We start from the raw sequence: 243,793 nt of genomic DNA on the forward strand, positions 1-243,793 counted from the left end.
TTTATATCATTCAGTGCCATTTCTCCAGGTTCCCTCTTTCCTGATGTGTCATGTTCTTATTGGTTCACTCTCTGTATACATTGTCCTCATGTTTCCATTGTCTTTTGTTGGTTATTGAATGTATGTAGTTGCTCTGTGTTTGCTCCTGTCCAGGGTCATTGTCAAGGATTTCATGGTTCATGTCTGGAATTATATTCATGTTTTTTTATTATTAAAGTTTTCATCTGCACTTAGATCCTGCCTTCTTCTCATGTTTGGACAACGCACACTACAGTATTACCAACCTTACTGCTATGGATCTAGAAGATGGACTGATGGATATGCGCCAAGGTACAGGTTCAGTTTAGGACTTTACTGCCAAGTTTTGGGGTTTGGCGTCCCAGGCTAATTGCCTTGAACAATGCCTTAGGGCGTGGTATTGCCTGGAACTCAACCCCACATTACGTAAAATGGTCCCACTAGACTGTAAATGTTCGTTGGTGGATTTTGTGGGTGCAGTTTTACGTACTGCCATACCCGTTGATGCCAAGTCTGTTAAGCCAGAGATGTTTAAGTCATGCCTGCTATGCCAAAGCCTGCTCACGTCATGCCTGCTATACCACAGCCTGCTCACATCAAGCCTGCTATGCCACAGCCTGCTCACGTCATGCCTGCTATGCCACAGCCTGCTCACGTCATGCTATGCCACAGCCTGCTCACGTCATGCCTGCTATGCCACAGCCTGCTCACTTCATGCCTGCTATACCACAGCCTGCTCACATCATGCCTGCTATGCCACAGCCTGCTCACGTCATGCCTGCTATGCCACAGCCTGCTCACGTCATGCCTGCTATGCCACAGCCTGCTCACGTCATGCCTGCTATGCCACAGCCTGCTCACGTCATGCCTGCTATGCCACAGCCTGCTCACGTCATGCATGCTATGCCACAGCCTGCTCCCGTCATGCCTGCCATGTCACAGCTTTCTCACATCATGCTTACCAAACCAGAGTCTGCTCACGTCATGTCTGCTCAACCAGAGCGTGCTCTCATCAAGCCTGCTGCACTAATGGTCCCAAGTCAGGCATCCCCAGAGGCATCAGCAGTGTTGGGAGTAATGCATTACCACATATAATATATTACAGTAATATATTAGTTTTAGCTGTAACGCAGTAATATAACACATTACTAATAACATTTTGGTAATATTGTACTCGTTGCAGTCTTAGTAATGCGCGTTACAACACTGCATTTCAAAATTAGACCGTTTTATTTTTATTTTTGACCAATGGCGCGCCACCAGCATCCACACAGGAAAAAGCGGCGAGTAAAATAGTATGTCTGTTTCTGGGTGCTGTATGCAGCATGTTCATTTTTACTTTAATGTTGTATTTGAACTGCGATTTGAACGCCGCGTACACGTCAAATATAGACGCGTATCTTAAAGAGCCACTTCTGGGAAGTCTGCGGCTGTATAAGCATTGACTAAAGTGTCCGCAATCAGGTCCGGTAGCGCCGCACATGCATGCAGTGTAAAAACATATTTCAGGCACCTGTCCCACCCAAGATGACCGCAGCCAAGCCTGAACTTGTTTCCACGATGGCCGCCACCATTGCCATTGCTCCACGGCCGAGGCCTGCACTGCCTCACAGTCCTGGTCCACCCACCCACCAATGGACTTGTGCTAAGGACTATTGTTGTTTGGTTGGTGCCTGGAGTTGCCCGTAAGAGAGGGGTTTATGTAAGGGTTTTGTCTTGTCTTGTGTCATGTTCATGTCTTTTATTTTGATATCGTTCACTGCCATTTTGGTCTCTAGGTTCCCTGTTTCCTGATGTGTCATGTTTTCATTGGTTCACTGTCTGTATATATTGTCCTCATGTTTCCATTGTCTTTTGTTGGTTATTGAATGTATGTAGTTGCTCTGTGTTTGTTCCTGTCCACAGTCGTTGTCAAGGATTTCGTGGTCATGTCTGGATTTATATTCATGTTTTGTTTTATTAAAGTTTTCATTTGCACTTAGATCCTGCCGCCTTCTCATGTTTGGACAACACACATTAAAGTCACATGGACTTTACCACAACCCTGATCATCAAACCCACATACAGCATTACACAATAAAGGCATTGTATGTTTATGTAGAACAAATCCCATTGTTATACATGATCCTGACATGTTCAACTTCAAAATACACCTATGTTCTGGATAGGGTTACATAAGAATAGTTTTATTAAATTATACCCTCAGTTTCTCAGGTTCATTACTATGATCCCTAACTTAGTCTGTAAATATTAATGAACATGAATGATTTTTAGCTCACAAACCTATATTAGCTCTCTAACATTATACAGAGGCTCAGTAAAGGAAATAATTATTACTAATAATGATTATTACAAACGTGCAATGTGACAGACAACTGTACTGTATGGGTGTTTAAATCTCTATGCCTCCCCTGTGAAAACTGCAGAAGCTAAAGTTATAAATAAACAGATTGATTATTCACAGTGAACTTGTGTAATCACAATAATACATCCGCTTCTCTGAAGCTGACAGACATAAGCTTTTAAAAAATTAATTTCCTTTTGTGCTAGATCTGTGTACTGATCACTCCATCTGCATGACTCATGCATTATTCATGCCGGCATTTCAAACATTAAATGTATGTATTAATTTCATTTATCATAGGCAAAAACAAAAGCTTGGAAGTGTAACACAAATATTCAGGCTTTGCAATTCTTGCTGCACGAGCCACAGGGGATTATATGCGATTGAATATTAGCCCTAGAAGAATGCTTTCATGATGCAAAAAAATACTTAAATTAAATAGTATTTTGTTTCAATTATTTAACTACTTGTATATCAGCATAGTTACAAAACATTTGAAATGGTTGCAGTTGTAAACTGACAGTTGATTGACAGAACTTGCCAAACCAGAGTTTTGGTTTATCTTCTCTCATCATTAATAATTACATTCATGTTTTACACCTGACTGGGTTTGGCCCACAACTGTGGTTATGTGATGCTGTATGTGAGCATGTGTGGGTGTGAGGCAGAGAGTGACAGGTCGATGTGTCCGCCCTTATTCTTGTGTTAGCTTCTGATCTCCCCGCACAGGGCCAATGCCTGACATCTGAATCATCTCCCTTCACCTTCCCTCCCCTTCTCCCTCTCAGTTTCTCTCTGCTTTCTGCTGTGCCTGTGTGATCCTTCACCCGTGTATATGATTGAATTTGGGTCTAACAGAAACCTGTAATTACACAGCTATTGTGCTTAAGCTAAGCTAGAATTGATAGTGGCAGAGGTGCATCCATTGTGGAGGCGATGGGTGCAGGTCCTCTGCTGGAGGGTGGTCTGGGAGTCAACCAGGTAAGAACAGCTGTGTTTTAGCTGAGCTTTGGGTGCTTGGGGCTGAATGCTCCGCACCATTGCCTGATGGCTGTAGGCAACGCTAACAGGATCAGGCTGAAAACACGGCTGAGGGAGACTCTATTACTCACTTCATAGGAGTGCTTTTAAAAAGGTTATCAGTAGAGTGTGTGAGGGCATTTTGACGTTACCAGAGCGGGAGGTAAAACTTAGGGACCTTAAATCCTGCTGTTAGCCCAAACTGTCATCTATATTGTGTGGGTTTTAATACATTGCCTCGGGCACTGCTTGGTTTTGCACAATAATACCGATAGCATAGGGTGTATTATAGAGTATGCAAATCTATAGTACAGATGGAGACGAACGCGTACGCCCAGAGAGCAAACAATAGAATGTGACCTCAGTGGGTTTTGTCGGTGCATTTTGTTCATGTGTGGCACTGGTTTTTTAACAACCATTAGGCCAACAGAAAAGTATTCTGGTAAGACCATGAAATACCACATCTGAAACCACAAATCTGATGTCAGATGAGACATTCATGCCATGGTACTAATTTTTGAAAAACACTTTCCGTGTGTCTCAATCAGCTCCCTTGTTCAGTAGTCAGGGCATTGATCAGGGAGTCGGCCATGTTAAGGCCGTCTTAATCGCAAAATCCTTCCAGTGCACTGGAACGTTCTGTCTCTAAAAATTCCCACAATGCAATGCAAAAATCAGTGAGCATTGATGGTCCCTCCCTGCTGAAAAAACAGCATCAAACCAGCATGCACCAGCATGGGAATTATGCTAGTCTATGCTGGTTTGATGCTGGTTTAGCTAGTGGTCACCAGCATACAAGCACCAAAATACAACATATGCTGGTCTTGCTGGTATGACCAGCATGGGATGCTGGTGCTAATGCTGGTTTGGTGCTGGTTTAGCTGGTGCTAATGCTGGTGCTGATGCTGGTTTAGTTGGTGTTCACCAGCAAACCAGCACCAAAACACAACAAATGCTGGTCTTGCTGGAATGCTGTTTTTTTCAGCAGGGCTATGTTCACTTACCAGAAATCGCATGACCTTTTCTGAAGCTCGCCACCAGAACATCACGTGATCCAACTCAATAAACTTTATGAAATGTGGCAGAACTTTTATAAAGACAAACGTTTGTTTTAGTTTTAAATATAAACACACATTGCTACACAGTAAGGGACCACAATCTACTCAATATTTAAAATAATAGTATTTATTTAAAATTGTAAAAAAAATATACATTTAAAATGTAATTATATTCCTCCAATTTTATACCCAAATATGTAAGAGAATAATGACAGCGTTTTTCACAATGTACTGTTTAAAATTAAGTCAGAGGGATGTTGGTTTTGCCGGTTGTTGATGAGTAACAGCTTTGAATGATCACAACGCGCTTAAGCAGCCATGTGACAGACAAATAAGTGAACATTGTCCCAATGTCAAGTGAGCTGGGGTCCTTACCAGTGCCCGAACCTGTGTACATGATATACTGATTCACGAACTCGGGAGCTAGGGAACGAATTGAGACACAGGGTTTGAAAAAAGGAGTCGGGCCGCCTACCAAAACACACTTGTAGCCAATCAGCAGTATAAGAGGCGTGTCTACTTACCTTCATCGTTGTCTGGGTTGCGTATGTGTGGGGCGGGTCTATCAAAAGAAGGTCCAGATTCTATTGGGGTAGGGGCGTATTTGTTTAGGTGATTTCAAATATCAACATTGGCTTTCAGAGATCATGCACCCCCCCTTTAAAGGGCACCTTTAGCTGATTTCATTGCTAAAACAATTTTTTTTTGTGTATTTGGTATAATACAATGTGTTCACATGGTTTATGGTTCAAAAAACACATTATTTTTGACATACCATGCATTTTTGTAGCTCCAGATTTCCTGAAGTGCACTGATTTAGTACAAAACTCATCGCTTTGAAAAGCCAGTCCTTGATTTGCCAGCTAATCTGTACATTGTGATTGGCCTAAATAACTCAGGAAATATGACGCTCCTTACCATGTTTGAAAGATTCGCTCACAATGCAATGCTAACAGGAGTTAACTTACAGGCTGTGAGTCCGAAGCGGGAGGAATTATTATAATGTCGGTCTTGTCTACATCACCAATCCCAGGAAGTAAACTGTTGCCTACAATCTGTGTGTTTGTTGTAGTCCAAGAAAAGAGATTTACGTTTGGAGACAATAACTCGCATCATCGTTTACTTTGGGGTATGTACCTTTTACATACCGTTAAAATCGTGAATTGGACCATAGATGCCCTTTAAAATATTGGCAACACCATAGTAACAAAAATGTATTTGTGATATGCTTACTTTTATAGTTTCTCTAGTAAGGGAATCAAGAGGTCAAATAAAATTCATTCGTATTAAGCTGGTAGAATAGCACTGTGAGGTATAAACCGAGTCTGGTCTGTTGCAGAAATGATTTTTGACCCGTATACCCTTGCAGTGCTCTGAACGACTCATACTGTTAACACCTTTACAGGCAAAGACCCCTCTGGAGTGAATGTGTATGTGTGTGAGGTGTCCACACAGACTGACCCCTTTAGCCTTCTCCCTTGTTCAGTTTACTGTGTGGATCTGTCTGTAATAAGCCTACCCACACACACATGCCTCCCCTGACAGTTTCCTTTCCAATTTCTCTGCTCATTATAAAGACACAATGGGAAACAGCGGCAGTCTGTGCCAATACTACTATATATAAATAATGCTAGGTCAATGGTTTTACTCCTCGCTCTCTCACTCTTTGGAAGAAGGCATTTCTGAGGACATGCCTGCAGTTGTGAAAGAAAGATAGAAAGAAAAAGAAAGAAAGAAAGAAAGAGAAAGAAAGAAAGAAAGAAAGAGGTCTACGCAGACACACCTGTCTTCCTGCTCTTTCCACAACTGCTCTTAGCTGACCGGTCCAACTGTTCAGAGACTCCAGGCCATCTGCTGTTAATCACACACACATGCAAACACACAGTGGACCAGCGCGATTAATGTAAAATTGCTCCATCGAGAGACATACTGGATAGATATTATTAGCCAATTAATAATTAGCTAATGTGTTTATAATAGGCCCGTGACTAGTGCTAAATGGTAGTAGATCTGCAGGTGAATCTGTTCCATTTGGGTTTTATGTGAATTATTAACATTTTAGTTACCATACAGCACATCCATTTCACATTACTTGGGTTCACTTTTCTGAGAACACTGCCATCGGAGATATTTCCTAATAAACACACACCCAGATATGCATTCGCAAGTGTGCGTATGTACTAGCACTAATGGATATTTTATGTGTCAGCACATGACATATGCAGGGGCAGCACAACATACAAAAGAAGCAAAGAGCCATCCAACACAAGGCCGGATACGGCAGTCATTTAGCCAGAATTAGATGGCAAATTGAATAGGCTGTATATTACCCAGGGGGCTTTGGGAGGGGTTTGAGAAGCATTGGGCTAAACTTGACCAGGGGTCGCAGCATGGATATCACGCCAGTCTGAAAGTGCCCTGTGGAGTTTGAGAGAATGTGGAGGACTCAAATGCATATAGGGACAAATCATAGACTGTAAAAAAGATGGACGACGCTCGTTCGCTCTCTTCCTTTGGTGAAAAGTGAAGCCGTCAGTGTCCCGATACAGCACTGACATCTTGGGTCTTGAGTGTGGGTAGTAGTGATTTCGGGACCAGTCCTGCTCAGTAGTGAGCAGGAAGTAAAGCCGCGAAAGCAAGGCCCCGCCCTCGCTCTCGCAGAATGTGCATATCACAGCTGTCAATCATGTTGTGACGCCACTGTTTTTATAGCATTAAATAATTAAAAACAAACACTTGAATTTACATCAGCATGTGATAAAGCTACAGTAAATGATAGGAACCAGCTTCGGAAAAAACGATAATTGAAGTGTAATTAAATTGTTTAGTTGGTCTCAAGTCCCATTGAATAACATGGGGAGGCGGGGTTTATGACCCATACTGGGACCAGTCACTGGGGGGCGATCAAGACGTTTTCGCTTCACTTTTTAGAGCTTGTGCGGCACGCTTGGGACAAACCTGTAATGCCAGGTTTGACATCATTGACACCACCGGCGCTTGCGTGTGTTATGAAATGCGATGCATCTGTTCGATTGCGCAGGAGTCCTAGGGTAAAGGTATAGTTCACCCAAAATGAAAATTACCCCATAATTTACTCACTTTAATGCTAGGTGTATATGACCTCCATTCTTCAGCCGAACACAATTAGAGTTATATTACATAATATCCTGACTCTTCCTAGCTTTGTAATGCATTGAATGGTGTCAATTGAATGCTTTTCTGAAGCCCATCTGTCATCAAAAAGTAATCCATACCACTCCGGTAGGTTCATATATATCTTCTGAAGCAAAACGATATGTTTGCTAGAGAAAACGGTTAGCATTTGAGGGTATTTAGCAACCGATACATCATGCTTGAATATAAACACATGTGGAACATTAAAAACACGCAACATGGCAGCATGTCAGCTCCATGTTGGTAAGATGATCGTTAGTTCTTGTGTGTCTGATTAATGCTTGTTTCAAAATGACGCATATGACAAACTATGCACAAAAGAAAGAAGCTATTACAGTGTCAGTAAACTTGTGATATAAGTAATATGAATACTTTTAATGGGACTTTTATACTGTTTTTTTTGCGTAGCTTGACAGAAGTGGTCAGCTATCGTTATGTGGAAAATACTTATGTTGTTTCACAGAGTAAACAGCTTTTTGGCCTATCGAATGAGGGAACTCCCTGTATAAATAGACAAGGTTACCAATCTACGCAAAATGCAATGAGAAGAAACTGCCCATGTCGAGATCTTGTTACAAAGGCAAAGCGGAGCCAAAATTAACAGCTCTTAGCTGGCGACAGTGTGACATCCAACTCTAGCATGAGCTCTTAACAGTCGTCAACACCGAATTCCACACGCACCCTACCACGTTTGCACCAACACACACACCTACATGCTAACTCATTCACCTCAACTGCTGCCAATCATTTATCAGGATACAGCAGACAGAACAGACCGAGGATAACTAAATTTGCCCTTTCACCTTCAGTAGTGGCCCGAAGCTTGTGGGATGTCAGACCTGTAAATATAGACATCAAGTGAACGGCGTTTGGCCTTGATTTATAGAGCAGAATTATTCAGCACATCTCTTTCATATTACCTATGCCAAATCCCTGTTAACATGTGTAAATCAAACAGTGTTGCAAACCGCTAGTAAAAAGCGTGCGTGTATGTGTGCGCTTTTTTTCCCAGGGCGTTCCCGGTTGATGGCACGACCAGGCTTGATGAGTTGCTCTCCGAGCGATCGTAAATAAAAACGGGGGACACGAGCTCCCAGGACGCCGACCTCTCCTGTCACAACTTTCACCACACACAGAGCGACTGACACATCCTCCCCCTCTCTACAGAGAACCCACATATTTCTCAGCACACATTGGAAATCAATAGAGAGCAAATTATTTATGGAAAATATACTCGGCGCTGAATTATTGTCAATGCGGTGCTTATGGGAAGTGGGGGTGGATTATGCTCAGAAATGCAAACACAAATCAAAAGTGTTAAAATGTATTCAAGGGACTTACGTGCCAGTACATTTGGTTAATGTTTCAGTTGCCGGGGCCTTATTTACAGGGAACGGTTTGCAACTTTTGTTAAGAATGATCACCAAATGAATTTTAGAAATTGTAGTGTTGTATTTCTTACCTTTTTACAACAGCCGCAAGGCCTGTCGAGGAATTTTGTTCAGTGGCAAGACCATGTGTGTGCTTCAATAAAGGAAGAGGGATCCTTGACAGGCTGATTTACGGCAGGCACTTCACAGGACACCAGCTCCCACTAGCTCCGATACAGTCGTCACCTCTGCTTTTTGTTCTCCCACTTTTTTCTGATGGACAGCAGGCATAACTCCTCTGGGCCCATCTCTTACAATAACATTTATCATCTGAGCACATTATAAATCACTCCCACTAAATTGGATCTGATAAGCACAGCAGTGACAGCACAACATCCCCTCTCCTCTCTGTTTCAGATCAGATGACTTTGCACTGGAAAGACCACCATCTGTGTTGGAACATCCAGACTGGCCCTTATCCTCCACCTTCACCTCCAATCTTAGTTTTCTGTACGGTACAGGTAATTTAAACATGGGGATCTGGTGATAATCTTCACACTTTTATCTTAAGCATACATAAATATACAATGTATACTGTATCCATCATAGCATTCTGTGACAATAGAACGCATGTTTTCTGCTGGTATCGTACTTTGTACAAACCAACCTTGGTCACTGATGAGTTTGTTTATGCAAATGAGCAAGGTATGGTTTACTAGCTAAACCTAGAAACAGAGAGGTACTTCTACCATACTGTGTCAGGGCAAATATAAATGTCAAGCTGACTGACTACTTTTGAAAACACATCATTAATTTTGTTAACATTACATAAAGTATTACATATATTTCACAACATTTCCATAGTGTCATGAATGAGGCAGACATTTATTTTAAATGAATCCAATATGTTTAGCAACAGCAAATCAAACAAGACATATTTATTTTGAAATGTTAATGTTATGGTCTGTTTTCACTTTTTGATAATAAAAAAGAGGTTTCTGAAATAAATTTTATAAGAATCATCATGTGTTTTTGTACCTAAAGTGAACACAGAGACAAGCAAAGCAAAGATATTTTTTAGCGTAGTGTCAATGAAATCATTAATTAGATTACATAACTTTAGATGTCGTCTCAAGGGCGGGGTAAGAACTGACAAAACAATATCTGCAAACAGCAAGTCAACAAACCACAGAAAGACAAATACATTTTATATTTAATTACATACAGACTTCTAGGAACACCTGAATGACACGTCTCACTTTAGACGAATGCACTTTTGCAAAACAGTAGGCCTCTAAGGGTCACTTTCAAACATACATAGACATTCTTGGCAGATTTATAGTTTCTGGGTTAGCGTCAGGTCACAGGCGACATAAACCACCAGGAGGAGTGTCCAGAGAGGGAAGTTTGCTTTTACGTATTTTCTTTTCCACCACTTAAAAACAAGCGGTTCGTAGTCTGAGCTGAAGTCATTAAAGTCGCCGTGGAAGTGTTTCGGTCACATGGCTGTGGAGTAATGTGATCCCAAGAGAACAACTGCTGTTAACTTAAATCTCTGAAAAATCTCTCCGGTCCTATACTACACTGCAGCTTATATGAATACAGTGCTAGTGTGTTTTTAAGGCCCTGACAGACGTACTTAAATATAAACACCACTTTTGTACTATAATAAACAAGACTGATGAATGCTTTGCACACTGAAGAAGAAAATATTCTCAGATCGGTTTCAGGCCTCATTTATATGTGGAATAAATTGGATATGAATAGCATACAGCAGTCTGCAATGTAAGCGGATGGATCAGATATTCCCGTATCAAGTGTCGTACGTCATTAAAAAAGCGATGTTGGCAAATGACGACAATACAGGTGGACACAACCCACGATCACATGACTCTTCTTAGCAGTGCAATTGTGGACGACAGCTCCGGTTAGTGGAGTAATGTTGAAGTTTCATGTCTTCTTGCAGAAATAAAGTGGTATAATCTTGTATTTAAATATTTTCAATTTTAAAAGACGGTATATTGGTAAAGCAAGCTATTAAAATAAACAGATTAGGTATAAAGGAGTCCTAGAAACAAAAAATAAATGATCATCCTCCATAATAATGCATACCGTATCCAAACTCATGCATTACCAAGGCAATGTTGTATTACATTCCAAAGGACGCTATCAACCTCACCAGTGGTGGCCGGTGACTTATTTTTCAAGAGGGCATGATGCTCGTCACAACATGTATGTAGCCATCATGTGTGTGGCTCATCATCTCAAAATATGTGTTCGCCGCATTATGTGAACTTATGTGCATCATGCGTCTTGTCCATAGACGGAAGTAGTGTCCGTGACATCACCCATAGGTTTGTGAAGATCTTTTTTGAAGCCAATAGTAGGCGGTGCCTGTCGTCACCATCTTGGCAGCGCGTCACCATGCATCACTCGCGGATATCCAAAAATGGGTAAAGAGGCGGGATGTAGGTGAAGCTGAGGTGGCTGGTTGCTGAAACCACGCCCACCTAGCTCGACTCTACTGACTGTGGCTGTTGAACTGTCACTCAAGTGGTAATGCCGTTAATTATGTAGAAGTTTAAGGTTTAATATAATTTAAACAGATGAGTTTACAGTTCACGGTTCTCATGAAGGGCAAAATAAGCTATATAGACCAAAATCACTTTTTTACCAGACTGTAAACATATTTTTTCTGCTCTAAAGTTGGGCATTTTAACATGGAGGTCTATGGGAATTGACTCACTTTCGGAGCCAGCCTCTAGCGGACAGTCGATGAATTGCAGTTCAAGTCACTTCCTTATTGGCTTCATCAGAGAGATTGGAAGGTTGCGAGTATTTTGTGACCGTAAGCCTCATTTACCATAAACCCTTTCGACGCATGTGCAGCAGGCACATATTTTGACAAGACGCATGATGCACATGGTTTAAAGGATGCAACAAACACACATTTTAAAGGGGACATATCATGAACTTTTTTCATGTTCAAGTGTTATAATTGGGTCCCCAGTGCATCTATCAACCTAGAAAATGTGAAAAAGATCAACCCAGTAAAAATAGGTAATTGAAATTTGGCTCCCCTTATGATGTCAGAAGAGGATAATACCGCCGCTTAATCTGCACTATCCAACCGGCACTGCCATTTAGTGCAGAGATCGACTCATTTGCATTTAAAAGGACACACCCAAAAGCGACACATTTTTGCTCATGCCCCATTTTAACATGCTATAATAAATGACCTATATGGTATTTTGAGCTAAAACTTCACATGGGGACCCCAAAGATTTATTTTACATCTTAAAAAAGTCTTGTGAAATGTCCCCTTTAAAATGATTAGCAACATCATGACACTCCGAACACATATTTTGAATTTGCGCCCCTCGGAAGAAAAGTCACCAGCCGCCACTAAACCTCACAGTGAAAAATTACACCATCTCTGTACCGGCTTGGACAGATCGGCGCAGAATGGAACAGTTACAGAACAAGAACCGTTTGGCACAGAAAAACGGCTTTTGACTGAAAGGTTCTTTGGGAACATAACCAAAAATGGCTCTTCTAAGGCATCAATATGATGAACCCCTTTAAGCACCTTTATTTTTAAGAGTGTACATCATTATAATTGTTGGATAAATTAACAAAAACTAAATAAACATGGACAAACATGCATACATATTACAAGAAAGAAACGCAAAGAGGAAGTAAAAAATGCAGGCTAAAAAACAACAGCACCGGGTTTGATTGATAAAGTCTCGAATTTGGCTATTTAGGGCCTGGCGGCGGACGAAGCAGCTTCTGCCAGACAGAAAAGCAATTAATCTGTAAAAGAGCTTTACAGCAGCAGCAGCAGGACTGAGCATTAGAACCCCCCCACCCAGCTCTCCTGCTCAGATAAGGCCGCAGACGGCTATTTATTGTACATTTTAATTAAGTGCTTGTTAACGCTAGTTATCTTAACAGTCACAAAATTACCGTTGTAATGCATTTTGTTTGAGGAAAAATGAAGCGGTGCGAGTGCTTTATGAGAGCCAAGCACAGCTTGGCTTCATTTGGAAATCACAGAGCAGGAAGCAGAGAGGAGGCACGGTGGGTGCACGATGATCTGAGCGTGGCGCTAATGGTTATTTAATATGGCCATCAGCGGTTCCCAGTCCCCAGCATACGGAGCGCTAGCACAATAGCCTCCAAACCCTCTTTAACACTTATTTGAGATGACAGGAAAAATGAAACCGTTTGTGCTTTCAATGGAAAAGCAATCATTGGGACATTATCCTCCGCTTGCCCTATCATGCTAATGCTGGGTAAAAATGTCACCAAATGTATTTAAAAGGCTGATGGAGTGGTGCGGTGTGATTCCTGCTGCCCGCCTGATTAATAAAAACCTTCAATTTGTATGTAAATTCAACCTGGGCCTCATATCATCCTCACACCTGCACCGCCGCAGAAAATAATAAACTCAAGTTTGATGCCGCAATTACCAGAGTTTATGGCGTATCCGCAGCACGGAGACTGAGGGGGAGTGAGAGAGAGAGGAAGACAGAGCCCTTCAGGGTTAGGGAGGATTGTAATGAGTCTAGAGGTTTGCAGATAATGAAACCGTAGCAGGGTAAGAGGATGACCCCCCAGGACCAACATGTCCCGCTATTGATGTCCATGTTGCAAACATGGACACTTAAAAACATAACGCTGCTTAGAAACGCTAGCGTAGATTCGTAACGTAACCGCAACCCCATGAATAGGTTTGGATATACACAAATGTTTGGATAGCGAAGGACAGAGTTTACTTTAAAAATAGTGTGCTGTTGTTGCAAGGATTTGCATTTTGTTGCTTTGTTTTTGTGGATTCAAAAAATCATGTATGCTTAGATACCTTAGAAATGTTTTATAAGAGATTCAGCCTTTTGCTTTGATGACTTGTTTACTCTACCAGAAGATGAAAGCATTATGCGTGTCACAGAGAAAAGAAAATCAAAGCATTGCAAAGTTTTCTTTCTAAGCGCGATGCCTTTGCATGAGATACACTTGACATTATAAACAACTTAAAAAGAAGGAAAAAATCTCCGAGCGCATGCTCCTTCTGATTCTAAACTGTCTCTGAATTAATTGAACTAAACAAGAAACCGCTCTTCTACCCTGCTTTTGCATCATCCTTTCACTTTCACGGGCCTCTATCACAAAACAAAAAGTGCGTATTGACTCAATCGGGGTTGAGCAGCTATTGCAGAGTTCAGATTAAAGGCCCGCATGTGTGTGTTGACTGAAGTCATGAAGGCGACGCCCCGCGGAGTAGGTCTAAGCACAATGCCTTTGAAGTTCACGTATACAGCACCGCATCTCACCTTGACCACAATGACCTGTATACCTGCACATATCAAAAGCGTGCGTGTTGGAGGAGGTCCACGAGTAACTGCTGTTGACGTGCACAGACCCTTTCTACAATACCATCAAAACAAAAATGATGCAAGAGTGTGATCATTGAAAACGTGTACTTCTAAAAAACAGCAAACTTTTGTATCTTCTGAAAATGTGTGAAATATAATGCAGTTTGCAGGAAATAACAGTTCACACAATCGACACAAGATGCTCAATTGAATGATGGTAATAATCCTTGTAGAGCTTGATCTCAGAATGTTATTAATTCAAATGTGTTACCATCCCTTACAAATGTTTAAGCAGGCTCAGTTTGACCATTTTCGATGTTCAGTCATGGATTCTAACTGCCTGAGGCCTGTTAGGCAGGACGTCTTGGATCTAGTTGCACAGTGGGGTACACAGTCCAAGAGCAAAGAATTTACCAGCTAGTTTCTACAATGAACAGCTCTCTAACAAGAGAGTGTCAAAGGGGTTGTATATATTATGACATCCATAAATGAATACTTATAAGCAAGTGTAAGCTTGTAAACAAAGATGTCCTGTGTGGGTATGAGCACAACGGGGCGATACCTATTACCTTCCACTAAAAACACAAATGTGACTTCAGCCAGCTACTACACAGCATTAAAGATACAAATGATGAGGAGTTTGGTGCAAAAACGTGGTAAACGCCATTAAAACTTTTTTTACCACCACAATCAGTATTGTATTTGGTTAGTATTAAAAAGTAAATTCTTTATTTTACTTTTTATTCTGTCATCTTTTCTCCCCTTTTTTCCAAACCACAACAAATGCCACTCTTCCTTCTCTGCAGAATGCAATAAATCAGCTTAACCAATCACAGTTCACCATTCCACGCATTGTAAACAATAAGGGTGGTGCTTTGAATACACACTGAATCCTAGTTTTCCTCATCTACTTTGTACTTCGTCATCAACAAACAAGAACAAAATAATACCTTTGATGGCATTGATAAACCTGTGGTGGTTTCTGTGGCGTTGAAGAAACGTAAGCCATCCAAATCAAATAATTTACGTGAGAGGCACTCAGGGACGGACTGGGGCTAAAAAACAGCCCTGGACTTTTTCCCAAATAGGCCCATCATCCGGCCTTTCGCAACTGACACAAGGATGTCCTGATACTGCCACAATACTGTCAGACTATCAGACAAGGTTATTTAATATTTTGTCAATGTCATATTACACTTTGATGTATAATAAGGCTGTGAAATAATGAAAATGGCTAGGCCCTATTAATTTTGTATGTAAAGCTTTCACAAACAACCACCAGGTCTTTGTCAATTCCACAATACTAAACACAAAAAAAGACAAGGAAAAACTGCACTCAGACAGAAAGTGCAAGCTAGGATTTTTTGATTAAACTAATATTTGGTCAATTATTTGGCCCCCTGGCTTGTATATTAGCACGTTTAGAGTGATAGCATCAGTTAGTCTTTATTGTAGCAGAAAATGTGAGCTCACTACAACCTATCATATACAATAAAGTCAATGAAAGAAATGAAAACCAATGCAATACGATGAATGTCCACCCACAGACTGTTTTTAAATGGGGTTGGATGAATATTTTTTGCCGGTGTGTGTGATTTTGGTTAGATGACAGTTGTAAGTTACAGTTTGACAAGAGTTTACAGTTTGACAAAAGCACAGAAATATAAGCGAACACTTTGCAGTTTGAATGATGTCCCATATGAACAAAATGACGGATTATGTATTGTTTTTACGTTTCCCCTGTTCAATCGCGCCCGCGCCTCTCCCTCTCTCTCTCTCTCTTACACACACACACTCACATCACGTCTCTCTCTAACAGTAGTTGCGCATTACATTAATTTTCACGCGAGTTTTATTTATATTGTGTATATTTATATTATAATAATGTCACGTGTCCTGCTACTACTGGCACTTACTCTTGCTGATGTGAAGTTAACTCGGCCTGTCCCTCATCATGACCATGCTGTGGATGCTCAGGGCAGGCTCGCGAACATATAGACGCTCGCGAATTCCGGGAATCGGTGGACCAATCACGGCTAGTAGGCCGACTCTTCTGCCTTGTTTTTTTTTACACGTAGCATCATATAAGTGATCCTATTAGTGCCTCTGCTGTTGGCTGTTCATATTGCGTTATTAGACTTTTTTGCCGTCGGCCGGGCAACGGCCCTCCGTTGAACGGCCGTTCTGGACTTTTCCAGAACGCACAGATTGCCAATCCGTCCCTGGAGGCACTCAAGCGAAGGTAAAATGCCGGCTGTTGCTTGTTTTCCCGACAGCATCAAGCTTCTGTCATGCTAACACATTGACCACAGGGGATATTATGAAAAATTCCATTATTTTACTCGAAGTCAACGAAAATCGAGCAGGACCAAAACATTTTACAGCTGATCGCCATCAAAAAAAGTTAAGCAACAACATCCCAAGGATGACAGCAGCAATGACAGTGTTCTTAATTTGACAAAGTAAGTGTTTTGATTAATGCCAATAATGTTTATTTTTTTAAATCAGTGTATATCACTAGTCATCTAAATAAATATAACATGGCAAAAATGAATGCACATTTATATATTGAATCAATAGATTTATAGCATTTCAAATAAAAAACTAATGAGTTTTTATAATAAATCTTTGAAAATCTAATTATGGATTTGAATTTTTAATGTTATTATAACCTAAAGATGCTATGTGAAAGTTTGTTACAGAAAAGAGTGTTTTTCATCTTGTCACTTTCTTGGTATAGAAGACACATTTTTACCCAAATTAGTAAAAATGGATTTATTGCGTTTTTGGAACCAAACTCTTAAATTATGACAATCACTTAGTTACCATACATGCAGGGCTAGCAGCTTTGCACTTTAAGCAGTCCACCATAATGTATAGCACTTATATATGGTGGACTCATGCTGCCATAACACTGTTAGGGGACGTGTACACCTAAGCATTTAAACGCTTCTAAAACGGCAGGAGAACGCCAACTGTGGGCACTTGCTAAGTGTTTCTTCAACTAAGCGCTTTGATTGCTGTGATACTTTGGTTTTGTTTATCAGTCATTGTATGATGCGCAGGTTGGTTATTGTCCACTGTGATTGGACCGCTAAAAGTGACATTGACGAGCGTTTCACCCAAAGTTAAATAATTTTATATTTTTTATTAGAGTAAGATGAAAAAACGCCTTGGTGTACACGCCTCCTTAATGCAGGTGGATGTGTTCTTAATGCCTCTTTGGTGTCAGGTAAGATCTATAAAGGATATCATCATATTATACAAGTTATCCTTGCAAGTTATCTTAGCAAGTAATTTTGTATTTATAAGACATCTAACTGCCGTCCAAACATAGCCCAGACGTCTACACTGAAAAAATGATTAATTAAAAAAACGTTTGTTTAAATGTAGCTTAAATAAATTGATTGTGACCACTTACCTTAAAAAAAATGAGTAAATTGAATTAATAATTTTTTTTAGTGATAGCCTAAAACAAGGCCAAATTTGGGCTGTCAGTGAAAATTTTATAGATGTCTAACGATATCCCAAAAATAAATAAATGAAACTGAGTAATAGTGGTGTATGATCTAAAGTTGTGTAATAAATAAACAGAAAACTGTAGCATTATAATTGGAATGTGCCCTAGTGGTAGCCATATATAGACGATTTCATCATTGCACAGGCATTGCCACGGTTACACGGCTGGCCCGTTGTTTATTGGTCTGGCTATAACGACTACATTTACCTCTGGAACAAATACCTTGTGGGAAATAAAAAATTTTGGTTTCCAAAAGACAAAGGGAGAAAGTGAGCATGGATCACCGTTGTGCAGATTTGGCAACCAGGCAAGAATTTAGGGATCTGTAACTAACATTGTATACATTAATTTATACAGTAACGTTAGCTTAGTGTAATGGTTGATACGCTTTAGCTATGATTTGAACTAAGGTCATTTACTGGTTATTAATTTTGCTTGTTAGCAGCAATAATATTGATTTTAATGTGAAGTCTACCAAAAGTTGCATTTAGTCCAGAAAAGCTGCTTGTTTATTCCGCTGAAACTTCTATAAAGTGGAAACATGGCATGTATCATTTTCATGTAGGCCTACTGTAAGTTGGATAAAAACATCTGCCCAATCCATGAACGTAAACATATACGTTAACTTATGAATATCTGAGTAGTCAATGTAAATGTGAAAAGGGAAGGAGAAAACTTCTAGAGAAAGTGTTATGCCGCTGACTTCAGTAAATCCCAGGTGTTCTAGATGTGATGGCAAAGTAAAAAAAGGAAGTGTGACGCTGATAATAGTCCCTCATCTATCTGAATATCTGCTGCCTGGATAATGGAGTTACACTAGAATGAACTGAATAGAACAAATCCAGAGTAGAAACCAACTCAGACTCAAATCTCAGAAGAGTTTCAGACATCTTCCTTTCACACCCGCTCATTTCCTCCCTCTCGCTCAGCGCCGTGTGGAGATTGGATTTTTACAGATCACAACGGCAAGGCAGCGCACTCATTCAAGTGTGCTCCCCACGAGAAATGTATCATGATCTCTCATAATATTCTGTATACGGCTTCGCCGAAGCACTGCTCCTTAAATGCATTTGCGGTATTAATATTAATATTTATGGACTGAGAGTGTGAGCGAGGGCTGTCTATGCAGAATGGAAGGGCAAACTTACATTAATTCCTATGGAGGGGAAAGTCCAAATTAATTCCAATTCTCATTTTAATGCCTTTATGCTAATGTAGGCACAGAGAGGGAAAGGAGGAGCCCAGTGGAGAGGAGGGTTAAAGTTTAAAGCTCAAAGCGAGAGAGCACCAGCATTCCCAATAATGAAGGCCACACTGTACTCAGACAAACAGTCACCTACACGCATTTGTAATCTGTACCAGTGACGAATGAATACAACACAATTTACAAAGATTTAGGTCCAAATATTTTGGATACATTTCAACAGTTCACCAAAAAAAAAAGCGTTACCATTTACTCACACCCAAACACAGTTGACTTGGAGAAATTAATTAATTTTACTTATTTTTATTTTCCATCCAATATATCCACTTTAAATATTCAAAAAGCATTTAAAAATGTATTATAAAAAAATATTGGCCCTACCTTTTAAAGCCAAATTCTTCAGATTATTTGTGTTTTGATTTGTTTGCAACTCATATCTAGAATGTGAGTAATTGATCACAGTATTTAATGTCTTAAGTGAAGTACATTTAATTCCAATGAGTCTAGCATCAATGCTAAAGCAAATTGCACTTTACCATAAGTCCACTGCTGAATAAATTGAAACACAAACAAAACATTGCAGTCCATTCAGCTCCATTATCCGACCCAACCCCCATAATAAAGAGATCTACTGAGCTTTTTGGCCACTCACTTTAGGCCGGCTGAATGAGATTCCAGTCCATCCATTTCAGTTTGTCGAGCTTGCTTAACTGAATCGAGCTCAGCCAAACACAAATAGATTGCTCCTGTGGTCCCTCCGCGTCCCCAGCCCCTTTTCTTACACCTGTGATCATTACATATTTACTACACAGACAAGCTCTCTCGGCTGCGGATAGTGGCCTATCCGTTAATGTCTGTGTTCTGGCACCTGCTGGGTTATTGTCATTAATTGAGCTCATTTGAGAAGCAGGTCTGGGCAATAGAAACGCAGGTGTGTGGGACAACCGTTATTATCCAAGTCCACGGACTGCTCCAAAGAAGACGGATCCTTCCATCACTGGAGGGGCTGCTTGTGACGGCTGTCCATTCTTTCTACTTTTAACCCACATTAGCTGCTAATTGAGATTTCAGATTCATTAATATTGTTTATTTGATACTAGGCCGGACTTCACTTACACGAAACCGATGATGATAGCAGTAATTCCGGTGCAAATAAACCGAGAGTGAACATTTTGGACGTCCAGACCTGGCATAGGGCATCACATAAATAACCCACAAAATCCCTCATATTCCCAAAACATTGGATTCACCAATGGTTTTTATTTTTATCTGCATGCATTTAACACATGCACAAAAGAGTACAAATTTTGCATTGCAGTGCATTATAACCAGTAATGAATTAATGTTTATTAATATGATTTATATAATTTCAGTAATTTGGGCACCTGTGTATTACCATCAGTGCACCTGCTCTATATTATTCTATATTAATAAGTTTATTTTTAGATTTAAAACATGGACTGGACCAAATAACCACCGCAATGATTAAACTGACAAACTGCATGACAATCCAAACGTAGTTTGACTATATTAACACTTATCTATCCATACGTCGCTTAGACAGCGAACACACATACATACACTCTATCTCTTTCTGACACCCTCGTGCTCTCTTGGTCTCACTCTCTCCTTTCTGAGCACATAGTAAGATTTATTCTGGTCCTGAAGAGCTGTGGCCGGAGCTGCTGGATATTTATGGTTTAATAAGACTTACATAAGTCTTGCAGGTGTGCTTTCATTCCCGCCACCAAACCTATTCACATGATTTATGGAGGGCCTTTGGATTGCGTACTGATTTAGAACCTCTCTCGCTCAATTCCTCTCTTTCTCTCGCTCTTCCTCTGTGGTATTTGGCCACTGGCTGCTTAAATCCCACCACAGTGGCTCGTTCACTGTCTGGATTTTGGGGACAGGGTTAGCCGCTAAAATAGACCTCAAGATGGCGACCCTAGTGCTAACAGATGTTGTCCACCGCAAATCGCTCCGATTCATTACTGAGAGTGTCTGCGACACAAATCAGATTGATATATTGATACGGTGTGGACAAGGCAAGTCTCTGACAGGTGAGGGAATGCTCGAATCATAACCCGCAGGTGAGCGTGTGCACGTCAGGTGCTATTTCATAGGCTGGAACGAGAGACAAAAAATCTGATGATACAGTTATTGTTCCCTGCGGAGGTAGCTGTTGGATCATAAAAAGCATCTAGGATTACGACGATGGCGGTGGGGCAGTAAAAGCTTGGGAAGGCTACACTTAAGTGCGGCCTCCTGTGAAAACTTTATAGGAAAAAAGTAAGGATAACTGGCCGGCCCACGCATCGGTCCCACTGCGTGCCGTTCTTCAAATCACAAAATGGAGTTTTAGATGTGAATGTTTGAGTCGGTAAGAGAGATGAGGGGAGACAGCATCAATAATACAGGATGTCATTTAAAGCACTGGGTTACGGCTCCTGAGTGTAGTCTGCCCATCTGGATGATGTATTGTTGAGCTCAGTGGAATGACAGGTGTGTATGAAGCTAGACCATATGATTTAACAATGCCACCAGAAGATCAAGTTCATCACCGCGTGTGTGCGTGTGTCTGTCAGTGAGTGAGTGAAAGCAGGTTATCAAGACAGGATTGCCGTTTCACCAAATAGTCACAGGCGTACAGACACACACCTTGCTGCCACACAGACACACTTGACACACGCTCTCGCCACACCTCGCCGACCTGTCCGCAATCTCCTCCCTCCTTCTCCTCCGGGGAGCCCTTCCATTCTCATGCAACAATGCAAAACTTGCTCATTACCATCTCCTAAATATTCATGCATATGCGGCTGGATAAGCGTGTCACCTGAAGAGTGGCCTTTTACTGTCCAATAAGCAGACACATCCATCTCCCACTCTGATAGGCCAAAAAAGGAGAACGTCCAGAGCGTGTCTCCGCGGAGTGAACAAAAAGAAAGAAAAGGAATTTTGAAATGCTAAATAAAAGGGGAGGGGTATGCGTGAGGTGGATGAATCAGTCATATTGAGTGACATTCTTCAGATCTGAGCATCTTATCCAGGTTGAAATATTCTTATCTGACTGTGATAGGACGTGACACAAACAGGAGGGGAGAACAGAGCGGGCATGTGATTGCAGAAAGCCCAACAAACATTGCATTACAGAGGATGAGAAACATTGCAAGAGATGAATTGTGCATATGTAAATTTACTTGTAATATTTAAGAAAATAAATGAATAATTTGTTATAAATATGGTAGATAGTTTTGTCCTACATACAAAAAAGCTATTTTCAAAAGTTGGTATGTAGAGGAGAGCGGGGCACAATCTACGCTTTTTGACTTTGGTTCTATCATTCAGAAATATTGAAATTAGATTAATCATTTTTTACACAATCAACACACGCATCTCTGCTACAAATGAACACTTAAAGTTTATTTGTGGAACCTACCATTATCGTACAATTACACCGAAAGTGACAGGAGTGCAAACGTTACAACTTACCCCATAGGTGGGGTCAATTGTAACAAACAGAGGGTTTGTTGTAACACCTGCTAAAATTGTTTGTTTAAACACAAATAATTCAATAAAATTCTGTCTGTATACTTAAGGTGGATATTGAATATATCTGCCTATTAAGATAAATGTGTGGATATCTATTCTATCCATCTATGATCCTTCATCTAACCATCCTTGCATTATGCATCAATGCAGGCTGCTACCCAGTCTCACAAAATACGTACCTATAGGCTCGTAATTTTTTATTATTTTTCGTGATAATGTCATGAATTTCCGCGTTTTTTTCGTGATCGTATCACAAATTTCTGTTTACAAGTCATTGTCTTATTGGTTACTGAACTGCTTTTTCCTATTTTTTCCTATTTTTAAACTTTTTGCCTCGGTTTAACCCGAAGCGACAATGGAAAGAAAATAGGAAAAACAGTTGAGTAACCAATACGTGACACTGACACGTAAACAGAAATTCGTGATACGATTACGAAAAACGCGGAAATTCGTGACAGTATCACGAAAAAGAATAAAAAAATTACGTGCCTATAGGTATGTAATTTCGTGTGAGATTTTTTTACAGGGGGTGCATAATTAATAAAAAATCATAATTGTGATTTATTTCCCCTGATATTGTATAAACAGTTACCATTTTGATTAATATTTACATTGTATTCATTTCATTATCATTGTAAACTGGAGGCTTAGTTGTAACACTGTGTAAAAAAAAATTTGAATCCCAGCTATCAGTTACTAGGAGTTGCTGACATGTTTTAAAATGGTGTTTTGTTTTAGGTAACAAGACGCTGATTAAAATAATATAAGGTTGAATTTGGTGACTTACACACTCAACTCAGAAATGGAAAAAACATAAGATGAAGAAATGTACATTTATGCCTCCAAAACACACTTTGTTAAATATCTTAACCAAGACACATTAAAACTTTTCACAAATTCACAGGAGATCATCTTCTGACAGTAAGAGAAAAAGACCAAAAGCACAGATTGCTCAGCCTGTTATAAATATGTAAAGTAGCTGCGTTACAATTAACCGTGCGTTAGTTTGTGCCCCGGCTCACCCCTGCTATTTTAAAAATGGGTATGTGCTTTTTATGTGCATTATGGTGTATATTGATACCTTATAGGGCTTGCTTTCTTTAACTCAGTAAAACCCTTAAAATGATTTTGTTAACCAGTGCACACTTTAAAAAAGCTATGTTGTTTAAATCTATGGTTGGGGAAAAACTGTTTTGTGATTAAATTAACCCATGCTGGGTTGTTTTAACCCTTGATTGCGTCAAGTATAGACATTTTCTATTAATTTAAACCTAAGTTGTGTTTTCTCCAAACCATGCACAGCAAATTTGTGTGTTGATTTCAACACTTTTTTCAGATTTATAGCTCCACACTTATCAGAGTTAAATAAACACTTTTAAGATAGTTACACTTTTAACACTAGGCCAGAGTTTCTTTGACTCACAAAAGTGTTAAAGGGGTCATATTATAAGATTTTTTGTAAGGTGTAAAATAAGTCTTTGGTGTCCACAGAGTGCATATGTGAAGTTTTAGCTCAAAATACCCCACATATAATTTATTATAGCATGTTTGTCCTTTATAATGCAAATGAGCTAATGAAATGCTAACACTGATCGCAACGATGGTGACTTTAAATGAAACAGCTTCTAACTTTACAAGTTGTAAAATGCATTTTTAGGTTTCAAACAGAGATTGTGATAGAGAGGATAAAGTTACAGATTGCATTACAGGAGCATTAAAAAATGTGTGTAAATAATTTAGTTTTACTTACCGTTCAATCTGTAGGACACATGGAAACAGAGTGTAATTACATCTCTAAGGAGTTGGGTTAACACTGGCATGATTAACTCTGTCAATAAACTCCAACTCTGAACAACAATCCACTGTAAATATGTTACATGAAGAGTTTAGTTGCAAAATGAGATAACTCCGTTTTTTTTATTTTTCAGAAATCTTGTTTTTTGGTTGCGCATTCCAATTAATATCAATTTAACTGCAGTTGGTTTGTTTCGATTTAAACCTTAAAAAATACAGCTAAGTAGCACCATAAAACAAAATAATAACATGATAACATCATAATAAACATGTTTTGAAAAAAAATTCGCTTTGCAACGAAACTCTTCATATACTCTTTAGGTGTACAACTGAAATTTTAACTCTCCAATTTTTGCTGTGTGGGTTAAACCCCATCCAGTATTATATGATGTGTAGTCTAATTGAACATTTTATTAATATTTTCTTTACAATAAAAATAGTTAAATTACTAGATAAAGCATATTTTTTAGGCTAACAAAATGTATAGTAAAAATTTTTGGTGGGTGATGTGGGAAATGAAACGAAACACAGAAGGGAAATCTAGCTTGTGTATGGAGATCGAAAAGACTTTGTTCGATATTAAACAGTAATTCACTTAAGCAGAACTGACCAGATAACGAGAAAAGGAATTTCGGCATATCGAAAACATCACGCTGCCCTATCATTTTAGACTCTTGTCAGAGGCTTTGATGTGCCCTGCTCTCAAAATGGTAGTGTGCTTAAAAAATTGCAGCTCAATTTAAGTCTCATCCAAGGAGCTTACAACTGTAATTAAATCATTAAATTCTTGTCTACGCTTCACAGAGCGTAGAGAAATTAACTTCCCACCAACCTCATTTTCTATTTGAACATGAAATAATGATTTTCTGCCAGTCTAATTACAAAGCCAACATCTGATCAAGCCAGCATCCAGAGGGGATTATCACATGCTGCAGTATTAGAGCTCATTACCAGCTTGAGTGCAAAATTATTACATCTTGTAATTGGATGGTGAGATTTATATACAGATCGGGCCGGTTTCTGTAAGATTGTAATTACAAGGTTCGTTGGTTAGCTACTTATCAGAACTTTGCAGGAAAACAAAACAAATGGCTGGGCGAAATGAGCATGTCATTAACCTGTAACCTCGGAGACAGGGGCGAGAAGGGGGAGGGCGTATGTCTGCGCGAGCTGCGCGCGGGCCTCGTGTCTGCATTAAGGGAAATAGGTTCATCCATTTCGGCACCCACTGGAGCAGCCCGAGCAAAACAATCTGTTTCATTTATTTGACCTACGTAATCTGTGCCTGTTTAAAAGAAAGGAGCTGGAAAAATGGGAAGGAGAAGGAACCGAGGGAGGGGGGAAAGAGAGGAGAGAAAGAGAAGAGTAAATGAGCTGTCTCTGCCAGTAGGATGGGCTCAATGCTTCTATTACTTAAAGCTAACAGGCTGTGAAGCCATTCATTCACAGGGCTGAGAGGAGCTATTTGGGCCTGCTGGGGGAAAGAGAGAGGGGCTGTGCTTGCTAACCTGGATAGAATTTGAGTAGCGCACACACTATAGGTAGAGAAAGAAAACCTTGTGTTCGGTAACGCGTCTGATATAAACAGGCAACTAATCAATGAAAGAAAAGGCTGAGTTTATGCTGGGGGTGAAAGAAAACAGAGGAGAGAGAAAGCAGGGGGGAAAAAAGGCGAAAATAAAAATTGTTCAATTACCAATTACCTCACCAACACGTTCTTTCTTTATTTCACTCTCCCTTTCTCTCTCGCTCCCTCTTTCTTTTTCTAGAACAAGTGATTTTGCAGCACAAATCAATGTTGGCAGGTCAGGCAGCCAGCTACTAATCTTGGCATTACAACGCTCCAATCAGCGCAAGCCAGGTAATGGAGTTGTTATTGAACTTCATAGTTAGGATTAGATTCTCAGCGAAGATCAATGCCGCTCTGAGATGAGACTGATAAAGGCCTGATAGCAATCTGAATCCCTATAGCCATTCACTGAGCCCTGCTCTCTCTCTCTCTCTCTCTCTCTCTCTCTCTCTCTCTCTCTCTCTCTCTCTTCTTCAATTTTTAAGTTTTCCCTGTCTTTCCACCTGTCCCTTTTTCTCTCTTTCTTATGGTTGGGCTACAAAGGCACTCGCCTGTGTCCAGCTGTTCTGGATCAAAAAGCTTGCCTCCATCTTTTATTTGTATATACTGTATTGTTTCTTGACCAGAGGTAAAAATAGTCTTAAATATAGTCATAGTTTTTCAATAAGGAGGATGTTTATTTAAATGTCTACACTATTTAAGACATATAATGATTTTTGAATTATAGGCTGACGTAAATGAAGATAAAACGCACAATAATAGGAGAAAATTGAGCATTGAGAGATATTATGATGTCTCCCAAAGAGCCGGGCTGTGATGAGAAAAGGGAATTGAGTATCTAGCGAGGTAGCGAGTAATGACTACATTTTTTATCACAACTAATGGCCTTTTAATTCTCTCTCTTTTCCTCCTGCTTTATAATGGGATTATTAATATCACTCCCATTTCGAGTGTTTTAAGGAAATAAGCTGAGCTAACACACCGCGGGGGTCAAAAGGAGCTACGTGAGCCATGTTCGAGCTTGACAGCGCATTTCTGCGTGAAGACAAAGACATTTTAATTTCAGAAATTAGCATTCATCGATGCTCGTATAAAATGCAGTTTGATGACAATACGGCATTTCCTCAGGAAGAGGACAAACGTGTCGCAAACCCTGAGACCGCGACCTGTAGGAGCAGCTTGCAAAGTTGATTTTGTTAAAGCTCACAAAAGTACTTCATTTATTCCTGGGCTCCTTGTGGCCATTTAGCAAGTAGCTCTGTGGAGGCCCCTTGACAGTGCCAAATCAATACTGAATCAATAGCCGAGGCAAATCAATCAGCCAGGTTTTCTTCTCAAAATATTTAATTAAACATGGTGGAAAATAACTCTAGGATTTATTGTTTGATGCTAAGAGCATTAGTGATTTGCCTTTTCCTGAGTTACGCCTGAGGCCCAAGTCACCAGAGCGCTGCGGAAGCTCAGTGGGACCAGGGGAATAGCACAGACACTTTTCCAATATATAATAATGCTTGTATTTATACATGCGTATGCGGCTTCTTGACTCTCTCTCTCTCTCACTAATCCAGTGCTCTAGCAGATCATTTGAGAGAGTGAAGAGAGACAGGGAGAGCGGCCCAGCAGAGTGCTATGCATTTAGATAGTCTCCATTTAACATCTTAATCCTTCACAACCGTCCTACTGAGAGATGCACCGCTGTCTCTACCGAGCTGTGTGGTCGAGTAGTCTGAATCATATTTATCGGGCAAACTGAGAGATAAAGCGGTGGGCAGAAAGAGGTTTCGCAAGTCAATGTGGCCTTTAACTATTCCGTTTATTTGAATAAACATTGTTTAGAAGAGTATCTGTAGATTTACTCCATATCTAATTGTCATGCTCAATAGCAATCTCTGTAGTGCTAAATGCCTTATTCGGGTCAATTCACCCATTCAAATGATTTAGTCTTGTGCTGCATATAAACATTGATCGCTTTCATAGCATGCATGATACAAAAGGAAAATATTTGACTGGATTCAATATGGATGCATTCTAAGCTGCTGAGTGAGCTAAACTCAACAGACACTGACAGACATTGATATGTGCTAGTAATATAGAGGCGTGTTGGGATATGAAAAGAGGAAAGGGGCGTTAACAGTGATGATGAGGGTGGCATTGTTCTCAAGATCTGGCAGCTTTTCCCAGGCCTGCGTGTATAAAAAGGGAATTAGCGGAGTGTGTGTCTGTGTGTGCATGTAATCATCACTGGGTCACAGTGGAGTGACCTACCAGCTGAGTCCATTGCTGCTCCGTTGCTCACAGGCTAACATACGCCCCCAAATACACAAACACACGCGCACACACTCGCACAAATAAAGTGGGTTAACATTTGCTCAATTTCACGACTCAACTCTGAAAGCTAAATCTACAAACAATTACAGTTGGCTGCACACAAAAGAGACAGACCAATCTCGTTATCCCAAGGTCTGAGGAATCCATACACAGAACAAGTTAATGTGTTTTTGGTTATTATAAATAGCTGCCTTTTTTCAAAACGAAATCAGTTGTTTATTATCACTCAAATTTATTTATAAATAATAAAAATAATAACCTAATATATCATCACAATATGTTCGAGGGAAAATGCAAACATATTTTATATATATATATATATTTATTTATTTATTTATTTATTTATTTATTTATTTATTTATTTATATAATATGTTTGCATTTTCCCTCTCTCCTTTAAGTATTATATTCAAAGTCTACTTGCATTAATGCACCCTACACTTAGTTTGGAGTGTGTACATGAGGACAGTGCTTAGGTGGTCTATGTCATATCACTAACTGCATGCTGAGTATAAGTGCTGGCAGTATAAACTGCACTGACCTCAGTGTGTTGGCATGCTGTGTCACTCAATATTACTGATTAGACACATACAGGAGATCATAATGCCATTCAGACCAGACTTGATAACAGACTCTGAATCCTTTTTGCTATGAAAAGTAATGCGCTGGGCAAAAACTAGCTTGCATTCTCTCTCATTAAAGACAAGTTTCCTTCTGGAATGGTAAACCATGCAAGGCATGCAAAGTTTAAAAACCTACTTGACTTTATGTTTATATCATTATGTAAAGTCTAAAAGACGTTCTTCCCGCAGGTTATCAGTGCCTCTGGGTGAATAGGGGCCTCTTTGTTAATACAGCTGCTTCTCCTGCAGCTACATACAAACCTGCTGCAGCAGCTGGAGAGAGAGAGAGAGAGAGAGAGAGAGAGAGAGAGAGAGAGAGAGAGAGAGAGAGAGAGAATTTTTGAATGGACTGCATAAATATTACACATTCAGATTAACAGGATCACTCAAACTGTTAAGCTTTTTCAGTGAGATCTATGATAACTATATAAGTCTAATGAATGTCTAATGAATGTCTAATCAAAAAATGAAAATTGTTATTTTGTTTTCTATCACTCTGTGATTGTCTGCATTGCCAAATTCTTCATTGTTTTTGTATGCTACATTCAGAGGCTCAATATGCAACTTGGGCACCCTGTGCATATACCAAACCAGGGCTATTTAACTCTGGTCCTGAAGGGCCACTGTCCTTCCGACTTTACTTTCAATCCTAACCATGCATACTTGGCTGTATTCAAATAATCCTAAAGAGCTTGTTAATGTGTGTTTGATTAGAGTTGGAAGTAAACTCTGCAGGGCAGCAGACCTCCTGGACTTGATCTGAATAACATGACACTATACTGCACATAAACAACTTGAAAGAAATATCTTGTGACTGCCTTCAGTCTTGAATTAATGCAATGCTGCCATATTTCCTTTACTTAAGTATACCATGAACTGAAATCTGGCCTTAGAATATTTAAGCCAAATAAGCTCACCTATTAAAAAAAACGAAAGTTTTATGTAATCCAAATATGTTACTTTAGAAGCCCTAGCAGTTAATTATACTGAAGGATTATTCAACAAAATTACTCAAGGTAAATCACAAAGCAGAATAATTATATTAGCAGGTGTATTATAGATTACTGCTGACTTTGATCTTTTCCAGAAGCAGTTGTGTGCAACCACATACTGTAAGTGACCAGATTGCTTACTGACATTTCTATTACACATAAATGAAATGATATTAACTGTATTTGACTCCGTAATCTATTTATGCACAGACAAGTTTTAGCTTGCAAATAATCTGGATGGTTATAATGCACTGCACTTGTCATGAAACACACACACACACACACACACACACACACACACAGTGATTTCCTGTGTGTCTTTCTGTCACTTTTCCATAAACTGACAGTGGCTAAGCAAGCTCCAGTTTGTATTTTAATTCAGCCCTGAAGTTACTTATTTCAGTATTGATCAGCTGTAATGCTGAATCAATGCTCATCTTGTTACCTGGGCTATACCCGTGTAACACACTGATATCCCCGGCCACGGGAACTCATTCCCTTTGCAAAGTGACTTCACCATAAAATCAATGGCTGCTTTGTTACTGATACAGGAGACAACTACGTGGAAAAATGCTGGTGCAGCGCAGAGAACATGGATGTGGCTAATAATCATATAATCAAGGAATTTAATTAAGAGATAAGTTTTCTATAATTTTAACTACTAAAAAATAATAATAATAATGTTATTAAACCTATTATGTGACCGACAGAGTAAAGAAACTGGAAACCTATTCATGCCACACCTAATCTATTCATTCTCTTAAAAAAATCACTCTAAAAGGCAACTCAGGAAAAGGGAGCTCTTGTGTGTACGTGCACTCTTTGCTGAGAGGGCAGATGTTGGTAAATAGCGATAAATGAAAGTGACCCAGCCTTGCTAATAGAACAGCTACTAGCTCGCGCTAGACCGCCATCAAAATATTTACCAACGCAGCGCGAGCAGAGGCCGGCCATCTGACAGCGCGCGCCGACCTTCTCAATCAATTACTGCGCGTGGCCGCAAACCTAAATTCCCACTTTATGACCGAGCTGCTCAGACCATACGATTGCTCCGTATACACAAGTGAAACAATTGAAAATAAACCCCTGCAGATTTTCGCAGTCTCAGCACACAGAAACACAGGTATTTAAGAGTCTGCAGTTTGTGCTGAGTTTTTTTTTCCTTTTGTCTACGCTTTGCTTGAATTGCCATAGGCTACACACAGTGATATTATAATATATGCTTACACTAATAGACTATTGGGGTAGGCTATTATTTGTTTTTGTTTTTGTTTTCTATTTACACTTCTGCTACTGTTAAAATAATAGCTAAATTCCTTGTGTCTGTGTAAAGGAGGCATAAAGGTTAAGAAAATCCCTACAGCAAGAACATTAAAGCGACCTGTAATGTAAACCACCTGTAGGTGTTCTGTAGGACAACAAGGCCGGCCGTGATGGAGCTCTTGCGCCTCTGTTTAGTGAAGGGTTAAACAGACGCCGCAGTTTGAATTTGGTGTTTGATACGTTTTGTTAAAGAGTTTTAATAAGTTGCAGTCCATTGACTACCCTTAATTTGTTCTAAATTGCTGTGTGTGCCCAGGGAACAGTTCAAAACTCGTCACTTTCTCTTCCAGTGCAAGTTAAATCTCTTTAATAGACACGATTGATTGGAGAAACCCAATTAAAATAACATTAGTCAAATTATGCTAACAGTAAAAACTGAAGTTTGAACATATTCAGAAAGTAGACTTGCTCTTGGGTCAGACTGTTGTTCATTTTTAAAAGCATTTAATTCATTTGTAAAGTCCCTGGGCCACTGACACATCATTATTATTTAACTTTTTTATTTTAGTCTGATGTGAAAAAATAACGTGTTTAAGGGAGTTGCAATTTTGCTTGATAATTTTGCATATTTTGCAAATGTAATAAAAATAGGCATATGTAACAAAAAATATATAATAAATAATATTGTCTAAATAGTAGATGACTGTGGTGAAATATGTGAGAAATAATATGGAATCACGCGGTTTATTTTCTAAAACATTACATTCCGGGATATTCGAGACCAACCAACATTGAATTAGAAAGATGCTCTGCTTTATCAAACAAACGTTTACTTGCAAAAAGTGTGTGTGTCCCTTGCTTTAAAAGAAAATGTGATTTAGGCCATTCACTCACGCGCATAGTGTATTTCTCATTCATCCTCCTGTCGAAAATCGTATACATCAAAGATCATTAAGTGTGTTTTCTTTTAAATCCTTTATCACCTTAATTAACAGATCAGGATCAGAAAAGCACATAAAGACAATGTGCGATTGTATATGTGTAAGTTGTTTTCTGTCACCTTGGCATTATAGATAAAGCTGATTCAGAGGTGTAATTTGAAGAGCCCCTGTTTGAAGTCTTTGATCAGCGCTGTCGCGGGCGTCATGTGTATTGCACAAGGAAACGCTTTTGAGCACAACGTCTCTGCTTGTTTATTTGGATGTGTGTTGGGGAATGCGAAATAGTGTCATCTACATAATTGCTGGTAAAGAAGTCACCGAAATCATCCCTCAAGTAGCACATTTGAGATTGCCCTATTTATGCGCGTGATATTGGTAAGACGCTTTGACACGCTGGCCTGGCATTTAATAGCGTCATTCTAATACAGGCAAGTGTGTATAGGCATATACAAATGTATATAATGCTTTTTATTTATTTTATATATATTATTATATTATGTATATGTACACAAATTAATGCGTAACAACAAATAGTAATTATTTGATGCAATAGTTGTTATTTACTGGTATTATTTAATCGTTGTTGTCATTGTTATTATAAACATTATTAATTATTATAACTATTATTATTATTATATCAATAATAATTTGTTAATAATAATAACAATATAATATTGTTAATTTAATTTTAAAGACAATATATTAATTATCAAGGAGCTGACAGGTCAGCGAGCAGAAGGGAGAAAGAAAACACTGTCCTAATGCTTTTATGGCTGTGCCAGTTTCCTGGGTCAGTGTGAAAGTGTTAAGTTAGTGCATGTGTATTTGATTGGGCCAATAAATCAGAGGCAAACTTTGAGGCCCTGACAAGTCCCGGGACGAAACACGTGTCCATCCGAACCTTGAGCGCTGCAGGGCGGACACCAACAGACACTTACCCATAATATAAAGCATCGTTTGCAATCGTTTAGTTTAAATAAATACATACATTAAATAAATGTGAACATAATTAGAAAAAAAATCATTCACAGATCCATATAAAAACATTAGTAAATTCTGTGCTTTGATTAAATCTACAGGGCTTGCTGCATTTTGCATTGCCCCAGATGGCGCCGTGTTGTGGGGTCAGACGGGTGGGCTGAGAGCTCTTGTTAGTTCTGTTAGTCAGGTCCGTGTGGGTGTTGCTGACGGTTATGTAGTTATTACCATCCGCTCTGAATGGCATCAGACTGCTGCTGTAATTAATAACCCCGTAATCCCGCATTGTCAAACGTCAAAACACCAGCACGTGGTAAAAAAGTACATGGAAATCCACGAGTCGTTGCATTAAAAAAACATACAAATGACATTGCAGATAGGTATTAAGTTGCCACAGAAATAACTATTTAAAAGCAGATGGGAGATTTGGAAAGAACACTGCGTTCTGGGAACCCATATCATAATAAATCCAAGTTATTTCACCCTAATCTTTTATTACTGAATTGAGATTCACCCAGCATATATTCAAATAAAGAAAACTCGTTAAATCACTAATCGGTGCTGTTGTTTGGAAGACGATTAGCAGACATGATGACACTAGACTAAGCATAATACGATTATGGATGTTTCCTGCATATTTTCATATACTGATTCCTGGAATTTTAATCGTGATGCCTGTCAATTGTTTTAATCCGTATTATTTACAATAGGTTGCGGATAATATCAGATCATTTCAGTAGATAACTGTCAATCTGTAGAGTAATCCTTTAGGTTAATCTCCGAAAATATGTTTTTTAAGAACAGAAGCTTTTACACATGAATGCAAATGAAACATTTTGCGATTATAATTTAATATGTCAAAACAGCTTCGAAGGTTGACAGCTAAAATAATTGTGGTTAAATAATAATAATAATAATAATAATAATAATAATAATAATAATAATAATTTCACATTCAAAAAGTTTAAATGCAACCTAATTATTATTTGGAAAAATCAATAACAGTATAGCCAAATTACTATCTTGCAGGCTTTTCATTTTTTTGTCAACTTACTTTGAAGGCGAACGGTATAACGCCAGTGTTTCACATTAAAAGGCGTCAGACGACCCAATCGGCTCGTTCCTTGTTAGTTGAACTAAAAAAGGTCTTCACAGATTTTCCTTTAGTATTTTGCAGTACTAAATGCTGTGTATGTTTTCCGATTAGAACCTAAATGCTCTTCATTTCAGGAGAAACTGATGCGTGTAAAATAAAGACACAAAGATCTGCGGAAAGTTCAATTATTTAACAACAATCAAATATTTAGCATTTGCTGGATGATCAAAATTTTTCCGAATTAACACAAGAAATGGGAAAGGGCTAAAGCGGCGAACAAATAACAAATGAAATGATTGGCGAGCCATAAAATGAGATTTGAAACTCATTCAAATAAGAGATGGCGACGTCAGAGCTCTTATCCAGACGGAGAGCAAGAGGAGAGAGAGAGAGCGCGCGAGAGAGAGAGCGAGCGAGAGAGAGAATGTAATTGGGGGTGAGACTTGAAAAATAGGAGGAGCTTCTGAACGACTAAAAATGTCAATCACAAAAAGGAGTTCCAATAATCTAAAGCAATCTGTAAGGACCTGACCTTAGTCCATTCAGATCAATAGGGAAGTAAGGGAGGAAAGCGCAATCGGATCGTTTACACTGGCTCTTTTGGAGGAAATATAGACTTCCCTGACACTTTGTACTCACTGTAAAGTGGATATCGTGGTGCTCACCAACAGGGCGATTCGCCGCTTTTTGTGACTCTAGTAGACTTTCTCTACAACAATGTCTTTCCCACAGCTGGGATATCAGTACATCCGACCCATATACCCGCAGGACAGGCAGGGGATAGGCAGTGCCCGAGCCGGGACAGACCTGAGCCCGTCCGGAGCGCTATCTAATGTTCTCTCCACAATGTACGGATCACCTTTCGCTACCGCACAAAGCTATGGAGCTTTTCTACCTTATTCAAATGATCTATCCATTTTCAATCAGCTGGTGAGTAAATGTTTATTTCCGTATAGTAATTTCTCTATTATTTTACATTTAAATGTAGTAAACTTCAGTGTGTTCGAAACAATTTTAACTTTAGCCTTTGTTGCAACAACATTATTCTCGAATGCTAGTTTTGCAAAACGGTGGTGAACTTTTCTGCTTATTCCGTTTGGTAAATACAAAAGAGTCGTAAAAGTAACAAACTGCTGCACTAAAATATGTGCGAAGCGCCTCTAGTGATTTAAATAAATTAAGACAATAGACAATTACAAAAAAAAAAATAAAACTACTGTAGAATATTGTAATTATATATTGTCATTACATTGTTCACCGCTTAAGCCCTTTCTAATTTCTTCTGTTAATAATATAAAATTGTATAATTTTTCAGGGAAAAAAATAGCTATGTATTTTGGATCACTGTTTAAAAAAAGTATATTCTACTTGTATAGACCGAAAACGCACAAAATTATTTTGCAGCAACATACCAGAAAACTGCAATTAAAAAAAAAATTTAGCATGCTAGGCCAACAATAATGTAAGTCAGTCACGATACTGTTGGATACATTTTCTGTGTTTTAGGGGGCACAATACGAACTCAAAGACAGTCCAGGTGTTCAACATCCTGGATTCGCCCACCATCATCCTGCTTTTTATCCATATGGCCAGTACCAGTTTGGCGACCCGTCCAGACCCAAAAATGCCACAAGGGAGAGCACCAGCACACTCAAGGCCTGGTTAAGCGAGCACCGGAAAAATCCATATCCCACAAAAGGCGAGAAAATCATGTTGGCTATAATCACAAAAATGACTCTCACTCAAGTGTCCACCTGGTTTGCCAATGCCAGGAGGAGGCTAAAGAAAGAGAACAAGATGACATGGACCCCACGGAGTCGCACAGACGAAGAAGGAAATGTTTACAGCAGCGATCATGAAGGAGAGGACGGTGACAAACGGGAGGATGAGGAGGAAATCGATTTGGAGAATATTGACACGGAGAATATTGAAAATAAAGACGATTTAGACGAGCAGGATGAACTGCATTCAGATTTGAAACTGGACGGTAGGAGCGACTCAGAAATTTCAGACGGCTTTGAGGATTTACAAGGACCGGAACAAAGGTTGTTAAAAGCCATGGTGAAAGACGGTAAAGATATTCGCGGTGAACGCGCAGAGCACTTTCACCAACACCATCATCACAATCATCACAACAACTTAGAACTTAAAACCCAACAGTCTAACGCCGAGCCGGTCAAACATAACCAGGCCATCATCAACTCTCCCCCCACAGAAAATAACCCACCTCCAGCCCCAAAACCTAAAATATGGTCTTTGGCGGAGACTGCAACGACCCCAGACAATCCACGCAAATCTCCACTGATGAACGGAACTTCCGCAGGGTCCGCAGCTCAGACCATCATAACTCCTCATAGACTCATTTCGTGTCCCGTAGGGAAGATTCAGAGCTGGACAAATCGGGGTTTCACCGCACACCAGCTCGCATTGCTGAACTCAAACCACTACTTAGGACTCAGTAACCAGGCTTCAGCGAATGGCCTTGCCCTGTACAGCAGACAAGCAGAGGACAGGAGTCAAAACTCCGAGTCCACAGTCACAGGTACATGTCACGCACACTGAGAAGCGCAGACTTTTGAAAGTAATGCTTTTTATTAGACTGTACTTGCAGACTGGACGCGCACCATTCTTGTTTCTCCCCGAATCCATTTTCATTTGCTCACTACTGTGAAACATTCAAGTAAAAGATTCACACTTGAAACGCAAATGCCTATGGAAAGTACTTATTTGATTTTTTTCCCAACCTTGCTTTTCAAATACTCGAAAGGTCTGTTAAAATGTATATGGTGGAAAATGTTTTAGTGGCCTTTCAAAGATGTGTTATTGTATGAATTTTATATTCATAGGCCGCAAACTTTTCTTATTTTAAACAAATAGGTGTAAGATCTCAGTCTTTTTAAGGCTCTGCGTAAAAAAAAGAAATGAAGCAGAAAAAATAATTTGGCATTTAAATTGATTTTACTTTTCTTTTGTCGTTGCTGGTTTTATTATTACAGAAAGATCTAGTGCCTTGGAAGCTGAGAAAAAGTTGTTAAAAACAGCCTTTCACCCTGTTCAAAGACGGTAAGAGCAGAGATCTTACATTATACGTCCATTGTTTTGTTTTAGTGTGTTTCTCATGTTTTTTTTTTACATTTAACTATGTCATAATGTCCATGCTCGACTGTCTAGTCACGCGTTCCGGTACTTTGTATACCGTGGTCTAAATATGATTTATATATTGTGATTGTGCAATAATAAACCCATATGTCATACCAATAAATCACCATTGCATCGATGCGATATTTCAGAATGCTTAATTCAGTAACATTGTTTTTCTATACTTGCTTGCAAATTCAGTTTTGTATTGGCCCCGTGTTTTATCATGATTCCCTTCTATATCCCCATAGGCCCCAGAACCAACTCGAAGCTGCCATGGTTTTATCTGCCCTTTCCTCTTCATAGGGGTTTCTCATTTTTTGTTTAATTATTATTTTAACATGTGTAAGGAATGTAAAATAAAAATAACACATTTCTGTATACTTACATTGTAAGCATGTCCTGTGTACAATGGCTGATGTTAATGCTATCAGGCCAAGTAGTCTGTGAGTCTCATTTTCTTTTGTAAGCTCTGTGAGGATTTGATGTTGAAATGTTTTGTATATAACGTAAAGAAAATGTATATACTTGTGATCCGAAATTGTACAAGAAAGTCTATATTTTGGCTAATAAATGACCCGCTGCAACTTTACCGTCACCTTTTTCTTGTTTTGAAGGCATGGTGAATATTGGGTATATTGGCTATTTTATTTTGAAGACTTAAAGCCTACTTTGTAAAACCGTGCGTGCGTGTGTTTTGAAAGGCATGGGGAACCTTAAATAGAGGTTATGAGGTTTGAATCGGTGGATTTTGAGTACTTTCCTATTTCAGAGACTTAACTGTAATTAGCTCCTTCTTGAATCGCGCATTTGGATATTAATGGATGGGGATTATCCCCACTGATGCGGAACAGCCAATATGAAATGAATAATTATTTCATTTATATTAGGTTGAAGTAGCATACAACTCAATTTCACTGTAATGAGAATTGAATAATTTTCCTTTGAAGAGAAAAGTATGAAAAGTGCTTTCCTCCGTGCAGATTGTTAGTATAATCTCGACTCAACTAATTTTCGAGATTTTTTTATTGTAATGAATTTCTAATCAGACATTGATGTTGTGCTGTTTGCCATATGCCTTCGATACTGTGAGAAATTATTTATTTATGTGTTTTCCCCCTGAAGATAATTTGCATGGCAGCAGCTTTGTTTTACGGTTCCGAAAGTTTGGAGAAAATTAGAGTTGGAGCTCCCTCTACAGTCTACTCTAGACGGACCGTACATGGGCAGAGCTTTAATGTAAATTCAGTCTTTAATGTATAATTATTTAATGTAAACAGTTTATGATAAGCATATTACGGATACTTCGTTCGTTTTTGTGAATTTTTTCCGAGTATATTAGGTACAAATTCATAGCATTTCAAAATTAGAAAAGCGCCAGGTGCATAAATATGAAGCAGTTTTGACAAAATTACATCATCGAGAGTAAAGACCTTTTTAGCACATAAATAAATAATGAATGGTGTTGACATAATTATCGGCTTAGGTTAAAATGTTAAATGTAATTTTCGAAATCCCAAGAGAGAAAAATATCAACGAATCAGAACAGAAAACAAAATAAAACGTAGATATACGCTTCTTGAAATTAACTTATTACCACAATAAAAACGGTTTCATTTACAGTACATTAATTATCATTAAACAATAGCACTTCAAAATAAAACAAATAATTTTTTAAATAATTATAAATAATTAAAAAATTTTTTTTATATATAAACATTTTATGTATTACAATTTGCAAAGAACGTTACACCTGTCACATTTCCAATGCTTTATTGACACACATTTTCCAAATGGTCAACTGGTATGTCGATATATACATACATACAGCACATAGTCATCAATCAAACAATTGTTCATCTACCTCTCTAATGGAACTGCAGTGTAGCCCATAATAACATGGAGCTCCGTCTTTAAAAAACAGCCAAATCATCGCTCCCACTGCTCATGCTGTCTTTTTTTAAATTTATTTTTTAAATAGTTAATTTGTTTTGGTTAAGCGTATTCAACTAGATTCCCTTGTCATAGATTTGGCTATGAATATTCATAAAAATGCTCTGTGACGTTTGTGCCACCGATTGACGTAGCCTAACCCTGGTCCTAGCAGCTCGCGGGTTACCAGCATTCTCCAGTCACTCGTGACCCTCCCACAATCAAGGCGCAGGTCAATGGCGAGAAATGCTTGCACTTTTTAATTGAACAAAACAGACACTCAAAGTACAGTCAAAACTATAAATACACACAAGAAAAAAATAACTATCACGTTACGGAGAATATACACATTATATGCATTATTATGAATTATAAAAAAATATTAAAGGCCTATTTCCTTCGCTATAAAATCAATGTTAGGTCGCCAATGACTCTCACAGTGGTCTTTATTTTTAACAGAAATCACACGCCTCTTACAGTGACGAGTGTCATGAATATTGATGCTTGTTTTGTGTATTTTCTGCACATTATGCGCCGAGGGACCGGAGCCTCTCTTGATCATTAAAATCCATTTGAAATGCCACTGAAAGGATGACACCGGGCTTCACGGCGTCTCTGATCATCGCATGAAATTAGGGATTAAAATGCCTCGCCAGAAACAAAGTGATCACCGATTCCGATGTCGCCATACGTGTCCAACCGCTTTCTTTCTCAGCTTAGCAAATGGAGTGCATTAATGAACATTTTGCTCTGAGCAACGCGGAGGACTGGGGCTGTTAGTGTCACTCATTTATTCAGAGTTAAGTGGATGTCCTTGTGGCTAATGAGCAATAATCAACACTGACTCCTTTTATTCCAGCGCTTCCAGCGATGATAAAAACAGCATCCGCTTCCCCCCCTTTCTTTCCCACATGCTATATTAAAACGAAAATGAATTTAGCCTTAATATATGTTTTTGTAGGATATCATCAATACAAAGGCTACACAAATACGCAGTCTTGACTTTTCGAGCACCGCCGATCTGCAGCATCTGTGGGAAATTCTCCACCATTGACAGTCTCCGAATAAATGGCATTTCAGTCTATTAGCCACCACTAACCCATTATATATCCAAGTACCATTCTCCCTCTACATCAATGACAGAGCTGCATAGCTGTACCACTCACTGTGAGGAATGCTTTGTTAAATACCAATTTGGATGGGGGAAAGCGATGAAACACAGTGGAATCAAAGGGATATCTAATCTATCTTTCTGACTCGCCATTGATGCCGAGAGGGAGGACAGACCTAACCCTTTTAGTGAAACCAGCCAATGGAGTCATCAGAAGCCTTCTGCATGGATGGACAGGACCGGAGGAGGACACGAAGACCGGAGTGGGTTGCCGAAGGGGCCGGAGTCAGGCTGTGAAAGAGAGGACCAGCCCTGTGCCATGCCCCTGTCCTCCCCTCTCTGTCAGTGTGTACTGTGGCAACGCTGTCCCACCACACCCCATCCCTGTGTTGAGCAGGACAAATGTCAGCGCTATTGTAGCCCTGCAGAAGCTTTGAAGAGGCCTGTTTTCTTTGTGGAGGTCACTAATCCTTTTATGAGGCACTGCTGATTGTTAGCTTGGCAAACACACACACACACACACACACACACACACACACACAGCTTAAAGCTCACACAATGATCCACACACACACATAGTAGTGTGTGTAGGATTTTTTCCTCAGACCTGGCTGACATGTTTAGGTGACCTGTAGGGCTGTAGAGGAAAACAGTCAAAGCATAGAGGACACATGTTCCACACTGTCACTGCGGATGAGGTTACAGGCCATCTAAACACTTCTGCTGCCTCAGAGAACAGATACCCACATTTACACCCGAAAATCTTGTTTTACACACACAAACACCAAACACTGGCCTTCAGTGTCTGGTCTGCTAAAGCCAGGATTAGTTTTATGGTACAAAAATAACCTATTGAATGCTCAGACCTCACAAACATGCAAAAAAGATCAAAGTCTTGATGTTTTTTAAACCGCTCACCATTTAAGCTGAACAAAGTGATGGCATTCGAGAATTGTGATAGAATGGGCCTTACAGAAAGTTGTACATTTATCAAGAGCAGACTGAAAACAGCACGTAGTGTAACTCAGGACACAGCAATGAAAGTGCAGTGGGGTATTTGTGAGTAGGATCTTTCTCTGGCGGGTTTGGGGACAAAAGAGCAAAGAGTGACACTCTGTAGGGCAGGAGGCGGGGCTGTGTGGAGTGCTAATTTCATGGCCTTTGTTGACAGAGGTTAGAGAGAGAATTCTTTTACTTCATCTGAAAGACAACAAGTGGGGCAGAGGGTTATGGGTGTAAAAGGAAGAGGACAGCGAAAGAAAGAGAGAGATAGAAGAGAGGTGGGAGCTTTTGCCGTTCAGCCATCTGAAAGATTGTGCCTTTCTCAGCCTCCTCAGCCATTATGACCGAGTTACAGGGCAATTATGGAAATGTTGCTTTGAAGCATAGTATTGCACTTTTTTCTTCTCTCCCCAACTTAGAAAAGTCTCCATCCTTCTCTCCTCACCTCTGCCCGGACATGGCTCTGTCTCCCCCTACATTGGCACCCCTTTCTCTATAGCATGAAAAATGGGTCTGCTATGGTGAATGTGATCTGAATAGAGTGACTGAACTGTAAAGGTTAAATTACAAAAGGATAACACCAGGGCTAGGCTTGAAAATCAACTTTTCGTGATTGCAAGATTGATGAAATGTTGTTTTTAAACATTATACTAGATCTATGTGGGAAAAGACAAAATATATACACATTTTAAGAGTTAAGAGAATCTTTATTTATAAAAATAACAAAGAGTCACCAGTATAATACACAATTTTGTCCAAACTCATTCGACAGGTCTCATGCCATAAGAAAGCTATGATATTATGACTGATAGGGGAATGTCACCAAGCACCTCCCCGGGCCCATTGACCTATTCAGCATATTCTGGACCGGTGCCGATATCAATACAATACTGTGGGTACTCAGCGTTACGTCCAACTCTCCAAATGAAACGGCATGAGTCACATTCTGCGAATTCCACTCACCCTTGTCTTGAAAATAGATATATTGCTAATGTTTTCCCTATATAATTATAGATGATATATTTACCAGCTCAAGTATTGATTGTGAAAGTGGCTGAGGGGTTCTTTGGATTGGTTGCAGTGGAGGGAAAGACTTCATAAATTCTTCTCCTCTTGGACCTCTGTCAAACAAGTTGTGCCGTGCGTTTCACATGAATACATTAGCGGAGCTCGGCTGATTGATTGGGAGAGCTGGGAAAGAGAGAGTGCACCAATGAACTCGCTCTCTCAACAAGATTAATAGGGTTTATTAAATACTCTCATGTCCGCTTTCATAATGGCAATGCAACGGGTGGCCAAAAAGTGTATTGGTTGCGGCTTGTACTTCGGTGCACTTTGATGCGTGTTATTCTCAAATGGTTGGAGGCGACTGGAGTAACAAACAATCACCAATGACAAAACCTCTCCGTCTGCTTTTGTGACCGATTTATGATATGAATGTGAGGGTATGAGAGAAAGAGTGAGTGTGTGTGTTAAAGGATGTCAAATGAACAGCAAAGAGCACTCCATTCTTCCTCACTTCTCTTTGTGCTTACATATAAACTTCTTGTCACCATGACATCTCTCTCCCTAATAATGCTTTTGCCATGCAAATGAGAGAGGATGTGTTTGTGAGTGTGTGTGTTTCTGTCTTCCAAAAACGGGTGAGAGGGGACCTCTATTGGAGATGGGACAAAGAGATTTTTTCCCTCTGCTGGGCACAATGAACTCAGGAATCCGAGTGTGTGCGTGTTGTCTGTGCTTGTGGTGAATTCTTTTTCTGGAATTCTTTTTGGCCCTCTCTTCCTGGACAGACAGGAAGTAGGAAGTAGGGGGCTCCAGGGAGGCAGAAAAAGAAGCCCATGGGCGATCAATCCAGTAAGGACCAACGCACAACCCTTCCACCCCTTGCCAAGTGTGTGCAGACACTTTTAAAAGTGTAGGCAAGCAAAGCCGCCTCTTCTCTTGTAATGCTAAATCAGCGTCACTCACTGGAACTGTAAGCTCTTTCACACAGACGCGCACACACAATTTCTCCCTTCCCTCTGCTTCCTATCGCACAAAGGCTTGTGTATTTTTTGAAAGACTGCAGAGATGGCCTCTCAGCAGGATGGCGGACAAAACAACAGCGGGGAGAGCATTACATCCAAAAGCGTAACAACTGAAAGACAAGACTTTTAGAGACTCTTATAAAGAATAAAACGTAGGATCTATTTGTTTTCAGGCCCGACAGGCAGTTCCATTTGCCTTTCGACATAAGTGTCTATAAGCTCCTTTATGACAAAACAATTCTCACTAATATTTCTCTGGCCTCCCAGAAGACGACAGGGTGGCGTAATAAGACTGACAGCGTCCTTTCTGCGCGAAGGAGCTGGATGAGTGTGTCGAATGCCATTTTACCGGCAACGGAGAGCCGAATAATTAGCGCTAATAGTGTATATAGCATGGAAAAATCCCTAGAGCTTTATTTAGTTCTATTTCTGTGGCACTTGTGCGAATCCACGCTGTTTGCTAATGAAATATACATTGGGTGAACTCTGACCTCTGCTCTGGGGCTGAAGGTCATCATGGCTCTTTTACATACACAGATGAGCTCGTCTTCCGGAAATGATAAGAATAACAGCGGGGACGTGCACGGGGCAGAGAGTTAAAACAACAGCTGAGATGGCCATTAATTGGCTGAAAGGCATGTAACTGTCATCCATTTCCTCTAAGCATGAGTGCCCTGGTTTGGTCTTCTCTTCACTGTCTCTCTCATCTCATAACACGCTACATACACATACAAACACACTCGTATACTGCTGACACCTATCAAATGTATCTTTGGGTTCACTGGCGGGCCATCCCAGAAGTTTGTAATAGCTCAGAGTGGCATTCTGATATGAGTTACACAAAACCAAACAAAGATTGTGAACGGAGAAATAAATATTTAAGAAATCAATTACAAACATATGCAACCCAACCACAGTTCTGGCAAATCTAAGCCTGCTGCATTCCTGACTCTGCTAGCAACTGTTAACTGCTCTGAAGCCTGCTAGCCTAAAACAGAAATTAAAGCAATGTCTCTTTGGGTTTTAAAGAAGAATTTTTACAATGTGTTTTTATGATTGATTTATTAGATCCTAAATATTAGAACATTTCTGTCAATTGCTTAATTTATTAAGATGCCAGGAATTAATTTTTTCTGCTTTAATTGTCATTCCAATGAACTCATTATTATTATTATTATTATTATTATTATTATTATTATTATTATTATTATTATTGTCATTATTAATATTTAATTATCTTGACATAAGATATATATATTTTTTTTAAGTCTTCTAAGGTTGGTTTTTAGGTTGGGTTGTTTATTTACTTATTTTTTTGGTCTGAAGGTAACTGTGAGAAATAAAAAACAAAAAATAAATGCACAATACATAATAATTAGTGCTGGGCAAAGATTAATCGCGATTAATCGCATAGAAAATAAAAGTGTTTTTTGGCATAAAATATGAGTTTGTGCTGTGTATTTATTATGTATATTTAACCACACACACATACATTTATTTATTTCAGAATTTTTAATTTATATATAATTTTTTTATTTATATATAATATAGAATATATAAATAAATATATATACACATGTAAATGTTTCTTAAATAAATACATGAATGTGTGTATTTATATTTATATATACATAATAATTACACACAACACACACTCATATATTATGCCAAAAATTACTTTTATTTTGTATGCGATTAATCGCGATTAATATTTGCCCAGCACTAATCATAATATTAACAACAACTATTATTATTATTATTATTATTATTATTATTTGTATATACATACAATTAAGAAATGTCATACATCATCACATTTACATGTTTATTGACAGAAACATGATGAATCTGAATGAGTGGCCAATTTCTTTGCCAGTTATTATAAAACAAAAATAATGTAAAACTCAGAAATTCAGACATAGATAAGAACTTGTTGCTAAGTCATTATCATAAGAAGACAAGACAGAAAAGCATAATGCACTTTGAACCACTGTAAAAGATTTAATAAAAAGTTAATGTTTTTAATTACTATTTTAAATAAGGACAAATAGTTTTATTAACAGATATTGCTCCTATTTTATTATTTCTTATAGTTGTTTTTATTAAATTAGTTTTATGTTGTTTGATGTGTGATTGTATTTTTGTATACATCCAGGACTTTACCCAAGACAATTTTCTATCACTGGTTGATAGACAATAAAGTTTTTTGAATTTGAATTTAAATAAAGACCTAGTTGTTACAACAGCGTGCTTGTCTTAAAGAAAGTTTAGCCTTGTTTAATGCATGTAGTGTTTAATAGTGCACCAAAGGTTGATTCGTAATTTTTTTAAGTGTTTGATCTTGTGGGTAAAAAATTTGCTAATGTCTGGCTGGCAGAGCCAGAGATGAAAGACGTGTGTGTGTGTGTGTGTGTGTGTGTGTGTGTGTGTGTGTGTGTGTGTACATCCCATACAGGTTCCGTCTCCACTGCAATCAACACTTCGTGGGCACACAGCTGGCACACAGCTGGTCACTTATTAAAACGCACACACGTACAACAGGCCATGTAAAGAATATGATCCCGCCATTTAAGATGAATGAAAAAATCATTACAGGGGTACAAGGAGGGTGGAAAAAAATGACATGCACACAGACAGGAGGAGATCTATCAGTGATGGACAGGTGTTCCTCCGTCAGCAGAGAAACACACACTCTCAAATGTTATGGAAAGCACCCATTAGAGAGTTGCTAGCCACACCCTGCCTTCTCCTCTCTTTCCCAGACTATTCTAAGCTCTGCACGAGTGGTCTCAACAAGGACAACCCAAACGAGACAGCGCTGTCTATCCACACCGTCTATATCAGGTCACTCACAATGAGCTTCTTTGCGTGATCTGTTTAACCGGGGCAGCAGAAGTACCCAGTTTATTTTGGTCTTAGTTGACTTCAGATAAAATAAGGCTATGTTTCTATGACTGAAGTAAATTTAAGGCTATGTTTAACGACAAGTACCAACATTTTATAGCATGCTATAATTTAAAATACAATAATGTATCTAATATGAGTTGGGATCATAACTTCTAATGCCATAAATATATTAAATATGCATATTTGAAAATGATGTATTCTGTCATTAGTTTCATCAAGACTATGCATATTATAACTGCTTTCCTCTCTACGTATGGATGTTACAGCAGTTTCTGTGGTGCAGTAATACTCATGTTACCTGTAGAGCATCAAGCGCTAGACCGGTGAAATCTGGTGAGGTCATCTGTTCCTGTGAACCACTATAACGCAGACAGGGAACTTGAGCACACCATGCAGCAGACAGCACAGGAAACATGAAGACCAGACTGGTGTCTGCTTACTAACACTCACAAGCAGGCCACTGCGATCAGCACGGGTACATGACAAATTTGTAAAGTCACAGGAAACAGAATACACAGTCAGGGTAACAGAAATAGTAACTTTTCATGACATGCTGCTTAAAGTCTTTATGATACCTTATTGTCCTCTGTGTGTGCCACACATCTATGAAATCACAAGGGTCATGAGCACTGCACGTAGGCCTCTACAACAGAGCATCACAGGTTAAAATATTAAAACCACTAAACATCACTTACGTACAAATATTCAGATTTCACATCCTTTTATTAGTGAGCAAAAAAAATACATTACAACTTATCACTCTTATGAAAGATTTCATTTGTTTGGGATAGGAAAGGGAAACCAGATGATGGGGCCGTCCTTCTGTCTTCATAGACTTTGCTCTATTATATAAGCGAACCCAAGTTTACACTGTGTGTGTGTGGATTTTAAACTACAAATTAAAGTAAAGGGGAACTGCGGGTCAGCACAATCTCATGACACCTTTATTTTCAGCACATTTAAATGGCAAAATAAACAAAGCCGTTGTTGTATCAAACACAAACCTTAGCCACAGTGTTCTGTGGGACTGGTTAAACAAATGTAAAGCGTGCACAATAAACACTGATTTGTTTTTCTTTTTCATTGCTTTTAACCCCCCGCTCTTCAAATTTGTGAGCTGGAGCAAATGAGGGCCATAATGAGAGGCAGATTTGATGAAATGAGAGTTTTAATTAAATGAGCGAGTGACGATGAGAGCGAGACGCTCATTCACTCCTTCATTTTCCAAACTTCACTAGAAGGAAAAAAGCACTCGCGGGTCATCCAGAGGACAGCCTTCAGAAAGGGTGAGAGAAAATAAGTTGCATTTGCTAATGGCTATTGACGATTCCAAAAGAAGGCAGCGAAGTGGAGACTGATGACATTTCCGATGTACAGTCATTAAAATATTGAAAGCAGATTTACTTTAATACAAACACTGAGTTAAAACTAAATACTCTTGCATTGCTACTGCCATTATAACATTTTGAGGTCCAACACAGACATGACTCACCGGGGAACAGAATGAAATACAATTAAATTTAATGTAAATTAAACACACACACACGTGTGCACACACACAGTATATATTCCAAAAGCACTGTGCATAAGGTACAAAAACGGCATTCAAAAGTCAGACATTCAGACAGAAATGTTGGATATCTAATTTTATTTTTATGCTTATTTTTGTTGTTATAGCATTTGATTTGCCTAAGGCTTTTAAAAATGTATGGTATATATGAAGATTAGGTTCCAAAATGCGATAAACGCCATTTAAAAAAAAAAATTGATACAAAATCAGTATTGTATCAGGTCAGTATTAAAAAGTAAATTCTTAATTTTACGCAAAATCCAATATCCGCCGTGTTATTCTGTCATCTTTTCTTTCTTTTTTTCCCAAAACGCGACAAACGCCAGTCCTCCTTCTTTGCAGAATGCAATAAATCCTCTCAACAAATCACAGCGCACAATTCCATGCACTATAAACAACAATGGCGGAACATTGAATACACACAAAATCCTAGTTTTCTTCATCTACTTTGTACTTTGTGATCAACAAACAAACAAAAACAAAATAATACTTTTGATGGCATTGATAAACCTGTGGTGGTTTTCTGTGGCGGAAAAGAAACGTAAGCCATCAAAATCGATTTGTGCGAGAGGCACTCGGGCGAAGAAAAAATGCCGACTGTTGCTTGTTCTCACCCGACTGCATCAAGCTTCTGTCATGCTAACACATTGACCCCCCAGGGGATCTTATTAAAAACGTTCCATTATTTTATTTGAAGTCAACGAAAATCTAGTAGAACCCAAACATTTTACCGCTAAGATGATCGCTGTCAAAAAAGTTCAGTGACGACATCCCAAGTATAACAGCAGCAATGACAGTGTTCTTAGTATGACAAAGTGTTTTGATTAATGCCATTAATGTTTTGATTTTTAATCAGTGTATACTACTAGTCAACTAAACGAATATAACATGGCAAAGATTAATGCTTATTTATATATTAAATCAATAGATATATAGCATTTTGAAAAAACTTATCGTGGATTTATTGCATTTTGCGGATAAAAAATTCAGGTTTTATAATAAATCTTTGAAAATCAAATTATGGAAATTATTGAAATTTTATGTTATTATAACCTAAAGATGCTATGTGAAAGTTTGTAACATAAAAGAGTAGTTTTCCTCTCGTCACTTTCTTGGTATAGAAAACACATTTTTAACCAAATTAGTCAAAATGGATTTATTGTGTTTTGGAACCAAACTTGCATATACAGTAAGAAGAGTATACAATTATAAGAGCAAAGAAAACAAAGTTTTAATGAGGAACAAAATTCATTTCTGTGTGTCTGTTTTACATATCGCTTAATGTCAGTTTCTTAGCAGACAAATGACTGTCCCTAAAGGCATTGTACATGTGGTAACTTGAAATGTATTCAATCTGTTTCTCCCAATGTTCCATTTGTTTTAGACGGAGCATCTGCCTGTCTTTCACAATACCCTTATTTCTGAGTATTACCTCACACCCAAAACTAATTTCAAGAAAATGTTGGGCTGAACAAGAGAGGGAGGACAGTAGATTTAATGACTGACACATTCGTCCATACTAAGAAATCCAACCTCTTTCTGGTATAAGAGCACAGCACACATATACACTTAGCACAGACGGTGGGTATATATGCATGCTTACAGGCGCCTTACACAGAAGAATGGAAATAGCATCATGAATTTACCTAAATCATATTGACATTTAGAAAGAAATTCTATTCTATAAAAACAATACCATTCGTGGCTATTTGGATGGCTGAAGAAAAATCCAGTGATATCTCTGGAAATCTGCAGTGATCATTCAGGAAGCTCAGCCCTGTCCTACATACACCTCTGGCACACAGACAGCTTAAAATGGTTTGTGGTCTACACACACATTACATCCCCTTTAAAGCTACTCGCACGGACTTGACTGATATAATGGATCTGGGAGGAGTCAAGTTAGATGACTTCTCGCTGGTCAGATGTTCTTGGAGCACAGACAACAAAACCCAGCCGAATGTAGTGCCAGAACATTAAAGGTCTGTCAGGGTTACTTACAAGCACTTTTAAGTGTTGTGTTGCCAACAAGCAGCTACTGTAGATGGAAATTACAGAGACTTCACATGAGCACAGAAACATGGAATAGGGTTTAAATACCGTAGATAATGCACAGACTATGGCATGCACGTAATGTGAATATATACCACACACACATGCGCACATAAATGGTTTCATGCAATCCATCGCCACACACTCCTTGACACTCCTGTGTTTGTGCAAACTCAATCAAATGATTTTTGAACAGCAATAAAGAAGTCTTTATTTTACTTGGCTTAGCTTCAGACTCGCTCTATTTTCCACCTCCTTACCACAAGTCACACACACACCATAGCAGCCACACTGAAGCTTTGCCACAGCGGCTGGAGCCAATCAGACACTCCGCTGCCCTAATATCCCAGATACCCCTGCTCTTTTTCAAATGCACAAATTCAATTTATGGACACATTTATTAGCATGTCAGTGGCTAGAGAGAGGCATAATCGACAGCATTCATCTGACCCAGGTGCATTGGGCTTTTGGCTTGGCTAGCACAACCTTGCCTTACCAGATAGCAGAAAAACATATACAAACTCTCTCACAACCAGCCCGCTAGATCTGGATTATTACATGCTGGCTGTACAGCAAAATGTGAAAACATGAGTAAAGATAAAAGTAGATTAGGTATGGTTCGTAGATGTAAAAGTTAAACAGTAAATGGCTGATTTAAGATCTGTTGCTAGATCTGTTTCTGTCTAAAGCATAAAAATACTGAGTACATCATGTAACTCGATGTGAAAAACATATTTGAAACCAAAACAGAGATATCGCATGTACAAATGTAAATTAGCATGCAGATTACTACCAGACAGTTTTGGGGGAAAATACGCATTAAACGGAGCTAACGGTACTGAAGTCCGATTGACGACTGGAAGCGTAATTAAATTATCTCAAATATTTAATAAACGAACCCACAAAAGGCATACAACTTTCTGAATGATGGGCGTTCTGCGCTCGCAAATTCGGTGTGGGTCTGATTATGACTAATGTCTAAGCCTAATATAATTCTCAGAACCTCGGGGCTTTTCGCTTTTCTCACTCGTTCGCCAGCCTAAGAATCAGCGGTTCTTGACTCCCTCACCGAGCAGAGATGGATTGTAGACACCAAACCGTTCCTGTGCCATCGTGTCTCAATCATCTCTTCCATTTCAAATTCCAATTAGACCGAATAACATGCCAGGAACAAACCGCAACACACTTTTCAAACACCACACTATTACGTCTGGGTTTTAATGAGCTACTTGAGCCTGAAAGCTGGAGACTGATATGTCAAATAAAAAAAATGTTGACATGTTGTCCACTTTAGGAGACCGGTATAACTCACAGAGCGGTGCCTGTTAGTCCAGCTAGAATAACACTATGACTGGAGAGTTTTACTGTCCCGCTACTGCCTGCGAAACATATATTCCAATGACAGCTAGACTTGCATTTCACTGAATGAGGGAGAGAGAGCGAATTTAAGCTCATGTGGAGGAGAAGCAAGGAGGGATGAGGAGATGAGTGTGGCAGGACAAGGTGAAAGTGATGTGTGTGAAGCCACTGTTCATACACATCACCAAATACCCAAATGTCACACCTCGCAGATTGGTACGGGCGTGGAGTGTGAGAGGTGTAAACCTGATGATGCACACACACACAAACACATCTAAAAGAGACGGCGTGAACAGTCGTGGTACTGTATATGCAGGAACGATCTCTCTTTCTCCATGTAGTGAATCAGCGGCATACCACAAAAGCTGCTTTAAGAGTTTACAGTGGCCAAAAACGATTAATGTGAGCAGGAAGAAAAATAAAGCAAATCATTCAGTGCCGCTCCCCCTAGAGGCCGGAGCAGGAGGTGTGCGAGTAAGACAAACGAAGCGTGGCGTTCATTAGCAAAAAGATCACATTTTACCCATGGAGCGACACTTTTAGTGGCGTGGAGGGCTGTGTGAAATCTCAGCCAGAAAGCCCCTCTGTTTAACTTCCAGAGTCATTAGGCAGGATATCACCTGACACACACTCAGGTAAACTCTGCTCCAAGGGGGAGATGTTCGTTTTATCGTGGCCTCGCGGTGCGGCTGGAAAAATATGTGCAGAAACTGAAAACCGCATTTGTGAAAAAATGGCTCGCTTGTCCCGTCTGTTGGTTTTGGACATTGCTCTTCTGTAGAGCACAAGGGTTGGCATCTCAGCCTACGCAAGAACTCTTAAAAACTAGTAACTGATATCAGGTCTCTGTGGTCCGGCCTGAATATGCGAAGTTATTAAAATGTAGCAAATCCCATAGGAACGTTTTACACATTTACTTGTATGTCCAGGTAAGAGACAACACTGCTGAATTATAGGGGATATTAGATTCAAGAGAATTAGTCTCAAAAAGAGAGAGATTGTTGTGAATGAAGAAAAATTTAGTGACTACAGGTTCACCAAGCTACAGTACCGTTTGGAAACATTTAAAAGCACCAAAATATCAATGTCACTCTTTGCCTAGAATTTGCAAAATTGTACGTGTAGCATTTTATCAAGAAGCTTTCTGAGGTCATTTTAAACATTATTGAAGGATTTCAAGATCTATTCTGGGTGCGTATTAGCTTGCCTTTTCTTCAATATTCAGGTGAAGACATCCCTTTAAAATATTTTAAAAATTTGATTTCTACTGAAAAGAAATGTTTGGCACAAGTATATTTTTATCTATAAAAGTAATTTCAAACATTTAGGCCTGGTTTCAGCAACATATCAAAATTAGCCCATGATTTACTCCCTCTCAAGCAATCCAACATACATATCGCAATAATTTTTCAGACAAGCCCATTTGGAGTTATTTTAGCAAATGTCCTTGCTCTTCTAAGCTTTATAATGGTAGAAAACAGGGATCATGGAACAACTTTTGACTTTACACCCCAAAAAAGTGCATTCATCCTGCACAGCCCTACTGAAAAATCCAGCTAAGACCAGCAAAAGCTGGTGAGCTGGTTTTAGCTGGTCCCCAGCTTGGTTTTAGCTGGTTTTGCTGGTGTAGGAAGCTGGTTTTGCTGGTGTAGCAAGCTGGTCTAGCTGTGTTTTGGTCACATTTTAAGCTGGTCTAACTGGACTTAGCTGGTCATGCTGGAATACCAGCTGGCCCACCAGCATGACCAGCTTTGTCAGGCTGGGAGGACCAGCATAAACCACCTTAAACCAGCTGGGGCCAGCTACCAGCTTGTGCTGGTTTTAGCTGGATTTTTCAGTAGGGAGCAGCCCAGTCACACGAAATTACGTACCTATAGTCACATACTTTTTTATTCTTTTTCGTGATACTGTCATGAATTTCCACGACAAAGTTTTAAAATTTAGAAAATATAAAAAAAAAATCTGAAAAAATAGTATAAACCAATACTTAAAGGAACAGTATGTAAGAAATGTATATCAATTAATCATAAAATAGCTCTGATATGTCACTAGGCATTTAGAAATTATTTTCATTTCATATACTTATATCACTGACAACAGTGGTCCGGCCAGGATATTGTCATTTTAAAAAGTGGAGTTGCAGCCCTCAACTGATGTTTATGTTGTCATGTTGTGTATTGGCCACTTGTTGTGTGATTGCAGTACCGGTTTTAGCCACAAGTTTTGTGATTGCAGTACCAGTTCTGGCCACAATCTTACATACTGTTTCCAGGAAAAAGCAGTTGAGTAAACAATACGTGACAAATAAACAGAAATTTGTGAAACGATCACGAAAAAAAACGTAAAAAATTAATGACACTATCACGAAAAAGAATCAAAAAAATTATGTGACTATAGGTACATAACTTTGTGAGACTGGGTAGTTCACAGAGGTAATCCACACAGCTCCAATGGGTTAATAAAGGCCTTCTGTGGGTAATCGATGCAATTTTGTAAGAAAAATATCCAGTTTTTAAACTGTAATAACTATTGTCCATCTTGGACTTATGTTTTATGTATTTCATGATTTTAGCGTAGTGTTGCCATGGTATGTTGCACAGTGACTCTAGTGAAACGCGTGAGTCCAAGATGTCGTCGTTACCAGAAATTAGGTATTATAGTTTATAGGGGCAGTTTCCTGGAGATTAGCTTAAACCAGCACTAGGCCTTAGTTTAATTAGGAAAAATAGCTTGTTTTAAAAAACATGCCTTACTAAAAACATTACTTGTGTGCATTTTGAGGCAAAACAAAGGGCATTGATGTATTTTAAGATATGTCAGGGCAAAGTGTTTTCTGTTTGGACTGTTCTTACATTTATTTTAGTCCAGGACTAGTCTAATCCCTGTCCAGGAAACTGCCCCCTTAAATTTAAAATATGGATATTTTTCTTACAAAATCGCATTGATTACCCACATCACATTAAACTCACATCGATTATGTGTATCTTGGATTGCTTGAGGGTGAGTAAATCATGGGGTCATTTTGATATTTGGAGTATTGCTTTAAGACTAATCACAGACTAAATGCATGTTTGAGCTGTCCTAACTAAAAAGAATATGCACTGACATAGCTTAAAATATATTAGTGCCATTTTGAGATGCATTGCTTTGCTCAAAATGCACACCAATGTTTTTTTAAGTTACTTAAATTTATTCGTTTAACTAAGGCTTACCCCTGACTTAATCTGAGCTCTATCTGTTAAACCAGGCAAAAAACAAACAACTTCAGATTAAAAGATTTATAAGATCATGGAAAACAAATCAGTCCAAGTGTTTCCAAACAGTTTACTGGTACTGTATATAAATAAATGCACCTCTTTTGCCAAAGTTGCTCAGAAAAAAAAACATATACTGTATATGAATACACATGAATTCAAAATGGCACAATCTACTGCACAGGCCACTGAATGCATGTGTTGTTCTGCTTAAAGGGAGTTCAGCTGGAGATGACACTATGGTGCTCGTGTACGTGGCAGCTGGCCACCATATATGTAACATTATTTACAAGGCCAAAACGAGATTTATACAAGTTTTGTAATAAATGCACATTTGTGTCTGGAATGAGACGAGCGAGGGCGTGCGTTCATACCATCTGCAGAATCAACACCGTGCACCACTAATCTCTGGTCGGGAAGTTTGGTTACTGTAGGTGGAGACAGAACATTGATGGCGACAGCTGCCGCTTAAAAAGGAGAAAAGGGGGAAAACCTCCAAACTGATCTATGTGCGGTAACACAGCAACTGTTAACCGTTGACAAGTGCTTTGTACTTTGCTTCTGTGTTTTTCTGGTAAGATCACAAGTCTGGATGTATTAATGGAGGAGAAGAGCTTCTATTAGGGCTTCAGACCGCACCAGCCTCAGCCATTTCAAAACCACTTTAAATGTGTATTAAATGATCGAACGAGACAACATGTTTCAAGCTCACAGTAGGACTTTACTTTCCTCAGCAGCAAATAGACTCTAATAATAAAGCAGAGCTTTGAATCCACACACATAAATGTAAAACATCTCGCAGCTTTCTATGAAAAATAAACAATGACTGGTACACGACAGAGACATATGGATCTCTCTTTTTTTCTTTCTGTTTCCTCTTTTTTCTCAATCCAGTTGAGCTCAGAGGGTACGAGCCTCATCCTTCAACATGTGCCCTTCGAAATCAGCGTCCGATCATGACGAGAAGCGTCTGCTGGAACCTCTGATGTTTGAAACGTGGTATCGCTCCGACAGCTGCTGATCGTTTACGTTCATTTTTCCAGTGTCGGCCGGCTCTGACGGAAATATTTTCACTGATGTCTCGCCGCCACATCCACGTGATTCAAGACTGTAGTTTATCAGGTCGCAGGAAAGAAATGAGCGGCCGCGAGAGCCATCTTTCGCAAATAAAATCACAGAGCATTAATCAAAGATAGAAGGAGACGTGGCTGAATCCAGAAGTATGGCCTTCCCTGGACATCAGGCCAGCTATGGCAGTCAAATCGGGGACAACACATGTTTCTGCTTATTAAACATCAGCCAGAGCAGGGAGACAGTTCCAGATGACATGGCTCACCACCGCATATCACTTTACACGGTTCACCAGAGACATGTGTTTGCAAAATGAAATAACTAAACCCAATCAGAGTTTTATGTGTTTGCTGGAATTCAATTAGACTATGATTAATAGAGGCTTTTGGGCCAAGCATTGCAGTGGTTGGGGAGCGACGTCTATGGGCTAGTTGGGTTACAACGGAGAAGACGGGATTGCAGTCGGCATTAAATAACTTTGTAACTACTGCTTTGGCTGTATGTGAGTCTACTCTATCACCCAGGCCAGAGCTCTCCATAATCTTCTGCCTGCGGGGTTAGAAAAGTCTAAGCCAGAAAGAGTTGTGTGAATGAAACAAACATCTGACAGAAATGGGTGATTTTGCTCAATTGTCTGAACAGGTCAGAAGTTTAGAAAGACACTGTGCTTTATGTATATGTGCAAAGACCTGCAAACAGAGGATTGTGTGCCACACAAACCTCCTTTCTCTTTAAGGCTTTATTCTGCACGAAAAGGAGAATAAATAACCTTCATCATAACACTCAAAGGTCACTGTGGGATGACAAAGCTTTCATGTTTGACCACAGAGCAGGTGAAATTTATTACCAAGTCATACTGCAAAGATGCTTTAGCCTTTATCTAATGCATGCATTAACATGATATAGGTTTTAGATCAAGAGAGCTCCTTCATCACAAGCATGCTATAAGGAATTATGTTAATTTAGACACACCATTTAAGGAAAACAGCACATATTGTCATGAAGCTGAAAAAATGTGTCTACACTCTAAAAAAAAAGTACAAAATTTGTCACTGGAATGGTACCTTTTAAAGAGGTCTTAATATGTACCGGTTTGCAACAGATATGTACATTTGATGTACCAAAATATACTTTTTGAAAAGATACCACCCCAGTGACAACATTTTTACCTTTTTTTTCTGAGAGGCATATCACTCTAAAAAAATGTTGTGCTAAATAGCACTTAAAGCGCATAATCATAGAGGAACCATTTTTAGTGCTATATAGTAGTGATGCGCGAGTCGTCTCGTAACCCGCCGGCTCCGCGGTTACCCCCGGGTCTGGTTGGGGCAGGTAAAGAAATTGTAACTTTATTGCGGGGCAAGTTGGGGCGGGTCATTAAAAACAAAATAAACATGTATAGCATAAATATTTGGGAATATATATTTTCATATTTTATTAGGTTCTCTGATAAGGTTAAATTACATAGGCAACGTAACTTCCGCAACGTAACTTGCAATATCCCCAAACCTTTGGCCTCATGTCATGAAAAGGCCAAGTAGCTCCCACTGCCAGCACAACAACCAAACAGGGCATTTACAGGGCGATGTAATCTAAAGGTTTCCAAGCACTTTTAGGCTGAAATAAAGCCCCTTTTTATTTACATTACAAGTGCCTAGTATGTCTATTTTAATGGTCGCAGGTGCGGGCTGGGTTGTAAAAATAGATACAGTGATGTGGGGTGGGTTGGGGGGCCAAATATTTCATAAAAGCGGGACCTGTGGGTTGGAAAAAACACCAACACGCGCATCACTACTATATAGCATCTATAAAACACCTATGAAGAACCATCCGGGGTGATATAGCACCACTATAACACCAGATGTGGTTCTACATAGCACAATATGGTTCTACACAGGTGCTATATGGCACTTAAAATGGTTCCCCTATGACTACAAGCCAGTAAACAACTTTTAGCTATTTGCTGTTTAGCACCGTTGGTTTTTAGAGTGTAGGGGAACCATTTTTAGTGCTATATAGCACCTATAAAGCACCTATTAAGAACCATCTGGGGGTGATATAGCACCACTATAACACCAGATGTGGTTCTATATAGCACAATATGGTTCTACACAGGTGCTATATGGAACTTAAAATGGTTTCCCTTTGATTACGAGCCAGTAAACCACTTTTGATTCTATTTAGCTTGTTTTTAGAGTGTAGGGGAACCATTTTTAGTGCTATATAGCACCTATAAAGCACCTATTAAGAACCATCTGGGGGTGATATAGCACCACTATAACACCAGATGTGGTTCTATATAGCACAATATGGTTCTACACAGGTGCTATATGGCACTTAAAATGGTTCCCCTTTGATTACGGGCCAGTGAACCACTTATAGAGCTATTTAGCACTGTTTGTTTTTAGAGTGTAGGGGAACCATTCTTAGTGCTATATATATGACCTATAAAGCACCTATTTAGAACCAACTGGGGGTGATATAGCACCACTATAACACCAGATGTGGTTCTATATAGCACAAATAGGGTTCTACACAGGTGCTATATGGCACTTAAAATGGTTCCCCTTTGATTACGGGCCAGTGAACCACTTATAGAGCTATTTAGCACTGTTTGTTTTTAGAGTGAAGGGGAACCATTCTTAGTGCTATATAGCACCTATAAAGCACCTATTAAGAACCATCTGTGGGTGATATAGCACCACTATAACACCAGATGTGGTTCTATATAGCACAATATGGTTCTACACAGGTGCTATATGGCACTTAAAATGGTTCCCCTTTGATTACGGGCCAGTGAACCACTTATAGAGCTATTTAGCACTGTTTGTTTTTAGAGTGAAGGGGAACCATTCTTAGTGCTATATAGCACCTATAAAGCACCTATTAAGAACCATCTGGAGGTGATATAGCACCACTATAACACCAGATGTGGTTCTATATAGCACAATATGGTTCTACACAGGTGCTACATAGGTGCTATATGGCACTTAAAATGGTTTCCCTTTGATTACGAGCCAGTAAACCACTTTTGATTCTATTTAGCATGTTTTTAGAGTGTAGGGGAACCATTTTTAGTGCTATGTATAACACCAGATCTGGTTCTATATAGCACAATATGGTTCTATACAGGTGCTACCTAGGTGCTATATGGCACTTAAAATGGTTACCCTATGATTACGAGCCAGTGAACCACTTTTAGTGCTATTTAGGGTTGTTTGTTTTTAGAGTGTATGTAAGCATATATTAAGTCACATCTTGTAGGATTCTGTCTAAACATTGTTTTGACCTTAGTCCACCATCACATTATCTCTTAAATCTTCGCACTGGTAAATCAATTAAACCTCATTCAGAGCACGAGGGATTAAAATAATGACTAAGAGTGGCTCTGATAAGAAGATTTAAGATTCATTTTCATCTGATAAAATGATCACCCAAAAACAATATTTGATTGAAACTTCAAACACCCTGGCAAGATATCTGATGTCTTTTAAAGTCTAAATGTCAGCATGCTTCGATTGCAGCGAAGATTGGAATAGTCAGATTAGAAGGAAATAAAGATTTGTTTTATGCAAAGACACACAATCGAGTGGGTTTAAAAGACAGATAAGAATCCATCATTGCTGTTGAACATTAAAATGACTGCAGTGTATAACTCAGAGCTGAGCGCACACAACAAAATCTATAGAAGAAATATTCTCCATAAGCTACTAACAAAGTAACACGATTAAAAACAATACATCTGTAATTGATAAAAAGTGCTGTGGAGTTATGACAATCCTGGAAATAACTTTGAGCCACACTCTTTCTTTCATAAGCAGGCATATATTTTTTTTATCTTTGACAGTGACTTATTTTTATGTGTTGCCAAGATACTTATTCAAGAGTTTAATCACCCATGAAGTGATCCCGAGTACATTAATCACAGGCTGACAGAGGGGCGATATACACTCTTAAAAATAAAGCTTGGTTCTTTGCAAGGATGACATGCAAGGAACATTCCTGGTTCCCCAAAGAAACTTTCAGTTAAAGAAACCACTTTTCATAGTCTAAATACCATTTCCGTCCACAAAGAACCAACAAAAAAGTTTTCATGGATGTTAAAAGAAAGAAAGAAACATAACATATCTGAGGATATCTGAGATGATGTGCCAGTTTATGTGCAGTGAGAGAAAAAAAAATAGTAATTTGTCTACCTGTATGTTGACTAATTTGTCTGTCACTTCATCTCTCTATCTCTCTTTCTCTCGTCACTAACTGTCTCTCTCCTGCATTCTCAATGTATGTCTGGTCTTAAATCTCCTTCAGACTGATGTCTCTCAAAACACGGCATATCACAAAGCCCAGCAGACGACAATTAAAACTGATACGCTTCCCTTTGGTACAGATGATGAGAGAGCTATAGATTGAAAGAATGAAAAAGAAAGTGAAAGAATGTTCGCACCCCCTCCCAAATCTCAGGACAAGCAGTGATATGATGTTCATTGATCTTTATTACAATAGCAGCAGGCTGTAAAATGTTTGATGGGTTTGTACCGATCTAACTCTTCCTCATTCATAATTACCACTACACATGTAGAACCAAGGGCAACTTCAGAGGAGGTTCAGAAAAGAGAGAAAGAACGGGCGAGCGAGAGAGGGAAATCTCTAAGGGACCTTTCTGTCTCTTTTGGCCCTGAGGCTATGAACACTGCTGTATGCTGCTTACCTGAAGCAACTTAGCTTTACAAAGATCAAATTAAGCAGCTAACTCGCAATATGAAATGACAGTTCCTCTCTTCTTTCCCTCTTTATTCTCTCTCTTCCCCTGGCAGTAAAAAAGCACGTTTTTGATTAATTTTTCGAGTTTTAACTATAGGCATATAAAGTTTAGCACTATTTATTTTTTTACTTTTGAATAGTCTTTATAATGTTAATTTTGGGTAACTGTATAAGAGTTATTCGCAGGTGTATTAAGTCTTCTGGATTTGGTTTGAAGTAGAGTCTCAGAGGTCTAGTGTAGAGAGAAAGTGGAAAAAATGATAATATACAGAACTACACCAGCATAGCAACAGGAGGGACAGAGTCGACTGGATGCGCGAGTAATATATCCGATTCATCTGAAATCTTATTGAGTTTTACTCCCGTTTCAAGATGCAATTTACCGAATTGCTCGGGGTAAAATTCAAAATAAAGAAATTAAATTTATACACCTTAAGTGCTCAGTCTGTCTGCAAGATAAATGGGTTTAAACGTACACAAGCACACATACACAAACTCACACACAGGCGTTTTGTTCACTGTTCAATATTACAATAACACATGATCACAAAACAATGTTCAAACACTGCTGCTGTTATTCAGATTTCTTTCTTCTTGTCTATCGCTTTGTGTGCATGGAAATGTACAGTACTGTGCAAAAGCCTTAGGCCACCATCACCAGACTACTTGTTTTTTAGAAGTTTTAATGTCCATTCATATTTATTTTTTAATCTATTTTATTAAAATACAAACAGAAACTACAGGAAATATGTACAAAAATAAATAAAAATTTCGGGACTAAATGTCTTCTTTAGGCATCGTCTTTGTTTAGTGTGACCTCTCTTGGCACTAAACACATCTTGAGCGTTTTTGAGCAGAATGAAGTAAAAAGACTAATTTCTTTAAAATTAGAAATTAGGATTTAATTTTATTTAGGTTTAAGAGATCCTGCAGTTTCCTGCTATTGCTCAAGTTGAAGGGGAGTTTACCCTAAAAACTAGACACACCAGTTTACATTTTTATACCGTTTTTAAAACTATATACACATTTCCTGCATATTTGCATATGCATGTATTCTATTAAAGAGACTGAGAAACAATTATATATCATCACTATAACATTGCAAAAACAACAAATCTAATTATGGCATGGTGGCCTAGGACTTTTGCACACTAGGGGAGAACCGGGGCAAAACTAACGCCGGACGAAAGTAACAAAGCGATTTTCTCCAAGCCCTGATAACATTTGCATCCCAAACAACGACAGCATCTTAGGCACACAACCCCTGACAGAGCTGACAAATATCACTTTATTTACTCACCGTTTTCCGCGTGTAGATCTAGAAAGGTGTTTTCAACCGTGATAAGTAAATTCCTAAAGTGATCATTTTTTTCTTATAACGCGTTGTGTTTCTGGTTTCATGTGTTACAGTACTGATCAATCTACAGGTTATTCAGTGCTCTAAAACATCCTGAAGTTTGACCTCTCTGAGTTTTTAAAAATAAAAGTAAATCGGGTTTAAATGTGAGGAGATCCTGTCGGGTCGAAAGTAACACTTGTTACTTTTGTCCCGCTGCTAATACTATTGTGCATGTTGAAAATTTTCATTTTCATAGTGTTCAAACTGTTCAAAAGTTTTATTCTCAACTATTTAAGTTTGCACTGTTGGTTGATTTTGAAACATTTAATAAAACTGAAATTTAAAATGTAATTTCATTATTTTTAACAAAGATAAATGACAAAATATGTTTCCAGTTACATATTTACGAGTTAATAGTCATGTATATTTAATAAAAACAACACTCTAAAAATGGCTGGGTTATTTTTGACCCATAATGGGAAAATATTGGACAGAACACATACTGGGTTAAAAATTGACCCAAATGCTGGGTTGTTTTAACTCAACTGCTCGGTTATTATTAGGGCTGTGCAAAAATATAGATACAGCTAACTGCCGCTGCTGTAGTTATCACTGTCCAGTTGTCTGCCATAGACGGCCATTCGGCCAATGTCTCAGAAGCTAGAGCGAGTGAGAAAATGGCAGAACATTTAAAAACACCTGCAGCTTTCAAAGAGCTTTTACATTTTTGATAAAAAGAAGAAAAAGTATTGCAATGTATCGTAACATGCAACGCATAGTATTGTATCGTGATACGTATCGTATCATGACACATGTATCGTGATACGTATCGCATCGGGAGGCCCTTGCCAATACCCAGCCCTAGTTATTATACCCCATGGTTGCATAACAACAACCCAAAATTGGGTCATTTTTGACCCAGCATGGGGTAATTTCTAACCCAGCATGTGTTTTCTGTCCAACATTTACCCACCATGGGTCAAAAACAACCCAGCCATTTTTAGAGTGAAGTGTAACACAAAAAATCTATCTTGTTTTGTTGTGTTACTTTCGTCCCTGCAGGTGGGGTCGAAAGTAACAATTCACTACTTATGTTTAAAGTGAAATTATACAGAAGTCGTTTTACATTTTTACAAAATTCCACCTGGTATTGATAGACCACACTTGTAAGTTATTGACCACAGCAAAATATATCTCTGTCTATAACATTATCTTTTAAAATTAAGTTTCTCTAAGAAAATGGTACTTTCGCCCCCGCTGTCCCCTACTGTATTTTGTTTATTTTTGGTTTGTAGAACATGTTTATAAAAAGCATCTTTTATACCCAAGTGTCCTTCCCCAGGCTACAGAAACATTAATACCAGGCCTGAACTGGACTTGCCTACACTAACTACATGTGTTAGCGATCTCATTTACAGAGATAAACTGCCTTATAAATTGAATGAGATTTTCCACAGTTGTATAATCAAACAGCATCAGTATAAGATGGCGTTCTCTAACCAGACTGAGGTAAATCTGGCTTCTCCTTGGCACACAGTGCATTATTAATGCCTGCTGCGCTATAGCCTGAAATATGTGTGTGTGTGTCCTGTACAAAGAGCCGCTCATAGCCCCTCTGGCATTGTTTAAACACTGAATAATGCATCTGTTAAATGATAGAGTTAGGGGCTATAAAGAAGGGAATAGAGGCAGATCACAGAGAAAATCCCCTTCAGCAGAAGAGACAGGCCTTTGCATTACAGACTCTTAAATGCAGGTCCGGGATCAGTATTTCTAGGCACTGATGCATATGAGGCCCGATTTGGGAGCAACCACAGCAGACCACTAATGCGTCTATGATTACATTCTATAAAAATCTGGTAAAGAGCACATAAACAATCATAAAGTATCTTGTTTACAAACAGATATAGCTGCAAAGGCTTTAACCCACAGTTTAACCCGCAGGCTACAGCACTGCGGCCTACGCATCTGACGATCGCTTTCCACTTGTTTATCTATTTCCTTCTCCGTTATGGCTGGATTACGGCATTTGAAAGTTTAATCCACTCACCCCAATGCTTTTATTTCTTCAGTTTCTTTTCTCCTCTCTATAGCTCATCATGACATTCAACTGAACAGAACCGACTGTTATTTCTTTAACAGCCAGAGGCTTTAAAGTGGAGAAAAATACAATTCCTCTAAACACATTAGCATCCACCTCTGTTTATTCTCGCTAGCACCTGTTGCACAATGGGAGTCTTTTTTAAGTGGCTAGTTTATTTCTTTTTTGGGATTACTAATGTAATGGAAGTTCATCAGGAATGGAAGTTAATTTGTTAAAGCATATACGTGACTCATTAAAAAAATATGAATACAGAAAGTCTGGTTTGGCTAGAAATTTCCAACAGGATGAAGATTACAATCGGATATGTTAGTCACAGAATTTGTATTTGGGTGTGGTAAAATGGGATTTTTTATTTTATCCTCCCACTGGTAAGTATACCTTGTTATGTTCTTATTGATAACTCCACATCTACACATCTAATCCTCTTTTGCTTTCCTAATGAAATATATAGGGAATTAAAAATGTTTATGTTTATAAGAGCATTGTTTTACTTTTGAGTGCATTAATTTACTTTTAATTCATCTTAGAATAATTTGAAGTGAATGAATAAACATTATACTGTATATTTCAAAGCCATGATTATGACAGTATTTTGACAGTAAGGACTGCATGTGTAACTACTTTATTACGCCCTTGATTTGGAATCCACCACTGCAAGTTCACATGATGTGTCAGAGGCACCATTACTAATTTAAAACGTTCATGTTACCTCTAACAACAACAGCTTAAGCAAGACGTGAATTAGAGACTGACCGTCTGCAGTGACGTCCGCTGAGGAAATCTAAAACTTTGTTGTAACAATGTCTCATCGGTTACTGTGCGGAGCGACAAAATTCCCAGTTCTGCACTCTTGGAACGCTTCTCCTCCCATTAGATTTGAGAACAGCAACTAACTGTTGTATAAATATATATGTTAGTTGATCTTAGCTGACTCAAACATCTTCTCGTTACAAATAATTACAGTTTAGTGACACAATAGTACATATTGTGAAGAAAAAAAATCGAATGGGAATTCTCTCTTTACTTGGCAGAGGCTCAGGGGTCAGATTCCCACTGGATCCGTGAGAAAGAAAACATGCTACTGTTTTTGGCAGTGAAATCTACTGAACAGAAGGAGAAGCCAAAACATTTGTAACAACCATTTCTTTTTTTAAATATCTGAACTAGAATCCATGTACCGCATACATGGAGAACTCCATAGAGAATTCTTTCAACTCAACCACATTAGGAATAAAGGAACAAAAGCTAGTTTACAATATAAATAACGTAAGTGTATAGTTTCTATGCTACGCTAAATAAATAAATCAATGCGGTATGTTATTAACGTGGCATTTTAGTGTACAAGTCTCATACACAAACAAATACAGACATCACCAGCTTTACCTTTTGCATCCATCTAAAATGAAAGAAAATGAGGAATGGAAGGTGCACGACACAAGGATGGATTACAGGCTTTTCAAGGTTAGAGGGGATCTTAGTATTCACACACATGCACACACAAGCATACACATCTTTTCACAAGCTAACCAGCAGCCTCTGAACCTCTTCCTTTCATCTGTGCAAGAAGCAATGTTTGGGAAAAGCTCTCAGTCGAGCTGCAGAAAAGCTAAGAAGTGTTGGCCATAGAAATGACAACTTCCAGGGAAGATTTCCTTTATTTCATAAAACAGCAAACTCAATGTCTGTGTTGTGTGTGCGTCTGCAAAACCTGCAGATGTAAATGCAAGGCGGAGCAGCAGGAGGGAGCTGTTTTGATCTGTGATCTGTGTGTGTGTGTGTCTGAGTGAAAGGTTGTCAGGTGTTTGTGTGCAGAGGTATTGAAGGCTATGAAATATTTACCAAAGCAATAATGACTCCCTGGACAGAGCAAGAGAGGAGAGAAACGAGGGAGAGAAGAAGAAAGGCACAACTGCCACCCTTCACAGGAAAAGAGAAAAGAACAAAGAGGAGTCAAGATAGATGAATTTGACTTTCTCTGACTGCTTCTCTTTTAACAACAACAATAATAACATACAAATAGTTAAATTTAAAAGAATAATCGTAATGATATTAGGAATACAACACTGGGAGTCTCCTAATGTGAGTCTGCGCTAAAGCAATATTTGGAAATATCATCTTACAACAAAGAAAACGAAAACGGAAAAGCAACCCTAACGTAGTCACTCTCTTTTACACACAGACTGTAATACAATAATCCTGTTGTTTCATGCTGACTAACTTCAAGGCCTGGACCCCGGTGTGCGCTCTTTTAAGTGCAGGCATAGTATTTAGCTTTGAGGTCATGCCTGCAATGCATGCTGGGGGACAGACTGAGCCGGAAACAGGAGAGAGGAAGGAAGAATTACCCCTGAGTCACTCTGAACACATACATGCAGTGCACCCTGGGATTGACAGAGGGACTCTTACCTTTGCTACATTCATAAACATCTCTCTAGCCCCTTTCACACAGAGATTCAGAAAAATACAGTGATAATATGTCCCGGGATATGAACGTGGGGTACCGTTCCATTAAGCTGGCGAATGATCTCAGCTTCAGCATTAAAAGTGAAAAGCTCACTGGTCTTTGTTTAATTTTGCAGACATTTTTTTATTGTGAATGTAGATATGAATTTAAAACTTGAGTTGCACAATAACTGTCATTGTGACGGCACATGCTTAAGCAATAAGACACACCCCTTACAACACTTTTCCTGCCTTTTTGCGGACTGATTCTGGCAATTGTACTAGATCCCCATTCCGGGATCGTTCCCGAAATCAATCCCACATTCAAACCGAAGACACTCAATTCTGTGGGGATTTTCTGGGATCAATGCTCTTTGCGAATGGGGTTTCTGTGAGATGCTCAGGGTCAATTAAGGGTCTAAGCATTTTGCCACACCTGCTAATCTCAGGCAAATAAATAAAATGTAATTTAAAGGGGACATATCACGAAAATCTTTTTCCATGTTTAAGTGCTATAACTGGGTCCCCAGTGCTTCTATTAACCTAGAAAATGTGAAAAAGATCAACCCAGTGACTTAGTTTTGGTAAACCATTCTCTGCAAGTACACAAAAAATAGGTCATTGAAATTTGGCTCTCCTTGTGATGTCAGAAGGGGATAATATCGCCCCTTATTACACGGCTCTCTGGAATGCTTGATTCTGATTGGTCAGTTGAGAAATTTGCAGGTTCGTTCTTTTCAAATAATAACCGCTCCAAAGTAATAACGCATAGCCGGTACTATTTGTATGTTTAAAATCCCTCCGCGCCAACAAAGATTACTGTTTGGCGCCATCTTGTGACAAACACTGGACAACCGCAATTAAGAATGGAAAATTTTGACATTCATTTTAACATGTACGGAAAAAACAAAACATTAAAACAGTGGATAGAAGAACGAAAAACGACAAGACACAGAGAGCTTACTGAGACTGAACTTGGCAAAATAGAGCATGACAGCTACGAAGACAACACACAAAAAAATACAGAATGGGCATTAAAACTTCTTAAAGACTGGCTAAAAGAGAAAAAAATGGAGACAGACAAGTATGAAGCAGAGGAATAAGGTATTACGATCATTTTATGCATCTGTGCAAAGTTTCGCGGAAGGATACAAATTTTAATTTAAAACAAATATGCCAATAAAATGTTTCAAATTCATATTCATGTCCAGTTTTTTTCTTATGTAGCAAGTAGCAGTGTAATAAGCGGGATAATGTAGAGGCAGCCGGTAGTTATCGCAAAATAAGCCCCTTCAGTGTGATACAAGATCCTGATCACACTGTTGGGGCTTATTTCCCGATAACTACCGGCTGCCTCTACATTACCCCTTACTTAATCTGCACTATCCAACCACTATCCAATTAATGTATTTAATTAATATACATATTATTGTAATTAAAATAATTTATAATTAGCTTTTAACTATTTTAATTAAAATAACATTAGTGTCACATATTTTGTTAAATGTAAAGCATGCCGTTTATGTTTGTATCACATTGCTGTTACAATCCAATTTATAACAATCTGTCAATTATACAATCCAATTTATTAATAAATCTAACAGCTAAAAAGTGTGTAACTATTTTTATTTACTTGCCATAGCATTATACAAACCTTATACAAACACAATATATGCTTACATTCACCGGGTCAAAGAAGACATTTTCTGTTTATTCAGTGCAGTTACGTTTACCTGTCGAGATACAGTATATGACTATTAAACGATCTTACAGAATTCAAAAAGAAAAAAAAAACACATTTATACTGTATTTATTTGACTTTCCTTTTTTTGAAAGGAAAACACCACCTTTTTCCAATATTTTACTATGTTCTTACCTTCCATGTTTTCCCTTTTTAAAGACTGTTTCATGAGTAGTTACACGAGTAAGTATGGTGGCAAAAAAATAAAACGTGGCGATGTTCTAATCGGATAAAAAATGAAAACAAAATTGTATGGCGGAAGAGCACTTAGTTTGCGGCACTTCGACCTTGGCGCAGTAATATTAACGGAAGTTTGAGTAGTCAGCAGTGATGATGTTACTGCGCGCCGAGGTTGAATGTGGCTAGGCTAAATGCTAACACATTCACGAGGCGCGGTACAAAGATTAAGTGCACGCATTGAAAAAAGATAGGTATGTATTAATTTGTCTAAGTTGAGGTAAGAACATAGTTAATATTGAAAACAGTGGTGTTTTCCTTTAATGGACATTACTTTTAACGGATTTTGACAATATATTCTTTTAAAACACTTGATCGACATTATTGACATTGCACTGTTTTTTTTGCTAGTTCAAATGCAAACTGGTTAACTGCAAGCACATTTCAATTCATCAGCTCTGTTGAACACTGATAAAAGACTATTTGAGAACCAATTCACAGTATTTAATATTAACGCTTTCATTCTAGTATTGAAATGTAAACTTGAAACATAGAGCCACCACTGAGAATAAATGTACCGGTCAGACCAAAGCAACTGAGCCGCCGCGTATGATCTATAATTGACCGAGATGATGAACGTGCACGCCCGTGCGCTTTCGGCTACTGCTGTCTGACAAATGACCAAACACAACCTTTGAAGCTGACCTACACAAGCCGAGGAGGGGCGTGAGGTTGGTTGATGTCAAAAGAAAAACAATGAGCGGAAAGAAATCGATGAAACTAGAGCAGCCGTCTCCCCACCAACGACCGACGTTAAACAACGACTACGCTGCTGGCCAATTACCATGATTGGAGCGAGAGCGTATGAGTATTTGTGTGTAACTCCCTCAGGTACTCTCCAAGCCACTTTTGATTAGCACATATGCTTTAACCGATACCGAGTGTGCGTGCACGCGTGGAGCTGCCTTCATTACTATGTGTGCTTTTACTGACGAGGGTTGATCCGTCAATGCTGTGCACTTTATTTATGAGTAAAAGGAGACGTATGGTGAGAGGTGAGGTATTGACAAACCATTGCCTTTAAACAGGAATCAATAGGCAGGGAGGGGCAGAATGACACACACATTAACTTTGTAATATGAGGGGATATGAAATCACTCATCTCTCTAGCTGAGGGCTTAATCTGTCCCGTCTCACTCATCTCTCTCCCTCACTTGCTGTTTCTGTTCAAGATGGTAGAAAAACAAGGAGGATAAAGGGTTGAGATTCAACAGTGGATGAGTACACTTAACAACAATATTGATTATCTTGAAAGCATGTTAGCATTTGCATGTTGGAGGCAAAGAACTGTTCATGGGGGCAATTCGGGCCTCTACACTCATTTTAAAGCCTGTATTGCTATATGTCAGTCTGTAAATGTGGATATTACTGGCTGTAAAGTATGTATACACAAAGATAACTAATAATAGCATTAGGAGACACAACAATGCTTAAAACAAGATCAATACCAGCACGATTTTAAGGAAAGATGGGGGTTAGAGGAATACAACCAATCACATTAATAGATTCATAAAATTATGTTATAAATACCACTTCAGCTTATCATAGTTTAAAAAATACGCTCCAATAAAGTGTTAACAGACAGTCCCTAGTGACAGAGGTCGTCTTTATTCTCCAAAGACTTCCTTATATAAAATAAATATATACCCTACTCTCCTTCATTGTCCTCTCTTTCTCTCAGAGCAAACAACCTTCTCTCCTCTTGTTATTAACTAAATATGAGCACTTTGACCGGGGGACAAAAATTCAATATTTTCCCCACCAAATATTTAAACCAAGCAAATAAACAGACAAATAAATAGGTCTCCCAGGCGACCGGGCGAGTGAGGAGGGCGGGATGTAATTTGACGGGCGAGTTATTTGGAAGACTGAAGCCCACAGCTATTCAGAGGCTCATTTCAGCACCTGTCAATCAAAGAGCAGAGAGGAGAGCGGCGGATAGCCATGTCGAGTGTCTAGGTGTGTGTATGAGAGTGAAGTGGCCGAATGCACAGACCCCTCAAGGTCGGAGTAGATAAGGTGAATATCGAATGTGATGAATATATCAACCCTTTCTCTCTTCATCTCTTCTCGCAGCCCAATAGAAACATCTTAATACCCATCTAATAGGTGGCTTTATCCAGAAAATGTAATAAACAATATAGAAAGAAATTAAAGAAAGAAAGAGACGTTACTATCTCTCTTTGTTTATTTGGTTATAGTGGCATTGGTATATGTGAGGTTATTTGGAGCAGTGGTGGCCAGTGCTGTGGGGCAGGATGTGGGTCATACAACATGACAGCCACTTCTAAAGATCCAAAATTGAGGGGGGAGTTGTGAGACCAAAGCCGCTGCAGAGTGGAAGGACTTCAGAGGGCCACTGATGCGCACACAAACACACAAGCTCTCTGTATCTCTCAATGGAGCACTGCGAATGCATCCCAAAAGTCAGGTCACAGCAGAGTTTAGCAGAATGAAACTGTCAACAGCACAGATACACACACATTGGAACCCTTTAAGCCAGATCACAGCAGTGTCCCTTCACTCAAGTGCCAAAAATGTGCTCCAAGAGTTTCACATCACTTTCAGTGTATCAGTCAAAAGCCAGATCCGTTCCATCACAAACACAGACGCGCAATGCCGAGAGCGCTGGGTCTTTGCATCCAAGATTGAGTCAAGCGAGAGGATCTGTTTCAAAATCTAGTAAGCTGTCTACCTAGACAACATTTCAAGGCATACTCCCAAAGTGCAGGAAACAAAGTTTTACACTATCTGCCTTTACAGTATATCTTGTTTTAGTGAAATCTAAAGTAACATCTGGCTACATCTATTGTGCTCACTAAACGTGACCCTGCATGTGAAATCCAGGCTAAAGTCTTAAATCTAAGGGTGCTTTCACATCTGTAGTTCAGTTCATTTGCTCCGGACCAAAAGTAAAAAAAGATACATTGTAGCTTTTTAGCAGTTTTGGTTCCTTTTCACACCACTGATTGCTCTGGTACGCACCAGTTGAAACGAACCAAAATGCAGTCATGTGATAACATCCACATCACACCACAAATTTCAGAGGCTCCGCACCTCCTCGCAACTCCAGGTCCTGCTATTGTGCTAATATTGCTAATAGAAACTGTCAACAAACACTTCCTCAACCCATAATGCACAGCGCAGCTGACTACGGCAGCTGGTTTAGTAGTCTCAGTCTCAGACGTCACGCCCACAGACTGTTGGCTGAACGTCTGATGTTTTTCGTACACTTTTCTGGAAACCCTGTGAGAATGTCAGTCATCTGTGATTGGTTGAAATAAACCAGATTTCCAGGAGACGCGTGTGTCGCGATTAGTTTCGGTCCCTGGAAAACAAAGCTCTGACGTTCCATTGAGGAAGAGAATCAATTGTGTTCAAGTGGATAATAATGATCAGTTATCATGATCAGCTAAACATTGGATTCTCAAAAATATACAAAGTTCGCGGCATAGACTCTCTAAAAGACGTCCAAGAGTTTTGCTTGAGGCAGTTAGTGGAGTCAAAAAGTTTGGTTCTCCTGAATTGCTTGTATGTGTTAAAAAGTGGAGAGATATGCTTCAAACAGATGTTTAACGGGAGCGTCTCATTGGTGTGGCTGTTGATGAAGTGCACAACGTTGTTCTATGGTGAGTAATGTTGTTTATTTAGATGCTAATTGGTTGCGGCTAGTTATTTAAAAAAACTGACTTGTTGCCAGCCAGCTCGTTATTGTGGGGAGTCCGAAACGTGACGCTAGACGAAACAAACTGTGATTGCTTGTTTGACATGTCGGTCAAACAGCTCGTGAGTGGGCTTTGTCCAGAAAAAGCAGCGAAAAACACCAGACCTTCAGTATTGAAGGTCTGGCTACGCGAGACTACTGGTTTAGTCCAAAAATGCGCAGTAATTTTGCAGTTAGTTCTGTTGGATCTCGGATCACGTTCTCACCACAAACGAACCGCTCCAGGGTTCGTTTGAAAGCGTACCGAGACCACCTCTTCAAGGAGGTCTTGGTCCCCTTGTTTGGTCCACATTTGGTGCGCACAAGAGTTCGATTGCTGCATTCTCACCTGCCCAAATAAACCGCTATTGAAAAGTGAGCTATTGAACTCTGGGACAATTCAACCGAACTTAATAAGGCAGGTGTGAAAGCACCCTAAATATGACATTAGGAGCATCAAAGTTTGATTTCACTTTAATTTCAATCTTTGACATATAAAAGATATTAAGGTCGAATGTTTTTTATATTATGTATAAGATGATTTTATTTAGAAAACACAAAATGACAAAAACATGACTTTAGCTGGGTTTTTAAAGGCGGGTACACAAAGAATCAACCTGTTAGCATGCTTACATTAAAGATTGCTTAAGGATGTATGTGCCATATGATTGACATTTAACAGTCGTTACCTTTGTAGTCAGTTTTTAATGTGTCACTTCAGTTTCAATTCAAATGTAATCCTTCCTTAACCCTGAAGTGCTGTTTATTAGAATTGCCCTAATCTGCTGTAAGTGGAAAAACTGCGATATTCCTTTTATGTTTTACAGTAATGGCATCAAACTATTTTTTTTCTTTTTAATAAATGTAAAAACTTTCAAGTTGCATTTATGTTGTGATTTGTTCCTCAATTACTAATTATTTGTATTTCACCCAAAATTCTCACAAAACCTGATTTTACTAACTAACTCAAAAATTTGATCACAAGTTAAACTTGTTGGGAGTACGACTGTGCAAAGATGCCCTAATATGCTTACAAAGTCTGTATGCTTAGTAGGAGAAATAAATCACTTATTTGCATCAACAAATTATCAAATTTCAAGTACGAGATCGAGGGTCTCTGCTACAGTAAACCTCTTTGCCATTGTGCTGCTACAGAATAAGTTAAACTTAACGTTAGAAATGTTTTATCTGGAACCATCATTAAATCTTGCAGTGGGACTTCGATCTCTCTTTGGTGTGTGTGTGTGTGTATGTGTGTGTGTGCGTGAGTGTGTGTGTGTGTTCTGCATAATGTTGGGTTGACAATTACTTACTTATTTTCTGATGTATGTGTGAGTAGCTGTTTTCTATTTGAAAAATAAAATTTGAAAAAAAAAACCAGAGTATTGTTACAGAACTGGAGGGTTATGTACTATCAGAGGCACCCGTGATAGAAGCGTCTGCTGCTTAGGCAGCCATGACGGGCGTCTGTAGCCGTTTAACCCACACAGCACTGAGGAGCGTTGTCATGGCCGCATCAAGGGACTGACAGATCCACTCATTGCTGGTTAACTGGGAGAACTGCATTATGTGCTTTTCATGTGGACGCACACACACACACTGCTCTTGAGACTTACTGTCTCACAGAATACTTCACTCATCAGTCTGTGTGGAGATCTGGACTCATGGGCAGTAAAAGAGTACACACATATACGAACTATATATATATACAGTCCTTTACTCACCTGTATGAGATTCCTACTTCCAAGGAACCCAACAGCAATTGCCGAAAGCTATACAATGAAGGAAACGAAACGAACGAAAATGCTCATAAAAATTCTTTAAATAAGTTGTGAAAATATCGCTGAAAATATCTCTGACCTGTTATGAGTCATGCACTAAAAGCAAAAGCATTTTGTGCCATTGGCATCACACTATGTGAAATGTGTCTATGAGGAAATACCAACACAACTGTGATTGTGGACCATAATAGATCGTGGACAGGTTTGTTTAATACGTTGTGAAGCAACATATTCTATTATCAGTCATAATCTAAATGTGAAATTGGATTTCTCCATCTAAATGTATGTGCGGCTGTGCACAAGTGTGTTCTGTTTGTCACCTGTGCGTTATGATGCAGTCTTTAACTTAGCTGTCAATCAGATAATAATACTCCATTCCTGTTGGAAAAATCACACAGACATTGTTTTCTGTCATGGCAGGGTCTTTCCATTGACTATTGCTTTTAAATTGGATATTTGTCACTCTCACACACTTTTATTGCATTTTTGGTAAATATGTTTATGAAACTGACCAGTCGTTGCCTGCTGCCCACAATATGATTGCAGGTAACGTAGGCACATTTGGTCCACATGATGCTGCAGACCCACACTACGGCATTCAATTCCCCAAGCACCTGGTCATCTCACCTTTACTAAGAATAACAACTACTGATGACCTTTACCCTCTCTCAGAACAATGCATACCTGTGGACTCATGCATCAGGATAACTGTAGTGAAGTTTAGAGTGGCCGTTCACCTGCTTACCTGAGGCTTATTCATCTATCACTCACCTACAGAGAAGAGGAAACATCTCCAGTGCCTAGGGGCAATGGGCGCACACACATGCACACGCACACATACATAGTATGAATAGTACATGAATCATCTGTTAAGCATAACATAAACATAACAATGTTTGTTCATGTTATCAATAACATTTAGTGACAGGTAATAAAAATTCTATACAAAAAGAATGACTGACCTCATACTAATAAATAAACCAGCATTGCATTTTATTTCTATCATACTAGCGCTTTGCGCACACAACGCTTTCAGAAAAGCAGCAGGGTTTGTGGCACTCCGGAGGAACAAAACAGAAAAAATACCACAATGAAAGAAAGATTATATATTTATAGATATTTATATACCAACCTCACAGCATTTACTCAGCATAAACACAATATTTGGCAACCAATGAAAACTCTAAAGTATAAAACACATTTAAGCGTCTTCATCAAATACTATAATATGGATCTTCTACAATAACACTGATGACACAGAAAAACGTAAAAAGGAAAACGAAAGCTGCTTGTCTCGACAGTCATCCCTTTTCCATTCATTTCATTCGATCTGAGGACATCAGAGTGCTTTCTTCATCCTTCATTCATTAAAAAGATGTAAAAGTGCATTCCTCCTGTACACACACACACACACTTATATTCAATCGCACAGAAATAAAGCCGTCTAAACAATTACACATGTGCGTGCCTCGTACCTGCATGCACCTATATAGACAAACTTCATTAACAAAGTTAGTTTAAAAACGTTTACCTCGCCTTTTCTCTACAAACAGTCACACACACAGGCAGATACACACACACACACACACACACACACACACACACACACACACACACACGCAAACATTCAAAAACTATTTTCAATTCAAACACATAAAATCCATAGACAAAACATTAGACAAAAGGCAACTGCACACATTTGACACCTCCTATAAATGCCTTATTACTCATCCAGTCATATTCAATATAATGGGATTCTATCTTACTTTTACCTCAAAAGATGGTGCGTGCACACACACACACACACACACACACACACACACACACACACACACACACACACACACACACACACACACACACACACACACACACACACACTAAGTGAACTGTGTATACTGTTTACATCTACATGATGCATGTCCAAAAAAAGCTTTAAAGGATATATGGAAAACTGAACTGAAACATACATACACTTGTGGATATATATACGGATATTTATGGATACTGAATGCTACTACTGATATGTTTCTATGCATGGTCATGTTAACACTATGGTCTTAGTTAAAGTGATAGTAAATGATACTGATAGGAACAGGAAAAATGTCTTTAATCATCCCTCCATCGAAATAACCGTCTGTCCCTCCGAGTTGACCTCAAAGTGGTGTGTGAAGGTAAATGTTGGTCGTCAGGTGAAGTGGGCCAAGAAGAGAAAGTAAACAGGTTTATGATGTACTGTTTTTTGTCACCTGTGATCTCCATCAGGGCCTTATCATCTCTTATCTTCCACCACATTACAATCTTTCTCTATTTCTCTCTCATCTACTCTCTGTACAACATCCCTACATCCTAGAAAAAAGAAAAAAAAAACACACAAATAATAAATTACAATGGAGTTTATGGTGCTTGTTTGTAGCATTTATAAACATCACATAATTAATCAGACAACTTTGATCTTACTTAATATATGGCTGAAGATTCTTGATTCATGAATTTATGAAGAGAATATGATTTTAAAGGGACATTCTACTTCTTTGAAAATATGCTCATTTTTCAGCTCCCCTAGAGTTAAACATTTGATTCTTACTGTTTTGGAATCCATTCAGCTGATCTTCGGGTCTGGCGCTACCACTTTTAGCATAGCTTAGCACAATCCACTGAATCTGACCAGACCACCAGCATCGCGCTCAAAAACAATCAAAGACTTTCAATACCTTTCCTACTGTATTTAAAACTTGACTCTTCTGTAGTTACATCGTGTATTAAGACCGACGGAAAATTGAAAGTTGCGATTTTCTAGGCAGATATAGCTAGGAACTATACTCTCATTCTGGCGTAATAATCAGGGACTTTGCTGCCGTAACATGGCTACAGGCGGTGCAATGATATTAAGCAGCAGCCAAAAATACTCCCCTTTAGTATCTTTCAATAGCAGTGGGCTATTTTCATGTAATATAATTGCGCCGCCTGCAGCCATGTTACGGCAGCAAAGTCCTTGACCACCACGCCAGAATGAGAGCATAGTCCCCAGCCATATCTGCCTAGAAAATCGCAACTTTCAATTTTCCGTCTGTCTTATTACATGATGTAACTACAAAAGAGTTTAAATAGAAAAAATATCGAATTTCCTTAGCCATTCCTAGCGCAACGCCAATGGTCCAATCAGATTCAATGGATTATGCTAAGCTATGCTAAAAGCGGTACCGCCAGTCCCGGACATCGGCTAAATGGATTCCAAAAGGGTAAAAATCAAATTTTTAATAGGGGAGCTGGAAGATGAACATATTTTCAAAAAAGTGGAGTGTCCCTTATATAACAAACACTCCTACAAAATATACCATTAAAGAGTTAAAAAATAAAACTATGTATTTATTTAGGTGTAACAAAGCTAAAACAATCATTTTACTTCACCTCCAGAGAAGCGACTCAACACGGCTGATGATGTCAAAGAGGTCAAAGGGGAGGGGCATGTCAGGGTCTTCATTACTCCAGTAGGGTCGGTCGACAGGTGCTTCTTCAGGTGGCAAGGTCTGTGCGAGGCTGGATTGGCATCTATTGGGACACACAAAGAAAAATAAAGATTAAAATTTCTAAACTCATGCCAAAAATACTTTGTAGCACTCAAAACAACATAATTGTGCAATTTAGTGGTTCAGCATCACCACACCAAAATGTGCTTACCAGTGTGTGTGTGTGTGTGTGTGGGAAGAGTTAAATGTCACCCTAAACACACAAAAAAGTGTGTGTTTGTCTAGGGGCAGTCCACATGGTCATTTCCTGATTGGTTTACGACACACAATAACCTTCTCTAATGACACGCTTACACAGAAGGACGACAAAGCATGCACAGGTTTTGTGAGTGTGTGTTTAAGCGAGAACGTGTGTGGTATGGCATCATCTCCTTGTTCTTCCTTTGAACTAAGTCTCAGGAATTCACTTCTGCAATCCTACAAGTGTAAGCATTGTAAATCACCATCTAAACACACCTGGCCTGCACTGATTATTATCCCTGTCATTCACACCTGGGCAGGTGAAGCCTGTGGCTTTAATTCCATAGATGCACTTTGATGTTATTGCATTTCTTCGTGTCAACTGATTAATACACTGACAGTGTGGTTTTACCTGATTACCACAATATAACGTCGCACAAATCTGACAAAACTGGGTGTGTAAGGAAGAATGTATGCATCTCTTTTGTGTATGTGTAGGTGAGAGATACAAAGAAAGAGAGAGAGAAAAAAAGCATCGTAAATCCTAAATGTTGTACAAGGTGAGCATGACCTTTCAACTGGGTGTGAAGAGCAATGCAAACTTAACATTAAGGGTAATTGTGTCATGCTTTAAGTGTGAATCATCAACACAATCTCATGGCAATTTGTAACTATTTTACGAGGTGGCGGATTCGTATTCATTCGTACAATTGAATTTGCATGTTTTAGTACAACCTGTTTCAGCCAAGTGATGGGGTGGAGCTTCATTAGTGTTTTTTCTAATAATCACACATTTTTGTATGATTCAGTTTGAATAAATTTATACAAATTAGAGAGCTCATTATATACTTTTTAATATACAACATTTCTGTGAGATCAGGCTGGAATTGTTCATCATAATTTAATGTGCAAAGACAATATATGAAAGCCATTTGAAGGCTGCATTCCTGAAGAGTTTTCAGAACACAACCCGACAGGTTAACTTCTAGTTCAACCGTAAGCAAGAAACAGTATTAAAAGTGCTAAGATTTTGAACATCACACACTAGAGGATAAGATTATTGTGCCAGAAAAAGCACCTTCACATCACTTTACAGTGAAGCAGATTTAAACGTATTGTGATTGTAAATCAATTATTATTATTTTTAATGTTTATGTTTGCTAGCTATTGCTGGTATTGAAATGAATTCACTTCAGCTCGGAAGTTAATGATGCCTTTTCACAGATGCATTAGTAGAGTTATTTTCTTACTTCCAAAAGCCGTTTCTCCATCTCCACTGTCTACCAGACCCGCATACAGTAGCAGCTTGTTTTGCAGATGCTATTTCAAAAGGTCTATCATTCACCTTTGTTTCTCATTGGCTATTGTGAAAGTATTTAAAAATGTAAAATACTAAATATTAAACATGTTTGCTATGTTTGGGGCAGCCCCAATTTGCCTGCGGTTATTAAAGGAGGTGTAAGATTAAATCTGTAAATGTAACATTACTAGGGCACTATGATTTCCGTGATGCGGAAATCACAGACAGAATTACAGAATCCAAGCATAAAAATGTAATGTACTTTAAAACGTGGAATGTCACAGAATTTGGAAAGTTTTTGATTCAGTCATTTTTAAACCCCATTATAACTCATTTCAAATGCTAGTTTTGACGTGGTTTCATTAATCTGCAACTAAAATTACAGAAATGCACAGAAACATTTTCCTTTTGTGTAATGTTGGACGTAAAGAAAGAGACATCCATGTCTTGTCATGCATTGCAAACAATGACAAGCGTTGCCTCATCAAAGCACAAGCAGGTTTTGTCAAATCCCAGGACACAGCAGACGGAAAAAAATAAAGAGTATAGTATACTTTCTTCCCGCAACCGCCTTGCATGCTCGCATCCGCACTCCACACAGCTTTGAAATTATATTTACAGGATCATTTACCAATTTAGGATAGATGAAGAAAAGTTGCGGATCCACCAATGCAAACAAAGTTTAGAATAAACAGCAAGAAAACAAAGACCACGCGCTTCTCTTCACCTCTACTTAAAAGGGTGTATACCACAATGTATTCTTCAGACAACATGAGGGCTCACATCCAAAATGTGCAGCCGCGAACAGAAGAGCATTGGCAGTCAACACACGCTGAACTAAGTTTTCTATCTTGTTCAAGTGAACATAAACACCTGGGGCCTCATGTACAAAGCCTTGCGTAGAATTCATACTAAAACATTGCGTAGGGGAAAAGCAGTAAATGTGCGTACGTACGCACCAAAAAATACAGATGTATGAATCTTTGCTTAAGTATGATACCACGTACATTCTCTTTGTACCTCACAATTAACGCAAAATTGTGCGCACATGCACGAGCACATCACCACACCTCCTCCCTCAATTAAATTAATATAAATATGGTAATTAGTCCAATTCGGCAAAATAAACCAGCAAGAACATGGCTAAAGCAAGCAAGAAGCGAAATTTCACTGAAAATGAATTAGAGGTGCTATTATCAGAGGTAGAAACCAGAAAAAATGTTTTATTTGGATCTTTGTCCTCTGGCATAAATAACAAAAGAAAGAAAAAAGAGTGGGACAGTGTGTCTGATGCCGTCAACGCGGTGGGATCTGAGAGTCGCACCGTTAATGAATTGAAAAAGAAATGGTCTGACATAAAGGTGGAAGTTAAACGGAGAACTGCTGCGCACCGACAAAGTGTGGGCAGAACAGGCGGTGGTACAGGGGCCGATGAACTTACACCCTTTGATCAAAGGGTTGCCTCTATTGTAGGAGACACGTTAATCTCCGGAATCGTATCCGCTGATGTGGGAGACTCCGATACTTTACAGGACTGCCAGGAAGGTGAGTAATTTAAAAGATATTTCCTTAACTTTGAGACGTATAGCCTACCAACCACCATTTAATTTTAAAATGCATGCAATGTAGCAAAAAGTACACCAGAGATTTTACGTATCCACTGCTTTTATTGCAATTGCGTGTATACCCATTAATTATGAACATAGTCAAATTACTGTTAACATGTGTTTATTTGGACTTAGGAACCACAGGAACAACAGCAGGAACATCCACTGGCACGCACTCAGAGTCCGCACCACCCGAGCAGCCAGAGCCCATTCAGCCCAGCGTCTCCGGTGTCTCTAATGCTCCCCCCAGTGCTGAAGCCCGTCCATCTGGCCGTGTCTTGACGAATGCTGTTCTGGAGTCACAACAGCAAATTGTTAGGGCCATTGGGGAAATTAACAGTCACCTGAAAAATGTCAGTGACGCACTCACAGAAATAAGCAATTCATTAAAGGAATTGGTCAAAAAATAAACTTTGTGTCTGAGTACCATTTTATATTGTCGCAATTACACGTTGACGGGCCTGAATGGCTTGTTGATTGTGCTGCACACATACTGGTCCTGGGTCAGGGTCATCTGGCAGTGCCCTTACCTCACCAAGGGGTATGCCATGCAAGTGCGCGACATTGTGCAGTACTCCACAGGCCAGTATGATGCGGCAAACCTTGTCAGGGCGGTATAACAGCATCCCCCCGGTCCGGTCAAGGCAGCGCCATCGACATTTCAGCTGCCCAATCGCCCGCTCCACAACTGACCGAGTGCGAGAATGGGCATCATTGTATCTGCGCTCTCGATCAGTTTGTGGGTTGGTGAGGGGGGTTAACAGCCACGTCTTTAGTGGATAACCACTGTCGCCTGAGGGGCAGTTGAATAATTACACAAAAAAAGATTAAACTTTTAGATAGAACCATACATGTAAACTCATAACTTACCAAGTAGCCACCCATCGCGCACCCTGCCAGCTTGGAGTCTCATCCCAACCATGCTGTTTGTAAGGATATATGAATCATGGGTTGCCCCAGGCCACCTTGCCACAATATTTGTTAGGCGCATTTGTGCATCACATATAATCTGCACATTTATTGAATGAAAATGTTTCCGATTCACATATGCAAATTCTTCTTCAGATGGCGCCTTTATAGCAATATGTGTGCAGTCGATCGCTCCGATTACATTAGAAAAACCGGCTATCGCTGCAAATTGCGCTTTAATGTTTGGCTGGTCACCTGCATCATATGGGAATGTTATATACCTGGTAGACAAGCGGATGATCCCGTCCCATACAGCTGGCATTGCACGGCTCAAACACGACTGGCTTATTCCCGAGCGGTCTGCCAGTTCTCTTTGGAAAGAACCAGTTGCCAGGAAACCAAGTGTTGTAAGCACCTGTAAAGGAACGGGTAATGCGTGGCTCCTCGCTGTCTCTCTTTCCAAATTCGGACCCAACTCAGCGCAGAGCTCCAAGAGTATAGCCCTTGGAAATCTGAAACGGCTGATAAGCCAGTCATCATCGTGGGCCAGAAAATCATTGTGGTCCCTAAAAACTCGTTCTCTCCGGATTTGCCCATTGAAAATGTCCTCTAATAAAGCCAACGCTGCCATTGCTAGACGGGTTGTATCATTTTGCACATGCTTTTTATATGTTCTTACTTAATTGCATAATTAATAGAATATTTTAATAAGACTCTTGTGACAATAATATGCAAATTAATTTATCAATTACAATTTATAAGCAATATCTGACAGCTGGTGGTCCGATAGAACAATTCTGTTTGCCACTTCACTTTATGGCCTCTATGAGTCGCCAACGGGCAAAAAACACGACAAATGTACGTACGCCAGGCATGAAGTTTACGTGGAGGAACGCACATTCTTACGTTTATTTCACTGTTAGTACATCTGACCGTGAACGTGAAAGCTGACGTACGCCGCGTTTTTTTGCGTACGCAGTGTTGATACATGAGGCCCCTGGATGTTTATCAGTATTGTGCAGTCTGTCTTAGGTCTTAAAGTGACAACAGCCTGCTGCTTGCTTTGAAAAGCACTCACTACTCTTAACGGAACAACTTTTGCAGCTGTACATTGCTGTGCAGTGTTTTTTTTTTTTTTTTTGCATTTATTGCAAATGTTAAATCATAGATTGTTGACAGACAATTTCTTAACTAATATATTTACATTTAATACAGATGCCTGAAAAAAAATTTGGCAGCCAAAATACATCGACCTATATGTAATTTAAATAAATTGATGTTAAATTGTATTCGTTTAAAGTTTTCAGTCGAAAATATATGCTTTTTGATTATTGAAATTTAACTTAATTATTAAAAGCAAAATTCAGAAAAATCGAAATGGAAAACACAGAATTTGAGAATAAATAAAACAGAATTTGGGAAAAGATCAAACAGATTTGATAGGGCCCTATATGATAAAGGGGAAAACTGGGATAAATTCGGGCCAATAATTCTATAGCTTTTTCATTTGCTGACAATACAATGGTTAAATAAATTAATTATTAGCATATGTAATTGTGAATAAGAATAGAATAGCAAAGCCCTAACACTAGTTTGACACAACTCATACATCTATAAATCGAGCTATTTTTGTAATCCCACTTGTAATACAAAAGAAGCACTCATGTATCCTCACAAACAGTTCACACAGTTTCTCCTACAAACACTCACTATAGTAAACACGCATCCACCTCTGCTCAAAGACTTCAGCGGTGCACAAAGGAGGAGGCCGGCATTATGGATGAGTCTTTGCTGTCCGGCGGTCAGAGGACAGCCCCTGTCTGACACTATTTGTGGTTATATATTTTGTGAGGGCCACTTAATGGTGAAGTGGCTCTCCTGTTAAGTGCTGTCTCTTCAACTTCACCAGCCACACGAGAGGCTGCATTACACGCCAAGGGTGAAATTAGCATATAGCGCTTCAATATATCATCCTCATATTGCATCAGGGCTTGACAATAACATCCGTTAACATGAGCTAAGTACCCTAATGTAGCACATCAGTTCATAAATAATATGAGGGCCGTTCCGTGCGTGTGTGTATTTAAACTCTCTCATCATTTGTTGGATTATTGGAAGGGACAGAGAAGAGGGAACGTAAGTAAATAGACTGCGGTTAAAGAGACCTGCAGCCATAAAGACTAACTTGCATTCACACACATACACATTTAAGACGGGCCGGATTTATTTTCTGTAAGATGGGCTGAGAATAAAAAATCAATTGAATGAATTCAATTGTAAATGATGATGTAATAATGATTAGGTCACAAGGATTGATGAGGTTTGGGGGTAGTAATAGATCTGGCTTGTTTAGAAGGGTGTAGTTTTGGGGTGCAGGGTCAAGGAACATAAATTAAACAAAGTGTGTTTAACACCCAGTCAATGCTTCAAGTGACCAGTGTGACAAAACTAGTTTGATCCCATCATAAAATAAAGCATGCTTGTAGTATAGATTAGTAAATGTAGAGGTTACAGAAAACTTTTAGAGACACATGAGGTCAGGATGTACTAAAATACGTGTCAGATAATATTTCTGGATCCAATAAGCCATGACGTTAAGTGTGTGTGTTGTTGAAAGTATATTTGAAAGTGTATGCCAACCATCCGTATAGATTAACCTCTCAGAGATGCAGTCTACCTCTCCCATCTGACCCTCGCTCAGGAGAGATTGACGTTACAATCACTCATTTCAATTTGCTGTGAAACTCTATAACCTGACAGCCAGGCCTGCTGGAATAGCAAGCTAATGTTGAGGGAGGGAGATCTATCACCTCTGTTCTTCTGGGGGACGGCTCACACACTCCCACCCAACATGTTTAGCGTACTTGAACTTCGACTTTAGCCCGCCCGGTCCGCGCTCACACACACACGCGCGAGCGCGCGCACCTGGCGTCCCAGCTGAAACTAACCACTTTAGCTAAAGTGAGTGTTAATTATGGACAGCAAAGCAGTCAATAAAAGGTTAATGCAGAAGGCAGTGGATAAATTCCTTTAAGCATTGCATCACTAGGCCATCTCTGGGCAGCACGCGAGGCTCTCTCTGTGTCTGATCAATACATTTTACTGTAATGTTCTCCCTATCGATTTCTCCCTCTCTCTCTCTCTCTCTGTGTATCCTCCTTCAACTGAGATAAACTAGAAGAGCGAGGCAGCGTAAAGCAGGAACGGACTGATAAATGAAATGATTAAAACCTCTTTTCAGTTGGACTTTCCCTTTGACATATTGCTGTGGTTTATAGCATCGTGCTGGACTTCACCTCTGAGGTCGTACATTACTTGCCCCCCACTTTTAAAGGGAGTAAAATGCCATTATTAGACAACATCAGAGCTTCTGCCCGCCATTATTACGCTGATAGATGTAGGGCTAAAATGCTGGGTACACAGACGGTAGACAATGCTAATTGCATTGGCCTACCAGAAGATCATTTACAACCATACGGCTACAAATGGGCCTGTTTGATTAGGGCATTACAGTGAGGTTACACCGTGCGCTATCCTGTATCTGCGTGCGATAAGAGCTATTTGTACGTCGGCTTGTCTATGCAAAGTCTGCGGTTCGCAAATGCACTCGGCTTGAAACGAACAGATATTACTCATAAAGGGTGGAGATTTCTTTCCCCTTTGAAACGTTTCTTTCTCATTTCATGTGCGCAGGTGTGAAGGGTGTATGTGTGAGAGCCGGTGTGCAGGTGTGTAGTTTTACTGTTTCTGGCAGTGATTGGCCTCGTTCAGAGAATGCCATCAAACGGGTCGTGCAAAAACAAGTGAACTGATCATAAATCACGTTTGGGCTCCAAGGCCCGTGCAGCAATCACATCTCCAATATAAGAGCGAGATCAAGGACACAGATAACATCTTCACCAGATTCAAGCCCTCAGACAGTCCCAACTGGAACTATAAAAAAAGGGGGGCTGTCTGGATTTTAAACTTTTCCAACATGACAGAACCTTTCTGAACTGGAATTGATTTTAACTGGATTTCACTAAAATGTACCCTAGGATACATGTGAACGGACATGACCTGTCTGTGAGTTTTATGAATGCTAATGTTTCTGTTCCACTTGGTTCCTGTGTGACACACCATGTGTTGATGACAAAACAGAATTCAGCTAAATCTTACCCACTTTAAAGGGATAGTTCACCCAAAAATGACAATAATGTCATTAATGACTCACCCTCATGTCTTTCCAAACTCGTAAGACCTCCGTTCATCTTCGGAACAAGTTTAAGATGTTTTCCATTAAGTCCGAGAGCTTGTTTACCCTTCATTGAAAATCTACGTACGGTATACTGTCCATGTCCAGAAAGGTAATAAAAACATCATCAAAGAAGTCCATGTGACATCAGTGGGTCAGTTAGAATGTGTTGAAGCATCGAAAATACATTTTGGTCCAAAAATAACAAAAATTACGGCTTTATTGAGCGTTTTCTTCTCTTGTGTGAAGCGAGGCTAAAGTCACGTGACTGCAGTGACGCGGATGATGTGTTATCTGGTGCGCCCCAGCAGTTTTTTTGTGTGCCCGGGCTTTGTTTACAGTCCGAGGGAGACGCACGCTGTAAGTTTGAAAAAAACTTTGCAAACATGAATCAGGATAACACATCATCCACGTCACTGCAGTCACATGACTTTAGACGCGGAAGAGAAGACAATGCTGAATAAAGTCGTAATTTTTGTTACTTTTGGACCAAAATGTATTTTCGATGCTTTAACATATTCTAATGTTGGGTTTACACCAGCAGCGGTAGAGGCAGCAAGCGCGGGTGATTTACATGTTAAGTCAATGCAAGACTTAACGTTAAGTCAGACGCGATTAGGCATCCTGCGCGCGGTACACGCAGTGCAAATGGTGCAGAACAAGCAAATTGAGCATTGCTGTGGGAAACACGCGAGTTGAAAAATCGGAACTTCATTGGATTTCCACGCCGCGTTAACCAATCAAACCTTGCTTTAGTAGTGATGTGATTACAGGAAGCGAGCGGAGTGTCGGAGTCTCAGCGGAGTCGCAGAAGCCCCTCCCCATGACGTGAATTTCCGCATGAATGTCTCGAATGACTAGAATTTCACGTGCGAATGAAGCGAGTGAACTCAAATGTTCCAGCATCCAACTATGCGCGAATAGCGCGTTTTTGTCGCCTCTACCGCGGCAGGTGGGAATGCACCATAACTGACCCCCTGATGTCACATGGACTACTTTGATGATGTTTTTATTACCTTTCTGGACATGGACAGTATAACGTAGACACATTTTCAATCAAGGATCAACAAGCTCTCGGATTAAATGTAAAACATCTTAAACTGTGTTCCCAAGATGGATGGAGGTCTTATGAGTTTGGAACGACATGAAGGTGAGTCATTAATTACATTATTTTCATTTTTGGGTGAACTATTTTCCTTTTAAGCGGGTTCTTTTACCACCGACAGAACCCGCTTAATCTCTGCTTAATCTCCTTTTCCGTTTCAATGTATATATATATATATCTCCCAAGGGTTTTTCCCTCCTAGGACTTTTTTTACTTCGGGGGTTTTTTCTCCTAGGGGGAGGCAGCCTTCTTGGGTTTAACTTCTATACGTTACATTAGTAATACGTTTGCATATAATGTTGATTTATAGCCGCAGCAAATTTAGCTGCTTGTGCTATCGTGTATTATGTTGTGCTATCTGTCGATTTTCTGTGCTTTTCACTGCTTCTATTTAATGTAAAACTGCTTTGATACAATTACCAAATAGTGAAAAGCGCTATATAAATAAAATTGAATTGAATTGAATTAAATATAGCCTTATAATTGTTTTATAGTATGTTCTATAAACTATATAAAACACACAAACTAATAAAACCAACTTATGATCAACTACTTCCTCTAATTAATGATTGCAGAAAAACAAAGTTGTTTTCATTTTTACCATTTGGAGACAATAACTAGAACTATTTGGTCAGAAGGCAACGAGTCCTCTACATCTGCACACCAACAGCTCATAATAGACCACATGAAACAAACTCTTGTAGGACACACACACGCACACCGAAGCAGAACAGGGACAGACCCAGCCAGAACACCTTTACTCAGACAGGGTCGTTTGATGTGGTGATTGTGGGTGTCTGGGTCCCAACTCAACCACATGACACGAAAAACACACACACATGCAGCCTCTAAACAGCTTTCATAATTGGGCTAATAAAAAGGGGTTGAAGTCTTAAGCTGATAGCAGAGGAGGCCACCGGTGTCTCTGAACTCTCAAAACCAGGTGGACGTCTATTAGCCTGTTAACACCGTAACAAATTATCCCACACGCCCCTCCTATCGCCCCCCTCAGGCCTCATGAAAGAACGCAGCCAGATGTCAACGCCAGCACCGGTTTATAGCACACTTGATTCTTTAGTACACACAGAGACAGGTTGTAATAAGGAGAGGTGTAAGAAAGGGGCAACAGTCACAGGTTCAGCGCCGGTTGTCAGTCAGTGCTGTGACGCTTGAAACATCATAGGCACAGTGTCCTTTTGGATGCTGTCCCACCTGGACCATAGGGCTTTAATATTGGGTATCATTGAAGCAAAAAAATAATGTTCATAAGTCTAAGATCAGCTGGAAACTACACCCTGACACATCCATGCACTGTATGGATGTGTCCATGTCACCTGCTGAGGTGACAGCCTGCCAAATACAGCATTTTGATATGCTAAAGCAAAACTAATTAGTGGCTTTAAAAGACACTAGGGTTTTATAACTCTGACAGTGTTTATTTACACTGCCTAAAAGAAATATGGAGGGGTTAGGAGAAGAAAAAGACGTTTCATGGGTTTGTGTGCATGTGTGTGTGTGTGAAGTGCCTAAGGGAGAGGAGGTTATGAGGTTCTGAATGTTTGCAGTTTTTCACAGGGGAGTGTTTGAGGACCAATAAATCTTCGAGTGATCAGGAAGTGGATAACAGCAAGGCTGGGAACACTAACAGCGCGTTTAACATGTTAAATGTCTGAATGCCACATTGCTTGCATGAAAATCTCCTGTTCTGACAAATAGTAAAACTATCATTCTTATGGATACATACAGGAACATACACCTGCTTACTTGTATATGTTAAACAATAAGACATACGCTTATGAACCCCTGTGGACATCATGGAGTGGAAAGAAATGTAATGAATAGGCCCGTTCTGATAGATATATTGACACCTCGGTGACCCACATCTGACCGCAGTCACATGACCAGGGTCAACAGCACTTGTGACAACACAATAACAAACTATCAAACACAATTATACAGTAAAGAAATAAAAAAATATTATTAAACAACATAATTATAGAAATAAAAAAATATTAATATTAAAAAATATTGATTTCTTTTTTTAAAAAAACATGCAGTGTTACTTAGAAAAACCTTAACATAATACTTTCCAGGTTTATGGTAAAACAACACAATGAAACTATCCTAAAAATTGTAATCAACCAGGCAGGCTTGTACATACACATACCAAACTAAACAGTCGACTATAATAATGATGGATGACTTGAAAGTGATTAGATGATTACACTGAAGGTGGAGGAAAAAACAAAGGAACGACAGCTTTTGGGTGGTGATACCTGTTTGTAACTCTGTATCATTATTCTATTCAAACAACATGAATTAATTCATGTCATCCCATTTAGAACAAACACAGATGTGTGCTAACAAACACGCTATTGTTTGCTACCTTATTAAAGGTCACGGGACGTTTACCTTCGTCATATTAAAAGTCAGAGGACAAAACAGGCTAGTCTCAATTACAAAGAAATAGCTATGTTTAGAGAGCCACGGGTGCTAACTGTCACATTCTCACGAACGACAGCTGCTAATAAGAACATGTGAAATACGACGTGCTATGTGCAAATGGGCTGTCGGAGTAATTCAAGAGTGTTGCATCTGAAAGGTATGATGTCATTAGATAAATCTTATCGACATATAATCACAGGGAGACTTAAAAAACTGGATCAAATTTAAGAGATTAAACAATTTGACGGCAAAGTGAAAGAACATCCACAAGGTGTTTACGTCCCGAATCACCTGCTCCTCCTGCTGTGTGAAAAGCGCTTTTGCAGCCTATTAAGTAAATGGTGTAATTAAAACAGTGTGGCATTTGAAAGTCTGAGAACTGCCAACAATTTGTTTAAGGGAGCGGCCAGGCCGAGCAGGCCCCTGGGGCACTTCAACAAGCAGGTAGTAGAATCACAGACATGGGCATGGAGAGGGGAACGGGTGTTTACACAGTGTGCGTGTGAGAGGAAGAAAGAAACAAGGGAGCAAATTTAATGACAAATGTTTTGTGTAAATGTGTTAAGTGTGTGTTTGTTTAAAAGATGTGTGTTAGGTACTTGTAGGAGAAGGTGTGTGTTTGTGTGTGTGTTAACAGTAATGGAGCACTGTAGTTTAAAGGATAAGTAAACATGGATGGCAGAATCAAACAGGTTATCTTTGTCCCGAACAGAATGGATATTCTTCATGCATTGGTATTGGGAAAGTCATTTTCTCTGTAATGTACCCAGCCCTTTGTCTACACTAACTGAGCATTACCAGCGTCAACACGCAAATATAAAGCAACAATGAGGGTTTACGGAAGCCTTTGTATTATTGCAGTGGCCTTATGACTTAAGGTCTAATAAGGACATTGAGGCTTAAGAGCGTATGAACAATTGAACTGGAGAAGGTTCTTAAAAAGGACAATAGGAATGTTACAGTTCAAATAGACACAGGAAAGATGTATGAGATTGAGTTTCTTTAAGCTAGCAAACAGCAACAATATGGGACAACCCGAAAGAACATTTACTTCAGTCCAACATAACTGTACATTTTATAAACACTTACACTGAAAAAAATATTCATTCAATTTACTCAATTTTTTAAGGTCACTTGCAATCAATTTATTAGAGCTACATTTAAACAAAGGTTTTTGTTTTGTTTGGCTAATTTTTTTATTAAAATAAATTGATTGCGACCACTTACCTTAAAAAAAAGTAGTAAATTGAATGAATCTTTTTTTCAGTATATAAAATGTTATATAACATTAATTTTAATATAATATAAGAGTAAAACTTAAAAGAACTCCAGTGAAAATGTAAAAAACATTTAATTCACTGGGCTACATAATGTAAAATTTTAAAAGTGTAGATCTACACGTTTCGGCTCACAAAGCCTTCTTCAGGATACGATAAAAGTAGTTTAATTTATTATATGTAAAAGAAAACTCATCATTATTAGAAATGTGTAAAACAAAAATAACTATTAAGATTAAAAATGAACAATGAACTTAAAGGTCACATTCTTTCTGATCCCATTTTCTAAACCCTAGTTAGTGTGTAATAATAGAATAAATAATACCTGTAAAATGATAAAGCTCAAAGTTCAATGCCAGGCGATATATTTTCTTTAACAGAATTTGCCATTCAAAGCCTACAGCGAACGGCCGGTTTGGACTAAAACCCTCTATTTCCTGCTTTAATGACGTCACTAGAACAGTTTTTTGACTAAACTCCAGTTAAACGCCAGTCGCCAGCTAAGCTAATGGCACGCTAAGCTGCTATCGAATCACAACACACTAAACGAACTACACAATCAGAACTCAACACGTATTTCTGAAAGAGGGACTTCATAGAAGGAAGAAGACATCAGCCGGTTTTGAGGACAATGAAAACAGCCGTATGCAGATAAGTAAATTGTGTGAAAAATACAGTGTTTTTTTTACACGTGAAACACAAACCCATGTTATAATGCGCACTGTAAACACAATCAAAGCTTCAAAAACACAGAAAGAACTGGACCTTTAAGAAACAGCAAGTTTTGGATTGCAGAGGAAATTTTTAGTTTTGAAAGTTACAGTACATAGTACATCAAAAGATAGACAGTTCAGTTCCTCATGTTATGACCTCTTTTAGTTTTCCAAGTATTTAGCATTGCTGTATTTAGCGGCAATAATTGATTCCTCTGCTTTATGAGATTCCAATCAAAGTTGAATAAAGCGGACCGAAATCCCACAGAGCTCAGCTATGGCAGAAAGTGAGATGACCGGCTTAGGGGGTTAACTGCTGATCTGGAAACAGCAGGGTGGATTGCTAAAGGGGATCAGTTGTCAGACTCACAGACCCTCAGCTGGCCCCAGGCCAGTGCCTGAGAGAAAACAAGTATGGTCCAGACAGTGCAGTCAGTCTCTGGGAGATTGCATACGTCACAAATGTTTAGCCTCTACACTCTTTGTTTTAGTGTTTTGGCAATTAATGTGAGACGTAAGAAAATGTATAAAGTGAGGAAAATTATTTCTGAAAGAAATCTTTTGTTTTTATGGCCTATAAATTTTTTTTGCACCAAGATCTGGAAACACTGTGTGCTAAAGTACAATTAATCATGGCACATAATTCGGTGCGGGCAGATTATTGCTGACAGGATACTACATTCGGTAAGACCAGCATAATCAGCATGATTTTGTCTGTAAGAAACCGTAGAAAAAAACTTTAGAAAAAAACACGAGTACAAAGATCTGTAGAATAAGTGTTTTTAAATGAAAAATGTCAAATATGCAAACGCTGGCAATGAAGAAGGCAATGTTATTTCATTCAATTTAGAAGTTAACCTTTAACAAAGTCTGAAAACATACATAAGAAAACTTAACAAAGTTCTCGTTTAGTGTCTTTTAAAGTTCTTATTCAGATAATATTGCTTATTAAAAATTATTACAATAATAAGCTGAATAATTTAAATAAATAAATAATCTGCACTTATGATCTAATAAATACACTCTAAAAAATGCTGGATTGTTTTTAACCCAAGGTTGGGTAACTATTGGACAGAACACATTTCTGAGTTAAAATGACCCAAATAATGGGTTGTTTGTACCCAACAGTTTGGGTTAAACAACCCATTATTTGGGTCATTTTAACTCAGAAATTTGTTCTGTCCAATAGTTACCAAACCCTGGGTTAAAAACAACCCAATTTTTTTTAGACTGTAGGGGATAATATAAGAATGTACACCAACCAAAACAGACAAAGTGTATGTGTACAATGTAAAGTGTAAAATTGCAAAAAGGTTCAGACAAAATACATTACTCTGCATTGGTTACCCCTAACACCTCAACCTTGACCTCACAAATTTTCAAACCCTGGCTATGGCCATGGGGAGAGGAATATAGAGATATAGAGGAGTGGACAGGTTTGGGGTATTGGGGGGTGTCTCACTCTCTCAAGGGACTCCTAACATACTGAGTACAACATCAACATGTCACCATCCATTCTCTCTCCCTCCTGTAAATCTGAGGACCCTGCAGCCTCTTCAGGCCTAATGACTTCTGACTTGCTGTGTCCACCTGCAGCCAGCCAATGCACACTGCTGGAACAGACAGAAAATCATTCAGCAGCTTGCCTGAATTAATATTTGATGGGGAGAGAGGATTTTTGCCCACGGTGAATAAGAACGCTGTAAATGTGTGGGTATGCGTGCGGGGCTTTGACTTTAGCACAGCTTAACAGCTATATATAGACGATAGACGTCTTTTAAAAACAAATTCCCTGATGTATTTGTTTCTTAAAAACCTTAATAAACCTCTTAAGTAAAAATGACCATCTTAACCACATCAGTTAATTTACCTTCACCAATAAAAATCTTTTTATTTGAATTACTGGCAAACCTTTTCCATTGGCAAAGATCTATTGGCAATAACAGATGATCTGTTTAGGTTGGCAGCACCGAGAGTGAATCATATCTTTAGTGTGATGTTCTTCTGTTTGGTGTCTTGTCTTTACCGGAGCTCTTCAGACAGGATTTGGCTGGCTCCCATTATACAAAGTATAAAACAAAGTTCAAATGAAAAACAAACACATGAAACACAATATGTTGTCTGTCAAGAGCAAGTATCCGATTCATTCGATCCTCGACCGGCCTGCTCTTAAAAAGAGAGGTATGTAAAGACTTCATGTTTTCGTTCTCCCACGGTATTTTTTGTTTCTCTGACAGCCATTCAACGCATCATTATCGTACGAACCCAAAATACCAGGTGAGCCTTTGATGAGGACGGTTTAATTAAAAAACGAACAGGTTACAACACCACATTCCCTCTCCTATTGTTGTTTTAGAAAAGTTTGATCTGCATGCCAAATTTCCTTCCACTGAAGTGCTTTCGAGGTGTTAGAAAACAAGCAAAGCGTCAAAGTGACAGAATTACTGCCAGCACTTATCATTACACTGATGACGTTTTGAACAAATTTACAAAATACCTCTCTCATTCAGGACAGGCATAGATACAGTTCCAATATTGTGTATAATATACTTAAATACATAAACAATTTACCATGTTTTAATGGGTCAATGACGTGATGTTAATTAATTTGTGTCCGTATGGATAAATTAAATGTAAAAGGGTTATAATTAAAAAATGTAATTTGCAGATTACTTGCATACATTCTCTTTTTTGAGGACCAAGTCTAAAATTTCTGGTTTTATTTAATTTTGAAAGAATATTTGGGGGATAATTGCAAAAATGTCAATGTGGTGTAACCGGTCTGTGTCAATTGGTGTAACTAGTATTTTTTTTTTAATTAAAATATAAATATATTCATTAAAAAGTGGCATAAAATATAATCATCTAGTTTAGTGTAATATGATTTTTTTACATATATTTTTACATAATTTTTTCAAAGATTATTTAGATGTTTTCAGCATATGTCAGGACAAATATTACAAAAATGCATTAAAAAATTATATTTTAAAATGTTTTTTTTTTTTTTTGATGATTACGCTTACATGCCACCAAGGTGGATTAAATATTTAATATTTATCATTCTTTGGCGCAATTGGCGGTTATACCATTTGACATTTTCAGGTCCATTCAGTTTTAACTTTCATTAAAATTGTGCATATGTAATCTTTTATTGCATAAAATTAACATAAATACACTGTGCATATATGTGCATGTATATATATTTTATATTTGTATTTCACAATTTTACTTCTAATGTTAGTCTCTCACAAGGTGTCAATGTTTTATATTGACACCCTGAGGCATTAGAATGAGAATTGTGGAACGCAAATCATTGTCGACAAACAAATTTTACGACAAGAGCTAACTGTTCAACAGTTCATAATAGAATGAAATAACTTGTGCTAACAATGCAACTCACCTGCTTTTGTGTCTCTAAGCTAGCAGATCCTACTTTAGCACTTGCGTCCTGTTTAACAGGATACTGAACCCACAAACACGACATGGGGTGATTTATGATTATTAGTTTCCTGACGTTACGGTTAAGGTAAAGGTGACCTGCTGTTAGCGGATGTACACTTCAAAGGTAGATGTACCTTCCTTCATATGACTATGCCTAATAGAAAAGATTGGAGCAAAATAAAGAGCGCCCCCTAGTGGTAATGGTGCAGCCTGTGGGTATGTGTGGATATAATGAATAAAACAAGGGAAAGGAAAAAAATCTATATTCTGTGCGTGTTGTAATTTAGCATTTTTAGCTGTCTGCCATATAACAACTAGTGTCGGATCTTAGCAAGAACATTGTCTTGTGCAGTAACCTACTCAAGTGGATGCAAATGAACAAACCATCTCTAGAGACAAATGGTCAACAAAGCAGGCAAACATGTCCATGCAAACCTGCACTTCACTCAATGAGGCTACTTATCCGTGTGGCTAACCCGCAGGTGAAAAAGGTTGGATCAATGGAGCGGTCTGAGGGGAAAGGAGTTATATAGGGAATGCTGGAGGGCAGTTGGGGGAAGGACACAGGATGTAGGTGGCTCCCTGCCCCTTGGCCCTCTCCAGGGACCACTGGCTGTCCATTCCGCACATCACTCACGCCTCACATATGGCATATACAGCATACACATAACTACACGCACCCCATGAGATACAGGAGTACACTGTCTGATCACCGTGTTCACAGCACTGAACAGATACAAATGGCTTATCCATGTAGCTCTGTGGACCCTGGTACCTCACCGGGTCTCTCTGGCATTCACCTGACAGAGATGAGCGACTGGCGAGCAAATCTGCAGAGGCTGGATTTAATGCTCTAAAAAGCACACGCCCCGCTGCTACCAGCCTACCTTTAATCAGAGAGAGCAAAAGAGGAAGAAAGGGCAGGGCTATGCTCAAATCTCAGACTAGGGGGCCGACATGAACAACAGATGCTCTGACAAACCAAAACAGGAACAAGGAGTCAACACAAGGGAATCACATAAACACAAACACACAATCTCTGACTTGACCGCCAACAACCTCTCATTCCCTCTTGCTGTTTTTAGAAAAATAAAATGCCTCCATTGTGAGGCACATACTACAACACATACACATCGCTATGTGTTATTTATTAAACATTTTGACCATGAATTTAGCAGCCAATTCTTAAAAAATGAGGCAGAAATTGTGGAAAAGGCCTACAGGTGTCAGCTAAGCTTGCCTACTGACCCCCGTAAGTTACTGGAAGCACAACACACTTTACAAGCAAACAGAGAAACTAGATAGCATGCAGGCAACAGTTACATCCAACCAAGAATTGTCAAGAGTGCATTTTAAAATCACATCTTGTATTGTCTCAAGGTAATGAATGCATCATGTCCTGGTTGTTTCAGAATTTAAATCTGCATTTAGGGGTGTAATCTTCATCCTACCCACACAAGAGAACAGACATTTCCAGACTTAACAACTTATCACTCCCCAATTTTCAAACCAACCCACGTAATTTTGACTTCCCACAGAAGATGGTGAAACCTTTTGAGTAACAACTGGATTCAGCTTGAGTGGATTTGGAAAATAATCAGGTATGTTGCAAAAATATAGCAGTGATCGGAAATACCCAAACATGGAGGAGTAAAAAAGAAATAAAAAACGTAACATATAGAATAAAAGTGTTGAAATGAAGAAACATAGGGAAGTGCAGACAGGCACTGAAGAGGCGTTTCCGCTAAGGTCCTCCGGCGTCGGTATGTTAATGCTGGCAGCTTCCTCTGCTTATCCTACTCAGGATATTTCTAAGGCATATCGCCCCCAGCAGACCCCCATGAATCTGGCACCAGCACCACCTTACCATCACACACACATCAGCTTTGGCTTTTTAGTTATTTATAAGGTGGCATGTGTGCCATGCTGACACACAGTACATGACAACTGTCACACGTCTAGTCCTTCACTCATGTTTGTACTGTAGTGTTTACTGTATGTTTACATCTTCAGCAAATGAGGTTAGTTTGTGTTCAATGCCTCTGAAAAGGGTGGTAAGAGTCAAATGAGTTTAATTCTTTTATTTAGTAACTTAAAGGAACTTGGGCGGAGTGATTTGCACAACTCTGACCAAACTCTCTGCTCCTCAACAGGAGGCTTCTCGGTTGCTGCGATCAAATCACTCCGCCCAGTAGCAGTGCTTCGCCTTCTGAGAATATAGTTCCCAGTATGTATACTATTAAAAGATGTGTATGTCTTATATGACCTTGTTATTTGTAGACGGTGTGACAATACAAATCACAACACATAAATAGGAAAATGTTCACATTATTTTGTCACTTATTTGGAGCAGTTTGCTAGCTGGACCCATTCACTTCCAGTCTTTGTGCTAAGCTAAGCTAGCAGGGGCTGCGTCAGACAGAGTTACAGCATGCAGGGAGATGAAAAAGGTATGTATGGACTCATCTAACTCTGGGGGATAGGGTGATTAAGCTAAATTCCCAAAATGTGGGCATGTTCCTTTAAAGGTCACTTCTTCTTGATCCCATTTCAAACTTTAGTTAGTGTGTAATGTTCTGTTTGAGCATAAATAATACCTGCAAAATGATAAAGCTTAAAGGTCACTGCCAGGTGATATATTTTCTTTAACAGAATTCCCCTTTCAAAACCTACAGCGAACGACCGGTTCGGACTACAGCCCTCTACTTCCTGGTGGAATGACATCAAAGCAAGGGTGTATGACTAAACTTCGCCCATAGGAATACGTCAGTCGCCAGCTAAGCTGAAACGGCTCTGGCTAAGCTAAGTTGCTGTTGAATCACAACACACTAAACAAACTACACAATTAGAACTCGATACGTATTTCTGAAGGAAATAGAACAGTGTTTTTAGAACAGTGAAAAAAGCACTATACAGATAAGTAAAGTGTTCAAAATAATGCGTTTTTACACACAAAAAATGAACACGTTATATTGCACATTATAAACACAATCAAAGTTTTAAAAACACAAGAAGAACGGGACCTTGAAAAAATTGTGCTCAAGCTGTATTGATATCGGTTGCTTGCAAATGATTACAACAGAAAAAATATTGGAACTGATTTAAGATCCCAAGCTTCCTCTCAAAATCAAATCTATCATTATCTTTGCCTAGAGTATATACACAAACTGTTTCTATCCAATCATCTCCCTCCAATCATTGCATTTCTTTTAAATGCTGGAGCTCTGCCTTTGGCAGCGATTCAGTTTTGTGTGCTTACCACATGTAGCTGGCACAATTAAATAATCTTCAAAACAGTGTCAAAACACAATGCCAAACCAAATGTGTACATTACTTAAATTTGTGTGTGATTATTTTGTACTGAGAGTGTAAATGGGAATATCCGTTTACCACGGTTATACCAACCAGTGAGAGATACACCGTAAGAGGGAGAGAGAGAGAATTCTCCTCACTTCCCTTCAAACAAACATGTCCACCAGGAGGGGATTGTATTGTCTAAGCTGGATGCCTTATTTATTGTTTTTAATTGCTCTGTTGATGAGTGGCTTGCAACAAAACTCTGTAATAATCGTCCCACAATAGATCTGTTACCATTTCTGACAAGCTGAATAAAACAAGGAACAGCACCCTGGGAGATTCAATAGAGGCTTATGAAAACGAGAAGACAGAAAGAAATTTGATGCAAACTAAAGTTGTCTTTCTGTGTGGACTATGGGGTGGATCACACAGATTGCGTTTTCTTTGGGCAGTGAGCGTTATGCGCACTGTTTATGCGCACTGAACGCCTCATGTTTTTACTGCCTGCTGCACCGCACGTTTTTGCAGGAGCACACTGAGCACCTGGAATTGAAAAAGTAAACTCGTCAAGTAACGACGTCATTCACGCTTTTTCCATTTTCCAATCGATTGAGGGGAGAGGCTGGCCTTCGTTGTGGTGACAGAGGTTTACAGTTACTTGGAACAACTGGAGACAGCAGTCACTCACTGTCTACTGTGTGTTTATGCACCTCTCACCCTCGATCAAGGTCAGACCAAGTGTCCTCTTTTTAAAGTTTCTGCAAACAGCAAACCAAGGTTTCAAGAGCGCTCACGCTTCAACATTTGATTGACAGGACCATAGATATGTATAATAAAGGCTAGATGTCTTACGGAAGAGTCTCTAACGTCATCACCGGCAGCCATCTTGTCTCAGGCAGTTCGCTCACTTGTAGCATTGTGTTTTAATGGTGCATGTACTTTTAAATAACCATAACTTGCTCAATTTCCGATTTTCGAATGGTTTGGTTTCTTACAAACGTTATTAACGTGGCAATAATTCTGGATGCTTGAACATGTTTCATGAAAATTATTCAAAAGTTTGCAGTGTCATCTCTGATGTTTATAACAAACCAAACCATTTATAAAAAACGGTAGAACATTGAGCATGTTATGGTTATTTATAAGTACATGCTCCAATAAAACACAATGCTACGAGTAAGCGAGCTGCCTGAGACAAGATGGCCGCCAGGTGCGTAAGTCGACCTCCATTGGCCAGACATCTAGCCTTTATTATATCTATGGTTGCAGCCCTTGAGCTGGGACACAGCTCTATGGACAGTTGTTATAACAAACCAAACTGTAGAAAACTAGCTGCCTGTGGTAAGATGGCCGCCAAATGCGGACGTTCCACTCAATTGGCCAGCAGCGCGGGTGAGACATCTAGCCTTTATACATATCTATGGTTGCAGCACTTGAGCTGGGACACAGCTTGAGAAAACATAGTGACAAAACTTTTGTTCATTTAGGGCTACTGTAGAAACAAGGTAGTGCAAACTGGCAACTTTCATGTTAGGGGTCCCGTGGTGTGCTTGGATAAAAATGGCTCATTGTAAGATAATAAAAAGATAGCAGCTCATTATGTAAGGTCTTTATAGACATATAGTTATGTATATTATATTGCATTTATGTCAAGAGATCCTTCTAAAAGTTACACGGTGCACCTTTAAATGTGATTCATTTGGCCTTGGTCCTGCTTGGTTTGAGTGTATCTGTTGTAATTACCTTTAAGTCACTTTACCCTACAGTGATATCTGGCAAAAAATAAAATAAAAGACTAAAACGTAAAAACTGAGCAACGATTTAATGCGCATGCCTTACTATATGCAAATGAACTCCACATCAAAACCTCGTTTCCTTTTAACTGGATAAACCTTTCAAGAACGTGCATTATGAAAACCAAGCCATTGCTGTACATTCTGCAAAGCCTTATGAAATTTTAAACAGCCAATCAGGTGGCATTTATTCTCTTTAATCTCCCGGAGGCAGCCAATGGGGGAAGGGCCTTGGGTGAGCTGGGCCCAGCGGGATCCAGCCTGGGGCTGCTAACACTGCCTGAGCTAAACTAAACACTCAAAAGACTCCAATTTATGCTTATCTCACAGTAAAACTTTCAGATTCAACTTTACATTTTGCTTCTACACAGTACAAGAACAGGGTGCCAAAAGTCTTGTTTTATAAGGCTATGTATAATGTGATTTTATGCATGACCAAAATATGGTTTTATCTTCCAAATTCTCTGACCAAATTTTAAACAAGGAACTACTAAGGAAGTTGAGTATAGCAGGCCATTCTTAAAATATTAAATCACAACAGTAATAAAAAATAGTTAAAACATGAAGACCACAGAAACATGACCATAGCACTGGAACATTCTCCATTCATCCACATCTAGAGCCGTGCTTACAGACAGTGTCCACTTAAAAGACACAAAGAAAACAGTTTTCCAACCAAGATGTGTGTTACTGGATCTTTTGTTAGTTTTGGAACTACTTTAGTCCTGACCCTAACCATTAACTATCCTCAAAATGGGATTGGTTGATAGGAACGCTGTTCCAGGAACAACTATGTTGTTACAGGAAACATGTCCATTTTGGCGAAACATGGAAAGCCATGACGAGACACAGGCAGAAACTCCAAACTTTCTCACACTGTCCGAGCGGATTTTGGATGGATATCTGTGGGGTTTAGTGGTAAACATTAAAACGGTAAAATTTGTCCTAACTCTTGTTACTAGCTGAACACATGTTTAAACCAGCCAATTACTTAGTAAACTAACAAAAAAGCACCCAGGGTGTTTGTAGAATTTAATTATTACAAACGTTCCTATTCTGTGTAAGTCTGTGTGGCTTTCTCTAAAGTTCTGCGGGTGAAAAGACTGCATGTGGGACTTAGCAGCTATTTCAAACTAGATGACAGAACCAGATAATAATGAAAGAAAATAATGCATTATTTTCAAATGTTTCAAAGGACCGGAGTCAATTATTTCACTTATACCACGGTTACCACAGACATTGTTAAGGCATTGCACTCACTGTAAAAAGTAATACCTAAATCTAACTTATAAAAATTGAGGCAAGTGATTGCATTTGATGTTTTAAGTTGAGTCAACTTGTCGCCTTTTTTAAGTATAATAAACACTGTAATATTACTTAATACAAACTCAACAAAATTAAGTTGAGTTAACTAATAGTATTACTCTGTTTAATTTACTTTTCTTGGTACAGGTAACTTTTTTATGGTTTGTTGTTGTTTTCCATAAACATTAATTTAGACTTTATCTGTCTGTGAGATGAGGGCACGAATTGTTTATTCAATCAACGTGCCCACCCAGTTTAGTTTTGGGCAGCTGTAAAGCGCGACATACTTCAGTATGCAGTCTATGCACAAGCACCAGTCTTCTGAACAATGGTACTACAAAACTAGTTAACTAGTTAAAATTAGTTAAAAACACATAAAATAGCGTTTAAATTTAAATTTCACTGTCCAAATGCACTCCCATGCAAAGCATGCTGGGAACTACGAGTCTACTGCCTAGTTAGCTATGTTTACTAAAATCATTCATGTAGTTTCAACACAAAATTATTAAGTTAATTTCCTTCTTACAAATTCAAGTGGATTATACATGATAAAATTAAGCTGAATTTACTCTACTAAAGTGTTCATTTAGAATTACTCAAATGTTTCATCTTTTTATGTTATTTTAACTCAAATTTTAATTAAAAAAACAAGAATTCAATTTTTTTTAAAACAGTTTACTTTTTTATCTTTGTTAAATCTACTAAGGCACAGAAACACTTTTCACAGTGTTGGTTCAAAAAATAATGCATACCTGTGGAACATTTTTCAACACAAAATTATTAAGTTAATTTCCTTCTTACAAATTCAAGTGGATTATACATGATAAAATTAAGCTGAATTTACTCAATAAAGTGTTCATTTAGAATTACTCAAATGTTTCATCTTTTTTATGTTATTTTAACTCAAATTTTGATTAAAAAAACAAGAATTCATTTTTTTTAAAACAGTTTACTTTTTTATCTTTGTTAAATCTACTAAGGCACAGAAACACTTTTCACAGTGTTGGTTCAAAAAATAATGCATACCTGTGGAACATTTCTCAACCAATCAGAATAAAGCATTCATCAGCCCTGTGGTATAAAAGTGAATAATATTTAGTAAAATTATTTTTATGGATCTCCCTTATGCATTATATATGTATCAACGGCATTCATAAAATATTAAGTAAAAGGAAGCTTACAAAGAAAAGTGCCAATTTTTATCCTTCTCCCCTGCGAAGGTCTGTGCATGTCACTGTGTATAAGTGTTGTAAATAGTATAAAGTTGTTTGTGTCTGTGTTTGTGCGAGTAGTTAACAAATGCTGGACCCAAACAGATTTATAAGAAATATATAGCAAGTCTTCTTTTCCAATCTACTCTCTCTCTCCTTGTCTGAGAAGCTGTGTGTGAACATGCGTATGTACGGCTGACAGTTTGACAAGGCCCTTAGCTGCACAGTGGAGTGTGTAACAACAATCATTAGTGAACAGCTAAAGCTCGGAAGCCCATTAAAGCAAAGGAAAAGGACACACACACACACACACACACACACACATTTCAACCCACAAATTCACCTGCAAGCATAATGCATGCTCCCATGATGCATGCACTCACTTTACATACACTACTGCATTTCTAAACACACACACAGAGGGAGTCAATATCTCTGATTTCCCTTGTCAGCGCTGTGGCAGGCTGCCTTAAAGAGACATCAATCTGTGATGTCAGCACTTATCTAATGAAGCCTTTCAGATCGATGGGCACACTGCCCGCTAAACGCACTCCCACACACCCAAACACACCAGATGGATGCATTCTCTAATGAATGAACAGACGTAACCATTCCATCTCAATGCTCAATGATATCATCTTAATGACAGTGAGAGAGTGTGAGAGAGAGGGGCAAATAAAGAGCTTGTGTTTTATGTGTTAATTATCATAACTGTACTGATCAGCTAATGAGCGCGGGCGTGTGTATATGACTGTGAAAGTGTGTTTGTAAATAAAGGCGGGCGCTGCAATGGCATACGCTATCTTTTCACATCATTAGGCGCAGTGCGATACACACACTTGCACTAACACACACATACACACACAAGGGCCATTTATGTGTCCATAGGCATCTGTGCATAATGATAGGCAGCTCAACATTAAATTAATGGAGAGTGGACTATGCAGGCTTCACCTCGCATGCACAAGCCCAATCAGATACTGCCAGGTGCTGGCATGTGCATGATATTACATCTCTACTGTAGATCTGCATGCTGGCAGAAGTGAAATTATATTAAGTGAAACAACTTGAGAAGTAACATGAATGCACACGTTTACATAGCTATACTGTATCTAACTGGATAAATGGCATAGTTTGGTAAACATGGCATTTTCAAATTTAGGACAACTGTGCTTATCAAACCATTTCATTGGGTAATAAAGGATGTCCCCAAATAAAATGCAGTCGATTGTGAGTTTCAGGGAGATTTTGCCTGAGTTAGAGACATAAACACTGAGCTGGAGTTGCCACAATGGGCTTATCATTAAAGGGCATACAAAAATGGCTTCAGATCAGTCACTGTACACACAGCTGTTGTCAGGCCTCTCAGACTTTACTCAGGACTATAATGGATGACACACTTTCACACAACTATGTGCAGAATAACTTGGAGAAATTTGGTAACACTTTCTGTAAAGCCTCTATATATTTTGCATTATACATAAATTCTTAATGCATTTAAACAAAACTTATAAATTATAACATGTTATTTTTCACGAATAATTGCAACTAGCTATAGGAGATCCTAACACTCATACTGTAGTTACCCATTCAACTTTAAATACAGTAATGTTTCATTAGCTTATTCAACTATTGTTGATCATTGGTTTTAAAGCGGGCATATCATGAAAATCTGACTTTTTCCATGTTTAAGTGCTATACTTGGGTCCCCAGTGATTCTATCAACCTAGAAAATGTGAAAAACATCAACCAACTTAGTTTTGGTAAACCATTCTCTGTAAGCATGTGAAAAAATAGGTAATCGAAAATTGTGATGTCAGAAGGGGATAATACCGCCCCTTAATCTGCTCTATCCAACCATGGAACTGCCATTTACAGTAGTGCAGAGATCAGCTCATTTGCATTTAAAAGGACACACCCAAAACGGCACATTTTTGCTCACACCTACAAAGTGGCATTTTTAACATGCTATTATATACATTATCTATATGGTATTTTGAGCTAGAACTTCACATGCATACTCTGGGGAAACCAAAGATTTGTTTTACATCTTGTGAAATGCCTCCTTTAATGCATCCTTCTCTTTGGATGTAACTATAAGTTCATAAATAGGACGATGCATCATAAGACAACATGCACTGATTCCATTTTAATGCATTAAGCTCACTATTATAACATTAATTTATCAGGATTCCTTAAAAAGCACAGGTATGAAATACAGCAAAATGGCACAACATCTCTAGTCTATTACCGTACACACATACAGTAAGAATTGCTCAATTTGCCATGACACAAATCCTTTGAGTTCAGATTGGTCACACCAGGCCAATTACAGTCATCAGGAGGACAGCTGCTTATCGACAGTCATCGTGTCCAAACGGCGATTTCATTCACTAGTCTGCATGTCTTTACACCATGCATTGATTAGTCTGCTGTAGCAGTTTCTGTTAATATTGCTCACCTACACAAAATCTATACGAGGCCTGTTCGGTATACGTCTGTGTGTGCGCATGAAGAAAATGTGACAGTAAAGTAGCAGTTCACCAAAATGTGCTTTACCAAATGTACATTTTGTTAATATGCGTGCTTCCTGGGTTCAAACCATGACCTTTCACACTGCTAATGCAATGCTATAGCCCTGAGCTATACAGGACACGCCAGTTACACAATAATTTAGTTGTTTCAGTCATAAGTGAAGATTATAAGTGCATGTTGAGTTCAGTCGTACAGAAAGCTCCAGCATTGTTTCAGAAGACTTGGAAGACTTGAAAAGAAAAAGGTTTTACTCTCAAAATGCTGGGTTATTAACCTGTTGGCTTTTAGTTTAACCTTGGTTGCTTTAAACTAAAACGGTGAGTTGTTTTAAACAGTTGTTTTATAAAAGTGTTTTTGGAAGATTAAATATGCTTTATAGGAAATATTAAATTACCTAAACAGGTTACATGTCGTATTCAATAAAAAATAAACACTCTAGAAACTACCACAAATAACAAATACAGCTATTGTTAATTCTGGGTTTCAGCACTACTGGGTATAAGTAGCTCATTCAAGGTCCAAAATTGAAGAAGAAAAAATGCTGTCTAAACCAAATCCCTTATATTGTTCAGATATTGGAAAAGACCTGGAGTACCACTTGATATCTTGGATAAAGAGAGTGAAAGAGGAAGAAAGACCCCCCTGATGAGTTCAGGTGAGTGTTGTAAGAATGAGCATGTCATCTGATGAAATTTCTCTCGGTGGGATATCAGGGGTCAAAGGAGTGAATGACACCCTCACACACACGGAGATCTGCTTTAATACCTCACATTACAGAACACCCACACAATCATAGAAAGCAGTATCTGAGTGAAGGTATAAAGACTACCTATACAGTTTTTAGACAACATGTTGTGAAAGAGACCTGTTTGACCTCTTTTTGAACTACAAGTTTCCATACAAACTCGAACACACCCGACAACAGGAACAAGTGCGGTTTTCACAGGATCAACAATATGTCTGACTGCAACAATTACTCAAGTTCTTTTAGGGGCAATACGTTAATCCATTGGCCATCTTAGCAACACCCTCTGGCAGTTATTTTTTTATATTCATTGAAGTGGGGAGATCATACTGTAATACCTGTGTCAAAATGAAGTATCAAAAGCTGTTTTAAAAGCTAATTAAGGTATTTAAAGCAACTCATGAAATGCTATCAACACAAAGATAACAGTTTATTGAAGATATTCTATCACCAATTTGAGAACTGAAACTCATTGGGCGGTCTGTCTCCTCTTTATACAGTCTCTATTAAAGGCAGTATGGATAGGTACAGACACATTAGCGCTTTTTACACAGACATTCCGGAAAATACACGGAAAATGCACCCTGGATTTTTCCGGGATTGTTAGATTTTTTGTTCATTCACACTGCCTTTATTTATTATTTCTCTCTCCAGAAACCAATCGCGTTCATTTTTGGAGCGTGTGACGCGCCGTTCTATGCTGGTGAATGATATCAGCTTCAAAATGGATATTTGACGAGCTCCCTGATCTCTGCTTTAATCCGGTTTTCAGACATTGTGATTGTTATGCATTAAAACCCCCGTTTTGAGGAGCTGAATGATATATCTTGTTGGGATGACGCGCGGGCATTTTTGTTTATTATAAGCTCAAATGAGCACAAGACGCGAAATTCTTTATGCTGCTGAATGATCTCCCCTTCAGCGGTAAGTGACGAGCTACCATACATGCGTCAAGCGTGCCGCACAAGCCCTGAAAAGTGAAGCCAAAACGTCTTGATTGCCCCCCCAGTGACTGGTCCCAGTATAGGTTATAAAGCCCGCCTCCCCATGTTATTCAATGGGACTTGAGACCAACTAAAAAAATGAATTACACTTCAATTATCTTTTTTCCGAATCTGGTTTCTGTCATCTACTGTTTTATCACGCTGATGTAAATTCAAATGTTTGTTTTTAAAATAAGTTTGTGTTTAGTTAGTTATTTAATGATATAAAAACGGTGGTGTCACGTCATGATTGACAGCTGTGATATCGTTTGTTATGCGCATTCTGCGAGAGCGAGGGCGGGGTCTTGATTTCGCTGCTTTACTTCCTGCTCACTACTGCGCAGGACTGGACCCGAAATCGCTACTGGTAGACTCAAGACGTCACCGCCATATCGGGATACTGGCGGCTTCACTTTTTACCAATGGAAGAGAGCGAACAGGCGTCGTCCATATTTTTTTACAGTCTATGGTTTGCATTCACACAGAAGCTTGTCTGGCAATTTTATGGGTATTTTCTGGGACCAAAGGTCTGTGTGAATGGGGTTACTGATTATTGTTTAATCCCAGTACATTCCCTGAGTCAAAGATATCTGAATAAATGAAAAGAAATCAGAATATCACCCAACTAATGTCCTTGCTTAAACAGCCCGGGGAAAGCACAGCATATTATGCAGCCGCTCGCAGACTTCCTGTCAAACAAAGAACAGAGACTCGAGAAAGAGACAGAAGTGCAGAGAAGACATTCTAGACTCAATTCAAAGCATCTTAGAGTGAGACCCATCAGCATCCATCTCCCTCTGCGTGCCTATTCTTTATATAATAACAGGTAATGACTCAGGCAGTTGTGTGGGCAGCCTCTGGTGCTGAGAGGACCCGTGGGGGCCGCCGGCCTGCCGCTGAGCAGCCCTGTGAAATAAGCACAGGCAGGCGGGAGGCCGTCTATTGGCCCAGAGTGATGGCCCGCTTGTTGCTATCGAAGCCCAATAAATCCGCACACGTTGAGCGAGATATGAGAGCGCTGATCTCATCACCAAACGGTTGCCTTACTCATACACAATCGCATATGCTTCTCTGATTTACCCAGGGACATACAGGTTATGTAGCTGACTAAAAAAAAGAGAGAAGAAAAATAAGCTGTGGGTTGTGAAGTAAAAAGGGTATATTGAAGAGGAGGGAAGAGCGCTTGATAATACATATATATGGAGAATAAACAAAGACGCTCTGCGGCTCTCAGCAGCAACAACAACAAAGAAAAGCTTTAGAGAAAGATGACGCAATAAAGAACAAAATAAAATCCTCTCTCTCTATGAAAGCATTTAGGGGCGAAGGGAATGACATTTACCGGCTAAATTGTGGGGGATTCAGCACTTTTGAGGGTTGATGGGGGAGTAGTTACCCCCGAATCTACATCCTAAACACTCCAACACAGGGGACGACCTTCAAGTTGTTCTTCTGAAAACGAGATGCAATTTCACGCAACACCTCGGCTAACGTCTGGTCATGAACTCTTTCTCGATGTTAAGAGGCTGGCAATTCGACCGAATAACCTATCGATGGCATTTTGATATCAGCCCACACACGCATCGCTTTGAGACAGGCCAGGGATATGGCTGTGTGTTCAATAATTCCCGGGGCTTACGCTGTGCACCGGGGTTTTCGTGTGCTAGCCATATGCTAACAGCTAATAAGAGATCTAATCATAGGAGTTCAAACCCTGAATGTGCGCATCAATCCCACCCTAATGCTGCCTTATTGCTGTGAGCCTGTTTCTGTTTGCCCTGAGCTTGATCCTGAGCTCCACTCACGCCAGCTCTCTCCCACCACCCGGACCTGACGCGGCGCGCCGGGATGGGGACGGATGATCAGCGTGACCCCTCCGGGTCCACTCGTGGTGATGAATAGGCTAGCTGGCTAACACAGGCAGATTACCCCCTTAACAGGGTCTGTTAGAGACAGCATGATGGAGGGATGAATGGAGGAGTGATAAATGACAGATTTATCTTTCTCTTCCAGCAGAGACTCCGCCGCAGCAGGAGCAATAAAGCAACCAGAGAGAGAGAGAGATGACGGAGACAATTATGTCAAGCCCGGCTGTCAATCACGACGATGAGAGAAATAGCAGGCGTGCTTGTGTGTGTGTGTGCGCATGTTGACGCGCGGCCCTGGCAGGGGGTTCGTGGTGGGGCGACAAGCGGGCATAATACTCTCATCACTCTTCCTCTGGTTGTCATGGCGTCAGAAGTGGCCCTGGGCGCTGTGGCGACCGCCGCTTGAGCCTCCAATCTCGCGGAAATATTCCTAAACTGCAATTTTTCATATTTCCCTGTATGCATAAAGAGATGAAAGATTACCCCATCGTTTGTATTGTCTCTCTGAGGTGATGCTCTAATATTAGTTTATCCACTGCACCTAGGATTGCTTCTCTAAGCAAGACAGATCGGCACAGGGAAAGGGGGCAATATTCAGCCAAACATATTCAACTCATCTTTTATACACTGCATTTTCCAAACAGACACAGGTATGAAACGGGTGTCAAAACAAGACTGCTATGAAAGCTAAATAGACAGAGTGAGAAAGAGAGACCGGGAGAGAATGAGAGAGAGAGAAAAGATGATAAAAGGAGAAAGCATTGTATGAATTCTAATTGCGTGACAATTTATAGCATTTTTGGTTTTTGTACAATTTCCCATGTATGGTAGGTAAGCAATCTTCATATTAATTCCTACTGTATTTATCAAACCTATATGAAAATGGAAATTAAAACTAAACTGATTTCTAGAATCAATTTGAAGAAGGAGAAACAAATACATTTCAAAATAAAAGGCTCCAGTGATTTGTTTGCCACGTGTCTGTATAGGTTTACTTTGCCGAAGCGATGAGGATGAGGAGGACAGCGGAAGATAAAAGACAAAGAAAGAAAAGAGAGTTTTGGGTCAGGGAACGTGCTGCAATTCTTCTCCACTCAACCAAGTGTAAAACTCATTAAACAATGCATAATGCCTTTAATCAAATCAATGGTGAATGCAACTCTAAACCGATAGCTCCTCTCAAAACTTACACAAAGCATAGAGAATTTCTCATTTATTTATAGAACATCAACAAAGATGAAGGAATTAGCTCGAAAATGAGCTTAATTATGCTTTTTGCGCCTGGATCGATACAAACAAAATGAAAAGGTGGAAAAAACAAACACCAAGAACGAAAAGGTGACGGAGTCGAAGAAATATCAGTCAGTTCGGCCCAAGTTGAGAGGACTGCAGGATTTGCTGTAACTAATGTAGTAGACATTGTTAATGGGACTGAACAGATGATGTGGTAATTGGTATAGAGCTAAAAGCACATTTTGTGGCCAGTCATCCTGATCTCCCAAATGAGAAACCAGCTAACACAAAACAACTGGACTGGAAAGATCAGCATGACGATCTAAAAAAACCTAACAAACAAAAATTACAGACTTTACTTTTTTCAAGCACACACCCTAGTTTATATCAAACTGTTGTTTATTTGAGGTTATGCTAACTTATATATACACCTGTAATTGTTAGGTTACAGGTTTACAGAGGGTTGTCTGTCACTGCAATAGTTTAGGACCACTAATGAAGTACTTTAGGTAGGTTGCCAACCAGAGAGTACACAGTTTGGGCCCCTGTGATCTCTCAGCCCCAAAAAGCCCTCTAATGAGAAAAATAAAAAATTATTTAAACATAAAATTGATAAATGTCATTTTTTTTTTAAATCAACTGCTAAAGGTTTGACTAAAATCGTAAAGCTATTAAAACACACACACTTGTCTCTTCATCTCTTTGAGATGTGGTATAATGTAGTGTTGACAGACTGTTGTGCCGCTGGGGGTTGCCGTGGTAATTACTAGCACCTAGCTGCAGATGCTAGGGAGCACAGGACTCTCTCGCATCCGTCCCAGCGTTACCGCGGCGATAACCTCACATCTGTGTCTCCCGGCACCCCTCTCTTTGTTAACAGGCCAGGCCTTCATTTTTTACCGCTGACAGCGATGCTATTCCTGTCATTTAGCCACATCTGCTTAGGAAAAGAAAAGGAGAGCGAGGAGGAGAGACGACCAAGAGGAAAATGTGTGTGCATGTGTGCGCAAGAGAGCGGTAAGCACTTTAATTAATTGTGGAGAGATTACATGGTTCTCCAAGCGTGGAGTTTGTCATCAGAAGCCATTACACAGATCCATTAGCCGTTTCTCCACAGTGTCAAGACTCATTTGAAGGGGAGCAGTAAGTTTGAAGACGGAGCGTACAGTGAAGCCTGCGACGAGTTGGAAAAAAGAAGATACCTACAATTAGCCGAGAGTGATCTGTAAACAAATATGTCCTCTTACGCAGGCGACGCTTTATCAACTGTCACTCAAAGCAGACAGGCAATGACTCGTCCGCCTAAAGCCTCAGGCAGTGATCTTAATAGAGGTTCTGTCAGTGGGCCTCGTCTGACAAATGATGAGTTGTTTTCTTTATCGCGCAGCAATGAGTTTTCGTGTGAGCCAAGCCCAGGACATGATCATTCTGATTGATGCAGATGTTGGCAGATAAGATGAGCTTCCTCTCAGGTCAGGACCTTAAAGGATTAGTTAAGGAAAATTGTGATGGCCACCGTGACACCTCAGTACGCAAAGAGGATTTAGTTTTGTGAACGATGATGCACCTCCGAATGTAGCACAAACAACGCAAAGTGTTTTGGTGTATGGAAATATAATCAATAAGCCACATAAGCATTTTCAGTTGACACTCTGGGTGTTTTGGTGTTAAATTGAGTCATAATGTACTTTCCTAATCTCCTTTTGTGTTCCACAACAGAAAGAAAGTCATTCAAATGACATGAAGGCAAGCATGACATAATTTTCATTTCTGGGTAAACTAATCCTTTAACTGCTGTACATATTTACCTTAACAATTCACCTCAGGACACAACCTCCTCAAATAACCATACCTGCTATTGAGTTCACCTTGACAAGCAAAAATATATAGATCTGTGCGGTTGAAACATGTTTAAATGTAACAGAACAAGTGTCCTGCGCATCTCGAGTTTGACAAATCGTATTTCACTCTCGCAGCTTCCTGTAAGAACAATCGGTGTGTCCTGAGGACAGGGGAAGTCTTTGCCACAAAGGAACACACCCACTCGGTCTCTTCGCACAGCATGGCAAGGAAACATCAGAACACAGCTAATCTCCACACTCCCCCATAAGCCATGCTCTAATTGGCCACACAGAGCGCAAATACTAGACAGAGAAAGGGAAACCAAAATTAACAAGTGCAGAACTTTATAGTACAAGAGCAAAGAGCGATAGAAAGAGGGAGAGAAAGATGTAAAGCAACAGTCAGGAGGCCAGCAGCTGCAAACCAGGCCTTCCTGTCTCTGCCACTCTGTCTCCCTTTCTTTTTGGGTCTCGTAATTGGCCCTTATCCCTGCTCTTTGCATACTGTATGAATGTGAATTCCTGCACAATTAAAACAAGAATAAAAATACACCACAAGCACACACTTACTGTACCCTATCCCATTCTGGGGATCTCCAAGAAAATTATAAAGATGATCAATATATTCACACAACAGACAAACAATAGATACGATTGTGTGATCGACAGAATCACAAAAAATGTCTTTAATAGTCAAGATAGTCTTTAGGAACTTTACCGCAGATAACAATGAAAATATTGTTAATGAGCTCCTGATTGTGATCATCTGATATTTAACAAGAAGCTGCTTTCAATTTATAGACCAGTGAAATATGCCAGTTTGGAGAAAGAAGAAAGAAAACATGTTTTTATTACAATCCTACACTTTGTGCACGTTGTTTGTTTATCACTATTTACTGTCTCATACTAATTTTGGCACGTTTGTTTTTCCAGACAAACATAATAAGTTTGCGCCGTCCTGGTTTTTAAACATTTCGTCCTAGTTTTCATTCCAGTCGAATACAATTCAAACTGTAACTTCTAGTTCAAACTTTAATTCATGACTGGCCACAAGAAAAATGAGAATCTATGTTTAATGAATATAATTGGGGAATGTCTTACATTTTAGGCTGTCGCTCACGTAAAGCTACTCTAAAACTTTTATTATGCTTTCCTTGCCATATTTTGGAGCTTATAAGCTTTACTTTCATCATATGAAAAGGGCAGCGTCAACATCTGCTGAATATCTTCTTTGACCAGATTCATCAAAACAACAAACAACACAAAAGCTCTTTTCTCTGCTTTCTCTTTTGTCTGCAACTTTACCTCGTTTTCTCAAAGAAGAGGATGGTTGGTTTGATGACAGATCACTAAACTCCAGTTCACAGTCTGTAATTATACCCCGTGTATCTCCACCTTCAACATTGTTTAACAGCAGAATATGTCAATATGCCACGAACCTTTTCATTTTGGCGACGAAATGAAGTAGCTATTCACAAGCAGTGCTGTAAATTACCCAGAGGAATGCAGGGCTGGGCAGCGAAGAAAGAGAAAACAAGATTGTATAATTGTCATGATGACCCTTCTAGCCTGAGGCGTGCGCTTGTGCTCCGTCCCAGTAAATCACGTGGGGGATCTTTAATGGCAGCATTCTTCACCTGAGAAAAGGCATGTCAGGCCTAGCACCTTCAAACATCTGGCAAATACATAGTTTATCTATTCATCCGTCATTTCATCTCAGATGGGGAAATTCATTATCATTCATTGATTAATTCTTCTTTGTCTAATGGTGCGTTCACACCAGCCGCAGTAGAGGCGACAAAAACGCGCTAATCGCGCGTAGTAGGACGCTTGAACATTTTGAGTTTACTCACTTCTTTCTTGAAATTCTAGTAATTCGAGACATTCACGCGGAAATTTGCGTCATGGGAGGGGCTTCTGAGACTCCACTGAGACCTTGCTTCCTGTAATCACGTCACTACTACAGCAAGGTCCTGATTGGTTAACGCGGCACAGAAATCACCCAAAGTTATGATTTTTCAACTCGCTCGTTTCCCGCGGCAAAGCTAAATTCACACAAATACCGCGCCGCAGGCTTCCTAATCGTGTCTTTGCATTGACTTAACATGTAAATCACCCGCGCTTTGCTGCCTCTAATGGTGCGTTCAGACCAGCCGCGTTAGAGGCGTCAAGCGTTAAGTCAATGTGAAGATGCGTTGACGCGCGCATGGAGGTCTCGCGGCGCAAATGAGGCGTTTAGCGCGGCACAATGGACGTGATTCCGCCCCATTCGCACGTCTAGTTTGCGCAAATGGCGCGAATTGAGCGTTGCCCCTGGAAACGCACGAGTTAAAAAATTTGAACTTTAGCGGAAAAACGCATCGCGTTAACCAATCAGGAGCTTGTTCTAGTAGTGACGTGATTACAGAAAGCGAGTGGAGTCGCAGAAGCCCCTCCCATTATGCAAATTTCCGCGTGAATGTCTCGATGACTAGAATTTTACGTGCGGCTTTCACACGCGAATGAAGCGAGTAAACTCAAAATGTTCAAGGGGCAAACTAGACACGGTACACGCAAATTTGACGCCTCAAACGCAGCTGGTGTGAACCCACGGTAACGCGTCTGGTGTGAACCCTGCACAAAACTGAGCTGGTTTGCTAGTCATTTAAAGGTGATCAAGCAAACTAGACTGGACTGCCCATTCTGAGAGACTAATTAGAGTTAAACTTGGGCTGGTTAAAGCTATTGTTTTTAGACACATACTGTAAGGTAACTGATCTGTTGCGTGACCGATTAGCGTCAGCCTAAAATAAAGCAGCTCTCCATCCTGTACCACTTTAGCTAATCATGATTTATGATGAATGCTTTCTGATAGAAAGCAAAAACACGAGGCACTGTAACTGTAAGCAAACGCAACATGTTGTGAAAGTAAATAAATGAGAAAGAGAGAGATAGAGAGAGAGAGTACAGTAGGAGAGGACGAAGTAAAATGAAGACAATGGCACTTTTGCTGTATGAGGGGATTAGGTGTGATATGACAGGGGGATCAATGTTTCACCGTGAGACAGAGACAAAGATGCCTTGCCTCTGACACTTCCCTGCTTTAATCGCCGAAGGAAGAAATTACTGATAGCGTACACTCCCTGAGTGTGTGTGTGTGTGAATGCGTACACAGAAGAAATATTTCAAAGACACAAATCTGAACCAGTCTGTCTCTGAGAGAAACAGAGAGACAGAGACCGCGTATCTCACTATCATAAAAGGCAACCGCCTGCTACTCGCTCGCTCGAGCTTCCCCACACTTCCACCTGCAACTGCAGGAGATCAGTCTTCAAAGATGCGGCTCATCTCAGCAGCTGTCACAGAGCATAAAACCCTGTAACTTTACATCCTTGCAGAGTATGCGTGTAAACATGCGCTGGGGTTGCTTGCGCGAAACGACGTTTGTGAATTTTGACCCGCTTTTGATGTGAACGCAGATGGCTCGGAGGCAAAGAGACTCCGACTCTCTCTCTCTGTGGGCTACTAAATCAACTCTTTAACTCCTGAAATTTGAATACAACCTCCTACACCAGAACTCTAGTGAGAAAGCGTTTCGGAGCTGAGCATATTAGCGTAGCATCGCGGGACAACTGACGCTAATCGTTTCCGGATAATCGAATGAGAGGGCTTTCCGCAGAGACACTTGAGACACTCTCAGGTGTGGCAGAGTTACTCAGGACGAGCTCGCGAAATGGCAGGATGATAAAAGGAGATCAATGCAAAGCTGTGAATTCCTGTCATCGTTGATACGATGAGAATGTGCTTTTTAGCTTAACAGGAACCCGTTCGACTGCTAATAGGCTAATGTAACATAATCGCGCAAAAGACCTGCCAGTGTTAACCTTGACCCAACTCCTACTTTCTCGGCCACAGCGAATCAATTCGACACTGCAGCTGGGGTCACGGGTGGCCCATCTCTCATCCCAAACAAACGTGCGCACTTACTTCTCTCTAATTGAGGTGCATTCACCCCAGATCAATAGAAGACACGGTGCCTGAGGGAAGGAAGTAGAATAGCAGGTGCTCGGTCCAAAAAGAATCCAGAACGCGACAGGATATGGAAGCTAAGGCTTAATCTTAAATCGCCATGCATAGCGTCTACATTCCTAGGTCTGGTTGTCAGCAAAATTTACTTTTGTTTGCTTCTTGTCCTCATTTAGCTGCTACAACATTAAAAAGCAGCCGCGTTTAAGTGCACTCTATCATTCTAACGCAAATGTTTTATACCTTTTATTTATCTTCACTTCAGACTGCCAGAAAGAGCAGACCGTTAAGAGATCCAACCAATCAATCCGCCTGGTTAATTCTCCCTCACCTCTAGTGGATCCGCTCGGATGGTAATATTCCGGTTAGATTAATTCTCCTTAATACTAATTGGTCCATGAGCTGAAAGGACTCCAGGGATTGGCTCCCTTTGGTCCACTCTCAGAGGGCTGAGACACCATTGGAGGGCCGCCGATGAGCAGAACGTTTTATCAACGCAAACATTCTGCCAAACGTCCCCGAGGGCTGAAGCACACCCAGTAATTAACTCGCACACAATCCATAATTGCCATGTTTACATTAACTCCATCTGAAACAGAGACACAGGAAAGACGGAGGGAGGGAAAAGAAATCAAAGAGGAGAATAAAAATACTCGCACATTAAAAGGTGCTAAATTCATATTAAAATCTCTCTCTTTCTCTAGCACTGTCTCTCTTTAATAAGCTCAGCGGGCCAGTTGGCGGCATTGTGCCCATCATTTATTTATTTTTTAGAGATAGCCCTATTAATTTCCCCTCACTTTCAAACGCTGCGGCGCGGAGCAGTGTGGACAGATTCCGCATCCCCAGGGTGCTCCTCGAGGAAAGACATAAATGACCCAAATAAAGAGGGCTTTTGAAGGCTGCCGAGAGGCGCCGGCACCATTAAAACTAAATGAAGTGTTTATTAGCCATGCCGACAGCACTCTCAGCTCAAACAGATCAAGCGCCGTTACAGTTAATGTGTTCCCCCTGCAATACGCACCCGTTTGTTTAGTTCTGCCATTGGGCCTGAAAAACCAAAGCTGAAGAGTTTTCTTTTTTGCCTTTCTGCTTTTTTGTCTTCTTTATGCAGACGTACTCTCTCTCTCTCTCTCTCTCTCTCTCTCAACTCCTTCTTTTCATGCACACACACACATTTTATTCATCTGAATTTTATTCCTACGTATTCACACATAAGTACACAGTCTAACACCGTGACACAGTCTGACAGAAACACAAAACTAAGAAGCCTGAGCAGTTCAAATGGCACTTTACTTTAAGCAGTTTCACTACCTCCTAATTTCCATTCTCTTTCTCTCTCTAATTATAGTTTGTATTTCAGAGGCTTTAGACGTGATGCCAGGAAACCTTTAGAAACTCTTTGAAACCGAGTGCTTTTGATTTGACACTTTTTTATTAGATTTGGCACCTTAATAAAAAAAACTAAATAAAACGGTTTCAAATATGACATAAATTGTCCATTTATCTTCAGTATTCTTTTAAAATAATGTTGAAGTTATTGTGTCGCTGACAGACAACAGACATTTGGGTTTAGATACGGTAGGTTTGATACCCGTGACGTCTACCCAGCGCTCACAATACAACCACAGAATAATTCCCACTGCATTATTTTCTCATTAATGCACACTTAAGATTTTAACGCAATAGCTACTTTCATACTTTTCTCCTTAATAACAGTATGCATGAGTGAGAATAATGATCTTCATCTGAAAAGGAATTAAAAGAGAGTGCACATGCAATGAAAGCTGTGAAAACTGTAATATGCAACTTCAAAACAGTCAGGGTGTTTTATCCTACACACACACACACACACACACACACACACACATTTTCTCTAATTATTTTTCATAACCTGAAGCATTGATCCAACAGTGCCAAAAACAGCTGTTACTATTCATGATCTTCCGAAATGTCTGTTCTACAACTTTAGACTACTCAGAGCAGTTTCTCTACGAGTGTGTGAGACTCTTTTCATGAGTTCTCTGCTGCAATCTTTAACAGAAAACTAGAAATACTGCAAACAGTAGCAACGGCACCCGCAATTTCCTCACTGACCATCTGATGTATATGGCACACAAAAGTGCAAATTACTTTCCTTAATTGGCCACATTTAAATCTGATCAATTGGATATATGGGTCTTCCAGGAATGAGCAGAAAACAAATTTAAGGTAAATAGTGCTGAAATAACAAGCTCTTAAAGGGACATTTCACTTTTTTTGAAAATATGCTCATTTTCCAGCTCCCCTAGAGTTAAACATTTGATTGTTACTGTTTTGAAATCCATTCAGCTGATCTCCGGGTCTGGCGCTAGCACTTTTAGCATAGCTTAGCACAATTCATTGAATCTGATTAGACCATTAGCATCGGACATAAAAATAACCAAAGAGTTAATCATTTAAATCTTGACTCTTCTGTAGTTATATCGTGTACTAAGACCAACGGAAAATTAAAAGTTGCAATTTTCTAGGCAGATATGGCTAGGACTATACTCTCATTCTGGCATAAAAATCAGTGACTTTGCTGCCGTAACATGGCTGCAGCAGGCGTAGTGATATTACGTACTGCTCGAAAATAGTCCCCTGCCATTGAAAGTAACCAAGGGGACTATTTTCGGTTGCTGCGTAATATCACTACCACTATGCAACTGCTGTAGCCATGTTACATCAGCAAAGTCACTGATTATTACGCCAGTATAGTTCCTACCCAAATCTGCCTAGAAAATCGCAGCTTTTAAATTTCTGTCGGTCTTCGTATACGATGTAACTACAGAAAAATCAAGTTTTAAATAGAAAAAATATCAAAACTCTTTGGTTACTTGTTAGCACGATGCTAATGGTCTAATCAATGGCTTGTGCTAAGCTATGCTAAAAGTGCTAGCGCCAGACCCGTAGATCAGCTCAATGGATTTCAAAACGGTAAGAATCAAATGTTCAACTCTAGGGGAGCTGGAAAACGAGCATATTTTCATTAAAAAGTGGAATGTCCCTTTAAGGAGGATTAAAATTGAAGAGTTTTGTTGCAAAACGAGATTATTTTTAATTGTTCAGAAATCTCCTTTTTTTGGTTGTGCATTCCAATTAATTTCAATTCAAATGAAGTTGGTTTGTTTTGATTTAAACCTTCATAACTTAAAAAATACAGCTAAGTAGCACCATAAAACAAAATATTAACATGATAACATAATAATAAACATGTTTTGACAAAAATAAAAAAAAATGGATTTATCTCGTTTTGCAACGAAACACTTCAATTACTTTTCTATGTCAGCCAATTATTGTGATATAATCTATTTTGATAAACCCACTCCTAAAGAGCCCTCTAATTGGTTGCTTTACATGTCAGACAAATCAGTTCCTGTCTACATAGGCGGTTCTTGACCAGAAAAAAGCTGCTTTTTGACTACATTCGCAATAAATCTAACCACAATTAATAGCAAAGCTGGCTCATTTTCACAAACGCTTGTTCATTCATCAGAATGGCATGTAATTCTTTTGAATGTAAATCACACAGATTTATAGTATAAAAGGTCATTGCGAATCACCTGCAGGCCTTTCCACTTATTACAAAAGACCTCTCTTATCAGAGCTCCTCAAACAGCATCTCAACTCAGATCATCAAACATAACAAACGGAGAGAACGAGTGCATGGGAGGGGGAGTTTGACTTATCCACACCTCTCTCATCTCCTAATAACAGTGTGAGGCAGCCCAGAGGAACGCACGCTGTGAGTCCCAACACCGCATCAGTGGAGTAAATTAGTCTACGCTAATGTCGATGCTCAGCTACATCAAACACTCGTCAGGTTAGTCATTAACAAAGACGGCAGCTTTGGGTCTCGGCGTGTTGAAGCAGGAGGCGCGATTATCCAGACCTGATCCGACACGGCCCGTAATGATGGGAACCCAGGTACTACATCTGTATATGACAGTCACCTGAGGCGCTGTGGAGGGCTGGAAGATAACATTTTTCACAGGTGAGATGAGCTTGCTGAAACAGACGCGGTAACTCACCTGCCCGTTGCACAAGCACTCCACCCTTTACCTGTCCCCTGCAGCTTTGTGTGTGCACCTGTGCGTGGGTATGTGAACGTGTGTGCGGGGGTGTGGGTGTGAGAGAGAAAACTAGGCCTATTGTATATAACTCTCTGGAACGACACCTGCTGGTAAAGCCAGTGATTTATAGAAAAACCTATTCCTATACGTTCTTCATACATGCATGAGAAAACATGCATGCCTTCCTGTACCTTAACATGATTAACCATCCATTCAGAGAGGTATGCCTCAAAGTTCTGCTCATATAAACTGTCAGACCTGTCATCCACTCTGTGTGTGTTGCAGTAATGAGCCTGGGTGATTTCTGTTCATCAGAAATTCTGGAGCTGTTTTATGGCAGCCACATCAGTTAATACGGTAACAAGCAATAATGTGTACTGTAGATAATGAGCGCTATTAGACAGCTCAACGGTGGATGTGTGCGCACAGTGAGACAGGGCTAAAACCGGGTAAGGGTGAAGGCTTTCAAGTTCAAACAGTTCATGGTGAACGTTTCAAGCCCAATTCACCACCCCAGTAATCAGGCAGACGCGAAACGACTATATAAACCATTAAACAAACAGTCGCTTCGGGAGAGAAGAAACACCTGCCTTTTTCTTCCTTTGACTACAAAAGTTGAGAATATTGAATTAGAGCCGCACGACAACGACTCAAATGGCGCAGATCAGCTTCTCTAATGGGAAGTGCGGGTGGGGGAGACGGCAACCTATTTATCCACCCAAAAGATCAGTATCCAAAACCTAGAAGAACCGCGTGATTCCTCTTTGGTTTTGTCCTGAACTATACTGGGCTAAAATCATTGATACTCTTTGTTATTATTTATCATTTAAAATCATTTAAACTAAGCCTGGGAATCAATTCTTGAATTGAGAATATTGATCAAAAACGTGTTTCATTTCCTCACTCTATTGTGAACGCGATCAAAGAACTCATAAGATGAAAGAACATCCAAACTTGCAGTTTTCAGGTTCAAATGACACAAAACACACAATCATCAATCATATTTTCTCATTCTTGAAGCAAAATGCTTCAATAACTGCTACTGGAGTCTGAATAAAAGGCTAGGAATGAGTTTGTGCACCAACAGAGCTTCTTTCTTGCGGCCGTGCCCACCCGCACTATTGAAGACGGCTGTTACACCTGATAATTCATTGGAAAAACCAAATAAACATACTTCTCCCGAGAGAGGAAAAACTAAAAAGAATAAGGGAGTGAAAGAAGGGCTGTTTTAAAGGGGTAAAAACCACACTTGGGGTTTCATACTATATACAACTGATCTTCCTTTCCCTCTCTTGCTGGTTCAGTCTCTTATTAAAGAGCAGCGCTGAAACCAGAGCTCGACTTAATGTTTGCCTTGTTTGGAAAAGCACACAACCCATTTGGCTATAATAGCCACGTTTTGAGAAACAAACCCCGAAATGAAAGGAGGCCCGCCTAGCCAGCCGGCATCAGATTATTTTGAAAAGGGGAATGATATGACCGTGAAAAATTGTAAGCTGCAATTGAAAATAAACCGAAGCGCACAGCGCACCATCCGTCCGTGGTTCCTAACCTACATGCACAAACATGCCCCTCTTAAACGTGGATGGATGTGCGCACCTTTATCGCTCTCTCCGAGCTGGAGAGATGTGTACGAGGGGCCTTTCACACTATCCAGACCCTCATTCCTGTCTAATGAAGTAACATGATGTGTTTTCCTCTAGGTGACTTTATCAGTAATATATGACCTCTCACTCTCTACCAGATTTGTTTCAGATTTAAAAGCATTTCCACTGTCAGAATTTAGATTTTGTCAAGAAATATATTAGTGTCAAAAAGTCCAAAATGCTTGCTTAAACCTGTTCATGGTCTGTGACACACATACAGGCACTATTTCATCTGTAATCACATAATTGCCGCTGCATTGCCTGTGGAGGACATGTTATACGTCATGGCCTCCAGCAGAACTCGCTGAGGTAGAGCAGGACATGTCAAAACTCTCACTGTTCAAATGCAACTTTTACCAGCATGTCCAACATAGTTTGGCAGTATAATTCACTGATTCCTATCAGAGGTACTTTCAATTTTAGCTTTATTAAAGTTAGAAATGTGTACCTGTAGCTCAGCGGTAGAGCATTGCATTAGCAGCGTACAAAACTGTGGGTACATACATACTAATAAAATCATTTGGATAAAAGTGTCTGCCAAATGAGTAAATGTAAAGGCCACTTTAACTAAATTAATTGATTTCAAGTAAATTAAAATGACAATTAATCCACTTTTAGGAGGACCACTTTGATATAAACTTTCTTCGATAAAGATGTACTTGAGCCTGTTGACGTTGTGGAGCTACAGTATACACCTGTTTCTTGACGTAAATGTGGGCGCCGGTATCTTTGAGCTTTCTTGTTTATGACTTCCGGTGAGCCTCTAAAGCTAATGGTAATCTATTGCAAAGCCGTTTTGACTGGCTGTTTATTGTTTATTATGAAATCCAGGAAAACCAACATAATTTGGACAGTTAGGGGTTGCCATAATAGCTAATACAAACGCAGTAAATCTCTACAAAACATGTGTTTTAACCATAATCCATGCACAAGAACTGAATGTGTATGTGGCACACATGCACTCGTGATCTGTATTTACAAATCCATCCAGTAAAACCTTTCAAACTGCCAGTAAACAATAAATACAAAAATTGTTTAAAAACAACTAATATTATGCTGATAAATATGCTGATTTAGCTGATTTATTTATTCTGCTACTATATATTATTACAAAAATGTGATAACAGTACAGAATATATACGACATAATCTGCCTGGTTAATGTATATAATAGTTCGTAATGTGTTTGCGCGTCCTTTTGCTATGTTTTAAATGAAAAAGCAAATACTTTAAAAAGTAAGAAAGTAATTTCATAAGCTCATGTCTCCACCTGCATAAGAAGCGATGTAATAATATTTTCGTAAAACAAAAACAATACTCAATATATGTAGTAAATTAATATGTTTATTATGGTTTGTTCAAATAAGTTGCAATGTGTTGAATGAGAAAGATACTGCTGACTGTGTCGGACCGCGTGAAGCTCGACGTGTCGCCATAAGTCCATTAAAAATTGCTGTTTAAAAAACCTCACACCAGAGGGACAGTTAAAAACAAGTTAAAAACACGAAGTCTTTGAAAAATTCCATGTACAAACACTTGACTGACTTTCCCATTGTAAAGATACTAGTATGCTTTTGCATTGAAGACCCATCACCTCCGATCAACACCACAAAATGATTGAATATATCTTCATATATCAAGCCTCTTCTTAATGTCATCCTCACACTGGTTCATACATGGCAGGTGTAGTAAATATTCACTTTTTAAATCGTGTTTTATGTGTGCTCTCACTACACTGTTTTTTACCAGCTGTCTATTGAACCGGAAGTCTCGCACCGAAAAGGAAATACGTCACATCACTTACTTCTGCATTCGAGAAAAAGGTGGATATAAGACATAAGAGTTGCAAAACATTGTTCTAATGACCTCTCTTTTAATTTTACTTTTTCTATTCCCACCTGGCTGTGACCTACACCTTCATTTACTATTTTTTATCTCTTTAACCTCCCACATTCTTCTTCATTCTCTTCCTGTCTATCTTTCCATGTCCCAAACACTCTCATTCTCTTCTCTCTAGCTAAAGGGGACAGTTTGTACATGTTGGGCCCGCTCAGGTCAGCAGTGCCTTGTTCTGTGTGTGGGAAATAAGCACTTATCTGCCATGCATTTCTATTTGAGTGAAAACACCTTTACCTGCACTCTCATACATACAGTACATGGCCCAGAGCTATACACCGGGGCAACACACCTCACACCTGCAGATAACTCAGCTGCAATTTGTCTTTCTTGTGTTTTATGAAAAACTAAGGACAAGGTGAAACAGAGAACACAAGATGAACGCAGAAATGCACACTTCTGCTTAACATGTAAAAACTCCATTCTTAACATACCAAACGCGTTGTTTGTCACATGCGTTACAATATACAAATGCTAAAGAGTTCCTAAGGGCTAATGTCTTCTTATTTTCTCATGAGTATTACTTACAGTTTATTGCATAGCTTTGTGGAATAGCTGATTCTGATTTCAAATGTTTTTGTATAGTGGCCACTAAACTGTGTAACTGATTGTTTTTCCAGACAACTTATGTCTTATGCTGGTTTAATGTCTTTTGTATTATTCAACTGTTTATAACTTTTTTATGCCCATTTAGGTATTAAAGGGCACCTATGGTCCGATTCATAATTTTACATTTCCTTTGGTGTTTAAGTGTGTATTAGTACATGTTAACAATGTGCAAAAGGTACAAACCCCAAAGTAAACAATGATGCGAGTTATCATCTCCAACATAAATCTCTTTTCTTGGACTACAACAAAAACACACGAATTGTAGGCAACAGTTTACTTCCTGGGTTTGGTGATGTAGACAAGACCGACATTATCATAATTCATCCCGCTTCGGACTCAGCCTGTAAGTTAACTCCTGTTAGCATTGCATTGTGACCGAATCTTTTAAGCATGGTAAGGAGCGTCACATTTCCTGCTGACGTCAGTGGTATTCAGCCAATCACAACCTACACATTAGCTGGCCAATCAAGGGACACAGCACTTTTGAAATCTGCGTTTCAGAAAGACAGTACATCTGGAGCTACAAAAATGTACAGCACGTAGAAAATAATGTGTTTTTTAACCATAAACCACGCGAACACAATGTATTACACCAAATACACAAAATAACATTGTTTTTAGCAATGAAAAGATGCCCTTAAATTTGTTAAGCAGCAGGAATTAGCCTGTTGGTATTGCAAAGTGAACTAGGGCTGCAACAACTAATCGATAAAATCTATAAAAAGCTACAAAATTTCCTCACCAGCACATCCCTGAAGACCCAATTCCTTTTGTTTATTTATATTTTGACGTATAAATATGTTTTACTATTTAAAAGCTGCACAAACTTGTTTTTCAACCTAATCTCACGAATTTCTGTGGTATAGTCACGGAATATTTTGCTCATTTATCCGTGTCATTGTCATAGATCTCAGCATTTTTCCGTGTCTGTACCACAGACTTTCTTTTCCGTGTCAGTTTCACGAATTGTCTTACCATTTTCGCATGGGTTTGGGGTTGGAATGACTTTCTGTAACATAAAATGACATCCTAACCCAAACCCAACTCTAACGTCAGGCAACAATTGTTTAAAAGTCTGGAAAAAAAATAGTATAAACCCGTAGTTAAAGTGACATCCTAACCCAAACCCCAAATCTAACCCCAATCCCACGCAAAAAATTGTTTACAATAGTAAAAACAATTGAGTAACCAACACGTGAAACTGACACGGAAAAGAAAGTCTGTGGTACAGACATGGAAAAATGACACGGATAATTGAGCAAAATATTCCGTGACTATACCACGGAACTATGTGAGATCATGTTGTTTTTATTTAGGGCTTAAAATATCAAAATCAAGAAGATTTTATAAGCAAAACTGTAGTAGTGTCTGGCTTTTGCACTATTAAAAATACACTTCTATACGTAAATACCTTAATTTAGTGCTTTATTTAGCTATAAATGTAACTGAGTAAATATTTATTTTAATCCAATTAGTCAATTAATCAAACAAATAATTACCGGATTAATCGATTATAAAAGTAATCATTATTTGCTGATTAATCGATTATGAAAATAATCGTTAGTTGCAGCCCTAAAAAAATACCAGAAAAAATTAGGTCTCCCAAACAGCCTCATAATAACCCTAAATAATATTTCAGAGAAGAATACTTAAACTATTAACAGTATGAGAAATTCATACTTTAAATGCCTTAAATGTTTACTATATCATGATGTACACTGCAAATGACAGGTTTTCAATTTCTGTAGAAAAGCTGTCAGGCAAACAGAAAAGTTCTCAGAGAAGAAGTTTCCTGGGCTGGTTAAAGTAACTTCAGAGTGACAGTGTGGCTCGCGGTCACTGTCGTTCCATCATCCACGTTTGTTAGCCTAGCATCATCCCTGAACCCTCCAGACATGTGCGCATTTACACAAACGCTCTCTAGCACACATCTACCAAGGCTTCCCTCTATTAACAAGCCTTTCAAGACAGCTTTCCATCCCTGACTAAAAGCGATCAGCACAAGACTCGGGTTGGCCCGCCTGCTCAAATCCAGTCATGGAAATCAAGGGTTCTCTGTGCTCTTCGGCTGCTGGGGGCTAAGCTTTAGCATTATGCAATGCTACGCTACGACAGGGCGGGACTTTATCATAAGAGATTGTAAAGAGCTGTGACACATGCTTATCCATACCCTGTGCCCTGGCATGACAAAAGTTTGAAATAATGAATAAATAATAATTAATAAATAACTCTACAGAATGGTGCTTTATATTTAATAGATCATGGCAGAGCCACACAGTTTAACTCGGACGAGCTTACAGTACCCCTTCTTCAAACTGTCGACTTCCAGAACATTTATATTAGGACATCAAAGTTTGTTGACTTCTTGATACATAAGAAACTTCACAAACGCTCTGATCAGAAGGTTGACTGCAGTTCTTTATATGGGTCCTGAAGATAGCATCCCAGATAGACTAAACTGCAGATTTGTCTGTTCACACTGTATTTATTCCTGTAAAGCTTAGTGGTAGTTGTGATAGCGGCGCAAAAGGTCATGGGTGCAAATCCAGGTACAATCTGTGTGTTTGTTGTAGTCCAAGAAAAGAGATTTACTTGCGTCATAGTTTACTTTGGGGTTTGTACCGTTTGCATATCGTTAACATGTACAATAAACACACTTACACACCAAAGGAAATGTAAAATCGTGAATCGAACCATAGGAGCTCTTTAATTTTTTCTCGACCGAACAAAGAAAGGCATCAACATTTTGGATGACATGGGGGTGAGTAAATTATAAGGTTTATTTTTAGGAAAATGGAGTAATCCTTTAACAGAAACTATCTCTTGAGAACTTACAGCAATTTACAAAAACTCAAAACAAACATGTGTGCATGAAAGGAAATTACTGCTTTGAGGACTCCATAAAAAGAACCCTTTTGGATAAAAGATAACAGATTAAATAAAAAAACAGGGAAAATTGGTCAATTTTGGCTCAAGGACACCATGGACACCAAACTGAAAAACAGATGAGTTCATCAACAAGAGAGTGGGAGTGTTTTCTTTTCAGTCATAAAACTAGAAAAGAACCAGTCACTGGGATGTCAAAAAGATGTATTCAATATTAAAACTGTTGTTTTTTTAATATCTGAAGTGAATTCTTAATTAAATATTTTCAAAACAATAATCTATTTTGCCATATAAATATCTAAGAACTGGTCTTTATTTCCTTGCTGTTTAAATAACAAACTACTACAATCTGAATGGAGATGATTGAAAATCAAATATCTAATAGGTTTAAATTGATAAAACAATTGACAAACTGCAGCCACTAAAACAACCCCATTTTAAAATATGATTTAGTCAAGTTTCCAATCTCTGGAGACTGACAAAGTGTTTTAGAGTGGCACACATAAGAAAGCAAATTGCAAGATGCTTCAGGGATGTGGGTTTGACAATGAGCCGGAAGCCACTGATGAAATTGGAGGATTACTGGAACTGGCGTCTTCTGGGACAAGGGTTTGAGATTGTTGGTGATGGACTAAATTCAATCGAGAAGCAGGGTTGGGTAACATGAACTGGAAAGAAATGAGGGCTAATACTGTAAGAGGGGTTTTGGGGTTTGGTTATGGATTAATTCGGTGGAGGTTGACTATGGCTGTTGGGGTGTCAGCTGGACAGTTGGATTTTTCTTTATCCTGCCATTTTGCAGAAGTTTGTGTTCACGAACATTAGTGCCGAGCTGATCTTTTCAATGGAGTCCGGTAGGATTACATGGGCTGTGGCGCATTCTGGTCAAATAGCTCAGTGGCAAAGCTGAGAGCTATTAGAGGTGATTAGGTAACCGGTGGCTGTTTACAGAGGTTGAGCCTGGTGTCTCAGTTGGAAAACCATCACTGGGATGGAATCTGTGGTGTCTGATCTAGCTGATCTGAAGGCTTCTGCCTGTATCCCCTAGCAACTGTCACCATGACCCCATCAGGCAGCCAGCAGGCAACTCCTTAAGATGCAGTAATCCAGAAAAACAGTAGTCTGACAAGAGAGCCAAAGGTTATGCCAGGCAGAGGTTAGTATGCAGTCATGACAAGTCATCAAACAGGAAGATAAGTAGACCACGGTGACCCTGAACAGCAGTGGGTTTCTCCGTGTGGGGGAGGCATCATCATATCTAAAGAGGGTTTTGACGCTCCTAATGAGGTCTGCGGGCTCGTCCACCTGTACAGAGCGATTGGGCAAAATGATTTCAAAGGACAACTGAGGAGGAGTAGGTCAGGCCTTCAGAGGGAGAGGGAGACAGAGGGATCGGGAGTGAGACGAAAGAAAGGAGAAGAGAGCGCTATCTGCCTTGGCACCAAATCAAAGGGATTAGGGTTTGAAGAAGCCAAGCCTACAGGTTATCCTTCAGGAAGCATACCAAGTAGTTATCAAAAACACCTCGGTTCAAAGCAGCTCAATTTTCCTATATTTCCCGTTTTCCCCAAGCCTCCAGGGTTTGTTTCTAACTAATAAAGGGTGTCAGAGATGTTTGTACTTGCATGCTCTAGGAGAGAAAAGCGTGTGTTTAAATGTAGTCCAGGTCGGTTCTCATTCTCACAGCACAATCAATCACCTGCGAGACAGTTGAGGAGAAACGTGAGATGCCTGTGTCTTTAACTGTGAGATTTAGCACAAAACAAGCAGTACAGGTAGTCACTCAAAACTATAACCTGTGATTAAACTGTCACTGATAGGGTGCATCTATGCTTGAGAATGGAAAGGGACATTGGGATTAAGTGGGTAATATCGTTTTCCTCTTACAGTACAGTAAACGCTATTTTTAAAAACTCTTTTTACTCTAGGTTTGCAGACGTAGAAAGTACAGTAAACGTCTGAGATTGATGTCCGAGATAAGCTCACATTCCGATTCAACCATCCTGTTACTGTTGTTCCCGTGGGGTTCTGGGTCTAATTACAAAATTTCTAATCTAAATGTACTTTGTGTTTCAGCTGAGCTGTGCTGTAATAGCTCAATAGTCTTTGGCACAGGCACACGGACCATCTTAACCACTTAAAAACTCATCCTTTGGTTTTCTGATAGCCCCTTAGACGGTTTACACTACTCAAATCTGAGGAATCCTGTATTACAGACGTACATTACCAGGGCCTAGACCTGCCAAAGACGAGGTATGGCTTCAATAGAGCCGTCCATCTGTCTGGTGTTAGTGCCATTACATCCAGATGGGCCTTTAATTGTATTTTTGTCCAAATTGCAAAATAGCTACTTGGGAAAGAAGCTAAAATAACATACAAACAACAGCAACTATGATAACAAGTAGAGTGGAATGGAAAAGAGATCAAAACCACGGCTTACAAATTTCAATGCTGCCCTTTGAAAGCGGATCCCCCAACATTACGGCAACGTATTGATTTACTCGGCAATTTGGTGTCTCTCTCTCTCCTCGCCAGCGCACCAACCTGAGCCGCGCAGGAGGTCCTGCAAATAGCAGTCATCTGATTTTTCCAAAACATAAAAGATTAATACCTTTATTCTTTACAGAGGGAGTACGAGTGGAAAAACAAGAGAGAAAGAACGAGGAAAGTAATAATAAAAGGGAGGTCAAATTGGTATTTGGAGAAAGTGAGTTAGGGAGCAAAATTAGATATCCAGACCCAGAGGTAACTTTAATAAGAGATAATAAGAAAATGTCTGACTTTTGTGTACAGGATCGAAAACGTGCTCTCAGCGAGGGAAGCCGGCGCTCCTCTTGACAAACACAATCTTATCCAACAAAGAAGACATTGTACTAAAAGAAAAAAAAGTAATTTATTCAGTATAGCTCAATCTAGCCATTAAAACAAGGAGGATAGATTAGTACTGGCACATGAACAAATTCCCTAAAGGATGGCAGTAAAATAAAGAACAACAAATCGAATGCATACTTTAAGTTAAGTTCAAAACATGGATGGTTCGTTTTCCCACATTAAAACATGACTAACCTTTAAAGATCCACAAATAATTTGTAGTTTTATTCAGCCTTCTGTTCAGACAAAGGTCTGTTCTGCGGTTCAACCAAACTCCAACAGCATGACTCCAATACACCTTTCTAGTAAACGGTTTTAAGAGCCAAACGATTCATGCCAAAGAGAAAAAAATTACAGGCACACAGGATGGGCCAACAACACTTCTCCACTGAGGTAAATATAGTGTGCACTAACTAGACGCTTGGGAAAGAACAGACTAAAAAATACTGATACCTGGTCTGATTCCCAGCTCCCATTAGGGAAGGTTACTTTCTCACTCCTACACTCTATTAAATACTTAATAAAGGTGTAATAAATGGTGTTATGAGTTGTTACGAATGCCTCAGGCCAGCATGCATCTGAACGTGCTGTTTATGAGATGAGAGTGTTTATTAAAAGCTGCAGTTCATCATCATGAGGAAACTCTTGTTAGCAACTGTCACCAACAAAGCAGCTGTTAAATTAAATAACGGCTTAATCCTAACTGTGTAAAACAGCAGTAAAATTAAAATAGTCAGTGATGGGGGAAAACACCTACTTGGAAAGCTAAGCAATGTGACTGACTGGCATACGGCGTATTACTTAATATATCGTATTGTCACGGTGTCGTGGTTCACAGCAGGGTTTTTGATAGTATGATTTAGTCTGTAATGAAAATGAGACTCATAATGTATACACACTGAAACATAAAAGATTCACTTACTCGCTGTATATCCTCACCAATCCTCAACCAATAATGTCTGATCCATTTACCCGATCAACATAAAGAGTACACAAACACCTCAAAACCAATCAGATATCAGATCATCAGATATACAATATTTATCTCATACTGCATGTGGTGTATTTGTGGCATTTGAAAAAGTTTGTCCAAATTAAGACATGTTTACCTTTACATGATCTTAAACCGCTTTACATGATCTTAAATCAAGCATGGGATTCTGAATAATTTACTCGGCCACAGTTGGCAAATTAAGAGTTTGGTTCCAAAACGCAATAAATCCATTTTGACTAATTTCGGTAAAAACGTGATTTCTATATCAAGAAAGTGACAAGATGAAAACCACAATTTTCTATTACAAACTTTCACATTGCATCTTTAGGTTATAAAAACATAAAAAATTCAAATCGATAACTTGATTTTTAAAGATTTATTATAAAAACAGATAATGTTTTTCCACAAAATGCAATAAATCCATGACAAGTTATAAAAAAAAAATGCTATAAATCTGTTGGATCAATATATAAATGTGCATTCATCTTTGCCATGTTAAATTAATTTAGTTGATAATAAAAAATAATGGCATTAATCAAAACACTTACTTTGTCATATTAAGAGCACTATCATTGCTGCTGTTATACTTGGGATGTCGTCGCTGAACTTTTTTCACATCAATCAGCTGTAAAATGTTTTGGTCCTGCTTGATTTTCGTTGGCTTCGCGTAAAATAATGTAAAGTTTTTCATAAGATCCCCTGTAGTCAATGTGTTAGCATGACAGAAGCTTGATGATGTCAGGAGAACAAGCAACAGACAACATTTTTCCATCTCCCGAGTGCCTCTCGCGTAAATTATTAGATGTTGATGGCTTACGTTTCTTTCCTGTCACAGAAAAGTATTATTTTGTTTTTGTTTGTTAGAAGATCGCAAAGTACAAGATGAGGAAAACTAGGATTCTGTGTGTATTCAACGTGCCGCCATTGTTGTTTACAATGCGTGGAATGGTGCGCTGTGATTTGTTGAGCGGATTTATTGCATTCTGCAGAGAAGGAGGACTGGCGTTTTTCGCATTTTGGGGAAAAGGGAGAAAAGATGACAGAATAACACGGCAGATGTTGTATTTTGTATATGTGTAAAATTAAGAATTTAATTTTAAATACCGACCTGATACAATACTGATTTTGGTGGTAACTTTTCAAATATTACATTTACAGATATAAAAAGCTTGCGCGCTTAGTGGAAACGATTCAGTAAAGTAAATTTATAATGAAGTAAATGAAGAACAGTTAAATGCCATGTGCTTTTTCTCTATACTAAAATACTTTCACTTGAAAGACTTTTAGGAAACAGGTTTAGCTCAACTTAACATGGAACTTTGTTTTTATAAGCATAGAAGAACATTTTCCAAAAACATTAACAAATCACCACGATAAAATGACAGATAAAATGAAAATAAGCGATTAAATTATTAATTTCGTTTTTTAAAAGCAAATATATAAATACATAAATAAGTCAGACTAGGTTCCCAGGTGGCTCCAAGACAAGAACCTCTCTGTAAAGCATGCATAATTCAGGACTGAAGATATGCGTTTTAAATGCTCCTGAAATATAAATGCTGCATATGCTAATTTCTCTGCTAGCTCTCACACACAAATATTTGGGCAGTTTGGGCATAAACAGTTAAAACGACAGACTGTACAAAGAGGGAACTCTTAAGATGTGAGTTAAAATACTAGGAATAGGTAAAAAGAGATGGGGTAATTATACTTTTACATTATTCTGTAATTTAAGAGAGTTGTGTTCTGATTTATATATTACAACAAAGGCTATCTGATCTTATAATTAGCATTCAGATGGGAAAATTTTTAAAGAAACAGGACAGCCATATGTTCTTTATTCTAATATGGGTAAAAATGTATAACATGAGAAGGGTGATGAAACGAGCAATGAGTGGGACAGAGGCTCATTGCTTATGAAAGAGTGTATTCTGTAGCCTGTCTCTTTAATTTGATTTGTCTGAGTGAAGTCCCAGCAGTTACTCTTAACAGGAAGTACCTGACGTGCTGCCAACCTGCTTTCTAACTACCTCCCAGATGACCAAACAACAACACACAACAGAAACTAAAGCTTAAACTTACTGTTCGCTCCTAATGATACACTTAAACATCTACAAACAACAACAAAGAAACAGCAATGGCAATTTACTGTCTATCCATTGTTCAGTAGAGTTAGTGTAACAGTATGCTTTTGTGTGACCTCAGTCTGTGTGGTGCAGGGAAAATTGACAGAGTGCTAAGTGTGGCACTCACTAGCTGGTCTGGTCTAATTAAGAAGGAACAGCATGCCACAGTCTGATGCTCCAAATGGCACCATATGTTTTCCCAGACTAACCGGCTGAATAAATGCCATTTAGCACAGGGGATCTACAGCGCAGGGTATGATGCACTGATTCTAAGTGACTTATAAAAGCACAGAGACATCCCATCCCAGCAGCCGTAGCACACAATTTATACCAGCACTGACTGCAATGCACTTCTTTCATAGCACTCCTCATGTACAGATGAACCATTAAGAGAACACTTTATTATACAAGGCAAAACATGATGAAAAGAGATGCCAGAACAGGAAAGAAATATTTATGTCTAACTCTAAAGCTGTGCCCAAAACAGTAGGGAGCCATCTTGTTACCTGGTCATGGCCTTTTGTTAAAATATACATTGCCTTTAAAACTTTAGATAACAATTTCATTCCTTATTATAAGTATTTCCCACATTGTGTGAAATAATGGTCATCATAAAAATTATGAACAAACAAGCGGTAATATACAAATTATAATACACAAATAAAAAGTTAAAAGTCACAATAAATGTAGCCTTATGTGTAAAATCCAGTTTAAAGGGACACTTCACCCATTTGCATAAAGCTTTGTATAGTTAGAACCCCAGTCATGTTTTTGAATGGTCGTGCATCATTTCCTCAGTTGCCGCTGAGACAGGAGAAATAAAGATTTCAGTGTTGCACTTCCTTCTTTCAATGATGTAAAAATCATCATTTTGCATCATTGAAAGAAGGAAGTCCAATATCTTTGTTGAGGGAGTGAGACTACCAACACCCATGTTCTCGCTCAAATAGGCACCAAATTCTAAATGTATGTTACATTTCGACTACAAATATGACACACTTTCAATAAAGATTAATGTTTCTACGGGAGAAATGCTCCTTTAAAGTCTCACAATTTGATGAGATAAGGTGCATCGAAGTTGATTTTACTTTAATTTTAATCTTTGACATAGCCAAGGTTTTATTTTCTTTGTAGGATTTATTGTATTATTTAGGATCATTTTATATAGAAAAAATATTTTAGTTGGGTTTTCACAAGAAAATATACTTAAAAAGTGAAACATAGTATTACGACCGTATTTTTCGGTCTATAAGCCGCATTTTTTTCATAACTTGGCTGGTGCTGCGTCTTATAGTCAAGTGTGACTTGTAAGTCAGTATGAAGTAATTTTGACATTTATCAGGCAAGAGACAACATTACCGTCTACAGCCGCAAGAGTCCGCCATATGCTGCTTCTGTATTTTTGTAATTCAATAGATTCAGTAATGTGGAATGACGAGTATGTGAAAGCTAGTTGGCTTGTTCGGTTCATTTAGCCTATTCAGCCTTCCAGGTAAGTTCTGTATGCTATGGTTTATCGTTTAAATAACTGATAATATTACTTTTAACTTACAGACATCTATTCACCCTGCTGTTCTGTATGCTATTGTTTAGTTGAATAACTCGCCTTTCCAGATTAAATGTCTGTTTTCCGGCTTGGATATTGTGAAATAATTTTCTAAATAATCGCGACGTATAGTCACCTGTGACTTATATATGTTATTCCTTTTAATGACGCATTTTTTAATGATGCGGCTTAAACTCTGGTGCGGCTTACAGTCCGGAAAGTACGGTAGTCATAATATTATACTATTGTGTATGTGTGCGTGCGTGCGTGCGTGCGTGTGTGTGTGTGTGTGTGTGTGTGTGTGTGTGTGTGTGTGTGTGTAATTATAAACAGCTAGCATTAACTGAGGGGAGACCAGTTACCAAACATGCTGAACACAACAGAAACGGGAACAATGCAAACATCAAACTTTTCCACACCACAGAGCTGCTGTGAAGGGCAAGGCTGTGTTGCACTTAAAATAATTCAGAGTGAAATGAATCAGTCTGCTACAGCTGGTGCCAGCAATTAATTAAAAGACTGGAAACAAGCTGAAGCACAGATATTTACTGACTACTACAAAGTACATACACACTCAAAAATAAAGACCCTCTAGCCAAATCTGTCCTCACTAAACCTTGACATTTTAATCAAGCTCCAGGAGTGTGTAATGAGGAACCGCTTAGACTTCATTATTAGATACTGCATGTTACTAATTAGAGAGACCACCATCTTTTATTGCTCACCCGGCACACTACAGTCAGCCATCAGAGACAGGTAGTGAAGAGTGGGAACGAAAATGGGGAAGAGTGTAAAACAGGAAAAAAGCTCCAAAAATTTCTCCAAAATTTTGCAGTTCTGTTTGGTGATTGAATTGGTACATCACGCATTTCAAATTCGAACTAGCTACAATGTACAGTATGCAATATAGGTTTTATTTTAAAATCCTACAGTGATGCAATGTTGACAAAGCATGTGTTAATATTACGACTCAAGAGATACCACCTTAGATGCCACCATTGACTTTATACAGTACACATCATCGTAGGCTGCATCCGAAATCTCTTAAATGCTGCCTTTGGAGGCAGGAAGGCATCAAGGCATGTCCACATCCAATGTTTGCTTTACTTCCTGACTCCTGAGATCCCTTTATTGTCTTGTCCCACAATTATATGCGAGTGTGTAAATGGAGAATCTGATTGGTCGAGCCTGGTCAAGTTTAGAGCTGGGCAAAAAAACGATTCTGTGATTCTTATGTGTGTCTCATCAGTAAAGCTGGTTAGGTGATTAGTAGTAAATTGCCATAACCTGCTTTCAGATGGACCAGCATTTACTACACAGAGCCATATTTCACCAAAAGCTAGGCAAAATTGTCTAGCTTTCGGTGAAATACATGTAGTAAATGCCGCTCCATCTGAAAGCAGGTGATGACAATTTACTACTATTCACCAAACCGGCTTCACTGATGAGACATGCATGAGAATCGGAAAATCGCAGACGATTTTTTTCGCCAGCTCTAGTCGAATTCAAAACAATAACATGGCAGCCAAGAAAGCTGTTATATTTTTAGTAATACAATAAATTAGTATTGTGGTTTCAAATATGGGATTAGTTATTACAAAGGCGCTTTCTTATATTTCAGACAGAATTAAACTGCCTATGAAGGCTGTCTGAATGCGTTTCCCGGAGCTGCCTTCATGCCGCCGAAGTCATCGTCTCATGAGGCAGCGAGGCAACAAGTCACCTGCCTTGGGTTTCAGATGCAGACTGTGTCACATGTGGATAAACATTTCTAGGGATACCACAATATACGCACATAAATACACACACACCTATATAGAAGTAATCAGGACATGAGAAATAAAAATATACTGCAGTCTTAAAATGGTTGGGTTGGTTTAAACATTAGACAGACAAATGGTGGGTTATAATATTATCTGATGTGGTATTCACACCAGATGCGGAAGAGGCGGCAAGCGCGAGTGATTTACATGCTATGTCAATGCAAAGACGTGAATAGGCATCCTGCGGCGCAGTATGCGTGAATGGCGTGGTGCGAATGGCGTAGAAACGCGTGAGTTGAAAAATCGGAACTTTGGCGGATATTCGCGCCGCGTTAACCAATCAGGAGCTTGCTCTAGTAGTCACGTTATTCCAGCGGAGTCGCAGAAGCCCCTCCCATTACGTGAATTTCCACATGAATGTCTCAAATGACTAGAATTTCGCACACGGCTTTCACGCACGAATGAAGTGAGTAAACTGTTCATGTGTCCAACTGCGTTTTTACCACACAGTGTGAACGCACGGTAATGCTGGGTTAAAGGCGCTCCAAGCAAATCTTTGTGATGTCACTTTTTGTTGATGTTTGAACTGTTTTCAAAAAAGGGAGCATAGCTAACTCCTCCCCCTCCCTTCCGTGCTTTCATGAACACGCCCAACCCTCACCCCCAAATCCTTCTTGTCGTTTATTGGCTGGAACACTTTGTTATCATTTCTAATGGTAGGTTTGGCCACTTTGTTTTTATTGCCGTTTGTGGAGCCTAGGCTGTCTACAGAGATCGCATTTTTTTACAGTTTGATCAGCGGACAGGCAGCAAGCAGATAGTGAGGAGATGTTTGCTTTATGTAACAAAATATGTTTTATGGTCTAAAACGCGTGAGCACCTTTAATGACCCAATTTAGGGTTATTGTTATGGAACAATGGGTTAAAATAACCCAGCATTGGGTCAGTTTTAACCCAGCGGTGAGTTTTGTCCAATATTTACCCAGCATGGGTTAAAAATAACCCATCCATTTTTAGAGTGCGTGGGTAAACCAGACACATGCTACGATTCGCCAAAAATCACTGCTACTTTCCTATTATCCCTTTTTTGAATGAACTGCATCCTATGTGTGGGACCCACCACGACCTTGCTGTAAAGAACATGTGCTTATTCACTCAACTCAAGCAAATGCCAATGTGGCAGTACACTGTCAAAGCAGAGGCATGTTTGCTACTAATCACCTGTCAGTTAATTGCACCCGCCACATCTGTCAAAGTAACAGTACTGGACCCACAGAACTCCGAGCACACAGCAGCAAACAAAGAGCCAGACGTACAGAATATTCACATGACAAATATAAACACGCAGCCATTAGGATTTCCCAATTAGCGCTGAGAAATGATTCATTGCCTTAAAGTCTTTTATTGTAAATCACAGAGCTCGCGCATTCTTCTAGTTTATTTCTCGTTCCCTCAGCAAAATCGAATTAAATTCATCATTTTGCTTTCACACTAAACGTCAGTGAAATAAACGTAAGAAGCGAAGCTAAAAACGTCCTCATAAAGCATCAGTAAGCATGGAGGTAGAGTTTCTAATACAGTGAGCCTGATGTGTTTATTTATCAGATTTCTTTAGTGGACCCACTAGTGCAGTTTACAGCCTCATAAATGTCAGATAAGCCACAGACTGCGGCCCGAGCGAGAAATGTGTGCGTTTCGATGGCCTCTCTGAGCTCGTGGGGTCGTTTAAACAGCGGAGAGCAGCAGGAAAGCAGTTCCTCTGTGTCAAACGGCATTTGGAATCGTTGCACCTCGGGGCGGAATACATTGCATTGTGATTTCATGAGCAGGAAAAAAAGGAAGCACACTTACAGAAAGGAGAGTGGAGGAAACAAAAATGAGTTGCAACGGATATCTCAAAGCATCGAGAAAGAGAGAAGAGAGTTAAAAGTGAATTTTCTTCATCCCACAGGCAGTTAAGTGGGTACCTTGAGGCTGAAGCCCCCCAGCAGTTGGTTGGTAATGTGACCTATGTGCGAGCAGACTCGCAGGCAGACCAGAGGCTGTGTACACTTGTGCTGAAGATGGGGAAAATACAAGGAGAATGGGTGGGATTAAAGCAGACCTACACAATAATAATAAGAAAAAGCATGTCTTCACCTGAGAACCATGATTTAAGACCTTGGAAACAGTGAGCTTATTTAAGTGATATTGGGGTCATTTTCAACCTAATGTCTATGGAATGCATATGCAGCATTTGGTATATGTACATATGCACATATACTTTGAACTTGTGTGACCTTGAACCACATAAAGGTCTTAATGGACAAGTTTGGTATTTTACACTTAAAGCCCTGTTTTCAGATTTTTTATGTTGAAATAGAACGGTTTTGACTTAAATTTGGAAATATGATGGTGGCCTGAGAATTTACCGGTTTCTGTTGTATCAGCCCCCACCTCTACAATGGGTTTATAGGTGCACTGGAACAATCCTTCCTAAAATGCATTAAACTTTCGTTTACAAAGACGTGAAACTCATCGAGTGGTCAGGGGTGTTCACTGATATGCTCACACAAAAATCGCTGCAAAAGATGCAAAAGATGCATGACCCAGATGCAGTTCATAAATGAATGTGTAAAATATTCTTTCATGTTCACATTAAGTACTTTCAGTCAAATATACTCAAAAGCTTTATTGTAACATACTCAAGCAATTGTATCATTATTAGCTTGTCCTTAATATAATCTTCATCATCATGCCTATATCCAGGCCATCCGATGTATCACACTTTATTTGAAGTCTCTTTGTATAGCACTTGCCTGTGGATTAGCTCTGTTTTTATTTCAAAGTCCTACATAAGCGGCGCTCCCTCACGGACGACTCTTTTCATCCTCGTAAAAGTTCACACACAATTCAGTTAGAGTAAAACATGGACAAACATATCCAAGAAAGCGGCACAGGCTGTGCTAGTACACTAATTACAAAAAAATCTCTGCACTAATCCCAACCCGATAAGACACTCATTACCAACCCAAGACATTTATCAACGGTGGATTGATGACCCATTCCCGAAAGTGGCTTTATAGGAGGGAGTGGAAAGGCAGTGTATCACTCTATCCTACATCTGTACCAGAGCTTTTCATTTGTCTAAAAGCGAGGGATGTAGAAAGGTAATTAACAGCTGCTGGTCTGGGCTAATAGAATTCTCTGGAAACTGCACGTTGGTGGTGAGGGAGCGGGAGATGACGGGCCGTGCTTGTATTAATTACAAAGTTTCAGGAGAAAGTGATACTGAAAAAACCCTTAAAAAGAATGTTGGAAATTTCACACAAAACCAATTATGAGAAAAACGGTAACGCTTTACAAAAAATATGTATTTGTTAATATTAGTAATGAACAAAAATGGCCAACATCGTTTTTCGGCTTTTATTAATGTTAAGTAATTCAAATATAATTGTTCACACTAGTTTATTTTGCTTTAAGTAATGTTAACATTTACAACTTTTACAAATTTATTAGTAAATGCTGAGATTAGCATGAAGTATGATTAAGAGTTTGGTTCCAAAATGCGATAAACTCCATTTGAAAAAAATGAGTTACCGACAAAATTAGTATTGTATCAGGTCAGTATTAAAAAGTAAATTCTTAATTTTTACGCAAAATCCAATAGCCACCGTTATTCTGTCATCTTTTCTCCATTTTTTTCCAAAACGCTAAACAAATCACAGCACACCATTCGACGCATTGTAAACATGCTTTAAATACACACGGAATCCTAGTTTTCCTCATCTACTTTGTACTTTGTGATCAACAAACAAACAAAAACAAAATAATACTTTGATGGCACTGATAAACCTGTGGTGGTTTTCTGTGATGGAGAAAAAACGTATGCCATCAAAATCGAATAATTTACGTAAAAAATGCCGTCTGTTGCTTGTTCTCCCGACAACATCAAGCTTCTGTCATGCTAACACATTAAACCCAGGGGATCTTATGAAACACTTTCCATTATTTTACTCGAAGTCAACGAAAATCGAGCAGGACCAAAACATTTTACAGCTGATCGCTGTAAAAAAATTCTTAATATGACAAAGTAAGTGTTTTGATTAAAGCCAATAATGTTTATTTTTAATTAGTGTATACTACTAGTCAACTAAATAAATATAACATGGCAAAAATGAATGCACATTTATATATTAATTCAATAGATTTATAGCATTTTGGAAAAAAAACTTGTCATAAATTTGTTGCATTTGTGGAAAAAAAATCTGGTTATATAATAAATCTTTGAAAATATAATTATGGTTTAAAAAATGTTTTTATAACCTAAAGATGCTATGTGAAAGTTTGTAAAAGAAAATTGTGGTTTTCATCTTGTCACTTTCTTGGTATAGAAAACATGTTTTTACCGAAATTAGTCAAAATGGATTTACTGCGTTTTGGAACCAAACTCTTCAGATACTGTTACCAAGAAAATAATGTTGCACCAAGCATAATATGAGTAATACTTACATTTGAAATTATATTAAATACCTAAATTAAACATTTAGGTGAGAATATAACACTATTTAGTGGCCTAGAAAAACATTTTCTTCTTCAGAAGGTCAGTCCCTATTCATGGTCAAGTGACAAGACAACAAGCCAACCCTATTATCTGACACGACTGTGAAATAAACTAATAGTAATCCTATTAATTATCTTCATTTATGTATTTCCCATATTGTTTATCGCATTGTATACTACATACCTACACCTTTTTGTCAATGGGAAGAACCTTTAAAAAGGTCCTAATATGTACTATTTAGGTACATATATGTACCTTTTAGGAACTAAAGTGTACTAGTGACAACTTTTTACCTTCATGTACCTTTTTTTGAGAGTGTGCATTAGTAAATTACAGTATAATAATACAGTACATACAAATTACAATGAATGTAGCTTTTAATGGTTTCCATGTTCCACATACTGTACCATACCTCCTTGTAGACCAGTGTCTGTGCTTGTCTGCGCCAAATTATGTGCTCAATATGTAAACTGCCCCTCAAGGAATAATAGAGCCATACTGCATCATCAAGTATTGTTCAGGCCCTATTTTGTACCCTACTCATGAACTAAGCCTCATAGCGAGACACAGACAGCAGCTGAATGCAGCCGGTAAGGTTGAAAGAATCGCTCCACCTACCTCCTGTATCCCTGACTAAGTTTGGTAATGAACACAGACGCTCTGCATTGAGTGTGTGTGTTTAGGGCTCTGACAGGTCCCCCTCTCTCTCTGACAGCCCTGACCCGCACTAATTCCTCCACTGACAGCAGCAGCTGTAGCCGTAACACATATACATATAAAATTTTCATAACTATCTCCTCACAGTCACATCTTCACCTTCAGCATCATTTATAACCCTCCGCTCGCCTGCCAGACACAATATGCTTGCCACGAAGAGGACTCTGCTCCAGCGGTGTTGGAAATAATTAACAGTGCAGGGGCAAAAGGAGTGAGCGTGTGTGTCTGTGGAGAGAGATTAAGGAGAGCTAACACTATCATTAACGTACATGTCACTTCAGCAGAGTCAAGGATATGAGGTACTAATTACACACGCAACATGGCCAAGGCTTTCCTTTATGTAAGTGAAGAAATGATGGGATTTGCATTTAGCAGAGGAACAAAACACTGTGAAAAATAAGGTTCTTAAAGGGCTCTTTGCAACAATACAGAAGAAGCATTTCTGGTTCTCCAAAAAAAGAAACAAACTATTAAAAACATTTGCAAAACGGAAAGCTTCTGTGGAGGTTAAAGGTTCTTTATAAGTCCCTTTCACACATACAGTCTTTACTGGTAATTTACTGGTAAATTGCAGTTAACATGTCATGTGTGAACAGAACCTTTCCGGTAAATCAGTGCTCCCAATTTACCAGTAAGACAGGTTGTAATATTACCAGTAATTTACCGGTAAGCGCTATGTGTGAACGAAAAATTTAGAGCGGAAGACGTCAGAGCGCGCTGACAGCTCGGGCCAATCAGAAAGTTTTTTATACAGGTGACGCGTTTACCCCCGAACTGTTTACCGACGTTTCCACAGACATGCTGCTTAAAATTCGAGCACACCTGAAGTTAACATCCACATTTCTTCACCAAAGTTGTTTAATACAGCTTACCATTTATTTGCCATATTGCCGACTTCCTTGGCACACCATCTGTGAAGCCTAATGTCCAAACGCAGGTTCTGTTTGAAGCCGCCTAACGCAATTTGTTTTGTCACAAGCAACTTCGCGACCATTTGCCACAGATGTGAAAACAACAAAATACGGACCGTGGATATTAAGTCATAACCCGCCATTGTTTACAAATACGACACGGACGGAGCTCGCCGGCCGCTCGCCACAGGTATCTTCCGCTTTCTCTCTGAGTTTACCGGTATTTTGATACTGATGTGTGAATGATGTCTTACTGGTAAAAAGACGGAACGTCACTGCATGTGTGAACAGTGCATTTTTGTATTTACTGGTAAATTCATTCTGGTAAATTTATGGTAATTTACCAGAACTACTGTGTGAAAGAGGCTATAGAATCATAAGCCAGAAAAAACAATGCAATGTTTACTATTAAAAGTGTAGAGTGAGAATATTTAGGGGGGAAACTGTGAACAAGTTAGCAATGCTATATTAGACGGTGTCACCATTTCTCATTCATGGTCATATGCACTGTGACAGGAAATTAACAAAGATTCTGTTAGGAGTTTCCTCAATAGATACTTATACAGTATTTAAAAAATGAAGGTGCTTCACGATACCGTAGAAAAACCATTTGGCTGTAAGGTTCCTAACATCTGAAGAACCTTTCTTCTTTAAAAAAAGTTTTTTTAGGTTCTTTAGATTATATAAAGGTATGAACAAAATTATTAATCTCAAAACCTTCGACTGAATGATTTTTATAGGAACCAAAAATGGTTCTTCTATGGCATCGTTTTGAAGAACCCTTATTTTTAAAGTGTAAATATATAAGAGTTAAACCAGTGGATCAAACTAATGTCTAACAACCTGGCACTGGAGAAACTGACCTATATTGTGAGAGGACAACTTTTTGCCCCTTGTGAAAGCATGTGACATGTAAACTATACTTTTTGTAGGAGTGAGTAGGGTTTTTTTTTTTTTTGGGTGGGGGGAGGTTTTGTCTTTTTTTGTTGTTGTTGTTTTTTTTGTTTTTTTTGTATGTGTATTTGTATGTGTATGTTTGGAAAACGTTTAAAATTCAATAAAAATATTTGTTGAAAAAAAATATATATAAGAGTTGTAACATTTAATCATATACCTATATATACAATCATATACTCTCTGACCTGCTTTAAATATTATATGAGGAGCTCAGATGCAAAAGCCGCTACACACCACCTCCTTCAAAAATTAAACGAATGCTCTCTGCACGTATTATACATTCATCAAATAATTACACTTTAAATACATCTAATCTCGACCTCAGCCATTCAGAAATACCAGTTTGCTAGCAGAATCCATTACGTGTCTGATAAAAAAATGCTTATTTACAAGAAAACATGTCAGATGCACTTAGAAGGTTTTGCATCAGAGCTTTGATATATAAAAATTAATATAATAAATATAAATATGAAGAGTTTGGTTCCAAAACGCGATAAACGGCATTGAAAAAAATTATAGTTACCGCCAAAATCAGTATTGTATCTGGTCAGTATTAAAAAGTAAATTCTTCATTTTATGCAAAATCTGATATCCGCCGTGTAATTCTATAATATTTTCTCCCTTTTTTCCAAACAGTGACAAACACCACTCCTCCTTCTTTGCAGAATGCGATAAATCCGCTTAACAAATCACAGAGCACCATTCCACGCATTGTAAACAATAAGGGTGGCACGTTGAATAGACACAAAATCCTAGTTTGCCTCAACTACTTTGTACTTCGTGATCAACAAACAAACAAAAACAAAATAGTAATTTTCATGGCATTGTTAAACCTGTGGTGGTTTTCTGTGGTGGGGAAGAAACGTAAGCCATCAAAATCGAATAATTTTTCGTGAGAAGCACTCAGGCGAAGGAAAAATGCCGGCTGTTGCTGTTCTAACCTGACAGCATCAAGCTTCTGTCATGCTAACACATTGACTCCAGGGAATCTTATGAAAAAATTTCCATTATTTTACTCGAAGTCAACCAAAATCGAGCAGGACCAAAACATTTTACAGCTGAACCCAAGGATGACAGCAGCAATGACAGTGATTTTAATATGACAAAGTAAATGTTTTGATTAATGCCATTAATGTTTTTTTATCAGTGTATATCACAAGTCAACTAAATGAATATAACATGGCAAAGATGAATGCACATTTATATATTGATTCAATAGATTTATAGCATTTTGCAAAAAATAATCCGATTTTATAATACATCTTGGAAAATCAAATTATGGATTTGATTTTTTATGTTTTATAACCTAAAGATGCTATGTGAAAGTTTGTAACAGAAAATTGTGGTTTTCATCTTGTCACTTTCTTGGTATAGCAAACATATTGCGTTTTGGAACCAAACTCTTCATATATAATATGCCTCTACAATGTTTTAATGTATCCTGCAGTAGTAACAATGCTACTCTCAAAAAAAGGCTCCACACAAATTTATACATATAGTGAGTGGACTTGCCTGCCTCATTTTGGGCTGTTTTTGGCTTATCCGGGGATGCAGTAATGTTGCGCCGCTCTGGTAAGCCTCACGCGTTTCTTCGTTTCTTATTCCATATAAAATCAGCGTTTAATAGCGGAGTGTGTGACTGTTTTCTGGGGCCCCGAATTTCTGTGGTGGCCATAATTGCATCAAGCACAGCAAACCATTTACCATCGCTGCACGAAGTATAATTATGAGATGCTGTTTTTATTAAACCGAGCGAGCAATTAAAACGAAAAGCAATTTCTCTTTTTAATGGCTCTCTCCCCTCTCATTTGGACGCATCCGAGAAACGTTAGTTTTACACGGGGAGGTAACTTGCTGAATCATGTCCTCTGGTAAACTCTTGTTTAGAGTTTGGTCACATAATGAAGCCTTCCTTGTGCTGGGGAACAGCCGTCACCCTCCCAGCCATTAGGAAAAACGCCACATGTGTTCAACAGTATGCGCGCCGACGGAGTTGGTGTGTGTTTGGGTGTAACCCCTTGTACTTGTTTGTGTTTCTGGCCGCAAACGTACAAGCAAAAAAACAAATAGGACTTTTTCTCCTCTCCGCAAACAAATATAATAAGAATTACTGTTGGACGCTCAAAGCGGCATTCCAGTGTGCACTGGCGTCCGTCCAGATCCGAGCTGCGTGTACTCTCCATTCCTTGACGACCGCAGGCATACGAGAGCGGGCACATGGGGGGTATGTCAGGCATAGCTTTATGATTGCTAAACAGCAGTTTAGGTGAATCTGTGTAATTTATGATCAAACTCTCAGACGCTCGTTCTGCTAGTAATCACAAATCGCACGCACGTCGCGAGGGAGGGACCACACATGTTTGTTTCGATAAAGACAGACAAATTAGATGACAGCTTTTAAAGCCCAACCATCACTTTCACACTAATTACAGCTCTGCCAATGATAAAAGAAACACACCCAGACACACACAAATACATTTGTTACCTCTCTGAGCAGCCAACACACCAGTGGAAGAATATGTCTGCTTGTGTTTACCGAAAGCAGAGCCCAGGTGTTTACCCGTGAGCGCTGGAGCCTACGGTAAAACATATAAGAAGACCTAGCCAGCAATGCAAAACCCCGCTGTAAACATAGCAGCCAGTGCCAAGCTAAACATACATCAGAAGTCTTGAGAAAACCCAACTGTATCTTCACTCAGCAGTCCCCGTGCTCACTTGTGTGAAAGCCTGTCTGCTGTGTGTTAGCATGTTCATACTGTATCTAGGTGTAGTCCTGGAGAAAAACACACATACGTGCTATTGCTAATTAAACAGGTGACTTGGTAGGAGCATCAAACCCTCAGAGATACTAAAACGTACATGCATGGATGCAGCATCACCCAGTAGCTATTTAAAGTCAGACACCATCAGGAGTATTGGCCAGTCATGTGATCTCAAATGGCGGCCTCCATGATGCAACCCGTTCCGGGTATTATAAAACAACACAACTTAGGCATCTTAGGATAGTTTTTCAAGTACTATTTAAAACTTTTTAATGAGGAAGAAACACAGGAGTGCACCTTTAAGGACATGTGCAAGAGTGTGTGCATGTGTGATATCTCCATCTCTGCTAACTGTAAAGGTCTCCCTAGCATCAGAGCTGTCATGTGCACGCTGACGCTGTCCATTCTCATTGAAGATAGACATGAACGGTCTTTTTCTCTCCACTCTGGGACAGCAGCTCTATTGTCTGCCTCCTGTTGGACCCTGGTGGGAGGGACACAGTCACTGCTGGGACAAAAGATACACCGCAGGATTGACAGCTATGGAGACACCCCATTCCTCATGAGACGACAACTGGTGCTGGATTGAATTTTTGCGTGTATAAAAGTGAGGCTAAGGAATAGAGAGAGCCAAATAGTATATTTGAAAATGTGTTACTTAAGTAAAGCTTACATTTTTAGATGTAACCAACTAAAGTAATTTTTAAAGGTGCCAAAGAATGCATTGAAATAATATGTTATAATATGTTAAATTGTACTGTGATATCTATATAGAAGGTATGTGGCTTTATTTAGTGCAAAAATTATCCATAAACATTTTTACATGTCCATTTACAACAGGCCTGGCACCATGAGCGGCAAAGGGGGCCCTGGCCCCCCAGAAAGAATTTGTGCCCCCTCTAGTTTTCTTAAAAGAGAGCTAAATTAAGTCATATACCTTTATATAAAGATTTCGGCACAAAAAAGAGCTAGCCTAACAGCTCAGTGCAATTCAACGAACTAGGTGGCGTTTCCTCAACGTTTTAGTTTGTGAGGTTTCTAACATTTGTTTTTTTTAAATGCAACTCACGCGAGCTATAATGTCGCTATCACTATCATCCTCAAAGGGAACTGCAAAGATAAATCAGACTTTTTTATTAATAAAGCTGAACATCAGGGCTCCAGGAGGGCAGAGAGATGAGGGTAGAGTCACCCTAGTTCACTATTCGGGTAGTCCAGTTAGAACAGGGAACAAATCCAAAAATAAGAGCAGGTAAGGAGTCAGACACACAGAAAAGAGATCAAAAAGCCATCCAGGACCACAGACAGCACAGAGAGTGACAAAAAAGCACCATCAATCCCGTAAGGAGGTATGTCGAGCAAAGACACAAAAAATGCGTGAAAACTATCAAATATATCACTTTCCTAGCATTTGTTTCATTATTCTTAAAAACAACGCGTTCTATTATTGCTTTACTCCTAAATAAAAAAGTACAATTAAAAAGGTTACGTTGTTACTTTTAATGAAATGTAACAAATTTGTTATTCTTTTACTACCTACTTACGGTGTAGAAGCAGTGACACGTACTGTAGCTTTAAGAAAGTTGCACACCAGGACAAAAGCGTTGCGTCGTGCCATGTACCCAAAAATCGAAAGTTTATTTTCTATTATACCACGGGTCTGTTGAATGCTATATTCTGATTGGCTGAGAAATGTTCCGTGGGTATGCATTAATTTCTGATAACCGCACACCTAACTTGTCAAATGTCTTAAAAATAGGCACCAGAGCAATGTTTGTGGTTACCTTGGTATAAGAGGAATAATTGACTCCGGTAAATTAAATTATTTGGAAAAAATGCACACCCGCGGCATTGCACCTTGGGTGTGCATTATTTTCTTATAATTCAATGGCCTGTCGTCAATTATTCCTTACTTATTACACGGCTCTCTGGAATGCTTGATTCTGATTGGTCAGTTGAGACATTTGCAGGTTCGTTCTTTTCAAATAATAACCGCTCCAAAATAATAACGCATAGCCGGACTACTTGCACGAGTGAAATCGCTCCGCGCCAATAAAGATCAATAAAGATTACTGTCTGTTTGGCGCCATCTTTTGACAAACACTCGACAACCACGACAAGACACAGACAGCTTCCTGAGACTGAACTTGACAAAATAGATCATGACAGCTACGAAGCCATCACACACAAAAATACAGAATGGGGATTAAAACTGCTCAAAGACTGGCTAAAAGAGAAAAAATGGAGACAAGTATGAAGCAGAGGATCTTAATAAGGTATTACGATCATTTTATGCATCTGTGCAAAGTTTCGCGGAAGGATAAACATGTTAATTTAAAACAAATATGCCAATAAAATGTTTAAAATTCATATTCATGTCCAGTTTTTTTCTTATGTGGCAAGTAGCCGTGTAATAAGCGGGATAATGTAGAGGCAGCCGGTAGTTATTGGGAAATAAGCCCCTTCAGTGTGATACAAGACCCTCCGCTTCGTGTCGGGTCCTGATCACACTGTCGGGGCTTATTTCCCAATAACTACCGGCTGCCTCTACATTATCCCTTACTTATACCACGGGTCTGTTCAATGCTGTATTCTGATTGGTTGAAAAATGTTCCACGGGTATGCATTATTTTTCGATAGCCGCACACCTAACTTTTCAAATGTCTTAAAAATAGGCACCAGAGCAATATTTGTGATAACCATGGTATAAGCGGAATAATTGACTTCGGCCCTTTGAATTATTTGAAAATAATGCACACCCAAGGTGGTAATGCGGCACCATGCAAATTAAATAACATCATATTTATCCCAATTCATTAAGGATTAACAAAGACTGCTAACGTTAGCTAAAAGTTACTATTTTGCAACTATGTTCGACTCAAAGTACTTTTAAAAAAGTCGCGTCACTCCGACATATTTGCAACGCCTCCAGGTCTTGTTAAAAAAGATCTGTCGATTTTGTGCATATGGAAAGTTCCTATGATTCCAATTGACTATTGGCTCTTTTTACTGGGGGGTGGGACTGGAGCAGACTTTCTGACGATTGTGATCTCCCCCAATCATATCAATACCAGTGACGCATCTTATTAATATTAAATATCTTGGTTCGACTGACACATAGTTGCCTAGACACCAGATACAACAATTAACTAATGTGATATACACCCTATTCAAAGAGTAACATAACATACTACTCGATAAATAAATAAAAAAATTCACCTCACCCATCTTCCATATTTTTCCATATCTAAATGGCCCGGTATGCGAACTCCTTTACAATTAATTATTTATAAAATTAAGAAAACTAAATTAAAGTGATGCTATAGAAACCATTTTTTCATTTTCCAAAAAAAGTTTCAGTCAAAAACAAATTTTGTTTGGTGGATGCTAAAGGTTTTTATAGAGTATAACCACACAGCCCAACATACAACCCTTAAGGAACCATATTTTTAAGGGTGTACCTGTATGCTTAAAATTTTTTACTTTGCTCTCTAATCCTTGATTATTTCCTGCAGCAATGCATGTTACTTGTAATTGTACTGTATTACATTTGCATTGCCAAAACAGAGGCAAGTTAGCAATCACGTTTGCCTATATATTTGCATATGACGCTTTAGTCTCGAGAGAAACTTCTGCTTGCTCTATGAACTCCATGACCCTGCAGTGTGTTTGTGAGTGTGCGATGACAGCCTGTGGCAGTTTTGTTCTGAAGGTTCCACCCAGGTGAAGTACGAGGGGTCACAACACACTCGACACACTGGAACACTCACTGAAATACAGACATTCAGAGTCTGAGGTCAGAGGTCACGCTCGAGGGTGAGTGACGTGGGCAGCTGTGGGCTACAGGATGCAACACTCACGTACACTCAAATGCAAACAAACATTTCCACGAGTGCCACATCGCACACATTCACTTAAACCTCCGGGGAATGAATGATTAACTCAATTCTAATATTATTAGAAACATTTCCAAATCCACATGTTAAAATAGAAACAGGGACCGGGTTAAGCAAGGCCTTAAAGAAGTTCATAAATCTTGTTCAATTAAAATGAAATGATTTATAACTACGGCTTTTAAACAGCCACTCGTGCATCCAAGTACTTGTTCTCTTGCTCCTTGCGTCTATAAAGAAACTGGTTTTAAATGACCTGCATGCTTTAGTAAATCATGTCTTAAATCTGTTCTGTCGATTTAAACTACAGAGACATCTTCTGAATAAGAAAGGTGAGATAATTTTATGATGTACGGCGCTCTCTCTCCCTTTCTTAGTTTCACTGACAACCTGTTATTTCTCGAAATAGTGAACCTCCCTCAAATTCCTAGCTTTGATAACAGTCAATTATATTGCAAGTCATCTAGCTTATGCGACCTAATACTATCTTAGTACTGCCACTCTGATTTGTTGTTTTTTAGACACGTTACTTGTTAAAGATTTAATCCCACCCTTTGACCTCTAATGTTAGCGGTTCCTGGGTCAAGACCAGCAATTATAGAGGGTCAATCAAACATTCATCCTAGAACCGCCTGTTCTGTGACAGAAACGCACAATGCTGATCTAGATCATGTATCAGCTGTGAATAAGTCCAGCTAAATACTGTACAAAAACACATTTTTTCTTTCCTTTTAAAACAAACTGTTTAAACATATTGTGGAATAATGCTGCAAAGTGCAACATTTAAGAGAGATAGACATTAAAAAGAAAGTAATATGAGGGCTAGGCAGAGCGAGAGAGTAAGAGAGAGAGAGAGAGAGAAGGTGGAGACAGATGGGCACTTTCAGAGATCATTTATCAAATTCAGCCTGGTTCCCTCCCCTCCCCTCTCCTAAACCCCCATGTAATTCAGTAATCATTTTCATTATCATATAATGACCTTACAAAGCCTACAGCAGTTAGCACAGTCACTACAAACCACACAGCTGTTCCCAGCACTGCCCCCTTCATCACCTCCCAAACATGCAATCTGCCCACCGCAGAAATGGACTGTGACCCCTACTGAGGTCAATGGGAGGATGTAGATGTGACAGGAGTTGTAGAATCCACCTGAGTAAAGTATGATCCAACAAAATGTGCGCGCGTGTGTGTGTACACAAACTTTCCATTACATCATGTCTATGCAGGCATAAAGGCTGTGAGCCAAAGATCAATCGTTTTGACCCACAAATCTGCGGCTTGCATATGGATGAAACATAACCACAAGGTCGACCCCTTCTGTCTGTCTATGCAAATTAATCTCTGAGAGGTCTTCCTTCCAAAAGAGTTGGATTTGATGCAGTGCAGCATAATCATTTTAGAATATTCAACACACCACCCAGATACATATGGATATGCATATGGGTCAATGACAAAAAAGACTTCTAAGGAATCCTTAAAAATGCATATTTTTAGTCTGAAACAATGTGTTTAGACAAGTTGTGTTTGTTCAAGGGATGTAAATGCATTTCACAGGTTTTTTGACCGCATTCAAAATGTCAGGTGGTAAAACCAAATTACTATATTACTTCCTAATGGCACCACCTGACGTTTTTAAACTAAATCACATTGAACAGGCTTCTACTTGCTGTATTAACTTTTGCCTGTGCTACCATGTTCATAAATATAGTTTTTAATTACTATTAAAAGGTGTTTGATGAAATGTAAAGTGATGAAGTGTTTTACATTGGTTGTATCACCTGACACAGAACGTGTACCATTCAACCCATTACATAACTATTTTTCAGTATTTGAGACAATTTTTCAAACTTTTTCATTCAGCCTGAAGGAACACTTGGTAATGTAATGTTTACTGTTACTACTTGTTCACTTCTTAGTAAAAGGCCTGGGTTTGCGGTTGTACCACCCTGACATTAAAGAACATGCAAATTGTTGGACAAAATTGGTTCAATTATTGCAACACCTTTAAAACTACTGTTATTTGTTAAATTTGTTTTTATTTGTTAAAAAAGTTTTTGAATATAAACTACTGTCAAGGTGTCTTATTTAGATTTTTTATATTTTAAACACAATTTTTAATAGTTGTCTTAATCTGTTCATTTGTTTGGACATTTTCGTACTTGGTGTTGGTATACGGCCGGGAAATTTTACGCGGGTGGTTGGAAAAAACATTCTGGATTCGGACGTCAATAAAATCACTGACTACCCCCAAAAATGATAAAATACCTTACGTCCCCACAAAAAACAATTACTATCCGAATTGTTTTTTTTTTTTACTTATGCAGTTCACTATGGGACCTTATTTTAAAGTGTTAGCAATATATTTTAATCACCATAAACTATCCATAGTTAATGTGAGAATAATGTGACCACCTGTAGATTTTCTTTAACTGTGTCAGACAAAAATAGTCAAAAATGTTTCCAAGCTGTCACTGGGGCAGTACCCTTTAAAAAGCTCCCATGTAGCATTAAAAGAATAGTCTACTCATTTTCAATATTAAAATATGTTATTACCTTAACTAAGAATTGTTGATACATCCCTCTATCATCTGTGTGCGTGCACGTAAGCGCTGGAGCGCGCTGCGACGCTTCGATAGCATTTAGTTTAGCCACATTCATTCAATTGTACCATTTAGAGATAAAGTTAGAAGTGACCAAACACATCAACGTTTTTCCTATTTAAGACGAGTAATTATACGAGCAAGTTTGGTGGTACAAAATAAAACGTAGCGCTTTTCTAAGCGGATTTAAAAGAGGAACTATATTTTATGGCGTAATAGCACTTTTGGGAGTACTTCGACTCGCCTGAAAAGTCCGCTCCCCTTCTCACTCTCATAATGGGAGAGGGAGGATGTTACTGCGCCGAGTCGAAGTACTCCCAAAAGTGCTATTACGCCATAAAATATAGTTCCTCTTTTAAATCCCCAAAAATAACCAGAGAGTTTCTATATTTTTCCTATTTAAAACTTGACTCTTCTGTAGTTACATCGTGTACTCAGACCAACAGAAAATTAAAAGTTGTGATTTTCTAGGCCAACATGGCTAGGAACTATACTCTCATTCTCGGGTAATAATCAAGGACTTTTCTGATGTAACATGGCTGCAGCAGGCGTAGTGGTATTACGCACTGCACGAAAATAGTCCCTTTGATTACTTTCAATAGCAGGGGACTATTTTCAGGTGCAACGAATATCACTTCAGTAAAACTGATAGTATAGGGGCCATTAGGAATAAACTTAAGTGACTTTATGTGCCATTTTAAAATGAGTAGTTTAAAAAAAACAGATAGAAATAAGTTACAAAAAGTAAGTTACCTTTGAGAAAAGATCTTGCATCATTTGTTTGCTGTCTGATTTTTTGTATTGTTCTGCGAATAAAATGTAATAACATTCATACATCATAAAGTTTGACTTTGCGTAGTGATTTGACGCTTGTGTAATATGTAGGCAAGCAGCATGCCTGCTTCAGGTAAGTCAACGGATGAGTTACCAGATGAGATGAAGTGAGGTCACCACTCAGCCTGAGTACCCATAAGTCCCTGCAGTCACATATAGCATCTCAGACAGGAACTCGGATAGCTAAAAGTAGCGGGTCCAGATGCCCCACAGTCTGCAACACTTAAACTACTGTTTAAGAAAGCAAATGTCTGTAAGACAATAAAAGCCCTAATCAATCAGCCTGCTGTGCTTATGTTTATGAGCCTGCAGCGCCAGCCATCCATCACTTGGTTTTTACCACTCAAAACACAGATGCAGAGACAAAAGAAAGGCATAATGCGAAGAGTGGGCCTTCTGCATGCTAAATTAAAAAAACAATTGAAACCTTTCGCTGAAAAATAAGCAACATGATTTAGCACACAACTCTGAAGTTTCTTATAAAGGAGAGTGGTCAGAAATTAACGTCTGTAAACAGCGCAGTGAGTCATTATAGTTGTTATAATATTCTGTCATGATAAAAGTATCAATACATCACTATATTCAGGTGAACGGAGTGCTGTGCATGAGTTCACTTTATCACCTCGAGATATTATCAGTCGAGTTCATTTTTGTCTTAACAGCTTGTCTTGACCTTATGCTGGGCTATCTGCCTCCACTCTCTTAATGCTATTTGTTGACAGCTACTTCACAGACCCGCGCCTGACGTCCGTAGTGACGTTATCTTGCTCCAGAGGAGGGGCAGGAAGTGATAGTGGAAAGAGATGAGTTCAAACACACTGAAGTGGGCACACACATGAAGGAGTGAAGGTAACCTTATCTAATCATGTTATTCCGTTTGTTGAAATGAACTTCCATGTGTGCGACTGGATGTGCAAATGTGTAGTTTAGTGTGTTCGAATATGGTAGCTAGCCTAAGTTAGTCTGAACAGGATATTAGTTGGTACAAGCTGATTATTGGCTAGTCATCCAGACACTACAAGGCTCAACATAAAGGACCGTCCGGTGGCCTGGGGCCAGTGTGAGAGACGCTCGGGCTAGTAAACAGTATTGTCACTTGCCCGATCGGGCCAGTGCTTCACCCTCAGTCACTAAAATATATATTCTGCATGTAGCCGTTTGTCTGGATGTATTTTTATACAATGTTACCATCGAGACACATTTTAAGCATTACGAACGTTAACTTCTTGACAAAGTCATGAGGTTTGTCCTACCTTATTGGTTGTTGTGAACGCTATTGTGCGTGTTGTGTTACGTCAACTAGTAGTGCAAAATGACATTAAAGGATTAGTCCATTTTATTAAAAAAAATCCAGATAATTTACTCACAACCATGTCATCCAAAATGTTGATGTCTTTCTTTGTTCAGTCGAGAAGAAATTATGTTTTTTGAGGAAAACATTCTAGGATTTTTCTCATTTTAATGGACTTTAAGGGACACCAACACGTAGCAGTTTAAAATTGCAGTTTCAATGGAGTTTCAAAGGACTCTGAGCGATCCCAAACGAGGCATAAGGGTCTTATCTAGCGAAATGATTGTCATTTTTGACAAGAAAAATAAAAAATATGCACTTTTAAATCACAACTTCTCGTCTATCTACGGTCATGTGACGCGCCAGCGCGACCTCACTTATTGCGTAATGACGTGGAAAGGTCACGTGTTACATATATGAAACGCACACTTGCGGACCATTTTAAACAATAAACTGACACAAAGACATTAATTAGGATCATTTGACATACAACAACATTGGAACGGTCCTCTTTCTCCACACGTGCAGTGTGTACATTTAAGCAGCATCTAGTGGTGAGGTTGCGAATTGCAACCAACGGCTCAGTCCACTGCTCACCCCTCGCTTTTGAAACGCATAGAGAAGCTACAGTAGCCACCACCGGAAAAACATGTCATCATCGGAGACAACTTAGTAAAAAAGTTTTTCCATTAAGAGCTTCTGTAGAAACATGTCGTCACAAAATGGCGACCTCCACATAAGGGGACCCTCTGTGTATGTAGATAAAAATGTCTCATTCTAAGGTAATAAAAACATAACGGTTCATTATATAAAGGTCTTTATACACCCCTGATAATATAGTTTTGTATATTATTTTGCATTTCTGTCAAGAGATCCTTCTAAAAAATACACACTGCACCTTTAAATCCTGATATACCTGCAACTATTGACCCTGATAAGAGTATTGTGAATTTTCAGAATTAGAGTTTACATTTAAAATTGCCAATTGTCTTAAATGATGAATAAAATGCACATGTATACAATTATATTTGACTTTTGAAATATTATTTTAACTATGTGACACTTAAATCTTTTTTTGGTGGGGCCAGTGAAAATTTTGGCAGGGCACGTAAAAACCTAAACCACTGGCACGACTGGGCCAGTATAAAAAATTATTTGTGTTGAGCCCTGCACTATGTCACTTGAAGTTGGTTAGATCGTTTGCTGGTGGTCTACGGTCGCCTACCAGCAAGGACCTATTAATAACCAGCTTGGATGACCTATTTTGGCCAGCAATTACGTTCCAACACACAGCTGCGTATTTCAATGGTATATCTGCTGTTCCTCTAGTATAACGTGTGGAGGTGAGATGGTACAAAAAGAGTGTGTGGGCATAGGTGGGTGTGTTTGGACCAGGTTGTGATTCATTTGTCAAATGCCTGCACAAAGAGACTGCAGTTTCAGCACTCAACATCATCACTGCTTACAGGTACCAGCAGGCCTGGGCGTCACTGAGAGGTCAAAGAAAGGGGACAACCCCCATCATGGGGCTACTTTAGAGGAATAAGAGGACAGGGAGGGGCCCTTAATGTTGCAAAGGTTAAGATACAGGAATTTTAAAGGGGAAATTTCAAGCCCTGAAGACTAATGGTGTAGGTCTGATCTAAATGAAGACAGATTATCACACGCACACACGCCATTCTAATGGGCAATAATGAAGAAAGAGGGGGGGGGGGAGTGCGTCGGTATGCGTATCAGCGCGTAAGGTCGTTTCTATCTGTTATCGGAACAAATGGGCAATGTCTCTCAGTTGGTCTTATCTCTCAGGAAGGAAGTCAATGAGCTATCAGCACATGTGTGTGAACTCTTTCAGGCCTGATGGATTGTCCTCCGATTGGATTTTTCTAACTAACAAAAAATCGTATATACAATTCACTGACGATATTAAATGTTTGTCAGAGCCCAGAGGTTTGTGAGAGTTCAGGGTTTCTTTTATCTGCACACATGCATCTTACCTGTCTCTCCATGTCTGTCTGTGTTGCTGTCTGTCTGTCAGGGCGTTCAACAGGACGTCTGCCATCTCTCTTCTGTTCTCTTGCGCCGTGTTCTCGTCCTCCACCACGGCCAGCAGCAGTTGAGTCTAGTTACAAACACCACAGTCAGCTATTATCACTTCAAAACACACCTCTGTGACATTTACACAAGTTAACACAGAGCTCATTTCGGTCAGTTGGTCAATTAGAGGTAAAATATCTGAGCATCTTAAATAAAGAAACAAGCACTCTTATTATAAAATAAGGGAATGGCGCTTTACCACCAATCCTATGGACAAGCTCTTAGCCAGTGCTTAAAGAAATCAATATACATTTATATCCCTAAACTCAGAGGTCAAATCTATATTACACTGATGCAGCAGGACTCTGAATAACAACATACAGCCAAACACTAACGATAACACCTGAATGACTGATAAAATTAAAAAAATATATTACAGTGTTCCTACATCTTGGTTAACTTCAAATTCAAGGACCTTTCAAGGACTTTCCAGGTCCAATACCCTCAAATTCAAGGACTAAATGTGGGGACACATTTCAAGTGAGAGCAAGGTTACATCGTGTTACCTTTTAAGATTAATTGTTGCAGTTCCCTTTCCCTCACGCCTCCAAGGGTAACTGCGTCTGAATGTGTATATCAAATTCAACCAATGGTGAGACTTAACAACAAAAACAGGGTGACGCGGGAGCCATGAAGTATATCGCTATCTGAAATATTGCCAAAGACGGCATTACAGGGATGCAGGAAGTATTGCAAGGTAGACACAGCGTCTCGTTCCCTTCTCAGGGAACAACAGTTACATACGTAACCCGAGATGTTGTCATGTGTCAAACACAACTATGCAAGAAAGCATTTTGGTATGAATCAACATTCGCATACAGAAGATATAAGCATTTAAAGCAAACAGTTTAGCATGTGTGCTTAAACACTCTAGAATTTTTTATGATATTATCCTACACTTCACAGGGAATAATATGGATTTTTCCAGAAAACTTCTTGCAAAAAAATAGATTCAAGCACTATCAATGACCTGTAACTATGTATGTATATTTTAAAAAACTTCCCAGGGACTTGATTTTTTTTCCCCAGAATCACAAACTTTCAAGGATTTCAAGGACCTGTGAGAACCCTGATATTAGCTTTAGCTATTTAGTAATTCTTATGTGTTACAAATAAGTTATATATTTTCAATAAAAGCAAGACAGCAAACTCACTCGCTGTCTATCTCTGCAGTATTTAGACTCTAAGCTATGATGATTGACAGCTAAGAAAGCTACGCAAAGAGTGCTCTCAGCATTGGTTCACCTCACCTGTTTTCACAGCGATCTCTTTTCCTTTATTTCTTTTCATACCTCGTTCATCCGTGAGACAGCACTTCTGTCTCTCACTGAAGCATTACCTGTCAGCGGTGGTTACCTGTCTAAGAAAGCCCGGCATGAAAGAGTTTCAAGCCTAATTCTAACTGAGGGGTCACAAGGTCGGTTGAGCCACACAAGAACGGCATCAGACTAAACACAGATGACACAATCTGGATGTCTCACATACACTTGTGTATGTTTGTGTGTGAGAGAGAGAGACAGCGTCTGTGTGTGATGTGTTTTAGCCGAGCTGACGAGAGAAACAAAATCACAATCTAGAACCCTCTATATGCCAACCTTATCTGCGTGTGGTGTGTGTGTGCTTGTTTAGCCACGAATGACGGTAGCTGTCGTCAGCCGGGTGATGTTGTGCAGCGCTTCTGGGTTCAGGACCACAGTGAAGAGGGTGAGACTAAGGGCATTGACTAACTAAGGCGGGTGTGTGTATTTGTACAAGGAAACACACTTTGGTTTACCCCTCATTAACAGGAGGGATGAATAAACACGCATTCATACACACCAGGACTATGTGACAGGTCCAGCGTGATACTAGCTGACCAACAGCAGAAGGACCTTTAATATAAGACCCCCTGAACAGCTAGCAAAAAAAAAATGCTAATGCTAAGGTAACGTTTACCACATAGGTGGTGTTTGGGGGGCTATAGCAAATTATGTTTTTTCTTTTATTTATTATTATAAAAAATTATTTTGTCTGAGCTATTAAAGAAATTGAAATATGAGTATTTATATTTTATTTGTCTAATCTTAATATTTTAATGGGTAGACTGAGTAACGTCTCGGTTACGTATGTAACCCTCGTTCCCTGAAGGAAGGGAACGGAGACGTCACGTCGTGACCGACGAATTGGGAACCGCTTCGCGGGTGACCTATCTACTTCGAGAACTATCAAAAACGCCAATGAACTTGGCATGCAGGTATTTGCATAATGCCGGCGCCGCCCCGCCAGGTGCGTATATAAGGCACAGGTGCATAATACCAAATCAGCTATATTATTGCTGAGAAGCCGAGCAACAGTGCCCGGCCTGAACAGCAATGGAACAGCAAACTGTGGCGACGGGACGTGACGTCTCCGTTCCCTTCCTTCAGGGAACGAGGGTTACATACGTAACCGAGACGTTCCCTTTCAGTCGGTCACTACGACGTCACGTCGTGACCGACGAATTGGGAATCCCTACCAAAACGCCACTGCAGCTGAACCCTTCCAGTGCCTGCAAAAGCCCTCCGCCCTCCACATAAGGGGCGGAACCTAAGGCGAAATGCAGAAGGCCGGTCACTACCTGTTCCTTAACCCACGATAGTGAAGCAGCGAACTGGGAGAAGCGTCTAAACTGAGCGGAGCTAGAACACTGCGGAAGCCATCCCCTAAGAAGGTTAAATGGATGACATAAAAATATATGAAACAACCGACAGGTTGCTCAAATAAGTCTCTGAACAATACATGGTATGTTGAGAGATGCAGAGCAGGCTCTGCTAAGGAAAAACGTGGAGGATTAGAACCCCACGGACTATACACACAAATGAACCCCACGTAGGGGACAAATGTGGATGCCTAGCCTACACAGGTTTACAGAGAATACATCAGTGATAGGTTGACAGCGGATGCTCCGCAACACCAGCTATCAGGGCGGTGGAGGAGAGGCAAAAACAGTTTTTTAGACGTTTTTGCCCCGATGGCCTTCCATAATGGTGCAAATGTGCAGCACCAAAATAGAGGCTCCAAGCCGACACACGAGCCGACCCTCGGCATTCTTAACTAGTTAGTAGAAAGAACCCGAGTGGAAACCGGTTCGACACGAACACTATAGAATCTTGTGAACGTATTAGGTGTCGCCCAGCCTGCAGCTCTACAAATATCTGTTAGCGAGGAACCGCGAGCCAGTGCCCAAGATGATGCCACACTGCGAGTAGAGTGGGCACGTAAATTAAATGGACAAGGCACATTCTGCTTTTGATATGCAAGGGCTATAGTATCCACAATCCAATGGGACATCCTCTGCTTGGTGACAGCTTTTCCTTTCTGCTGACCACCGTAACAAACAAAGAGCTGATCTGAGGTCCTAAAACTTTGCGTCCTGTCTATATACACACGTAGTGCACGAACAGGACATAACAAAGCCATGGCTGGTTCTGCCTCCTCCAAAGGCAGTGCTTGGAGATTCACCACTTGATCTCTAAAAGGAGTGGTGGGAACTTTGGGCACAAAGCCGGGCCGGGGTCTCAGTGTTACGCTGGATGCAGCCGGCCCGAACTGAAGGCACGATTCATCGACCGAAAATGCATGAATATCCCCTATCCTCTTAACAGAAGCCAAAGCAAGGAGAGTTAAAGTTTTCATTGTAAGAAACTTAACACTCACACTATGCAGAGGCTCGAATGGGGCTTCCTGGAGTGATTTCAGCACCAAGGACAGGTCCCAAGGAGGAATAGAGGGGGGACGCGAAGGATTCAGTCTTCGAGCGCCTCTGAGAAATCTAATGACTAGGTCGTGCTGACCCACTGTTCTACCGTTTACGGGTGAATGGTGAGCTGATATCGCAGCGATATCGACTTTAATAGTGGATGGTGACAGCCTATTCTCCAAGCGACGCTGGAGATATAAAAGCACAACACTAATCGGGCATTCTCGGGGGTTTTCACTTCGGGAAGAACACCAGTCGACAAACAGGTTCCATTTAAGCGCGTAAGCCTGTCTCGTAGACGGCGCTCGCGCAGCAGCAATAGTGTTAGATACCTCTTGCGGTAAATCACTCATATCCTCCGTGCCCCGTCCAGAGACCACACATGGAGGTTCCACAGGTCGGGGCGCGGGTGCCATAATGTGCCCTCTTGTTGAGAAAGAAGGTCCTTCCTCAGGGGAATCTTCCACGGAGGGGCTGTCGCGAGGAGAGAGAGTTCTGGAAACCAGCTCCTGGTTGTCCAATACGGTGCCACCAACAGCACGCTCTCCTCGTCCTCCCGGATTTTGCATAAGGTTTGCGCAATGAGGCTCACCGGAGGGAACGCGTATTTGCGCATGTTTCGCGGCCAGCTGTGTGCCAATGCATCCACGCCGAGCGAGTCGTCGGCTAGTGAATAGAACAGGCGACAATGGGTCGTCTCTGGGGAAGCAAACAGATCTATCTGCGCTTTGCCGAAACGTCTCCAAATTTGCTGAACCGCAATGGGGTGGAGTCGCCATTCGCCGGGACGCGCAGCCCGAGAGAGCGCATCCGCCTCTACATTGAGCGTGCCCGGGATGTAAATGGCACGAAGAGACCTCAAATTCTTCTGACTCCAAGTGAGGAGGTGACGGGCGAGATGCGACAGGTGACGCGAGCGTAAACCGCCTTGACGATTGATGTACGCCACGGTCGCAGTGTTGTCTGTACGAACTAATACATCTTTGCCCCGTAACTCGTTGCTGAAACGGACGAGCGCAAGATATACAGCCCACATTTCCCGGCAGTTTATGTGCCAATGCAGCTGGGGTGTCGTCCAGACCCCCGAAGCCGCAAGCCCATCGTACGTGGCCCCCCACCCCGTGTCTGACGCATCTGTGCATACTATCGCGTGCCTGGAGACCTGTCTCAGAGGCACACCGGCTCGGAGAAACGCACGGTCTGACCACGGAGTGAAAGTGCGACGACACGCAGGTGTAATGATAACACGGTGAATGCCGCGCAACCACGCTCTCCTCGGGACTCGATCGTGAAGCCAACGCTGAAGCGGTCGCATATGAAGCAGTCCGAGCGGAGTTACAGCTGCGGCTGCTGCCATATGCCCCAAAAGCTTCTGAAATTGTTTCAGCGGGACCGCGCTCTTGCTCTTGAATGTATTCAGGCAAGTCAGAATCGACTGTACACGCGCTTCTGTTAGACGAGCTGTCAAATCGATCGAGTCCAGTTCCATACCGAGAAAAGAGATTCTCTGCACGGGGCAAAGCTTGCTCTTTTCCCAGTTGACCCGAAGACCCAAACGAGCGAGGTGTTTTAAAGTTAAATCTCTGTGATCGCACAGCGTCTGACGTGTTTGAGCTATTATTAGCCAATCGTCCAGATACGCGAGAATGCGCACACCTCTCTCTCTCAGGGGTTGTAAAGCCCCCTCCACTACTTTGGTGAATACACGGGGCGACAGAGAGAGCCCGAATGGGAGGACTTTGTACTGGTATGCTCGCCCCTCGAACGCAAAGCGGAGAAACGGCCTGTGTCGGGGGAGAATCGATACGTGAAAGTACGCGTCCTTCAGGTCGATAGATGCGAACCAATCGTTTGGACGAATGCATGGAAATATGCGTTTGGGCGTCAGCATTTTGAACGGCATTCTGTGAAGTGCACGGTTCAGCGAACGCAGGTCCAGGATCGGTCGCAAGCCGCCGCTTTTCTTGGGTACAATAAAGTAAGGGCTGTAAAACCCCGACCTCATCTCGGCTGGAGGGACCGGCTGAATCGCGTCTTTCGCCAATAAGACAGCGATCTCCGCACGGAGGACGTGCGCATCGGCAGCTCTCACCGTAGTGAAACGAACGCCGGAGAATTTGGGGGGACGCCGGGCAAATTGGATCGCATAGCCGAGACGAATCGTGCGTAAAAGCCAACGCGACGGGCTGGGAAGCTGTTCCCACGCCCCCAGATACCGTGCGAGAGGGACTAAAGGCACGATCGGTGTACCCGCGGCGGGCGCAACGGAGGTGATCGCCGGTGTGTGCGTAACGGCCGCACCGACAGCAGTGTTGTGTGTGATAACACTCACCTGAGTCCGTTGCTGGGTGGTTGAGTAAGGGAGGCTCTGCTGAAGACACCTCACACCACTCGATGCACCCTCTGGCGAAGGAGGAGGGAGACGATGGGTTATGAGCCCGTAGCTGTCTCCTACCGGCTGAGAGCGCGGTGGGGTTATGAGCCCGTGCGTCGCTCTCGTTCTCCTCTGATGAGTCGGAGAACGAGGGGGGGTTATGAGCCCTCTCGTATCTCCGGAGCTCATCTGAAGACCTAGAGATGGAAGTGGAATTCGCTCTTTTTGTGGATTTGTGGGTGCCGACTGAAAAGTCGGCGGAACAGAAAAATGAAACAAAAGATTCCCCAACCGGCCCTCCTCCGGTGGGGGGAGTGGTGCCTTCACCATCTCCCGAAGAGCGATCCCCTCCATCTCTAGGTCGCCCGTCTCAGGGCCGCTTTGATCTTCTTTTACCACCCTTTGCAGCGGGCTGAGCGGGCGGGGCGGGCTGCTGACGACCGGTTCCTCGCTTCTTAGAAGAGCCCCGGGGAGGAACGGGGGCGGCCGCCGCAGGACGCCCTCGGCGAGGAGCAGGCTGAGGCGCCGACGTGGATGGGGCAGGCGCAGGACGCTTCCGACGTGGCATGATCTGAGCGATGGCCTCAGTCTGCTTCTTGGCCGCGGAGAATTGCTGGGCAAACTCCTCGACCGTCTCGCCGAACAGGCCGGTCTGGGAAACCGGAGCATTCAGGAGCCGGGTTTTATCAGCGTCCTTCATGTCCGCCAGACACAGCCAGAGATGGCGTTCCTGGACTACCAGGGTAGACATCGCACGCCCGACGGCGCGTGCGGTGACCTTGGTCGCACGAAGCGCCAGATCAGTAGCCGCACGTAGTTCCGAGAACTCCGCCGAGTCGTGACCTCCCGCGTGCAGATCCCTCAGAGCCTTAGCCTGATGGACCTGCAGCAATGCCATGGCATGCAGGGCAGAGGCTGCCTCCCCACAAGCCTTGTAAGCAGCACCGGACAGCGCCGAAGACTGCTTACAGGCCCGTGAGGGGAGAGTAGGCTGGTCCCGCCAGGAGGAAGCGACACCGGCCGGACACAACTGCATCGCGACCGGGCGCTCCACTGACGGGATACCAGTGTACCCCTTGGCATCTCCACCCTCGAGAGAGGTGAGAGGTGAAGGCTGATACGGCCGGTTCCGGGCGGAAAACGGGGTTTTCCACGACCGCGTCAGCTCTTCATGCACCTCGGGGAAGAAAGGCACCGGGGGCGAGGACTGAGAAGCCCTGGCACCCCCGAAGAACCAATCATCGAGGCGGGACGGTTCAGGTGGGGGAGGTTTAGTCCACTCCAAGCCGACCGCCTCCGCCGCCCGAGCGAGCATGGCTGCCATCTCAGGGTCGAACGCAGAAGCCGCAACCTGGCCCGAAGGCGGGAGCGGATCCGGATCGACGTCTGAGGCTGACAACCCCCCCTCCGACGTTACGGTGGATATCGCGTCAGGTGGAGGCTCGACAGAGCGCGAGGACACCGTAGAACACGGGCCACTCGTCTCCATCGGGACCTCCGCTGGCAACGGATCAGGGCGCTGGGAGCTACTGGACGAACCAGCAGACCGACCCAGCACCGTTATACGGAGGTCATCCTTCGCAAGTCTGGTAGCTGCGCCCTTAGCAGCACCAGACTGGGAAGGCGGGGGCCGTTGCCGGAGGAACGACACCCGTCTCCGCAAATCCGCCATAGTCATACCCTCACAGATGGGGCATGAGCTATCACGCAACGCTGCCTCTGCGTGCTGGAGCCCCAGACACGAAAGACAACGCTTGTGGCCATCCTGGGGGGCGATAAACACACCGCATCCAGAAACGGAACACGGACGGAAATCCATCTTTAAAAAGACGACCCCGACCGTGACACGAATGAGTGGCTGTCTTTAAAAAGACACAAAGCTCAAACGTGCTGCTCTTTCAGGGAAATCACTCTTTTGTGCGAGCTGGTGAAACACACAGGGAGAGGCAAACGCACTCACTCGAACTCAAGTCCTAAATTAAGAGACAGAGAGAGAGAGAAAGGGTGGAAAAAAACACTGCGAGCCTCCGCTGAGGTGTCGTTGCCCAACCAACTTCAGCAAGCTGAGACTTTTCTTCCCAGAACAGGATCTACGAAGATCAGATTTGGAATAGCTTCTCGTGAGCAGATGTCTGCCGGCTTCGAAGCAATAAAGCTGATTTGGTATTATGCACCTGTGCCTTATATACGCACCTGGCGGGGCGGCGCCGGCATTATGCAAATACCTGCATGCCAAGTTCATTGGCGTTTTTGATAGTTCTCGAAGTAGATAGGTCACCCGCGAAGCGGTTCCCAATTCGTCGGTCACGACGTGACGTCGTAGTGACCGACTGAAAGGGAACTTAAAGCGATACTCAAGCCAAATATCAAAATTATCCCATGATTTATTTATGATACATATATCTTACAGACAAACACATTTGGAGTTATTTTAGTAAATGTCCTTGCTTTTCCAAGCCTATAAGAGTAGAAAACAGGGATCAGGGAACAACTTCTGACTTTGAAGCCCAAAAAAAGTGCATCCATCCCTCACAGAAGTAATCCAAGGGCACCAAGGGGTTAATAAAGGTATTTTGCGGATAATCGATGTGAATTTTAAAGAAAAATATCCATATTTTTAACTTTATAAAGTATAATAAATAGCTTCCGGTAACAACACCATCTTGGACTCACCCAATTCACAAGAGTCACTACGCAACATACTCATGGCAACCAATGCTCACTAAAGGATAGCGTCATTACCGGAAGCTAGTTATAATAGTTTATAAAGTTAGAAATATGTATATTTTTCATACAAAATCTCATTGATTTCCTGCAGAAGACCTTTATTAACCCCTTGGAGCCTTGTGGATTACTTCTGTGAAGGATGGATGCACTTTTTTGGGGTTTAAAGTACCAGGGTTTCCGCAGCACTTTGCAGTTCGGGCGGCCCGCCTAAGCTGGAAAACCCTACCGCCCTAACTAGGTCGTCCAAAAAAGAAAAAAAATTAGCTGCAAAAAAAGTCCGTCAAGTGCATCTCTGAGAATAGCGCAGACGAGCTTCACACCACCGAAATGAGAAAGAAGTGGTCCGGACCGTCACTGTCTGGAGGATAAATAGCCAGTTGATAAAACATTTCAGAGAATAGCGCGGACACGCTTCACACCGCGAGCGTGCACACGCGCCACACAGCCGAAATGAGATAAAGATGTGGTCCGTCATTCTGGTAGATAGCCAGTTGATAAAACACGTGTCCGTGAGAACTGTATTTGGACTTATGTTTTGGGTTTATTTAAGCCTGTTATTGTATTAGTCTATAGTTCTTGCAAATTTAAAGTAAGTTAGCTGGTGATTTTGTGGTTTGAGCAACCTGCTAGCTAGATTTCACGTGCCTATTGATTCCATATAATTGTTGAGCGCTCTTGCTCACTTTATATATGTGCATTATTTAGATCTTACAGTAGTTACACTCCTTTAAGATAATGTAATTAATAGTGTGAAATAATCAGTTTTTACAATTTTGCGCTATTTATCATCGTTCGCCAGACGTTCTACAACATCTGCTTCAGTTTGTGTTTATTAAGCCTTTAGTTTCACTTCATCGTGCATCTATTCCCATTAGAGGTAAAAACATTTAATTAATTAATAATCTAGCATTTGTTCATTTTTTGTCACAGTTTCTTCAAAATTAAGTTGTATTTGAGTGTTTTAAATAAAAATATTTTCATTTTCATCATGACGCGTAACCCTTTGATTGCCACGCCCCCCTGTTTTCTCCCAATATAAGCTGGGAAAAGCAAGGACATTTACTAAAATAACAACAAATGTGCTCGTCTAAAAGATGATGGGCATATGTATCTCAGATTGCTTGAGGGTGAGTAAATCATGGGGTCATTTTGATAATTGGCTGAAGTGTCCCTTTAAAGCTAAAATTGTTTTAATTCATTTAAACCATAAAACCATGTAGCCGCACTCTTTCGCTAAGTATTGCAGTACCCTTGTTTGCCGGTAGGCCACCCCCAAACATAAACGCCAAACTCCGCCTATGAAAGTAACACATGATACAAGCACACATTACAGCCAGGGGGCATTTCTTAGAAAACATATAATGGCATAGCAAACAGACAGGCAGACGAAAGTTACACAGCTGTATTTGACTGTATCATCTTGTAAAAAATACAAAACAGGAAGGACAGAGTGTCGCTGACGTGTGCATTTTGCATGAATTATTTCGGTTAGACAAACATTCACCTGTTCAGCATTTGCGTCAATCAAAAAATAGTTCTCACGTCACCACAGACATTTTAAGTGCATCGTGCTTCTCGATGAGCATTAATAGTGGCTCCAAAAGTATTTATATAACACCCCCACCCCCTGAACTGAATTTCATTGCATGTATATATTTGTATGTGTGACAGCGAGATTGAGAGCTTGGCCTTTCAGCCACATTGACCCTCCCGGCTCTCCGAGGCTCATCAATTACGTCTCCCCTCAGAGTGAGCACGCTGAGAGAATGGATTATATGAAGTGTAAAACATTAGAAAAATGTGTTCACAACATCACAGCAATGTGTCCGAGAACAGAGGCGGGGACGGATAATAGAAGCCCAGCTGCTGAAGAGCCAGACGCAACAAGTGAGAGTGTTTAAAGGCATTGTGGGGCATCACTGTGGGCAGTAGTCTTTTGTGCCGGGGATTTTAGTTCCTCTTGCCAGAGGCAACTGGACATATGCTTTTTGCTTGACCTAATGAGGCAAAGCCTAAAAGCTTTGTGATTTTCTTTCTCCGTTTGTCCCTCTTCCCTCTCTCACTCCCTTAGGTGAAAGAAAACTGGGCTTAAAAAGGCAGTTGGAGACCAAAAGCTTTGAATAACGTCACAATACCACAATCCTGTTTCTGTTGCGCAGTGCAAATTAGGAGTAGAGAGGGTTAAGGGTTCAATGATATATAAGGAATGATATATAAGGTTCAGTTTGAAAAATGAGGTGGGTAATAACAACACAATCACATTGCAATTCATACATATTTCATGAGCTGGCCAAATTGTAAGAATTTGTATGATGACTTCATAAACTGAGCAAAATGTGAATTAGCAACCTCATATGTACAAATTCACATAAGTTCAAAAGATTTCAAGCCATCAAAATATTTCAAGCACATCGCATGAAATACACACAAAACTTTTGTTATTAACATTAAGTAGATTGCCTGTCAACGTATAGAATTTGGGATTTAGTTGGTCCTATTCTGACCAATGTTTTGTTCTTTGTAACACATTATACACTCACCTAAAGGATTATTAGGAACACCTGTTCAATTTCTCATTAATGGAATGGTGTAAAGGTGTGGGGGATGTTTTCTTGGCACACTTTAGGCCCCTTTGTGCCAATTGGGCATCATTTAAATGCCACGGCCTACCTGAGCATTGTTTCTGACCATGTCCATCCCTTTATGGCCACCATGTACCCATCCACCGATGGCTTCTTCCAGCAGGATAATGCACCATGTCACAAAGATCAAATTATTTTAAATTGGTTTCTTGAACATGACAATCAGTTCACTGTAATAAAATGCCCCCCACAGTCACCAGATCTCAACCCAATAGAGCATCCTTGGGATGTGGTGGAATGGGAGCTTTATGCCCTGGATGTGCATCCAACAAATCTCCATCAACTGCAAGATGCTATTCTATCAATATGGGCCAACATTTCTAAAGAATGCTTTAAGCACCTTGTTGAATCAATGCCACGTAGAAATAAGGCAGTTCTGAAGGCGAAAGGGGGTCAAACACAGTATTAGTATGGTGTTCCTAATAATCCTTTAGGTGAGTGTAAACTGTTTTATAAAATCGCATTTTTTATTGTTATTTTAAATTCTCATGTATCATGTATGCTTTCTCATTTAAGCACTTTGAATTACCACATTTATGTGTATAAAATGTGCAATACAAAATCCTTGCCTTGCCTAATTAACAGTACAAGTAACAGAAAATGCTTTTAAAATGTTTTTAACACATACCACAGTATTAATTGTAGTAACAAGTGCTTACCACAGAACATGAACAAGCCAATCATTAAGTATCAAAATATAAAGTGCATTACTGTGGTACCACCATCTGTGGTACTATTTTTAACAGTAAGTTATGATGACAACTTGGTTAAAGGTTCTGATACAATATCCATCTCTTATAAACATTACCGCTGTCTCTTTATTGTATCACTTTCTTTCTGATTCACTCATACGCACTTCTACTCTCATACGCAAACACATATATACACATATGTACATCTCTCTCCACCTCCATCTCCTTCTGGATCTGCCTGCTGATTCGAGATTACAGATTAAAATCTTGTACCCACTTTTTCCTGCCAGCGAAAGCTTTTGGCAATGGGAGGGAGGCCAAAACCTCACTCTCTCCTCAATCTGCACAGATTCATTTTCACCATTAAACAAATGTGGACTCTACGCAAAGATTACCATCATGCCATTTTCATTACATGTCTTTTTCTACGGTGGCTGAAAAGTGACATTTGGGAAAACTGTTTTGATAGAGTAGTTAGTGTTGGCTCGTTGCTAAAACAACGAAACCTAACCCTAGCAGTTCTGACTGCAGCTTATGATGTTACAGGAGACAGTGTTGTGTAATTTATATGTCATCTAAAAGCTAAAAATATCAGTAGTGAAGTGAATGAAGTAATATGCGTCAGTGGTTTCGGGAAGCCTGAGGGCTCTTGTATAGCAGGACACATTTTTCCAGTGCATTAGTTATATATGAGTAAGTGTAACAAATAAAAGAATTTTCTTTCCAAAATCTGATAGCTTAATACCTCCAGTGAGAACGCCTTAAGAAATATGTGCAGCGATCATTTGCTATGACATGTAAGAATAATATAAGTGGGTAGACGGATACAAGCAGGCACTCACAATCAGTAACAAGGAGCAGAGAATAGAATTTACAGCATCATACAGGCAAAAATAAAGGATACATTTATTACGTTTAACCTCAACACAAGTAAAATGGATTATTTGTTGTCATAACAGTTACAAATGATATCAGCAAATTCTTTATAGTGCAATATAATGCATTATAAAGAATTAGGCAAAACGGGGCCATCATATACTGTGTATAGACGGTTTCATCAGATGCACGCAAAATGTCACGGTTACGCGCCGAGCCCAAAGTTGCCTTCCGGTCTGCATTTGTTTATTGGTCTGGCTAAACTGACCTTTGGAACAAATACCTTGTCGAAAATATAAATGTTTCGGTTTACTAAAGACGAGAGGAGACGGCAAGCATGGATCACTGCTGTGCGAAAGAGAGGTTTGGCAGCAAGTCAAGAATTCAAGGATCTGTAGCTAACACTGTAAAGATTCATTTTACACAGGAACATCAGATCAGTGAAGTACAGTACATACGCTTTGATATGCTTTAGCTATGATTTTTAACTAAGGTTATTTCCTTGTTATTGAGAGAGACACAGATATATCTTTACTGTATATGATATCGGCAGATACTGATAGTTTGGTGGTTATATTAACATGCATTAAAGGGACATTCCACTTTTTTAAAAATATGTTCATTTACCAGCTCCCCTAGAGTTAAACATTTGATTCTTACCGTTTTGGAATCCATTCAGCTGATCTCCGGGTCTGGCGCTAGCACTTTTAGCATAGCTTAGCGTAATCCATTGAATCCGTCATTAGACCATTAGCATCGCGCAAAAAAATACTCTCAAACTGGTGTAATAATCAAGGACTTTGCTGATGTAACATGGCGGCAGCAGGCGTAGTGATATTATGCAGTGCCTGAAAATAGTCCCCCCTGCTATTGAAAATAACCAAGGGGACTATTTTCGGCCAGTGCGTAATATCACTCACTACATGTTATACATTTATAAAATGATTCATATTGAACATTAAACTAGTGATATTTCTTTACATTTTCTATGCACAGAGCTCAAATTCATTCATTTTCCGGTTATTTTTTGATTAATATGATATATTGGCCATGACTAAGGGCTGTAAAAATGTGATTTTATCGACCGATACAGATTATGGGCCGATATATTGGTGCATCTCTAGAAATAATCTACTCCAGAGGGACTGTTGTTTTTGAGGCTGTTTACACTTGGCATTAACATGCATTTTCATCGATCGGATCACAAGTGGACGGCGTTAATGCCAAGTGTAAACGGTGTTCAAAACGTTTTGAGCTCGTCCACTTTCGACCACTTTCAACCACATTCAGAGGTAGTCGAAACCCGTTTCAATCGGATTGCTTTTGTAGTGTAAATGCAGATATGGTTGAATGTGTTAGAACAGCCAAAAGCGACCGCCTTCTCTCCGCCCATTTATCTAATCTGAGGTACTGAACACAACGTTTTACGTCTTTTCGGACTTATGGTGTGAACACACGGTGAACAGCGCTGTTTTAGCCTTTCATTGATAAAACTAAAGTGGATGATCTCCGTAGTTTCATTTTGCAAGCGTGTGAAAGTTGCGCAATCCTATTTCATCAATTGCGCTGACAATTCGGAGAAAGCTCTAACATATACACGAACAAAACACTGTGCAGCATGTTTACTTACTACACAAGCAGCGGACTCCGACATAATATAAGTTCACGTTTACATAAACTCATCATTACTCCCGCTCGCGTTGAAATGACAGCGGAGAGACTCGCCCACCATCTCGACAGACCACCCCCTCTCAGGGGCTGTTTACACTTGGTATTAAGATGTGTTTTCATTGATCGGATCACAAGTAGACAAGAGAGACAGATTACGTTTACACCTGGTATTTAAATCCGTCTCTTTTGTCCACTTTCGACCGCTTCTTTCCTGAATACTGTGAGGGGGTGGTCTGTGAGACGGTGGGTGAGTCTCTCAGCTGTCATTCAAACGCGAGCGGGAGTAATTATGAGTTCATATGGACGCAAACTAATATTACGTCGGAGTCCGCGTGTTTGTCTAGCAAGTAAACATGCTGCACAGTGTTTTGTTCGTGTATATGTTAGAGCTTTCTCTGAATTTTCAGCGCAATTGATGAAATAAGATCATGCAACTTTCACACGCTTTAAAAACGAAACTATGGAGATCAGCCCCTTTAGTTGTATCAATGAAAGGCTAAAAATAGTGCTGTTCACCGTATCTTCAAGCCAGAAGTCAGAAAAGACGTAAAACTTGTGCTCAGTACCTCAGATTAGATAAATGGGCGGAGAGAAGGCGGTCGCGTATGGCTGTTCTAACACATTCAACCACATGTGCGTTTACAACCAAAAGCAATCCGATCGAAAGGGGTTTCGACTACCTCTGAATGTGGTTGAAATTGGACGAACTCAAAACACCTGGCATTAACGTCGTCAACTTGTGATCCGATCGATAAAAACGCATGTTAATGCCAAGTGTAAACAGCCTCTCACAGTATTCAGGACAGAAGTGGTCGAAAGTGGATAAAAGGGACGGATTTAAATACCAGGTGTAAACGTGATGTGTCTCTCTCGTCCACTTGTGATCCGATTGCTGAAAACACAATCTTAATACCAAGTGTAAACAGCCCCTTTGATGCTTTGGGGAAGTCTACCGAAAGTTAAGTTCGGGCCACAAAAGCTGTTTGTTTGTGTTGTTGCTGCTGAAACCGGTCAGCATTAAAAGAGAGTGCATTACAACAGTGTTACTCTTGCGATTTCTGACCTGCTAAAACTTGGTGGATTCTGGAAATGATTACATGGTCCAATATCTCAAACATTTAACAAGCAAACCACAATATCACACACCCAACAGATATTCCTAGCCAACAACAGATCCCTACTGCAGCACACATAACAAAGAGCCATCCCAATGAAATCCAACATCTAGCATTTCTTGATGTATCTTCTCAAAAAATTCACACCAAAGAAATTATACGAGGATCGATTGTCGTTCAGAAAGAGACCAAACTGCTACAATTTCAACTGTCCTTGCCGATAAAATGTGCTCTTCACTTTCTTGTGGTCAAGTCTCCTCTGTTTTAGTGCAAGCTGCTGAATTTGGTTTAGTCGCTAAATCATCCGTCATTTTCCACTGAACCTTTGCGAAACCAGGAGAGACGGAGAGTGGAAGAGTGAGTTGAAAGTGATGAGATCATAACAGATTTCTACAGGAACATTTCCCTTTGGAAAGAAAGATAGAGAGTGGATGTTTACTATCAAACACATCAGTGTCTATTCATCTCAGCCAGGGCGTCATCCCTCACTCTCAACGTCTGTCCAAAGACAAACAAACAAAGACTTCAACTTCTTAGTATGCATCAGCACCACTACACTTCAGAATAACTTACACATTCACTGTAAACTCTGAGCTTTCAGAACCTCTCTCTCATATCTTCTTTCCTGCCCCTTTCGCTTCCTAAAACCTTTTATCTGTAATATCTTTCTTATAATTCCTTCTTTTCTTTGGGATTTTTCAAGCGAATCCTACAATTTTACAGTGACTTGTCATCGTGCTCGCCCATTCTTTTCCTTATTGTCCTGAACCGTGGCTTAACTCAGTTAAGAGCCCCAACGTAGTGTGAATTTAAGGAATTAAAAGACAGTATGGAGGAGATAGATAGACACATAGGACAGAGAGAGAGAGAAAGAAGGTTAGGCTCCACCTGACTGACAGGTGCGTGTGTGTGCCTGTGTTGGTCTCCCTGTGGATTTTATGGAGCATGTATGTGCAGTGTATGTTGTGTGTGTGTAAACCCCAGCACTGATTCATCAGTCATGCTCTGTAATTCCACATCTCATTCTCTTTTTCTTCAACTGCTTATCTCGGTGATCAAGGAGGGAGCTCGAAAAAACGCAGAGTAAATAAATAAATAAACAAAGCGCTAAATAAATCGAGAGTGCGAGGAGGGTTTCGGGAGATAAGACAGATCAGGCATCGTAAAGCACTTATTGGTTTTCTAAGAAAAATAAAATTCCACTTCAAAGAGTTCAGCTGCTGTCAGAGACGGTCTGCTCCAGCAGCACGCGCTGAGTTACAATCAACACTCAAACGTCTGCACATGACAATACTAATAACACTCAATAATGGAACACAATAAAAACAGGGCTGTATGATAATCCATATTAAAAACAATATTGTATAAAATGCAAGCACCTTATTACGATGTAAAGTGATGTATTAAGGGATTAGTGTCCTCTAGCGGCCGTAGCACAACCTGTTGTTACGTTTTAAGGTTTTTGCCTTATACATCAGATTAGACACATTTAATTTTATGAATGTGGAAATGTGGAAATGTGTTTCATAAACATTTATGGTTTTAAAGATATTTTGGAGCATCTACCCCCACCCTACCCATACCCTAAACCCAACCACTTCTCAACCATATAAAACACAACAAGCAAGTAAAAGTACAATCACCGGTATTTATTACATAAAACGGTATATAAGTATTACAAACCATTCGCATTGCAAACCTTGCAAACTGAAGCCAGACGATTACATTATATAAAGAACTCATCAAAACGCACAGTCAGATCTCATTCAAACATAAACCTGCTTGACATAGTCGGTCACAAGAGTCAATAGTGCTTCACATTCTTAGCTAACGTAATGATGCAATCAGTCACGAGACACACTAGAGCCAATGCCTTTTCACAATCATAGATGATGTATCATCGCTTCTTCTGACAGCAGTTTTTGAATCAGTAGGTGTTTCTCAATGTCAAGGAAGGATCCTCGGAAGCCAGAATTTCGAGGATGCTACGTCATCTGCATTCGTCAAAGAACTGTTCCAATGTGGAGGATCCTCGGAATTTCAACCAAGGGCTGAGTCCTTCATTTGAGAAATATCCCATATACAGGAAAGGATGCATATGTGTAGCCTTCGCGCTCTGAAATCACCCACAATCCTATGGGCGCAGCGCTGAAGACCTTTTCACTGACGTAATTGCTTGCCTGTTCCATTTACGTGTTTCACTGAAGGAAGTGACTTGTAAGGACCAGTCCTGCCAAGGAGGTATCCTTGACATTGAGAAACAGCTGGATCTGATATTAACACTGGATTGCCATCACTTGTGCATCTTTTTTTCAAATAAATAGATTGTTTGACCTCGGTACACTTGGAATATTTTATAGGCACATTTTTAAAAAGTTGTGACTGTTTTGTATGCTGTGTTTATATCATATAATAAATAAATGGGTATGTTATTTGCCCTTAATGCCTGAATAGTGTAATGTGTAATAAAATACAATTAATCCTGGTGATTTAAAGGAACATGCCCAGATTTTGGGAATTTACCTTATTCACTGTATCCCCCAGAGTTAGATAAGTCCATACATACCTTTCTCATCTCCGTGCGTGCTGTAATTCTGTCTGACGCAGCCCCTGCTAGTTTAGCTTAGCACAAAGTCTGGAAGTGAATGGCTCCAGCTAGCAAACTGCTCCCAATAAGTGACAAAATAATGTGAACATTTTCCTATTTATGTGTTGTGATTTGTATAGTCACACCGTGTACAAATACCAAGGTGATATGAGACCCAGCGATCTTTCAACAGTATACATACTGGGAACTATATTCTCAGAAGACGAAGCACTGCTACATGGGCGGGCGGAGTGATTTGCACAACTCTGACCGAACTCTCTGCTCCTCATCAGGGGGCTTCTCGGGTGCTGCGAGCAAATCACTCAACCCAAGTATCAGTGCTTCGCCTTCTGAGGATATAGTTCCCAGTATGTATACTGTTAAAAGATGTCTGTGTCTCATATGACCTTGTTATTTGTACACGGTGTGACCATACAAATCACAACACATAAATAAGAAAATGTCTGCATTATTTTGTCACTCACTGAGAGCAGTTTGCCAGCTGGAGCCATTCACTTCCAGACTTTGTGCTAAGCTAAGCTAGCGGGGGCTGCGTCAGACAGAGTTGCAGCACGCACGGAGATGAGAGGGGTATGTATGGACCCATCCAACTCTGGGGGACACGGTGAATAAGCCAAAATCCCAAAATATGGGCGTGTTCCTTTAAATTAAAAAATCTTATCCCATCATAGCAAAATGATACCCCAAAATATAATTTATACCAATATATATTAAGTTTCACCGGCTGCCTGTAGAGGCGCTAATTTAGTAAATGCATCTATTGGTCGTATTTGATGAAATGGACAAACAACCAAAGCAATCGTTATAGTTGGAGAATAGGTTGGGCCAGTATTATGATCGTTTGTTGATTATTCTGGCCAAGATCTGCCCGGTTAAACAGCATGTGAATGTGCAGGTTAGGGGATGGCAAACTATGAACCACACAAAACTGAATCAAATAATAAATAAATAAATAATTGTACAGAAAACCCAAAAGGAACTGGCAGAAAATATGTAATCAGAACTTTTGTCTAAAAGTAATAAAAAAAAATATTTTACAAGCTCAAAAAATACAAAAGTAAAATGATGTTACATTTCTGAGTATCTAGTGCTATCTATGTTCAAATCCAGTAATTAGGTATTCATTAAAAGCACTTTTATTAATCTTTTTAAAAGATACAGTAAAATACTGTAAAATAGAATTGTTAATGGTATATACGGTTTCATCGGACGCACGTGATACACGTCTGGATCCGAACCTTACTTCCAGTTTCGTTTTTTTAATGGTCTGACTAGTTGCTAAACTGATCTCTTAAACAAAATCCTCATCGAAAATAACACACGTTTTGGTTTCCTAGGTAATCTATGTGTTGTTTTTTTTTGCTTGTTATATAATTAAACTACATTTAAAGTACTTTGTTGTTATTTATTCTTAGCGGAGTTTACCGGAAGTTCATGCGGACCGCGACAGCCGCTTGTTTATGTTGTTACTGCTGAAAAGGTCTATATGAAGCTGGATATTTGTGTTAGCTGTCTGTGTGTGCACTTATAAATATCCTATAATATTTTATTCAAGAGATTCCAGACCTATAGACACCGAGCCCCCATCCAAAAAAATGTAGCTTTGTCTTTTAGTAGCCTGGTTGCCCAAAGAATCTGTATGCAGGTAAAAAGCTAGTGGTTACCCTCTCTCTATAGGTCGAATAACACGCTCACAAACACAAACACACAGCCTGCAAGTGACATATCACCGCATGAAATTCTCCAAAGGGGTTTAAGTATTTACCCTCCCCAGTATCACGGCCTGCTTAAATTCAGCTTACCCTGTTCAATAAGGACTTCAAAGGGAATCATAAATACCTTTTGCCTGCAAAATCTACTGTACGCCGTTTCCCTCTTCTGCCCCCCTTTATCCTGTCTCTTTTCTTCTCCTCATTTCTTCTTTCATTCTCCAGTAAAAACCATCCCTTACTGTGAAATTTATTAGAAGCCGCTTTATTTAGCGTTTATTAGTGTAATAGGAGAAATTGGGAGGGTAATTACTGCTCTGTTGTTTAAGCAGGTGAACCGAAGGAGAAACCCAGGTCTGGGATTAAAGTGGGATTCATTCTGCTCTGACAGGAGACAACTGTTCCTCTATCCTGAGAAAATTAAAGGAGAGAGAAATGTCTCCAAAGGAAAAAAGACAATGCGTGTTGCCAAGTTCATTTTAAAAAATCAGCAGTCACACACGCACAGAAAACACACACTCGCTGCAGATGGCTAGTTTAAACACTACACACAAAACATGAGGCTATAAATGCTATTATTTTTATTTCACATACATATTTTTTATTATTATGCCACAAAGAAGACAACGGGTGAATTGCTCCATGTGGAATTCCGGCTGTAACTACCAAAAGCCACATTTTTCCTAGTATCAAATTGATCACAGAGTAGTAACAACAGTAAAACACAGTCCTGACATGCACAGATTTAAAAATAATAAAAATAATAACACAAAGACAAAAACGTAAAGAGCTTCGCAGCGTAGGCGAATACCAGAAGAAAACCTCTGCAGCCTTAAAAAGTGCCGAGAGCCTGCGCTAGTACAATAAGCAAATCTGTAATATTATTTATGATGAGAACGCGCAGCAAAGCCATTACATTTATAATGTTTTACAAACTCATCAAATAAGTGAATAGAGATTAATTGCCCCGGTCGACCTTAAAATAATTATCAGAACGAGGCAGCTCGAAACTAGATGAAATTGATACACTTGAATAATTAGATCCTTGGCACTGACCTACTCAAGTCAATAAAGGTTATTAAGGCCAATTGCTGTCTAAACGCATTAGAGACAGAGAGAAGCGCTCCACACCATACCCAGCATTTCACCAGCTATACGATAATCCCCTCACTGCGTCTGCCTCTCTGCACAGCCACACATATACACCCCCTGCCCTCAGACACACTAAACCAGATTGGATTCGCTTAACCTTTCAGTGGCTTTGATCAAATGAGCTCACACTGCAATAACATTTACATTGACCCTCACTCTCTGCCTGTGTCTCTCGCTGGGGAGAGAGGTCCTTACCTTCCTGTCTGCCACACACACACACACGCTGGGTCAATAACGTAATCAGATATCAATGGTGACCCCTGCAGTCATGATTGCTCGCTTTCTTTCGCTCTCTTTCTTTCATTGGCTAGAGAGGATGAAATTATGAAATGGTTATTGGGCACGACCCTACACACACGCGTGCGCACACAAATAAACAGACCGCTGAAGTGGAAAAGAAGATACAGCTGGTTACCTTTCCCACAGTCTTTTATAAACAAGTATTTAACACAAGTATTTAAGTTTTGAATACTTGTGAGTGACCGCAACAATTGATCGAGAAAGTATTGTAAGACAAATTGATCCCACTTTAAAACATTTAATGGGATCGGTTTAATTTTGGGATTACAGTGCAACTTATCAGTGCAGCTTTTGTGTGAACACTATATACAGTACACTGAAATTTACAAAATAAAACAGATTTGTCTTGAGACACATGTAAAATTGTAATACATTTTCTAAAACAACCGTTTAAACCTTTAAAAATGCAACACTTCTGCCGTGAGATGCTGTAAAAACAGTGAGACCCGATGCAATGGCCACTACACAACAAAACAGACCAACAATTAATATACTGTATAGTAAATAACTCAATTGATTTATCTGTCGAGTAGACAAAATCTCCAATAAACACACATGCAGTAGTTTTTACACAGGCTTGAAATGACAAAACAGAAAAGAGACAGAGAGAAAAGCTTTTGATGTGATGCTATGAGCGACAGAAGTAGCAAAAAGTGACACATTAGAGCTAAAACATTGTTATAGACACACAGAGACAGACTAGTTAACAGACTGTCTCTCCCTCAACCCCTGCAAAAAAAAAGAAAATATATTTTTTAAATGCTGGTATTTAAAATATTTTGCATATAGACCATCTCTCCTGTGCCACGATAAAAAGAGACACAAAGGGTGTGTGTCATTGTTAAAAAAACTAAATAAATGTCAGTGGTGTATGAGGAGTACGATAGCTTTTCTGTAGGGACCAGACGTGTATGTGTGCGAGGAGAAATTGAGGAGAGGGGCCTGAGACCTGATGTTTGATAACATTTACCTCATCTTATCAAGAAGAAAAACTAGGCACATTTAAATGTCTATCCTTCACACATCTTTCCTCTTTTCTATTTGCCGCCATATTTTCAACGTTGTTTCCATTAAGCAGCTCACATTAATTCATGATGTACAGGTTGAAGAGAGAAAGAGAGGGAGAAACACACAGAGCGAGCGAGCGAGCAAGAGAGGGAGAGAGTTGTTTTATCAGGATGTCATTCAAATGGAGGGGTGAAAATTTGCATCACAACAGCCTGAAGAGCAAGAGAGAGAGACAAGAAAAGAGAGAGAGAAGGAAAACGAAAGAGAGAAACCCCCACGGGAGAGGAGCGTTTTAATAAACATCAGGAAGAGGGTGAACGCACAGAGAAAGACACGGACCGGCAAAACCCCGGCCTCGCACAGACGGCCGAAACCAAGACAAGTGCAGGAAGGTGAGGGAGACTATTCCCAAGAATAGAGATAAACGCATGTCTGTGTTAAATGCCATGACTGTCTGTTAAAATAATACAAACACTCTGCCATACTTAAATGAATTTAAATCAGCCGTGAAAATATCAGATATTAGGAATTCAAATGAATATTTATTGTCGAAGTGCTTTCGCATTCATGAGAGATTTATTCAAGCTCTAACAAATCCTGGGAATTTTCTATCTGTACAACTTATAAAATGCAGAAAGCGGACTGATCATCACGTTAAATGTTATTCAAAAACACAAATAAAAATAGAGAAAGATAAAAATAATAAAAAAATTCTCAAAACGTTTTTGATTACTATTTTTCTTTCGAAAAAAATATTAAATGACAAAGAATAAATACTGAAATTTAAAAAGATTTTAAAAGAAAGATTTAGATTTTTTCCACTGTTTTTTTGCTTTTAATAAGTCTAATATAAATTATTATATTATATGACAAAATTAAGTATTTTATTTATACATTTTTATATACTTGTATGCAGTTAGTTAAAAATATGAATTTAATTTTTAATATACTTATGTGTATTTTATAAACATACAAATAATTTAATAAGACATTCTATAAATTGTAATAATTTAAATAAATATAATTTCTATACTTTAAAATGGAAATGCATTAAATACATAATACAATTTATATAAAATATATTATTTGTTAAAAGAACAAAAAAATGAAAACACGTCAAATGTTTGGTGGATATCAGAGTACTGTCTCTGGATGAAGGGAGAATTAGTATATCACAGAGCGAGTAAGACACGGTGGTTCATTTCTATACACACACAAACACACACTGCGGCTGGCTCCAGAGCTGGTCCTTAGCCCCAGCAGCACATTAGATGTGATTACTGCTCAAAGAGCCAAAGAAAGAGAGAGAGACACTAAGATGATGCAACAGTGCCCCCTACTGAAACAAGCTGCAGAGACGTGTTCTCAACAAGCACATGTGGATCAAACATGTCTCAATCTGACAGTACTGATCAACTGTGATTAACTGTTATTAAAGTGGGGGTTACTAAATTACTAAAGTTTGAATGACATTCAAAAGATGTAATAAAAAATGGAGAATTCGATAAAAAAAAGTATGAACGTCGCTCAACTGATAGAGCATTGTTTTAGAAGAGCAAAGGTTGTGGGTTTGATTTCTAGAAAAGACATGTACTGATAAAAAATGTATGCACTGTCTCTTTGGATATAAGTGTTTGCCAAATGCATGAATGTAAATGATTTAAAAACCTCATATTGTCTACTATCTCCATTTTTTTAATGGCTTGGCTACCCAAAGAATCTGCAACGTTTTAAGTTTTATTTGGTGGGGGATTGGATGAAATCAGCAAAATGCATTAAACAGTGCTGAAAGTTTGACACTGTATTGGTAGCTGAAAGCATAGCGTGCAGTACTTTGTGAATGACGGATGTTCTGACTCTGGCCACAGATTCTGTTCCGGCCCTGTTTACATCTCACTCCATCACTCTTACCATTCGCTCCATCTCCTTCCAGTCATTTTCCAGCTGTTCCATGGGTTTAGTCCACCAGCTGCAGAATCGAGCGTAACGTCGGCCCTGGAACCAGTACTGCCTCAGCCACTCAAACTCCACCTGAGGAGCAACAGAGGATCAACATGTTCAAGCCGCAGTGTGCAAGATTTGCGGTGGTGCACCATGGAATTGCAAAAAAAAAAAGGTTAAAAATGTTTTTCCATTAGTTAGAAAAAAAACTTGTAAACCTAGGCAGGTTAGACAGCTTGTTCTGTTGTTTTGAATCTCAAAATATTCAGTGTACATACTGTACAGTTTGAATGATAAATGAGGAAGGGACTAAGGAATAAAAATAATAAATTACAACTGATGGCTTTCTTCACATATGTGAAACTCCTCACTTTTAGTAAAATATAACATTTTTGCATTGCAGACATGGTGCTGTTGATATTCTTGGTTATAAACTAGGAATCTCTATAAAACCTTCACCTTGTTTTCAGCCAGTCCAGTCCTTGAACAAGAGGTCAAACCACAGCGAGCAGCTGACATTTACTTAACAGCAGCAAAAAAACAGCAGTCGAGTGTGTTTGATAGTCTGTAAAATGTGGTTGTTGGACAAAAATGTTTTCTGCTCCAGTCATTCTTCACTATCCCTCTCTTTGGCCTCTGTGTACTGTATTATATCAGCACGCTGTGAAACAACACCAGTCCAGACGTCCATCCATTTATCAAACTCTATCCATCCATCAGTGGCCAATTTAGCAGCAGAACAGAGCGGCATAGGGGAGTGTGCGCTAGTCACCTGAAGTCAGTGAGGTGGGGAGACCGGAGAAGGGCATTTTCATGGGGTGCTGGGAGTGATTTTCCAAGCTAAACGCACACGTTAAGGTCACGATAACAAGGAAACATAGGTAGCTGTGCATGCTTCTAGAGGACAACGGACACAGTACGCACACATAAAACAACAACAATCAATCATGCACTTATTTAACAAAACAAATGCAAACAGTCTTTCAAATGCACACACACACTTTCTCACACACCTACGGACCTATAAAGCTATATTAGAGATTACCTGTCTTAGATGCAATAGTTTTATACTAAGATCAAAAATGTTTACATGCAACTTAATGCCTCATGTGAGATGTCCCAATGACTTTTACTAAAACAGCATGCGATGAGTACAAAATTCAAAGATAGTTTCCTCCTTGTTTAAAAATATATAGCTACGCAACATGCATGCTAGTTGGAAAGCTTACATTTGACGCATATAGTCACGCAAAATTTAATTAATATATTTGTGTCCGTAGCACGAAATGTCTTTTTTGTGACACTCGCACAAATTTCTATAAATATTTTCCGGTGTCCATGGCACGACTTTCTGTTTCTTGCCATTTTATGTGTTGTTTTCTCATTTTTTTTCTGTTTTTAATCATTGTCGCTTGGGGTTGCGGTTAGATCTGGAAAATATTAGGTCTAAAAATATAACAAAAAGTGATTCTAACCACAACCCCAAGTAACAATGGTAAGAAAATAAGGAAAAAATTGTGCGCCCCTTCCTTAAAACCTAATTTTTAAAACAAACCTGCTGACTTGAGATTTGAAGGTGCCAAAGAATGCATTGTTATATTGTTTTCTGATATCTACATAGAAGGCATGTGGCTTTATTAAATGAAAAAAAATCCAGAAACAGTTTTCACATGTCCATTTACAACACTAAACTGTAAAAAATACTTTGCTGCCTTAAAAATAAGTTGTTGAATCAATTTACAAGTAATTTCAACTTACTATTATTTATCTTGACAAGAGATGAGTTGTTATAACTTCAGGTGAGTTGTTATAACTTATAAAATTAAGTTGACTTTTCTCAACTATATTTTATTAGTTGTGACAACTCATCTCTGTTGAAATGACTTGTAAATCTAAGTTAATTTACCAAAAAATGTTAAGGCAGCAAAGTATTTTTTACAGTGTATGATTTCTCCCCAGAATCAAATAGTATTTTTACCTTATTAAAAAGGGTCATGAATAATAAAGTTGAGCTCTGCTCTGATTGTCTGTTGCTCAGAGGCTTATTTCAGTAGCTCTCTGTGTGTGTAAACAGACCTTATGTTTGAGCCTGTATCAAATAAAGATAAAGATTTTGAGGATCAATCAATTATTTGGAGATTGAAAATAGACGTTTCTGAGTGGTTAAGTTTGTGATTATTAGTATGGACCTGCAAACCGTAACTGTAATGTCAATAATAGAACTTCAATCTAAACGTTAGCATATAGCATTAAAGAGACACTCCACCTTTTTTTGAAAATATGCTAATTTTCCAGCTCCCCTAGAGTTAAACATTTGATTTTTATGGTTTTCAGGGACTTTGCTGACGTAACACGGCTGCAGCAGGTGCAATGATATTACGCAGCGCCTGAAATTTTTTTCCCAGCTATCGAAAGTTACCAAGGGGACTATTTTCGGGTAATATCATTGCGCCAGCTGCAGCAATAGTACGACAGCAAAGTCCTTGATTATTATGCCAGAATGAGCGTATAGTTCCTAGCCATATAGGCCTAGAAAATTGCAACTTTTAATTTTCAGTTGGTTGTAGTACAAGATGCAACTACAAAAGAGTCAGGTATTAAATAGGAAAAATATTGAAACTATTTGGTTATTTTTGAGTGTGATGCTAATGGTCTAATCAGATTCAATGGATTGTGCTAAGCTATGCTAAAAGTGGTACCACTAGACCCGGAGATCGGCTGAATGGATTCCAAAATGGTAAAAATCAAATGTTTAACTCTAGGGGAGCTGGAAAATGAGCATATTTTAAAAAAAGTGGAGTGTCCCTTTAATTAGCATATAGCGCTAACTCAACAGTCACAACTTTGTTTTTAGCATTGTAACAACATTGCAATTCATTTAATGTGTCATTTAGTGTTTTGGCCGTAAATCTTGACTGTAACGTTATGTTGGGGTTATGTTGAGATTGGCCTGTTTTCAGTAGTCTTTTGCATGCACAAGATTTAAATAAGAAGGAAAGAACATTATTGTTTAAGGCTCGTGATACTGTAGGTCATTACCACGTACAGGACCCGTATTATTCATCTATGATGCACCTTAAAAGCAAAACATGCTTTAGTCAATTTAGGAATCTTTCAAATAGTATGGAACATTATAATTGTGTCTGAAGGGTTTCAAAGTATATTTGGAGTGACATTTTGCATTAGCTAGATAATTGATTCGATCCCAGGTTACGCATACTGATAAAATGTATACCACGAATGCACTTTAAGTGGCTTTGAATACAGTAAAAGCATCTGTGAAATGCTTAAGTGTAAGTGTATATGTAAAGTACTTCTACACATACACAAACTGTTTGCCTTGTACTTGACATCTTTGCATCTTTTCGTGATGCTGATCGTAACTGTGTCATCACAATAGGAAGGGAATGATGACATCTGCATTTCCTGTTTTCCTGTTTGTTGTTGTGTTTCCTTTGTTTGCTGCCTTGTGACACCCATCAGAGAAGTAAAGATTTATCACACACGCCGAAAACATCACACCTCTCGCACCTCCACACACTTCTCTTTCCTCTCCTCCTCATCGTTTCTTTAACTCATTACTTTCATTCTTCATCTCATCAATCTCTCTTTTCTCTCTGTCTCTATATCTCTACAGGGAGCAGAATACACCACAGGCCCTCAGTCTTCCTCCTCTGGGAATCTCCTCATCTTTGACTCTTTTGAAGTGATGAGTTAACCCTCCCAAGAATGCCTAATGCAGCCATGTGCATGTGTGCATCTGTGTGCTTGCCCCAAATCTAAATGTAAGCACATCCCACAAGTGCTTAAACAAAGCACTGCTCCAAAATTCATTCTCTAAACAACCCCCTCCATGCCTAATCTGAGAATAACAACCGCACAATACGCAGACGAATAATACAACAACAGAAGAGCAGCCAAAAGATACAATACAATCTTTAATTTCGATGCACTGCAAAGAAAAAGTGGGGATCAGAGGCTTTATGAATATTATTCATTATACTATAATTTTTTTTACACCTATTAATATTATTATAGGTGTTTGTGAAACCAAATATATTTGCATTTCATAATACTTAGTGAATAGTTATTATCAATTATTTGTTATTTTTCTGATCTGAATTGAACTTTGGGATTTCGTGCACTTATATTATTAGTTCATTCCAAGTTCCGATTCAGATCAAATTACTTTTATTTTAAGTGTATTAATCGATTAATAGATCAGAACTACACTTTGAAATCGCATTGAAAAAATGTGTGCCAAATTTTTTTTTAAACTTAATTCTTATTCGAAGGACTGCACAGCTGACTCTCTTTCCTAGACGCTTCATAAATACCCGTGTTGGGTATCAGTTTCTAAGCATCTATTTAAACTCGACTGAACGCGATCATCCTTAGCTGGACTGAGATCAGACAGCCAGGGTTCACTTTCACATATGGCCGTCTTCAAAGAAATGCTACACTTTGTGTTGGTTCAAACCTACGCTCACTTCAGACCAATACCGACCACTGAGAGACCCTCTATGGATGCCGGAGGCTACAAATGCTAGCAGCCGCTTTTGTGTCTGTCATTCGCCCCATGCTGATTGTCTGTCTGTCCTTCTGTGTTTAAAGCCCACACAGTGCAGGGTGCTTTGAGCCAACATGGAGGCCAGTTTCCCACAGAGCAGGCCTGCAACAGGCACAGAGCTGGAAACTATGCGACTGGCATTTAGAGCCAAGCCGTCTGCTGCTATGAGGTACTGCGACTAAATGCCACCTGCATATGCTGGAGGGGAGAAGGAGAGAAAGAGAGAAAACAGATAGAAACCAAGGGTTTTAGTGACAGGTGGACGGACTGTTTATGTCTGTCTCACCACCATCACTTTCTCGAGCTGAAAGGGGTGGGTGACAACTGCCTCTTAGCTATAATAGTGGTCCAGTGCTCACCATGGTGACCTGCATGCATATTAATGCAGCATCACAAAGATCCAGTGGGTTAAGGTTTATACTTCAGAAATCTCTCTCATGCACAGCTCTTTCTTAGGACTGCCAATCAATTTACCCAAAGCACTGCTGCGACTAAATCAATAGGCCAGTCTGTACTGTTTGATCTGTAAACCCATAGCTACACACGGTCATACATATACAGCATGCACATAAGCTCATACAACTTTATAGAGGTGCAATGTAAGTGCACATAAGTAAATGGAAAAGTGACTATAGAGTAGGGTGGTCCTTATTTTTCAACATATAGGGTTCTATCTTACACAACGCGCAATGTATTTTGCTAGTTTCGACCCGGCGCAATTATAATTTTCACGTTTAGCGCCATGTTGTTTCAATAGCAAATGCATTTGCGCCCATGGGCGTTCTGATCTAAAAACGAGGTGTGTTCAGGAGCATTGTTGGCGCGCTGCTATTCTGAGGCAACTAAAATAGACTAAGCCATTAACCAACTAAAACCTGGTCTTAAGTCAATGGCGCAATATGTTTTTTTGTTATTTAAAGAGCGCATTAGAAATATGCGCTATATAAACGGGAGGACAACGCAGGTTTGCTTATCACATACATGAATGCTCAGCAGCACAAAAACGCTTTTTAAATTTGAAAGATTAAAGGATTGAATGTAAAAGATTATTATTGAGTCTCTTGGACATAAATGAGGACTAATTATGATACGTTAGAAGGCGCAAAGAGCTGCTTCACCTGCAGCCTGGTAAGTAAATAAATGTTTTGCTTTAAACTTGCTTTAAATGCTTTTTTTTTAAATGCTACCTCTCGGATTTATTGTATATGATGACTCTGTACCTGTGGATATGGTGAGATGAAAAACATTTTTAAGTAATGCTTAAAAAAACGCTGTCCAAGTGCTGAAACGTCCGGATAATTTACCGTTTGTAAATTCTTTATCTCCTGTTTGTTAAAAATAAAGTATTTTTAGAGTACAAACCTTTTCTTACATGCTTGTAAATTATTTTTTGATGATATTGGATAGCCATACAATTAAAGCAATTAAAAGCCTGCTTTTTTACTTCCATGATTGAAAGAAAACGGGTTTTAAAGGTTTTAATAAAAAAAATATCAATTTCAATACAAGTGAAAAACAACACAATTATTATGTTGGCTTTGAAAAAGCCAATATATTGTTATTGCTATTAAACTTATATCTTATTATGTTGGCTTGAAAAAGCCAACATATTGTTATTGCTTTTAAACTTATTATGTTGGCTTTGAAAAAGCCAATATATTGTTATTGCTATTAAACTTATTATTATTCTTTTTCTCCCCCCAAAATTTCGGCAACTAACTCGTCCTAGGGCTTTCAAGCTACATGCACCAAATTTTCCACAGACCTTCAGACTGGTCTGACTTAGTGTGCTATATCTTTTCTAACTGATGGGACCTTCCGAATTCCTAAACGGGGGTCTCGAACACCCCAAAATTTCCATTGACTTAACATTGAGACAAACTTTGACGGGTCATAGCTGTGAGTGAGAAACTTGTAGAAACTTGTGGCTTACCACATTTAAGGTGGCTGACAGGCTCTGTAAGAACATACCTCACAATGGGGTGTAAGCTGTACCCCTGGGGTGTAAGAGGCCCCCAAAATTTCCCATTGACTTATAATGGGGCAGGAAGCATGCCCATATAAGGGAATAAACGCGTCCCAGATGGAATATCTTTACTTTAGAGTGTCGTAGAGACATGGGGTTGGGCTCATTTTACTCAGTCATCCAATCAGTCTCTTAGGATCGCCCCAAAGCTATTTAGCCACGCCCCTAGCAACAATTTTGGGTACCCTAGCAACATCTCCCATAGACTACCATTATAAAAAGCCCAGATGGATATCTTTACACCAGAGTGTCATAGAGACATAGGGGTGGGCTCATTTTACTCAGGCATCCAATCAGTCTTAATAGGATTCTTATTGAGGCATTAAGCCACGCCCCTAGCAACCAAATTTGAGCACCCTAGCAACATAATAAACAAAGCAATATATCTCTTGGTCTGAACATCATAGAGACATGGGGGTTGGGTCTTTGGGTCATGTTAGCTTCATGCTAGCTCCATGCTAAGTCATACTAGCTTCATGCTAGTTTAATGCTAGCTTTATGCTAATTTCATAATAAATCTTGCTAACTTCATGCTAAATCATGCTAACTTCATGTTAAATCTTGTTAGCTGCACGCTAAATAGTGCTAGCGTCATGCTAATCATGTTAGCATCATGCTAATCATGCTAGCTTCACGTTAAATCATGCTAGCTTCATGCTAATCATGCTAACCTTATGCTTACTTCATGTTAATCATGGTAGCCTCATGCTAGCTTCATGCTAATCATGCTAACATCATGCTAGCTTCATGCTAATCATGCTAGAATCATGCTAGCTTCATGCTAATCATGCTAGCTTCATGCTAATCATGCTAGAATCATGCTAGTTTCATGCTAACATCATGCTAGCTTCATGCTAATCATATTAACATCATGCTAGCTTCATGCTAATCATGCTAGCATCATGCTAGCTTCATGCTAATCATGCTAGCATCATGCTAGCTTCATGTTAATCATTCTAGCATCATGCTAGCTTCATGCTAATCATGCTAACATCATGCTAGCTTCATGCTAATCATGCTAGCATCATGCTAGCTTCATGCTAATCATGCTAGCATCATGCTAGCTTCATGCTAATCATGCTAGCATCATGCTAGTTTCATGCTAATCATGTTAGCATCATGCTAGCTTCATGCTAATCATGCTAGCATCATGCTAGCTTCATGCTAATCATGCTAACATCATGCTAGCTTCATGCTAATCATGCTAGCATCATGCTAGCTTCATGCTAATCATGCTAGCATCCTGCTAGCTTCATGCTAATCATGCTAGCATCATGCTAGCTTCATGCTAATCATGTTAGCATCATGCTAGCTTCATGCTAATCATGCTAGCATCATGCTAGCTTCATGCTAATCATGCTAGCATCATTCTAGCTTCATGCTAATCATGCTAGAATCATGCTAGTTTCATGCTAACATCATGCTAGCTTCATGCTAATCATATTAACATCATGCTAGCTTCATGCTAATCATGCTAGCTTCATGCTAATCATGCTAACATCATGCCAGCTTCATGTTAATCATTCTAGCATCATGCTAGCGTCATGCTAATCATGCTAGCATCATGCTAGCTTCATGCTAATCATGCTAGCATCATGCTAGCTTCATGCTAATCATGCTAGCATCATGCTAGCTTCATGCTAATCATGTTAGCATCATGCTAGCTTCATGCTAATCAGGCTAGCATAATGCTAGCTTCATGCTAATCATGCTAGCATCATGCTAGCTTCATGCTAATCATGCTAACATCATGCTAGCTTCATGCTAATCATGCTAACATCATGCTAGCTTCATGCTAATCATGCTAGCATCATGCTAACTTCATGCTAATCATGCTAGCATCATGCTAGCTTCATGCTAATCATGCTAGCATCATGCTAGCTTCATGCTAATCATGCTAGCATCATGCTAGCTTCATGCTAATCATGCTAGCATCATGCTAGCTTCATGCTAATCATGTTAGCATCATGCTAGCTTCATGCTAATCATGCTAACATCAGGCTAACTTCATGCTAATCATGCTACCTTCATACTTAAACATTCTAACAGCCAGATAGCCTACTAAACTAAACTTCTGTCAAACCGTTTTAAACGTTCAAGCTACGCTTTTTCAAGCCAACATAAAGTTTGTCTTCAAACTTTAATATCTAGTTAGTGGTGCTTGCATTTATGCAAAGCATCACTATTACTATTGTGCATACTTATTATTTATAATTATTCTTCTTTTTCTGGACACTTTTTCGGCGCGTAACTCGTCCCGCACGGTTTAACGTAGTCCCACAAGAGAGGGCTCAAATCGACCGGATTATTGAGGAGAGGTGTGCTATGACTTTTATAAGGGATCGGGTGCAGGATTTCTGAAAGGGGGTCGAAAAACCACCCGAAAAATCCCATTGACTTAACATTGCGCCAAACTTTGACGAGTCATAGCTCCGCTCGAGGATTTTATAGAAACATGTGGGTTACAACATTTGAAGAGGGTGGTAGGCTCTGTAAGAACATGGATCACAATGGTGTGTAAGTTGTACCCCTGGGGTGTAAGAGGTGCCCAAAAATGCCCAATGAAAAGTCAATGGGGCAAAATCCCATAGACTTACCATTGCAAAAATTTTGACGGGTCATAGGTACGGGTGAGGATTTTGTAGAAACATGTGGGTTACTAAATTTGAAGAGGGTGGTAAGCTATGTAAGAACATACATGACATTGGGGTGTAAGTTGTACCCCTGGGGTGTAAGAGGCACCCGAAAATTCCCATTGACTTATAATGGGGCAGGAAACATGCCCATATAAGGGAATAAAACAGTTCCAGATGGGATATCTTTGCTTTACAGTGTCGTAGAGATAAGTGGGTGGGCTCATTTCACTCCGGCATCCAATCAGTCCCTCAGGATCATCCCAGAGCTATTAAGCCACGCCCCTAGCAACAATTCTGGGCACCCTAGCAACATCTCCCATAGACTGCCATTATAAAATGCCCAGATGGATATCTTTGCACCACAGTGTCATAAAGACATGAGGGTGGGCTCATTTTACTCAGGCATCCAATCAGTCTCTCAGGATCCTTACATAGGTATTAAGCCACGCCCCTAGCAACCATTTTTGAGCTCCCTAGCAACATAAAATTCAAACAGTTATATCTCCGCATCAGAACATCGTAGAGACACGGGGGTTGGACCGTTTGACTCGTGACTCGGAGTGTAATCATTATGGGATGCCAATTTTTTCCTTAGCAACCAAATGCAGTACCCTAGCAACAGAGTAAACAAAGGCTTATATCTCCGCACCAGAACATCGTAGAGACACGGGGGTTGGACCGTTTGACTCGTGACTCAGAGTGTAATCATTATGGGATGCCAATTTTTTCCCTAGCAACCAAATACAGTACCCTAGCAACAGAGTAAACAAAGCCTTATATCTCCGCATCAGAACATCGTAGAGACACGGGGGTTGGACCGTTTGACTAGTGACTCAGAGTGTAATCATTATGGGATGCCAATTTTTTCCCTAGCAACCAAATACAGTACCCTAGCAACAGAGTAAACAAAGCCTTATATCTCCGCATCAGAACATCGTAGAGACATGGGGGTTGGACCGTTTGACTCGTGACTCAGAGTGTAATCATTATGGGATGCCAATTTTTTCCCTAGCAACCAAATACAGTACCCTAGCAACAGAGTAAACAAAGCCTTATATCTCCGCATCAGAACATCGTAGAGACACGGGGGTTGGACCGTTTGACTCGTGAATCAGAGTGTAATCAATATTGGATGTCAAATTTTTCCCTAGCAACCAAATACAGTACCCTAGCAACCAAATAAACAAAGCCTTATATCTCCCCATCAGAACATCGTAGAGACATGGGGGTTTGACCATTTGACTTGTGACTCGAAGTGTAATCACTAGTGGATGGCAATTTTCTCCCTAGCAACCAAATACACTACCCTAGCAACCGAAAAAACAAAGCCTTATATCTCAGCATCAGAACATCGTAGAGACATGGGGGTTGGACCGTTTTACTTGTGGTTTGGAGTATAATCATATACTGTCCCCCGAAATTTGCCACGGCAAGCACCACTTCACATTTTCTTCAGGAAATGTACCTATCTAGTTATTATTATTCTTCTTAGCACCCCAAAATTTTAAACACTAACTCGTCCTAGAGCTTTCAAGCTACATGCACCAAATTTCCCACGGACCTTAAGACTGGTCTGACTTAGTGTGCTATATCTTTTCTAACTGATGAGACCTTCCGAATTCTTAAACGGGGCGCTCAAAGACCCCAAAACTCCCATTTACTTAACATGGAGACAAACTTTGACGGGTCATAGCTGCGAGTGAGAAACTTGCAGAAACTTGTGGCTTACCACATTTAAGGAGGCTGACAGGCTCTGTAAGAACATACATCAAAATGGGGTGTAAGCTGTACCCCTGGGGTGTGAGAGGCCCCCAAAATTTCCCATTGACTTATAATGGGGCAGGAAACATGCCCATATAAGGGAATAAAAGTGTCCCAGATGGAATATCTTCATTTTAGAGTGTCGTAGAGACATGGGGGTGGGTTCATTTTACTCAGTCATCCAATTACTCACTAAGGATCGCCCCAGAGCTATTAAGCCACGCCCCTAGCAACAATTTTGGGTACCCTAGCAACATCTCCCATAGACTACCATTATAAAAAGCCCAGATGGATATCTTTACACCAGAGTGTCATAGAGACATAGGGGTGGGCTCATTTACTCAGGCATCCAATCAGTCTTAATAGGATTCTTATTGAGGCATTAAGCCACACCCCTAGCAACCAAATATGAGCACCCTAGCAACATAATAAACAAAGCCTTATATCTCTTGGTCTGAACATCATAGAGACATTGGGGTTGGGTCTTTGGGTCATGTTAGCTTCATGCTAGCTCCATGCTAAGTCATACTAGCTTCATGCTAGTTTCATGCTAGCTTTATGCTAATTTCATAATAAATCTTGCTAACTTCATGCTAAATCATGCTAACTTCAAGTTAAATCTTGTTAGCTGCACGCTAAATAGTGTTAGCTTCATGCTAATCATGTTAGCATCATGCTAATCATGCTAGCTTCACGTTAAATCATGCTTACTTCATGCTAATCATGCTAGCCTCATGCTAGCTTCATGCTAATCATGCTAGCATCATGCTAGCTTCATGCTCATCATGCTAGAATCATGTTAACTTCATGCTAATCGTGCTAGAATCATGCTAACTTCATGCTAATCATGCTAGAATCATGCTAGCTTCATGCTTATCATGCTAGAATCATGCTAGCTTCATGCTAATCATGCTAACATCATGCTAGCTTCATGCTAATCATGCTAGCAACATGCTAGCTTTATGCTAATCATGCTAGCAACATGCTAGCTTTATGCTAATCATGCTAGCAACATGCTAGCTTTATGCTAATCATGCTAGCAACATGCTAGCTTTATGCTAATCATGCTAGCAACATGCTAACTTTATGCTAATCATGTTAACTTCATGCTAATCATGTTAGCATCATGCTAGCTTTATGCTAATCATGTAAGCATCATGCTAGCTTCATGCTAATCATGCAAGCATCATGCTAGCTTCATGCTAAACATGCTAGCATCATGCTAGCTTCATGATAATAATGCTAGTATCATGCTAACATCATGCTAACTTCATGCTAGCTTCATGCTTATCATGCTAACATCATGCTAACATCATGCTTATCATGCTAACATCATGCTAACTTCATGCTAATCATGCTAGCTTCATGCTAATCATGCTAACCTCATGCTAGCTTCATGCTAATCATGCTAGCATCATGCTAGCTTCATGCTAATCATGCTAGCATCATGTTAGCTTCATGCTAATCATGCTAGCATCATGCTAGCTTCATGCTAATCATGCTAGCTTCATACTAATCATGTTAGCATCATGCTACCTTCATGCTAATCATGTTAGCATCATGATAGCTTCATGCTAATCATGCTAGCATCATGCTAGCGTCATGCTAAACATGCTAGCATCATGCTAGCTTCATGATAATCATGCTAGCTTCATGCTAATCATGCTATCATCATGCTAACTTCATGCTAATCATGCTAGCATCATGCTAGCTTCATGATAATCATGCTAGCTTCATGCTAATCATGCTATCATCATGCTAACTTCATGCTAATCATGCTAGCATCATGCTAATCATGCTAGCATCGTGCTAGCTTCATGCTAATCATGCTAACATCATGTTAGCATCATGCTAATCATGCTAGCATCATGCCAGCTCCATGCTTATCATGATACCATCATGCTAGATTCATGCTTATCATGTTAGCATCATGCTAAATCATGCTACCTTTATACTTAAACATTCTAACAGCCAGATTGCCTACTAAACTAAACTTCTGTCAAACAGTTTTAAACATTCAAGCTACGCTTTTTCAAGCCAACATAAAGTTTGTCTTCAAACTTTAATATCTAGTTATTATTCCGCTTTCTTCTGAGACTAAATTTCTGACACTAACTCGTCCTAGGGCTTTCAAGCTACATGCACCAAATTTTCCACAGACCTTCAGACTGGTCTGACTTAGTGTGCTATATCTTTTCTAACTGATGGGAGCTTCCGAATTCCTAAACGGGGGGCTCGAACACCCCAAAATTTCCATTGACTTAACATTGAGACAAACTTTGACGGGTCATAGCTGTGAGTGAGAAACTTGTAGAAACTTGTGGCTTACCACATTTAAGGAGGCTGACAGGCTCTGTAAGAACATACATCAAAATGGGGTGTAAGCTGTACCCCTGGGGTGTGAGAGGCCCCCAAAATTTCCCATTGACTTTTAATGGGGCAGGAAACATGCCCATATAAGGGAATAAAAGTGTCCCAGATGGAATATCTTCACTTTAGAGTGTCGTAGAGACATGGGGGTGGGTTCATTTTACTCAGTCATCCAATTACTCACTAAGGATCGCCCCAGAGCTATTAAGCCACGCCCCTAGCAACAATTTTGGGTACCCTAGCAACATCTCCCATAGACTACCATTATAAAAAGCCCAGATGGATATCTTTACACCAGAGTGTCATAGAGACATAGGGGTGGGCTCATTTACTCAGGCATCCAATCAGTCTTAATAGGATTCTTATTGAGGCATTAAGCCACACCCCTAGCAACCAAATATGAGCACCCTAGCAACATAATAAACAAAGCCTTATATCTCTTGGTCTGAACATCATAGAGACATTGGGGTTGGGTCTTTGGGTCATGTTAGCTTCATGCTAGCTCCATGCTAAGTCATGCTAGCTTCATGCTAGTTTCATGCTAGCTTTATGCTAATTTCATAATAAATCTTGCTAACTTCATGCTAAATCATGCTAACTTCATGTTAAATCTTGTTAGCTGCACGCTAAATAGTGCTAGCTTCATGCTAATCATGTTAGCATCATGCTAATCATGCTAGCTTCACGTTAAATCATGCTAGCTTCATGCTAATCATGCTAACCTCATGCTTACTTCATGCTAATCATGCTAGCCTCATGCTAGCTTCATGCTAATCATGCTAGCATCATGCTAGCTTCATGCTAATCATGCTAGAATCATGTTAACTTCATGCTAATCGTGCTAGAATCATGCTAACTTCATGCTAATCATGCTAGAAACATGCTAGCTTCATGCTAATCATGCTAGAATCATGCTAGCTTCATGCTAATCATGCTAACATCATGCTAGCTTTATGCTAATCATGCTAGCAACATGCTAGCTTTATGCTAATCATGCTAGCAACATGCTAGCTTTATGCTAATCATGCTAGCAACATGCTAGCTTTATGCTAATCATGTTAGCAACATGCTAGCTTCATGCTAATCATGCTAGCATCATGCTAGCTTCATGCTAATCATGCTAGCAACATGCTAACTTTATGCTAATCATGTTAGCTTCATGCTAATCATGTTAGCATCATGCTAGCTTTATGCTAATCATGCTAGCTTCATACTAATCATGTTAGCATCATGCTAGCTTCATGCTAATCATGTAAGCATCATGCTAGCTTCATGCTAATCATGCTAGCATCATGCTAGCTTCATGCTAAACATGCTAACATCATGCTAGCTTCATGATAATCATGCTAGTATCATGCTAACATCATGCTAACTTCATGCTAGCTTCATGCTTATCATGCTAACATCATGCTTATCATGTTAGCATCATGTTAACTTCATGCTAATCATGCTAGCTTCATGCTAATCATGCTAACATCATGCTAGCTTCATGCTAATCATGCTAGCATCATGCTAATCATGCTAGCATCATGCTAATCATGCTAGCTTCATGCTAGCTTCATGCTAATCATGCTAGCATCATGTTAGCTTCATGCTAATCATGCTAGCATCATGCTAGCTTCATGCTAATCATGCTAGCTTCATACTAATCATGTTAGCATCATGCTACCTTCATGCTAATCATGTTAGCATAATGCTAGCTTCATGCTAATCATGCTAGCATCATGCTAGCTTCATGCTAAACATGCTAGCATCATGCTAAACATGCTAGCATCATGCTAGCTTCATGATAATCATGCTAGCTTCATGCTAATCATGCTAACATCATGTTAGCTTCATGCTAATCATGCTAGCTTCATGCTAATCATGTTAGCGTCATGTTAATCATGCTAACATCATGCTAGCATCATGCTAATCATGCTAGCATCATGCCAGCTCCATGCTTATCATGATACCATCATGCTAGATTCATGCTTATCATGTTAGCATCATGCTAAATCATGCTACCTTTATACTTAAACATTCTAACAGCCAGATTGCCTACTAAACTAAACTTCTGTCAAACAGTTTTAAACGTTCAAGCTACGCTTTTTCAAGCCAACATAAAGTTTGTCTTCAAACTTTAATATCTAGTTTAACATTAATCTTAAACTGGGGATCTTCTTCCTCCGCTTAGTTTTTCAGTTTACAAAGTCCGTCATCTAAATAGGGATCAGACATAGCGCCAGCGCAACTTGCTTTTAAAGGGAATGAGAGCTGAGACTCTCATTGGTTTATTGCACGTTATGCCCAAAATACTGCCATTACAATAGGACCAACCCTTTTCGACCATGCGCTCAGCGCACAAACCCTTTTTCCTGTCGTTAAATTAACAAAAGTGGATTCAGACACGCCCATTTAGACGTTGCGCTGTGCGCTTTAGACAATGCGCTTAGATCGTTAAAATAGGGCCCATAAAAGTTCATGCTTTCACCCCACCAATATGTTTGAATAAATAAATAAATAAATAAATAAATAAATAAATTGGGCAAAATGGTTAAATATTAATTATTATTTAGAGGTCGCTCAAGACCTTTGAAGTTTAACACGTTCATGTATTGTGTGATACTTTGTGCTAGCATGTATAATTGTTTAATAATATATACTTATGGCAGCAATGGACTTATTCGAGCATGCTCCCTGCAATTAAAACTCCTGTTTAGTTGTAATATGTCTTTCAAAGCAAGAGAGCTTCAGTGTGAATAAAGCACAATAGACAATATACACAAGAGACAATGGCTGAAGCAACACGAAGCAAGTCCGCTATATGGTTACTTGGATCAGAAGAAACTGAAATAACTGGAACAAAGTTACCCTCCAAGAAGCAAGTTTTGTGCGTGTTGTGCGTTTTTAAATGGTACAGATTTTGCAAAAATATGTGATTTTGGAAATATTCAAAGGCTTTGAGCAATCTCTAAATATTGTAGGAACAATTCAAAATTTTGCACAGTGTGTTTTTATTCATATCCTAACACATTTAGGGGGTGAGAGTTGAAGATTAAAAAAAAAATTACTCATTATAAAGACCACCCTACTATAGAGTACTTTTACGCTGCTGTTTATTTGTCCATTTTGGACCTTTATTTTCATTGCATAAGCAAAAAAACTTAGAAAGTTATACAGGTTTGGAACAACTCTGCAAAAAAACTGTGACAGAATCTTTAGTTTCTGAGCAAACTAACCCTTTAATTCTACAGCCATGCAAGGTTAACACCCGTTTCAGAAGCCCGCAGGCACAAAACCCTTCAGAGAATGAAAGAAAGACATACAGCTAAAAAAAAAACTTTTGCTGAACCTCTGTACTGTATATCAACAACAGCAGCATCCCACACGCCCTAAACACATAGGTAAACATTCATCTTCATCACCATCAATGCATCAACATATTCCATTAATCCCACACATTTCTCTTACACATACACTTCAACCATACACCTTTCAGGGGCCAATCTCTATGCACTCCAACACACTAAACAGGAGCAAGATGCTGAGCTCTGTCAGAACGGCAAGCTGGGGTAAAAAGTTGTTTCAATAATAAATAATACAATACATCATTTAACAACACACACATGCCCTCGTGGGCAATTTCAACAAAATAGGTTCGATCAGGTCTGAGTGCCGAGGTCTGTAACCTCCGGGGAGGCTAAGGCCCCGGGCAAGGGTGTATATATAGCACTTCAATATTTTTAGGGGGTTTTAAGGTGCTGAATGGTAATCCACGTGAGTCTGGGTTCAACAAAGACCTATACAAGGCTACACTGACGGTCAGGTCCATTATTAAGCGCTTGAAGAAATTAACGCCAAGCACACCCTTTAAAAAACCTTCGAGCCACCTCATTTGTTATGGTCTAAGGCACGCGTTTGGGATTTGGTGTCATGAGTACACATTTTACAATGTTTCAAACACAACCGCACCGATATGTATTATATATACAGTACTGTGCAAAAGTCTTAAGGGGGTCACACACCACCCGCGCAGTGCTGCGTCGAGTCGCGTCTAGGACAACTCGGAGGTATCGTAAACCAAAAGTGCACATTAAATAGCGCGAGCTTCGTCAGATAGCGTCTATTTCAAAATGCAAAATATACGTTAGCAGCCAATGTTAATCATTAATGATTTTGGACAAATATGCACAAAAAACACACCTCATTGTGGATGTCCTCAATGTGCTGCAGGGTATTGGGCAGGAGGGAACACAAGCTCTTGCTGTTATTTTCGGGATCTGTGCACAAGTTCTCCAAGGCCTCTGAGCAACGCTTTTGTATATAGTCCAGCGTACCTGTACAACACTGAATACACAAGCCAGATAACATTGTTTATGTAAGCCAATAAAAGTTAGATTTAGCTGAGGACATTAACATTCCTGAAGCTAAGGTAAAGCATGGTGCTAGCAACACCAAGGACATGGGTTTAAACTCAAAGGGAATGCACATACTAATAAAAAGCCTGAATGCACTGTAAGTCGCTGTAAAGCTAAACGATAAAGGTAAACTATTCTCACCTGTGCAACTCTATGAGTGGAGCTGAATCTAGCCGTGTCACCAGCCAGAACACAGTGCTGATGTGTCCGATTCAGATCATCTATAAACACAAACAAAAATATCCCTGTTGAGACGAAATTGCACTCCAATGGTCCAAAGGGACAAATATTAATATTGCAAAGTCTGTTGTTTTCCCTCCACACACAATTAATTGTTCTCTTTGCATTATACAATCTTTTTCTATCTAATAATACACGCCATCTCTTCACCTGGACTCTGTCACGTCCTCACCATGAATCACGGGTCACACCAAAGTCCCCTAATAAATATTTATCATTATTCTCTTTTCGTCAGCCTGCTGCTGTCCTCACTTTAAAAGTGGGCTTTTAAATGTATTGGGTCAAAACCTCTCCTTAGGTCTGTCCTCTCCCTGGAGCATTCAGCATAGGAAATCTTATTACCAGCTGGGCCCGGTGTCGGTCCAACGAATTGTTCCCCCGCTAACCAGCCCCAAATTCCATTTTTGAGAATCCACTGATTAGATTTACACATACAAGCCTCAGACATTAATGGATCGACGGCTGTGACAATGTTGGAGAGTGTCTATAAATATTTGTAAATATTTATCTCTTTCTTTCTCTCTTTTTTTCTCTTTTTTATACATTTATTTCCTTTTCTCTTTCTTTCTTTCCTTCCTTCCTCCCTGCCTTTCTTTCTTTCTTTCTTTCTTTCCTTCCTTCCTTTTTCCTTCCTTTTTCCTTCCTTTGCTTCTTCCTTCCTTTCCTTATTTCCATCCTTTCCATCCATTTTTTCTGCCTTTCTTTCTTCCTCTTTTTCTTCCTTCCTTCGTTCCTTCTTTCCATTCTTTCCTTCCTTCTTTCCTTTCTTTATTTATTTTTTCTTTCTTCCTTCCTTCCTTCCTTTCTTTGCTTCCTTTCCTTCCTTCCTTCCTGCCCTTTTTTCTTCCTTCCTTCCTTCCTTCCTTCCATTTTTTCTTCCTTTCTTTCTTTTTTCTTTCTTCCTTCCTTCATTCCATTCTTTCCTTCCTTCTTTCCTCCGTTTCTTTCCTTCTTTCCTCCGTTTCTTTCCTTCCTTCCTTTCTTTCCTTCTTTCTTTCATCTGTTTCTTTCCTTCTTTCCTTCCTTCCTTCCTTTATTATTATTTCTTCCTTTCTTCTTTCCGTCTTTCCTTCCTTCCTGTGCTTCTTTCCTTCCTTCCATTTTTTTCTTACTTTTTTTTTTGTGTTTCTTCCTTCCTTCTTTACTTTCTTTGCTTCATTGTTTCGTCTCTTTCTTTAGTTCTTTCCTTCCTTCGTTCCTTTCTTTTTTATTTCTTTGTTCTTTCCTTCCGTCCTTTCTTTCCTTCCTTCCTTCCTTAGCTTCTTTCCTTCCTTCCTTCCTTAGCTTCTTTCCTTCCTTCCTTACATTTTTCTTCCTTTCTTTCTTTTTCCTTCCTTCCTTCCTTCCTTTCCTCTCTTTCATTCCTTCTTTCCTTTCTATTTTTCCTTCCTTCCTTCCTTTCTTTTTTCTTTCTTCCTTCCTTCTTTCATTTCTTTCCTTCCTTCTTTCCTCTGTTTCTTTCCTTCTTTCTTTCCTTCCTTCCTTTATTTTTATTTCTTCCTTTCATCCTTCCTTCCTTCCTTTCCTTCCTTCCTTTCTTTGCTTCTATTCTTCTTTCCTTCCTTTCCTTTTTTTGCTTCCTTCCTTCCATTTTTTCTTCATTTCTTTCTTTTTTCTTCATTCCTTCCTTCCTTTCCTTCCTTCTTTCCTTTATTACTTTCTTTCCTTCCTTCCTTTCTTTCCTTCCTTACTTCTGTTTTTGTTCCTTTCCTTCCTTCCTTCCTTTCTTTTCTCTCTTTCATTCCTTCTTTCCTTCCTTCCCTTCTTTATTTCATTCCTTCCTTCCTTCCTTCGTTTTTTTCCTTAGTTACTTTCCTTGCTTCCTTCCATTTTTTCTTCCTTTCTTTCTTTTTTCTTTCTTCCTTCCATTCTTCTTTCTCTTTATGTCTTTCCTCCTTTCTTTCTTTCTTCATTTCTTTCTTCCTTTCTTCATTCCTTTCTTCCTTTCTTTCCGTCCTTCTTTCTTTGCTTCGTTACTTTCCTTCTTCCCTTCTATTTTTTCTTCCTTCCTTTCCTTCTTTCCTTGCTTCCTTCCATTTTTTTCTTCCTTTCTTTTTTTCTTCCTACCATCCTTCTTTCCTCCCATTTCTTTTTTCATCTGTATATTTCTCTCTCTATTTCTCTTTTTTCTATTCCAATTTTTTTTTCTTCCTCTTGCTTTATTCCTTTCTTTCTATCTTTTTTCTTTTCCCTTTATTTCTTTCCTCCTTTCTTTCTTCATTCCTTGCTTCCTTTCTTTATTTATTTACTTACTGTCTTTTTTCTTATTTCCCGTTTCTTTTTTTCTGTTTCCCTTACTTCCTTTTTTCCGTCTTTTATTCTAAACCACAGCTCTGGAATTAAAGTTTGATTTCTTTAAAGGTTAGAGTGCTTTTCTTCACATCTCAAAGACTAGCTAAAACCTGTGTCACATAGCACCGCCATTTACACCTCGTTTACCTTCTTCAGCAGTGCAGCTTTTGATAAATTCAATAGCAAGCATCAGACTATTTCAGGAAAAAAGCAAAAGGTCTTTAGTAGTTTATAAGCCAATTTTTGAATAACTCTCTTAAACAAGTCATCTGCTCAGGAAACCCGCTATGACTTCTTATTTATACTGCTTTAACATCACACAAAGGAGCGACTGTGCCATTATAAAGTCTAGTTTTGACCAGATCGGAACACAACAACAAAGAAGCCCAACCACTGCAAAGCCACTCCAAACAGATGTAAACGTCCAGAGAGAAACAATAAAACTGTATGTGGAACAGAGGGGGGAAAGCATTAGTCATGCTTATACACAGAAATCAGAAAGTTTAAACAGTGTCCCTATCAGACGTCCTCAATGGGATTTTTAGAAGAACGTTTGTCTGTGGCTTGTGTAGGATGGAGGGCATCTGTTAAAGCCATCACTAATAAAGTCTGATTTACTGATTCTCTCTGTGTGAATCTGTCCCACTCACAGACAGGGGTCATATCGCTACATACAGTTAAATAACATTTGGTTTTCTTCTCTGGCACGCATACTGTAATAGCCTGTAGAGGCAAAATCCAAAGAAAACAGATACACATGTACAGTATAAGATATGCATGTATGTACACAGTGGTGCACATCCTTTGGGATAGATCATTCCAGCGTCAATGTAAAAGGAGACAGTACAAATGTCTTCACAATCACATATGTCTTGTATTAGTGTCAAAAAATTACTTATTTCGATAAAAGCTACTTATGTTTGGTAACTTTGGTCCCTCTGAAGCTGACCTATTAACTGTAACTTCCAACCATACTCTAACCAAATGAAACAAGTAATAGAATGAATACTTCAGAAGACCCGGCTGATCTCTGTTTTTAAAATAATAGGTGGCTCTCGGTGTTATGTGAATATAAACTAGATTTTAATACTTGTTTAAAGTTTTTAAGCTGATCAAAGCTTAAAATACTCACAACCGAGACAGAGTGACAATATTGAACTAATTTGGCAGCTACAGATCACTACAGTGTTTGTAGGTAAGATGTAGGCCAAGAATAGAACAGAACAGTCTACTGCCTCAGGATACGTGTGTGTGTGTGTGTGTGTGTGTGTGTGTGTGTGTGTGTGTGTGTGTGTGTGTGTGTGTGTGTGTGTGTGTGTGTGTGTGTGTGTGTGTGTGTGTGTGTGTGTACCTGGTAATTATCACGTTGTGGTGACCAATTGTCCCCACAAAGATAGAAATTCCAGTATTTTTGTGACGTTGTGGGGACATTTTGAGGTCCCCATGAGAAAACAAGCTTATAAATCAAACAGAATGATGTTTCTTAAAAATGTGAAGTAGCAGAAGGGTTTCTGTGATGGTTGGGCTTAGGGAATGGGGTAGGTAAGGGGAATAGAATATACAGTTTGTATGGTATAAAATGCATTACATCTATGAAATGTCCACACAAAACATGGAAACCAGAATGTGTGTGTGTGTTTGTGTGTGTGCGTGCGTGTACCTGTCATATAATAGCAGTCTCCAGACTGCAAAGGCAGGGCCAGGCCTGGTGTGTGGATATCCCAGGCTACCTTGAGTCCAACACGCCAACATGTCTTCTCTTTTTCCACTTCCTCTTTCTTCGAACCTTCACCCTCTTTCTTCGAATCTTCACCCTCTTTCTTCAAATCTTCACCCTCTTTTTTCGAATCTTCAATCTCTTTCTTCGAACATTCACCTTCTTTCTTCGAACCATCATCTATACTTGTTCCTTCACGCTCAGTCTCTTTTTCTTTCCTCTGACCCTCTCCATCTTTTTCAGTAGCTTCTGTAAAAAACATATAAAACCACTTATAGAGAAACATACCGTTTTATATACCTGAATTGTGGTTTGGGTAAGGATGTCTTTTTATGTAAATCTAACCCCAAACCGAAGTGAAAATGGTAAGAAAATAGGACAAAACAGTTGTGCAACCAATACGTGACAATGACACATAAACAGACATTTGTGATCACGAAAAAACACAGAAATTCGTGACAGTATCACGAAAAAGAATAAAAAAAATGACATGACTTTAGGTACGTAATTCCATGAGACTGGGCTGGGAAAATACTACACAGACTGTTTTTCAATCCAAGAACGCAAAGAACGGACTTGCGTTCTCGTGGAGATCGGTCTTGCCAGGCGATCTTGGAAGAACGAACTCAGAAGGTCGCGAGAAAAAAGAACGCACTAGTGAGAATTGAGATCTGTCCGATCTTCCTGTTGGTCACCTGACCTCCCCAGATTCAACATCTCAACATTCATAAAGTGACAACACACCATTATCTGCATTATTATATACATTATTTTTTTATGATTACATTTTGTAAAGGCAAATGCGTATATATTTCAGATACCTTGTCAAGAAATTATAAAATAATCTAAAGTAAGAAACTCAATTAAGATTAGTTGTTCTATGCTAATAGATGTAGTTTATGTATTTAATACTTGTTTACAAACAAATGTTTACTTTTACAGTTCTTTCTTCCGCCATTGTTTTTGCCGCAATGACTTCTGGGGCGTAAAGTGATTTCTTGCATCCTCGATATCAAGAACACATTTTCTGGCATCCTCTGTACTTGCGTTCTTGAGAATTGGAATTGAACTTTGACAGTTAATGATGACATAGAGCGAGAACACAAAGACGCAAGATCGTCGAAGAACGCATATTGAGAAACAGCCACAGAGCCAGATCTGAAAACAGGTGATGGCGATTTACTGCTAATCACGGAACCGGCTTTACTGACAAGATGTGCATGACAATTGCATCCGATTAAATCGTCCAGCCCTCACTTCAGATAAAAATACTCTACATACTGTACAAACTTACTGTAACAAGCCCATTCCACTCGATTTCACCACCGCTCTGTGGTTAGCACCAACCCAAGTGAGATACCGTGTAAAAGCAAATGACCGGGAGAAAGTAACTATGATCAGAGCAAAATTCCGAGAGGGCAGGTCGACACCCATCAGTGAAATCAATACTAAAGCGCTCTTAGAAGCCTGAGCCCCGAGCAAGGCTTTCTCTTCGCTCAGCAGGGATAAATAGTAACTTAATTTCAGCCTGTGCTCTCTGACACAGCTCTCAAAGGGCCATCTGCAGTTAACACAGCAGCACACACACACAAAGCGTAAAAGATTCTCTCAAAAACACTTCACAATCGCAATGGCGTGAACCAAACGCCTGTTCTAAAAGGAAATGAGCTGGATCTACTCAGTGTTGGATGAAGAGCCCAACAGATTTGTCACCGACTGGTGCCGGTTTGAGCGGACATGCGAAAAGGGATGCTGCAGCACGGCCAACATACTCTATAAACCCATCACAGATGTGTTTAAGGATGCATGCATCATGAAAGCCTTATTCAAAGCTATGCTCCAGAACATACTGTAACCTTTAAAGTGTGTTAAGGTGAAATAAGAATCTATACAACATACAGATGTTATCCGAAGGGACAATAAAAAATACACTCTGCACGCACACACACGTGGCAACAAAAAAAATGATGTACAAAGTGAAATTCCACCGAGTAAAAATCCATTTCAGCTGGTCTGCAGCATTTCACAGCGATTTCTCTAAAGTGAAAGCAACGTTTTGTGCGATGCTCTGCAAGGGTGCATACGCGCTGCAAAAGCGTTCCATCAGGGGAGTCTCTCTGAAGTCTGGAACCGAGGGGTCAATTTTACCTCCAAAAAAACAGCTGCGGAATAATTCCACGCAAACTGACACATTCGCACACAAAAACACACACACAGACCATTCATGCGCTGTTTGAAGCGGGCTCTGGGGAGGTCAAAGGCCAAATCGGTCAGTAAGAGATTGGCGAAACAGAGCCAGTGGGGCAGGTGGTTCTGGTTAGCACACCATGCTCTGTTCTGTCTAACTGACACACACACACACACACACACACACACACACACACACACAAGTACACAGCTGCCTGCTAAGCTGTTAGCTTGACATGAAGAGAGACCGATGTGTAGAAAAACTGATTCATGTGAATTATGGAAGATCTGGTTCTTTCTTCATGGTACAAGTTCAAGCAATAACTGGATGAGTACAGTCAACCTATCAAGTGAAAGATGATTAACTGTTTTAGGTGCTCAGATAAGAGAGGTAATGAGAACCAAATGATAGTTCTGTTCATTCTTCAAATTGGAAGTTATGGAGGAATGTTTGGAAAGAATATCATCCAATTTTAGTTCAAAAATCATGTTTGCTCTTATTTCATTTTTTGGACTGAAGAAATTACAGGGAAGAGAGGGAACAATAGGTTTTGGCGTGATCTGTGTGGGGCCTAACATGTAAAGACGTTATGTGTAATTAATTGCACTGAATGTGTGACAATATTATCATACAATATCATCACACGCATAGAGATTTCCACACACCAATATTTTTTGGGTTTGCTTCAAACTATAGTTAGGTAAAATATGGACAAACCCAAACATTGGGTTTATAGGTCACATTCTTCCTGAACCCATTTTTCAAACTTTAGTTAGTGTGTAATGTTGCTGTTAGTGCATAAATAATATCTGCAAAATGATAAAGCTCAAAGTTCACTGCCAGACAATATATTTTCTTAACAGAATTCCCCTTTCAAAGCCTACAGCGAACGACCGGTTTGGACTACAGCCCTCTACTTCCTGCTTTATTGACGTCAAAGCAAGAGTTTTTTACTAAACTCTCCCACAGGAATACTTCAGTCGTCAGCTAAGCTAACGGCAAGCTAAGCTGTAATCGAATCACACCTAACTAAACAAACTACACAATCAGAACTTGATACGTATTTCTGAAGGAGGGACTTCACAGAACAAGGAAGACATCAGCACGTTTTTTTTGAGCAGTGAAAACAGCGGTATACAGATAAGTAAATTGTGCGAGACATACCGTGTTTTTAAACGTGAAACATGAACACGTGTTATATTGCGCACTGTAGACACAATCAAACGTTAAAAAACACAGAAAAAACGGGACCTTTAAATAAACATATGCTCGGTAGTTTCAGCCACCATTGCTGGGTTGCTGTAGGTCAGGGCTATTCAATTGGCGGCCCGCGGGCCAAACCCGGCCCCCAAGGTTATTTGATCCGGCCCTTTATGTAGTCTGTAAAAAAGACATCTCTAGAATAAATTTAGTTAGACAACGGGCCCTACAGTTACGAATTGATGTGCGTGCGTCTGTTTCATACAGCATGAGCTGCAGAGCGCGAGTCATGTGACTGGTGCGAGCAGCTGTGTCACGTGTTTGTATTTGCGCTTTGGTCCACAAGTTCAACGCGATTGCCTCCCCCGCTCGCGCCCGCGTCTCAAGACGCGATAGCTGACAGTGGTGAGTTAAGAGACCCGACTCTATGGCTGTTTTAACTTTATTTGTTGTATTTCCAGCTTTAAAACACTGCCTTTTCCGACAATTGTTGTCTGATATGTCAGCTCAATTATGACTTGCATATCCACAATGACATTTATGTTAGATGTCTTAATAAAGGAAACTAAAAAGATCCTGCCGTTTCTCCAAAATTCAAAGCAGACAAAGGCTCAAATATTACGCGAGTCATCGTTCTCACACAACAATGCAATTAAAACGAGTAACAGTTAGTCGCCCATCGCTCACAGCCCAGCACCTGCACCACTGTATGCGTATCGCGCTGACAAACATACACCTGATTTTACTGCTCTTGCGAAATCTAAAAGTATAATTTCTCTTATTAGAAGCTAGCCCAATGTTTACCAGTTATTAAGATGGCTGTTGTAGTTTAAATAGGGCTACTGTAATAATTAGCTTTGAAAAAACAGCAAAAAACAAATGTTATGTGCCATATTGTAAACTTTTTCTTATGTGCACTGAAGTGAGTAAATGAGTTAAATTCTCAATGAGTGTGATATGGATCTTATTTACCTCTTTAAATGTAGAATAAAGCTTACTTGGGGTTCTTACAATGCACTTATGTTGTTATGAAATTTTAAAATACAACATATGAACATGTCTGGATGTAGAAAAAGCCTTCTTCGACATCTAACAATGCACTAATGTTGTTAAATGCAGTTTGAAAATACATGTTTTTTAGAAAAAGCCTATTGTACAATGCACTGATTTTGTTTTCATGCAGTTTCAAAATATAACATTAGTATGTTTAAATGTAGGAATATGTAGTCATCATCACTGTTATATCTCCGGCCCCTCATTTGAGATGGTTTTCATGAACTGGCCCCCACGACAAACTAATTGAATAGCCCTGCTGTAGGTTTTCTAGGTTAATTTAAACCATCAGTTGGGTCCATATTTTACACAATCATGGATTGAAAACAACAGCAATTCTGGAGAGCAACATTATTTTTAAGTGGGATCCACATAACCAAAATAATTTATTTGAAGAATCCCTTGATTTCTCATTAATAAACATCCTGTTATCTGAAAATAATCAAAACAAAACTTCATAAGATTTTATACATTATAAATGTTAAATACAATAAATACATTATAGATTTGACATATTTTATACATTATATAAATATTGAATTTAAAGGGACATTTACCCCAAAATTAAAAATCTATCATCATTTACTCTGCTTCATGTTGTTTTAAACCTGTATGAGTTTATTATATTATTAAAAACAAAAGAAGATATTTTGATAAATGATGGTAAGCACACATTTGACATTAACCATCGACTCCCATAGTATTTGTTTTTCCTACTATTAAAGTCAATGGGTATCGTCAACTGTGTGGTTACTATAAACTATCAAAATATCATATTTTATGTTTCACAAAATAAAGAAACTCATACGGGTTTAAAACAACATGAAGGTGAGTAAATGATTTCAATTTTAGAAGAACTATCTCTTCAAAATGTCAAACTCTCTTACAAGATAAACTGAAAGAGTACCTAAGGGATGACGTATTTTTGAAGTCCAACCTCGGAAGTTACCCGATTTATAGTCGTGCATAAGTTCTACGCCGTAGCTATGCCGTAGGCTATCCGTAGCCTGTGCGTAGCCTGACGTGCACCTCCCAAAAATTTAACAGCGTGTCAGATCTACGCGGACCGCAAGCGCTGTGATTGGTCCAACAGAACCCCTCCCGTCAGGTAAAAAAACTGCGTTATAGGTATTTCGTTTGTGACGGTGAAAACAAAGATGAGCCAAGTTGAGGAGTGATTTAACTCAAACTGCATTAAAAGTCGTTTTTTATTTACTTCCATCATTGCTGGTCTTCTCAAATTATACACCACAAGTTGCTGTTTCTTCTTCATTTGTGGGTTAACTTACTAAGCAGCTTCTTCTTTGACGTTTGCGCATGTATTTACACGTCGACGCGGACGACGACGCAAAAGTATAAATGAAAACCGACGCGGAACCTACACGGTCGCGGCAACGCCGTAGGACCTACACACAACTATAACGAGCCCCTTTACCCCTTACCCTTGCTACAAGGCAAGCCTATTAATTTTTTGCATAGACTTTTGAATGATGGCAAAAAAAAAAGCTCTGTGTTTAACAAAAGTTTATCACACTTACACGTTTGGCCAACAAGATGATCTTCACAGATGAACAGAACTTTTATGAATTTTTAAGTCTAAATTTTTTTTGTTTTATTTATAGTAAATGCATTTAGACTTTAAAATTCATAAAAGTTGCGATCATCTGTGAAGATGAACTTGTTGGACAACCGTGTAAATGTCATAAACTTTGGCTAAACACAGAGCTGATTTTTTTGTGATAATCCAAAAGTCTATACACTGCAATTGTACTTTAAGTAAATTAGTGCTTACAACAAGCAAAAAAAATCTTATTCCATTGGCGATTTTTGCTTGTTTTAAGCACAAATTCACTTAAATTTTATATTTTTGTCTAAAAACTAGACTTATTTTCCAGGGTAATTTTGTTCATCAAAAAATACATCTTAATTTAAGACTTCTTAGATATTTTTACTGAAAACAAGACAAAAATACTAAGCAAGAAAGTCATTTTTTGCAGTGAAGGAAAAATAAATGGGCTTTTTAATGAGGGAACCACTGTCCCAATAACTTCTTCGGTTGGCCTAATACCTCAAAAAATACCTCATCCACTGGTTGATGCCTCACCTTCAATCTTTGGCTCTGCAGGGCAGCTATAGCTGTAAACAGCGACTGGTGAAAGAGGCACCAAGTTCTCATCATGATGCCAACCGACCGCCATCTTGCCCATGCCGTAATACGGCTCCTCTTTTAGTTGGGACATGGCTGTGGGGTCCATGTAGTTGATAAGAGTAACGTTAAACTGGTACAGGCTAGCCAGAGCAGGTGGCGGGGTGGAGGAAGGAGGTGAAGAATGAGAGCAGCCCTGACCACTGTCATCCTCTTCCTCCTGTGCCTCCTTTAGCCTCTCCTGTTTCTGTTGCGTCTCCTCTTTGAGCCTGTCCTTGACACTGTCCTCACATGGGCCCTCCCCTGGTGTGTCTTCGCTGTTTTCGGTATCACTGCGGGAACGTTTAACACCTCTGGCGTTTGTCTGCTGCTGCACGTCTGTGCAAAAGAACTGATTGAGTTCCCACAATGCTTTGCAAGCGTCCCTCAGATCAGAGTCACAGCAAGGTTTTTCTTTCTCATCCCGCTGGCCGCCTTCTCCCTCACAGTGCCAGGGGATGGTGAAGAGACGCGTATCTAGATAACGGTACGTGTAGCCCGCCTGACCCACGAGGGCGCGCGAAACAGCCGTGAAGACATCGCGGTCTCGGACACGAACTAGATCTCTGAGGAGGCAGCCACTGCGATGAAGAGTTAACAGAGCAGATTGCACCTTCTCGTGGAGACCATCTGGCAGGCAACCGGACTGCCGCAACGCCAGACCCGCATAACTGGAGTCCCACTGTCAGATTACAAACACAATCATATGTAACTATGTAAATATCAAAGGGATAGTTTGTCCAACAACTTTGTCATTTTATTCCTACTATGGAAGTCTTTGGTCACTTTCTGCTGGGTGTTTACCATCATTTCTCAAAATATCTTCCCCCGTGTTTATCAGAAAAAATAAATTCATACAGGTTCAAAACAACACGAGGATGAGCAAACGATGACAGAACTTTCATTTTTGGAGTACTTTTAGAGAAGTTTATTTCTGATAACAAGCAAAATAAATAAGTAATTACCTTCATTCAGACATTATATCTTATGCGTATCAACTATTACACTGAGTTAAAGTGTAAAATTAATGAATACAATGTTAGCTACAGATCTTTGAATTCTTGCCTGGCTGTCAAACCTCTCCTTACAGCGGTGATCAACGCTTGCCACCTTACCTCGTCTTTAAAAAACCGAAACATTTTATTTTCCACAAAGTATTTGTTCCAGTGGTCAGTTTATCCACTAGTCAGACTGATAAAAACATACAGACCGAAATTACTTTGTGCCGGCCGAGTAACCGCGACAACGTGCGTGGGTCCGGTGAAACGTCTATAGGGATCGCTTACCAGTTCCTGAAATCCAGGGTCTGTAGGAGAAAGGTAGGGAATCTTCTGTTCTCCTAGTTCCTGTAGAAGCCTTCGCCTCTTTAGAGAAACCATAAACAAACTTTACAGCATATTCACACTTAAAACGCATATTCTTTATGCTTTGAAATCCCAAAAATAAATTTGAATTCATACTTAATCATAAACCAAGTAGGCATTTTGATGTGTTATACAAAGTACAAATGCACTTTTTAGAAATGTAACCATTATCCAATAGTAACTCGGCTTCACAACAATAAGGGGTTAAATTCATAATTTTCTCACACCATATCCCTTCAAAGCACTAAGAGAGAGTGTGGGCACAAACTACAATGTACTGCCTGTTTTTAATGCATCTAACTCCTACTCTTATTTGTGGGCACTTAGATGTTATACGCATATTCAGTGTATTTAGAAAACTGAAATTAGGAAAATATCTATGAAAAAGTCACACGCAATGACACATCTACACAATAGAGCTCCACATGTAAAGAGGGATATTGCAGAAAGTTCAGGCACTTTCACCTGTGTCTCTCCTTATTCAGAACAAATTTCCCAGAAACCTTTGCTGCCATCCCATAGTGCTTCTGTTCATGGGCGTCTCAGGTTTTTATGGCTCTATAGCAGCCAGCAGAGGGTCTTCTCAAAACCCCATAAACTACGGCCTTCTATGCTTTGCTCCTCTTTTAAAACTCAACCTGCTCTGCCCATCAAAGGACTTTTCATTGGGCTGCATTCCATCCTGACCTGTAAATCCAACAGCAACCGGTGTAAAACTCTGATACCCAAATAAATTTCACAAGTACACCCGCTCTTGTTCCTCCCGATGCGCACGTCCTCTATTTCTTTACTGCAGGTGCAAGAGAAAAGGCTTTCCCGTGCCCCGTTCAGGTGGGACGCGGGGGCGTTCCGTCAGTGACCCTCATCTGGCCTCCGTGGTCGAGAACCTCATTCAGCAGCACAGGAGAATGGTTTTGCTGTTCACTTAAGCAAAAGAGAAAGAGGGCCGTATATATCCCACATATTCCCTGACATTTACGAAGACGGAGTTTCACATTTCAGACATGTTAATAATGGCAGAGTTTTCACATGGGAAGGTTTTTTTCCGAGTGTGCCGAGTGACTAGACTTTGTCCAAATGCTTCTTGACTTTTAGAGTTAAATAAAATGTCCTGTTAATAATATTAAAGTAAAGGCATTAAAAAGGTTATGTCCTGATTTAAGAAAGGACATGAGTGCACGAGTAAGGGTGTGTGTATGTGCTCATGAGTGGAAATAGGACTGTATAAAAAAGCTTAAGTTACTCCAAGGTTTTGCAATAATGGATGCCCTTGGTCTAGCGGCTTGACTTTCTAATAGTAAGTTTTAAAAATCTGTCTGCTTCTGGATTTAGCATCAGTTTGGAGTACAGCATTTATAATGAAACCAGGCAGAGCAGTTTCAAGTGCTTCTAGACATATGGGAGATGTTTTCTGACAGGATACATTACTTAAAAAAACATAAATACATTCTGTATTATAGGTATCATCAATTCTCCTCTAATGGGGCATAGACACCAATAATGAATTCAACAATTTGGGCAATAGATTACATACAATGGAAAGACGCTTATATATGCGAATTCGCAGGGGCCGATGCGAATGACGCGAATTGGGGCATTTTCCATGCAAGTTAAAAAAATTCCACTTGGGTGAAAAATTTGCCTGACCGTACGTTAAATCCAGGGAGTTATATTGAGCAAGGAAAGCAGTGAGAATACACGCTTCGCGTTTGGTGTGTACACCCTATTCATGAATATCAGCTGACGTCACTCACTTGTCTTCCGCCATTTTGGGTACCTGAAGTGGTCGCAAAAGAACTAGAAGCTTTGCCTTCAATATGTTGTGAGTATCAAAATCGCTATTTTTACAACACTAAGAAGGCTAGACACAACATGATACTTTGCTCGAAGTATCACCTGTGTCTCTACATGTGAACTCAAGCATTGAGAACATTGTTTATGTAGACAGAGTTTACTAATAAGAAGGTTTTGAACAACTGACTTTGGTTGTTTTGGCGTCCGCTCGCCACCAACTTCACAGTCAATATGTAATGATCTCCAAATGCGACGTGAGGAGGGAGGAGAGTAAAGATGGATAGCTCCTAAAGAAAAGTTCCATATAAATGCACCGATAATTTGTTGTTTTATCTCAAGTTAAAAAAACAATATTGACCTTCGAGTTGAAAAAGGAGCCTCACATGAGATTCATTCATTCGAAAATCGATTCTTTATGTCTGGCAAAGATGGCGAGACCATAACAGCCAAAGTCAGTTGTTCAAACATTTCTTTTTAATAAACTCTGTGTGGGTGATTCTCACGAAAACTTGGTTTGAAAAATGTCAAGCATGAAAATGTAAAAATTGCTTAAATTTACTTTTTTTCCCACCAGACATTAGAAACAAAGTCTGAAGTATATGGGAACATTAATTTAAAAAAAGTTTACTTATCATTTAACACTTTTTGTGACATAATTTCAAAAGTAAGTCCTAAAAAATCTCATTACCGCAACTGTCAGAAAACATCAACACTGTTAGAAAAGCTAATATAATTTCACATTTTTAAAAATGGATTATTAATAGTCATGCACAGTAAATTGAAATTCTGAAATAATATTTATTTTAAATTTAACGTTTTTTTTATTTTGTTTTATTTAGCTCATATACCGCAACACCTTCCACAATTTGCAACTATTTTTTTTAAATATTTTTAAGAAACCTGACACATTTTCAAAATGACATGACAAACCTGAAAGAACATAATTTGGAGATTCTGCACATGCATTTAAAATCAAAGTATTATGCTTCTATTAATGAAATTAACATTTAATAAGCATCTGTTGCGGTAATGATACATAGGTTTCGGAAATGAGGTTAATTATTTCGGTAATGAGAATACGTATACTAGCCTGAGATTTTGTTAAAAACAAATTTTAAAGTTAAAAGTATGATAATATTTACAGCATCATGCGTTCAAGTTCAAAACTGTTTTATTGTGTAGTCTTTGAAAAAAATATTAAAGAAAAAACATGAGAACAGGAAGGCTTATATTAATATTCCTTTGTGTCATATTTAAGTCCCCATTTATGCATTTAACATACTGAAATAAGATGGTCTTGATGACATATGCTGCCTACAAATGCGAGCTCTGAAGGCTGCAGCCATCGGATTGAGAAATGGCCAGCTAATGTCAGCTGGATATCACAAAACATTTGTGTAAATAAGATGAAAAATATTTCCTTGCTGGATATGATTTGGTCTTCTGACCTCTTACCATTCTGTATCGGTTGTGATGAGAGAGAGAGAGAGAGAGAGAGAGAGAGAGAGAGAAAGAGAGAGAGAGAGAGAGAGAGAGAGAGGCTGTATCCGAAAGTTTAGACAGCTGACTTGTTCCCTCGCTGCCTTATGAGACAATGACATTGGCTGCATAATGGCAGCTCCGAGAAATGCTTTAGGACAGACTTCATAGGCAGCAAAATTTAATTCAGGTTGAAATGTAAGCAGCCCTCTCTGTGTTCCGGGATGTCGCAAATCTGCTTGTGGTGCGGAGGTCTGATCGACCCACCCAATTCACACGAGCTCTGTGTGCTCTGCTTGGGGCTTCTCCACCCAAAGGCGGCAATTGTTGGCTCAGGGTGTCCCTTATTGTGAGGATCTCCCGATGAAGGTGCTCAGGACCCGGCTCAACATCGCCCTTGGAGGTTTCTTACTGCAGTGTCCCACTGCCGGCAAAGAGCCGCTGGTGGTTGTCCTCCCCTCGCTCAACCGGTTCAGTTTGTCACCGAGAGCCTGTGTCCTGAACCGGGAGCCGCCAGGTCTGTTTCCTTTGGGTTTCCGGCGGAGGAAGATGAGATGTCTCTGACAGCGTTGGATGGAGACTGGGACCAGGCTCCACGTGTTGCATCAGACACACAGCAATCCTTCTACAAGGAACTGGTGCGCATTCTCTTCAAAGCCGTGCAGGACTTGGAGATTGAGTGGAGCACCCCACAAGAACCCCAGAGAAGCAAGCTTGACTTTTGTTTTCTTCACTCAGGCCGCCCCGCTGATGCTCGGAGGAAAGTCACCAAAGCGTGGGCTACCCCTCCCCCCATTTTTTTTCTTAGGTAGGCTACCTGTGTATTCCCCCATCAAGGACGCTGTGGCTGCTCACCTCTGCCCCTTGTCCACTTCCTTGGATGGTGTGGCGCAGCTTTGAGGGTAGTGAAGCCTCATGACAGCACATCTGTCCAAAAAAGCATACCCGCGCCGAGAGAGGCTCTGTCTGCATTGCACACTATGGCGGTCCTACAGATCTTTTAGGCGCAGGTGCTTAAGGCTCTGGATGAGGGCAGCACGGATCTAAATACCTTCAGGGATCTGAGAATGGTTACGGATTTCACGCTAAGGGCCAAGAAGACCACTCATGGAGGCCATGCACAGTCACGCCTGTTTCTCCATCCGGCCTGTTTGGTGACACGGTGGGCACAATCACGGAGCATTTCTCGGAAGCGGTGAAGAGCTCTAAGGCTATGAGCCACTTCCTACCTCACCACCCTGTGTCTCATGGACCAGAACCGGTGGTGCATCACAAGAGTCCCTGGCACAAATCCTCCAGTATATGATGCAAGAAACTGAGTCCTGGGGGACTGCCGTCCGGAACGAAGCCGCTCAAAAACAGAGCATTTTTCTCTTCAGTTGGTTTTGTGTTGCTCGCCCCAGGGCCCGTCCTCACATAAGCGTCTACAACACGCCCCCCCACTCTCGAACACGACCCACATGCTGCGAAGACAGCAGAGGCGGAAAGGGTTAACGCACAGTCCTAATGAATTGCGCAGCAACCCGCTTTCTGTCACAGCGCCAGGCGCTTTTAGGCCATCCTCTCTGGTGTCTGTGAGTCACGCACTGCGCAGAAAGGAGGTGCCGCCTTTAGTCTCCCTTTGTCCCCCGCCCCCAGGCAGCAATCTGACGCTGCAAACAGCGCGCGTTGTGCGGTCGCAGGTAGCTGAAATGCTGGCACGCATGGGATCCAACTTTGTGGATCTTGTGATCCAACTGATGTTGCAGCGCCTAGATGTGTGGCGTGCCATCGCTAGGTTGTTTTTGATACCTGAAAGTGGAAAGAAAGCATAACATTAAATTAGCATGTCTCACAACATGGGAGAAAAAATGAATGTACACATCATCATATAGTATAGACTTGTTGCGTTGTGTTGTGTGTTTGTCCTGTACATTTCCTAACACTGTAGTGTGTTTTTTGCTAATTACACCTGCTAGTAACATCTCCAAACCTAACCTCTCTCTCCTTCCTTCTGTACTCCTCTAGCCATTCTGGGTTGCTGTTAAGTTTCTCCCTGAACTTTGTCAACCTGGCCTTTGCTAAAGCTTTTTTCTCACTTGCTGACTGTCTACAATGAAGCATCATAAAGCAAAATATCAACAGTTATTACATTTTAAATTTATATTAAATTCATAAGAGATATTTAAATGTAATAAGCAATATGCTTAAATTCTCATTTCCGAAACAGAAGTTCTCTTTACCGCAACTGCTATTAAATGGTTGCGGTATATGAGAATGGTGTTGCGGAGGATGAGGTACCCCAGTATGTTTTGCTAAAAATAGAGAAGCCACGTAGGCTTTGCTCATTTTTTATTCAGTGCATATAATAAGACTTTAATAAAGAACATTTTCATAAAAAATTGTAAATCAAACAATTTTCGAAATGTAGAAAACTACCTGTTTCGGTAATGATAATCAAAATGTCGTGTAAGCATTCTGACAAGAGAATATTTCAAATGTAACTGGAAAGATATAAAGAGATGATCTTACCTGGTAGCCATCTTGAAGTAACTGGTCCATGTGCTTGGTCACTCAAAATCAAACTTTATTAAAATTCTGTATGTGTGCTTAAACTGTTCTCAAAAAGTGTTGCGGAGGATGAGAACATCAGGCATGGACACATAATTTTCCTAATTTTTCTTCATTATTATTATACACGAATATTCAGTAAATTATTTTTCTGTCATCTAAAGTAGTCTAGCAAAACATCCATTTATTTTTTTTCTAAATATTTTGGTTTTAATATGTTTAAATTACAGCATAACGCATGTTCAAACACAGCCGGACGCATTGCGGTAATGAGAATTTCAGCAGAAAATGAGATAAAATTGACAAATTATAAATTCTTATGTTGAAATCACACATTGTGCAAGGTAGAACACAGTATTGTGTTAATTCTGATGCTTTTTAATATTACTATATTACACATTTTATAGCTAAAATCATTAGTGCCGTGGTGTTTCAATGGTTTCGTGAGAATCACCCGTGTACACAAACAATGTTCTCAATGCTAGCGTTCATGTGTAGAGATCCAGGTGATACTTCGAGCAAAGTTTCATCGAGGTGTGAGATGTTGTATTCGTAAGAATCATTGAGAGTAAAAGATAAGAAATCCGTAAATCGTAGCAAGCTAGCCAATGCTTGTCAGTAGCCTACTGGTACTCGGTAGGTACTCAAGATGGTGGCATGATGTAAAATGTCACATGACTGATTTTCATCTATAAGAGTCTTTCTACAGAGCATAGAGACAACCAATAAGGTTCTCACAACATATTGATGACCTTAACTACAGGAATATTAATAATCATCAAAATAAGGTCTAATGTGTATGTTTCTCAATACTTAAGCTTGCGCTCAGAGAAATGTTGGCTTAATGCAAACAAAAAATAATAGGAAAACTATTCTAATTTAATCAAAGGTGTAACTTGGTCTGAAAGTTCTGTTCTGCTCTAGTGCATTTGGTGGAACCAGGTGTGGACCCAATTGTTTCTTCTAAACGAAAACAAAAAAACAGAGCAAACTGTCAACCTGACATCTACAAAACAAAATAACATCCACTATTCATGGACAGTCTTGACTTAAAGGCCTGAGAGAGATGGAGAGGGAAAGGACGAGTGAGAGAATGAGATAAAGTGGATGCGTGAAAGAAAAAGAGAGAGAGATAAACTGACAACTTGACACTCGCTCATTGTTGGTGTCAAAAATTTATCTCATGACAGAAGCAATGGGTATAAAAACGGCCAGTTTATGTGTGTGTTTGTGTGTATTTTTTAGCCGGTGGCGATGCTTGGCTGCTCTGATGTGCAAACACAATCCCGTGCCCGTGCACACTCGCACACACAGCTGGTCCGGACAGCGGGTTTCGAAACTAGACTTGAGGAGCACTGGGCTGTCACACATATGTCAAATACATCAAGCCGCTCACAAATTCCAAAGAAAAAATAAGACAGACCCATTCTACGGCACAGATGGGTTTAACTGAACGCTTTCTTCTCCCTTTCACTTAACATACACACATAAACAAATATAAAAAGAGCATTCACACAAACAATGGCTCAGTCTGAAATAGCACTGCTTCTATAAGATTAGCGTCGTTTAAAGATAATAACTTTCAATCATTTTGAAAATTGAATTCATATACACAATGAAGATTTTAAATAAGCAGTGCTTTTATAAAGCGTAATAGTCCTTAAGGCCACAGTGTCCAGAACCTCTCATCACACAAGTATGCAATGTTCTTTTGTTACTGTGGCAGTAACAAATCTTGGTACTAAAGGGGCTGAAAGAGGTACGTTCAAATACAATTATTTAGTTAGCTATTAGATAAACTGTTGGACCCCAATAACTGAACCAATGGTCACAAACTGATCAAACTAATCAGGAAGCTGACAGATTACAGTGCCTCTTGTGGCAGTACTATGGATGCAATGCGTTTTTACTGTTTTATAAACATTTTTCTTAGGACTGTCCAGATCAAGTTATCTGAGCCCCAGATCCAATGTTAAAAATTTAGTCTCAAAAGGATCCTTGTATTTTTCTAGGTGCACACTTCAAGTATATTAGAGTATTAAAATCAATCCAGTGTATATGCTTGACAACTAAATAGCTCTGGAAAAAATGCTGCATGAATAAAAGATGTTCCTTTCTGTATTGTATTTTATGTTTACAACATGTTTCTCATATTTTGACTCGACTCATTCCCCGCCAGCCTTTTTTTGAAAAGTTGCCCACCAGCATTTTTTGTGATTTTCACAAAATGCCTTCCAGGAACATTTTCTAAAAATATATAAACATACAAATATATCAAATGAAAAAACAGACCCTCTGCTTTCAAACAAACAATAAACAAACAAACAAACAAACAAAACGGGGAAAAAAACTTTCACCCTATCTATATTTTTTCTATAATTATACTCTTAAATATGGGTATTTTTCTTTAAAAATACTACTTTTTTTAGCAAAAAGCTGTAATAATTGCATTTTTGTGAAGGAATTTTAATCGGAGATCAGATTCAGAATGATTATCAAAACATTCACAGAGTTTAAAATTAGTAAATAACATTTTGGCTTCAGTTTTTTATAAAGTGCAGGTATTGCAGATTAATATAAAAAATCATCAGGAACACATTATTTTATGCTAATGTTTTCTTTTAATTGACGAGATAGCTTATCAATGGCAGGAAAATAGTTAATTACATACAATTATTTAACAATTTAGTTTAGTGCAGCATTACAGTAAAACTAGTATACTGTACTAAACAAGAATAACAGAAACTACAGAATTAAATTAAAACCTTAAAAAAAAGAATTGTAGGGCTCACTTTTCAACAGCACAAATTGTCCGATTCATGATTTTACATTTCCTTTAGTGTGTAAGTGTGTATGAGTACATGTTAACGATATGCAAAAGGTACAAACCCCAAAAGTAAACGATGATGCGAGTTATCGTCTTCAACATAAATCTCTTTTCTTGAACTACAACAATCACATGGATTGTAGGCAACAGTTTACTTCCTGGGATTGGTGATGCTTTTATTGCAGTTCAACAGGAGTAAATAAAGTATCGTAAACAAAAGATCAGGTTTAATGAATCTGATTTCTATTCTGATTTCCCCAATACCAATCTTTGAAATCAGCTTAGGACATATAATTTCGGTATATAATGTAAAATTGAGATTGTGTCATTACTGTACTGTACTTTCTTTAATATAAATTTCAACATAAATCCCTACCAGAAATCATCTAGAAGCCACAGAACTTAAAACTGACACAACAATGAGTGTACATATAAGTACCTGTTTGCATATGCATCTGAGAGTGTGTATCCGGAGGTTTTCAGATATGTGTGTAATAGAGCCCAGTGTTTGGCAAGTACACGGTTGGAGCTTGTGTGTCACCAGTAACCGAGTTTTTTTTTCTCCTGCTGAATCAAACACTTTGACAAGTCACCTGTAAAACATCAAGCACAAACACGGCGGCTGACACACACTTCAAACGCAAAGAGTTGCGGAATGTGTTCTGTGGGTGATAGCGGTACAGCCAGAGAGGGGCTTGAGGAAGAACAGGGGATGTCCTCCTCACTGAAGGAAAAAGAGAGAACAAACCCACCTGGGCAAACAGAGCGGAGATGAGGGAGCGGTTACCTCATGCCGAAAGCTTGTGTGTGACTGCATAGAACCTGTCTGAGAGAACACAGCACGTAGGTGCCATGACACACGCCCGTAGGCCCGACTCAAACGAACTCATACCCGTGCTAAAGTGGAAAAGCGGATGGCGTGTCGGCATCTCCAAGTAACAGGAAAGAGTTTCCATCATCTTACAAAGATGTGAATGGCAGAGAGAAGTTTCAGCTGACAGGCAGATGATCCATGTGGTTGGTTAGCTCACCTCAAATAGGCCGGCCTCTATGGAAACAGGCACCACATTAATGATCATTCAGATCTAGCTATATTAGATCTATTCAGAGTGAGACTGACAGAAGAGCCTGTACAAATGGAAGAGGAACCACTGGGGAACTCAAGTCCTCCTGGTTCAGAGTCTGCCACTGCAGAAGCTCAGGATCTTTAGTTTTTCCAGATCAACAGGACATAAACCTACAATCTCTATCAAGAGATCCTCCTAAAAGTTACTTTTTTAGTACCACCTTGGTTGGGATTCCAAGAGACCCGAGCTGATACCAAAACGTGATGCGAAAACACTGTAGATCACTGATGGTCTGAGATAGTCATCACTACCAGCGTCATCGCTATTATGTAAAAGATAAGCTTTACCTTCATGCTAGCTTGCGCTGTCTTGAGCAAACATGTTGTCATCTGTGAAGTTCCCAAACTCCCATTTAGCAATGAAAACATCCACAGGTTATGAATCAGGAACACCATACCAGTTTTTTTCAAACTTGCAGTTTGTGGCGGCACATTCGCGACTCGCACGTCTGCATATATGCTTGAATGCAACTTAAATGAGGCTCAGCAGAGCACGTCGACTGACGCCACGGGTGTTTGTGCAGAAATGTGAGACAGAGGTAGTGATCAATGCGATGTGTAAACATCTATTTGTGGTGGCCAATTTTAATTTTGTGGTGGACTGAGAAATAACGATAAATGAATGCATGGGGATGTATAGCATTCCATCAATGCTCTCACTTTTATGATGTCACAGCAGTAGGCAGCGCAAATATAACGACATGCCTATAATCCCTCCCACTACAAAGTGTTACTAATCTCAATAGAAAAGCTAACCAAGCCAAAGTGAGGTGAGCTGACCCGACCTGACCCAAACCAAACCGTGAGGTATTATGCAATGGAAAAGTGCCGTAATACTTATGTTCAGGGTGTTGTTAAAAAACTAAACCTATGAAACCTAGAAACAAACATGTGTGTGCTTACACCTGCTTAAAACACACCTAAGCAACACGAGAAGCTTAAATGTCACACGACACTCTCTGCATGTCTTTTCCCATTACTCTCATTCACCCTCTCTGTCTGGTAAGGTCTTTAACAGTTGTAAGCCTGTGACTGAAGCCCAGGTTCTCAAATCAATCATTTGAAAGTATTTAAACAAGCACACATGAGAGCAGCTTCACTGCCTGCCTGACACACAAAACACGGGCCCTGGGCTTAAGTGCTTTTCATGGTGTGTGTGTCGACATCTATTTCACAGTCTTCCTCATCTAAAAGCAGAAAAAGATGTTTCTGCGACCCATCACATCACAAGCTGGAAAGAGAGGAGAGAGATGAGGAGAGAGGTCGAAGGTCAGACACACTCATGGAGTTTTACTCGCAAAACAGAGAAAACACACATAGGCGCTGAGTTTTGCTACAAAACACTGCGTTGCTGTGATTTCATTTGTTAGTTTGCAGGAGTGCTAACAAGTATATTGGGCTTATGTTGCTAGACAAAGTGTGCTTTTACATCAACCTGCAGATTAGCACATGTGTGCTGGTTCTGGATAGGGGACCCATTTAGGTAGAGACACTGCATGTACCTGTGTGGTACTAATATGTATCTGTAAGTACTAATATAGGTACAAAGTTGTACTTTTTACAATGGGTACCACCCGAGAGGCAACCTTCCGGTCTCTCTGATGAAACCAATACGGAAGTGACTTAAACTGCAATTCATCGACTGGCCGCTAGATGCTGGCTCCAAAAAGGAGTCAAATCCCATAGACCCCCATGTTAAAACGACCAACTTTACAGCAGGAAATAATATGTTTACAGCCTGGTACAAAAAGTGTTTTTTGTCTATATAGCTAAGTTTGCCCTTCATGACAACTGTGAGGGGGGTGAATATATTTGTAACTCGTCCATTTAAATTATATTAAGCTTAAAGTTCTGCATAATTAAGGGCGTGGCCACTTGAGTGATGGGTGAACGGCCACTGCTGTCTCTAGAGTCGAGCTAGGCGGGCGTGGTTTCAGCAACCAGCCACTTCAGCTTCACCCACCCTCTTTACCCATTTTTCGGTTATTTTACGCTGGGCCAAGGCTTCAACTACTATTGGCTTTAAAAAAGTTCTGTACAAACCTATAGGTGACGTCACAGACACCACGTCCATATTTTTTACAGTCTACAGTACTGCCCCAGTGACCGCTTTTGTGCTTTTTTTCTTAGAGTATATGGTATTCTTTAAAGCTCCTTGTAATGCCATACTTTTAAGTATCATAGTATTACCATCTGATACTATTGTCGTACCATGTTACTGCCACAATGATTAAATAATGGCTAGTATTTTATGATGGTTAAAAGATAAATATAACATTTAAAAATGTTCTGACTGATTCGCGAACTTTAGTTACCCATCAACACTCGTAATTGCTTTTACGTCTGAATCTCTCTATTTCCTTCTGCTATTCTCTTCAACTAAACCTCCTGTTTGTCTCCTTCACTTTCTTTTTCTCCTCCACCCTTCACTTGTTCATTCTCTCCTCTTGCATTCCTCCTACAAAATCAATATCCTGCTATAAAGTGCAGCGAACCCCAGGGAGGAGACTGCTGTTGTTGAGGGCGGTGGAAATGGGACGTCCTCCAGGGCTCTCCAGCGGACACAGAGTCAAGGACAATGTCCAGCCTGGACCTGCCGCCTCTTTTTCTCTCTCTCCTCTGCAGGAAGGATCAATAAGCGGGTGAGGCGTTAAATTTCGGCTAGCAGGAGTGTCACGCTTGTTAGGCCCAACTGAGTGATGGAGCATGCTCGCCCCGGTACCGATCGTATAAAGCAGAAGAGAACAAGGGCTGAGATCTTCCAACAATAAACAACTCAATAACATTTAGGCACACTAGCGTATGATGTTTTAAAAGCGTTCCTGTCAATCTGAGCTAAAGAACGTGTTTCTTTACAAGGGACCGTGCCACATCACTCCACTGTAAACTGGCTATCTGGAAATCCCAGCGTGACGTGCCAATTAGTAGTTCAGATTATAAATCAGATCATTTTACCACTTCTGTCAGCTGTCCCATCGCACTGTGAACCATAACGTGGGCATGGCTTAGTTATTTTATAGCAGAAACTGAGCTGTGTATGTGTGGAGACCCATTCACTCTCTGCGTCCTAATCTACAGCCCTGGTGGAAATCTGCTTCTTTCCACTACAGGACCAACGGCGTTCCCACTCCGAGTGGATTTTGGGAGGGCGACTTGTCTGAACAGCTTTAGTCAAATCCACAAGACACTGCGGGATGAATCTGCCTTTTTAAACTCGTCAGGGAGCGATCTTGTTACTTTATTTACTTCCCCTTCAGTCAAGGGTGAACAAAGAACAAATTCTACCACGACTGAATAACTTAATCCTCTTTCCTCTCTCTGGCAGGAACTCGGGCAGTGACAGACAGATTAACACAGATGATGTTTGCAAACCCACCCATTTGAAAATGTAATTGCTGGTGGCATATTGAACAGTCTGCTTTAAGCACTTAAGTTCACATGAGACCAGTGAAACAGAAGTGACACTAACACGATGATGTGTGTGTGTGTATGGAAGGCATGGGGGGGTGTTTTGGAGCGGATCGCTCACCAGTCAGATGAAACACCGTTACTGTCATGTGCCCAGCATACTGTGCCAATAAGAATTAAAGCCAATCAGAAAGCTTAACAGGGTGGAGCGGGGCGGGTCATGCTCTCAGGCTCTTTACTGCTATACAGGGGCAAGGGAAGCCATCATAGAGTGGCCTCATCCTATGAATACTACACCTTCACATCTGTTTGGAGAGGGGGGAAAAGAAGAGAGATACATTCATGATGTCCAGCTGCCACCTAGTGACAGCTCCCTGGACCTCGAGTACACCAGAAATGGGTCCAGATGTTCATTTGAAATGTCTTTTATAAAGCTTGAAGATGATGGTATGCAAAATCTACTCGCTTTTTTATCTGTGTCATTTTGATAGGCTTTTTATCATTTAAAAGTGGTCGTTTAATGTAGCTCATTGCAAAGCTACTGTACATTAAGTGTGTTTGGTAATTCGCAGATAAATATGCATTACATTAATGCAATAGACAGACGCTTTCATCAAAAGCTATACATTTGATCAGTATGCATGTTCCCTGGGATCGAACCCTAAAACTTGTATTGTTGATCGACAATTAGCAATGACACTACAAATGCAGATGTCTGATCACCTCTTAAAGTACTTTGAAACATCAGATGACATTAAACTTTACACCCATGTCTGGAGCTAAACTCTTTAAATCAGTGGTTGCTAACAAGTGTGAACGGGGCATTAGATACATACATTCAGCATGTTTACCTGAAACACAACGCACTGGTCCACAATGGGGCTCAGTGTTTCAGCTACCTCACTTTGTATGTCAGAGATCAGACATAAGTGTTTAAAATGAGCCAGCAGAGATATGAGAAAATGATGATGAGTACAATGACATTCCATTTAGCCTTTCTCGCCAAATGACGTCCTGTGTACAATGATGAAGATGGAGGTGGGGCTAAAAGGTCCATCGCCCAGCTCCCGTTAGCACACACACACACACACACACACACACACACACAAAGGGGATAAATCACAGCTGTGAGAGTTGGGATGAACCATGTGTCAGCATGGGTCAGCCACACATTACACTCTCTTCAAAAACTATTCATCTTCAGGCTGTATTCAGTGGCTAGAAATAATTACTCCTGCTGACCCGCGTAATACCACATGACCAGTGGTCAAACGTTCGGAGGAGAAGCCTGGGTAGAGAGAAGTGGGGGGGAATTATAGCCTTGTGGAAAGCATGGGTGGTGCCACTCAACTATACATACAATACACTTCTACTGTGGCAGGACCATGTTATAGTTATGGTATTCAATGGAAAAAGTCCAAATCCTAATGTCAAGTTTACTATGAATTCACACTTAAAGCAGAATTGAACCCTAGACATTTTAGCCTGTTATCATGGGTAATTTATGTCCATTTTGCATTTTACATGTGAAAAAAGTAGCACGATTTGGATTATTAGATTGAAAGTTTTTTAAAGCGGAATTTTTGTAACAGTCTTTGATGGACTCAATTAACCAGAATGCACTGCGCGAAACTGAGTCATTAGCTCCACCCACTAATCACTGATCGATACAGCCTTCAGGTTTGTTCGACTACATGCGGCGCAGCAAGAACCGACAGCCAGATGACGTCAAGTTTCCGCGAGAGCGATTTAAAAGCAAACTCATCTGTAAGATTTTGCAAATTGAAATTGAAGTTGAACAAGCCTAATAACTTCTTTTACTGCTCAACCTGCTCTCAAATCAACTCAAGTCAACTTGAAGTTAGCCGGCAGACAAACCCAACCAAAGAGTAAATCCGCTTTTACTGTCTCTGAAGGGGAAATCACCAAAACCCTCGATAAAAGATGACTAGGACCTGTGCAGTATGTGTATGTAAGGACAACAAATTCAGGCCACCGGGAGTTAGTTTTTATTGTTTACATCAACGCGACCCTCAGTTGACACACCACTAACAAATTACTCAAAAATTTGAATATGCAGCCAGCACTTTCGTCAGGAAGATTTCGAGTACTGTTTTCAGCCCAGTTTTTCCGCGGACTCAGGTAATGTAAAATGGTAAAAATATCTAAAACATAATTTGGCTTAGGTGTTGCTTGTTTTGTGTAACTACGGTAAACATACTGTTATTATCATGTTGTTGTTATTATGAACACGATCAAAGCAAGCTAACTTTAGCTCATCCTGTGCAGCTGTCAATCAAAGAACATTATCATCTACTGTCAATCATCTCGCCTCAAGACCCGCCCCCATTTAGAACATTCAGAATTATGTAGTCGTGCATTTTTCTAGTTACAGTAGCAGTTAAAAGCTTTAAATTTTTATATGGAGTTAGTACATTGGATGGCAACACAATCAACTACATATATGTGATGCAATATAGTGTTAGAGCATAATGTTGTTTAAAGTGGACTGGATTACCGCTTTAAGGTGAGTGACAAAAACACATGCACACTTCAGTAAGTGCGATATAGATGCTATTGCCAGTGTATTGCAATTAAAATTGCCATACGCTACATGTTTTAATATGATTATACATGCTGATTATGAGCTTAATCGGATTATTCTGATCGAAGTATTGTGTTTACATGAGATGAAATGTAACCTCAATATTTCCAAAAATCTCCTTAGAATTGCATTATGAGGGTGTATGTAAATGTAGACATTGTTGTAAGTGTACAAGGCTAGGCTGTTTTTAAAGTGTACGCTGATCATTTTTGCAATCTTTGTATGCAAATTATAAAAGCATGAAAACATTCCTGCTTATTAAAAAAAACTGAAAACCTCAATCTGGTTTAACTATAGCCTCAGTCCAATCAAAGTGGTCTGGTTTGGCTCTTGTTAGGCTGGTGAGCCTGGGAAAACCAGCTGGACACCAGCTAAGACCAAAAAAAGCTGAAGCTGGCCTAAAAACAGTCAGAACCACCTTCAATGCAAGTTCTTCTTCTGCACATCTTTCAACAGCACCCAGTTACACCAACGAAAATCTATTAACTCAAATGAAATAACGAATGTGAAATAGTTTTCTCTCTGTACAGAGGCCCAACTGTGTTACCCGAGGCACATCTATTTTGACACCAACTGCACAACAGCTTCTTAAAGCAGCCATGACAGCACCTCGAAAACAGCTATTGGAGAGAAGTCAGGACAGTGTCACAATAAGCAGGTATGGCGTGACATACATAAGAAGTGTGTGCTTACTCTCTAAGCTGACAGGCCAACGCACATTTAATTAGCACATACACACACTGACTGCAGCCTAATCAGGTGTCACTGCGTTTGATCAACCCCCAAAACACTGCCACAAATATCCTGACAAAGAGAAAGAGAGCACTGGGGAGAGGACGGGAAGAATAAAACAAAGCTAATGATAAAGTAAGAGAAACAATGTGAGTTCGCCAATTAGCTGATACAGTAACATTTCAAGACACTGAGTATGAATAAAGACCCTTTAGCATACTGACACTGAGACAATACATAGTCTAAAACTTTATCCAGCCCCCAAATAATTGGAATTCAATTTAGGAAACATCACTGACATTAGTGACAAAAAATTATAAAAAGCTATTTTTATTTACTTCTGTGCTCTTATCTTCTCACACATGCAAAAATGATTTGTTTACCCAAAAGACTTCACATTTATCATATAATGAATAAAAATATGTTTGCAGTCTATATAAACCCTTTTAAAATTTAAATCAGCGTTTTGTATGAGGCTTATAATAGACTGTATGCATTGAAGCCACCTGTAAGCTTGTCTTCTCCTAATAGCTCACAAAAAAGCTTATATACAAATTATATATCCATATTTATATTTATATTTACAATTTATTCTTTCTCTGCTGTAAAAACGGGCTAAAATACTGATGATCCATAATGTTAGTAGGTCCAATATAATGCTCTTTAAAGTGAAAACATGCTTTCTTTCAATCATAAATAGGCCTACCATTTGCCACAGATGTCTTGGAGTGCCAAACAAAATAAAAAGTAAAATGAAATAAGTAATAAAAAACTTAAAAATAAATTAAAAAACAATCAATTAAAAATTAAATGAATGAAAACTGCAGAATGACAGACTGATCTCACGGAAAGTCATGTTATAGTCACGCAAAATTTGATTAATTTATTCATGTCCATGGCACGAAATGCATCTTTTTCATGACACTTGCACAAATTTCTGTAAATAGTTTTTCGCGTCCGGTGCATGATTTTCTTTAGCTTTTTTTTTCCCCTATTTTCTTACCATGTCGCTTGGGGTTGGGGTTAGAATCACTTTCTTTTACATTTTAAGACATAACCCAAACCCCAACTCTAACCCCAACTCCAGGTGAGAATAGTTTTAAAAGCGGAAGAAAACATGTAGAAACCAATACGTAAAAATACATCCTAACCCAAACCCCAAATCAAACCCCAACCCCAAGCAACAACGATTTAAAAATAGGGGGGAAAAAATGAAAAAATACATAAAATGACATGAAAAAGAAATACGTGCCACGGGGACACGAGAAACTATTTATAGAAATTTGTCACGAAATTTCGTGCATTTTTGCGTGACTATAACACGACTTTCTGTGAGATCTTGTTGCGAATGAATAAAGTATCAACAATTTTTTCAAGTTTAGTGGCATCAGTTGAACCATTTAACTGACCTTCACACCAAACAATTTGACTGTTCTGTTTACCTCTCATTTACTGTCTTCCTAAGACATTAGCCAACCGAATATCTTAAAAAAACAAACACTGGAGTCACAGCGACAACACTTTCTCCCAGTCACCACGGAAACCCAGATTATCACGGATGTGCGGGAGGGACGAAAAGATGATACATAAATTAATTAAAGTAGAAAAAACACACACAAGCAGAGAATTAAAGTTGGTACATCTGTCAGGGACTCAGCTCTGCTCGCTAATACTTGTGTTGGTACATTTATACCCTTGAAGTAAATGATCCGCTGTGTAATTGGCAGCGGAGGAGAGGAGAGAGGGATGATGGTGGATCCTGCAAGAGCCGATAAAGAAGCCTTTCCTTTCTTTTGAACCATGGAAAGAGAAAAAAATACATTTAAAAACCTGGTGGTTTAATCCCCATTGTCGTCATAGAGCAGAGGAAGCCATTACATATAGAGATAGCTCGACAGAGGCTGTCTGTGTGTGAGGAACAGAAGACAGTTTCTGTCTGTATGAGAGGAACCAGGTTCCTGGATTAGCCCAATCCATACATGCCGTCAGTCAAGGGCGAGAAAGAGTATGAAATACGCAAAAATACACACAACGAAGATAGAAAAAGTCAAACAAACTACTTTTGACAATGGGATTAAGCAACAATGTAGTTTAGACAATGCTCAAGCATGCACACACACGCTCTGGAACTTCATCAGAGAAGTATTAGGTCAGATTCATCAGCACTGTGAGTGTTACAATGATCTGGCTGTTTATAAGCAAAGATTACTGTATACGTCAGCTTTAAGTATTCAACATTAGCTGTAATGTACGCGCGCATTTGTTCTGTAATACTTGAGAGCCAGAAATCATTTCCACTAAAGTAATAAAAACCACCTGAAATGACTTGTAAGGACAGCTCTTAATACAAAAAAGGTTGAAATTGCAAGGGTATTTGTAATTGACATTTATTTTGCTTTGGAGTATATCACTGTGGATTACGGGAATGTCTTTTCCATGTAGGATACACGCAGTGCAGAAAGATTTAACCAATCTTAAAAGGTTATGTAATTAAACTGGCTATTGTTACAACTTGATCAGCTCGAAAACACACTTATGAAGTCATAAAAACTAAGTAACTCAGCTTATTAGGATTTGGAACAGATTTCAGAACATATTTGAGGTCAAACTCATATTTTATGTTATGTTTTTTTTAACTAAAACTTGATGACATCTGTCGTATGTAAAATATGGTTAGATGATAGACTAGCACATTTTTTGTTTGGTTTTTGATGTCATTATGGGACACCTTCCATTCAGTCTTGTTAGAAGAACAGATGTCCGCTCCATATCACCATAACAACTGACTCAAACCACTAACCCTGCTTGATCTCATCTAAATAAACAAAGAGAGAGATGAGAGGTCTGGCCTTATAAGAAAAACAAAGAGACAGAGAGAATGAAAGAGAAAAGCATATGACAGACAGCAAAACAGTGAAGCCTTCTTTATGCAGGCCTGATCGTGTGGTTGACAGTAGTTCGGGGTGAACTTACTGCTGAATGACCAGGAACACAGAGAGTGAGAGAGCCAAAAAGACAGCAAAAAAGAGAAAGTATTTTGACAGAAAAATTACGCCAAGCATACCAACGTCGACCCCTCAAAAGACCTTCACTCACAACTAAGCCAGTGTGTGTGTGTAGGTAAAAGCAGAAGAGACAGTAATGAGAGGCCGGTGTCATGCATCAGTGACCCTTCGAGTGCTCACACTTGCTCTCTCTTTCACTCCGTCTGCATCAAAACTTGAAACCAGAGCATCACACGCTGGGTAGCTGACAAGGTGTCATTTAACCTGTTGGTATGGTGATGGCAAACAAAAGTTGCGATGATGGCAAGGCAGAAAACTGCCCTCGTGCAGTATGGTACACACAACGAACATGACTAATATCTAGATAAATTCTGAGCATTAATGAGTCAATAACTAACAACCACAGGTTGAAAAAATCGATTCACCAATTCAGATTTGATTTTCATATTAATTTCTAAAGATCAATCAGTAACTCAGAGGATCGATTTAATAATTAATAACTTACTCATTAATAATTCACGCATGCGTGCGAGGTGGAAGGACATTAAAACAACGAACATGGCGGTCAGTAACGTTAAGCAAGCGGTTGTTTTGAAAACTCCATAAAACGCTCAAAGCTGCGATCTGGCACCATTTCCGGTTCAGAAGCAATGCAGAGAACGAGCTTGACAAAAGCAAAGCAATTTGCAAAGCCTGCCAAATGGAGGTGAAGTATTGTGAAAATACTACTAATCTCAGGAACCATATTATGCGACATCATCAAGACATCATATCAAAGCCCGCCACAGCAATGCAACAGATGACACTGAAACAAACTCTACAACAGCCAACTAATTCTGCACACTCTGTCAAAATATCTGAGGCGATTGCGGGCTTCATTTGTAAAGATATGCGCCGGTATTCTGTTGTTGAGAACGTGGGATTCAGGCGGCTAATAAAGGTAATGGAACCAAATTATGTCATTGTGCAACAGCTGGAAACACATGCTTTTTTCAAAAACACTTATCTAAATCTCGAAGATCGGATCAGATCTGATCGAATCGAATATTGATAATCGATTCAAGATCTTGAGAATCGGAATCGATTCTTGAAATTTGAATCGAAACCCAGCCCTAACCACAGGTTTATTTTGAACCTCAGTGATAACAAAAATCCTAACATCACTTTAAAGGTCCCATTCTTTCTGTGTTTTTAAAGCTTTGATTGTGTTTACAGTGTGCAATTCATGTTTCATGTGTAAAAAAACAGTATTTTTCACACAATTTACTTATCTGTATAGCGCTGTTTTCACTGTCCTCAAAACGGGCTGATGTCTTCCTTGTTCTATTAAGTCCCTCCTTCAGAAATACGTATCGAGTTCTGATTGTGCAGTTTGTTTAGTATGTTGTGATTCGACAGCAGCTTAGCTTAGCAGAGCCGTTTGAGCCATAGCTGGCTACTGACGTATTCCTGTGGGCGGAGTTTAGTCAAAAACTCTTATATTGACATCATTCAACAAGGAAGTATAGGGCTGTAGTCCAAACCGGCCATTCCCTGTAGGCTTTAAAAGGGGAATTCTGTTAAAGAAAATATATCGCCTTGCAGTGAACTTTATCATTTTGCAGGTATTATTTATGCTCTAACAGCAACATTCACACTAACTAAAGTTAAAAATGGGATCAGGAAGAACGTAACCTTTAAAGCTTTGAAAATTGTCTTGGGAACCAATCACAATGAAATGCAGGCTTTGCAAAAAGGTTGTTAATGAAGAAGAACAACGGACCCGACAGCAAACCCACAGCATGTGTGTGACCACAGTTTCTGGTTTAACATCTAAAGAGGGCATTTCATCTTAATGTCACAGCAAAAAATACCAGTTTTAATTAGAAGGGTCAGTAAGAAAAAAATGTTACTCTTTAAGTATAAAAACTATGGTTTTGTCCGAAAGCTATAAATGCTGCCTTCGGAGGTTGCATTACAAGGCAGAAGGCATCAAGGCACTTCCAAATCCATTGTCTCCTGAGATACCTTTATCTGATCGAGTTTTATGGCAACATAGATGTATTCTTTGCTGTCTTCTATATCTCACAATGCTATGTAGTGTGTGTGCATGACGAAGGGGATTGGTCAAGCAGGATCAATCTCGAAAACATAAAATGGCTGCAATGGTTGGATTACAATTTTGAATGATTTGAAGTTTTATTTACTTCAATTAAAATTATATTCACTTTCAATAACTTTCTATTGCATTACTAGTGAGTAGTAACTGTTGTAGTTTTTAATTAAGTGATTGGCTAATGTAAAGACACTCTCGATTTATATTTTAAATTCTGTTAGGCTGTCTATGATGACTGTCCGAATCCGTGTCATGGAGTTACCTTTATGTGCCAACACTGCCTCTTTCATCCTTCAGATGCAGCCTTTAAGTGGACCACAGCAGAAAACATTAGGCCCAAACGGAAAATGTATGACCTGATAAACACCCTTATCTAGCTTCCAGCATATTCCTGGTAGATTTTGGTTCTTAATCAACCACAACAAATTTAGCTTTTTAGCAGAGAACTCAAAAGGGCTTTTCACACTGGAAATAGTAAAAGGTCACGTTATCCCTGATCCCATTTTTCAAACTTAAGTTAGTGTGTAATGTTGCTGTTAGTGCATAAATAATACCTGCAAAATGATAAAGCTCAAAGTTCACTGCCAGGCGATATATTTTCTTTAACAGAAGGCCCTTTCAAAGTCTGCAGCAAACGGCCGGTTTGGACTACAGCCTTCTACTTCCCGATTGAATGACGTCAATATAAGAGTTTTTGACTAAACTCCGCCCACATGAATACGTCAGTCACCAGCTTTGGCTCAAACAGCTCTGCTAAGCTAAGTGGCTGTCCAATCACAACACACTAAACAAACGACACAATACGTAAAACTCGTTACGTATTTCTGAAGGAGGGACTTCATAGGACAAGGAAGACATCAGCCGCTTTTTAGAACAGGGAAAAAAGTGCTATGCAGATAAGTAAATTGTGTGAACAATACCACGTTTTTTACCCATGAAACATGAACAAGTGTTATATTGGGTACTGTAAACACAATCAAAGCTTCAAAAAACGGGACCTTTAACACGGCACGGCTCGCAAAATTTCGAAATCCCTGGTAGCCCTTTGGGCAGGCACTCTTTAGTTATTGGTAGCCCGAAATGATTGCAAGTATAGCCCGAATAAAAAAGACATTACTTTTAATGTAGAAAATTGAGACAAAACATCTGTCAAAAACACAAAAAACACCTAAAATAATCAAATTACAATCATTACAATACAAATATTTGCTTTTAACTCAACTGAAATATCTAAAATGTTAACTGAAGTCACAGATAAGAAAATGCCACTTGACGTTGTGGGCATAGCACAGGGCCAAATTTTCCAATACAAAGCCTATAGGCCCACTGACCACAATGCTTGTTCTGCTATTCTTCTTCTTGTTTTTGATGCTGTTGTTTTTTTTAACAAAACATTTTTTGGATTTCCATGCAAGCCAGCTGTTCTTGCTCATCTTCACACTGGATATCCTCACCATTTAATAGTGGTTCAATGGGTCACAAAAGTCACAGTTTGAATCATACAATGTTTTTCCAGTTACAGATTAGATAATTAGAAAAATAGGGGCTACTGTCGCTTTAAGAGCGAGTTCTGCACGGGGTCACATATACTGTAGCCTTTTTCCCAATTTCCTTTACTGCATATGCAATCTTTATCACTTTAATGCTTTAATTTTTTACGTGAGGATATAACGACTGACAGGACGACGTTGGAAAAAATTCTGTGCAACAGATCCGGATCGTCAATGACAAATCAGTATTGCTTGCTTCCTGTAAAGTTTGAGGCTTTGCACACTAGCGAAAGTGAACGCCCATTCAAACATGATTTTAATACCCAATCCTGAATTACATACACCATAATTACCCATCCAAATCTGTGAGAAAATGCATAAGCATTAAATATATATTCCTCCCTATAAGTCAAGATAGCCTGACGGGCAGGGCGGATGCATTTTGGTAGCCCAACTGCAAGGTCCAATAGCCCCGGGACGTTGGGCTCGGGATTTTAAGAGCCCTGCCCAGGGTTGTTCTAAACCCTGGGTTAACGGAATCCTGGGTTACCTGGATAATCAAGCAACTCTGAACACCTTGATTAGCTGCTTGTTTCACACTGCATGCGTTTGGCACTGCATTGCGGGGTTGATCCCACAAAAGCAGGCCAAACTGAGCAGGGTTTCATAACCCTGGGTTAATTTCAGGGATAACCCCGCTTCTAAATTACAAGTGTGAAACGATCCTTAGTCTAGGGTTGAAAGCGGGGTTTAGACAGAAGATAAACCAGGGTTAAGCGCAATGTAAAAAAGTGGGTGTGCCAGAATGGGAGTTCAAATTGTGGACTGTTGGTGTCCTCCAGGAATAGGATTTAAAGCCACTGCCCTTATACCCCCAAATTTTGTGATTGTTGCAATACGAAAACAAACCAACCAAAAGTCTGTGAAATTAGCACATAAAAATAAAACAAAGTAGTATGTAAAGTAGTTTGATGACAATATGTGTCTTCACTGTTTAAATCCACAGTGATACAAATAATTGTTTTTTAGAATTAATCAAACTTTTCGATTTAAAATAATAGTAAGTTACTAAATACCAAAAACAGCAGTTCCAATTAGAATGTATTAAAAGTCCAAAATCCAACTTTTTTTAAACAGACTGAATAGAACATTTAAAACATCTCTTTTTTTATAGTACCCAAAAGTACCCCCACAAAAAAATTATTTGTATAGAGTATTTTTATTTATACAGAATACCTGTGCTAAATCGACAGCAGGTAAATCAATCAGATTCATGGGAACCTCTACAAAAGCCTTCCTCTTTAAACCTACTGCCTGTGTGCACCCAGCAGTAGGTTGGCAGGGCAGGATCTCCATTTTCCTTTCTGGCACACGAAGACGTAAACACAGCCTTCCAACTGGCAGAGCTATGGGGCATTGCCTCGTCCCCAAACCACACACAAGCCAGGTGCACAGGCCCACTTTCACTCCCCTCATTTATAGAACATAACTTATGATGTACAAATTAAGAGTTAGTGTTTACAGGCTGTAGTGAAAGTGGCCTCCTGTAGATCCAATGTAAGGGGGACCTTTGGACTTGCAATAGGAAGCAGATGTCGGGCAAAGAGCTGCCATTAGCTAGTTTTCTTTACAAGAAAAGGTGAGCTATAACACAAGAAAATAAATTCACAAATAAACAGCAAAAAAGTAGCCTGCTGTTCAAGGCTGCAGTCAGAGGAGATGGACTTGGAAGACACTTAATGTTATGCATTGCAAAAAAAAAAATATGTTTTATATATCATTTTTATATAATTACACATTGCAAAACATTACAATATGAATACAAGGCTTTCAAATCCTGAATACAATTTGAACAAAATTGACTGGATGGCCTTTAAAATTGAATTGTTGATGTCTAGGTTACAAGGTCAATCTTATGTTTATTCAAAGCATTTTTGAGGCCTATTGTTATCGATTTTATTGATTATTGACCACATATCACCAATGATCAGCCAATAGCTGACAGCCCCCCCCCCCCCCTGAATTTACAGTTGTCACATACACATTGACAAACTGACTAGAAAACTGCTGAGTTTACGTCAATTAGTCATGTGACATTTGAAACATAATTGGATCACAACACGCATCACAACTGACATACATTATAACTGAGGATGACAACAAATGCACTCCAAGTAAACATACAAGGTCGAAATAAGTAACAAATACCCATAATAAAAGCCATAAATATCTAATAGATATAATCAGTGAAGCCCTAAAGCATTTAATGAACAATATTCTATGCAAATACAATGGAGGCAATGTAGACAATAACCATAAAAGTTATTTTGAGGATATGGGGTGTGTGAGTGTGTTTGCCCTGATGATATAAAGGTAAAAAGCTTCACAACAAACAAATCAAGCGTAATCCACACATTGGATCAATGCAGCTGCTATAGGCCTCAGGGTCGCCTTATATTACTCCTCAAACTTCATATTCACTCATTGATTTGCTTTTCAGAATAGTATATCACTAAACTCCAATGGGAGGACAGATAGAGACTGGGGACAGGGTCAAGCGTGGCTCGCACACACGTTAGCGTAATATTGATGTCCCGGCAGAAAGAAATGACTAAATATCCAGATCAATATCTAGTTTCCCTGCAACAGCCGAGCGACGAGATGGGGAAATATAAATATACATCTTTATGACCACAGAAGCCATCATAATGAGAGGGCTGAATGAATGTTTCCCTTAAGGTGAAGTGTTTGATTAGCGGAGGGCAGAGGTTAGTGCCGATATGCTGATACAGAAAAATAAGACTGACGGCCCCGGCTTGCTCGGGCTTTGGAGATGACAACAACACGCGCAGCATGTGTTAAAGTAAGGCCTGCTCGTACATGGTAATCAAGGTCATTTGAGATAAGCAGATCACCGGGTGAGGGCTAATATAAGTAAATGAGACATTAACTTATACCTACCAACTATGAAAGACAACTTAATAATCTAAGAACTGGCTGCATACATTTTTCGTTTCAGAATCGACATCGCAATGTGTGCCTCTGCAATAGTTATATCACAGAACATCCAGAACTTTGATTTCAAAAGGAAATTGTGGATGCCTTTGCCAATGTTACTCTGCGTTCACACCAGATGCGGAAGAGGCGACAAAAACGTGCTATTTGCGCGTAGTTGGATGCTTGAACATTTTGAGTTTACTCGCTTCATTCGCGCATTAAATTCTAGTCATTCGAGACATTCACGCATACATTTGTGTCATGGGAGGGGCTTATATAGACGGTTTCAGCAGTAACAACATAAACACGTGGCTTTCGTGGTCATCACGTAACTTCCGGTAAACTCAGCTTAGAATAAATAACAACAAAGTCCTTTTAAAGTAGTTTATTTATATAACAAGCAAAATAAACCACATGTAGATTACATAGGAACCCAAAACATTTGTTATTTTCGACGAGGTATTTGTTTAAGAGTTCAGTTTCAGCAACTAGTCAGACCATTAAACAAACAGAAACCGGAAGTAAAGTTCGGACCAGACACTTATCGCATCACCAAACGTGCGCCGGATGAAACGGTCTATGGCTCAAAGTGAGTAAAATTAACAGATTGTTCGACCTCCTCACTCACTTTCTTCCAAACAAGATACTTTTAATTCCTGTAAAAGTACGAAGATGTCTCGTGTAGCGATGATGATTGTCTTCCATTGTTGTTTTGTGTTTCTGCCTCCGCTCGCTTCCTGTAATCACGTCACTGCTAGAGCAAGCTCCGGATTGGTTAATGTGGCGCGAAAATCCACCGAAGTTCAGATTTTTCAAGTCACGCGGATCACACGGTAACGCTCAATTCGCGCGTCCAGCACCAACATTGTAATAGGTTTACAAAAAAAACAATACAACGTAGACTGCGTTTACTTTTAAGTGCACGACTCACAAGGCAGTGTGAATGGGTTCTATTGCGCTTTAAGTGGTTCACTTTTTAATCCACTTAAAGTGTGACACTGATTCTTTAAGCAACGACTCAATTACGAAAACACGCTAAATCTACATTCCTTTCATTTAAATTTGCCGGATCAGAGGCAGATTTTGTTTAATTAAAAACAATTTAATGCCTAGTGTTATCCCTTGCCGTTAAATAGATGTTTCCACCAAAAGGGTATGGATCAGCCTAGACTTATTTACAGCTCTCAGCTATTAGAGAAGACAGCAGCAGACTCATCGTTCAGCTAAAACACACACTAACAGAACAATAAAAATGCTGAAGACAAGATAATGTCTTAACTCTTAATCAAACAAACACATATGCCTATATTTAATCACTCAGTCCTCTCTCTCTCTTTTTCTCAATGGAGGCCTGATTAAAGGAACAGTGATCGACCAAATCCTATAATGTGTACTTCCACACCACCATCCAATCTTTGGGCCCTGAATTACAGGCTCTGTGGGGTCCGTTACAGGGCCTGTGGCTGTGGGTGGCAGGTTGTGGCAGCAGTAGAAAGACTGACACGGCATTGCGGCAGTAAGTAATGCGAGTGTGGATTAGCGGTATGATGGCCTGATCAATACCGGCGGCTCCAACCATTAGGAATGCAGCAGGAAACGACCCCCTATGGCAATAAAGCACGGTGTCCGCCTGCTACTTCATTTGCTGCCTCCATTAGTGTAATGGCATCATTATCAACTGTGGCAGTATTTTTTCTAACACTCCCACCCTCCTTCACTCCTTCCCTCTCCTCTTTCCTCTGTTTTTCCATCTTTTCAGATGTCCAGAACCAGAAGTCATGAGCCGCACGGCATTACCTTATTTTGTTTTATTTTCTCTTCACCTTTCACATCACTCAGTCTCCGGATATAAATCTGCCCCCGGTGCGGCTTGAACACGGGTCTAATTACGTATTCCTGAGTGTGTTTTATGTGGCTGTCCGACACTGTTTCTCTATTATAGACTCATTAATAGGACGTAGGCGCGTGGTGACGAACGGAGAGAAGGAAAAGCTATGGGGGGAAAAAAGCTGCTGATTATGCCGAAAGCAACACCACCTCCCGCTAAAACATCAGCTCCGACATGACAGCAGCTCGGCATTAGAACCTATAAATCGTTACCTTAACACTAATTTACAGAGGAACATTTTGTGGGAGAAATTGATTAATCAAGACTGGCTGTGTGGCCTCATAATCACGCCTGAACTAAGGCTAGCTGTTAATTTAACAGAATTGCCAAGGGGAACACAAACCATTTTAATGAGTGTCCAGGAGTGAAATAACCTAAACAGCTTGCTCCAGCAAACACACGAACTGAGAAAGCCAATGAGCCGAGAACTCACTGAGTGATAGGTTGGGAGGAGTGAAAGCCTCTGAACATCTGGCAACCCACTGTAACTCTTCACGTACGTTGCCGCTCTGAAATGATGTGCTTTAACTCTTATCCTTCATTCCTTATCTACTCAGCTTTCACAGAAAATACTTTTTTATTTCTCAAACAAAGGCAATGCTCATCACAATACAATGCTGACGTGAGTAAAAGGCAGAAACATAGGCCAACATAGTCACAATGGGTAAAGAAATACAACATGTTTAACAGATGAAATAACAATGAAAAGCAATTGACTAATTCACAACTTTGATAAAAGAAAAATTTTAATCAATTTTCGATTCAATTTTATTTATATGACTTAGTTATATGACTCATATGATTTATATGACAATTCTTTAATTGCTTTAAAGCAGCTTTACATTAATAAAAGCAGAAGTAAAAACAGAAAAGTCAATGCACAACAAAAGTAGCAGAGTACAGCTGCTATGATTAAACCGTAATAGCGAGCAGGGGTCGGCCCTTGGGGTTATGGGGCCCTAGGCAAAAACATGAAAATGGGCCCCACGGGTGTAAAAATTTTCATAAGCACTGCAATTTAAGAAGTGAAATTAAAACACACAAAAATGAAAATGTAAAGTTTTTATTAAGTGAAACATATTAAGCAATGTTATTATAGTGCAACAGAACTACAGAAATGTATCAATACAAAAATCATGGATATTAATACTGAATAATTACTATAGGGTGATATCGTATTCTGTATAATGTTTTTGAACCCTACTAGGGATGAGCACGAGTACTCAACTGCTCGATTACTCGAACATGGCATCAATGATCGATGCGTGTTTGACGTCGTGTTGAGCTACGCAGACCGGCGTATGACATAACATTACCATGCATGATTCAAAAACAAACAGATAATTCCGCACACCGCTCAGGCGGCAACCCGCCGATCCGCGCAATGCGCGGCAACCCACCGATCTCGCCGTTTCCGTGAAGCCGGCCACACCTCACATCACTGAGGAACTATGGTTAAAAAGGATGCCGTGATTTTCGGAAATACAGTCGGTCAGGTGCAAAATGTACAGCGCCGTCAAAAGTTCAATGGGTTATCATCTTATATTTAAACATCAAATGCCAAGAGATACCAGAAGGCCATACGAGCATTAACATTACATCTTGACTGAGAACAGGTAGGGGACGACACGACACAGCTAATCGCTAAAATAATAGCAAAAGACTTAAAGCTGCTTAATGTTATGAAGCTTGTGCTTTGCCTGGACGTGTTTTATAGCGTGCTGTTATGGTGCACATCCACAACGGAAGTTAAACTTTCTGTATATAACTTAGTTGAAGTCTTGCATTTTGTGCAGATATATGTTGTATAATCCATTTATGTTGTATAAAGGCTTAATATTATGTAGTGCGCGTCATATAGAAAGCACTTCAGTTTGGGTTTATTAACCCTTTTTTACTTCATCACGCAGCTTTTCCTGTCAGAGGTTTCTGTTAAAAACATTTAATAAATTAAGAATCTAGTATGTGTTCATTGTTCTGTCATAGTTTCTTCAAAATTAAGATTTATTTGAGAGTTTTTAATAAAAATATTTTTATTTTTTCACCTACTGTTTTTGTGATCCCTATTTTTTTAAATTAATAAGGTCCCTGCACATGTAGCACATATTGCCTGCTGATCGCATCCATGAGATTTATGCAATGACAAAATAATTGTATGCATGGAGGGCCCTCGTCTTGTCGCGGGGCTCCAGGCAAATGCCTGTATTGCCTGTTGGATGGGCCGGCCCTGAGCGTTGCGCAGTTTCCCGGACAGGGTTTAGCTTAATTCAGGTCTAGGCTTTTACAAAACATACCTTACAAAAAATACTGGTGTGCATCTTGAGACAAAACAATGCTACTAATATGTTAAGATTTGTCAGTACAAGGTGTTTTTAAATTAAGGCAGCTCAAACATGCATTTTAGTCTGGGACTAGGATAAGCCCTGTCGGGGAAACCGCCCCAGTGTAACACGTAGTATTTCCGCTTTCAGTGATCTTTGTGCACGTCCACTTCCGGTGGATCGTAATGCCAGTTCTGCTGGTCCAGATTGAAATTAAAAGTTGTTGAGAAAGGTACGTAAAGGAACTATGGTGTTGTAGAAATGTTGGAAGTAAAAGTACAGATAATTACGTAGATTACCTAACTGCACCGAAAGGACATGCACAAAGTTGAAAAGCCCTGCCCACGAAACCCGGAAGCGTGATAATCCCCTATATCAGCTGACTCTGTGGGGATTGAAAAAAACATGTTGTGTCCATATTCTAATAAAATGGTCAAAGGGGTATTTAAAAATATAGTTTAATACTTTAAGGTTATATTTGCAATGTTACCAGAAACTCTGATTGTCCAATGTCCCTAATCAAATTATATTGCAATGTAGGGCCACTTCTAAAAGAATGAAGTCAGTCTTTAATAAGCTATTAGCAAACAGTCCTTCCTTTCAACAGCAGGCTACAGCATGATAATGTAAGTGGTCTTTTATCATGCACATGTGCCACATATGGTTAGGAAATGCCTGGCAGAACTGAGCAAAGCATAAAAGTATTTTTTAAAATGGATAGTTCACAGGCTCTCTAGTGACATTCTGTCCAAATCCCAGTTATTAAGCAGAAATGCACTAATGTTTATAGCCAAAACAACCATATACTCAGTCTATTTTAATTTATTGTTATGATTACATGGATCTGCATTTAATATCAAGGAAATACCCACAATTCGCTTAATCTGTATAATCTGCCATTTCTGCCCTCATCCTGGTAGTTTTGTGAAAGGTAGTTGTGTCATACAGATTGAGGAGCAGCTGGATCAAGTTCTGAGGCTGAGGCTCATATGTTCCCAGCTGCAATAAACCAAAGGAACCACATGCTACATAGATTCCCTCCTGTCAAACATTATCCACAAACATGCCATCAGAGACAGAGAGATGATCAAAAATGATCACATAATAGATAGAGTAGAATATAAAAGTTAAAAAGAGGAATAAAAACAATCTGCTAGCATAACCCCTTCTAACAGCTCATCTTTACTAACTACAGAAATGCCACACTACTGATATATTCACTAGCAAACCACAACATCTTTACCACAAGATTAAATGGTGGCTGAAAAAACAAACACTTTAAAAATGTAAGAATTGTAAAGACTAACAGTTACTGTCATCTAATAAAACAATATAAAAGGTATAATTAATTCATTATATGTATAGACCCCTCTAGCAGCAGGGATCTCCAGGGATTGTCTGTTATTTCTCTGACTGTCACTGTATCTGAATATTCATCCAATTCATTTCAAATAGAGCTCACGGATGAATCGCGCGTCTAATCTTAAACAATCCTATACGTTTCGCAAATTAAACAAACAGAGAGACAGAGACACCTGATTCTACTTCTCTTGACTTCATTCATTACCACCATGATTTGTCTGACTTTATTGCTGCCATACGAAACATTTACAGCAAACTCCAGCGCGTGACAGTCACGAGAACACTCCCCTCGCGCCGGGCTTGAACTCAAGCGCGTGTACCGGATAACGGCGCATACACAGACAGAAATCAAACGATAAAAGAATGACAACATCACTCGGGCAATGAGCAGCATCAGACACGCACACTTCAGATGAACACACACCGCCAACAAGCGCATGCAATACCGTCCCGGACACAGTGAACGGTGTCTTACAAACTCTGTAACCACATGTGGTGCTTGGCAAACTGAGAGAAAACTACAAGCGATACCTTTCTCCTCTTTTCCCTCTCACTGTCATCCGATCTTTTCATGTTCCTGGTGTACTGTTTACGGTGCCTCGGTCTCATCGCGCGGAGTGCAGGGAAATGTAGTCTATATAATATGGCTGAAGCGAGACGAATTTCAGGTCGGTATTTAAACATAAGCCTAATTATGTTTTATCAATTGTTTGTAAGCGTGCGTGTTAATAAGCCTAGTTTAGTTAGTTTAAATCGAAGGTTTATTTGAAAGCCGTCACCAGAAATCCGTTTAGGACTACATTTCACAGAACTCTCGTGCCAGGAAAACCGCACTTGTAATTTGACTCAAACCGGAAGTGGGTTTAAACGAAACGTAATGAAATGCATTTTTTTTAATAAGAGGTAATAGATCCCATCTCCGTTTAATGTTAAACCTGATATTAAATTAATATTTTTTTTATAAATGTGCAAGAAGTATATTAGTAATCTTTTAACACGTGGTGGTGACTGTGTTTTTTCCACCATGAAGGTCAGGTGTAAAGCTATTTCATGTCATTAAAATAAGCCCATGTGAGTGTAAATTAATAATAAATAATTGCACTGCAATTAGGTTGAATAATCTGTCGCTGAGTTAAACCAGAGCAGTTTTGCCACCGTTAGTACTCTCCTGGGGTCTACTTCTGCCTTCAATGAATGGAAATCAAAAACAGCTTTGCAACTCCTGCAAAAAAGT

The 243,793-nt window shown here is 39.6% G+C and overlaps 3 protein-coding genes across 4 annotated transcripts; 2 read left to right on the forward strand and 1 right to left on the reverse strand.

Moving 5' to 3' along the window:
- The first annotated feature begins 34,716 nt into the window (after positions 1-34,716).
- Positions 34,717-37,952, forward strand: irx3a (iroquois homeobox 3a). Its single transcript, XM_055205493.2, has 4 exons — positions 34,717-35,152; positions 35,729-36,764; positions 37,219-37,285; positions 37,612-37,952. Exons 1-4 carry the CDS (start codon positions 34,940-34,942, stop codon positions 37,664-37,666), a joined length of 1,371 nt encoding a protein of 456 aa, XP_055061468.1. The 5' UTR covers positions 34,717-34,939; the 3' UTR covers positions 37,667-37,952.
- A 36,778-nt stretch (positions 37,953-74,730) lies between these two features.
- On the reverse strand, positions 74,731-243,296 carry fto (FTO alpha-ketoglutarate dependent dioxygenase). 2 transcript variants are annotated; one of them, XM_055205505.2, is made up of 10 exons: positions 243,091-243,286; positions 210,803-210,880; positions 209,436-210,198; positions 202,834-203,139; positions 198,783-198,862; positions 198,427-198,570; positions 180,849-180,968; positions 156,246-156,370; positions 77,168-77,308; positions 74,731-76,105 (listed from the first exon to the last, which is right to left on the reverse strand). In XM_055205505.2, exons 1-10 carry the CDS (start codon positions 243,241-243,243, stop codon positions 76,099-76,101), a joined length of 1,917 nt encoding a protein of 638 aa, XP_055061480.2. In that variant the 5' UTR covers positions 243,244-243,286; the 3' UTR covers positions 74,731-76,098. The 2 variants fall into 2 exon arrangements, with proteins under 2 accessions (XP_055061480.2, XP_055061486.2); XM_055205511.2 differs by lacking the exon at positions 180,849-180,968 and having other exon boundaries at positions 243,091-243,296.
- On the forward strand, positions 79,864-80,783 carry LOC129447465 (nuclear apoptosis-inducing factor 1-like). Its single transcript, XM_055209229.2, has 2 exons — positions 79,864-80,311; positions 80,509-80,783. Exons 1-2 carry the CDS (start codon positions 79,906-79,908, stop codon positions 80,781-80,783), a joined length of 681 nt encoding a protein of 226 aa, XP_055065204.1. The 5' UTR covers positions 79,864-79,905.
- Positions 243,297-243,793: the final 497 nt, after the last annotated feature.

This window comes from Misgurnus anguillicaudatus, chromosome 21, assembly GCF_027580225.2.
Source record: "Misgurnus anguillicaudatus chromosome 21, ASM2758022v2, whole genome shotgun sequence".
Taxonomy (NCBI): domain Eukaryota; kingdom Metazoa; phylum Chordata; class Actinopteri; order Cypriniformes; family Cobitidae; genus Misgurnus; species Misgurnus anguillicaudatus.

What these genes read in the sequence shown, in the direction of transcription:
- irx3a (XM_055205493.2), top strand. Translation starts at nt 34,940, where the DNA reads ATGTCTTTCCCACAGCTGGGATATCAGTACATCCGACCCATATACCCG. An exon ending in TATCCATTTTCAATCAGCTG is followed by an intron (nt 35,153 to 35,728) that starts GTGAGTAAATGT and finishes TCTGTGTTTTAG; the next exon opens with GGGGCACAATACGAACTCAA. An exon ending in TTTCACCCTGTTCAAAGACG is followed by an intron (nt 37,286 to 37,611) that starts GTAAGAGCAGAG and finishes ATATCCCCATAG; the next exon opens with GCCCCAGAACCAACTCGAAG.
- LOC129447465 (XM_055209229.2), top strand. Translation starts at nt 79,906, where the DNA reads ATGGCTAAAGCAAGCAAGAAGCGAAATTTCACTGAAAATGAATTAGAG. An exon ending in TTTACAGGACTGCCAGGAAG is followed by an intron (nt 80,312 to 80,508) that starts GTGAGTAATTTA and finishes ATTTGGACTTAG; the next exon opens with GAACCACAGGAACAACAGCA.
- fto (XM_055205505.2), bottom strand. Translation starts at nt 243,243, where the DNA reads ATGTTTAAATACCGACCTGAAATTCGTCTCGCTTCAGCCATATTATAT. An exon ending in AGACTGCTATTATATGACAG is followed by an intron (nt 198,863 to 202,833) that starts GTACACGCACGC and finishes TTGTGTTTATAG; the next exon opens with ATGATCTGAATCGGACACAT. An exon ending in TTGAGGACATCCACAATGAG is followed by an intron (nt 180,969 to 198,426) that starts GTGTGTTTTTTG and finishes GTTGCTCCTCAG; the next exon opens with GTGGAGTTTGAGTGGCTGAG.